Here is a 264,767-nt window from a genome sequence, read left to right as displayed (position 1 = left end):
ACACTGAATCCGCTTGTGCCTTATCATGGACTTCCCTGCCTCCAGAACTGTGAGAAAATAAATTTCTGTTGTTGATAAACTACGTACTTTATGGTATTTTGTCCTAACAGCCCAAACAGATTAAGACGTTATTTTATGATGAATTTGCAACAGTGAAGTTACCCGGGCAAAAGATAAGGACAGAGATGACTGATGACACTATCGCTCCCCTAAAAGACTGTACCAGTTTACACCATCAATAACAAACTGTTGGATATTGCTTAAACAATGTTTTAGTTGATTAATGAGATATATAATGCCATCTCATTTTTAAAAATTTTCCTTTAAGTTCTGGGATACATGTGCAGAACATCGCAGGTTTGTTACGTAGGTATACATGTGCCATGGTGGTTTGCTGCACCCATCAACCCATCATCTAGGTTTTAAGCCCCACATACATTAGGTGCTCTCCCTCACCTTGCCCCCAACCCCCGACAGGCCCCGGTGTGTGATGTTCCCCTCTTTGTGTCCATGTGTTTTCATTGTTAACGCTCACTTATTAGAACATGCGGTGTTTGGTTTTCTGTTCCTGTGTTAGCTTGCTGAGAATGATCAGTGCTATCTCTTATTTAATGACCATTTCTTTTTTTGAGACAATATCTCACTGTTTCCCAGGCTGGAGTGCAGTGGCACCATCTCAGCTCACTGCACCCTTGACCTCCCGGACTCAAGCCATCCTCCCACTTCAGCCTCTCGAGTAGCTGAGTGTTACAGGCATATGCCACTATACCCAGCTAATTTTTTGATTTTTAAATTTTTTGATTTTTATTTTTTGAGACGGAGTTTCGTTCTTGTTGCCCAGGCTAGAGTGCAATGGCGCGATCTTGGCTCACTGCAACCTCCGCCTCCCAGGTTCAAGCGATTCTCCTGCCTCAGCCTCCCAAATAGCTGGGACTATAGGCATGTGCCACCATACCTGGCTAATTTTGTGTTTTTAGTAGAGACGGGGTTTTACCATGTTGGCCAGGCTGGTCTCAAACTCCTGACCTCAGGTAATCCACCCTCCTCGGCCTCCCAAAGTGCTGGGATTACAAGCATGAGTCACTGTGCCCGGCCCTAATTTTTTTATTTTTTGTAGGAGGCCGGTCTCACTGTGTTGCCCAGGCTGTTCTCCAACTCCTGACCTCAGGTAATCCACCCGCCTCGGCCTCCCAAAGTGCTGGGATTACAGGCGTGAGTCACTGTGCCCGGCCCTAATTTTTTGATTTGTGGTTGTGGGGGGGTCTCACTGTGTTGCCCAGGCTGGTCTCCAACTCCTGGGCTCAAGCGATCCTCCCACTTTGGCCTTCCAAAGTTCCAGGATTATAGATATGAGCCACAGTGCCCAGCTTTTTTTTTTTTTTTTTCCCACAAGCTCTTGTCTGTCACCCAGGCTGGAGTGCAGTGGTGTGATCACGGTTCACTGCAGCCTTGAACTGCTGGCCTTGATCCTCCTGCCTCAGCTTCCCAAAGTGCTGTGATTACAGGGATGAGCCACTGCACTCCACTGCCACTTCTTTTATCACCATCAGGAACAGCTTTCCAGGTTTGTTTACTCACTGGAATGCCTGTTATTAGGGTGTTAGACCTAGACTGGGCTCATCATCCTCTTTGTCTTTTCATATTTTGCCTTGTGTTCTGGGAGATTTATTTTCCAGCCCTTCTATTGAATTTTCCATTTTGGTGATTTTTTTTTTTTTTTTTTTTTTTTTTGAGACAAAGTCTCACTCTGTCGCTCAGGCTGAAGAGCAGTGGCGTGATCTCAGCTCACTGCAACCTCTGCCTCCCAGGTTCAAGTGATTCTCATGCTTCAGCCTCCCGAGTAGCTGGGATTATAAGCACGCACCACCATGCCCAGCTAATTTTTGTTATTTTTTGTAGAGATGGGGTTTCACCATGTTGGCCAGGCTGGTCTTGAACTCCTGACCTCAGGTGATCTGCCCACCTCGGCCTCCCAAAGTGTTGGGATTACAGGCATGAGCCACCGCGCTCAGCCTCATTTTGGTGATAATCTTAATTTTCTTTTTTCTTTTCTTTTGAGAGAGAGTTTTGCTCTTGTTGCCCAGGCTGGAGTGCAATGGCACGATCTCCGCTCACCGCAACCTCTGCCTCTGGGTTCGAGCGATTCTCCTGCCTCAGCCTCCTGAGTAGCTGGGATTACAGGCATCTGCCACCATGCCTGGCTAATTTTGTATTTTTAGTAGGGATAGGGTTTCTCCATGTTGGCTGGGCTCGTCTCGAACTCCCGACCTCAGGTGATCTGCCCACCTCAGCCTCCCAAAGTGCTGGGATTACGGGTGTGAGCCACCGCGCCCAGCCTGATAATCTCAATTTTCAAGAATTCTTGTTTGTTGTCTGGTGGTTCTTTTTTAAAAATTGAGGTACAGTTTACACTATGTGGCACAAATCTTAAGTGTACAGCTTGATCAGTTTTGAAATACATACACAAGCATAATCACCACCCAGATCAAAACGCAGGACATTCCCATCTACCCAAAATGTTCCCGTGTCAAGTGGCCAAGCAGTCCCTAAGCACACCATAGTGGCTGTCAGACTGTGGTCCAGCCTTGCCTATGTGGAGACGTACATGGTTGTAAGGGCACCATGGTGAACCTTTTCTCCTCCATCTTCACACACCTTTCCATCAGGACCCTCCAGACATAAGCACTAATTTGACTTCTCTGTAACTTCGTTTTGCCTGTTCTTGAACTTCATAAAATAGAATCATAAGTATGTACTCTTTCATGTCTGGCTTCTTTACTATGACTTTTTTTTTTTTTTTTTTTTTTGAGACAGTCTTGCTGTTACCCAAGCTGGAGTGCAGTGGTGTGATCTCAGCTTACTGCAACCTCCGCCTCCTGAGTTCAAGTGATTCTCATGCCTTGGCCCCCTGAGTAGCTGGGACTACAGGCATGTGCCACTACACCCATCTAATTTTTGTATTTTTAGTAGAGACGGGGTTTCACTGTGTTGGCCAGGCTGGTCTCGAACTCTTGGCATCAAGTGATTTGCCCACCTTGGCCTCCCAAAGTGCTGGGGTTACAGGCATAAGCCACTGTGCCCAGCCACGCCTTTGACATTCATCAATGTCGGTGCATATATTAGTGGTGTTTTTTTTGTTTTTATTGCTGTATATACGTTTGGGTCATTTTCCGCTTGTTCTGGACCTAACTTCTCTCTCCACTTCTTCTGTAACTTGAATTATTCATATAGTCCCATGTTTCTTAGCTTCCATTCTCTTTTTTCCTCTTTGTACTTCAGTTTAGGTACCTCCTTTTAACCTATTAAGTTCACAATTCTGTTTTCTGATATGACTTAATTTCTAAATTCGATTGTGATTTTATCCTTTACTTCTATCAATGTTTATGAAATCCATCCAATGAGTTTGTAATTTCAGGGATGTTTTTCAGTTCAATAGGCTCCTTTCATTCTCTTTTAATAGATTCCAACTCTGTTGACATTCTCTACATTTGTTTCTTTTTTGTCCATCTTCTTCTCTATTTGACATATTAACCAAGTTATTTAAAAATCTTTGCCAGTTCCAATATCTGGATCATATGTGGGTCTGCTTTTATTGTTTATTTTTTCTTTTATGTATTAGCCCCATATTTCTCCATTTTTTGCATGATTTATGATTTTTAATTATATGTCACATATTGGGTATAAAAGAAGGATAGGGGCTTCAAATCTTGTTATTCCCTACAGGAGCTAGTCACTTCGATGCAATTAAGTACTGAACTGGGTTGGGGCAGTGTTGCAATTGCAGTAAAACTCAATCCCCTCCTGGTTGTCCTTGTTCCTTAGGAATGGCCCTCTTGGATTTTGGATTGAAAGCCTGGTCAGTCTCTGTCTCTCTCAGATCTTAAAGTTCTGCTCTTCAGAGATTTAAAGGGAGCTCTTTAGCTTCCCAACCTACACAGGTGCAAAACCTGGCAAATACCTTATGTTGGGGAAACCAGCTATTTGTTCACTCCAGGCCTCCTCTCTAAACACTGCAAGACTGTGGGACTTGCCTTCTCAGTCTCCTGCACTGCCTCAGAACTCAGCAAATGTCCCATGGGGAAAACGCTCTGCATTTTGTGCTCCTCTAGTCCTAATCCATAGCAAGTCCTTGCAACCACCAAAAACTATTCCTTTCTCTCTTCCCCAGTAGAGTCTCTCTGCTTGGGCCAAGTCTGATCCTCACATCCCAAATGGGCAAATGTTTCAGGGAAGAAAATAGCTGCCTATCACTAGTTCAACTCGGAAGGGCTCTTTCCTCCTTGAAATTTTAGTCCATTCAGTCTTTAGTTCTGTGACCACTCTTCATTCTTTTTAAAAATAAGACATTTTCAGCCAGGCGTGGTAGCTCATGCCTGTAATCCCAACACTTTGGGAGGCCGAGGTGGGCGGGTCACTTGAGGTCAGGAGTTTGAAACCAGCCTGATCAACATGTTGAAACGCCGTCTCTACTAAAAATACAAAAATTAGCCACGCGTAGTGGTGCGCGCCTGTAATCCCAGCTACTCAGGAGGCTGAGGCAGGAGAATCGCTTGAACCCGAGAGGCAGAGGTTGCAGTGAACTGAGATCACGCCACTGCACTCCAGCCTGTGCAGCAGAGCGAGACTCCATCTCAAAAAAAAAAGAAAGAGAGAAAAAAAAAAGACATTTTCATCTCAGCTGTTTTTTCCCTAGCGGTTGCAATGGGAGTGGTGGCGTGCAGAGACCTACCATATCCCACCTAGCAGAAGTTTTTCAGTTCTGCTTTCTACCATTTCCATTGGAGGTATTATTTCACTTCCTAGTATTTTCATTTAATTACACAACTTCCTCTTGTTTAAACAAGTTATAGGGCTCTCTCTCATCTCTTTCAAAATAGATTTTTTTTTTTTTTGAGACAGAGTTTTGTTCTTTGCTCTTGTTGCCCAGGCTGGAGTGCAATGGCGCGGTCTCGGCTCACTGCAACCTCCATCTCCTCGGTTCAAGTAATTCTCCTGCCTCAGCCTCCAGAGTAGCTGGGATTACAGGTGCACACCATCACGCCGGGCTAACTTTTTGTATTTTTAGCAGAGACGGAGTTTTACTATGTTGGCCAGACTGGTCTCGAGCTCCTGACCTCAGGTGATCCACCTGCCTCAGCCTTCCAAAGTGCTGGGATTATAGGTGTGAGCCACTGCGCCCGGCCAATGTCAACTATTTCCTGAACTTTCTTGAGGGATGGCCATTTTACTTCAAGGTTCTCATTGCCCTGTTCTTCTGTATTACAAATGTTTCCCACTTTGTTTTTTAGTTATGTTCATACTTCCTTATCTTCTCAAACTTCGCTTTTGGTGATGTTAATATTTCAGATGACTTTTTAGGTTTCACTGGCACTTAGGGGAGGAGGTGAAGGCTCCCCAGTCTGCCATCTTATTCCTCAATAAATTCATCTTGAGAAACAACTCCCTCAAAAGCATTTTCTTCCTCGTCAGCCACATCAGTCTTCTTTGAGTGGAACTCTCTTCTCGTCTTCTCCTGAATTTTATGTGAGTGTTATACGCATCCATAGTGTCAGCTACTCGCTAATATTCATAAGCCAGTGATTCACACATCTATTGCCAGCCTTCACCTCCATCTGGGCTTCCAGACCTATTCATCTACATTTTTAATTAATTATTTATTATTTTTATTTACTTATTTTTGAGACAGGGCCTCGTTTTGTTGCCCAGGCTGGAATGCAGTGGTGTGATCACAGCTCACTGCAGCCTCGACCTCTGAGGCTCAATTGATCCTCCTACCTCAGCCTTCTCAGCAGCTGGGACTATAGGTGTGTGCCACCATGCCTGGCTAATTTTCTTGTTTTTTTTTTTTGTTTTTTTTTTTTTTTTTGGTAGAGATGGAGTTTTGCCATGTTGCCCAGGCTAGTCTCAAACTAGGCTCAAGCAATCCACATGCCTTGGCCTCCCAAGTACCTGGGACTACAGGTGTCTACCACCACACCTGGCTTCACCCACACTTTTATCTCCAATAAAATGCAACATCTCTAAACTCAACATCCTCCTCGAAGCTCTGATCCTCTTCCTATAATCCCATTTCAGGAGATGACACCGCCATCTGGCCATAGCCTGTATATCATCCTAGTCTCTCCCCTCCTTCCCCATGTCTCACATCCAGCTGCTACTAAATCATGTCAGCTCTGCCCCACGCATACTGCCTGTCCTCCTCCTTCCCCACGGCCACCATACCGGCACTCGTGCCTTCTGAGACCTGCCTTCCAGAGGAGCGCACATGCCAGGAGTGTTCAGTGGGCACAAGTGGTTTTATTGTTTTTGCCCGGAAGAGGAAGCCCTGGCAGCAGCAGGGACACAGAGAAGACACGGCGCTGCATCCTGCTGGCAGTGTGGATGCTGGTGGCAGGAGTCCAGGACTGTGAAGAGCTGTCAGCATATGAGCTGGAGCCACTGAGGAGCTGCACCTAGGCCTGCAGAGGCCACCAGCTTGAGAAGGGGGTCCCAGCCTCACCGATGCCGCTTTCGGATGCTCTGCAGCTCCTGGTAGATGGTGCTGAAGCTGGGCCGCTGCCCAGGCTCATAGACCCAGCACTGCTCCATGAGCCTGAACACGGCATCAGGACACAGCTCTGGGCAGGGCAGACGGCCCCCTGTGAGGAGAGGCACAGCACATCAGGCATGAGGAGGGAGTTTGAGGGTCCTCGGCAGACTCTGGGGGATACCATGAGCCATAGGAGCTGCTTAAGATGCACTGTTCTGAAGGATGCACTGTTCTCCACCAAGGGCCCAAAGGACAAAGAGGCCTGGCTTCTGATCCCAATCCTACCACGTGCTAGTTGTGTCCCCTCTGCCAGCCTGTTTTTCCATCTGAGAAAGGGACATGTTAATCCCTACCACACATGTAGTGATGAGCAAATGAAATAACGTGTGACCTAGCACAGAACAGGTGCTCACTCAGTAGTAGCTACAGGGATATTCAATTTTTTTTTTCTTTTTTTTTTTTTGAGATGGAATCTTGCTCTGTCACCCATGCTGGAATGCAGTGGTGCGATCTCAGCTCACTGCAACCTCCACCTTCCAGGTTCAAGCGATTCTTGTGCCTCAGCCTCCCAAGTAGCTGGGATTACAGGCTTGCACCACCACGCCTGGCTAATTTTTTGTATTTTTAGTAGAGACAGGGTTTTGCCATGTTGGCCAGACTAGTCTCAAACTCCTAGACTCAAGTGATCCACCTTCCTCAGCCTCCCAAAATGTTGAAATTACAGGCGTGAGTCACTGCACCCAGGTTTTTTTCTTTTTTGAGTCAAGGTCTCTCTCTGTCACCCAGGTTGGAGTGCAGTGGCATGATCTCAGCTCACTGCAACCTCCGCCTCCCAGGCTCCAGTGATCCTCCCGCCTCAACCTCCCGAGTAGCAGGGACTACAGGCGCATGTCACCACACCCAGCTAATTTTTGTATTTTTTGTTTTGTTTTTTGTTTTTTTTGAGATGGAGTTTCACTCTTGTCGCCCAGGCTGGAGTGCAGTGGCACAATCTCGGCTCACTGCAGCCTCCGCCTCCTGGGTTCAAGCAATTCTCCCACCTCAGCCTCCCAAGTAGCTGGGATTACAGGCACGTGCCACCATGCCTGGCTAATTTTTGTATTTTTAGTAGAGACGGGGTTTCACCATGTTGGTCTGGCTGGTCTCAAACTCCTGACCACAGGTGATCCACCTGCCTCGGCCTCCCAAAGTGCTGGGATTACAGGTGTGAGCCACTGGCCAGGTTATTCTTATTCTGCCTGGTGAGAAGGTTGGCATTAAGGGAGTTAGAAGAGTCCGGCTGGAGCATCTGGAAGAGGGTGCAGCCTGAGGCTGCTGTCATTACAGGGTGCTTACCCTTCTCCACGAACTCCCGTGTCTGCTGATTGCTGAGGTTGGGATAGGGGGAGGCCCCCAGGCTGAAGGTCTCCCAGAGCAAGATGCCAAAGCTCCACACGTCGCTTTCGGAGGAGTAGCGGCCTGCAGAAGAGACCAGGAGGTGAGGCAGCGTGAGTGGACCCTCCCTGGGGCCAGGGCGAGGCAGGCGGCAGGACCCAGGCCTGGCTTCTGGCCATGGAGTCCAGGGTGGACAGGGACTAGGTACCGTAGTTAAGGGCCTCAGGTGCGGTCCACTTCACGGGGACTTGTCTGAGGCCCCCTGAGGCTGCATAGACCCCATCAGCTTCCTCTCGGGACATCCCAAAGTCACTGATCTTCAGGACATTCTTCTCTGTCACCAGGCAGTTCCGAGCAGCCAGGTCCCTGGGTGAGACAGGGCAGGGGCTCATTTGGCCAACAGTCGCCTGCCCAGCCCTGGCTGAACACTCTAGAAAAGCCACGGACAAAAGCTGCTCCCAGCCCTGGGCACCCCTGTCTACCAGAGAGGCCATAGTCCCCCTCTGGAGCTGATGCCTGATGGTCCAGCGGGGGGCCCTAGGGGTATAGGTACCTCTTGACTCTGGTCGGGGGTGTTGGCAGGGCCCGTGGCCACCACCCACTCACCGGTGGATGCAGCACTTGCTCTCCAGGTACTCCATGCCAGCAGCTGCATCCCCCACCATCTGCAGCAGAGTCTTCACCCGCAGGCGGGCCCCCTCCGTGCGGAGGAAGGTCAGGAAGTCGCCCCCTGCAGGTGGGGAGGACCCCTGCTGAGCCTCCTGAGGTAAGGGTGCCACCTGGCCAGGCTGCGCGCCCTACCTGGAGCTCAGCGCCCCGTGCTCACCCTGCACAAGCTCCATGACGATGTAGATGGGCTGCTTCTGGGTGCAGACGCCAATGAGACGCACGATGTTGGGGTGGCTGTACTGCTTCAGGATCCTGGAGGGCACTGCTGCTCAGGCTCCACGTGGCCGGGCCCGCCTCCCCAGGGCCCCCCAGGGATGATGCAAGAAAAGCTTGGCCCCCGAGGCCAGCAGACCCGGATGTGTGACCTGGGGCACCCTCTGCCCTTCGGCACTATAAGGGGGTACTACCCGCAATGGGGGGGCCTCGAGGATTCAACGCCACCACGGAGGTCAAGCACTTTACACTGTGCCATGCAGTGTAACCTCTGTGCATGCGGGACCCGTGGTGATAATTAGTTTATCACCCACCTCGCTTCCTGTAGAAACTTGGCCTTGAGGTCAGGTGGGAGCGTCTCCCGACAAGACTTCACCGCCACCAGGGTGTTGTCGGCTCGCAGGCGTCCGCTGAACACTTCGCCAAAGTTCCCCTGAAACGGTCTTGGGCTCCTACCACGGCCTTCCCAGTCCCGTAGTTCTCTTCTCTGCTTCCTACCCATTCTTTTCTCAGCCCCCGTGCTTGGACCCCTCACCCAGGCTCTCTGGGAGTTTGCCCCTCGCTGGGGAACCTAGAGAGCACACGGGTCAGGCAGGGAAAGTTGCCTCTGATGTGCCACCCTCCCTGAGAGAAGTGACATGGAAATCCAAAAGTCACTCTCCCTTGGGTTTGAAAAGCATTCTGATTTTTAGGAAAGTGACTTCTTCCCTAAACAGGTATCTTATGGCTTACAGTAACAGGGTGTCTCCCTGCGTGCACACAAGAGCTCGACGGGGGCGGCCTGGGTGGGGGTGATGAGGTCAGGGTGCCGGCAGAGCTGTCTGCTGGGAGTTTTCAGGGTAGGTACTGTCCCGTTTCCTGGAGGACGGTGTGTGGTGGGGGCTGGGCAGGGAGTCGGGGTACAAGTGGGGAATCAGATGGGGCAGGGAGGTCTCTGGGTGGTAGGGCAGGAGGCCTAGGCGCGACTCGGGAGAAGCCGCCAGCAACAAGGAGGCCAGCAGAGGCGCACTCACCCGTCCAATCTGCTCACCCAACACCAGGTCCTCATGGTTCAGCACCCACTTGTCCTGGGGAAGAGAGGAGTCAGGGGATCAGAAGTCTGAAGAAAAGGGGTGCTGGGCCCTTAGAAGGGCTGTGTCCTCCATTTCTTGGCACCTCCATATGTGACCAGGGGTGGGACCACGTAGGGAGCACACTGAGATGACTATGGGGTTCAGGCAGGTGCCCTGACCAGGTAAGCACTAACCTGGTGTGTACAGCCCATGGCGTCGGAGTGGCCCTGACATTCCAAACCTAGAGCGAGGCTGGCCCTGAGGGTCACTCACTCTGCATCTTGTATGTAGACAGAGGGCCTGGAAAGCCCTTTCTGCTCAGACGCTGGGTGGGCCTGACCCACACTCCCCAAGCCCTGCCACAGGTGGCACGGGCCAGGCTGGGTGCAGGCTCACCTTGGGCACAGCCCTGTGCAGGACGACACCACTCTTCTTGGTGAGGGGCTGCTGGGTGCTCAGTAGGTGGTCGATGAGCAAAGGAATGCTGGGAAAGCCTTCCCCTTCCAGGCGGTACAGGTTCTGCAGGGCAGGGGACCCGGGGTCAGCAGCCTCCATTCTGAGGGGGCCTGAGCCCTGGGAGGGGCAAAGGGAGAGCAGCAGGGGAGAAAGGGCCTGCCCAGGACCAGGGGCAGAGAGACCTCCAGAAAAGGTGCCATCTGATGGCACATGACATCCTGCTGCCCCACCAGGGGAGGACTCAACACTTAAGCCTCTATTTTGTTGCAGGGACTGGGTGGTCTCTGTGGCCGCTTCCAGCCAGCCCTGCTAGGGAGGCATCCAAGACCTGGCAGCTACCCCCTACCCTGAAAGGCCATTCCCCTTGGGGAAGGGAAGGGAGGGGAAGAGTGAGGCCTGGAAGGCTCGGGTCCCAGCCCCACTCACGTCCAAGGACTGGATGATGAAGTGCCGGGGCAGACCATCCCACAGCACCGACAGCACGTACTCCTGCTTGCCCTGGCTCTCCCGCACCAGGAAGTCCCCAGAGTGCACCAGCAGCTCAGCCACCTCCGCCCTCGGGATGGCCCCGTGGTACCACAGCTGTTCATGCAGGGGCTTCTGCACCTCCGGAACGAGCTGCAGTGGTGGAGGGAGCTGGGCAAGGGAGGATCGAGGAGGAGTCACTCAGCCACCTTGTTGAAGAGGCCGTGGGGGCATCCAGGGGTCTCTCTCTCCCCTCTATATGCCCTCAGCCCTTACAACCATGGAGTGGCATGCAGAGCCGTCCACAGGCCCCTGGAGTGGGCACCGGACTGGCCCAGGCTCACGCTGGGCAGAGCTGGGAAGAGAAGCCCAGGCAGGAAGACCCCAAACCAAGCTGGTGCCTCCTCCTCCAGGCCACAGGCCCCCAACCACTCCTGAAGCAGGGAGAGCCATGGAATAGTCAAGGTCGCTGGTCCCTTTAGCACACTGGGGCGATGGAAAGGGAGGGGTCACGGGGTGGCAGGGTCTGGGGACATCTGCAGCCTGGAATCCCAGGGAAGAGCAGAACTTCCCAATACAAGCAGCCTGGGCAGAGCCGCCTCTCTAGGACATCCCAGTGATTAAACTCGAAACACAACATTAGGGGGGCCCAGGCTGGGCGCCACTCACCGAGAACTTGGGGCGGAAGATTCCTGAGATGTGGCTCTTAAGGATCTCCAGCGTGGGCGTCCTTCCCCCCTCTCGCTCCTGCTCCTGAGGCCAGGGACAGACGTCAGCGGGTGGCCAGGCTTAGGGAGGGGGAGGGCGAAAATGAGGAGCGCAGCCCCAGGTGGGCAGGCCGGTGGCGGGCAGCGGCCGCGGATGGGGCAGCTCACCGAGGACGACGTGGAGTGGCGGTCATCCTGCAGGAGCAGCACAGGCGGGGGCTCACCGGGGCCCAGCTGCTCCAGCTTGGTCTGCAGCAACTCCTGCTGGGCCTGCAGCTTGGCCTGGCCGCAGAGCGCTACCTGCAGCCCCTGCAGTGCTTCTTGCAGCACCTGCCTCTTGCCCAGCAGCTGCACCCTGCAGGCAGGGGCGGGTGGGAGGGTGGGTGAGAAAGAGAGCTCGGTCTGCGGTCTGCGGCGGGTAGCCAGCAGCAGGTAGGGTAGGTAGGAGGGAGGGAGGCCCAGGAGGCTGCTGCAGGCAGGGGCCCACTCACCGCCCCCGGGGGTGGGTGTTCTCCTCTTCTTTCCGGAGCTCCTGTTGCAGCTGCGTAACCATCTCCTGCCGCCTGAACACCATCTCGGTGGCCACAGCCAGCTCATCTGTCACTGAGGTCAGCCTGCACCCAAGAGAAGGGCAGCACTAGAACTGAGCCCTCCTGCCCCCTCAACCCACGTCCAGTGCATCCCTGTAGAGCCAAGCAAGCCCGGCCACCTGGTGACAGCTCTGTGTGGACAGTCTCCACGACCTAGCCCTGCCTACATAAACACCCGTGGTCTGCTGGGACCCCCGCCGCGGCCCAGGTGCAAAGCCACCACCCACGTGTGCTGCACGCTCTCCACAGTCAGCTCGTTCAGCTGGAGCTCCCCAGGCTCCAGCGGTTCACCCTCCTCAAGCAGTGACTCATCGAATGTGACGCAGGGTGGGACGTCAGGTGCGGACCTGTGGGGGACAGCGCCCCGTCAGTGGACAGGCCAGCAGCCCTGGGCCCAGCAGGAGCAAGGACGGGGCTTACCCATACTGTCGCAGGAAGCCTTGGTACTCAGCCTCAGGCTGGATGCGGGCAGCAGCTGCAGCCATCTCCCGGTGAATGGCCACCACCTCATCCTGCACCAGGCTGCTAATCTCCAGGTATTCCTGCAGGATCTCCTTCCTGCCCCCGAGATGGGATCCCCAGTCAGGGGAGCCTCAGGCTGGGCAAGGCTGGGCAGTTCAGGCCTAGGACCCTGGGTTTGGAGTCAGGGCTGGGGTTGACCCCTGCCTCACTTCGAGCCACGCCACTCTAGGCAAATTATTTAATCTCTCCCTAATCTTCTATTTCCTGATATGTATAAGAGGGACACTGGCAGTTGTAATAAAGATCCAGTGGGCCAGGCACAGTGGCTCACGCCTGTAATACCAACACTGGGAGGTCGAGGTAGGTGGATTGCCTGAGGTCAATTCGAGACCAGCCTGGCTAACGTGGTAAAACCCCGTCTCTACTGAAAAAGCAAATACAAAAATTAGCCAGGCATGGTGACACATGCCTGTAGTCCCAGCTACTTGGCTACTTGGGAGGCTGAGGCAGGAGAATTGCTTGAACCCGGAAGGTGGGGGTTGCAGTGAGCCAAGATCGCACCACCACACTCCAGCCTGGGCGACAGAGTGAGACACCGTCTCAAAAAAAAAGGTCCAGTTGAGATCCTGTGTGCAGAGTGTCTGCTGCACAAGGAGTGCTCAGTAAACATGAGCTATGCTCATCCCTGCCCTGGGCAGCCAGCTCTGCACATCCACTACCATATAAGCTATCAACATGCTGCCCACTCCCGTCCATATCTCCCAGCCCAGGCAACTCCCCTGGGCCCTAACCTCATGTACTCACTCACCTACTCAAAATGTCCCACTGGCTAGCTCTAAGACACCCCAACCTCTCTAGTTGAAAATTGAGGCCAGGCGCGGTGGCTCATGCCTGTAATCCCAGCACTTTGGGAGGCCGAGGCGGGTAGATCACGAGGTCAAAAGATCGAGACCAGCCTGTCCAACATGGCGAAACCCCATCTCTACTAAAAATACAAAAACTAGCTGGACATGGTGGCACGCGCCTGTAGTCCCAGCTACTCGGGAGGCTGAGGCAGGAGAATCACTTGAGCCTGGGAGGTGGAGGCTGCAGTGAGCCAAGATCACGCCACTGCACTCCAGCCTGGCAAAAGAGTGAGACTTCGTCTCTAAATAAATAAATAAATAAATAAATAAATAAATGAACTGCCACCCTTGTCTCCTGAACCTCTTCCTCCCACTGCCTTCCCTATATAAGTTAACAGCCAATCCATCTTCCAGCTTCTCCAGGCCAAATCCCCAGAGTCACCCCTGACTCCTCTATTTCACGCTCCACTTCCAATCCATAGGGAAATCCCACCAGCTCCACCTTCAAAACAGCCCAGGACCTGACCGCTCCTCACCTCCATTGCTACCTCCCCGTCCTAGTGGCCAAAAGCTTGGATCTGGATTACTGCAAGAGCCTGCTCTCTGGCCTCCCAGCTTCTGTCCTTGCCCCCTGAAGTCTATTCACAGCATAGCAGCCAGAGTGGTCTTATTAAAACAGAGGTCAGGGCTGGGCGTGGTGGCTCACGCCTGTAATCCCAGCACTTTGGGAGGCAGAGGCAGGCAGATCGCTTTGAGCCCAGGAGTTAGAGACTAGCCTGGGCAACATGGTGAAACCCCATCTCTACTAAAAATACAAAAATTAGCTGGGTGTGGTGGCGCATGCCTGTAGTTCCAGCTACTCGGGAGGCTGAGGCAGGGAATTACTTGAACCTGGGAGGTGGAGGTTGCAGTAAGCCGAGATCATGCCACTGCACTCCAGCCTGGGCGGCAGAGCAAGACTCTGACTCAAAAAAAATTAAAACAAAATGAAACAAAAAAACAGAGGTCAGATCATGCCATTCTTGTTCACCTAGAGCCAAAGTCCTCACCATGGCCCTGCTGGACCCTCTATCACCCAGTAGCCCTTGACTCCTGACTCCTCCAGCCTCGTGTATGACTCTCCCCCTCCCTCACTCTCAAAGGCACCACTGGTTCCTGGCTATTAGTCCCTGGTACTCTCCTACATCAGGGCCTGTGTAATTGCTGTCCTCCTTTCTGGAATGGTCTATCTCCAAATAGCCCCATGATTCATTCCCGTACCCCTCTCAGGGGCCTCTTTGAATGTCACCTCTCAAGAGGCTTTCCCAGACCACTCTATGGACAACTGTCACCTCCTCCCTTGCCTCCATGCTCCCAGGTCCCGATCTACTTCTCTTGCTTTGTTTTTCTCCATGGCTCTTAGTGCTCCTCACATCCTCACTCCACTAACACGGAAGATCCCTGAGGACAGATGTTTTTGTCTACCATTGTTCTCTGCTATAATTCAGAGCCCAGAACAGTACTCAATGAATATAATAAAACCCTGGAATAATAGGACCCTGGAATAGTGTAATTCAGAGGTAAGTTGCCTGTTTCCAGTCCTTGGCCCAGGTCCCGTTCTCATGTGGTTACATGGCCAGCACTTTCCCAGCAATGGATTTTCTGGGTCCTGCCTCTGGGCCTGATGGCTGGGCTTAGGGCTGCTCAAGGGTGGGGCCAGGGGACGGGGCTGCGGGCTTACAGGATGCAAGCCATCTCCTCGTGCAGGTCCTGCAGTGACCGCAGCAGGCCGGGCAGCAGGAGCTGGTGGTGGTGCTGGTGGTGTAGCTGTGCAGCCCGCACGCCCAGCACATAGCGGTTGTGGTGAGCAAAGAGCTTCCACAGGCTGCGCACATACTTGTCCTTGGCCTTGTCACGGTCCTTGTCTGCCAGATGAGGGGCAAGGGGTGTATAGATGACAGCATGGAGGTCCAGGCAGCCCCCACTCTCTGGGTACCCAAGGACAGGTCAGCACTGGCTTCAGATTCCCTCCCTGCCAGCAAGGGAAGCCACGAACCTTTGCTGGCCTCCTGGTACTTGCGCTTGGCTTGGGCACTGTCCCGTGCCAGAGCTCGGTACTGGCTCTTCAGCTTCTCAATGTCCTGGCTGTGGGTCTAGGGAGAGAGGAGAGGCCAGTGTGGGGCAGCAGGTCCCCAGTTGTGGAAGATTCTTGCCTGGGGTGAAGCCCTGGAAAGGTCCTGTCGTCAGGCAAGGAGCACCTAGAGACTTCTGGGAAAGCCGGCTGCTGACGTGAAAGTCAAAGATCAGAGGGCCTGTTAAAGACAGGCCCCTTGGGGAGGCAAAGAGGTAGACTACAGGCTACAACAGTCCCTCCTTGGACTGAGAGTGGTAGCCTGGTGGCAGGCAGGGCCAGTTGCAGGTGTGCACGGCCTGTGCTGTCCTCCACGTGTAAAAGGGCCCTGTGCTTGGTTTCATGCTCCGTTATTGCCACCTTGAAATTCTTAACAATCTTCTAACAAAGACCCCCACAATTTCACTTTGCACTGGGTCCCGCAAATTACGTTCTTGGCAGTAGGAATAGATGACAGCCCGAGATCAGTGTTCTCGTCCCAGTTCTCCTGTTTATGTGCTGGGATATGTTGGGCAAGTGCTCAACCTGTTTCCCCATCTGTAACTGAGCTAAATTCCTCGACTAGATCAGTCTTTTTCTTAAAGAGCCAGATAGTAAATAAATATTTTAGGCTTGTAGGCCATACAGTCTCTGTCACAATTACTCAACTCTGTCATTGTAGTCACAGACAATATGAAAACAAAGGGACATAGCTGTGTTCCAGCAAAACTTTATAAAAATGGGCCCACCCTTGAATTAGATGATCTTTTGGGGAGAGGAATGGGGCCAGGGTGGCCACCAGGGGCCGCTGTGGGTCTACGGCAAGGCCGGACTCTGCACTTGAGGAAGGGGTGTGGTGCAGGGAGGGTGACCAGCACACTGAATGGGGGGCACTAGGCTCCCAGATAAATAGTCAGCTCCAAATCACACAGCCTCTAGACTGAGGAGCTGGGTGGGATTCAAACCTAGGCAGGCTGACTTCACGGCCCGAGTCCTTGACCTTCGGGGGGCCATGCTGCTGCCCAGTCTCTGGGGCCCTGAGAGGAGGCTGCCTAGGTCGAAGGCAAACAGACTGACCCTCATTCCTCTCCCTGACTCTCAGAACCCAGAGCCAGATGGCACGGTGTGGAGGCGAGTACCGATTCTGAGCTTCTCCCAGGCACACGACCGGTCACTCATCCTTACATTCCCAGCACTTTGCCCAGGCACAGAAAAAGCACAGAGAGGCCTTGCTGCAAGCCAGCTCAACATAGGGGAGGAAGAGAGGAAGCTGCATCAAGGTTAGGGCAAGCCAGGCCTGCGGTTAGGGACTTCCACTTCCCCAGTGAATCCAGGGCCTCTTGTGCAAAACAACCCCTTCGAGGCTCAAAATTTAGACAGAAACGACCAAAGCCCCAGTGCTGCCCGCTCACCTTGGTGAGCTCCTGCTGCAGCTGCTGCCACTGCTCGCTGTAGGTCTTGCGAAGCTGCTGCCGTTCCCGGATGAGCAGGCTCAACTTGCTCAGGGGCCCTGAGTTCAGATCCTCTGCATGCTGCCGCAGCAACCGGCTCAGGCCCTCAGTTTGGCTGGTGATCTCGGCCCAGGACTATACAGCACAGATAGGGGAGGCAGGGAAGGGGGCACAATGCCTCCCAAGCCTTGGCCTGCCAGATCTCCAGCCACTGCCCCAGAGGGCCCCCAGGAGAGGAAGGAGAAGGCAGATACAGCCAGCACCCACCACAGTCCCATAGAGACCCACCTGGCTGATGGGGCTGTCAGGGCTGATGGCACGGCTCTGGCCCCCACTGTCCTGTAGGGACATGTGGTGAAGCAGTCCTGCATACTCCCTGTCACTCTTGACCCGCTGGGCCATCCACTTTCTCATGCCCTCCAGTAGACGAAGCTCGGCCTCCTGCATCTGCTGCAGGACCCCGTGGCCCTGGGGGCTGCACAGCTCAGAAGAGAAGCCCATAGTGCTGTCCTGGGGACAGAAAGGGGGCCATCCCTGGAGGCAAGGCAGCAGCTGGAGATGGAGGCATGGGACGAGGAGGCTGGGGACTGTAAGGTCAGGATGGACTGCAGACAGGGAGGAGGTGGGGTCCTGCCTCGCTCACACGCGGCCATGGGTACCCAGCAGCAGCCTGGCCTGGGGACTGGCCCTCATTGCTTCCTTAGCGTCAGGGTCTCCTCCCCCCGTTCGAGAACAGGAGCCAACCTGGAGCCTCCCTCCCCAGGCCCTTCCACCCACCACCCCTTACAGGGACACCCTTGCCCAGGTCCTCGACAGGCCAAGCCTGCCCCAGCTGAAGCCTCAGGCGGCCACAGCCTGAGCCTTGCCCCTGCGGCCATCCCCGCCCTTCCGCGGCCCCTACCCCCACCTGGGTGGGTCTCTGGCCCTCGGAACGCCTGCTCTGCCCCTGCCTGCCGCGCCCCCGCTCCCGCCGCTCCTCCAGGCCCCAGGGCTAGAGTTACCCGCGCGGGCAGCTGCTCCTGGGACGGCCTCGGACCGACTCAGGCCCGGTGCCGACCCCGGCCAGTTCCTGATTCCGCGCTTCCTCCTCCCGCGGTTTCAGTTGGCCCAGGCCCCGGGGCGGGCCTGTGGAGGGGAAGGGGCGGGCGGGAACGGCCCGACGGCCCCGACGCCTGCCAGCCCCCCTGCTCCGCGCTGGGCCGCAGCCTCTAGCCGGCCGCACGGCCACGGAAACGGAAGGGAGGAGGGGGCCGGGAAAGAATGGCCCGGCCGAGAGCCGCCTGCGCCCTGCAGCCCCCAGGGCCCGGCAGCGCCCCGGGAACACCGGGAAGGGGCGCAAGGTGGGGGTCAGGAGGGGGAGCCCAGGGCGAGGCCCCAGGCAGATGCTGGGCCCAGGGAAGCCCAGGGTGTCCGCGGGTACTGAGGGGAGGCGCGCAGTCCCAGCACCAGGCCAGGGCCACCGCAGAAGACGAAGAGGGAACCCTGGTCCCAGCCCTCCCCACCTCACGGAATTCCCTAAGGAGAGGCTCAGGCGCCAGCTTCCATTTGAATAAAATTTCCAAGTAAATATCCCGAACAGAGGCTGCTTCTCGGGGACAGATCCTGGTGGTTTTGTCCCCATCCTCCTACCCCCAGGCAGGGGCTTCCTGTCCCAAGGGAGACCTGGGGCAATCAAGGGGCAAGGGTTGGGGAGCGGAGAGGGGTGGAGTTTTCCATTTGGGACTCAGGCTCCCCACAGCAAGTCATCTTGATTCAGTCAGGCCCCCACCTTAGGCCTCAGCCCCATAGCCTGTGGCGGCCAGGTCACTTCAGCCCAGGAAGACACAATAGGCCCACTTCTTCACACTGCTGGAAACCAGGACTTTGGGAGTGAAGTGCTCAGCTCCTGAGGACCAGGGGTCACCAGCCCCACCCCAGGGGGCTCCACTAGGGGCTGGCACATCCTCCCGCCCCTTGGAGGACTTTGGCCTTCTGATGGGCCCACATCCAGGCAGGCAGGCCACTGTGTAGGCCTAACTGGCCCCCTATCCTCAGCTGCGATGCAGGAGCAATGGCACCACACTGGAGACTGGGCCTGGTTTGCATAGTCTGCACGTTTAATCACTTTAAAACCTCTAACATTATCTCGTGTCCATTAAATAGAACCAACAATTCTGGGCCTGTTTAAATTACAAGAAAAAAATCACTGTGCACCAACCCAGTATCTTACAAAACCAGCCGGGCTGGCCACCAGGGTAGGGGGATGGGAGAGGAGGGGGCACCCCTGGGCAGATGGCTGGGTACCAGGAATGGCTAGGGGAGAGAAAGAAAAGGGGGCTCCCAGATGGGAGGGGACTGATTGTCCTAATGGGAGGGGTGCAAAAGGCACGTCAGAAGAGGAGGTTTGAGGGGGGGCATGACAGGTCAGTGCTTTCTCCACCAGGGCACAGTGTTGGAGGGGGCTCAGTGCCACCACCTGCCCACCCCTGGCACTTGGAGAGCCAGTGACCTATGAGCCCCCGGCATGGCGAGCCCCACTTGAAACACAGATGTCAGCCTGCCCCTCCCACTGGGACCCCCTTTCCTTGAGCCCACCTGGCTGGCCCGCCTCTTCAGGACTTGGGGCTCAACTATTCCTCACTCCTCAGCAACATGCTGCAGCCCCCACACCTCAGGGCCAGGGCAGCCAGGGAGGAGCAGGGCGGACGGTGGGTGTGAGAAGGTGGGTAGTCCAGCTGCTACCCCCATTAAAAATACAAAAACAAATCATCAGCATCTAAAGTGAAATAATCACAAAGTGAAAATATATCCTCAAACAGCCCCTGAGATCCCCACAGGGGAAAGCAGCATCGGGTGGGAGGCCAGAGAGGCCGGCTGGGCCACCGCCCCTCCCCACCACCCACCCAGGGGCTCCAGGTCTGTGAGTGCCAACAGCCCAGGCAGCCCGGGCTCAGAAAACAGGGACTTGGGCCCTGACGGGAGAGGCGGGTGCAAGAGAGGGGAGGGTGGTCAGGACACCAGCACAGGGTTCAGCCAGAGTTTCAGCCTTGGCTGTGCCAGCCTGGTGGCCAGTGGTGGTGGAGGCACGGAGCACAGGGGTGGGTCATGGGACATGGGACACAGGCCACAGGCCACATGCCACTTGCACACCTGGAGGCACCTGCCTTGCCTTGGTCCCTTCCTATGATGGCTGCTGCCGCCAAGACTCACCAGAGCTGGGGGACAGGGTGGAGGGTGCAGAAGCCCTTGGAGAGGTGGCCTCCTCCCTCAGATACCTCCTAGGCCAGCCCCCGACTGCCTGGATGGGACCATTATTGCTTTAGAGGGACAGGGAAGGGCAAGAGCTGCGGCCTGGGTCAGGAATCCCAACAAGCAAGGGCTGCCCCTCTTCACTCCGCAGGAACTCTGGCTGGGGCCGGGGCCGGGGCCGGGGCCGGGGCCGGGGCCGGGGCAAGCTGCCCTAAAGGTTTCACTCCTTTCTCCACATGGAGGGGGTGCTGAGGGTGGGGTACGGCCCTCCCCACGCCCCAGCTGGTCCTGGGCCCACCTCAGGTGGCCAGGTGGGCCCGAGGGTAGGATGGGAAGCAGTCTCCACCCCTCTTGCCTCCCAGCTGGGGTCCAAACCCAGTCCCAAGATAAAAAAATACTTTGGTGAATTAAAAAGTGCCCAAGGAGGGGATTGGCTTGAGGGGGTGGGCAGTGGGCTCATCAGAGGGCGCTCTGGTCTTTGATAAACGCGGTCCTCTCGCCCCGGCCCTCGTCCTCTTCTGAGTCGGACGGGCACTCCTCCTGCCAGGCTTCAGGGGGCAGCCCCTTGTAGGAGATGAGGCCACGGTCCATGGTGTACACCTTCACCCCCCGGAAGCTAAAGCCAGAGCGCAGCTGCAGGACTAGGAAGACAGTGACGAAGACCAGCACGATGAAGGCGCAGCTGAGGCCGGCCACCACCTCAGGCAGGTGTGAGGGCAGCAGCCCTGCCCGCAGCCGCGGCCCCGCCTCCACCTCCGGGGGCAGCCGGGGTGGCTGCTGCTGTGGCGGGGACTCTCGGCTGCTCTGGCTTTGCCGGGAGCAAGTCTGCTCCACAGGGTCCAAGGAGGCGTGGCTGGGGCAGCTGAGGCAGTCTGTCGGGGCCGGCCCCTGGCATGTGGCACATGAGGCGTGGCAAGGGGCGCAGACGCTGGCCCGGATGGTCTCCACGTCATTCTCGGTGCTATAGTGCGTATCGAGGACTTGGGGGGCGAAGCCTGGAGGGCAGTGCTGGACACAGCTCTTCTGGTGCAGGGAGAAGCCTTCCTCGCACACTGCCGGCGTGGGAGAAAGGGCAAGTGTGTGTCAGCTAAACAGACTGTAGCCCCAGGACCATAGCAGCCCCAAGCCAAGTCACCACATCCCCAGGATCTTCCAGCCCCAGGACTGTGGTCATCTCAAGAGCCCCAGGGGCCCTAGGTCTCTTGAGACGTTTTTCTCTTAGAGCTGGGCTTCAGGACAGGCACCCGCCTTACCCCCAGACTCAGGCCCCCAAAGCCCAACAGCACCCACTACTGACCCACACAGGCCTGACTGGACGTGAGGGTCTTGCAGCCACTGCTTTCTGGAGGTACGGGCAGCCCCTCAGGGGCGGTGCCATAGAGTACGAGGGTGAACTTGGTCAGCGTCCCTGTTCCAGAGCGGGGAGGAGGCAAGAGCTGGACAGTGCTGACACCACACCCAGTGCCCTAGATCCTGCCAGCCCTCCACCTCATACCCCTACCCCTCAAGTGCCCCCAGTACCATAGTTGTTGGCTTCGCTGGTGTTTTCAATCTCTAGGACCCACTCGCCAGAGGGATCCTCATCCCAGGAATGAGTTGTCATGAAGGCCCAGTCATTAAACCCATCTGCGGAGTAGTCATGTGGCCTGGGGAGGGGAGTGCACACAGCCCTGAGGCCTCTGGGGGACCCCAAGCCAGGGACATCTAACCCACAGCACACGGGCCACACACCCTTCCCCCACGCAGACCAACCCCATGGGACCAGAAGTGCCTGCTGGCTTGGCTGTTTCTCAGTGAGCCAGAGGTGCTCAACCGGGGGATTCTAGAAAGGTACACAGGCACCGCACAAGGTGGGGCACACTACTGACATTAAATGGGTGCAAGCCAGGGATTCCTGCAACATGGGACAGTCCCACAGGACAAAACTGTCCCTCCCAAAATGCCAAGAGTGCCCCACTGAGTAGCACTCAGTGCCTCCTGGGGCGTGTGAGCAAGCAAAGGCAAGCACGCGGGCTGTGAGAGGAGGAGGCGCTGGGCAGGGCGGGCAGGGACAGAGCAAGCACCTGGCTGCCAGCAGGGTGGAGCGGGTGCCCAGGGGGCTGACCAGGTGGATGGCCAGGTCGCCACGGCGATTATAGGACAGGGTGAGCCGCGCCTGAGCGTGCTCCAGCCGAGTGATGTGGTTGGGCTCGCCCAGGCACGCAGTCACGGTCTTCCGCACCTCGAGCCGTTTCCCGATGTCTCTGTGCAGGAAAGCACCATGATGGTCAGCCTGGCCCAAAGGGACCAGCGGGCACCCCCTGCGACTCTCAGGTTCCACTGGCCCCCTCCCAGCCTGGGTCCAGCCCTCACTTGGGCTCGGTGAGGATGTCGATGATGCACTTCCGCTGGGGGGCCACTGTGGTCCAATTCTGGGCCAGGGCCACCATGGCGCCTGCGTCCAAAAGCCCGTAGCCATATGAGTGGCTCACTGTGGGGACAGGGAAGGTGGAGTTAGGTGGAAGGCACTCTGTGCCTCACAGCTGACCCCACATCCAGCCTGCCAGGCCAGCCTGCCCTCACCTTTCCGGCCCACACCATTGGTGGCCCAGTCGTTGGCGTTGAGGTGGGCTGGCTTCGAGGTCTGTACCACCAGGTGTTGCATGTCCCGCCATGTGAGGTTCTTACTGCAAAGAAGGAAGGAAGAGGCTGGGGATCAGTCTTTTTTGGGAGCAGCTCTCCAGCTGCCCTAAGGGCTGCCCTACAGAGAGTGCTGGTAGGGACAGGGTTGCCCCTGGCTTCCACCCCCTTACTTGGCCTCCAGGGTGAGAGCAATGATGCCGGCTGCTAAGGGGGCAGAGGCTGAGGTGCCCGTGTGAGACTCCGTGCACTTCTGCCGCAAGTCAGTCGTCACCTGCCGGGAAGAGAATCATATTGGGGCCTGTGATGGGTGGAGGGGGCTAGAGGAGCCACCTGCCTACCCTCTCTCTGCATACAGGCCCTGGGCACCACAGATGGTATGGGGAGCCAGGGCCAAGAACCCTGGGTCCCAGCTGCTGCCTTGCTAACTTGCTGTGGACAGGCTAATGATGAGCCCCTCCTGGGCCTCATTTTCCAAAGGAATAAGGGGGGTTCAACTAGAGGTTGGAGATGAATAAGAACAATGTATGTTTTTACGGAGAGTCTAGGCTTTTCAAAGGCTTCAGAGATGGCTCCATGGCCTCCAAGAACCTAGAGAGCCCCAGAGTTCATGTTCCATGATGCCTGAGCCACTATCACCCAGCCACATAGGGGTGGAGGCAGCCAGCCTCCAAAAGAGGGTGCTGGACAGAGCCAGCCAGCAGCCCCATCTCCCCAGCCCCCACCCCCAGGTAAGACTCACGATCTGCTTCTCATTCTGGTTGCCACTGCTGTAGGTCGTGGCCAGTGTGGACGAGCAGGCCTCGCTGTACCACGGCACGTTGCCAAACTGCGTGGCGCTGCTGATGGACAGCGTGTAGATACTGTTGGTGTAGCCGTCGCAGTTGCAGCTGTCATGTTCCCGGCCCCCGTTCCCCGAGGCCCAGACAAAGATGGAGCCCAGCCCCCCTCGGCCCTGTGGACAGAGTGGGCTGGGGTCATTCAAGATTGGGACTTGAGAGAGGGCTGGCAGGAGGACACTGCTGGAGAACTGGGAAGGCTGGAGCCTCATTCTCTGGGAACCTCCTGTCCCCTGTGAGATCCCTGGTGGATCAAGTATGTATCCAAATATGTCTATCTAGGCACACAAAAAATCAGACCAAGAGGCCAAGGCAGGAGGATCGCTTGAGGCCAGGAGTTTGAGACCAGCCTGGGTAACATAGCAAGACCTCATTTCTAAAAAAAAAATTGTTTTTTAATTAGCCAAATGCAAGTGGTATATGCACTTCACTCTTCTTCTGTCCCTTAATGTTTCAATAAACATGCTTTGTGTAAAGTTAAACATGAGAATAAATAAAACAAACCAAAAAACACAAGATAGCTACGGAAGACAGCACCCAGCCTGCCCCCAGGGGCTGGACAGATCCCCACCTCACCTGGCTAACCCCACGGAAGAAGGCCTCCTCGGCGAGGCGGGCTGGACCATCCACTGTCTTGCCGTCATCCTCGGGGCCCCAGCTGGCACTGTAGATGTGGATGTGGTTGGGGTTCAGGCCCAGCGAGCGTGCCTCCACTGCATCTGTCACCTCGCCATCCAGCATGCGCACCCCTGGCCATGAAGGGGGGGCACGAAGAGGGATGCTGCATGGGTCCAGCTGTCAGGGCCCCCACCCCAAGGAGTACACCCAGCCCTGCACCCCAGGGGATGAGCAGGGGAGGGTGGAGGCTAATGCTGGGAAACCCTGAACCCCCAACTACCTGTTTGCCTCTGCCTTTCAAAGACAAGGCCCAGAGAAGGAAAAAGAGAATACCTCCTGCCCCCAACCACACATTCTGGACTAGAAAGAGTCTCTGGTTCCCAAAAGAGCCTGGTGATCAAGGATCTGCCACGTGAGGACTCACAATGGGTCATGGGTCGTGAGGATTTCAGGAGACTCCTGCTAGGAAACCCTCACTCCACAGGGGTCCAGCTCTTTCAGTCTTTGACCCTTTGAGAACCCTCCATGGAACAGCCACGTGATCAAAGGATCCACAGTGGGAAAGTGGCAGGTATTGGCCAGATAGGAAGCAGGCAGGGAAAAATCCCACTGAAGGGCCCTCCTGAAGACAGGGTGGCCCAGGCCCACACTCACCTCCAATGCGGGCGTTGTAGGCCACACCTACACCACAGACACCGTTGTTGGCCACCGCAGCCACTTCCCCCGCACACCGTGTGCCATGCCTGCCAGGGCCAAGCACGTAGCATGAGTAGGACAAATGGGGTGGACAGGGCCCGGCAGATGTGGCCTGAGGAGCACGAGGGATCCGCACATCCGACACCCATCAACCCCTGAGTGCCCAGCCCTTGTCTCCCACACTCCACTGGGCCTGTGGCCATCTCCACTCTGACCAAGCCCTCCCTCAGAGCCCCAGGTGGGCCAGGACTGTGGAAAAAGCCTCAGCCTTTTAGGCAGGGCACATCTCACCCAGGCTCAGCCCTGTTCCTTAGTGGAAGAAAGGAGAAGGGAGGCAGAGGCCGGGGCCTGCCACTTCTTACCTGTTGTCATTCATCTGTGTGTACCGAGGCTGTGGGTCAGGGTCCTGGTCATTGACATCAAAACTGGCCCCAGGATCCTAAGAAGGATTTGGCCACCATCAGGAGAAGGCTGACCTCACTGATAGAACAAGACAGCCCCTAGACACACCTCACCAGGGATCATGGCCTCCCTCCCCTGCTTCCTCACATAATTGCCTGCCAAGTCCGGGTGGTTCTTCTCGATGCCATCGTCCAGAATGGAGACCACAATGCCGTGCCCTGTGTAGCCCTGCGCCCAGGCCTCCTTCACATTCAGGTCCCGCTGAGTGACACCAGACTGTGGAGACACCCACCCCATCTCTTATGAGACATGATTGGTTTTGTGAGGCTAGGAGCGTCTTGAAGAATCCCCTTGCCCCCCTAAAACCTCCTCCTGTACCATCCCTGCGCCCCTGAAAGGCCGCCACTGGCTGGCTGGACTCCATGGGAACGTAGAGGACTCTGGGAGGGCCACCCCCAGGCTTGCATGGGCCAGGGAGACACTGCCCAGCAGGAGGAAAGGAAAAGAATCAGAGGAGGCCTCGAAGTCAGCCTCCTCCATCCAAGAGCTCATAGTGGGTGGATGGTGCATCTGGGGAGGAGGTCCCAGCAGCCAAGAAGGCCGCGTACCAGGTACCACTGCTGAGGAAACTTGGGGTCTGTGGGCTCCTGGTACACGTCCCGTTTAGTCCGTCGCTTTGCCACCTGCTGTTCCAGCCACTGCACCTACGGGGGAGTGAGGGAGAGATAGTGTGGGTGGAGCAGGAGGCAAGAGGGGCTCCTGAGAGCAGGAGGGGGAGGGTGGCAGCAGGAGGGGGAGGGTGGCAGTAGGAGGGGGCTGGGGCCACACTCACTTGAGGCTCCCTCTGCAGCCGGCTGTGCCGCGGGCGGTGAGGCGACAGGGACCGCTTTGTCACTCCTCGATGCCAGAAGTGGTAATAGTCCCCGAAGATCTGCAATAGAGCAGGGAGACTGAGCTGGGCTTTCCATCTGTCAGTCCCCGGGGAGGCGGGGGACGGGGGTGGACAACGGCTTCATGGGAGGCTCGCCACGGTCGGGGGTGTGGGGCATCTGCTCCCTGTCCGGGACCCAGCAACATGCAGGGATCATGAGGACTCACTCTCACTGGGATATGCTGCTTGCCTGAACCACCTGTGCTTTGCTCATGGCCACCCAGAACATGCCGGCTACCCAGATGCCCCTGAGCAAACAAGGCCAACAGTTCCTGCTCCCAGAATCCCTGTCTTCTCTGGTCCCACCCCCTCGCAGTGTCCTGTGGGGGAACACCTACCTGGCCCAGGTTGAGGAACCCATGCTTCCGTGCCACGCTGTCGGCCACCGCTGGGCCTCCAGGGATGCGCACAGCCCACGTGTTGGTGAAGACCTTCTGGCCCTGAGCATCAGCTGCTAGCAGGACCAAGGTTCCTGTTGCTGCTACCACCCATAGCAACCAGGGCCTCAGCTCCATGGGGGGGACAGGTGGCTGGGACCCTGGAGCGCCCGTCTCCGTGGCCTGGTCACAGGGCCTCGGCTCCCAGGTGCCTGCTCACTGCCTGTGGCTCGGGGCTGATTGGTGGGGGCATGGGGCCGAGACGGGCAGGGCTCGGGAGGGTGAGGAGTGCCGACTCTGAGAGGAACAAGAGGGGAAAAGGGGGGAGAGGGTCAGTTCCTCCCCTGCCATGCACTAAAGCTGCCCTGCCCACCCCAAGTTTCAATTGGGGCCTGAAATGAGATCTGGGGGAGAAGGGTAAAAAAATTAGTCCTCCCCTCAAGAAATCTAGCTCCCGAGGCCAGCCAGATAGGTGGACAGATGGATGCCCTCACAATCCCCCCCCCCAGTCCTTTCTCCGTGCAAGAATATAAGAAGTGTAACAGAAGGGCCGGGCATATAAGAAGTGTAACAGAAGGGCCGGGCATGGTGGCTCACTTCTGTCATCCAGCACTTTGGGAGGCGGAGGTGGGTGGATCACCTGAGGTCAGGAGTTCGAGGCCAGCCTGGCCAATGTGGTGCAACCTCGTCTCTACTAAAAATACAAACGTTAGCCAGTTGTGGTGGCGGGTGCTTGTAGTGCCAGTGACTTGGGAGGCTGAGGCACGAGAATTGCTTGAGCCCAGGAGGTGGAGGTTGCAGTGAGCCAAGATCGCGCCACTGCACTCCAGTCTGTGCGACAGAACGAGACTCCCTCTCAAAAAAAAAAAAAAAAAAAGGTGTAACAGAAGAAGCAGGATGAAGACTATCAAGCCCTGAGTCACTCAAAATCAGAAACAACAAATGAATAAATATTCACCATGATCAAGGTAAAAAAGATGCATTATAAAGCAGTATGTACACATAATCCCATTTTATTTTTTAAAAACTATTTATACATGTATATTTATACAAACTAAAACAAAATCTGGAAGGACACACGCTAAAAAATGTTAACAGTGGTTCTCTCAAGATGGTGAGAATTACAAGTAATTGTTATTTTCTTCTTTGTGTCACTGTATTTTCCAAATCGCCTAGGTATATTTTACATAGGAATAAGATGTTGGCTTTTCAAGGTTTTTAAATGAATGGCATCTATACAACTCACTAGGGTTTCCTAGTTCAGCAAAGCAGATTCAGCCATAGGGAGTTATTTGCAAAGCCCCACAGCTCCTAGGAAGAAAATGGGTGACCCTAAATGGGATGGTGCTTTTAGGGGCCATGTCCTGAAGGGGTGCGGGGGTGGAGAACACAGAGGCTTCATCTCCCTCTATGGCTGAGATGGCCGCTATCAGCAAAGTCAGGGGCCCAGGCTCTTTTTACAGTTTCCTGGGGAACGCTGGGGCCGCCAAGCCCTGCCCTGCCTGGGCCTGGAGGCCCCCAGCTGCCCCCTTGCTTGCTCCACGCCCACCAGCCTTGCGTAATCCGAGCCCAGGCAGCCAGGAGCGCCAAGGTGAGGCTGAATCAATAGTCCGAGTGTTGTTTTTCCTCCTTCAGCAAACAGACAGCGGGACCTCTCTGCCCGGGGCCACATAACTGTCCCCACATAGGGCCCCTGACTAGCCAGAAGCCAAGGCCCTGGAGGAAGGGGAGAAGCTAGGGGAGGTCCCAGCAGTGCTGCTGGGGGTATCCCATATCAGTGCCAAGCTCCCTGAGCAGCAGCAGAGCCCTGGATGCCCTTACCACTTCCATAGCCAAGGCCACTCTTTGCCGGATACCAAAAGGAAGGCACCCCAGCTCACGTAGGCCCTGGGGAGCTAGAGAGGCAGGCTCACCACAGAGAACTCCTCGCTTCTCCAGAAGCTGCCCTTAGACACAACCGGCCTCCCTGACTGCTGCAGTCCCACCCTGCAGGCTGGGGGTACTCCACACACAATTCCTGGAGTATTTTCAGTTTGGACCAAAATAACCTGACAGCTGATGGCAGGAGACATCTACAATACAACTCCTGCACATCCCTGTGGGCAGACTCCACAGGGCTCCAGGGCAGGCCTGGGAACCACAGCCCCATGGTGCTTTGGGTGGTTGGTTCCAGAAAGCTGGCCTGATCAATGGCTGGGCAGCTAGGCGCCTCAGCCCTAGGGGATGGAGGGACCGCCCCCTGCCCCAAGTCCCTCATTTAACAGAGGATGTGGGACCCTGGGGGCAGAGCCATATAGGAAAGGGGCCTCATCTCTCTCCTCTCTCTTGCTGCCACAACAGCTGCCTCTTGGGTCCAGATGTCATGCAACCACCCCCCTACCCCCACCACCACCAACCACAGTGCTGTGAGTCCTGCTGGAGCCCCCCCAGATCGAGGCTGGGTTCATCTGGGTCTAGCCCAGATTCCAGCACACTGTACATGGAGCCGCAGCTGCTTGGCGTTAAAAGTGATTAACCAACTATTTAATTACCTTGCAGCACTCGGAAAGAAAGCAGGCTTCAGGCGCAACTGAACAGTCCCCCCAAAGAAAGAGGGCCAGCCTCCCTCTATCCAACAACCCCAGCCGTGGTGAGGGGTGGGGATGGCTTCCAGAAAATGAGACCCCCACAGACGGCTCTGCCACAGCATGTGGGACAAGGGAGGATCCCCGAAAAGAGTAAGAACTGAAAACAATGAATGAATGGGTTTCTCCCCACCCCCATCCCAGACTCTGACTCACCCTCTAGTCCCAGTTTGTCTCAAACCTGGAGGCTTGCTGTATTTCTCATGATCTTGTTTCACATGGGACTCTGTTCCAGGCTGTGGCCAAAGAGAGCTGTGGGTGCTCTTCCTGGCTGTGTTTTTGGGCAAAGCCCTTTTCTCCAGCACCAGAACCTCCTGACACAGAGAGCCACTCTGGGCCACTCAAACTGCGCCTTACCCCAGGACCGACTGCTGTTTCCCAGACACTGGGGGTCTGGCTCTGACACAGCCACAGAGCAGGCCACGGGAGGGCCACTCGGACACCCAATCAGTCTCTCCCTCTAGCAGAGACACCACGCGGGGTCCTGTTACCAGCCCTGGGAGGCTCCCGTGAAATTATCGCTCCCAGTCCCTGCCCACTATTTGCTGGATGATCTTAACAAGTCACTTCCTCTCCCTGGGCCTCAGTTTCCTTGGTGGTAAAAACCGCTGGACCAGCGGCTTTCAAACTTTTTAAAAAGCCACAGAATCCTTTTTAAAAATCAAATGCTCCGTAGAAGCCCAATATAGGAAATAGTAAAACGAGGGCTACCCCGCTTGAGAACAGGCCAGGCTTGGCTACTCTCCTATGCTGTGTCCGCACCTGCTCAGCACCCGCCCTCACCAGGCGATATCACCTGGGTTCCCCTAGCACTTCCCAAGTCAGAATAGGAATCCCAACACTCTCCGGTGGATGAGGGTCTGCACCCCAGGGGCCAGGGGATAGAGGATGATGGGAAAGCGGGTTCTGACCAGACAAGTGACTGCCGTCAGACCTGTCTGGCAAGCAGGCCGCCCCTCGGTCCAGCCACGCTGCGGGGGCACAGGGGCCTCGGCCAGGCCGCGGCAGAAGGCAGCCCCGGGACCTACCTGCGGCGCCCGCGGATCCCGCACCTGAGTCCTCGCCGCACAGGTGTGCGGGCGGGGGCGAGGCCCGGGCAAAGGAGCCCCCGCCTAGCCCCCGGCCGCTCCTCCCCTCCCCGGGCGGAACGCAGGCCCTCCTCGGCCGCGGAGCGGGCGAGCCGGCGGCAGCCCCCGAGGTGGCGGGGAGGCTGGAGCACCCGGCGCCTGCGGAATTTTCTCCCCATCCCGCCCCCAGCAGGGGCCCCGCAGGCGCTTCCTGAGGTCAGAGGGCTTGCCCTGGCCCCACGCGGAAAAGTACCGGCCAGGGCCGGGGGGCCGAGACGGGCCCCGCGCGCTCAGGTGGGCTGCGGAGCGCCCTGTCTGCTCCCGGCAGCTCCACCCTCGGAGCCAGTTCCGGAAAGCCGGCGGGCAGCCGGGCCCCGGGGGACCCGGCTCGGGGCTGCACCGGCGCCAGTGCCCCGACCCTCCCCGGCCCGGGCACCCGGGCCGCGGAGCCCGCTCCTGGGGCAGAGCGGCCGGGCCCGGCCGGCTCCCCTCGGGCCCGGCTCCCAGGCGCGCTTGCCTTCCCCGGGCCCCGGGCCCCGCGCCCTCGCTGCTTACCCTGGGGAGCCCGGGCGGGGAAACTTTTCCAGGCGACCGCCGCGGCGGCTCAGGCGCCCCTCGGCCGAGCGGAGAGCCCGGCGGCGGGGGCCTGGGCTCGGCGCGGTCCCCGCGCCCGGCGGCAGCGTCACGGCGCGGAGGCGGGGAGGCGCGGCGGCGCGGCCTCGGCCCGGCCGGCGACCAGGGCAGGGCTCGGCCTGGGCTCCAGCTCCGGCGCGGGCGGGGGCAGCGGCCGGGCCGCGGCGGCGCGGCTTGTTTACTCGGGCCGCTGTCAGCGGCGGCGGCGGCGGCGGCGGTCCGGGCTCCTCCTCCTCCGCCGCCGCGCCCCTCCCCCTCGCGGCGCCACCTCCGCGCTTCCCCGGCCGCCGCCGCCGCCACCACCGCCGGCTCCGGCTCGCCCGCCCGCCGCCCATGCCGCCCGGGCCCGAGTCCGGGCCCGCGTTCCCAGCGCCGTGCCGTCCGGCCCCGCGCGGCGGCCCTGCGGGGCCTTCTGGGGCGCCCGCTGCCTCCGGCTCCTGGTAGGGGCAGGTAGGAAGTGGGGCAGGCGATCCCAAAGTCCTCGCGGCCGCCCGGCGCGTCCCTCAGGCCCCACTGCCGTGCCCCCGCCCCCGGGCTCGGCTCTTCGCCCCGCGAGCTCCCCGGGAAGACGGTCGCGGAGACCCGAACTCGGAACCAAAGGGAAAGGCTTGGGGGAAGCACTCCGAGCCCTGCCTCGGCCGGACTCTTGGGGGACTGGCCCTCTCCGTCCCCTGCTTCCCCACTCCTGGGCGACGAGTTTGAGTCTGACCGGGTTAAGTGCCCAGGGACGGCGGACCTGGGGTCCTCCACTCCAAGGTCAAGGGAGGACTGCACGGCGGCAGGGCCAGCCTCCTCTTGGCCTACTGTTAGAGGAGTCACGACTTCGTCTGCATTTGTATAGACAGGTGGATATATGAGCAGAAGTAGCCCACCTCCTTTTAATATTTTTAGCTTTTTTTTTTTTTAAACACCAACCGCTTGCCAGGCACCAGGCCAGTCACTTTACATTATCTCCTTATGTATATGATTTAATCCACATAATCCTTTCAGGCTGAGATTATTAATCCCATTTTACAGATAAGGAAACTGAGGCGCACGACGTTTAAATAATCTGCGCAAAGTCCCACCACCAGCAGACCTCAGATCCTGCAAGAGACTGGGGTGTTTGGCAGAGCCTGAATCCAAGCTACTTGCAATATACCAGCCGGAGCCTCTCCCTCCCTGGGCCCTAGAAAACGTTTGTGCTACTTGGCTGAGGCCGACGCTGCTTGAGCTGAGAAAGAAAAGAAGGAAAATGTGGCCAAGAGCTTCCCAGGCTGGGTTATTCCAAGGTCGCAAAGCAGCCTGTGCCCATCTCTTCTCTCTCCCTGTGAGATAACCTGGCTGCACAGGATCAGCCTGTGGCCTCCTTAACACAGGTTCCCGGGTAATGGAAAAAAAAAAAAATCCACTGAGTGTTTTCTATGAGCCAGGCACCATTGAGAGCTCTTTTCCTGTGTCAACCCATTTTATCCTCACCACATGCCCCATGAGGTGGGTACAGTACATTTTCCTTTAAGTACCTTTGATGTATCACTGTCTGCATTTTATAGAGGAGGAAACTGAGGCCCAGAGAGGTTAAATCATGATAATTCTTAAGGCAACTGGTGAAAAATCAATCAGCAAACCGGTTCAAATCCCTGGGGCACTATTTTTTACTGGGACACCTTAGACAAGTTAATTTCTCAGGGACTTCCTCAATTTACCCCTCTATAAAATGGAGATAATATTTAATAAATGGGATCAGGTACGATTCGGGCACCTTTACAAACACTGCGAGAACTGGAAACTGGAGGAACAATGCTGGGTCCTCAAAGTTGAGCGGGAAGATAAGTCCAGTTGGCCTTGTCCCAAAGTGGGGACTTCCCCTCCGCCAAGGAACTAAGACTTGTAGGGGCCACACTGGGTAGCGCCAGCCACAGTTGGGAGAACAATACTCCAGCAGTCAGACTGAGGCAGGAAGTGAGTCACGCTTCTTCCTTAGGCTGTGAGCAAGAGAACTCCATTGAGGGGAAACAGGGACAGGGCTGGCCCCACCTACCTTCCCACTTGTCCTCAGGCCTAGAAGAAAGGTCAGCCCAGAAAAATAGCAATACTTGCTGCTTCAGGTGCCCCACCCATCCTGGAGGCTGGCCCCAGGAGAGCCTGCAGTGGGTCTTTGGAGGGGGAGGGGCTAGCCTAGGCTCAGATGACTGCCACCCAGGCAGAGGCGGTGGGAAGTGGAGCTTCCCAGTTTCTCCCAGCCAGCTTGCCTCTTCAATCCTGCCTTTGGCATAAGGCAAAATTCTTTAAAGTGGGTTCTCAGAGGTGCATCCCTGAGAGGGAGGAATGAGGACAGGATTGGGCAGGTGAGCACCTCTCTCTGCTTCACCCAGAGTGTCTCATATTTTAGGGTTTCACATGAGATTGTATTTTACAACAATTCTGCTGCTAAAAAGAATTTGAAAGCCACTCTCCATGAGACCTCTCTGGAAAAAATCCCATTTGACCACAGCTGGTGACTTCTGCCTTTATCTCATTGCAACAAGTCCTATGGGCAGGTATTGTTCTCTTTATCACTCTCAACTGGCCCTGGAGCCCAGGTCTCCTGACTTGGGGCCCTAGGGGCCCAAGGTCCTCTGGATCCCACCTTACCAGTTTTACACAACAGTTAGCAGGACTTGGGCATGTGACAGAAGTCTGGAGATGAGTGGGAGGAGCAGGGCCTGATGGGTAAGTGGGGGCTGTAAAGGGGCTCCATTTTCCCAGCAGGGCTCTGGGAGGAAGAGTCCAGCCAGGCCTCTCTTTATCCTTGATTTGGGGCTAATCCAGGGAGGCTCCTGAGAATCACATAGTCCTAAATCCACCCAGTCATCCTGACTCCAAGCACTCCTGTTGTCTCCTTGGGGTGCTCTGGGAGTCTTCTCTGAAATCTCTGGCCCACCTCAGGCACAGCAAATAAAGCCTTCGGCGGCAGCACCCACACCTAGTTGTAAGCAGAATGTCTACACAACGTTCAGACGTGCATAGAAGGGTGCACAACAAAATTCCATTGGTGTTCTCTCTGAATGAAAGGATCACATTTGCGATCTTTGTTTTCTTCTTTTTGCCTACCTGCATTTTTCAGGAATGTCTGCAAGAACTCCTAAAATAATTAGACCTTTAAGTCAATGCAAAATCGAATAAAGCATGTCCATACTTCACCATCCAGCTCCAGAGCACCTGGGATTCATCCTGGCCGCTGCTGCTTCCCCGCCGCTCGCTGCAGCTGCAACAGCGAGTCTCCTATCCCTTCACAGGGCGAGGCCCTTCCAGTTCTGGCTAAACCACTTTGGGAAAACCTTCTTTATATGACAGGCAAACAGGGTGTCTGTGGGTGGGGGGAGGAGCTAAAAGTGATGTGGTGGTGACATATCTGGTCGCGCTAGAACTGGATCCTAACATGGCCAGCCCTTCTCATTTTCCTCATTTATTGGGGTGGGTCTGCACTTACCTTCTGCCTGGCTTTGCTGCATCCCAGCCACTGGCTGACTTGATTTCCTTCCGCCAGCTCCAGCTCCTTGTGTTCTGCCTTGCCTTCCATGGCCAGCCAGTGCTGCCACAATTATGTACCTAATAAATGCTTTGGGTGCAGTCTCGCCTGGCAGACATTCATTGAGCAGCTGCTGAACACTGGGCTCTGGTGCCCCATAGATGGGTCCCTTAGAGCTTGTCTATAGGAAGCCAGAGACCACCCCTCTAGTAGGGTTGCGTGAAGGTACCTGGGACACACGAGGATCTTCCACAGTCTGCGACCTCCCTGGCCTTCCAGCTTCAACAAGCCTGCTGCCCTTCTTTCTCTCTCTTGATTCAGAAATGTGAATCACCCAATCCTCATAGTTTCTTTTTGTTTGTTTGTTTTATGGGTTTATTTGTTTGTTTTTCTAGACAGAGTCTCGCTCCGTTGCCCAGGCTGGAATGCAATGGCCTGATCACAGCTCACTGCAACCTCTGCCTCCTGGGTTCAAGCGATTCTCATGCTTCAGCCTCCCAAGTAGCTGGGATTACAGGTGTATGCCACTTGTATTTTTTTTTTTTGGTATTTTTAGTAGAGATGGGATTTTGCCATGTTGGCCAGGCTGGTCTCGAACTCCTGACCTTAAGTGATACACCCACCTCGGCCTCCCTAAGTGCTGGGATTATTAGGCATGAGCCACCGCGCCCGGCCCCCTTGTTGAGTTTTCAATCGGTTTGTCATCCTGAACAGGGTTTCTCAACCTCGGCAACATTAACATCTTGGGTAGGATAATTCTCTGTAGGGGACACTGCACTCTGCATTGCAGGATGTTCAGTCACATCCCTAGTCACTAAACATTAGCTGCTAGTAGCACTCCTGCTCCCATGATGACAACCAAAAAGATCTCCAGGTATTGCCAAATGTCCCTTGGGAGACAAGAATCTCCCAGCAGAGAACCAGTGTCGCAGAGTGAGGAGTGGGAACGTCACGGGATGGTGGTTAGTGTGCCAGGGTTCGAGGCAGCAAGAGTTGTCTGCTGGGAACTAAGCTCTGAGACAGCTGGCAGTGAGGGAGAAAACTCCCAAACTTGAAACCGCCCAATATGCCAGCACAACAATGGGCCATTTAGTGATCAGGGCAAACAATCCTGTGTCCTTATGACATCTGAGGAGATCACTTTCCGTCGTGTTGGTGATAATGCTGAATCAAGGAAACGATCAATCATGTTGATCATACTCCGTTTTCTAAGGTGGGAGGTGTGTGAGCCCTTGTAGCATTAAAGACGTATTTGGAAAACACATCAGTGGTTGCTTGGGGAAGGGGGCAGGGAGGGGTGGGAGAAAACTTTTGGGAATGATGGACATGTTCATTATCTTGATTGTGGTGATGGTTTCGTGGGTGTGTCCATATATGTCAAAACATATCAAGTTGTACACTTTAAATCCATGCCATTTATAGTGTGTCAGTTATACCTCAGCAAAGCTGTTTTGAAGATGTGTTGTTTAAAGTTTTAGTGCTTGAAGGGCATTATTTTGAAAATTCACTACTGTGGAGTAGTCCATTTCTTTGCTGAATAAATAAGGGGTCACTGTAGTACTTAAAAAGAAAACAGGAAGAAAAAACAAGAAGAAGAGGAAGAGGAAGAAGAGGAAGAGGAAGAGGAAGAAGAGGAAGAGGAAGAAGAAGAAGAAAAGGGGGAGGAGGAGGGGAAGGGGAAGAGGAAGAGGAAGAAGAAGAAGAGGAAGAGGAAGAAGAAGAAGAAAAGGGGGAGGAGGAGGGGAAGGGGAAGAGGAAGAGGAAGAAGAAGAAGAGGAAGAGGAAGAAGAAGAAGAGGAAGAGGAAGAAGAAGAAGAGGAAGAGGAAGAAGAAGAAGAAGAAGAGCGATCATGGGCTGTAAGGTCATCCTAGGCAGGGAAGGAAAGGAATGGCGTGAAGAGTTGGCTCAGTCGCCCCGAGCGTGGCCCAGAGAGCCTGTCCTCCAGCCTACGGCAGGCCCCAGAGAGTCTTTCCATTGACTGATGGCATCAAATCAACATGTCTGGAATGGTATTATCAGGGGCTTGGGAAAAATAGAATAACAAATGTGCTGGCTGCCAGGAAAGGAACAGATGATTCTGGAAATTATAGGCTCCTCCACAAACTTTAATCCCTAAAACAAACATTGCTGGGGAAAAAGTCAGTTAATACCTGGAGGAGTGTGAGTGCTGTCCTTCAATGGGGCACGGCACACCTGGGAGCAGAGAGCATTTACAGAAGCCAGACACCATGTGCCAACCTGTGTGTTACAGGCTCATGCTCAAGGGGCTGCACTTGGCAGCAGGGAGCACTGCGAGCGGCAGTGAAGGGCCCTCTCTGACCGTGCAGATGCTTTTTGGCTGATGGAGACCTCTACGGAGGTTCTCAGGAGCCCCTCAGCGAGGCAAGTGAGCAAGGAAAGGGGCTGTGATAGCGATGAGTTATATGTGAAAAGAAAAACTGCTTTTGTGGAGGTTGATTGTGCACTGGGCATTTCATTCATTCATTCCTCAGATACTCATTGAGTGCCTACTGGGTGCAGGACCTCTTCCAGTGCTTCAGTTATAGCGAAGGAAGCAGGCAGTTCACAGGTGAATAAGCCAGTTTATGAGAGAAGTTCAGATCATCCTAAGAGCTCTGGAAGAAAATGGTAAAGAAGGTAATGTGGGAGTGTCTGGGGAAGGGGGAGGGCTGCTATCCCTGGGGTGGTCAGGAAAGACCTCTGGGAGGAGGTGATGTTTGAGCTCAGGCTGAAAAAAGAGGCAAAAGTGTAAAGATTTGGAGGAAAGATGTCCCGGGCAGAGGGAAAGGCAAGGACATGGGCCTGGGGGCATGAGCTTATGCACTTGGGGAGCAGACACTTCTTGAAGCATGGCCGAGAGATGAGAGGTAGGTAACGGGCTGGATCACAGAGCACTTGCCAAGCTGGGTCCAGATGTTAAATTTAATTATCACAGCAATGGGCTCTGGGTTCTCAAAATTCTTTTGGAAATTTGACTGATTTACCCTTTAATAAAAATTATTTATTTATTTATTTAGAGACGGAGTCTTGCTCTGTCATCCAGGCTGGAGTGCAGTGGCGCAATCTCGGCTCACTGCAACCTCCACCTCCCTGGCTCAAGCAATTCCCCTGCCTCAGCCTCCCGAGTAGCTGGGATTACAGGTGCACACCACTACACCTGGCTAATTTTTTTGTATTTTTAGTAGACACAGGGTTTCACCATGTTGGCCAGACTGGTCTCGAACTCCTGACCTCAGTCGGTCCACCTGCCTGAGCCTCCCAAAGTGCTGGGATTACAGGCATGAGCCACCGCACCTGGCCATTTTATTTTTATATTTTTAAATTTAATTTAAAAGATGGGCTCTCACTCTGTTGCCCAGACTGGCCTCAAACAATCCTCCTGCCTCCGCCTCCAGAGGTGCTGGGATTACAGGCGTGAGCCACCGTGCCTGGCAAATTTACTCTTTTTAAAAGCTCCTCTGACTACCATGGGGAGTAGAGATATGGGGGTTCGTGTGGGAACCCACCACAGTCTGACGCAGGAGGCACCATAGGTGACCCTCCTGATGTGAAATGTAGGGGACTGGCTTGGGGGAGTCCAGTGACTTTTTTTTTTTTTTTTTGAGACAATCTCACTCTGTCACCCAGGCTGGAGTGCATTGACACAGTCTCAGCTCACTGCAGCCTCTGCCTCAGCCTCCTGGAGTAGCTGGGATTATAGGCATGCGCCACCACACCTGGCTAATTTTTTGTATTTTTAGTAGAGACAGGATTTCATTTGCTATGTTGGCCAGGCTGGTCTCAAACTCCTGACCTCAAGTGAACCACCTGCCTTGGCCTCCCAGAGTGCTGGGATTATAGGTGTGAGTCACCGCCTTGAGTGACTCTATAAGCGCCCAGCCCTTGAATGACTTACAAACCAGTGAGCAGGTGGTAGGCTCCTGTGCAGGCCTGGGAAGGCTGGACAGGAGGTGAACCACACATCTGACCTGCAAAGTGGGGGCCTCTGCAGGACAAGAGCTGGCAGAGCAGCCAGGCCAGGGATCCCCCAACCCAACTGCTTAGGTGGGTTCAGGTGCTTCTCTCTAAACCATAGCCCTTGGGCATCTTTAGCCAGAGACTTGGCAACAAAAAGCTGCTTTGAGTTAACAGCTGAAACTCACAGCGAGTTTACGGGCTCATGCTCTCAGGCTCTGTGCTCAATGCCTTGTAATGATTGCTTCATATATTGCTCACAACAACCCTTGAGGCAGGTGCTGTTATGATCCCCGTTTCAGAGATTGGGAAACTGAGGCCTGGACTCACAGTAACTAAGGAAAATAAAGACCCAGGATTTGAACCTGGGACATAAGAATAGAAAGCCTACACACTTCAACCACTCTGCTTTCTGCCTCTGCAAGAGTGCTGAACTGTGGCTAAATCAGACACAGATTCACTCAGCCATCGTGATGTGGGTGGCTCAGCTGTGATTCACATTTGACTTTTTCTTGGACAAGAATTGTTCACCTATGTTCTCACAGTAGTACATGCTGATTTTTCTGGTTTCTTTTGTTTTTGTCTGAAACAGTATTGTTCTGTTGCCCAGGCTGGAGTGCAGCAGCTCTTCACAGGTGCCATCAGATCATACTACAGCCTTGAACTCCTGGGCTCAAGGAATCCTCCCACCTCAGCTTCCCGAGTAGCTGGGACCACAAGCACGTGCCACCATGCCTCCTGAAATTTTTTATTATTTCGTAAAGACAAGGTCTCACCATGTTGTCTAGGCTGGTCTAGAACTCCTGGTGTCAAGTGACCCCTCCCTCCTCAGCCTCCCAAAGTGCTGGGATTACAGGCCTGAGCCTCTGCGCCTGCCCTGATTTTTGAAAATAATATTCATGCTACTGAAGTGCTGAACTGCCCTTCCCCTCCACAAACTTGTTGGGAGGCTGCAGTGTTGGTGATCAGCCCAGCCCTCGATTCAGATTCAGCTCTGAAATGCTCTTGAATGTCCCTAGGCAAATTACTCAACCTCCCAGGGCCTGAGTTTCCTCCTCTGTAAAATGGGGAAAGAGCAGTACCCCATCATCAGTGACAGCTGTGCCAACCAGCAACAAGGGCTGCTGGGGATGTGTTCTACCCTCCCTCCTCCTGAAGCAGGAATGCTCTCCCAGTTGGCTGGCCTGCAAGGCTTTTCTGACCCTTCTCTGTTGGCTTAGTTTCATGGCTGAGCCTCTGCTCTGATGGCAGCTTGGTACTAGCAGGTGATTTTTCTCTTGGGAGAGAGCTGCCAGTCCCCTTGCATGGCTGTGTACTTTCAGTGCACCCTTTGATGTGGCCTGGTTCCTGGGTGGCCCACGAAGTGCCCTTGTACCCATTTTGTAAGATTCCTGCTCCTTTGACCTCTTGCCCTGAGGTCAGAGGTCAGCAAACAGTCCTCTGAGGCCAGTACTTCCCAACTTGTTCACATGATACCACACAGACTGCATGAGCAACCCCCTGGGGCACATGGACCAGGCTGACTGAGGCTGGCAGGGCCTTGCTGGCATTGGTCGCCCTGGGCCCTGGTGCCTGCTTGGGGGAAGAGAGGATCTAGAGCCCATTTCAGGCACACTCGTGGGCAGTGCTCTCTAAGGGGCCTTGGTGGCCTGGCCACATGGGGGACAGGTGGGAACACTGCTTCCCTGTGACAGCCACCTCATTGGGCTTGCTAAGTTCTCTCCTCAAGAGATCCTGGCAGGGCCGATCTCCCTGATCTTGTCAGCTTTAGAGAGAAGGAATAATTTCTAAGTAGTGCTCTAGGAAGATTATTTTCCTGAGAACCAACAGGGCTCTATCTGGCTGTGGCAGTCAGTCTCCAATTCGAGCCACGTACATTCTTTATGGAAAAGAGATGCCTGCAGCGCCCCACCCCTACTCCCGCCCCAATATGCTGATATCAGTTATTTTTGTGACGTCAGGTATACATTTCTCCTTGTAGCCCCTATGCAAACATCAATCCAAGATGAATAGGCAATATATGACTTGAAGGTCAAAACTACATGGAAAAATACACCTAAGACAATCTTGCTTCTACCTCCATTCCTTCTGTGTAGTCCCTCTCCACACCCAAGTACCAATTTTTATTGGATCTGATTGATCCCTCTGTTATTTCTTTTTGCCAAAAGAAAAAAATATATAGACACATACATATACACACATATACATTTATCTGTATTCTTATACTCCTTATTTTATTTTATTTTTGAGATGGAGTCTCACTCTGTCACCCGGGCTGGAGTGCAGTGGCACGATCTCGGCTCACTGCAACCTTCATCTCCCGGGTTCAAGCGATTCTCCTGCCTCAGGCTCCTAAGTAGCTGGGATTAGAAGCATGCGCCACCAAGCTCAGCTAATTTTTGTATTTTTAGTAGAGACAGGGTTTCACCATGTTGGCCAGACTGGTCTCGAACTCCTGACCTCAGATCATCCACCCGCCTCAGTCTCCCAAAGTGCTGGGATTACAGGCATGAGCCACCGCGCCCAGCCTATACTCCCTCATTCTTTTTTTTTTTTTTTTGAGACAGAGTCTCCCTGTGTCACCCAGGCTGGAGTGCAGTGGCATGATCTCAGCTCACTGCAACCTCCACCTCCCGGGTTCAAGCGATTCTCCTGCCTCAGCCTCCCAAGTTGCCGGAACTACAGGTGCGTGCCACCACACCAGGCTAATTTTTTGTATTTTCAGTAGAGACAGCGTTTCACGGTGTTAGCCAGGATGGTCTCGATCTCCTGACTTCGTGATCCCGCCCACCTTGGCCTCCCAAAGTGCTGGGATTACAGGCATGAGCCACCACGGCCGGCCTATACTCCCCTTTTTAATCAAAAGGCAGCATATTACAATTTTTTTTTTCACTTAGCAGTACGTCTACATCGGAGAAATGTACCTAGTAAATATAAACAAAACTGCAAACCCAGTAAAATTTAAAGTAACAATATCTGTTTAATGAGAAGGATGATGTTGTTTGCCTGAAACCACATTGCTGCTTTTAGCGATGTGGGACTGACCACTCAGAGCAGATCTGCTTTTGAGCTTGACATGTATACGGATGCTGCCATGCTCTGGGGAATGACTCAATTCTCCCCAACCTTTCTCTATTTGAATTACTGCAATACTTTTGTTTGCACAGTGGGCTGTTACATCATTTGGCCTTCACTTGGCTTCAACGCATCATTTACGCGTTAAATCCGCCTCTGTTCTTTTCTTGTTAGCCAGCAGCAATTAAACAGGACTGCTTGATGCCAACACAATCATAAACACAAATGCAAACTTGGGCAGTGAAATCCTGTGTCAACAATAAATTGTAAGGTGGTCAAGCTGACGATGATGCTAATGAAAATAATCGTAATGGCCAACTTGCTGTGTGCTGGCACCATGCTAAATGTTTGAAGTGCAAGGTTTTATTTAATTCTCCCAGCAACTCTATAGTAAAGTAAGCACTACCCATTTCACAGATAAGAACATTTAGTCTTAGCGGGATTAAATAACTTGCTCAAGGTCACATGTATAGGAAGTGGTAGAGGCAGCATTTGAACCCATGTCTGTCTGACCCCAGGGATCAGTAAGGGTTTGTGATGGGAGCATGGACCTCACTAAGCTTGTTGCCATCAGTTCCTGGCCATAATTGCCTACATTGGCCAGGCCTGCTGGGCTCGGCAAGGAAGGTATGTGGAGCCTGGGGCAGAGAGTGGAAAGGGAGTGTGGTGGTCACAGTCCCTGTTGAGACCTGGACTCCTAAGGGCCCCTCTCCCTGCAGTCCTGGGAGAAATTGCACCAAACCTGGCCTTATGACTCTGATTCCTCTCACCCAATATCAAGTGAATAAATACACACACGCCAAAAATACCACTTGGAAGATAATGATCTATGTCCAGGACTGTAACAATGCCACTCTGGCAGGTCTTGGCGAAGGACTAAGAGTTCCGTATGTTCCTGCAGTGTCCCTGGCTGGCCACCCTAGGCTGGAGCTGGGCAGTGTTCAAGATGAAAGCACAGGGCCAGGCATGGTGGCTTCTGCCTATAATCCCTGTGCTTTGGGAGGCCGAAGCAGGAGGATCACTTGAGGTCAGGATTTCAAAACCAGCCTGGGCAACAAAGCATGATGATGTCTCCTCTATAAAAAAATTTTTTAAAAAGATGAAAGCACATGCCGGGCGCGGTGGCTCACACCTGTAATCCCAGCTCTACGGGAGGCCGAGGCAGGCAGATCACCTGAGGTCAGGAGTTGGAGCCCAGCCTGGCCAACATGGCGAAACCCCGTCTCTACTAAAAATACAAAAATTAGCCTGGCGTGATGGCATGTACCTGTGATCCCAGCTACTCAGGAGGCTGAGGCAGGTGAATCACTTGAACCCAGGAGGCGGAGGTTGCAGTGAGCTGAGATTGCGCCACTGCACTCCAGTCTGGGCAAGAGAGTGAGACTCCATCTCAAAAAAAAAAAAAGAAAAGAAAAAAAAAAAGAAAAGATGAAAGTGCAGACTTGTGGCCAGTATCTTCCTCTGGCCTTTCACCCTCCTCCCATCCTGCCCTGTCTTACTTCATCTCCCACTTCCTCTCCTGTCACTGCCGTTTGTTCTTTCCCTGTCCTGGGCTGTCGTTAATCCCTGTTGGAGCTGGAATCTGCAGCTCCAACTTTGTTTAATGAGAAGGGTGAGATAGGGCGGCCAGGCAGGCCTGGAGTCAGAGGCTCAGCCCAAGCTTAGTTACCAAGTCGTGGAACAGGTCTGAGCTTCCCATACTGCTGGGGCAACAGATGTGTTAAATGTACCAGCCACAAAACGATGACCCGGGGTGTCCTGTGGGGACCTGGCTGCCACCCTCCTTAACAACAGCTCCAGGGTGGGAGTTTGGCCCTCAAAGATCAGGGCAGCTGAGGCCAACCAGGCTCCTGGGGACTGACTCACACTAAGGCATTTACACAACAAATGCCCAAACCCTCTCCAATGCCCAGGTACTTCCAGGCCTGCCAAAGCCCCTGTCTTGGTAAGGGTCCCCAGAGAAGGTACACACAGACCCAAGCCAGCGGCCAGCAATGGCACCGTTGCATCTCTGCATCCACTTCCTCAGATCCAGGCCTGAGAACACAAGCACCCTTCCTCCTTCCCACCAGGCCCAGATAGCCCAGCACTTTCCGATAAGCCTCTTGCCCCACATAATAATTTGGTTTCAGTTTTCCTAGATCGATACAATTGATTGTGAAAACATAGTTCCCCTGTCCGTTTGTCTCCAGGTGCCAGGAACTGTTAGAGCTCCAGCTGTGTGCTCCCATCATGCGGCTCCCCATGATTGGATTTGGGTATTCGCAATCATTTTATCTGGGTTTCAGCTTCTACTAGAATTCAACCCTTCCCTATTACAAAAAAAAAAAATCTAGTTTCTTACATTATGAAAGACATTTCTATGTTTCTTCTTTTGGAGTCTCACTCTGTTGCCCAGGCTGGAGTTCAGTGGCACGATCTCAGCTGACTGCAACCTCCATCTCCCAGGTTCAAGCGATCCTCCTGCCTCAGCCTCCCAAGTAGCTGGGATTACAGGCACGTGCCACCAAGCCTGGATAATTTTTTTGTTTTTTTTTGAGATGGAGTCTCACTCTGTCACCCAGGCTGGAGTGCAGTGGCGCGATCTCAGCCCACTGCAGCTCTGCCTCATGGGTTCAAGCGATTCTCCTGCCTCAGCCTCCCGAGTAGCTAGGACTACAGGCAAGTGCCACCAAGCCCAGCTAATTTTTGTATTTTTAGTAGAGACGGGATTTCACCATGTTGGCCAGGCTGGTCTCGAACTCCTGACCTAGTGATCTGCCTGCCTCAGCCTCCCAAAATGCTGGGATTACAGGCATGAGCCGCCACACCCAGGCAAAATCCAGTTTCTTGTGTTATGAAGACATTTCTAGTTAAGCTCCATCGGCCTTCCTTATACATTCCCACGGTCCACCACCTGGCACATCCAGCTCAGCCACACTGGCCTTCCTGCTGTTTCCCCCTTCCTCCCACCACACTCCTGCCACAGGGCCTTTGCACTGGCCATCCCTCTGCCTGGACCTCTCTTCCGTGACACCTGCTTGTCCTAGCTCCCTCATCTCTTTTGGGACTTTTCTCAACTGTCACCTTTGCTGACTGCAGGATACTCCCCGTCCCCCATCCTCACGTCATTTCTCTCCATAGCACTTTTCACCACAGGACATCCTCACTACTCTCACTTGTTTATTGCCTTTCTTCCCCCATGGGAACATCAGGCCTGTGTGGTGGGCAGGGATTTCTGTGTTTGTCTCACTGCTGTATCTCCGATGGCTGGACAGTGCCTGGAACCTAGTCGGTGCTCCATCAACAGTTGTGGAATGAATGATTTCACTTTGGAAAACTTGAATTTACATAATAACACAAAGAAGAAACACACAATATCTATAACCTCCATCCTTTCCAACTGAGGTCTCCGTCTCTGGAGGCATTCAAGTGGAAGCTGGCGAGCCATTTGGTGAGGGGCTGTGGAAAGGATACGTGCACTGGGCAGAGGTGGGATTATGGGACCTCCAATTTTCCTGCTTTCAGGAAAATTCTGGGATCCTGAGGAATACTTTTCGTCTTCTCTTGCCATCATTGTCTGGGAGTTTTGGAACCACTGACTGACTCTTTGAGCACCAGGCTTTTCCCTTGGTCCTCAGCACTGGGTGGGGAGCCCTACATCCCAGAAGGCTTGGGAAACAGGGTGGAGCGGAATCGCCTATCACAGCCAAACAAGACTCTCCAGGAGGAAATACAGCAGAGACCTGCTCAGGGCTTAGCAAACAGTGACAAAGGTGAGGTGAAGCCAGTCAGGACGCACACCAGCCCGGGATGATCTGAGGAATGTCAGGCAGTCCCTATATCCTCAGATGTGTCCCCGTCCACCTGGCACATGTCTGGAACTTCGCCATTACAGAGACTTCAGTGTCTGCTTTTTTTTTTTTTATTTTAATTAATTAATTAATTAATTATTTTTAAAATAGAGATGGGGTCTTGATAAGTTGCTCAGGCTGGTCTTGAATTCCTGAGCTCAAGCAATTCACCCACCTCAGCCTCCCAAAGTGCTGGGATTACAGGCGTGAGCCACCGCACCCAGCCCAGTGTCTGCTTCTAAGATGCACTGTTTGGAAAGTCAGGTGATTCAACATTGCAGCCACATAAACCAGGTCTGAATTTGCATGTCACCCCTGACTGGGTCAAGAGTGGGTGTGAGTTTTGGTAATGGGGGCATTTAGAAGCAGGGGCACTGCCAGGAAAGGAGGCAGCCTGAGACCGCTGTGCTATGTGACAGGAGTCCTCAGGATCAAAGGCCTCAAGACAACAGTTGTGACCTCATGGATAAACCCCAGAGCAGACACTGGGGCCAGGTATCTGGGACAGGAAGTGGCTATGAGAAGCAGGAACCAATGTAAAACCCCTCAACAGCCACAGCATTTCCAAGGGCTCAGTCTTCATAGAAATGGGTTACTAGGACATATCACCTACAGGTAGCATTTGGGGAACTCCTTCAGGGTCCATGTGGACAGGACATTTGGGGGGTTCACATTTATAGCAAACACACAGCACAGAAGCCACCACTGCTGCCTCCTAGCCCATGGCAGACACTGACATTGCCAATCTATCACCATACAGCTGCGGAACCCTTCTCCCCACAGTGATCCAAATATTCACTGCCAATCTATCAGAATTAGCACGAGCCCGGGTGCCATGGCTCATGCCTGTAATCCCAGCACTTTGGGAGGCTGAGGCGGGCAGATCACTTGAGGTCAGGAGTTGGAGACCAGCCTGGCCAACATGGTGAAACCCCATCTCTACTGAAAATACAAAAAGTAGCTTGGCGTGGTGGCACATGCCTGTGATCCCAGCTACTCAGGAGGCTGAGGCAGGAGAATCCCTTGAACACGACAGGAGTCAGAGGTTGCAGTGCGCTGAGATCGCACCACTGCACTCCCCTCCCACCTGGGCGACAGAGCGAGACTCCGTCTCAAAAAAAAAAAAAAAAATTAGCACAAGAGGTGAAATGGTGTGGTGGCATGCACCTGTAGTCCCAGCTACTCAGGAGGCTGAGGCAGGAGGATGGATGGCTTGAGCACAGGGATTCTGGGCTATAATGCCCTATGCTGGTCCACACTAACTTCAGCATCAATATGGTAACCTCCCAGGAATGGGGACCACCAGGTTTTCTAAGGAAGGGTAAACTGGCTCGGGTGGGAAACAGAGTAGGTCAAAACTCTTATATTGATCAGCAGTGGGATGGTGCTATGAATAGCCACTGTACTCCAGCCTGTGCGACATAGCCAGATTCTCCTTTTTTTTTTTTCTTTTGAGACAGAGTCTCTCTTTGTCACCCAGGCTGGAGTACAGTGGCATGATCTCGGCTCACTGCAACCTCCGTCTCCCGGCTTCTAGCGATTCTCCTGTCTCAACCTCTCAAGTAGCTGGGACTGCAGGTGCCTGCCACCACACCTGGCTAATTTTTGTATTTTTAGTAGAGACACAGTTTCACCATGTTGGTCAGGCTGGTCTCAAACTCCTGACCTCAGGTGACCCACCTGCTTCGGCCTCCCCAATTGCTGGGATTATAGGCATGAGCCACCGCGCCCGGCCACCAGACCTTATCTCTTAAAAAGAAAAAGAAAAAGAAAAGAAAGAAATGTGTCTTTACTGCCCCTCCCCTTCAGGAATCACAGGGTTAGGATTCCACAGAAAAGAAGAGCAACTGGGACTCAGGGAGGGAGTGGGACCATGCCCAGGTCACACAGGGCATCAGTGGGGAAGGCAGGTCTGGAGCTCTGAACTTGCCACAGGCCCAGATGCTGTCGCCTGTGACTGGACCGTTGGGCCAGGAGACAGAGCACATGTGTCCATTCCCTTGCCCACACGCCCAGTGGAAGAAGCCATTCCAGCCCCACATGTCAGCAAGCACAGAGTGTGAAGTCCCAGGGCGCTTGGGGTGACCTTCTACAGTTTGGACTTTCTGGACTCCAGGAGTCAGCTGGGTGCATTGGGAAGATGTTGGGGAGGCCTAGAGCCCAGGAGCTGGCAGCTGACCCAACATGTCCATGTGAGCCTTTGCCCCTAGCCTGTGTCCAGGGCAAACTCCCCAGTGCCCTCTGAGAGACACAGCCGGGCCTGGCCCAGCAGGATAAACCTTGCCTTGCGCTGGTCCCCATTCTGGACAAGCCATGTCCACTCTCTTGGCTTCAGATGCTTGATCCATCCATGAGGAAGTTGGCCTGTGGCTTAACTTTGCAGGGCCTCCATTTCTTCATCCATTAAATGGGGATACTGATACCTTCCCTGCTGAGGTGTCGCAAGAATGGGATGAACTAATTCATAAAATGCTTGGCATGGCATCCTGCACACAGCAGGTGCTCAGGGAGGACAGCTGGGATTCTGACTTGGCCTAGGGACTTTCCCAGCTCTAAGAGCCTAGCCTGTGACCCACACCTTCCCATGGGAACCATCCACCCCACACCAGCTCTGTCGTCACTGGAATTGAAATATCTTGGCTGAGCTTGGAAGGTGAGAAACTTGATTTCTGCTGATTTTGGAGAAGGACAAGGAAGATGAGAGTGCTCTCTTTATCTGAGAAGCAGCTCAGAAATTTTCAAACAGTTGCCCACGGTGCCTATGTTCTCTCTGTGGTCTCCGTGTGTGTGTGTGTTTGTGTGTGTGTGTGTGTGTCTGTGTGTGTGTGTGTGTCTGTGTGTGTCGTGTGTGTGTCTGTGTGTGTGTGTGTGTGTGTCTGTGTGTGTGTGTGTGTGTGTGTGTGTGATAGAGGCTCCTCTTGTTCATGGAGGGGATTCCCAGTGTGGTTGGGGACCCGGAGTGGGTAGATCAGTGAGTCTCCTGCTTGGAAATGTGTACCTGTGCCCCTTCTGGCTTCCCAAGTGTCATTCCATGAGTCCTCAGCCTCGCTGTGTGCCCCCCACTCCCCATCACACAGGTGATGTGGGGAAACAGACAGAGGGAACACTGGATGGGAGGAGGAAGAGTTGAGTTTGCTTGGTCTACAGTGGTTTTTGTTTTTGTTTGTTCTTTTGAGATGCAGTCTTGCTCTGTCGCCCAGGCTGGAGTGCAGTGGCACAATCTCAGCTCGCTGCAAGCTCCACCTCCCGGGTTCAAGCGATTCTCATGCCTCAGCCTCCCAAGTAGCTGGAAATACAGGCGTGTGCCACCACACCCGGCTAATTTTTGTATTTTTAGTAGAGACAGTGTTTCGCCATGTTGGCCAGGCTGGTCTTGAGCTCCTGACCTCAGGTGATCCACCCACCTTGGCCTGCCGAAGTACTGGGATTACAGGCATGAGCCACTGTGCCCAGCCCTAGGCTGGAGTGTGATGGCATGATCATGGCTCAGTGCAGCCTCGACCTCTCTGGGCTCAGGTGATCCTCCCATCTCAGCCTCCCAAGTAGCAGGGACTATAGGCGCATGGACCCATGCCTGGCTAATTTTTTTATTTTTGGTAGAGACATAGTTTTGCCATGTTGCCCAGGCTGGTCTTGAATTCCTGGGCTCAAGTGATCTGCCCACCTCAGCCTCCCAAAGTGCTGGGATTACTGGTTTGAGCCTCTCCACACTTGGCTGGTCTACAGTGTTTTAAAACAAAAAACAGCCCATCATTTAGAATTAAAAGAAAAAAAGCAGCTGGCTATAAAATAATATATATAAATAAAGTTTATACACATACACTGAAAAAAAGACTGGAGGGAAATACACCAGCCAACTAGAGTGATTGTTCCTGGGTAACAGGCTTGAGGCTGGATTCTTATTTTCCTTTTTTTTTTTTTTTTTGTTTTTTTGAGACAGAGTCTCTCTCTGTTGCCAGGCTAGAGTGCAGTGGTGCAATCTTGCGGCTCACAGCAACCTCTGCCTCCCGGGTTCAAGCGATTCTCTTGCCTCAGCCTCCCAAGTAGTTGGAACTACAGGCGCACGCCACCATGCCCATCTAATTTTTGTATTTTTAGTAGAGATGGGGTTTCACCATGTTGGACAGGATGGTCTCGATCTCTTGACCTCGTGATCCACCTGCCTCCGCCTCCCAAAATGCTGGGAATAGAAGTGTGAGCCACCGCGCCCGCCCGTCTTTCAAACTTTTTGGTAGTGAATATGACTTGCTTTAACCATCAGATGCAACAATAGCAAACATTATCTTTATCCAGGGGAAATGAAACCTGTGGTTTGGGCTCCAGCGTTGAGCGGTGCCGACTTTTCTCACTTGTCCCACCATGGGTGGTGACCCACAGGCTGGGGTGGGGCCAGGTCCATCTTTCCTGTTCCCCAGTCTTGAAGGTGGCAGAGGCCCTTCAAGCCACCTCGCTGGCCCACTGAGGAGCTGTGGCCAAGGAATACGCCCATCAGGGCCGACTCCTTGCTGGGAACTTGGTGAGGCAGATGGACGTGGTGATGAGCAACAGTGAGGTTTCCCCCACATCCTTTTGCCTGCCCTGCTGCGTCTGCTGCTGAGTCAGAATCCATCTGGGGAGCCACCGTGGGATGTACTATGATGCGCTGGGCAGCCTCCGAGGGCCAGGCAGGCTTTGAAGAGAGGCAAGAAGCTCAGAGGAAAATCAGAGGCACTCTGTTTCCACCTGCATCCACTGCTCAGTCCCAGGGGTCATTCTTTGCCAGTCTCAGACCTTGCCACAGTGCTCTGGCCAAAGCGCCCCTTAGGCACGCCTTGGGGACCCCAAAATGTGCTCATGCCAGGCGCTGGCCTGGGCACATCTCCATGCTCCCTGGCACAGCCCTACAAGGTGGACGTGGCAGGAGTGAGGGCTGGTGCCTGACCTGCATCTATCTCAGCCCTTCCCTATTCACTCCTCCACTTACGGAAGCTGGAGTTTTTCAGTGGGGCACAGACATTTTGGCATTTGGGTGGGACATTTTTTTTTTTTCTAGGGCAGGACAATTCTTCATATAAGACTGTTCCATGCATTGCAGCTAAATCATTGTGACAACCCAGAATGACTCCACATATTTCCAAACATCCCTTAGAGGTGTGAGTTCACCCCAGGCAGAGACCCACTGAGCAAATGTTGGATCCGTGCAACCAGCAGGCTGGTTGCAAGGTTTCCCTTTGGCAGTAACATTGAGGGGAAGTCTTCAGGTGAACACGTTTTTCTAAGAAAAAAGACAAAGATGATGAATCCTCTCTCTGACCTCCTGAACCAAAACCAGCAACCACACATGGCTGAGCTTTTCAAGATGAAATGAACAAAGCTGCTGTTTTGCAGGAGGTTGGAGCTCTGCAGTTACCTGCAGCCAAATGCATTCCTAATTGCTACAGATGAGGAAACAGGCACAGAGAAGTCAAGCCACTTGCCCAGGGTTGCTTCACTGGAAAGGAGGGAAGCCAGGATTCACACCCAGACATTCTATGATTCTGCCCTGACTCATTCCAGCTTCTTTCTTTCTTTCTTTTTCTTTCTTTCTCTTCCTTTCTTTCTTTTTTTTTTTTTTTTTTTTGACAGGGTCTCACTCTGTCACTCAGCTCTGTAATCCCAGCACTTTGGGAGTCTCAGATGGGCAGATCACCTGAGGTCAGGAGTTCGACACCAGACTAGCCAACATGATGAAACCCCATCTCTACTACAAATACAAAAATTAGCCAGGCGTGGTGGTGGGTGCTTGTAATCCCAGCTACTTGGGAGGCTGAGGCAGAAGAATTGCTTGAACTCCCAGAGGCAGAGGTTGCAATGAGCTGAGATCGCAGTACTGCACTCCAGCCTGAGCAACAGAGCAAGACTCTGTCTTAAAAAAATAAATAAAAATAAAAATGGCCACAGAAATATTTCCAGTCCCATGTGTTCCTCCAGAACCTTACCACTCTCCCATAGGGGATAGAGTCTTTTTCCCCTCTCCCTGCAACTGGGCAGGCTTTTGTGGCTGCCTTGATGAGTAAAATATGGCAGAAGTTATGCTGTTTGGCCTCCAAGGCCAAGCCATCGAAGGTGGTGACGTCTCTCTCTGTCTCTCGGGATGCTTGACCTCTGAAGTCATCTGCCATGTCGTGAGGAAGCCTAGGCCACATAACGGCCATGTGCAAAAGTTCCAGCCAATGCCCAGCTGAGACCTCAGCTGCTCAATCACCAGCATCGGTAGCCAGTGAAGTGAGCAAGCAACCTTCACTATTCCAGCTTCAGCCTTCCAGCTGAGGCCCCACTGGCTTCTGTCCAAATTCTTGGCTCGCAGAATCTGTGAGCCTCATAAACAGCTCTTTTACTCCTTTGAATAGGAGGCTACTAAGAGTTTGGACTTTGAGTCAGGAGCTGTGGGATGCTTTCAAGCAGTATGACTGCGGCGCTGGCCTCTCTGAGTTCCTGAGCAGAGTGGAGACCCAAAATACAGGGAGGCCAATGAGGAGGCTACTACACCAGTCTGGGCCCCAGTAAGGAGGGACCTTAGGGCAGAGAGGAGAGGAAGGTTGGGGGTGAGAGGCACAATAGAAAGCCCAGAGACCAGGCAAGGTGGCTCACACCTGTAATCCCAGCACTTTGGGAGGCCGAGGTGGGTGTATCACCTGAGGTCAGGAGTTCCAGACCAGCCTGGACAACATGGTGAAACCCCATCTCTACTAAAAATACAAAAATTAGGGCCGGGTGCTGTGGCTCACGCCTGTAATCCCGGCACTTTGGGAGGCCGAGGCGGGCAGATCACGAGGTCAGGAGATTGAGACTATCCTGGCTAACACGGTGAAACCCCGTCCCTACTAAAAATATAAAAAAATTAGCTAGGCGCAGTGGCGGGCACCTGTAGTCCCAGCTACTTGGGAGGCTGAGGCAGGAGAATCACTTGAACCTGGGAGGTGGAGGTTGCAGTGAGCCCATATTGTGCCACTACACTCCAGCCTAGGCAACAAGAGCAAAACTCCGTCTCAAAAAAAGAAAAAGAAAAAAGAAAAAAAAAAAAGAAATAAAAGAGAGCACAGAATGGCCCAAATATCCAGTTATCATCTCATGTTGGTTGCCAACTTGTCAAATCATTTTCCTTGTTGGAGCTTAACTTTTTTACATTTAAATGAGTAACAGTTTTTTCTTTTTCTTTCTTTCTGCATCAGTTCTCCCTAGTGCTCAAGGCCCAGCCTGTGTCTCACTTCCCAAGGGTCAGCCCTTTTGGAAGAAGGAGCTCTCTCTCCTCTCAAAGACTGGTCTTGCTCCCAGCTCTCTCTCTCTTTTTTTTTTTTTTTTTTTTTGAGACAGAGTCTGGCTGTGTCACCCAGGCTGGAGTGCAGTGGCGCAATCTCGGCTCACTGCCACCTCTGCCTCCCAGGTTCACGCGATTCTCCTGCCTCAGCCTCCCAAGTAGCTGGGACTACAGGCGCCCGCCACCACGCCCGGCTAATTTTTTGTATTTTTAGTAGAGACAGGGTTTCACCATATTAGCCAGGATGGTCTCGATCTCCTGACCTTGTGATCAGCCCGCCTCGGCCTCCCAAAGTGCTGGGATTACAGGCGTGAGCCACCGTGCTCGGCCTTGCTCCCAGCTCTCTAACAGAGCCTCTGCACACTTTTCCTGCTTGGTATATCATTTTTTTTTTTTTTTGAGGTGGAGTCTCACTCTGTCACCCAGGCTGGAGTGCAATGGCAGGATCCCAGCTCACTGCAACCTCCGCCTCCCAGGTTCAAATGATTCTCCTGCCTCAGCCTCCTGAGTAGCTGGGATTACAGGCGCACGCTGCCATGCCTGGCTAATTTTTGTACTTTTAGTAGAGATAGGTTTTCGCCATGTTGGCCAGGCTGGTCTCGAACTCCTGACCTCAGGTGATCTGCCCACCTCGGCCTCCCAAATTGCTGGGATTACAGGGATGAGCCATCACCTGGCCCCCTCTATGTTGTTTTAAGCCGCTAAGTTTATGGTGGATGCAGGTGGAAACAGAGTGTCTCTGATTTTCCTCTGAGCTTCTTGCCTCTCTTCAAAGCCTGCCTGGCCCTCGGAGGCTGCCCAGCACATCATAGTATGTCCCACGGTGGCTCCCCAGATGGATCCTGACTCAGCAGCAGACGCAGCAGGGCAGGTGGAAAGGATGTGGGGAAAACCTCACTGTTGTTCGTCACCACGTCCATCCGCCTGACCCAGTTCCCAGCAAGGAGTCAGCCCTGATGGGCGTGTGCCTCGGCCACAGCTCCTCAGTGGGCCAGCAAGGTGCCTCGAAGGGCCTCTGCCACCTTTAAGATTGGGGAACAGGAGAGGTGGACCTGGCCCCACCCCCGCCCTGCTCGGTGTATCTTATGATAATTCACTTTTATGTTATTTCTTTCATTTGTCCGGCCATTTTCCATTGTATGAATGTATCATACCTTGTGTATCTCCTTGATGACGTTTCCAATTTCTTCCTCCTGGGATGTTCGTAGAGCTTCTGTAGAGTCTCTGCCTGGAAGAGGAATGCTCACAGATGTTCTCACCTTCACCCTGATCTTGACCTGACCTTCAAGCTGCCATTTTGTGTCACTTACAAGTGGCTTTACCAATCTTCTCCAGAGCTGGTGGGTTTTTACTTGTTTGTCTGTTTGTTTGAGATGAAGTCTTGCTCTTTTGCCCAGCGTGGAGTGCAATGATGTGATTTCGGCTCACTGCAACCCCCGCCTCTCCGGTTTAAGCGATTCTCCTGCCTCAGCCTCCCGAGTAGCTGGGACTACAGGTGCGTGCCACCACGCCCGGCTAAATTTTTGTAGTTTTAGGAGAGGTGGGGTTTCACGGTGTTAGCCAGGATGGTCTCGATCTCCTGACCTCGTGATCCACCCGTATTGGCCTCCCAAAGCGCTGGGATTATAGGCATGAGCCACTGCGCCCAGCCCAGAGCTGGTGTTTTTAAGGAGTCTCATTTGGGTCTACATTTAATAATATCAGCTTTTATGTTTTCTTCCATTTTAAATTTTCTGACACGTGAGACATAATATCTCCTTGTTGTTTTAATTTACCTTTCTCAGCCAGGCGCAGCAGCTCATGCCTGTAATCCCAGCACTTTGGGAGGCTGAGGTGGGTGGATCACTTGAAGTCAGGAGTTCGAGACTAGCTTGGCCAATGGCGAAACCTCGTCTCTACTAAAAATACAAAAATTAGCCAGGCGTGGTGGTGCACAGCTGTAATCCCAGCCACTTGGGAGGCTGAGGCAGGATAATTGCTTGAACCCAGGAGGTGGAGGTTGCAGTGAGCTGAGATTGCACCAGTACACTCCAGCCTGGGCAACAGGGTGAGACTATCTCAAAAAAAAATTTACATTTCTCTGATACTATTGAGACAGAGCCTTTTTTCTGTTTTTGAGACAGGGTCTCATTCTGTTGCCCAGGCTGGAATGCAGTGGCATGATCATAGGTCACTGTAGCCTCCATCTGCTGGATTCAATCCATCCCCCTGCTGGGGGACGTCCCAGAGTAGCTGGGACTACAGGCATGCACCATCATGCCCGGCTAATTATTTTGTTTTCTGTAGAGATGAGGTCTCACTTTGCTGCCCAGTCTGTTCTCCAGCTCCTGGACTCAAGTGATCCTCCCACCTTGGCCTCCCAAATTGCTGGGATTATTGACATGAACCACCATGCCCAGCCCAGAGCCTCTTTTTCATATGATTATTGGCCATCTAGGCTTTTTTTTCCTATAAGGTTCATAACCCGTGCCGAATTTTCTGTTGGGTTGGTTGTCTCTCTTCTTGATTTGCAGAAGACCTTTACATATTCTGGATACCAATTTGCTGATTATATTGCAGATATTTCCTCCATATTGTGCATATCTGTTATTTATTTATTTATTTTTGAGACAGGGTCTTGCTCTGTCACTCAGGCTGGAGTGCAGTGGCCCAGTCTCAGCTCACTACAACCTCTGCCTCCCAAGTTCCAGTGATTCTCCCACCTCAGCCTTCCAAGTAACTGGGACTACAGGCATACGCCACCACACCTGGCTAATTTTTGTATTTTTTGTAGAGACAGAGTTTTGCCATGTTGCCCAGGCTGGTCTCAAACTCCTGAGCTCAAGTAATCTGCCTGCCTCAGTCTCCCAAAATGCTGGGATTACAGATACAAGTCATGGTGCTCAGCTGTGTGTATCCTTTAATCTTGTGGCATTTTTTTGTTGAACTTAAGATTTAAATGTCAATATCATCAGACTCATCAATTTTTTTCCATTGTAGCTGATACCTTTTGTGCCTAAGATATTCTTTCCTGTCAAAAGGCATGAGGAGCTGGGCACGGTGGCTCACACCTGTAATCTCAGCACTTTGGGAGGCTGAGGCAGGTGGATCACTTAATGTCAGGAGTTCAAGACCAGCCTGGCCAACATGGTGAAACCCTGTCTCTACTAAAAATACAAAAATTATCTGGGCGTGGTAGAACACACCTGTAATCCCAGCTACTTGGGAGACTGAGACAGGAGAATCACTTGAATCCGGGAGGTAGAGGTTGCAGTGAGCTGAGATCACGCCATTGCATTGCACTCCAGCCTGGGCAACAGAGTGAGACTCCATCTGAAAAAAAAGAAAAGAAAAGAAAAAAAAGGCTGGGCGTGGTGCCTCACGCCTGTAATCCCAACACTTTGGGAGGCCGAGGTGGGAGGATCACCTGTCATCGGGAGTTTTAGACCAGCCTGACCAACATGGAGAAACCCTGTCTCTACTAAAGAAAAAAAAAAAACAATTAGCCGGGTGTGATGGCGGATGCCTGTAATCCCAGCTACTGGGGAGGCTGAGGCAGGAGAATCACTTGAACCCAAGAAGGGGAGGCTGTGGTGAGCCGAGATCGTGCCATTGCACTCCAACCTGGGCAACAAGAGCGAAACTCCGTCTCAAGAAAAAAAAAAAAAGAGGCTGAGTGTGGTAGCTCACACCTGCAATCTCAGCACTTTGGGAGACTGAGGCGGGTGGATCATGAGGTCAGGAGATCGAGACCATCCTGGCCAACTGGTGAAACCCCGTCTCTACTAAAAATACAAAAAGAATTAGCCAGGAATGGTGGTGTGTGTCTGTAGTCCCAGCTACTCAGGAGGCTGAGGCAGGAGAATTGCTTGAATCCAGGAGGTGGAGGTTTCAGTGAGCCGAGATCATGCCACTGCACTCCAGCCTGGGTGACAGAGCAAGACTCCGTCTCAAAAAAAAAAAAAAGAAAGAAAGAAAGAGGCACGTGGGGGCTTTGGAAGGCACTGGCTATGTCCCACTTGTTGTTGTTGTGTTTTTTATTTTTATTTTTTTTACACGGATTCTCGCCCTGTCGCCAGGCTGGAGTACAGTGGCACGATCTCGGGTTACTGCAACCTCCGCCTCCGGGGTTCAAGCGATTCTTCTGCCACAGCCTCCCAAGTAGCTGGGACTACAGGCGTGTGCCACCATGCCTGGCTAATTTTTGTATTTTTAGTTGAGACGGGGTTTCACCATATTGGCCAGGCTGGTCTCAAACTCCTGACCTTGTGATCTGCCCTCCTCGGCCTCCCAAAGTGTTGGGATTACAGACGTGAGCCACCGCGCCTGGCCTTACATCCCGCTTGTTGATCTGGATGCTGGGTACACAGCTGGGGTCACTGTGAAATTTCATCAAGCGGCACCCTTATGATTTGTACACTATGCATGTTGTAATCAAACAAAAAGTTTACTTAAAAAAGAAATTGTTCCTTACCCTGAGGTCATAAAAATATTCTTCTATATTTTCTTCTAAATGTGTTAAAATTTTGTTATTCACATGTAAGTCCTGAATCCACCTGGAGTTGTGTGTGTGGTGTTAGGTGGGGATCTAATTTTACTTTCCCATATGGATCACCACTTGTCCCAACGCCATTTATAAAAGAGTCTATCTTTTCCCCACTGGTTGGTGATGCCTCTCTGTCATACGGCAAATTCTCATTTATGCAAGGTTCTGTCTCCGGGGCTCCTGTTCTGTCCTTTTTTTTCCCTTTATTTTTTGTTTTTAAATGGGCTCCCACTCTGTCACCCAGGCCGGAGTGCAGTGGCATGATCTCCGCTCATCGCGGCCTCAACCTCCCAGGCTCAAGTGATCCTGCCACCTCAGTCTCCCAAGTAGCTGGGACTACAAGCATGTGTCACACACCCAGCTAATTTTGTTTTTGTAAAGACAGGGTCTGGTCTCGAACTCCTGGGCTCAAGGGACCCTCCCACCTTGGCCTCCCAAAGTTCTGGGTTTACAGGCATGAGCCACTGCACTCGGCCCCCCCTTTTTTTTTTTTTATAGCCAGATGCCAAAGCCATTCTGTCTTAATTTCTTTAAAAATTTTTAATATCTGATAGGACCCTTTTGAGGACTTTAAGATGAGAAATGCTCAGAATGATGCTGGGATGAGGTCACTCTGATGAGAGGAGAGTGGGTTTTAGAGACCAAGGCCAAAGGGTCAGGAGGAGCTGGTGGTAGCTATGGTGACCAGGCAGAAGGTTAGCAGCCCAGCGTGGGAGGTGGCTGGGAAGTGCGCTGAGCGCACTGATGTTGATGTGCCGAGGTAAAGCAGATGGGACTCACTGAAAGATTGGATGTGGGGGTGAAGCAAAAATTGGGATCCAAGATGACTCTGTGGTTTTTGGCCAAAGTAGCTAGAGGATAGTGGAGCCACTGGCTGAGATGGGAAAGCCTGGGGTGACGCTGACAGGTGGGCACTTAGAAAGTGCTCAGTTTGGCTGGGCACGGTGGCTCACGCCTGTAATCCCAGCAGTTTGGGAGGCCAAGGCAGATGGATCATGAGGTTAGGAGATCGAGACCATCTTGGCTAACATGGTGAAACCCTGTCTCTACTAAAATACAAAAAATTAGCTGGGCGTGATGGCGCGTGCCTGTAATCCCAGCTACTTGGGAGGCTGAGGGAGAAGAATGGCATGAACCTGGGAGGCGGAGGTTGCAGTGAGCTGAGATTGGGCCACTGCACTCCAGATTGGTGACAGAGCAAGACTCCGTCTCAAAAAAAAAAAAAAAAAAAAAGTGCTCAATTTGCCAGGCACGGTGGCCCACGCCTGTAATCCTAACACTTTGGGAGGCCGAGGCGAATGGATCACCTGAGGTCAGGAGTTCAAGAACAGCCTGGCCAACATGCTAAAACCCCATCTCTACTAAAAATACAAAATTATCCGGGCGTGGTGGTGGGTGCCTGTAATCCCAGCTACTTGGGAGGCTGAGGCAGGAGAATCACTTGAACCCGGGAGGCAGAAGTTGCAGTGAGCCGAGGTCATGCCACTGCACTCCAGCCTGGATGACAGAGTGAGACTCCATCTCAAAAAAAAAAAAAAGAAAAGAAAAGAAAAAGAAAGAAAGTGCTCAATTCACCAGGCATGGGCCACGCCTGTAATCCCAATACTTTGAGAGGCCGAGGCAGGAGGATCGGTTGAGCCTGGGAGGATGAGGCTGTAGTGGGCTGAGATCATGCCACTGCACTTCAGCCTGAGCGACAGAGCAAAACCCTGTCTTTAAAAGAAAAAAAAAGAAAATACTCAATCCACGCTTGTCTGAATGAATGAGCAAATGGGTGGGTGGTCCTGAGTGAGAGGCAAGGCTACCCCACTGCCTGCAGCCCACCTGTCTGAGTCCTCAGGGAGGATTAAGTAAAACCCCCCTTGCTCACAGGGTTCTGTGTCTCAGTGAGTCTGTACCACGTCCCCCCAGCGGGACTGTCATTGCTGGCAGCACTCCCCCCCTCCCCACCAGGCACATCACTAGGCCCCCCATGCTCTTGGTCCCAGGTCACAGGTTCATGGAAGGCTCCCAGGCCCAGGGGAGCTAGGGAGGGCGCAGCCAGGCCCTTGAGGCTGCAGGTCTGGCCCTGTCACTCATCTGCCTCCTCAGTTAAGGAGCCTCCAGGTCATTTTGGGGGCCTGTGCTATTTGCCAGCACAAAGCAGCACCAGTGTGGAGAAGCCACAGCCTCAGAGGCCCTGCTTGTGGGTGGGGGCTGAGACCTGGGTGTTCGGGACCAGATCACCGCTCTGTTTACAGCCCGCCTCTGGCTCATCGTCACCAGCTGTTATGAAAGCACCTTCAGTCCATAAAACGTAGAAGCTGCATCCGTGTGTTCTGGGCTGAGTCATTTCTCTGAGCAAGCCTTCAGCTGCAGCAGCATTTTTTTCGACCAGGCCTGGAGTGGGGCTCTGTGTGGGGCTGTGTTTACCCTGTGGGCAGCCCCAGGGGGCCTGGCAGGCCCTGGGCACAGGCTTCATTTACTCACTCATTGAATCAAGACCATTTTTAGGCTGGGCACGGTGGCTCATGCCTTTAATCCCAGCACTTCGGGAGGCCAAGGCGGGAGGATGGCTTGAGCCCAGGAGATTGAGACCAGCTTGGGCAACATAGTGAGACTCCATCCCTACAAAAAAAAAAAAAAAAAAAAAATTGGCCAGGCATGGTGGCACGCGACTGTGGTGCCAGCTACTCAGGAGGCTGTAGGGGAAGATCACTTGAGCCCAGGAGGTCAAGGCTGCAGTGGGCAGTTTTTGTGCCACTGCACTCCAGCCTGGGGGACAGGACAAGACACTGTCTCAAAAAAAAAAGAACCAGTTTTAGCCAGGTGTGGTGGTATGCGCCTGTGGTCCCAGCTACTCAGGAGTCTGAGGCTGGAGAATTGCTTGAGCCCAGAAGTTCAAGGTTACAGTGAACTATGATGACATCCAGCCTGGGTGATGGAGTGAGACCCTGTCTCTAAAAAAGAGTTTTAAAAAATTATTTTTTCTTTTTTTTCTTTTCTTTTTTTTTTTTTTTTTTTGAGACGGAGTTTCACTCTTGTCGCCCAGGCTAGAGTGCAGTGGCATGATCTCGGCTCACCGCAACCTCCGCCTCCTGGGTTCAAGCGATTCTCCTGCCTCAGCCTCCCGAGGAGCTGCACCACCATGCTCGGCTAATTTTGTATTTTTAGTAGAGACGGGGTTTCTCCGTGTTGATCAGGCTGGTCTCGAACTCCCAACCTCAGGTGATCCGCCTGTCTTGGCCTCCCAAAGAGCTGGGATTACAGGCGTGAGCCACTGCGCCCAGCAAAAAAAAATTATTTTTTCAAAGGATCATTTTAAAGCCCTTTTGTGTGTTGAGAGTCAAGCACTATCACCAGGATGGACAAAGAGAATAATAAGGGAGGGAACCCTGAGTTCTTACACCCCCAAATAACCTGGGGGTGTGCAGAGAGGCCAGGTGCAGGTTCAGGGAGACTGGGAAGAGAAAGGGAAGGGAGGAGCTGAACCGCAGGGTGGAAAGATTGGGCTCAGCCTGGGTCTGCTCTGCACATCCACCTGGGGGTCCTTGGCCTGGAGCTCTGTCTGCCCTGCCATAACCTCTGGGCTGAATGGGAAGGAGGGAGGAGGGAGGCATGGTAGAAACCAGTCTTTTTTTTTTTTTTTTCTTTTTCTTTGAGACAGTCTTGCTCTGTTGCCGCTGCTGGAGTGCAATGGTGCGATCTTGGCTCATTGCAAAGTCTACCTCCCAGGTTCAAGCTATTCTCCTGCCTCAGCCTCCCGAGTAGCTGGGATTACAGGCACGTGCCACCACACCCAACTAATCTTTCTGTATTTTTAGTAGAGACAGGGTTTCGCCATGTTGCCCAGGCTGGTCTGGAACTCCTGGGCTCAAGTGATCCTCCTGCTTCAGCCTCCCAAAGTGCTGGGATTACAGGCATGAGCCACTGTGCCTGGCCAAAACCAGTCTTTATTAAGCACCTACTTCATGCCAAGCCCTGGGCTAGCTTGTTCTCTTAAGGCCTCACACCTGGTCCAAGAATTCTGACCACTTGCCAGCTGCAAGGATTTGGGTTAGTGACTTCACCTCCTACGTGTTATATCCTCTTCGTCCCCTGCCTCATCTTCCTCACCTGGCTTTATGGTTGTGCCAGTCAAGCGAGATGACACAAGCAAAGGCATTTACTCCATAAATGGAGCTGGTGCTTTTATAAAGAATCATGCTATGGTTGGCATTTATGAAGTGCACACTATACCAGGCACGATGCTGAGTGTTTTCCTCACAGTAACTCAGTGAATCCATCGTCTCTGGTCCATTAAAAAAATTGTTTTATAGTCAGATAAGGAAAACATGGAAACATCGCATTCTCCCTCCTGGGGTACTTTAATATATTAAAGGCTGTTAGCCTGGGCACAGTGGCTCACGCCTGTAATCCTGGCACTTTGGGAGGATGAGGCAGGAGGATCACTTGAACCCAGGAGTTCGAGACTAGCCTGGGCAACATAGAGAGACCCTGTCTCAACAAAAAATACAACAATTAGCCAGGCGTGGTGGCGTGTGTCTGTGGTCCCAGCTACTCGGGAGGCTGAGGTGGGAGGATTGCTTGTGCCCAGGAGTTTGAGACCAGCCTGGGCAACATAGTGAGATCTTGTCTCTTAAAAGAATTTTTTTTAAATTAGCTGGGTGTGGTGGTGCACACCTGTAGTCGCAGCTACTCAGGAGCCTGAAGCAGGAGGATGGCTTGAGCCCAGGAGTTCGAGGCTGCAGTGAGCTGTGATTGTGCCACTGCACTCCAGCCTGGGCAACAGAGCAAGACCCTTTACTATATATTACAAGGACTCAGGAGTCCTATGATTAAAAGGAAATAAAAGCAAAACCCACCCGTTTGTGTTTAGCCATCATTTCCCATGTTTGTTTGCTCCCTGAGCTTCATTTCTGAGGAGTCTTTATTAAGATTGAGATTGAAGCCTGTCCGTGTTCACAGGTACACATGCAGACCTTCAACAGCTGCCTCGTCAGTCTTTTACGGGCTTATGGGGGCCCTGTGGACCACTTTGGCTTAGGACCCTGTATTGTTCATTTTTTCTCTCATTCATTCATTCATTCATTCAACCACGTGTCCCTTGATTCTCAAAGGCACAGTGAGAGGTGGGTAAGACACAGCTTCTGTTTTAAGGATCTCATAGATTAGGCCAGGCACAGTGGCTCACACCTGTAATCCCAGCACTTTGGGAGGCCGAGGCAGGCAAATTGCTTGAGCCCAGGAGTTCGAGACCAACCTGGGTAACAAAGCAAGACCTTGTCTTGACAACTTAAAAATTAGCTGGGCATGGTGGCATACACTTGTAGTCCCAGCTACTGGGGAGGCTAAAGATCCCTTGAGCCCAGGAGTTTGAGGCTGTAGTGAGCTATGACTGTGCCACTGCACTCCAGCCTGGGTGACACAGTGAGACTCTGTCTCAAAAAAAAAAAAAAAAAATCTCATAGATCTGATGGGGGAGATGGAACAGTGTGATCAGAAATTCAAGGCACTGAGGGAGCCCAGGGGCTGGCACTTAACCCAGTCTGGGCATCAGGGATGGCTTCCTGGAGGAGGTGTGGGTTAAGTTGGCCAGGTGAAGGACATCAGTGGTCAGAGTTGTACATATTTGTACATCTCTGAAAATAGTTGTACATCTTTGAAAAACTGTGCATTATCTAGACTCTCCAGGACCTCCCTTTGATTATCTGACTCCATTCTATGAAGACTACTTACAACTCTTTAACTTGTAGGTTAGTGATAGCAATGCAAAATTTTGCTTGTCTACAGACCTGCAGATTCCAAACTCCACTAGGAGACCCAGTTGACTCTCCCCTCCCTAGCTTTGCCCCCATTTGCATGTTTTTGTTGTTGTTGTTGTTATCTTTTGAGATGGAGTTTTGCTCTTGTTGCCTAGGCTGGAATGCAATAGTGCAATCTTGGCTCACTGCAACCTCCACCTCCCAGGTTCAAGCGATTCTCCTGCCTCAGCCTACTGAGTAGCTGGGATTACAGGCATGTGCCACCACGCCCAGCTAATTTTTTTTTTTTTTTGGTGGAGACGGGGTTTTACCATGTTGGCCAGGCTGGTCTCGAACTCCTGACCTCAAGTGATCCACCCACCTCGGCCTCCCAAAGTGCTGGAATTACAGGCATGAGCTGCTGTGCCCAGCCCCCATTTGCATGTTCTTTTCCATATTCCTGATTATTAAATGTGTCTATTCTTTAGATTTCATTTGAACCAGTTGTAACATCTGCCTGGTTTCCTTAAATTGGTTTAGGAGTAGAATAAAATATTTAACACATATTCTTTTTTTAATGTATGTATGGAAGGCATGATTTTTCCTCTTTTTGAAGTGTCTTTTAGAAGGACGACAGTGTGAGGCTCACCGGGCAGAAGGCATGCGTGCAGAGGCCTGGAGGCTTGCTCTTCTCAGCTGTTGAGCAGCCAGTAGCCTGACACAAATCCTTATCAGAGCAGACCACCGCGAGCTGCTCAATAGACACATTTTTCAGCCCCCGTTCATGAAGGGTGGAGGTAGCTGGAGAAACATGAAAACGTGCTAGTGGCCAGTGGCTAGGCATTAATGCGTCCGCACAACCAGGGATTTCAGGACTCTGTGTCTCCTTCCAGTTATGTTTGCATTTGAGTTCAATGCACTTCTGCGGTAGAATCCATTGCATCTGGGTCAGTGCAATTGAAGTGGTCGTTGTAGGGAGCCAGCACTGGGCAGGGGCCACTGCTGTGTTTAATGAATTCACCTCGTTCACAAACACAAGCAAAACTCACCAAGAACAGAAGTGAGTTGGGACATTCACAGCCTTGGTCTGAAACCAGGGAGATTCCGCAAAAGCTTATTAGGATTGCTATTCCTAGGCACAAGAGCCCTTCAATCAATTAGCTTAAAAAGTTCCTGAAGTGCACACACAAAAAAAGCAAAAGAAACTGGACTTTCCATCTAAGAATGCTGGGTAATATACGCAGCATTGGAAGGAAACTGGCTTTGAGCTCTTCCAGGCTGGCCTGGAGTGTGAGGCCCAGCATGGCCTGCGTTAACCTCAGGCTCTGGCGGGAAGGATCTCACTTCTCTTCCCCCTCTTTCTTGTCCATTTTGTTGGCTGGACTAACAGCAAAACCCCCGTTCCGTCATCCTCAAGAACAAGTCCGAGCCAGGTACGGTGGCTCACACCTGTAATTCCAGCACTTTGGGAGGCCAAGGTGGGTGGATCACCTGAGGTCAGGAGTTCGAAACTTGCCTGGCCAACATGTGAGGCCGTCTCTACTAAAAATACAAAAATTAGTCAGGCATGGTGGTGCACGCCTATAATCGCAACTACTCAGGAGGCTGAGGCAGGAGAATCATTTGAACCCAGGAGGTGGAGGTTGCAGTGAGCTGAGATTGCACCACTGCAATCTGGGCTGGGTAACGAGTGAGACTCCGTCTCAAACAAAAGAACAGGTCCTGCGTGGGTGCCTCAGCCAGGCACCACTTTGTTCCCTGAGGCCCAGCTCCCCGTGGATGTGGTGCTGTCAGGGGAGTTCATTGGTGTAGGAGCACGGGGCATCTGTGATGTGCCAGGCACTGTGCCAGGCACTGGGGAAACAACAGTGACCTGGGCACACCCTGCTCTCATGGAGCTCATGGCTAAGGAGACAATACAATGTGGAGGGGGCTGGGCTGAGAGGAGGCGCCCAATGGGGCATGGGCACAGAGACGCCCCAGGGGACGTTCCTGCAGTGGGGGGGGGGGGGCCCAAGTGGTATAGGGAAGGAAAATGCCATCACGTCACAGTACCTGTTGGGACCGGTTCTGCGCTCCCATCAGATCCTCTGGAAAACTCCTAGGAATGCAGGAGGTGGAGCTGAGGGGCAGAGGCCAGAGCTGGACTCCTTTCCCTGCACCAGATGGTCAGCGGGCCCTTTCCTGAACCCCAGGCCTCCTGCAGGGCCTACATAGGGGCTCCTACTGCGGCTTCTTCCCTGGCAGAGCCCAGCAGGAGCTCTTCGGCTCCCCTAGCTCTGCTTCCTCTTTTGATTTGCATAACAATCTGCCCAGACGAGCTTTGTACCTCTGCATCAGGGCTGGAGCCCAGCGCTGTGCTCTGCCAAAGGAGAAAAAAAAAAAAAGCTCTTACAATAAGAAAGCCCGATGGATGGTGGTTCCTGGGCAGGCTTCCCAGGGAATCAGCTCTGGACGACCTGCTGGCTTTGGTGTGGGTTTGGGTCAGACCCAGGTAAGGGGCCCCCTCTGAATCTTCCCCCTCCTGGCATAAGGCCCAGAATCCTGTTCGTGGGGCCTGCTGGAGCCTGGTGCCCAGAAAATTTATCCTACACACACCCACATGCCAAGGGATGTAGGATAGTGTAGTCATCACAACACTGCTTGTCTTAGCAAAAGACTAGAAATAACCTGCACGTCCAACAGCAGGGGATTGGTGATTCTGGACATCCATACAATAGAGTGCTGGGACCCCGTAAAAAGAATGAGGTTTGGGGCTGGGTGCAGTGGCTCATGTCTGTAATCCCAGCACTTGGGGAGGCTGAGGCAGGCGGATCACCTGAGGTCAAGAGTTTGAGACCGGCCTGGCCAATATGGCGAAGCTCCATCTCTACTAAAAATACAAAAATTAGCTGGGTGTGGTGGTGCACCCCTGTAATCCCAGCTACTTGGGAGGCTGAGGCAGGAGAATCACTTGAACCCAGGAGGCAGAGGTTGCAGTGATCCAAGATCATGCCACTGCACTCCAGCCTGGGTAACAAAGTGAGGCTCTGTCTCAAAAAAAGAACGGGGTTCCATGGGGTGTACTCACAAAGTTGGGGGTGGGGGCATCAGTTCTTGCAGCCCCATGTGGGCACTTTGCCTATTCCATACCCCTAGAGGCTGCAACAAGTGCATCAGCTGGGGATGCCCCACACGCCCCAGAGACTCAGCACCCCTGCTTTCCATGGCTCTAGTCCTTGCCTGGCACTGGGGCTGAGGAGTCTGCTGAAGCCAATGGGCCTGCCAGTCCCCGCTGCGTGGCCACGAGTGGCCCCTTCTGCACTGCCTGCCTCCGTTCCCTCATCTGTAAAATGGGGACAATCCACCGACCTTGCATGTGTGGTGAGCACCTGGTGTACAGAGTGGCTGTGCAATAAAGGTGATTCTGACCGAAGTTTTGCCCCGTGAGAACTGTAGGGTGGGGGAGCGTGCAGACCAGGGAGAGCAGGAACAGAGTCCCAGAGATGCCCTGATAGGTCTTCAGGGAGGAGCAGGGGCTCCAGTGCTTGGGCCCTACCTGTCACCTGCTATGTGTGTGTTGGGGGCCTGAGCCGCCTTCACAGCAGACAGCGCTCTGGAGGCGAAGAGTTCACCTCACAATTTCCTGAGCTGGGGAGGAGGGTGCGTCAGGCAACACCGCGGTGACAGCCCCCGCCCTCGCCCCCGCCTGCCCCGAGATTTACCCAGCCCTGCTGGCAGCGGCGGGTGACCTCAGCTCACCCACCAGTCTCAGGAAGGGGTGAGGTTGTGCTGGGGGATTGCCCTGAAGCTGCTTTTGCTGCGGTGCCTAGAGGGTATGATTTGGGGGTGCTTTCGTAGGAGCTGCTGGAGTTGGTGTGGGGTGACACTTCCCAAGGCTCTACAGGGGCAGGGGGGCCTGAGCTGAAAGAGAAGGGGGCTGAACCGGCGCGGTGGCTCACGCCTGCAATCCCAGCACTTTGGGAGGCCAAGGCGGGCAGATCACCTGAGGTCAGGAGTTCAAGACCAGCCTGACCAACATGGTGAAACCCCATCTCTACTAAAAATACAAAAATTAGCCAGGCGTGATGGCACATGCCTGTAGTCCTGGCTATTTGGGAGGCTGAGGCAGGAGAATCACTTGAACCTGGGAGGTGGAGGTTGTAGTGAGCCGAGATTGTGCCATTGCACTCCAGCCTGGGTGACAGAGTGAGACTCCGTCTCAAAGGAAAAAAAAAGAGAGAAGGGGGCTGAGAAGGGAGGTCCCACTGGGCCTGGAGGCCTGGAGCCAGCCCTGTCCAGCATCTCCCACAGTGTCTGACGCTGCCTCCATGACCCCCACAGACCCTCAACTGGCTCCACAGGGAGCCTCCGTCCTCCCAGAAAAGTTAGGTTTTTTAAATTTCCATTTAAGCTTTTTATCACATTCTTCCTTTACTGACTTGATTTCCCCCTTTCATTCCCCCTTCCTGTAAGCGCGTCTCATTGTCATTCTTTCCAATAAACCTGAAACTAAAAATAGCTAACATTTCACACGTTAACTTCTTGATTCCTATCAAGCAGCTCATGATGCCCCTATCTTTCCGATGAGGAAACAGAGTCATCCAGGGCTAAGGACTTGGCCAAGGTCACCCAGTAGGCAGGGCCCGTGTGCCTTCCTGCCTCCCGGGTGCAAGGCCCCAAGGCTTCGCCGGCTCTGAGCCTCTGAGTCACTGGAACAAGGCAGAGCCAGGTGGTCTGGACTGTCAGGGAAGCCTTCCAGAAAAGGAGGCCTCGAAGCCTAGGGGCGAGGGAAGGAGGGGAGGGAGGAGATTCTGGTGGAGGTAAAAGCACCTGCAAAAGCCAGGCAGTGGTCGGCTGGGTGCGGTGGCTCACGCCTGTAACTCAGCACTCTGTGAGGCCAAGGCGGCAGATCACTTGAGGTCAGGAGTTCAAGACCAGCATGGCCAACATGGTGAAGCCCCGTCTGTACTAAAATACAAAAATTAGCCAGGCGTGGTGGCACACACCTATAGTCCCAGTTACTCGGGAGGCTGAGGCAGGAGAATCACTTGAACTTGGGAGGCAGAGGTTGCAGTGAGCAGAGATCGTGCCACTGCACTCCAGCCTAGGTGACAGGGTGAGACTCTGTCTCAAAAAAAAAAAAAAAAAAAAATAGCCAGGCAGTGGGCAGGCCTGTGTGGCCAGAGTGAGGGCACAGTGGACGGGGCAGGAGTCAGGGCCCTGCTTAAGAGATAGGTGGGTGATGAGGGGGAGGAAGTGGATGGGGCTTACAGGGCTCACCAATGCCAACGAGGCAGGGGCTTAGGATCAGGACTGGGACAAGCATCTCTGGCAAGAGGGCCTCATGAGATAGCCTGGATGGTTCTTCCTTCCAAGAGAGCCTAAAAACCCAGGGGAACCAGCTTCCCTTTTCAGCTCTTCCCAGGGTCAGCTGCTCCGCAGGGAATCTTATCTTTAGCTGGGACCTCCAGAGACTCTGGGTCCCCACGCTGTCTTCCTGAAAACCCTGTTTACACAAGAGTGTCAATGACTCATCCAGCTTCAAATGTAGTGCTTCCCAACTCCAGCTGTTCAGAAGAATCATCCTCCGTGGATGTGTTTATGTGTGTGTGTGAAGGTAAATTGTTTTCTTTTCTTTTTGTGTTTTTTGAGATGGAATCTCGTTCCATCACCCAGGCTGGAGTGCCATGGCATGATGTCGGCTCACTGCAACCTCCTCCACCTCCTGGGTTCAAGTGATTCTCCTGCCTCAGCCTCCCAAATAGTTGGGATTACAGGTGCCCACCACCACGCCTGGTTAACTTTTGCATTTTTAGTAGAGACAGGGTTTCCTCACATTGGTCAGGCTGGTCTCAAACTCCTGACTTCAGGTGATCCACCCGCCTCGGCCTCCCAAAGTGCTGGGATTACAGGCAGGAGCCACCGCGCCCGGGCTTTGTTTTTATAAAAATGATATATGGCCCAGCACAGTGGCGCATGCTGTCTCTATTAAAAATGCAAAAATCAGCCAGGCATGGTGGCGCGTGCCTATCATCTCAGCGACTTGGGAGGCTGAGGCAGGAGAATTGCTTGAGCCCAGGAGGCAGAGGTTACAGTGAGCCAAGATGACACCACTGCACTCTAGCCTGGGCGACAGAGTAAGACTCCATCTCAGGAAAAGAAAAAAAAAAAAGACGTATGCTGGCTGGGCGCAGTGGCTCACGCCTGTAATCCTAGCACTTTGGGAGGCCGAGGCAGGTGGATCACTTGAGGTCAGGAGTTTGGAACCAGCCTGGCCAACATGGTGAAACCCCGTCTCTACTAAAAATACACACACAAAAAAATTGTCCAGGTGTGGTGGCGTGCACCTGTAATCCCAGCTACTTAGGCACCTGAGGCAGGAGAATTGCTTGAACCCGGGAGGTGGAGGTTGCAGTGAGCTGAGATCATGCTACCACACTCCAGCCTGGGCGACAGAGAGAGACTCTGTCTCAAAAAAAAAAAAAAAAAAAAAAAAAAGATATATGCTAACTCTCAAACAAAACAAGCAATGCAGAAAAGTACAAAGAAGGAAGTAACAAACTCCTCCCATTAGAATTACATCTTCGGGCCGGGTGCATTGGCTCACACCTGTAATCCCAGCACTTTGGGAGGCTGAGGAGGGTGGATCACAAGGTCAGGAGTTCAAGATCAGCCTGGCCAAGATGGTGAAACCCCATCTCTACTAAAAATACAAAAATTAGCCGGGCGTGGTGGGGGGTGCCTGTAATCCCAGCTACTCGGGAGGCTGAGGCAGAGAATTGCTTGAACCCAGGAGGTGGAGGCTGCAGTGAGCCACGATCGCGCCACTGCACTCCTGGGCAACAGAGTGAGACTCTGTCTCAAAAAAAAAAAGAAAAAGAAAAAGAATGATATCTTCATGAAGGCAGGGGTTTCATCTGCTCTGTTCTCTGCTGCACCTAAAACTTCTGGTGCTCAGTACATGCTTACTATAGCCCATTATTCGTGTTAACCTTGGGGAATGCCATCTACACAGAGAAGTTTGGAGAGATGAAGAGGGATAGGAAGGTTGGGGCTCAGAAAGTGATACCCCACACTGGGACTCTGACATGCTGAGAGGCCTGCAAAGCTGCCTAACCTTGTCTTTTACCCTCCCTACCCCCGAGTGGAGGGAGGGACTCTTCCTAGAATTCCTTATCTGACTAAGAAAGCTTCTTTCCAAAAGAATTGCAAAACAGGTACAGCAGCATGCACCTATAATCCCAGCTATTTAGGAAGTTGAGACCGGAGGATCACTTGAGCCCAGGAGTTTGAGACCAGACCAGGCAACATAGGGAGACTCCCATCTCAAAAAACAACAACAATAAAAGAACTGTGGTTGTCTTGGCCAGGCGCGGTGGCTCATGCCTGTAATCCCAGCACTTTGGGAGGCCGAGGCGAGCGGTTCACCTGAGGTAAAGAGTGTTTGAGACAAGCCTGACCAACATGGTGAAACCCCATCTCTACTGAAAATACAAAAAATTAGCCGAGAATGGTGGCACACGCCTGTAGTTCCAGCTATTCGGGAGGCTGAGGCAAGAGAATTGCTTGAACCTGGGAGGCGCAGGTTGCAGTGAGCCGAGATCGCACCATTGCACTCCAGCCTGGGCAACAAGAGCGAAACTCTGTCTCAAAACAAACAAACAAACAAACAAACAAACAAATCCAACTTTTGTTCCTTTGCAGTTCCGCCCTCACCTTCCCATAACTTGTCCCACTCAGCTCCCAGAGAGTCATTTGCTAACCACTGTCTGAGCACTGAGCCTATTCATTTCTCCATTTTCCTCTCCTCAACCTTCTGGCCCCTCTTTGAGTTCATATTTTGTATGTCTCATGTGCATGTAATAAGCCTGTTACTCTTTTCTCTTGTTAACTTGATTTTTTTAATAGAGGAGCCGGTCATGACCCTTTACATGGGGAGAAAAGGGATCACCCCCCTTCTGCCCCTGCGGTTCAGAGAAAGGTCAGTCCAAACAATTTTAGATTAGATTGCACCGCACCAGTTCTATTTTAAACTAAATATATTCTATTTTACTTGAGTTTAACAGAAAAAAAAAAAGACAGATCAGGTGCTATGGCTCACACCTGTAATCTCAGCACTTTGGGAGAACAAGGTAGGAGGATCCCAGGAGCTTGAGACCAGCCTGGGCAACATAGTGAGACCCCTGTCTCTACAAAAAAATTTTTAAAAACTAGCTGGGTGTCAGCTGGGCGCGGTGGCTCACACCTGTAATCCCAGCACTTTGCGCGGTGGCTCACGCCTGTAATCCCAGCACTTTGGGAGGCCAAGCCGGGCAGATCACAAGGTCAGGAGTTCCAGACCAGCCTGGCCAATATGGTGAAACCCCGTCTCTACTAAAAATACAAAAAATTAGCTGGGCATGGTGGTGCGCACCTGTAGTCCCAGCTACTCAGCAGGCTGAAGCAGAAGAATCGCTTGAACCCGGGAGGCGGAGGTTGCGGTGAGACGAGATTGTGCCACTGGACTCCAGCCTGGGCGACAGAGCCAGACTCCGTCTCAAAACAAACAAACAAACAAACAAACAAACAAACTAGCTGGGTGTGGGAACATGTGCCGCCTGTAATCCTAGCTACTCAGGAGGCTGAGGCAGAAGGATCACTTAAGCCCGGAAGTTCAGAGCTGCAGTGAGCCATGATTGTGCCACTGCACTCCAGCCTGGGCAGCAGAGTGAGACCCTGTATCTGAAAAAAAAAAAAAAAAAAGGAAAAAAAAACCCCAGAAAACTTGCTGAATCTTAGACAAATATTTACTTTCCACAAGAGCTATTACTTCATAATGAATTTCTCATGGTTAAGAAAAAAGATTATGAAATTCATTAAGACATTGGAGTCTTGGGGGAAAAACTCAGATGTTTCACTTTGAGCAGGATCAGTCATTTCTTGCGATAAAAAAGGCGACCACTCCCCTCAAACATCCTCCCTCTTCCTCTTGCCCACCCCAGCTCTGATTTTGATGCTGATATTTTTACTTTGTCAAAGTTTATTTATTTTTATTTTATTTTATTTATTTATTTTTGAGACAGAGTCTAGCTCTGTCACCCAGGCTGGAGTGCAGTGGCGTGATCTCAGCTCACTGCAACCTCTGCCTCCCAGGTTCAGTCTGGTCTCGAACTCCTGACGTCAGGTGATCCGCCTGCCTTGGCCTCCCAAAGTGCTGGGATTACAGGTGTAAGTCACCACGCCCAGCTTTTGTCAAGGTTTGTAACACTTTTACTTTAAAACCATAATTCTCCCAGTATTTAGTCTTTTTTTTTTTTTTTTTTTTTTTTTGAGAAGGAGTTTCGCTCTTTCTGCCTGCAAGTTCTGCCTCCCAGGTTCAAGCGATTCTCTTGCTTCAGCCTCCTGAGTAGCTGAGATTACAGGCGCACGCCACCACGCCCAGCTAATTTTGTATTTTTAGTAGAGATGGGGTTTCACCATGTTGGCCAGGCTGGTCTTGAACTCCTGACCTCCAGTAATCCACCCACCTCAGCCTCCCAAAGTACTGGAATTATAGGTGTGAGCCACCATGCCTGGCCGCTTTTTTTTTTTTTTGAGATGGGGTCTTGCTCTGTCGCTCAGGCTGGAGTGCAATGGTGTGATCTCAGCTTACTGCAACCTCTGCCTCCCGGGTTCAAGTGATTCTCCCTACTCAACCACCCCAGTAGCTGGGATTACAGGCACTGGCCATCATGACTGGCTAATTTTTGTATTTTTGTACACAGAGTTTCACCATGTTGTCCAGGCTGGTCTCGAACTCCTGAGCTCAAGTGATCCACCCGTCCTGGCCTCTCAAAATGTTGGGATTACAGGCATGAGCCACCACGCCTGGCTATCAGCATTTAGCCTTATAATGAAATTGAAATAGATTCCATTCCATTCTTTTTTTTTTTTTGAAGCAGAGTTTCACTCTTGTTGCCCAGCCTGGAGTGCAGTGGTGTGATCTTGATTCACTGCAACCTCTGCCTCCCGGGTTCAAGTGATTCTCCTGCCTCAGCCTCCCAAGTAGCTGGAATTACAGGCACGCACCACCACGCCTGGATAATTTTTGTATTTTTATTTTTTATTTATTTATTTATTTTTGAGATGGAGTTTTGCTCTTCTTGCCCAGGTTGGAGTGCAATGGCGCGATCTCCGCTCACAGCAACCCCTGCCTCCGGGGTTCAAGCGATTCTCCTGCCTCAGCCTCCCCAGTAGCTAGGATTAAAGGCATGCGCCACCACGCCCAGCTAATTTTGCATTTTTAGTAGAGAGGGGGTTTCTCCATGTTGGTCAGGCTGGTCTTGAACTCCTGACCTCAGGTGATCTGCCCGCCTCAACCTCCCAAAGTGCTGGGATTACAGGCTTAAGCCACCACACCCGGCCTTCCATTCCATTCTTTAACGACATTTTGTCCAGGTGTCTGAAGAGTTTTTTTCTTTATCCTTAGAGTTCAGTAACTTGGCAGGGCGCAGTGGCTCATGCCTGTAATCCCAGCACTTTGGGAGGCCAAGGCGGGCTGATCACCTGAGGTTGGGAGTTGGAGACCTGCCTGACCAACATGGAGAAACCCTGTCTCTACTAAAAATACAAAAATAGCCGGGCATGGTGGCATATGCTTGTAATCCCAGCTACTCGGGAGGCTGAGGCAGGAGAATCGCTTGAACCCGGGAGGCAGAGGTTGTGGCGAGCCGAGATCTTGCCATTGCACTCCAGCCTGGGCAACAAGAGCGAAACTCTGTCTCAAAAAAAAAAAAAAAAAAGTTCACTAACTCAGCCAGTATGTTCCTACGTTGGTCATTCTGAATTTGCTTCCGTGGAGTAGTCATGCCCTCGCAGTCTGTAGAGTTGGTTCTTCGTTTCAGGAAGACTTTCTCTAAACAGCTTTTTGTTTCAGTTGTTGGATAATCTACTTCAGGGAGTCCAGTCACCCTGATGATGTTGGAAGGTCTGGGACCCATAATGGTCATTTTCTCTCTAATTGTTTTAATTTATTTGTTCTTTTTCTCTAAATTCACTGCAATTATTTCAAGTTTCTCTCCCACACTATTCCCTTGCTTTTCGGATGCATGTACTATGTTGTAACTCTGCATTTAGATGTGTCATGGTCCTGTTTTGGTTAATGCATTTCCTCCCCTCTGCAGTTTCTTTGCATTTCCTGATATATATATATATATATTTTTTGTCATCTCTCCTTTTTTTCTTTTCTTTGAGACGGAGTCTCCCTCTGTCACCCAGGCTGGAGTGCAGTGGTGCAATCTTGGCTCACTGCAACCTCTGTCTCCCGGGTTCACACCATTCTCCTGCCTCAGCCTCCTGAGTAGCTGGGATTACAGGCGCCCACCACCACACCTGCTTAATTTTTGTATTTTTAGTAGAAACAGGGTTTCACCATGTTGGCCAGGCTGGTCTCGAACTCCTGGCCTCAGGTGATCTGCCCGCCTTGGCCTCCCAAAGTGTTGGGATTACAGGCATGAGCCACCGTGCCTGGCCTGTCATCTCTTCTTTGTGCTCTTTTCATTCAACATTTTTTTTTTTTTTTTTTTAAGAAATGGGGCTTCACAAGGTTGCCCAGGCTGGTCTCAAACCCCTGGGCTCAAGTGATCCTCCCACCTGGCCCCCCTAGCAGGTGGGGCTGACAGGCGTGCACCACTGCCCCCGGTTCGTGCTTTTTATACCTGGTTCATATTCTCATTCACTTTTGTCTAGCGCGAAGTTATCAGTTCCAAGAAAGCCGCTCAGGTCCTTGGCTCTGCTGGCTTTCAGCTGTGCCCCCTGTGATTTCCTTCCCTTTCCTAGCACTTGCGTGTAGGGAGGCGTTGCAAGTTGTTTTCACCTTGCTCGGTTAGCTAACTCCTGACGTTTTACTTGTTCAGCTACGGGAACCTTCCTGTCTTCCCCGCAGAAGGGCAGTTTTGAGGCTGCATCGTTTTCAGTTGGGTAGCCTGAGTGCACAGACGTGGGTGGGAAAGTCCCCCCAGCTGAGGCCATGCTGCTGGGGGCCACAGGTCTTCTCTGTCCTGTCATCCCCTAAACATCCTGTGCCCAGCCCCTTCTGCCCTACTCCTCACCCCAGCAGCTGAACGCGATAGCCCTGGAGGCCCCTTCTCACTCTGTCACCCAGACTGGAGTGCCGTGGCAAAATCTCGGCTCACTGCAACCTCTGCCTCCTGGGTGCAAGCAATTCTCCTGCCTCAGCCTCCTGAGTAGCTGGGACCACAAGTGTACCATCACAGCCAGCTCATTTTTGTATTTTTAGTAGAGATGGGGTTTCACCATGTTTGCCAGGATGGTCTCGGATTCCTGACCTCAGGTGATCCACCCACCTCGGCCTGTTGGCTCACTCTTTTCCCAAAAATTTGTCATTGTTGTGCATGTGGTCAGCTATTGGGGTGGGGGAGTTCTCCCCTCATTCTGTCTTCTAAAGTCTGAACTCCCCTCCTCAGGAGTCTCTGCAAAATGCAAATCTCCAGGGACTGTCCACCCCAAGAGCAGAGGTCTGTGGGTCTGGGTGGGACCTCTCCCTCCCGCCCAAGTGATGCGCCTGAGCAGGCTTGGGGTTGAAAAGTGCTGACTCATCCACCAGGAGTATTTGCATTTTACTCAAATTAAAGAAATGCAGCCCTGCTTATATAAGTCCATATGGCACTGAAATTGAACAGTCCTGGAATGTCCAAGTGGGTGGGCCAATCTGATTATCAGCTTCCAATAAGGGTCATTCTATCGGTGAGGCCTCTGAGGCACAGAGAGGTGAAGTGACTTGCCCAAGGTCACCCAGCACATCAGCAACAAGCAGGTTTGAAGAACTGGAAATGCTGACTCCAGACCTGGGGGCTGGGATCAGGATGGCCCACTTCAGGGAGCAGGAAGGTCTTAAATTTTTTTTTTTTTTTTTTTTTTTTGAGACGGAGTCTTGCTCTGTCGCCCAGGCTGGAGTGCAGTGGCGCAATCTCAGCTCACTGCAACCTCCACCTTCTGGGTTCAAGTGATTCTCCTGCCTCAGCTTCCCAAGTAGCTGGGACTACAGGCATGTGCCACAACACCCGGCTAATTTTTGTATTTTTAGTAGAGAAAGGGTTTCACCATGTTAGCAAGAATGTTCTCGATCCCCTGACCTCGTGATCTGCCCACCTCGGCCTCCCAAAGTGCTGGGATTACAGGCATAAGCCACTGCACCCGGCTAAATTTTAATATTTTTTTGAGACAGACTTTCACTCTGTCCCCCAGGCTGGAGTGCAGTGGCATGATCTCGGTTTGCTGCAACCTCCACCTCCTGGGTTCAAGCAATTCGCGTGCCTCAGCCTCTCGAGTAGCTGGGACTACAGACATGTACCACCATGCTCCGCTAATTTTGTATTTTTAGTAGAGATAAGGTTTCACCCTGTTGGCCAGGCTGGTCTCGAACTCCTGACCTCTAGTGATCCGCCTGCCTCGGCCTCCCAAAGTGCTGGGATTATAGGCGCAAGCCACCGCACCTGGCCAGGAAAGTATTTGTCTTTAGTATGAGGAACCCATTCCCATTTCCGGGCCTCACAGAAGAAATGGTTGTGGCGTTCCCATGGGAACATTAATCTTGAACCTCATGGAGGGAAGGTGGCGAGGCCAACGGCTCACTGCCAATCGCAGCCCTCCCAGGAGCAGTGACCCCTCCACCTCCCCTCGTCCCTGCCCCGCTCCCATCCACGCACTGTCCGGGCAGCAGTGTCCCAGCAGAGCTGAGCCCAGTGGTGAGCGTGGGCCGAGCAGTGGGTGGAGAGGTCCGGGTAAGGAAGCAGCATCAGAAAAGGTGGGGAGACTGGGATTAGGATGGGTCAGGCTTTCCTGGGAGGATCCCACATCCATCCGGGGAAGAAGCTACAGGCTACTTGGGCCATAACTAGTAGCAAAGCTTGGCTCTCTGACCGGGACCCTGGAAGGCAGTTGGGCCAGGATGTCCTGCTGGGGTGCCCTGGGCGTCATCAGCCCCTGTCCCTGTTCTCATCTTGCCCCACTTTGCAGTGACCTGGCGGGGCCAGCCTGGTGAACATCAGGCAGATCCTACTTTGTTTCACGGCCTTGGTGATTCGGCTGCTTTGGCTGTGAAAAGGGAAAAACTACCGGACCCCCCTCAATCCCCTACGGTTGTGAGGATGAATTCATATGAAGAGCTGAGCTGAGATACAAAAACCGCAGGGCCGGGCACGGTGGCTCACACACCTGTAATCCCAGCACTTTGGGAGGCCTAGTTGGGTGGATCATTTGAGGCCAGGAGTTTGAGACCAGCCTGCACAACACGGTGAAACCCCACCTCTACTAAAAATACAAAAATTAGGCGTGGTGGCGTGCACCTGTAATCCCAGCTACTTGGGAAGCTGAGGCAGGAGAACCACTTTAACTCCGGAGGCGGAGGTTGCAGTGAGCCGATATCATGCCACTGCACTCCAGCCTAGGACCACAGAGTGAGACTCCATCTCCAGAAAAAAATAATGACTTGAACCCGGAAGGCAGAGCCTGGGGCACTCTAAGCACAGGAGCTCAGGAACCGCGAGGGAGCTCAAAATAGATCCATGACACAAGATGGCAAAGATTGTATTGGAATTTTTCAGTGAGGATATGGGAAAAAAGACTCTCGCTGTTCATTACAAAACTGCAATTTAATTTCTCTGGGACGTTTCTGCTCTTTCCTTGCTAAATTTCCCTTCTCCTTTCCCACCTCCCACCCGGCCCCAACATCCCCTCTATTATCCAGCTGCTGGCATAGCCCTGACCAAAAGTGGGGTGTGGGGGGTTGCCCACAGCAGCCCCCAAGTGTCCGCGGGGAGCGTGAATTATGACAAGGGTGACAGCTTGCCAGGCTCCCAATGCGCACGAAGCACGTTTGCACATTGCAGACTCTGCATCCCTGTGGCAAGGACTGTCACGACCCCCTTGGACCCAGGAGCAAGCGCTGGTGTGGGGTGTCAATGTGGCTACCCAGCGCCTGCTGCTTCTGAAGTTGACCTCTGATGCGTCGCCCACATCCATGGCTTCTAGGCTCTTCACAGCAACCGTGGAGGAAAGTGGGGTAGGTCACCGCTACCCATCTTCCCTAGAATCCCACTTCCCAGGTGAGAGAGAGAAGCTCAGAGAGACCAAGTGCTCGGAGCACCTGTGGTGCCACACCTGGCCGTTTGGTCTGAACTACCCCATGGACTGCATGCAGATCCCATTGTGTTTGGAATTGGGTTCTTGGTCTCACCGACCTCAAGAATGAAGCCGCGGACCCTCGCGGTGAGTGCTGCGGTGAGTGCTACAGTTCTTAAAGACGGCGTGGCCAGAGTTTGTTCCTTCTGACGTTCGGATGTGTTTGGAGTTTCTTCCTTCTGGTAGGTTCGTGGTCTCGCTGGCTCAAGAGTGAAGCTACAGACTTTCGCGGTATTACACCTGTTAAGGCAGCGCGCATCTGGAGTTATTCCTTCCTTCCGGTGGGTTCTTGCTCTCACTGGCTTTAGGAGTGAAGCTACAGACTTTCACGGTAAGTGCTACAGCTCATAAAAGCAGTGTTGATGCAAAGACTGAGCAACAGCAAGCTTTATCACAATCAGCAAAACAACAGACCTCCTACAGCCCTGAAAAAGACCCCAGCAAGTTGCCACTGCTGCTTTGGGCAGCCTGCTTTTATTCTTACTGGCCCCACCCACATCCTGCTGATTGGTCCATTTTACAGAGAGCCGATTGGCCTGTTTTACAGAGAGCTGATTGGTCCTTTTTGACAGGGTGCTGATTGGTGCATTTACAATCCCTGAGCTAGACACAAAAGTTCTCCCCCTCCCTACTAGATTAGCTAGATACAGAGTGTCGATTGGTGTATTTGCAAACCCTGAGCTAGATACAGAGTGCTGGTTGGTGCATTTACAAACCTTGAGCTAGATACAGAGTGCTGATTGGTGCATTCACAATCCCTTGGCTAGACATAAAGATTCTCCAAGTCCCCACCAGATTAACTAGATACAGAGTGCCGATTCGTGCATTCACAAACCCTGAGCTAGACACAGGGTGCTGATTGGTGTGTTTACAAATCTTGAGCTAGATACAGAGTGCTGATTGGTGCATTTACAATCCCTTAGCTAGACATAAAGATTCTCCAAGTCCCCACCAGACTCAGAAGCCCAGCTGGTTTCACCCAGGGAATCCTGCACCGGGGCCGCAGGTGGAGCTGCCTGCCAGTCCTGCGCTGTGCACCCACACTCCTCAGCCCTTGGGCAGTCGATGGGACTGGGCGCCGTGGAGCAGGGAGTGGCACTCGTCGGGGAGGCTTGGGCCGTGCAGGAGCCCACAGCCTTGGGGAGGAGGCTCAGGCATGGCGGGCCGCAGGTCCCAAGCCCTGCCCCGAGGGGAGGCAGCTAAGGCTCGGGGAGAAATCAAGCACAGCAGCTGCTGGCCCAGGTGCTAAGTCCCTCACTGCCCAGGGCTTGTGGGCCGGCCCGGGCCGCCGAGCCCACGCCCACCCGGAACTCGCGCTGGCCCGCAAGTGCCGCGCGCAGACCCGGTTGTCGCCCGCGCTTCTCCCTCCACACGTCCCGGGAAGCTGAGGGAGCCGGCTCCGGCCTTGGCCAGCCCAGAAAGGGGCTCCCACAGTGCAGTGGCGGGCTGAAGGGCTCCTCAAGCGTGGCCAGAGTGGGCGCCAAGGCCAAGGAGGCACCGAGAGCGAGCGAGGGCTGCGAGGGCTGCTAGCACACTGTCAACCTCTCACCATGTCCTGTCCCCTGCCGACTGGCTGCCTCCTGAACCCCTTGCTGTTTGTGATGACGCAGAACCACTGTGTGTCCTAAGATCATAGGCAGCCTGTCATCACGGCTAATTGTAATGATGCTTCCTCGCCAGGGTTTCATACTTCAGAGTGTGCACTGCCCTCTGATTTTGTTGCTTTCTCCTGGCTTTGGAGAGGGCTTGGCTCTCAGCAAAGGAGATGTGGAGTGAGCCACTCTCATCTTTGCCCCACTGCTTTGGTGCCTGAGGGTGCCCAGAGTGTCCCTGCGAGTGTCTGTGCTGTTGAGGGCACCTGCTGAGGCCTGCATCATCTTCCTTGAGGCAGAATCTTACAACTTTCGGGGGTTGCTGGCTCCTTTGACAACCTGAGAAAAATGGTGGTCTCTTTCCCAGAAATCTGCAGAGACACACAAGAATAATACATGCACTTGAGGGGTTTAGATACCCTCTGACATCTATTTCAGGATTTTCCGGGGTTCCTAGAGCCTGGATTGAGACCTATGTTATGGGGTGTTGTCTACCTGTTTTGCCAATTTCCAGACCTCCAAAACCTGGATGCTTACATTATGGTTGGATAGCTGGGTGTAGCCATGCCTGAAGGAGGCTTCTTTTTTTGAGACTGATTCCATAAAAGGATTAGGTTGAGAATGACTGAGACCCACTGAGTGAAAACGATGTCCTGTTTATTCACCAATCAACTTCTGCACAAATATATGTGGCAAATAATGAGTACATACAGTGTCTACATATTATGGTACAATAACCTTCACTGAGAGCCAAACACTCCGTTATGGGCTGAGCAGGCATTATCCTGTTAGTCTTCATAATCCCCCAGTCGACCCTGTGGGGGATCTGTCAGAGTGGTGGGAAAAACTATAGGGAAAGGATGCAAACCTTCTGAAAAGTCAGAAGGTTTTACAGAGCCCTGGGGGAGAATAACTGAAGGCAGCTGTTCTATAACCCTGAGGCAGAGGGCAAGGAGTAGGTACAAGGGAGTGTGGGGGAATTTATCTTAAAAGGCTTGTTTATTTATGTTGACCAGGAAGTGACTTTTGATCATGCGCGTGTGAGGTTCCCTGAAAGGGGAACAATACTTTTTTTTTTTTGAGATGGAGTCTCACTCTGTCACCTAGGCTTAAGTGCAGTATCACTATCTCAGCTCACTGCAACCTCTGCCCCACCAGGATTCAAGCAATTCTCCTGCCTCAGCCTCCTGAGTAGCTGGGATTATAGGCGCGTGCCACCACTCCCAGCTAATTTTTGTATTTTGGGTAGAGACGGAGTTTCACCGTCTTGGCCAGGCGGGTCTTCAACTCCTGACCTCATGATCCACCTGCCTCAACCTCCCAAAGTGCTGGGATTAGAGGCGTGAGCCACTGTGCCCGGCCACAATAATTGTTAATTACCTGCAGGTCGTGTCGGCTCCAGGTTTTCCGCATTGTGCCTGCAGTGAATAAAAGCAAGCAGCTCCAGCTTCTTGGGGCTGCTCTCTGGCCACTAGAGCCAGGCAGTCACCTACCTGCTCTTACACTGCATACCTGTGTCTGAGTACTCATTTCATCCATTGGCCAGGGTCTATGGGACAGATCTGGCACGACCCCACAGTATAGTGCTGTTATGAGCTCCCTGAGGCACAGAGAAGTTAAATAACTTGCTCAAGGGCTGAAGGTCACACAGCAGGTGGTAAAAGTGGCCTTTGACCCCAAGCAATCTGACTCTAGGGCCATTCAATAGTCTAAGAAATTGTAGCCCTGGCATGGTGGCTCATGCTTGTAATCCCAGCACTTTGGGACGCTGAGGTGGGCAGATCACCTGAGGTGAGGAGTTCAAGACCAGCCTGGCCAACATGGTGAAACTCTGTTGCTACTAAAAATACAAAAATTAGCTGGGCGTGGTGGCTGGCACCTGTAGTCCCAGCTACTTGGGAGGCTGAGGTACACGAATCACTTGAACCCAGGAGGTAGAGGTTGCAGTGAGCCAAGATCGCGCCATTGCACTCCAGCCTGGGTAACAGAGCGAGAGCCTGTCTCCAAAAAAAAAAAAAAAAAAAAAAGAATAGAAAGGAAATTGGTAGATTGGTAGGTGAGGCTGTCCCCAATCCTGTTCTGGGACTTGAGTCTGTTTCCCGCTCAGGCCATTGGATCCTGCTGGGGACCAGGCAAGAAGAGCGGGCTCTAGACAAACCCTGCAATTGCATTTTTCTAGAAAGCCTTTATCACACGTTGCAGCCTAAGGTCCCAGTCTAGGGGTTCTCAACAGACTGTATCTTGAAGTGGCATTTGCCTGGCCCAGCAGGGAGACAGGACTCTGTTCTCAGGCAGATTTGGGTGGTAACATGACCTCATTTGACTCCCAGGCTGGCAGGGCTTGGGAAATATCAGTTTATGCTTGTTTCCAGAGTTTTAAAGGAGGTTTCCTTTGCTCTCATACACTGCAAAATGCCTGCTGGGAGTGGTGCTTTTGCTTCTTGCTTCCTGGTTGCCGAGTCTCCCTTTAAGTTCTGAGTCTCTCTCTAAGAGGCCCTTTGGTGTTGGAAGGGGCTTAGAACCCTGGCTTTGTCATGAGTCCCTTTCCTGAAAACGGCTCCCGTGCAAGGCTGTTCCACTTCCACATTCTCAGACACCCTCCCTCCCACGGATCCCCAGCCCACCCCAACAGGCTTGTCCAACTTGAGGATGGAGGTGACAGCTGTCACGAAGTCTAATGCCCTCACTTTTTTTTTTGAGACAGGGTCTCACTCTGTTGCCCAGGCTGGCGTGCAGTGGTATGGTCATGGCTTACGGCTCACAGCAGCCTCAACTTCCCTAGGCTCAAGAGATCCTCCTGCCTCAGCCTCCTGAGTAGCTAGGACTATAGGTGTACATCACCAACTGGGCTAATTTTTAAATTTTTTTGTGGAGACGGGGGTCTTGCTATGTTGCCCAGCCTGGTGTCAGACTCCTAGGCTCAGGTGATCCTCCAACCTTGGCTTCCCAAAGTGCTGAGATTACAGGTGTGAGCCACTGCACCCTACTCCCTCACTTTTGCAGATGGGAAACCAAAAATGAAGGAGAAGAGAATGCTTTGCCCAAGACCTCAATGCTAAAATTCCCAGCAGCTGTGGTTTGTATTCACCTGGGGCTGGCAGCATCGAGACCACCAGGAGGCCCGGTGGAAATGCACACCCTTGGGGCGCACCCCAGACGTGCTGCATCGGAAGCCATGCCACAACCAGCCCTCCAGGTGACTGAGGCTAACACAATTTTGAGAACTACTGCCCTGGCCCTTGCTTTCTCGGCTGGGACTGAAGTTCTGCACAGGTAGGACCCAGTGACAAACTTTCACCTCCCAACTGCTCCATGTACCTTGATCCCCACAAAAGCCTTCTTCACACACAAGTAAACTCCAGAAGCAAAGGATAGGAAAGAGAGCTAGAAGCAGACACTGGTGGTTATGAACATCTTCACATGATAGACAATGCAGCTCCAAAGTGAGGAAACTGGCTTGCTATTTCAGCACAAACAAGGTGCCAACCGGCCAAAAACATTAGTATACAAGCAAAAGAAAACCTAGGCCAGGCACGGTGGCTCACGCCTGTAATCCCAGCACTTTGGGAGGCCCAGGCGGGTGGATCACCTGAGGTCAGGAGTTCAAGACCAGCCTGGCCAACATGGTGAAAACCCTTCTCTACTAAAAATACAAAAAATTAGCTGGGTGTGGTGGCGGGTGCCTGTAATCCCAGCTACTCAGGAGGCTGAGGCAGGAGAATTGCTTGAACCCAGGAGGCAGAGGTTGCAGTGAGCCGGGATCGCGCCATTGCATTCCAGCCTGGGCAACAGAGCAAGACTCTGTCTCAAACAACAACAACAACAGCAACAAAAATAAAAAACAGAAAGGAAAAGAAAACCTATGCTGGGCATGGTGACTCCCGTCTGTAATCCCAGCACTTTGGGAGGCTGAGGCGGGCAGATTACCTGAGGTCAGGAGTGTGAGACCAGCCTGGCCCCCATGGTGAAACCCTGCCTCTACTAAAAACACAAAAATTAGCCAGATGTGGTGGTGCACGCCTGTAATCCCAGCTACTCGGCAGGAGAATCGCTTGAACCCAGGAGACAGAGGTTGCAGTGAGTCAAGAACACGCCACCATGCCACTGCATTCTGGCCTGAGTGACAGAGTGAGACTCTGTCTCAAAAGAAAAAAAAAGAAGAAGAAAATCTAAGTGAAAACTGCAGCCAGCTGGAAAGCAGTTTCTAATTGTCCAGATGAAGCCAGCAGAAGTAACAAGAGAGCCTTCGGTGACCTGGGGCACCGTCCCCACTGGCCTGGTGCTGGCCATGGGGCTGCAGGATTTTAAGGCCCTGCTGGCCTGAGGCCCCGTCTCCTCCTTCTGTCTTATCCTCCCATGAGAAGGCAGTGAAACAGATGTCTTCACAGCGCCCCTTCACCCACTCACCCACCCATCCGCTCATCTGTCCATCCAACAAGCTGTTTTAGGCACCTGCTGTGTGCCAAGTCCCTGGGGCTGGAACCCAGATCTGGGGCAAAGGTGCAGACCCTAAGCTGAGGCCTGTGGAGGGAGTGGCAGGCTCTGTGGGGCGGGGGTCCTGGCAGGTGTGCTGGGGTCATCCCCATTGTGCCGCTCGCTGGGCTGGAGCTCATACAGGCAGGTGGCCCAGCCCAGAGTGCACATGTCCTCACAGTGAGGCGGTGGCCAGGCTGGCACAGGGCGCTTTCTGCCCAAGAAGGGGGTCCTGCAGGTGGGCGCTGTGTCCTTTCTGCTCTTCCTAGGTGAGGAGGGACCACAAAGGAGCACAGGGTGGCTTCAGCGGGGGTGGCTGCACACTGGGATGGTCAGCCTGGAGGTCACTTGGCCGTTTCAGCCTCCTGGGCACCCTCCCCAACTCCCGCTGGCCCAGGTGCCCTGGGGTCTTCACCCCCACCCCACATACTCCAACACTGCTCTCCCCTCCCCCCGGGGCGTTTCCCTCCCTGCGTGTGCCCTGGTTGAAGGCTGAACCATGCCTGGAGCTCTGCTCTGGTCAAGAAATGTTTGTGGAATATCTGACCAAAAGGATGCCACAGCAGCCCTGGAGGCCAGGACCAAGTGGCATGTTTATGGTGCAGATGAGACACTGGGACTCTGAGAGGCCACAGAACTTGCCAAGGGCACTCCATGGCTGAGGAAGGGGCCAGGTCCCGCCCACTCCAGACTGGCTCCCATTGGGTGCAAGGGACCTGGTGGCGACAGTGGCCGCACGGGTCTCTGTCCTCATATGCACATCCAGCCATGCAGGCGGGTGTCTGTGGTGGGGCTGGCGTGGGCTGACCGCCAATCTCCCTGGTGCTGACTGCTGAGTTCATCTTTGGGGTTAGCAGTGTTAACTGCCTCCCCGTCACAGCATCTCAATGCTCCCACAGCGGTGGGAGCCACAGCGCAGGGGGCCACCCCTTTCTGAGCCCGAGCAGGGCTCTGGGCAGAAGTCCCGGTGTCCCTCAGTGTCTCTGATGTCCTTCCTTCCAGGCGGGGGTTTCAGGTCTGGTAGTGGTGGCTCTTCAGACCCTTACTCCACGTCAGCAGTTCCCGGGGCACCATTGCCACCTCCCACCCCAAGGGTTCCTGCTCCAGGTTCTATCCTACTGAGGAGAGTCTTCCCTACAGGAAGCAGGGACCTGAGCTCTCTGCTCCACTCCTGGCCCAGGCATAGTGCCAGGGCCTGACCTTCATGGGGCCTTGTGGCTCCTGGCAGGGACTGAGTAGATGGGGCCAGGACAGGCAGACGCCTGTGGCCTGTGTGTGTTACAGGCCCTGTGTGTGGGACCCATGGGGACAGACAGGCTTTCTGGGGTGAACTCCCACATCCTGAATAGACCTGAGCCTAGAGACCATCAGAGTGCCATCTCGGCACCTTCCCAGGGGTCACCGAACCCTCTGTGGGGCCGTGGAACCACACAGTTGAGCTGCGATGATGCCAAAACCTCAACCTTCACCTTGGCTAGCTACAGGGACCAGCCTCTGGCCTGTTCGGGGACACCTCGGCATGGCTGGGGCTTTCTGGACTCTACTTCTGGCTTCTGTGTACCTTCTTGTCCTGTCCTTCCCAGTGGTGACCCTGTGGGGCAGGGTACACAGCCCACCCCAACCAGGGAGGGTTTTCTCACTTCCTCCTTCGTCTCCTGCCAACAGGGAGCGTGGGCCAGCCGAGGAGCCTTTCCCGGGTAGGAGGAACAGCAGAGTGAGTGCGTTTTGGAAAGCAGGAGCCTTCTGCAGGCCGAGGGCCTTGTCCCCGAAGTCCTGGGTGTGCCCTGCACAGCTGCAGAGTCAAGCCCCTGCCTCCTAGTGGTTGCTGCACTCATGAACTGGAGCACCTAGCAGGGTCTGGGCCAGGCTTGAGTCCCCTGGGTGCACCCCACCAGCTGGCTTCTCTGAGCCCTGGCTTTGAGGCCACACGGGGCTGTGGCAGCTGCACGGAGGGAGAAGTGGCTGCTGGAGCCCCTGGGGATTCTGCCCCAGCTGCCACAGAAGACCCATCGGCCATTGTCTCTGCCAGCGGTGGGTCCCAGGCTGGAGGAGGTTGACAGCTGCTGCCTGCTGCTCCCCACCCAGGCAGCAGCTCCGAGCCAGAGAAAGAGCTGGGCTGGGACTCTGGGAGCCTCCAAAGGACAAGGTGGGCCTCGGGGCCTCAGAGCAGTTCCAGACGGCTGCAGGAGTGGGAGAAGCAGCAGTTTCTCAAGAAGAGTGAGAAGGCCTGGACCACAGCCTCCGCCTCCTCTTCTGGAGAAAAGCCACAGCTCAGCGATGCTGGCTGATAATTCTGCAGCCTCTGTCCCTGGAGCCTGCAGCAGAGGCCGGGAGTTTCCAACAGGTGACAGCAGGTGGCCACTGAGGCTCTGGGTGGAAAGTGGGGTTGGGAGAAGAGGTTGGATAGTTCAGGGAAAGAGCTCAGATTCTTGATGCCACTGAACTTGTTGTCTGAACTGGAGCACTTTTGAGAATGAAAATGAGCTGTGTTAATTATCACACCAGGACAACGGATGTAAACTGGGACTCTTCAGGGCAAATCGAGATGTGTGTTACCCTACTTACTACCACTTCCTAGCTGCGTGGATTTGGGCAAGTTACATAACCTCTCTGAATTCCGGTTTCTGCATAAAAAAGGCCAACATCATGTGCCTGCCTCCCAGGGCGGCGGGAGGGATGGAAGAAGTGAATTACCTGAGTTCCCGAAACAGCCCTTGGCACGGAGCCGGTGGGGTGAGGGGCTCTCCGTGCTTGTTCTTTTCCTCTGAGAGTGGTGGGTTCTCTGTCCCTGGAGGTGAGCAAGGGCCTGCCTGCCAGCGTTCTGTAGTGTGAGGGCCTCAGCAGGGCATATGTGCAGCTACAGAGCCAGATTCCAGTCCTGCCTGTGCCCTCCAGAAGGGTGACAAGTGAGTGTGGGAGAGTCAGGCCTTCCTGTACCTAGGGGAGGATGGGCCCGTGATGGGTCCCAGGCTGGTACTCCTTGGTGGACTTGTGCCCTCTCCTATCCCAGGTGGTGGCGATTTGTGCCCATGGAGGGCCACCAGCAGGGCCCAGCCCAGAGCAGCTTTGCCGTCACCATGGACCCGTCTTTGGCTTCAAAGCCTTGGCATCGGTTCAGGGAAAGTTTGCCTGCTCCTGCCCTCCTGGGGTTGCGCTGGGCGAATGCAGAGCTTCCCTGGGGGTCTGAGAGGACTGGAAGATGAGCTGGAGGAAGGAGGCCACTTGCATTTTCTGTGCCTGCTCCTGGGTCCTGAGAAACTGAGCAGAGCCTGTTTCAACCTAGAATGTTTTCAAGAGTTGGGTGTGGGGCCTGGCTCTGCCACTTGTGGTCATTTGAGCTTAGGCAAATCAGAGGTCTCTAGGCCTCAGGTTCCTTGCTGGGAGGCAGGGGCGAGTCACCCTGTCATCTTCCCAGGACACGGGGAAGGGCTGTAGGTAGTGTGGGCCCCACACGGCCTCTGCTCTCCACCTTCAGGCCCCACGCACGTTATTTTCATCTGTTCCCCCACAGCCCTGGGAGCCCCTGGAGGCACAGCCTGCGACCCTGAGGGATAAGCTCCATCTCCAGAAGGAACGAGTGGATGAGGTCAGAGCCCAGCAGTGACCTGTCTGTGCCGGAGTCCACCCCCACCACCAAGGCCAGAGCTGCTGCCGCAGGTGGAACGGACATGCCTCCTGCCAGATGCCCGGCTGGATCAGCAACTCTCCAAGGTGGCCTCATGCTGGGGACATTACCCCAGGGGTCTCAACTTCTGGCTACTTTGTCTCCTTTCCACTTCTCATCACCAGAGAAGGTTCTTCTGGCCAGAAGGATGGCCTCTGAAAATGTCAGATCCGGAACGCATCCGTGCTAACGGCACTCAGCCCTCAGCAAACTCGCCTGGCCAGTCCCCCCCCATTAAACGCGGAGCCAAAAGCCCACAGGCGGCAGTTGGGGCTCACAGGCAGCCGAGGAGGCAGGAAGTCAGTGTGCTACCACAAGGGTGGATCTTCAGGGTGGGTGCAGGGTTCCTCTCAGGACTGAGTCCTCAGGCGGAGGCCACACGGCTTCCAATCAATCCCCTCTTCACAGCTTTGGCTTTGGCACGGGCAGGGTCTTCCCAGCTACACCCTCCTGAGTAAGGTCACAGGTAACACCACACAAAGGGCAGGCCAAGGTGTGTGTTTTGTGTCTTATGACACTTTCTCGCTGCATGGCACCCAAAGGTGACCTACAGCTGAGAAACCCATGTCTCCAAAAATGGGGCCACTGGAGTTCAGGCAAGAGAGGCCAAAATCCTACCTAAGATGCTGGGGCCAACTGGCCCATTATGGAGCATCCTGAAAAATGAGGCCACCACAATACCAAAGGACTACAGCAACTGCCACACATGCCCACCCAAACAATCTGCCAATCTTTCTCACTGACCCCAAATACTGGGATATTATCCAGTGTTGATAATTTGTAGGCAAAAGAATGGTCTCACATGGTTTTATCATAGTTTTATTCATGGAGATTGACCATTTTCACATATTTGCAGAGCATGTATATATATATATATTTTTTGAGACAGAGTCTCGCTCTGTCACCCAGGCTGGAGTGCAGTGGCATGATCTTGGCTCACTGCAACCTCCGCCTCCTGGGTTCAAGCGATTCTCTTGCCTCAGCCTCCTGAGTAGCTGGGACTACAGGCGTGCCTGTACACCACACCTGGCTAATTTTTGTATTTTTAGTAGAGACAGGGTTTCACCATGTTGGTCAGGCTGGTCTCAAACTCCTGACCTCGTGATCCACCTGCCTTGGCCTCCCAAAGTGCTGGGATCACAGGCGTGAGCCACAGCGCCTGGCCATGAGCATGTGTATTTTTTCTTCTGTGACTAGCCCGTTCACATCCTTGGTCCACCTGTCCCCTGGGATGTTTCTGACTGGTTCACAGGTATTTGGTATGATGGATACTAATCCTTTGTAATGTATTTTCTCCTCTTTTCCCCGTCATTTGTCTTTTAATTTTGTTTGTGTTGTCTTACACGAAAAGCTTTAGTTTCACAAGGGCCCACGCGTGGCTCTTCCTTTGGCTTCTGGGTTTCGTGTTATGCTCAGAATCTCTTGCACTGAGATGATTCAGCTGCTGCCTCAGACGTTCTGAGAAATAACGGCCACAATGCTTGCAGCGGCAGCAAAACATGCTTATTCCAAAGAAAATGTTTATTTTAAAAAGAAGAACTATCACCCCCCAGCATTTATTTAAATATTAATAGAGACGAGTAAAAATTTCAAATGGTATAACAAGAATAACAGCTTTATAGTCACAGATGGTCAGATGCTGACAAACAAGAAAGAGGGTCTATGTACATTGAGATTCGGTTGTTATGAGAATGCATACGAAGGCTTAAGAAACGGTCTATTTATAGGCTTTGGTGGAGCCATAATCCCTAATTTGCTATTGGCTCCTGATGTCGCTTGAGAAGTATGTGAGGCTGAACTGGATCCAATGATGCTGGAGGATTTCATTTTGGAAGATATCTTTCTACATGTGGCAGACCCCCTGAAATGTGACAAAGAAAAAATGAAAATGTTATATGAAACCAAAAATGAATGACCTTCTTCCTCTCAACCTGCACAGAGCTACAATACCGCTTCCCTGGGCCTAATGTGTCCTCGTGCATTTTCTGCCTGCGAACCCCCTAGGTAAGGTAAGTTTCCTTTACTACTTATGGCATAAAGGACCGCTGCCCTTCATATAAATTTGTTCTGGATTTGTCTTTCTGAAATGTAAAGGACTGTTTCTTAATTTTCTGACTGGTGACCAACCCACCGCCCCTCTCTCCACCCATACCTTCGGCAGCCTACAACCAGAGCCTACAAGAGGAGCTGAGGTCCACATGTCCTCATCTATTCTGACCAAATAAAAGAAGTGAAACACCTTGCTGTAAGGCCCCAGCTCCCTGCTGACAGGCACCCCGGAATGACTGGACTTGTACAGTCCAGAGCAAGGCAGCTGTGGGGTAAGCACGTGTGGGGTGGGGTAAGCACGTGTGGGGTGGAGCTGGGTGGCCAGGAGTGGCAAAGCTGGGCGTCTTCCTGGCTAGCCCCAGGAAGCCCCAGGAAGGCTGCGGATGTGGCCCTCTGTCAGGGCCGTGTCCAGCAGCTCCCTGGCTCACCTGCCTACACCCAGAGATCTGCCAGCTCTCCCTCCCACTCACTGCCTTCTAAAGCCAAGGAAGAAGCCACCAGAGCCGATTACCAAGTCCTTCCAGCATCTCACTTTCCTTGCAGACCTTAAGATAACAGCTCCCTTCCCACCCCTAAATGAAATAAAAACAAACAAAACTATGGGGCCGGCATGTTTACAGTGGTGACTGTGGGCAGCATTACCCGCAGAAGCCTTTCCTGCTGCTCTGTAACCGGCTGATGTCAGGCCCCACATTAATTCCACGGCACCAGGGCATACAAGTAGCCTCCCGTCTGAATTGAAGGTATAGGGCCACGGGGCATGTGGGTAATGACATTCTGGTGGAGCTCCATGACTTAAACTCTGGCTCCAAGGCAATTTTACTGCAGAACTGGCAGAGATCTGCTAAACTGGCAGAGATGCAGCCTGAAGTTTCCCTATGCTGATTTCCTGCTGAGAAATTAAGCCCAGAGAGAAAACCTGCTGTTTATGTTGATTTACAGAATGAATCTGCCAACAGCAGCCTCCATTTCACCTGGGCCATCCATTTACTCCCACTCAGAGAGCCCAGAACACAACTGGTTCATTGTGTGTTGTTCTGAAGATATAAAACTCTGAGGGTAGGGTGGGGAGGTAAGGTTGCTGGCAGAGAGCCACATTTATTCTTTCACTGCACAGGGACTCTCAATCCGGGGAGCGGACTGGGTCGGTGGAAAAGAGAGTGGAGCAAAAAGAGGCTGCTCCAAGGGTAACACAAAGTCACACAGTGCACTGGCTTTAGCTGGTAGGGCTTAAAAAAGAATCCCATCTTGGCTGGGCACAGTGGCTCATGCCTGTCATCCCAGCACTTTGGGAGCCGAGGTGTGTAGATCACCTGGGGTCAGGAGTTTGAGACCAACCTGGCCAACATGGTGAAACTCCATCTAAAAATAGAAAAATTAGCCCAGCGTGGTGGCGTGCACCCATAATCCCAGCTACTTGGGAGGCTGAGGCAGGAGAATAGCTTGAACCTGGGAGGCGGAGGTTGCAGTGAGCCGAGATGGTGCCGCTGCACTCCAGCCTGGGTGACAAGAGCAGAACTCCGTAACAACAACAACAACAACAACAACAACAACAACAACAACAACAAATCCCATCTTAAACACCCAGGCTCACTGAAAACAAGCATGGAAATGGGTATGAGTGTGAGCTTTACTGCTTCTTATCAGATTAGGTTCCAGGTGATGCTGCAAAGTGCTTCACTCTTACAAACGAAAGTTGTGAAAATTAAATAAGGGAGCCAATAGCAATATGGCTTTGTTCTAATACATAAAAATGAGATGGGAGACCATGCGTGTTTTTTTAGGAGTCTCCACAGGCAACATGCAGAAGTGAATGTGCTCCGGGCAGGTGTGGGCAGGCCAGTGTCCGCTTCTACCTTTGAAATTGAGACCAGGCAGGGTTGGCCTCCGATAAGCCCTCCCCAGGCCAGGCCTCAGCTTCCTCTTCAAAAACCCGGGGTGTTGAGCCAGATGCCTTTTAAGGTCTCCGGCTCTGTGTGCGTTACTGAGGAAATGAGTATTTCCCAAAGCGGAGGAATAAATGATGGAAATAAGAAAATGTCCTCACTGAAGAACATTTACTGATCACTTGCGCACTCAAAACCACAAAATTAAACTAAGGTTTTCTAATGCCTTTCATTTCGGTACTCTGGCAGGAGGATTAGCACATACAAGATTTTGTTTATGAACTTAACAAGAAAATGACAATTTGGTAATGTCTGCCTTCCTTTCTCTTTCCCCACTCAGTTTTTGTTTTTTATTACTCAGAAGGACAAGAGGTAGAAAAACTGCAAAAGAAAACACAACAGCTTGCAAAAGTTGACTGTGGACTTCTTTTTGGTTTCTTTTTTCTGCAAGCAATTCTGTTACAATATACAGTTACTTTGGGGTCACATTCTCAAGACTGATGGAATGGTCTCCCTCCTGCCAGGCCTAACCTACTAGCCAGAAGGCAGAGGGTGCCCTGGCAGAAAACCAAAAAGGGGCTGTCAGAAACAATGCAATTATGAAGAAAGAAGGACACTGCCAAGATCATCACACAGATCAGACCATGCTATCTTTGTTGTTCCCCTGGTGTGCAGAAAGCGCCCAGAACAGACATGTCCCAGACGAGCGGCCCAGGAAAACGTGGGAAGGGGAAGACAGAAGCCATTTACGCAACCCCTAAAGAGGCCTGGCTTGACTGAACTTTTGGTTTCTCTGTTGTGGCTTCTTCTCGCTACCCCTGCAAAGGCTGGGAGGTCGATTCTCCCAGATGTTAATGAAAGGCAGGGAGTGTGCACGCGCCTCAAGGTGGAGATACATGGGATTTTGCAGCAATAAAAGCAGCGGAGCAAGTACTGACAGAATCGTAAAAGCCAGGAGGACACAAAACCCTTTGTTATTTATTCAGCTAGTGTATGATTTATAGCATTTTAGGTGGAAAAGTCTCTTAAGAAGAGCAATCATCCCAAACAAGCAAACAAATATCTAAGGGAAGATCAACATGGAAGACATCTTTGCAAACAAGAAACACTAGTCAGGCTGAGTGCGGTGGCTCACATCTGTAATCCAGCACTTTGGGGAGACCAAAGTGGGCTGATCACTTGAGCTCAGGAGTTTGAGACCAGCCTGGGCAACATGGGGAAACCCCATCTGTACAAAAAATACAAAAATTAGCCAGGAGTGATGGTATACACCTGGAGTCCCAGCTACTCAGGAGGCTGAGGTGGGAGGATCACTTGAGTACAGGAGGCAGAGGTTGCAGTGAGCCAAGATTGCGCCACTGCACTCTAGCCTGGGCAACAGAGCCAGACTTTGTCCCCAAATTAAAAAAAAAAAAAAAAAGAAAACTTTAGTCATAACTATTAGTCAGTAGAAGTTTTAAACATCTGAAGCAAATATTTTTTGTTGTTTCTTGAAGCAAATATTTTTGTTTTGGATCAAACCTTAATTGTCACTCCATTAACAACTGTCACTCCATTAGCAATATTTAATAATGGCTTATTTTAATAAATCCTTCAAAGCAAGGCAGAGCTGTTGCACTTTTGTCCTTTCTTCCCTTGTTCCCTATATTCAAAAGATATCACAAAACATACCCCTTTGCCTTGGAACCACTGGAAGCAGTTTTTCTCCTCTTAGACCTTTGGGAGGCTGGCATCTTTTTCCTCTTCCTTTCATTTCTGGTTTTACTTGCAAAGTAGTGGGAAGATACGGGTATTTCCTCGTCGAGCTCCTCAGTGGCACTTCTTCCGGGGCCTCTGCTGCTGGACAGGCTTATCCCTGGGGAACTGTCTTCAGCTACAAATGGAAAATGCAGATGTTTACAGGTGATGTTGCACTGGTCCACGTGTTTTTAGTGTATATGAAGAGACACACTGCAGGGGCCCATTTTGGCAGATACCTAGCTGCTTCCCTGCCATATGGATTCAACAATTCAGCAAGAACCAAACCTTTTTTCACTTCACAAAGCCCCAAAGTGTTCAATGGCAATTCATTTTTAACAAAAGAGAATCAGAATTCATTTAAAAAATTTGTGATAGTCTTGAAGTTAACTAGAGACATGAGCTTTAGCTCATACTGTCGCATATGGCCTGTGTTCCTGTTGTTGATTGGGCAGTTAGTGCTGGTGGGCAATTCAAAAAGTATCAAGTGCTATAAAGATGGCAGGCAATTTTACTTATTTTAAATGTGCTGAAAAAATTAGCTCAATATAAGGGAAACAAACGGTCCTGTATCTCATCTTTGAACAATAGTTTCTTAGTAAATAAGCATAAGAAAATTCTAGACCCTATTTTACTCTTTTCAGACAAAAAAACTTGTCTTTGCACAATATGGCTGAACATGTCACATATTATGCGGGAGGTGAGACCGCATGAAAGCACTCATTTGCAAAGAAGATGGTAATTTCCATAAGTATTTGCATCCCAAGGCACCCAAAAAGCATGAAACCTCTCTATAGATAGGTCACACAGGGACCCAGTCTCCATTTCCTGGCTGGTCTGGCTTGTCCTACAGGCCACCCTACAGGAGCAGCATGGAGAGCACAGGACTCTACCATGGCTGCTCCAAGCCTGGCTCACTGTCAAAATGTATTCGGAACAAGGCTTTTAATGGACTAATTACCATATAGAAGAATTTATGAGAACCTGACCAGGTGTGGTGGCTCATGCCTGTAACCCCAGCACTTCAGGAGGCTGAGGCGGGTGGATCACTTGAGGTCATAAGTTCGAGACCAGCCTGGCCAACATAGTGAAACCCCATCTCTACAAAAAAATACAAAAATGAGTCAGGTGTGGTGGTGCATGCCTGTAGTCTCAGCTACTGGGGAGGCTGAGGTAGGATAATTGCTTGAACCTGGGAGGCACAGTGAGCCAAGATTGTGCCACTGAACTCCAGCCTGGAGTGAGACTGTCAAAAAAAAAAAAAAAAAAAAGCGACTGGGTAAAGAGAGAACTTGAACTATCTCATCCTGCTCATCATTTCCATCATCCTTGGGAAGACCCCCACACTGCCTGTCTGGAAGCAGGAAGAACACTGAACCGGGTTTGTCTGTTGTGTCCTATTACATGGTGATGTTATCAGAGGGCAGAAGACTTCTGTGCTCTCAATATTGCCTACAACAAAATGCTTCGTTGTTCTCATTTCCCCCAGGTCAATCATTTCTAAAGCTGCAATGATGATGAAGCTCATGATTAGAGGTGCCACAGGACAGGCCTAACGTGACTCCGGGAACGTCTGATAATGATGCACTCAGGCAGGTTCTGTCAATGACTAACAATAATAACATTCTAGTTGCATGCTCATTTCTCCAAAACATTTAAACACTAGTCTTAAATTTTATCTTTAGACATATTTGTCAGATAACATGTTCCTTCCTTGGTGGAGGGACCTGATTCACAAAGAGGCTGTTTGGTGGCCTGCCAAAGATCACACAGCATGACATGGTGGCAGATCTGGAACTGGCACCCAGGGCTCTGATTCCTTGAGCACTTGCATTACAGAAACCAGCAACCCCTGGCCCAAAAGTCCCCTTTTGTATCCTATGAGTAAGTTCAGAACTGGCACCCACAGGGGGCATAAGCACTAGTGTCCTCTCAGAGGTGACTGGCACACCACTGGGGGCTGACTTGGATGTCATTGTGACGAGGTGTAGGAAGCATTCACACAACCCGGAAACTGCATCATTCTAATTCAGTGAGACGCATCGCTTCACATTAAACAGGCTTTTAGAGAACACACATGGCTGTATACTAACCTGGCGATGTCCATTCAGAGTATTTCTGTAATACTGAAATCACTTCCGCACCATATTTTTCCAGTTTGTCTTCAGTAACACCATCAATTTGAAGCAAAACCTCAGGATCAGAAGATAAAGATTCTGTGCAAAGGCATAAAATTAGGAATTTAAATTATCACCCATAGAAAACCCACTGAATTCAGGCTCATTCACGCATTCAGCACATGTCTGCTGAGTGCCAACTAACTGCAGGGTACTGGGAACACAGGCCAATTTTGTAAAAGGCAAAGTTAGCACCTCAGAGGCAGCAGACAGGCGCAGAGGGCAGGAACCCACCATCTAATTCCAGCGGCATAGGCCAGGGCAGAGCAAGGGCAAGAGCCAGGGCAGGAGGAAGCTGAGGGCGGGACCTGTGCCATGTGTGCGGAGTGGAGCAGATCTGCTTTGCCCACTGTTCCTATGGCCAGTACTCATCTAGCTGAGACTGGTGTGCCCTCTCTTTACTGAGAACGCTGCATTTCTATTTCCAGCTCCAGCCTCTTCTCTGCACTCCAGACTTGTACACCCCACCCTAGATGGCATAACCAAATTGTTACTTCCTCCAGCACAAACTTTTCTTCCACCACTCTTTCCCCTTGTGGGTTGAGGCAACAAGCAGCCAGCTGAGTCCTCTGCATAGAGGTCGCATATCAGTCTTGCAGCTAGACAAGCCTGTCATTTAAAGGTCACCCTGGCTGCTGTATAAGAACTCGACTGTAAAGGAAAGAGTAGAATCCGGGAGCCTGATGGAAGCCATTGCAGGAGCGAGTGAGGATGGAGTGAACTGGAATGCAGTAGTGGAGACACAGTGAAGCAAGGTTTGGGTGAGTTTTGGAGGCTGGCTCTGTAGCACTGACTGATGCACTGGCTCTGGGTAGTGAAGGAGTAATCATTCCCATGTATTTGAGCTGAGCAATGAGTGGATTTCAAATCCTTTCCCATCTGTGATTTTCACATCATTCCCATGTTTAGAGGAAAAGCTAGAGACTGTGGACAGAACAGAAGGTTTATGAAGGGGGTTTAATGGAAGATAAAGTAGGAGAGGCAGGAAGAAATGTAGACCCTTGATTAAATGTATACTTTATCTGGGAAGCTGTTGTAGTTTTACTAGTTTTTGAAAGATTAAAATGTACATCACATTCACAGCTGGAGGTAAGGAGGACAGTTAAGAAACTACACTAATCGCCTAGGAATAACATATCATAAAATACCAAATTTCATCAATTCCAAGACACACACCTTTTCACACTTTAGCATTCCTGAGGTCAGGATGTGTCTTAGAACTGCTGACGGCTAAATGGCAGCTGCCTTGCGGTTGTTACTGCTCATGCTTGTGAGAACTTAGTCATAGCTATTAGTACTGTCAGCATGTCAACAAAGTCACTGCACTGTTTGTACCTCATGTATTGAGTCTAACTGCCATGACATGTCTTCAAAAAGACTATACTGTGATTAGCATTAAAAAAGTGATTGTGAATGCAGAAAAGTTCTGAAAAAGAGTAGTAGGGAATACATTTGGCATTAAGAAAAGCACTATCTGGCTGGGCGCGGTAGCTCATGCCTGTAATCCCAATACTTTGGGAGGCTGAGACAGAGTGGATTGCTTCAGCCTAAGAGTATGAGACCAGTCTGGGTAACAGTGAGGCCCTGTCTCTGCAAAAAAATAAAAAAGCTAGCCAAGCATGGTGGTACATGCCTGTAGTTCCAGCTACTCAGAAAGCTGGGGTAGGAGGATCACTTGAGCCCAGGAGGTCTAGGCTACAGTGAGCTGTGTTCAACCACTGCACCCAGCCTGGGCGACAGAATAAGATCTTATCTCCAAAAAAACAAAACAAAGCAAAACAAAAAAACCGCAGGCATTATTTGTCTCTGAGGACACATGCCCACAATTCCATAGTTTCTCGCAAGTACAACCAAGTGCTTTACATGACCTAAGAAAGGAGATGCCCAAAGTAGATGAGGCAGCATTACATTTTTGTTACTGAGAGATGTACAACCTTCTGTTGACACCTTCTGGTATCATCAGGAAACCACCACCTTCAAAACAGAACTGATAACAGAGGTTTCGATTAAATCCTGGGGAAAATAGTGGAACACTCTGGAAATGCCTTATGGCTAATGAGAATGTTAGTGATGACACAGGGAAAAACAAAGACATGGACAACTCAGTTAAAAAGTGACTCAGAGGTCAGGCTTTGAGTGTGAACTTTTATAAGTACCTATGGTAATTTGATTATATGTATTTTTCATACAGGCACAGAGCTGTGGATAATAAAAATCAATGTCTAAATCAGTAAAAAACAATTCTTTCAATAAAAGCACTGTGTCATAGTTTAATTAGCAGAATTTTTTCTTCCTTAATAGTCCATAAAATAACAGTATCTTAATATAGTTGGCATCTTAGAGTCAGTGAAATATTGTAATGACCGATTATGGTAGGAGAGGGAATGAAGATGAGAGAAGGTGATGATTAGGAGATTTTATGAAGAAGAACATGGAAGGTAATATAGCCCAGTTGGTCAACTATATGAAGACGTTGTTTTCCAGGAACTCTACTACTGAAATTCTGGGTTGGGCTATCTGCCCATGGAAATAACTCAGACCAGAAAGTATCTATTAACTAAAGACATAGCAGTGTGCTAGATCCAGATTCAAAGAGGCATAAAACATAATCTCTTCATAAGGAAACTAGCTCTTCATTGCAGATTTTTTTTTTTTTTTGAGAGGGAGTCTCGCTCTGTCGCCCAGGCTGGAGGGCAGTGGCGCGATCTTGGCTCACTGCAACCTCCACCTCCTGGGTTCAACCAATTCTCCTGCCTCAGGTTCCCAAGTAGCTGGGATTACAAGCGCCTGCCACCACGCCTGGCTAATTTTTGTATTCTTAGTAGAGACGGGGTTTTACCATGTTGGCCAGGCTAGTCTCGAACTCCTGACCTCAGGCAATCCGCCCACCTCAGCCTCCCAAAGTGCAGGGATTACAGGCGTGAGCCACGGCGCCCAGCCCATTACAATATTACAATTGGTCATTACAATATTTCACTGACTCTAAGATGCCAACTCTATTAAGGTACTGTTATTTTATGGACTATTAAGGAAGAAAAAATTCTGCTAATTAAACTATGACACAGTGCTTTTATTGAAAGAATTTTTTTTACTGATTTGGACATTGATTTTTATTATCCACAGCTCTGTGCCTATATGAAAAATACATATAATCAAAGTAAATGGTGGGCGCATGCCTGTAATCCCAGCTACTCGGGAGGTTGAGGCAGGAGAATCGTTTGAACCCAGGAGGCGGAGGTTGCAGATATTTGTACATAACACAGCTAAACACTATAAAGCAGGCAAATAATCAGCACAAATAATGAAGTAATGTCTGGTTTTAGAAATTACAATAATCCGGCCGGATGCGGTGGCACATGCCTGCAATCCCAGCACTTTGGGAGGCTGAGGTGGGGGGATCACCTGAGGTCGGGAGTTCGAGACTAGCCTGGCGAACATGGTGAAACCCTGCCTCCCGGGTTCAAGTGATTCTCCTGCCTCAGTCTCCCAAGTAGTTGGGATTACAGGCACCCACCACCATGCCTGGCTGATTTTTTGTATTTTTAGTAGAGACGGGTTTTGCCATCTTGGGCAGGCTGGTCTTGAACTCCTGACCTCATGATCCACCTGCCTCGGCCTCCCAAAGTGCTGGGATTACAGGCGTGAGCCACCGTGTGCGGCCAGATCATTGTAATTTCTAAAACCAGACATCACTTCATTATTTGTGCCGATTATTTGCCTGCCTTATGGTGTTTAGCTGTGTTATACACAAATATCTGCAACTTCTGCCTCCTGGGTTCAAGCTATTTTCCTGCCTCAACCTCCCGAGTAGCTGGGATTACAGGCATGCACCCACCATTTACTTTGATTATATGTATTTTTCATATAGGCACAGAGCTATAATTAAAATTATACCATATATAACATATATAGGGTACCATTATACCATATACAACAAAGTACTATATATATGTTAAAGAACATATTTTATCTTAAGAATGAGTTTAATATTCAATGGTCTTTAGATGTCCTTAAAAAAAAAAAAAAAGAATAAGTTTCGGCTGCACATGGCGGCACATGCCTGTAATCCCAGCACTTTGGGAGGCCGAGGTGGGTGGATCACCTGAGGTCGGGAGTTTGAGACCCTGTCTCTACTAAAAATACAAAATTAGCCGGGCGTGGTGGCGCATGCCTGTAATCCCAGCTACTTGGGAGGCTGAGGCAGGAGAATCGCTTGAACCTGGGAGGCGGAGGTTGTGATGAGCTGAGATCGCACCACTGCACTCCACCCTGGGCAATAACAGTGAAACTCCATCTCAAAAACAAACAAAAAAAGAATAAGTTTCAATTGTTTCTCTGAGATTTTAATCCAGAGATTAAATAAAAATAATTAAAACAACTGAGGCCAGGCTCAGTGGCTCACGCCTATCTGTAATCCCAGCACTCTGGCAGGCTAAGGCGGGAGGATCGCTTGAAGCCAAGAGTTCGAGACCAGACTGGGCAACATGGTGAAACTCTGTCTCTACGAAAATACAAAAATTAGCTGGGCATGCTGGTATGTACCTGTAGTCCCAGCTACTTGGGAAATTGAGGTGGGAGGATCACTTGAGCCCAGGAGGTTGAGGCTGCAGTGAGTCATGATCACGCTACAGCACTCCAGCCCGGGCGACACAGCGAGACCCCGTCTCAAAACAAACCCCAAAAAGAAATAAACCACTGAGATATATTTATCACTTAAGGAGTTCCCTACCAAGGTTAACTTTCGGCCTATTAATCTGTACCACGTAACAAAGGATACATGCGTACCCACCTGCAAGCTTCTTGAGAGTGACGGTATTAAAAATATTGAAGTAATGGACACCAAAAACTTTCCCCAGAGATTTGCAGACTTCTGTAAGTTCTCCAAGACATTTTTTAACCATCTCTTCCCTCTGAGACACTTTTGCTACTAACGCTTTTTGTTTTTTCACACTGCTGGAATTTTCTGTTTCCATAAAGTCTACCTTTATGAGAGAGAAACAAATCATAGGAGTGGGTATATGTGCACTTGTACCCATACAGGGGCTTTATTTAATGCTTAATTGCATTTTTTGGGGGTAATTCTATTCTGTCATGCAGATAGTGAGCCCACTGGGAACAGGGGCTGTGCATTTTCCATCTTTGTATCTCCAGTGTCAAGCATAGAATAGCCTCTTGATAAATGTTTCTTTAATGAATATATAAAGATTTAGTGACCTGATAACCCATTAAATTACTTTTGACAGGTGTCACATTACTTGGGTTGAATTTTAAGATCTCTTTCCAATTTAAGAAGAACAGAATATGTTCATATAGAACAGTATATATAAATTCAGTATCTATAAGCTTGGACAAAGACACTATACTTCACTGTAATATATTTTGGTTCACTCATTGTGAGATAATAAAATAAACATGAAAAATACTATACCTTTAAAGCGCCATTTAGTACAGTTTGGGCTTTATCTCCGAGCATCACATAAGCGATCGCCTGGTCATTGGCATTGATATATAAGTCTTCATCCAAAATCTTGTCAAGTATCAGCTTTTTAAAAAGTCTTTCGGCATTGTGTCGTGAATAAGCAGATCCTTTTCCAAATATACCTGACTGGAGTTTTGCACTCTTACTCCCTGATAAGAAGATAGAGGAAGTAAGATGAGTAAATGTAGGTATATCATCACCCTCAAATAGAAGAGGCTAAAAAGTCATTTATGGACAGGTTTGGACAGATGGAATAGATCACAAATCCCTGGCACAGACACTCATTTCTGTAAAATGAGAGTATTTGAGTAGAACGCTAAAATTTCTATGGTTGTATGTACATTTCCTTATCTTTTTACAATACACATGGACAAAAAACAGCAGCAAAATTATATTGGAGCAAATAAATCAAAGAAAGAGTTTACATAAACCATAATAGCTTCCTATCACTGTGCTATGTATTAGGATAACTGTGCATTACTTATCTAGTTAAAATTTTTTTTTTTTTTTTTTTAGAGACAGGGTCTCACTCTATTGTGGAGGTTGGAGTGCAGTGGTGCAATCATGGTTCACTGCAGCCTCAAACTCCTGGGCTCAAGTGATACTCCTGCCTCAGCCTCCTGACTAGCTGAGATAACAGGTGCAGGCCATCACACCCACCTAATTTAAAAATTTTAAATATTTAAGTGCATCTAGTATTTATTAATTTTTAAATTTTTGTGGGTACATAGTAGGTGTATATATTTGTGTAGTACATGAGATATTTTGATACAGGCACACAGTGTGAAATAAGCACATCATGGAGAATGGGCCAACCATTCCCTCAGGTATTTATCCATTGAGTTGCAAACAATCCAATGACACTCTTTACATTATTTTATAATATTTAATTTTTTTGTAGAGACGAGGGTCTCACTATATTGCTCAGGCTGGTCTCTAACTCCTGGCCTCAAGCAATCCTCCCCTCCTGGCTTCTCACACTATTGGGATTACAGGCATGAGCCACTGAGCCTGGCTACAAACAATTTTTGACAATCAGTTTTATAAATACGATCCCTGGCCCTGGTTATCAAAACTGCTACAGTTTATAATCCAAGTATTTAAGTCTATTCTTTTTGTCACCCTCACTAATGAAGCCTATTCAAATTCTAAAAGAAAAGCACAACACCCTATAAGATGCTCAAGGGGAGAGATGAAGACAGGAATATGTACACACACTTCCCTCTTTCTCTTACTAGCCGAGAGCCACAGTTGGCTGGATCCTTTGTTTCATTCACAAGCTGCTGTGACTGCTAATGTCTTCATTATAAACACAATTTTATTGTAACAATCTACTTAAGAGACCTTGTGACATTTATAAAAATCAGAATTAATGGTTATTATGTAAAGCTTTAGCTCTGTTTTAAAGAGTTCCAAATAATTATATTATTGTCAATTTCAAGTGACTTCTGGCCATATATCCTGAATTATTCAAAAATTTCTTTAAGTAATTTGTATCCCTGAAAGGCCACATTACAGAAACAGAACTACCGTTCTGCTAATGATAGGCTGAATGGCATGGACCAAACTTACTGCTGAGGACAACTAAGAAAGCTGGCTGAAATACAATTTTTTTTTTTGAGTCAGGGTCTTGCTCTGTTGCCCAGGCTGGGGGTGCAGTGGCGGGATCACAGCTCACTGCCACCTCAATCTCATGGGCGCAGGTGATCCTCCCATATCAGCCTCTGGAGTAGCTGGCACTACAGGTGCGTGCTACCATGCCTGACTAATTTTTGTATTTTTGGTAGAGACAGGGTTTCACCAGGTTGCTCAGGCTGATCTTGAACTCCTGGGCTCAAGCAATCCGCCTGTCTTGGCCTCCCAAAGTGCTGGAATTACAGACATGGGCCACTGTACCCAGACAGAAGGTTTATAATTAAAAGTAACATTCCCCTGACTCATCCTTCCCTTCCCCAAGGGAATCACTTTTTAAACAGTTTTTGTTTTCAGCTCTTCAGGTGGTTACCTACACACAGAAGGACCTGAAATCTTGCCTTCTGTCCAAAAGCCTGACATTTATCTATTGCCCTTGCCCCTTTACTATGAAAGATGAGGCTTTACCTCATTCATACCACCCCCACTTTGTTTTATTCTTCTCTGAATTTTGCTAGTTATATGATACTATTGGGTCATGTACTAATTATGTTTCTAACTTTAGATAGAACTTCTGACCACTACCCCTTCCTACAATGTGAGATGTTATTAGTACCCAAGCCTTCCCTGTATGCCTTCTTTTACTTTTAGTGATTGTACTTTTACTTTTATATCACCAATATTGACATTTACATCCTGTTCTGTCCCATAACCATGTTTAGGTCTATATGTTGATTTCCATCATTGTTTACATGATGACAATTTTCCTTCCCTAATTGGAACAATGTCATGACTCTTATGGAACCAAAAGGAGCATGTTTACCACATCCATGTCAAATGGATTATTTTTTTGTACATTTTACCAATTCCTCAAAGTCATGTTACAACTTTTTTTTTTTTTTTTTTTTGAGATGGAGTCTTGCTCTGTCGCCCAGGCTGGAGTGCAGTGGTGCGATCTCAGCTCACTGCAACCTCCGCCTCCCAGATTCAAGTGATTCTCCTGCCTCGGCCTCCTGTGTAGCTGGGATTACAGGCGCACACCATCAGTTCCGGCTAATTCTTGTATTTTTTTTGTAGAGATGAGGTTTTGCCATGTTGGCCAGGCTGGTCTCGAACTCCTGACCTCAAGTGAACCACCCACTTTGGCCTCCCAAAGTACTGGGTTTACAGGCATGAGCCACTGCGCCTGGCCACAACTTCCTTTGTTTTATATTTGATCTTGCTCTCTTGTATAATCTTTTCCCTGGAGTTTCTAAGGGCCTCTCTCCTTTTTTTGGTTGAGAAGTAACATTTGCATTCTTCACTGTTACCAATAAAATCATTCCTTTCTTACTGTCTTTGTCTGTTGTGTGGGCCCTGTTCCTCCTTTTTTTTTTTTTGAGATGGAGTTTTACTCTTGTTGCCCAGGCTGGAATGCAATGGCACGATCTTGGCTCACTGCAACCTCTGCCTCCCGTGTTCAAGCAATTCTCCTGCCTCAGCCTCCCGACTAGTTGGGATTACTGGCATGTGCCACCACGCCCAGCTTATTTTGTATTTTTAGTAGAGACGGAGTTTCTCCATGTTGGTCAGGCTGGTCTCAAACTCCTGACTTTGTGATCCACCCACCTCAGCCTCCCAGAGTGCTGGGATTACAGGCGTAAGCCACCATGCCCAGCCTCCTCCTGACTTTTGTTAGTCTGCATGGATTGCTTACTGGCCCTGCTGCCTGACTGTGACTATGGGTTTTCTTCACTGGACCCATGGGTGGGTTCCACCGCTTATCAAATCACGACGTGCGCTCACTTTCTTTGCCTGCTAGTCTCCAGGATTGCTGATATTAAGCTGATGTCAGTCTGGTTTGGGTTCCTGTTTTCTTTCCAGAGCTTTCAGGATTGTCTCTGAAGGGGTCCAGAATATGCCACTGTGGCATAAAAATTATTTTGAGCAGAAGGCATCTGAAATCTCTTATCTGCCAAAAAGCAGGGCCTCCCAAAAGAACTCGGTTGTCATAAATTCCCTCCCTGGGAAAAACCAGGGAAGGCTGACCCTTTTAAACAGAGATAAGACTTCACACCACACTTAAACAGACATTGTCATAAAAACTTTGTATCTCCCATCTGGTCTCCTAACAGTCCATCTGTCTTTCCTAACAGTCATTTGTTTTTCCATAAGTGCCCCCCTCCTTCTCCCCTTCCTCTATTAAGATGGTATATAAGCCCCACATTCTAACTGCCCCTTTGAACCACATTTTTCTGTGAACTCCTAGCCACACATGACTAAATCTGTCTTTTCCCTTGCTAATCTGTTTTTTGTTGGTTTAATTTGCAGGCCCCATCACTGAACCTAAGAGGGTTGAGGAAAAGTTTTTCCTCTTTGACATGTCTTTAACTCTTAGTATTCTCAAATCTCGTGGCCATATGTCTTAAAATTTTTTTTTTTTTTTTAACCGGCATCTTATTTGGCATTCAGTGAGCATTTTAATCCAAAACTTTTATCTCTTCCACTCTAGGAAGTTTTCCTATATCATTGGTTTGATAATCCCCTTTATTTTCTATTTCCAAAATTTCTGTCAGATTTTACATCTACTGAGGATTAATTCTTTCTATGCTTTCTCTATTTTCCATATATCATTTTGATCAGTTCCTAAATTTTCTTGACTTTATTTTCCAACCTCTCCACTAAATTTACTTTGTCAATCATTTAAAATTGACAGCTCTTTCTCATTTTTATTTCTTTTCCATTATTCAATTATTATTTAAGTCTTTATTTTAAAAACTCTTTACGACGATACTAAGGAGTCTTCTCTCCCCTCTCTCCCAAACTACTATTTTCAATTATCTCTATCACCCAGGGTCAAATATTCTGTTTATTTGGTCTTCCTCTTTACTGTCCATTTCTTTCTTTTTTTGAGATGGAGTCTCACTCTGTTGCTAGGCTGGAGTGCAGTGGCGCGACCTCGGCTCACTGCAACCTCCACCTCCCAAGTTCAAGCGATTCTCTTGCCTCAGCCTCCTGAGTAGCTGGGACTACAGGTGCCCGCCACCACGCCCAGCTAATTTTTGTATTTTTAATAGATACAGGGTTTCATCATGTTAGCCAGGTTGGTCTCGATCTCTTGACCTTGTGATCCACCCGCCTTGGCCTCCCAAAGTGCTGGGATTACAGGCGTGAACTACCAAGCTCGGCCTTTACCATTCATTTCTATGTAACTTTCAGGGACTAGGTGAAACTTTTTAGGTGGGTTTCTTCTGTTATTTTCTATCTAGATTTACTTCCTCCCAAATTCCTTCCCTGAATGGGGATATTTAATTGTCAGGTTTGCTTTAGGGTAAGTAGGTAGGACCAGACTTTAGGTAGGCCGGGCAGTTCCCAAATGCCACTTAGGGGCTCTGACCCCTAATTCAGTGGCCCTTCTACTCTTTAGGCAATCACTTCATTTATTTTTGTTCTTGAGTCAATTCCAGGCCTTCTATGCAGTTCTTTTGTGGGCATGTTTTCTATTTTTCTTTTTTTTGAGACGGAGTCTTGCTCTGTTGCCCAGGCTGGAGTGCAGTGGCGTGATCTCGGCTCACTGCAACTTCCTCCTCCTGGGCTCAAGAAACCTTCCCGCCTCAGCCTCCTGAGTAGCTGAGACTACAGGCATGTGCCACCATGCCTGGCTAATTTTTGTAATTTTTTTTATAGAGACGGTATTTTGCCATGTTGCCCAGGCTTGTCTCGAACTCCTGGGCTTAGGCAATCCACCTACATAGGTCTCCCAAAGTGCTGGGATTACAGGTGTGAGCCACCATGTCTAGCCCCGCTTCCTAATTTTGGCTCCCCTGGTTTCACTCCTATCCTCTCGTACCTCTAGACTTCCCGACTGATGCTTAGTGTTGGGGTTTTGCCTGGCTGATGGGACCTTTTCTGCTATAAATCTTCCCTACATTCATTTTGGGTTGTGGCTTTATTGCATTTTGTTCTATTTGTTAACATGCTTCCATCCATTTCCTAATTTTTTTTTTTTTCAAGACGGAGTTTCCTTCTTGTTGCCCAGGCTGGAGTACAATGGCGTGATCTCGGCTCACCGCAACCTCTGCCTCCCGGGTTCAAGAGATTCTCCTGCTTCAGCCTCCCGAGTAGCTGGGATTACAGGCGCCCACCACCACACCCGGCTAATTTTTGTGTTTGTTTGTTTGTTTATTTATTATTTTTGAGACAGAGTTTCACTCTTGTTGCCCAGGCTGGAGTGCAATGGTGCGATCTCAGCTCACTGCAACCTTTACTTCACGGGTTCAAGCGATTCTCCTGCCTCAGCCTGCCACCACGCCTGGCTAATTTTTTGTATTTTTAGTAGAGACAGGGTTTCACCATGTTGGCCAGGCTGATCTCAAACTCCTGACCTCAGGTGATCCACCCGCCTTGGCCTCCCAAAGTGCTGGGATTACAGGTGCGAGCCACTATGCTCAGCCCCTAAGAGATTTTTAAAGGCTCTAATCTGATAATAGTCTCTCTCCTATTCTCTATGCTGTTATGGGTCTAATTCTCATTTTATTTCCTTACTAACATTTTAATAGTTACATTCCACTCACTCAGATGAACTTGCATAAGCTTTATTATTTTCTTCTTTGTATGTGAAACCATCTCAACTTAGTGACATATACATTATATAAAATAGTATAATAATTGACTGCCTTTTGTTACTTAAAAGTTTTATTCAGAAACTCAAGTTTTATAAGAAAATAGACAAAAGTGATTTTTTCTATGTACTTGTAATAAATTCTTTAGATGCTCAATTTCAATTGATGTAACTCAAACATTCAAAACAGATGACTTACCCAAGAAAATGTCGACCAGCATATTCATAGTAAATCTTCCAGAAGGACCTACATGTTTTATATTTCTCGTTCCTTGTGATGAACTATGTTCTTGAACAAATCTTACAATACTTTTCACATCATCAGTCACATCTCTTGTTTTATAATCCTATGAATAAAAAGAGAATACTTTCTGCTATAATTAGGGTAACAATGCCTAGATTACTAGGGTTTAATATTAACTATGGTAGATTCATCATAACCCATTTCCAGACCAATACCAAGACTAAAACCTACGGAAATTTCAAATGTTCATGCTTATCTAAGTTCTAGAACAATTACCACTCTATGTTGTTACTGTTTCACAGAGATACATGTTGTCTTTCAACTACCTGATAGCACTCTGTGGGTAGAAACACATATATAACACACAGACAAACACACACACACACAATTTAAATCCTCCATGCCTCCTAGAATAGTGCTCTGTTACATACTGGGTGGGAACCTGTGGGGTGCCATGTAAATCCACAGATTCTAACCCCTCCGGGGTCTTTGGTGCCAGAGTCAACGCTCTTTCATCATCTCCTGTCAGTTTCCTTTCTCATTTCCTTCAGCTATCCCCAAACTCTGCCCACTTTTTAGAGTCCCCATTACTAGATGACTTTTTGCCTTCCTCTCTCCTAGTTCTCTCTACCAGCAATACTGACCACTCACAGGTGTAAAAAGCTGCATCATGCTTGGTGCTTCTGTGTATACAGTTCTCCCTACCTTCTAATCCTTGTCATTTGCACACACCAATAACCTGGAGATGAACAGGTTTCTGGTCTTAACACTAACAACTGCAAGTGATTCTGAGGCCCTATCTAGAATCATCAAGAAAAAGTGCCCTGTCACTCCATTCCTACCTTAATTTTTTTTTTTCTTTGAGACAGAGTTTCGCTCTTGTCACCCAGGCTAGAGTGCAATGGTGCAATCTCGGCTCCCTGTAACCTCCACCTCCCAGGTTCAAGCGATTCTCCTGCCTCAGCCTCCTGAGTAGCTGGGGTTATAGGCACCTGCCACCATGCCCAGCTAATTTTTCTGTATTTTTAGTAGAGATGGGGTTTCACCACGTTGGTCAGGCTAGTCTCTAACTCTTGACCTCAGGTGATCCGCTGGCCTCAGCCTCCCAAAGTGCTGGGATTACAGGTGTGAGCCACTGCACCTGGCCATCTACCTTAATTCTTGGTGATTAGGTATATAGAGCTGATCCTTTTACTTTGGCCTTTTGGTTCTTGATCTCCTCTGCTCCAATGATCCTGTCCTCCACATACATCAGCCACTCACACTTCCTACCTTAAGCTTACTAATAATGGCAACTCCTTCATTCTCAGACTACCACATCCTATCTTTCCAACTCATACCATGTGGTATTCTGACTCCAACAATCCCCTGGGAATGCCCATCTGCTGATCCTCAACCTCAGATGTCCTCCTAACTCAGCTAAAATTCCACAGTCAATCATTATAATCACTACCTCTCATAGACCCTCAGCTCTCTTGCCCTTAGATCACTTCAACATATTACCTGGCAAAACATAATGGATCCAATTCTCCATCTACGCTGTCCTTGTACCTATGTGGCTGAACTTGGCATTTTCACTGTCACTACGTGGCCACAAAGCTCAAATGGACTGTTAATGCTGTAGGCAATCATTATCTTTATACTTCCCTAGCCTATCATTCCTCCATTCTCTCACAACAGAAGTCAGCCAACTATGGCCCAGGAGCTGGATGCCTGTTTTTGTGCATAAAGTTTTATTGGAACACAGCCATGGAAGATGACTGGAAAATTGGTATATTTATTGTTTATGTCTGCATTTAGACTACAATGGCAAAGTTGTGAGTCGTTGTGACAGAGACTATGGCTGCAAAGTGTACAATATTTACGCTGTGGCCCTTTAAAAGCAAGTTTACTGACCCCTGTCCTAGACAACTATTTCATACTTTCTCCTTTCTCTTCCATCCCTTCTCTTATCCTGACTGTCAGCTGATGGCCATGCTTTAAATATCACCCATGTGCCACCAGTCTCTTTTCAGAATTTTTGAATCTTAATACGTAATTCAAGATTAGATTCCCACTTTAGGTAACCCAAACCAAACTCCTGATCTTCTCTGCCAACCAGCCTTCTGCATCTTAGCCAAGGATAACTCCATCCTTCCAGTTACTCTGCCTCCAGTTACTCTGGGACTGTAGCCCTCAAGTGATGGCTCTGGCTCTCTATTACCTCTTCCCCTCACTGGCTCTTAATCCTGCTCAGCCACATGGGCTCCCTTGCTATCTCTCGAACACACCAGGCACACCCCCACCTTAGGGCCTTTGCTCTAGCCAATGCTTTTTCCAGGAAAGCTCACATCCAGGGAGCTGCCAGCTAACTCCCTTCTTCAAGATTTTCCTCAGCTCTCATCTTCTCAGTTAAGACTTCCAAGGACCACCCCATCTAATACTGCATCCTGCACTCTACCCATTCCTCCTGTCTTTTTACTCTGCTGTGCCATTCACCACAGCTCTTATCCTTTCACGTATATTTATTGTGTATATTGTTTGTAACTGGCCTCCCTCTGCTAGAGTGTAAGCTCCACAAGGGCAGGGATTTTAATTTTGTTTAGTGATGTATCCCAAATTCCTACAACAGTGCCTGTTACACAGCCCAACAAATATCTGTTGAATGAGGGAACTGATTAGCAATGTTTACGGGATGGGGTGGGGTAGGAGGAGACAGCATGAATTTGCCAGTTCCACAATGAGAGAGATTACCCTCTGCTCTGCCTTGTGCTCCGTCTTTTTAAACTATACTTACTGAGAGTATTAAACTTTCTTTCTTTTTTTTTGATGGAGTTTCGCTCTTGTTGCCCAGGCTGGAGTGCAATGGCATGATCTCGGCTCACTGCAGCCTCCATCTACCAGGTTCAAGCGACTCTCCTGCCTCAGCTTCCCAAGTAGCCGGGATTACAAGCATGGGCCACCATGCCCGGCCAATTTTGCATTTTTTTAGTAGAGACAGGGTTTCACCATGTTGGTCAGGCTGGTCTTGAACTCCTGACCTTAGGTGATCCTCCCGCCTTGGCCTCCCAAAGTGCTGGGATTACAGGCATGAGCCACCGTTAAACTTCTATGAACACATGCATGTCGGTCTCCGCTCCAGTCTATGAATTGGTCCATACCATGGTCACTTCTGGCTCTCCAGCATCTTGCACATATAAGTTTAATACTCCCAGATAGGTAAATAATACACCAAACGTGAAAATGCTCAGTAAGCAGTAGGTTACAGTAGACATTAAAATGTAGAATTACCATGATAGGTAAAATAAGTACCTAATGATTTTAACAATCATTAGTACCTAATGAATTTAACAATCTCTCAAGGGTATTTTAGGACAGATAATAGTGAATTTATCCACAAGCAGTTACTGTTATTCTTTATAGTTAAAAAAAAAGAGTAATGTAACTGATTTGAATTCAAACACACAGTACTCTAGTTATTATTCTTTTGAGAACGAGATCTTTTAGTATATTAATTAAATATTTAAAATATTAAATATTAATACATCAATTTAAATATATTTAATTTAATCAATTTAAATTTTAATATAATGTAATATATTAATAACATTAATATATTAAATTTAAAATATTCTACCTGCCCATGTTGGATCTTTTTGGATGTTTGCATATTAATATTTCTAAAATATTCTGTAATCATCAGTGCACATATATAAACTCAATATTTTGGATATGCTGATGTCCAGTATATTTTTTAACAGGGTTCTAATTATAAAGAAAAGATACTGCATGAAATTACTTTTTAAATGTTTCCATTCCAAATTACTACTGGAAGGAAGCTGTTTTTCCCCTGTTAATCTGTTGGAGACCACCTTTTGCAATCTAATTTGTATCTACATTTTTAAAGTAAGAGAAAAAAAAATTTAATTATAAAGAATTTTAAAACTTTTTTTTTTACCTTTGTTTTACAGCAATTATCACAAGAAACATCTGGGTGTTTCTTACAAAAATCAGGATTAAATCCATTTTCACCAAAGTAGGCCAAAAGCTGTATTCTCCTGCATTCTGTTATATTTTCACAGTAATGTACCATGCTATACAAATTATTGAAGTGAGTTTCTCTTGTATGATGGTTTCCATCTTTTTCCACTAAAAGAGATGAAGAATATAGTAAGACATACTTATAAGGGAAAAATAGAGCATATCATAGAAATATTTAGAATAGATTCACATAACTTTAATATTAAATAAGAAAATTACTGTTAACAGCATTATGTCAACATGGCATTCTATAGTATAATTAACTAAGTATTAATGTTCATCCTCAAGATTTTAGTATCATAGGAATAAACGTTGGGTTTTTTTTTTTCAAATCTTCATTATCCCTAATGATGATGGTTTGACTTACATTTGCTGTATTTATCAGTCGAGCATGTACTGAACTGAACATCCCGAGGAAGCAGAGCCTGAGATTACGGCAGTGGCCATGCACTTCTCTGAGTATCTGAGGTCAAAGTAGTTGCACCAATGGTTCCAAAATTGTGCACCAACAAGCCCAGAATATTTTAAATTAAGGGAAACACAGCAATGCCTAACATCTGTTGAACATCACCCAAATTATTAGCTTGAGGTAGTTAATGGTATTAACATTAGATTGTGCTACGTTCCTATTAGCAATAGCTCATCTTTGCAAAGCTGGGTTTTTGGCAGTTGCTATGATAAAAAGAAGTATCTCAAGAAAATCAATGTGAAACAGGAAATGAGGGTGGCAGTGTCTGATTTGATTCCAATGTGTGAGAACAGCAGTGGCATACTTTCCATCAGTAAGCAACTGTCGTTACTTAAGAATTTTAACAACAGGTACAGTGGCTCACGCCTGTAATCCTAGCACTCTGGGAGGCCAAGGTGAGCGGATCACCTGAGGTCAGGAGCTCGAGACCAGCCTGGCCAACATGGCAAAACCCTGTCTCTGCTAAGAATACAAAAATCAGCTGGGTGTGGTGGTGCGAGCCTGTAATCCCTGCTACTCGGGAGGCTGAGGCTGGAGAATCGCTTGAACCCAGGAGGTGGAGGTTGCAGTGAGCTGAGATCGTGCCATCGCACTCCAGCCTGGGTGACAAAAGCGCAACTCTGTCTCAAAAAAAAAAAAAAAAAAAGAAAAGAAAATAATTTTTAAAAAATATTATTTTTTTCTTCCAGTTTATGAGTATTTTTCCCCCAAATAGTTGCTGTTATCAGGACTTAAATATCTATTAAATTGTTTGGGCCTAAATTTTTTTTTTTTTTTTTTTTTTGGCCTTGGCCTCCCAAAGTGCTGGGATTATAGGTGTGAGCCACCATACCTGGCCATGTTTGGGCCTAGCTTTAATATAGATTAAAAAAAAACACACAAATGGGCAAACCAAGTGTAAATATTTCATTTTCTTCACTGAGAATCACTTTGGTATAGTGCAAGGAACATGGACTTTGGAATCAGACGAACTTGGGTTCTGTCAGGGCTCTACCATTTACTAGTTCTGCATTTCATTTTCCTCCTCTGTAAAATGAGGAAAGCAAAGGTCTTATCTCTGAGGGTTATTGTGAAGATGAAATTAGTTGATGATACATGTAAGGCATTTAGAACGGCACACAGGAAGTGCTAAATAAACACTTATCTATAATAATTACCATTGTTATACTACTACTACAACTACTCCTATTGCTCCTGCTATATCAGTGATCCTGGGGAAAAGTTAGAAAACCTTTCTGAAGCTCACTTTTTATGAGTACCTCTATATCACAAGTTAGTTGTTTTGAACAAATAAGGTAATGAGGTGATATATGCAGTGTTGGGCACAGTGCTTGGTAAGTGCCATTTCCCATGCTCAGTACTTCTGCCAGAGTTAATTTAAAAGTGGTCTCAGCTGGGCACGGTGGCTTACGTCTGTAATCCCAGCACTTTGTGAGGCTGAGGCGGACAGATCACTGGAGGTCAGGAGTTCAAGACCAGCCTGGCCAACATGGTGAAATCCTGTCTCTACTAAAAATACAAAAATTAGCTGGGCATGGTGGCGGGAGCCTGTAATCCCAGCTACTCGGGAGGCTGAGGCAGGAGAATTGCTTGAATCTGGGAGGCAGAGGTTGCAGTGGGCCGAGATCACGCCATTGCATTTCAGCCTTTGCACTTCAGCCTAGGCAACAAGAGTGAGACTCCATCTCAAAAAAAAAGAAAAAAAAAAGTGGTCTCAAAAGAAATACATATATTTAGGAAATATATTTAACTCTCACAACCCAGGAGAAAAATGAGCAAAGAATGTAATAAAATTCTAAAATATGTATTCACTTTCACCCAGCAAGTTTAATAATGCTTACAGAGCATTTTCACGTTTGGTGTATTATTTACCTATCCTATAAGGCTGGGCGTGGTGGCTCACGCCTGTAATCCCAACACTTTGGGAGGCTGAGGTGGGCGGATCACCTGAGGTCAAGAGTTTGAGACCAGCCTGGACAACATGCCGAAATCCCTGTCTCTACTAAAAATACAAAAATTAGTTGGGCATGGTAGCGCATGCCTGTAGTCCCAGCTACTCTGGAGGCTGAAGTGAGAGAATCGCTTGAACCTGGGAGGCGGAGGTTGCAGTGAGCCAAGACTGTGCCACTGCACTCCAGCCTGGGTGACGGAGTGAGACTCGGTCTTAAAAAAAAAAAAAAAAAAAAAAAAAAAAATCTTACATAAGTAATTGCAAAAATGCCCAAAGATATTTTTATAGGGATGTTCAATACTGCATTGTTGATAACAGTGAAAAACAATAAACAAGATCTAGTAAGAGGGGATTAGTTTAATAACCATGGAATAATCATACTATGGAATTCTATAGTATGGAATTCTATAGGTAGTCAGGCTATATGTATTCATTGGAATGATAATTACATCCTATTGTTGACTGAAAAAAATCAGGTCATTATATATATAAAGTATGTATAATATAATCCCATGTACATTTTAAAATATGTGCATTTGGAAAAGGTACACACCAAATACAAGATATTGCCTGGCTCTAATGGGAGAGGACGGATGAGACAAGAGAGGCTATGGGGTGGTGGGGAGGGGTTCAGCTTGATTGATTGTGTTTTATTTCTTAAACCAGATGGTGGTATATGACAGCTCATTATTTTCTCCTTTTTATCTTCCTGCATGTTTGAAATGTGTGTTACATGCAAGAATGCATGCAGAAATTGGGTCTGAAAGGATACAAAGGAAACCAATAACTAGAGTTATTTTTGGGGCAAAACTACAAGGCATGGTTTGTAAATTTTCTGCCTTGTACACATCTGTATCATTTGAGTTTTACATAATAAGCACTTACCACTTTTATAATAAAAATGAACTAAAATAAAATTGCCAATCTGTATAAACACCTCTATTTTTCTATGATTATTTAAGGAAAACTGGACCAGAAGTACCACAATAGCAGCAGTAGATTACTATCATGAGACCGAAGATGATAGAATGTCTCTACAATGGAGCCCAGCTTACTCATTATAAGTCTTTTCAGTCTGGTCACATCATGATAGGTATAGAAAAGCAGGCAGTGAGACATTTCCCCATCTCTTCCAGCTCTGCCAGATTCTTGGTAGTAACCCTCCATAGATTTAGGGAGAGATGCATGAATCACAAATCGCACGTCCGGTTTGTCAATCCCCATTCCAAATGCAATTGTAGCACAGATAACCTGATATAAAAGCAAAAGCTTATTAGATTCATAAGGCACAGACTTCAAGGAACATTTTCCTAATACATGCTTCTAAAAGCTCTATCATTTGTTTTACTTTAAAATGCACACTACATAACAACCTAATATCTTAACTTGGTCCCACTATTTAGTATAACTAATATGAGTTTTTATACTGATAACTTGCAATTCCATTAAAACCCAAGAAGGTAAAGAGAAGCTCAGCGTGGCAGGCACTTTCTTGTATGACTTGGCATTCTCATGTAAGAAAGCCAGAATCAACTGCAGTCAGCCCACGATGTGCTGCCACTGTTCTCTGTTTTTGCTACTGAGGTGTGGGGGGTGTTGCTCACACAGTCATGATATCCAGGTCAGTGATCATAAGCAATGTGTTGCTCAGGAGCTCCAGGGTGTTCCCAGGGCTCCTCAGAGGTCACTGCTGCTAGTTCCTCCAATGGCTCAGGAACAATGCGTTCTTACCTGCTCCACTGCTTATCATCAGTTTTTCCAATGGCACCAACTGATCACACACCAGCTCCTTCTATTCATCAGCTGATTAAAGTCAAAGCTTGTACAATCTTAATGGAAACTCATGTGGGTAAAAGTCTGAGAGCTACTTATACCAAAAAAAGGAAAAACACCAGGGACTGTAGATCTTAGCCCTTACAAATTACTTAGTGGAAGCAAGGTGACAGTTCACTCTCAGGAGCTTGATAAATCAGTTTTCAAGGATATCCATTTCAGTTGCGAATTTAGGACCTAGTTAACCCAGACCAAAATGTTATATCTCCAGGCAAAATTACACTTCACAAATAAAACTGCAAGTTTTTTTTAGCACTTAAAAAAATGAATTGCTACTGCAAGAACAGTATTTCAAAGGCATCTGAAATATCTGGCAGGCAGACTGAGGCTAATGACATGATTTCAGTAACTGTGAGTACCAGCAGAAGGAACTGCAAGCTCTGGAGTATGTGGACAGTAAAGGGGTACATTTATCAACATCAGGAATGGCGGTGAGTGGCCTGCACTCTCGGTTAGTCACCCATCTACATTTACGGCACTCTGATCAAAGGCAAATCTCCTTGGAAACAGAAAGACTATTGTAGCTTCTAGTGATGGAGAGCAGGTGGAAAGGCTGCACAGCAAGATGTGTCAGCCGACAGGTCCAGAAGCATGACCCACAGAGTTCCATGAAGTCCAGGTGCATCTCCGAGTATCAGGGCAGGCACAGGGCCATGAGGCATCGCCTGCAGCCTCCAGATGAGGATGTGAGGCTGCCAACTCTTTCTGAAAGCTCTTATTTCTTGAAATTGGGAAAAGTGGCTTTGTTTAATTATGATTTCCTTCTTTATTTCTGTGCTTTTAAAACTTCAAGCCACAATCATTCTTTGTGAAGAATAATGGCCAAGTTTTATTCCATCTCATGAATCTAACGAAATCAAGTCTGTCGAGCTGGTGTAGGCTAATATTACATTCTGACTGTAAGGATCGATTAGTCTGAGAGCAGAAATAATTAGATTTTTATAAACCCCTCACTATTTTTTAACCATATTTTTTATCAAAGTTATATATGTATCTCTCCACTATAGATTATTTATACTATACATAACCATTTAAAGCACTTGAAAAAAACAATTCTTTTTTTTTTTTTTTTTTTTGAGACGGTCTGTTGCCCAGGCTGGAATGCAGTGGCGCGATTTTGGCTCACTGCAACTTCCACCCCAGGGTTCAAGCTATTCTCCTGCCTCCGACTCCTGAGTAGCTGGGACTACAGGTGTGCACCAGCATGCCAGGCTAATTTTTGTATTTTTTGTAGAGACGGGGTTTCACCATGTTGCCTGGGCTGGTCTCGAACTCCTAGGCTCAAGTGATCTTCCCACCTTGGCCTCCCAAAGTGCTGGGATTACAGGTGTGAACCACTATGCCTGGCCCTTTCCTGCAAACTTTTTCCTTATCATGTATTGTTTTTACATGTTTTCCGGTCAGTTCTGTTCCACTGATCTGCCTATAATGTACTGCAAACTAGTGTTCCTGTGTTATTAGGTTTTTTGTCAAACTCTCTTAGTTATTTTCACTTGAATATTCTTCCAGGCAAACTTTAGAAAAAGTTTATCAAAGGGGAAAAAAAAAAACAACAAAAAAACAAAACACTGGCATTTGGGTTAAATATATAAACTAATTTGGGAAGACTGAAATCAGTATTTCAGTGAAGACAAATGAGTGATATATTTCTGAACTTTTTGCATATCTGAAAATGACCTTTTGTTGGTTTCAACATAAATGACAATGAGCTGGGTATGAAATTCTTCAGTCCCAGTCTTCCTTCTTCCAATTCTGAAGACAGTCTTCTATTATTTTTGTTACATATTTGTTATGTATTTATTTATAACACACTTATCTGTTTCAATTATCCTGCTTTCTTGCTTGGGTACACTTGCTGTTCTTAGGCTGAATCCTTACCTCCTGTTGTCAACAAAGATAATTTCCACCCCACCCCATTTTAATCTCTTTTTTCCCTTGCATTCTCAAGCTACTCACTACATCACTGATTCTATTGTCTCCACTGAGACTGAGTCATTCCATTTGTGTCTTAATATATAATTCTGCTCTTAGTTTTGTTTTTCTTATTTGGATAAGCTGAATTTTTCTTTCTTTTTTTTTTTTTTGACATAGAGTCTTGTTCTGTTCCCCAGGCTGGAGTACAGTGGCACGATCTCGGCTCACTGCAACCTTCAGCTCCCAGGTTCAAGTGATTCCCCTGCCTCAGCCTCCCGAGTAGCTGGGACTACAGATGCCCGTCACCACGTCCGGCTAATTTTTGTATTTTTAGTAGAGACAGGGTTTCACCATATTGGCCAGGCCTGGTCTCAAACTCCTTGATCTCAGGTGATCTGTCCACATCGGCCTCTCAAAGTGGTGGGATTACAGGGGTGAGCCACTCCACCTGGCCATAAACTGGATTTTTATTTCTCCCTTCATCTCACCCTGTGATCTTCTTATGGAAGTTGTTGCTAGTTCACGTATATCAAGTCTTCTTATATCTTTCTCGGGATACTAAACTGATATCCTCTAAAATTTTCTGTTTTCCCAGAGAAAACAATTTTGAGAGATATTTTTCCTCTGAATCTTCAAAGTAAATACTTTTTCCTGAGCTGAAACTTTTCATTGGCTCCAAGTAATTATTAGTTGTTTTGTTGAAATTATTCCTTATATTTAGAGGGATCTATCCAAGGCTGGCATTTACCACAATAAGAGATGCTTAAAGTAGGCCGGGTGCAGTGGCTCACGCCTGTAATCCCAGCACTTTGGGAGGCCGAGGAGGGCGGATCACAAGGTCAGGAGATCGAGACTCTCCTGGCTAACATGGTGAAACGCTGTCTCTACTAAACATACAAAAAAAATAAGCCGGGCGTGGTGGCGGGTGCCTATAGTCCCAGCTACTCGGGAGGCTGAGGCAGGAGAATGGTGTGAACCCGAGAGGCGGAGCTTGCAGTGAGCTGAGACCATGCCACTGCACTCCAGCCTGGGCGACAGAGTGAGACTCCGTCTCAAAAAAAAAAAAAAAAAAAGAGATGCCTAAAGTATTCTCAGCTTTCCTCCCCACCCACCTGGGTGACGGCAAATTTCTCATCTCGGAAACAGATGCCCAATATTGTTAGTTGCTAGGGAAATGCAAATCAAAACCACAAAGAGGGCCAGGTGTGGTGGCTCACATCTGCCATCCCAGCACTTTGGGAGGCTGAGGTGGGCGGATCATGAGGTCAGGAGTTCACGACCAGCCTGGCCAATATGGTGAAACCCCGTCTCTACTAAAAATACAAAAATTAGCTGGGTGTGGTGGCGCGTGCCTGTAGTCCTGGCTACTTGGGAGGCTGAGGCAGGAGAATTGCTTGAACCGGGAGGCGGAAGTTCCAGTGAGCCAAGATTGCACCACTGCACTCCAGCCTGGGTGACATGAATTCCTTGCTTGAATTATTCACATGTGTGGTCTTCCATGTAAAAAAAAACCACAAAGAGATACCATTTCCCACACACAAGGATGAATACATTAAAAAAGCTGGACAATAAAAAATATTGGCGAAGACGTGGAGACACTGGCACCTCATACATTGCTGGTGAGAATGCAGAACTGCAGAGCCACTTTGAAAAGCAGTTTCACAGTTCCTCTAAAAGTTAAACAAAGAGTTGCCATTTGACCCAGCAAGTCCACTCCCAGGTCTCTACCCAAGAGAACTGAAAACATATGTCCATGGAAAAACTTGTACATGAATGCTCACAAAGCCATTATTCATAGTAGCCAAGAAGTAGAAACACATCGGGGACGGTGGCTCACACCTATAATCGCAGGAATTTGGTAGGTTGAGGCAGGATTATCACTTGAGCCCAGGAGTTCAAGACCAGGCTGGGCAACACAGGGAGACCTCGTCTATACAAAAAATAAAAAAATTAGCTGGGCATAGTGGTGCACCTGTGGTCCTAGCTACTTGGGAAGTCAGAGGACTGTTTGAGGTACAGTCTGCAGTGAGGAGAGATCATGCCACTGCACTCTAGCCTGAACGAAAGAGTAAGATCCTGTCTCAAAAAAAAAAAAAAAAAAAGAAACGAAACAAGCCAAATGTCTAACCAGCTGACGAGTAGATAAAAAAACTGTGTTATATCCATATAACAGAATATTATCTGACCATAAAAAGGTATGAAGTACTTATATATGCGAAAATATGGATAAATCTTGAAAAAATTATGCTAAATAAAAGCAAATAGGCCAGGCGAGGTGGCTCATGCCTGTAATCCCAGCACTTTGGGAGGCTGAGGCAGGTGGATCACTTGAGGCCAGGAGTTCGAGACCAGTTCGAGTCTCCATTAAAAATATTAAATACAAAAATTAGCCAGGCATGGTGGCGCACATCTGTAATCCCATCTACTCAGGAGGCTGAGGCAGGAGAATCACTTGAACCTGGGAGGCGGAGGTTGCAGTAAGCCGAGATCCCTCTACTGCACTGCAGTCTGGGCGACAGAGTGAGACTCTGTCTCCGGAAAAAAAAAAAAGAAAAGTCACAAAGACCACATACTGTATGATTCTATTTACATGCAATGTACAGAGTAATAAACTCTAGAAACAGGTTAGCAGTAGTTAGTAGATTTGTGGTTTCCAGGCATTAGGAGGTGGGGGAAGTGACTGGGCATGAGGTTTCTTTTTATGGTGATCAAAAATTCTGGAATTACATAGTGATGATTATTGTACAACTTTGCAAATATACTAAAAAGTACTAACTTGTTTGCTTTGAAAGGATAAATTTTATGATATGTGAATTATATCTCAAGCAGATTTTTTTTTCTGAAAGAAAAAGCAACTTTAGAAGTCTCAAAGAAAATCTGTTTTTTAAATTTCAGTCTTATTTTGATGTTTACTACCTTCAAGGTAAAAACAGTTTGCATTCTACACGTGAATGTTTGATTATATGCTATAAAATATTATTTTTATTATTTGCTTATCTTTAAAAATGTTACCTGACAGTCATCCTGATTAATCCACTTCTGCTGCACTTCATCTCTGGCAGAATCACTGAGGCCAGCATGGTAAGCAAGAGCAGCGAGCCCATCTCTCTGTAATGTGTCGGCCATGGTGTCACATTCTCGCCTGGAGAGGCAGTAAATTATCCCTGAATCATCTGCCAAGAAACCAAGAGTACTGAGAAACAAGAATTTTTAACATAAACAGCAACACAATTTACACTATGTTTTCAGAAATACATGAACCATAAATAGATCTCCCGTAGTGTTCTTATACTGCTGGAAGACCACACACGTGAATAATTCGAGCAAGGAATTCATGTGCGCTGGAAATGAGATGTGGCTTTTAATCCTGTCGCTGCTAATGACTCGTGAGGTGGACCTGGACGAACTCTGGGCTCTACTTCACACTAGATACATGTGGGTATAAAAAAGCCATCCTTGGCCGGGTGCGGTGGCTCATGCCTGTAATCCCAGCACTTTGGGAGGCCAAGGAGGGCAGATCATTTGAGGTTGGGAGTTTGAGACCAGCCTGGACAACATGGTGAAACGCTATCTCTACTAAAAATACAAAAAAAAATTAGCCAGGTGTGGTGGTGGGCACCTGTAATCCCAGCTAGTCAGGAGGCTGAGGCAGGAGAATCACTTGAACCCAGGAGGTAGAGGTTGCAGTGAGCTGAGATCGCACCGCCACACTCCTGCCTGGAGACAGAGAGAGACTCAGTCTCAAAAAAAAAAAAAAAAAAAACCAAAAACCATTCTTGCACAAACTTTGTCAAAAGCATATGGCAGTATGTATCAAGAGTCTTAGAAATACCTTTGACTCAGTTTCCTTCTGGGAAATTACTCTAGGAAATAAAAAGTGATACAAGGACATAAAAGTTTTACTTCAAACTTTAAAAATTACAAAGATTTTAATGAGCAACATTAGGGAAACAAAGGCAACTGTGAAATAAAATATACTATAACTATCAAAAGTGTTTTCTAAGTTTTTAAAAGACATGGGAAAATGCTCATGATATAGAAAGTAGATTAAGGGTAGAAATGTATATAGTATGCTAGTAGAAAAAAATGCATAGAAAAATACTGGAAATTAATAACAACATGATAACAGTGATTTTGCTCATTGAGTGATGTTTGTCTTTTGTTTCTTCTTTTTGTTGCTTTCTAAATTTTCTTTTTTGTTTTTTGAGACAGTCTTGCTCTGTCGCCCAGGCCAGAGTGCAGTGGCACAATCTCAACTCACTGCAACCTCTGCCTCCCGGGTTCAAGCAGTTCTTCTGCCTCAGCCTCCAGAGTAGCTGGAATTACAGGTGCGTGCTACCACGTCTGGCTAATTTTTGTAGAGATGGGGTTTCACTATTTTGGCCAGGCTGGTCTTGAAATCCTGACCTCAAGTGATTCACCCACCTCGGCCTCCCAAAATGCTGATTACAGGCGTGAGCCACAGTGCCTGGCCATCTAAATTTTCTTTAATGAGCATATATTATATTTATTATTATGTGTGTTGTTTTTAGAAATGGAAATTAAAAGATGTTAAAGGAAAAGTCATCTCTCTGTGACTGAGCCAAAGGTCTAGATATACACATGAAGCTATTGACATCAGCTGCCTGGGGGAGGTGGGCCTGAGCAGGGAAATCACTGACTTTTTCTTGGTAGATCTCTACTGACTTATTTGTCCACACAAATATGTATACTAATTTCTAAAAAATATAATAGAAATACAAAAAATATTCTCCATGGAAAAGTGGAAAGGGGGTTACATGGAAAACTACTATGAATTTCAGAATCTCATTTTAGTTAATATAACTCAAAGGCAGATAGGCTTGGGACAAGGCACTAAAACAAAAAGCTGTATAATTCAAACACTGATAGAAGCCTGAGGAAAGACATTGAAACCAAAAGTTATAATATATGTGTGTAGGAGGGAGTATTTAATATATTTTTGTAGAATTTATTGTTATTAAACCAAATGAGATTTTATAATTTCCAGAATTGAGAGAGTTGCAATAGTCTGCTCTATAAAGAGCAAGTTAGTGCTGTCATAATGCAAAAAGGAATGTTTAATATGCAATTTTATATATCTTATTGTGGTACTAAAAAGACATTTGTTACTTCTAGACAGCTAATCACATGGCTGTACTCACATGGGTGGTGCTTTCTGATCCATTCTAGGCAATCAAATGCCACCTTTTTAGGCTTTTTCGGTAATACATAGTATTTCAGATTATGTCTGTTAAAGCTCATGCTAAACCTAAAAAAGTCCCAAACATAAAATTTAGTTATTATGAGAAAATATAGCTTTAGGTATTGTTATAGACTACATGTGTCCCTCTAAAATCCTAACCCCCAATGTGATGGTATTAGGAGTTGGAGCCTCCGGGAGATAATTAGGTCATGAGGGGTGGAGTTATGAATGAGATAAGTGCTCAAAAATAAGTAGAGACCTTGCCGGCTCTCCCCACCCGCATATGTCAGTATACAAAGAGAATACTGCCACTTGCAAACCAGGAAGAGGGACTTCATCTGACATGAGATCTGACAGCATCTTGATCTTGGACTTCCTGGCTTTCAGAACCAAGAGAAATAAACTTCTGTTGTTTAAGCCACCCAGTCTACAGTATTCTGTCACAGCAGCCCAAGCTAATATCAAGTAGTTTTTTTGTTTTGTTTTTTTTTTTGAGACAGAGTCTCAGTCTGTCACCCAGGCTGGAGAGCAGTGGCACAATCTTGGCTCACTACAACCTCTGCCTCCTGGGTTCAAGCCATTCTCCTGCCTCAGCCTCCTGGGTTCAAGCCATTCTCCTGCCTCAGCCTCCCAAGTAGCTGGGATTATGGATGCCCACCATCGCGCTCAGCTAATGTTTGTATTTTTAGTAGAGACAGAGTTTCACCATGTTGGCCAGGCTGGTCTTGAACTCCTGACCTCAAGCAATCCACTTGCCTCGGCCTCCCAAAGTGCTGGGATTACAGGCATAAGCCACCGGGCCCAGCCTACCAAGTAGTCTTAAGTTGAATATTGTCACTAGCAGCTTACACAATAGAACACTGAAATGGAAGTAAGGCTAAGGATTAAAGAAAAGAATGGTGATGAAGAGGGAATGTTTATGGGACTAGATGACAAAAAATTAGGATTGTGGCAGAGAAAACATATAGAAAGACAAAGTAAGTCAGGAGCCCAGTCTCTTGACTCCAGGATGAGGCTGACTAAAAGCAGAGATGGTTAGAACATTATTTAAAATATTAAGGAAATCATACAGGAAATATACATATTTTTAGGCCATCAATGTTCCCAAATTTCGACCAGGTACTCAAGCTCATCCAACCCGCAGCCCATGGGCCACATGCAGCCCAGGATGGTTTTGAATGTGGTCCAACACAAATTCATAAGCTCTCTTAAAACAGTGAGATTTTTTGTGATTCTTTTATAAAGCTCATCAGCTATTGTTACGGTTAGTGTATTATTATTTTTTTGAGAGGGAGTCTCGCGCTTGTCACCCAGGCTGGAGTGCAAGGGTGCGATCTTGGCTCACTGCAACCTCTATCTCCCGGGTTCAAGCAATTCCCCTGCCTCAGCCTCCTGAACAGCTGGGATTACAGGTGCCCGCCACCACGCCCAGCTCATTTTTGTTATTTTTAGTAGAGATTGGGTTTCACCATGTTGGCCAGGCTGGTCTCGAACTCCTGACCTCAGGTGATCTGCCCACCTTGGCCTCTCAAAGTGCTGGGATTACAGGTGTGAGCCACTGCACCCGGCCAGTTAGTGTATTTTATGTGTGGTCCAAGACAATCCTTCTTCTTCTAATATGGCCCAGGGAAGCCAAAAGATTGGACACCCCGGGATACATAAAGAGCTAACTGCAGGACAGCGGAAGGAGTTAAAGCCCTACTGATCACGGTCACTTTATTTTTGTTCTTGGCCCCAAATAAAATGTGGCTGACTCTGAGACAGATGTGCCCCTCCTCTTCCTCTGGTCTACTATTCTTGCCCCATTTCCTCCCTCCCACTTCCTCAGTGAGCTTGTTCTCTCCATTATCTCCTCTCTTGTCTTTTCAGTCTGTTCTGTGAATTTTTCTTCTGTCTCTGAATACATTCTAGGACCACCCTTTCCAAAAAAAGCCTCTGTTGACCCTCTCTTCTAATCAACCTCTCTCTTTTCCTCCAATGGCAAGTTTCTCAGAAGATACTTATGTTCCCAACCAACTAACTACACATTCAGTTTCAATTATCATTATTTTCTATTCTCAATTTTGCCTCTACCATTCTGCCAAATTTTTTTTTTCAAGGCTTTTAAAACTAAAGAAAGGTGACAGAATTGTTATAGGGTCCTGCCCTCCAGGTACCCCCATTGCTCCACATTTCAATTATGTCCAACCCACAGGAGGAGAGAGAACACTGTGGAACATGGTAAGGATAGAGCACAAAGACATCTCCACGCCTGGGTAGACAGAAGAAAAGACCATAAACTGCAGAAACCGGTGTCGTGGGGGCTGCCTGTATACAGGATCAGAGGAAGAAAAGATGAGGAATAAAACCACTGGCTTTCTGTTTTTGTATCTAAATCCAACTAGATGGGCCCAAGCAATAGGCAGAAGTGATTTTGCTGCATTTGGTATATGCAAAGATTGGTCTTCTTTCAGACTTCGCTCTCTCTGGCCTCTCTGTCTACTTTTTCTTTTTTTTTTTTTTTTTTTTGAGACAATCTCGCTCTGTCCCCCAGACTGGAGTGCAGTGGCGCGATCTCGGCTCACTGCAACCTTTGCCTCCCAGGTTCAAGTGATTCTCCTGCCTCAGCCTCCCGAGTAGCTGGGACTACAGGCACCCACCACCACGGCCATCTAATTTTTTGTATTTTTAGTAGAGATGGGGTTTCGCCACATTGGCCAGGCTGGTCTTGAACTCTTGACCTCAGGTGATCCTCCCGCCTCAGCCTCCCAAAGTGCTGGGATTACAGCCATAAGCCACCGCGCCTGGCCTGTATTCTACACTGTTGCTACCCTTACTGAAAATTCTCTGTCTTACAACTTTATATTCCCATGGGATTTTCTCCCTTGCATCACTGGTTTCTCCACTTCCGCCTCTTCTTCCTTCGCTCACTCCTTAAATGAGAATCACCCCACAGATATCTGGCTCTCTTCTCTTACATTATCTCCTTCAGCACTCTCACTGCTTTAAACAGCACCCAAATTTCAGTCCCATGTGTCCCAGCTTTTGCCCTCACCTTAGACCTCTTTTCAGAGTTCTAAACCACATTTCGATATCTTTTTAGACCAGTGGTCTAAAATTGGGATGCATACATTCCTAGGGGTTCACAAAGACTTTCTGTGTATACATGAGCAAAGATCATCTTAAACAAATTCAGACCCTCAATTTTCACATCCCTTGGTTTCCCATGGGGGACTGGTTCTAGGGCCTCCTCGGATACCTAAATCCAAGGATGCTCAAGTCCCTGATATAAAATGGTGTAGTATATGTATATAACCTATGCATATCCTCCTGTACACTTTAAACCATCTCTAGATTACTTATAATACTCAATACAATGTATTAAATAAATGCCATGTAAATAGTTGCTACACTGTACTGTCAGTAACTATCTTCTGTCGTGGCGGGAGGATACAGCAGAGTATGCCTACACATCACTTCATTCATGTGGACACAGCATAGTGCTTGGTGCTCAGCAAATTCAAATCTTGCTTTTTGAAACTTTCAGAAACTATTTTTCTTTCAAGTGTTTTTGATACACAGTTGGGTGAATCTGCAGATGCAGAAACTGCAGATACGAAGGGCTGGCTGTCCTTTTTCGTAAGACTGATCTGAGAATGCTCCCACAGACAAGACATCCTGGCCAGGGGCAGTGGCTCACATCAATAATCTCAACATTTTGGAAGGCCAAGGCAAGAGGATCACTTGAGCCCAGGAATTCAAGACCAGTTGGGCAACAAAGTGAGACCCCTGTCTCTATTTAAAAAAAAGACATCCTGGACCGGCACAGTGGCTCACGCCTGTAATCCCAGCACTTTGGGAGGCCAAGGCGGGCGGATCATGAGATCTAGAGTTCGAAACCAGCCTAACCAACATGGTGAAACCCTGTCTCTACTAAAAATACAAAAACTAGCCAGGCATGGTAGCACGTGCCTGTAATTCCAGCTACTCAGGAGGCTGAGGCAGGAGAATCGCTTGAACCTGAGAGGCGGAGGTTGCAGTGAGCTGACATCACACCACTGCACTCCAGCCTGGGCGAAGAGTGAGACTCTGTCTAAAAAGAAAAAAAAAAAAAAAAAAAAAGACATCCTGCTTGTTTCGCCTTTCCCATTTTTCCCTTTTACAATCGTCTCACTTCCTAAAAACAAACAAACCAATCCTACTTTTCATCCATTCTGAATTTTACCACCGTGCACTGTTCCAGGATGTAAAAACCTCCAGGACACCAAACAAAGCAAATTGAAAAATAGTATGAGTGCAGGTGAAATTTTCTTTAATTAAAGCACTAGAAATCCTTGGTAGGAGGGCCTCATATCTTTAGGTGTTTCACTTATTTCTGTTAAGGGTGAAGAGTAACTAGGAACAAAGTATTTTGGCCCTTATTAGGATGTTCTGATTTCAGATATACTGAGAATAAGGTGGTGGGAATGAAGATGACCTTCACTTTATGATGTCGTTTCTTTCATTTCTATAATCACAGAATGCATTACCCTGAAAGTCTTTGAGACTACCGTTAAACAGTACTTTGATACCACCTCTCTTATGACAGCATTTCTTTGCAAAAAACTCCTAGAGTCCTTTTAGTGCTTGAAACGGCAGAATGTGTAGCAGATTGTGGCAAAAAAGGTAGTAGATTTAAGAATTGTCTAGGAATACAAATGATGAAGAAAATCTGAAAATGCATTTGAGTTGATTTGGGCTTAAGTCGGAAACAGTGCATGAGTCTCCCCACCGATAGGAATGCTATCGTGACTGGGCACAATGGCCTTATTGCTTTTTCCCACATTAAAAAAATATACTTTATTTTCAGAAAAGTGTTTTATTAATTTAAAAAAAATCTTTGGGTCAAAAAGAGAGACAAAAACAAGTGTTGGTGAGGATAGGAAAAAATTAGAACCCTCATACATTGTTAGTGAAAATGTAAAATGGCACAGCCACTTTGGAAAACAGTGTGACAGTTCTTTAAAAGGTTAAACATAGGCCGGGCATGGTGGCTCATGCCTGTAATTCCAGCACTTTGGGAGGCTGAGGCGGGTGGATCACGAGGTCAGGAGTTCAAGACCAGCCTGGCCAATATGGGGAAACCCCCATCTCTACTAAAAATACAAAAATTAGCTGGGCGTGATGGCGCACGCCTGTAGTCTCAGCTACTCAGGAGGCTGAGGTAGAAGAATCACTTGAACCTGGGAGGTGGAGGTTGCAGTGAGCCAAGGTCGCACCACTGCACTCCAGCCTGGGCTACAGAGTAAGACTCCATCTCAAAAAAAAAAAAAAAAAAAAAGAAAAAGAAAAGGTTAAACATAGAGTTACTATATGACCCAATAATTTCACTCCTGGGTATATACCTAAGAGAAATGAAAACATATGTCCACACAAAAGTTTATACATGTATGATTATACCAGCATTATTCATAATAGTAAAAAATAAAAATGGAAACAACTCAATATCGACTGATGAATAAAATGTCGTATATGTATACAATGGAATATTATTCACCAATAAACCATTAAAACATTATGCTAAGTAGACAGTCACAAAAGATCAAATATTGGATGATTCTATTTACACGAGATACCCAGAGCAGGCAAATCTATACATAGAAAGTAGATTAGTGGTTGCCTAGGGCTGGTAGGGTGGGGATGTAAGGGGAAAAGGAGATTGAACTGTAATGGGCATGGGTGTTTTTGGAGGGTGATGAAATGTTCTAAAACTCTGGCAATGGTTGTACAATTCTGAATATACTAAAAACTTTGAATTGTACTTTTTAAATATGGGAATTGTATGGTATGTGGATTATACCGCAACAAAGCTGTTACTAAAAACATCCGGCACATAATCTGAATTTCTTAAAATTTCTAGACACAATTGAAAAAGCTCAGAACTGTTTACCAGTTAATTTAGTCAAGCAAATTACTTTTACTAAAAATAATAAAAATGACATGAGATTAGAACATAAAGTTGTAGATCACGAATCCAATTAAAACCAAGACAACTATCTCTACTGCAAAAGGACTGTGGGTACTAACTGAAAGCAATATTTACACAATTTGTTATAATGAAAAAGTTAATAGACCCTTGGAGTTTATTACATGTAACAAATCTTACTCTGCCTGTTGGAAAATAAGATGTTTGGAATTACCAAATATCTAGTTACAGACAGTTCCCATCAATTGATAAATGGACAAATAAAATGCAAAATATTCATACACTGGAATATTATTCAGCTATAAAAATGAATGAAGTACTTACTGACCAACGCTACAACATGGATGACCCTTGAAAACTATGCTCAGTGAAAGAAGCCGGGCACAAACGAGAGGGACAAGATGGGGAGCAGCTGCTAATGGGTACCAGGTTTCTCGCTGGGGTGATAAAAATGCTGTAAACTTAAGATATTGGGGATGGTTGTACAATTCTGTGAAAATACAGAAAAAAAGCAACCCACTAAATTTTGTACCCTTTAAATGGATGAATTTTATAGTGTGTGAATTACATTTTAATAAAGTTTTCTTAAAAGTTAGATTCTATTGTTTCTTGTCTAAGGTTCTGCTGGATATTACCATTAAAATGGTAAATATTATCCTGTTTGGGGTGTCAAACTCATGTCTTTTCAAAGTGTTGTGTGAGGAAACAAAGTCAATTAGAGCTCAGCTTGTTGCTTTTGGAATTGACAATAGTTGTCATGGGATGTATACTAAATAGTTAATGTGAATTGAAAAATGAGGCCAGGCGCAGTGGCTCACGCCTGTAATCCCAGCACTTTGGGAGGCCCAGGCGGGCAGATCACCTGAGGTCAGGAGTTCAAGACCAGCCTGCGCAATATGGCGAAACCCTGTCTCTACCAGAAATACAAAAAATTAGCTGGGCGTGGTGGCGGGCACCTGTAATCCCAGCTACTTGGGAGGCTGAGGCAGGAGAATCACTTGAACCCAGGAGGTGGAGGTTGCAGTGAGCTACAGTACTCCAGCCTGGGCAACAAGAGTGAAACTCCATCCCCCCCACCCCCCCAAAAAAGAAAAGGAAAATGAAGTTAGCCAGGAATGGTGGTATGTGCCTGTAGTCCCAGCTACTCAGGAGGCTAGGGCAGGAACATCACTTAAGCCCAGGAGTTCAAGACCAGCCTGGGCAACATAGTGAGAGTAAGACCCCATCTCCAAAACAAAAACAAAAACAAAACAAAACAAAACAAAACAAAACAAAACAAAACCCACAAAGAAAAGAAGTCTAATTTAGCAATAAAGACTGGCTTTACCAATTAGGTTATATGGTAGTCATTTCCCATTTTTGGAAAGAGCTAATCTATAGCCACAGTTTTGACAAAACTGTATTTAAAAGTATATCACACAATATGGTTGGGAATGGTGGCTCACGCCTGTAATCCCAGCACTTTGGGAGGCTGGGGCAGGCAGATCTCTTGAGCTCAGGAGTTCGAGACCAGTCTGGGCAACATGGTGAAACTCCGTCTCTACGAAAAAAACAACACAAACAAAAAACATAAAAATTAGCCAGGCATGGTGGTGCACTCCTGTAGTCCTGGCTACTCGGGGGGTTGAGGCAGGAGGATAAATTGAGCCTGGGAGGCAGAGGTTGCAGTGAGCTGAGATCGCACCACTGTACTTACTCCATCCTGGGTGAAAGATTGGGACCCTGTCTCAAAACACAACAACAAAAAAGTTATTAGAAAAGCGTATCACACAATAGAAGTATTTTGTCAAAAATATCATATTGGAAAGGTATACTGAAACTAACAGTATTTTGATTTCCCCAACTCTTCCATACATATTGGATACAGGGAACAGGATTCTTGTTGAAAGAATAATAAGACTACTTAATAGTCATTAGATAAGTATTGGTAAAGCTTTTTTTTAGGGTATTTTTCCTAGAAAAAGTAAAGTGAATAATCTTGCTTATTTTCCCAGACAGTTTCCAATTCTTTGCTTACCACAAATTTGAAAGACCTAATTGAGCTGTCAATTGACAGATAATTAAAAATAATTTTTGATGACAGATCATTATGTAATCTTGGCATATACGTCAGAAGAAATTCAAATAATTGTTACAGCTACAAAAAATGCCTTCCATTCCCATCTACATGTTTATGTGAGCAATATTTCTTAGTGCTTACATCCATAAAAATAAGAAATATAAACGGACCCAATTCGTCCAGATATGTCAACTAAGTGAACAACAAAAGTCCTAGCTGGGTGTGGACCTGTAGTCCACACTATTTAGAAGATTAAGGTGGGAGGATCACTTGAGGCCAGGAATTCCAGACTAACCGGAGACCTTATCTCTTAAACAAACAAACAAACAAAAGGCTTATCTCATTAAGAGATACATTCTCAATCAAACAAACAAAAGGCCTATCTCATTAAGAGATACATTCTCAATCAAAATGTATGCTTATGGCCAGGCGTGGTGGCTCAAGTAATCCCAGCACTTTGGGAGGCTGGGGCGGGTGGATCACCTGAGGTTAAGAGTTTGAGACCAGCCTGGCCAACATGGTGAAACCCCATCTCTACTAAAAACAGAAAAATTAGCCAGGCATGGTGGCAAGTGCCTGTAGTCCCAGCTACTCGGGAGGCTGAGGCGGGAGAATCACTTGAACTCGAGAGGTGGAGGTTGCAGAGATCGTGTCATTGCATTCCAGCCTGGGCAACAAGAGCGAAACTCGGTCTAAAACATATATATATACATATATATATATAATAAAAACACATATATAACACATATATATTTTATATATATAAAATAAAAACACACATATATAATACATATATATTATATATGCAGGAGGTACATAGTTTTCCAGGATTTTTTCAGGAGGTCATGTAATCAAAGAAGGTATGAAGATGGCTATCTTGGTCATCCACTCATCCCTTAAACATCCCAGGCATCGTGCATCTAAAATCAAATTTATTACTCATCTTCCTTCCTCCATTTCCATTTATGGTCAATGGTACTAGGCACCTGCCCCAGGAACTAGTATAAACTTCAACTGTGTCCACTTTTCTCATTCCATTTAGTTGCCATTCCTGCCCTCTCTCTTGACTCTGTTTCTTCCTTCCCCTTCTGCTGTACCACCAGCATCATCTCTCCTCAATGACTGCAATAGGTTCCTGAAGGGCTGCTCTACCTCTAACTTTCTGTTCTCCCACTCATCCTCTCCTCTATTCTCTTGCCAGGGTTATCACTCATCCACACAGTTCAGATCAAGCCACTTCCCAGGTTAAAGTGCCAAAAGAATAAAGTCCAAACATTTTACCATCGTTATATGCAAGACCCTCCATGATCTGGCCTCAAGCCACCTTGTCAGGGTCATCCCTTCTCTATGTTTCTCCACTTATCCAATGGATTATTCACCATTCCTTGGGCCTGACCTATACTTTTTTTTTTTTTTTTTTTTTTTGGCTGGAGTGTAGTAGCGTGACCTCGGCTCACTGCAACCTCCGCCTCCCGGTTTCAAGCAATTCTCCTGTCTCAGCCTCCTGAGTAGCTGCGACTATAGGCGCATGCCACCACACCTGGCTAATTTTTGTATTTTTAGTAGAGATGGGGTTTCACCATGTTGGCCAGGCTGGTCTCCAACTCCTGACCTCAGGTGACCCACCCGCTTCAGCCACCCAAAGTGCTGGGATTACAGGCGTGAGCCACCGAGCCTGGCCTGACCTGTACTTTTATAACAGAAACTTCAGTGCTGAATTTTCACTCTTTGCCTGCTAAAATGCCATTCACCTACCACTTCATATAGCTGTAATAAAAAAAGACAGTAACAAGCGTTGATGAGCATGTGGAAAATCTGCAACCCCCATAAACTGCTGAAGGTAATATAAAATGATGGAGGTGGTCGGGTGCAGTGGCTCATACCTATAATCCCAGCACTTTGGGAGGTCAAGATGGGTGGATCACCTGAGGTAAGGAGTTGGAGAACAGCCTGGCCAACATGGTGAAACCCCATCTCTACTAAAAATACAAAATTACAAAAATACAAAAATACAAAAATAGTCCCAGCTACTCAGGAGGCTGAGGCAGGAGAATTGCTTGAACCCAGGAAATGGAGGTTGCAGTGAGCCGAGATTGCGCCCACTGCACTCCAGCCTTGGTGACAGAGTGAGACTCCATCTCAAAAAAAAAAAAAAAAAAAAAAAAAAGATGGAGGAACTTTGAAAACTAGTTTAGCAGTCCTTGAAAAGGTTAATCATACAGTTACCACAGACCCAGCAACCCAAGAGAAATAAAACTGATGACCACAGAACAACTTCTACACAAATGTTCACAGCAGCATTATTCAAAAAAACCAAAAAATTGAAACAGCTTGAACATCATCAAATGATGAATGGGTAAATAAAACAGAAAGTAGGATCCATAAAATGGAATATTAATTGAAAATAGAAAGGAATGAAATACTGAAACAGGCTACAACATGGAGAAACATTAAAAACATGCTCAGTGAAAGAAGTCAGTCACAAAAGGCCACATGTTATGTGATTCCATTTATATGAAATGTCCAGAATGCGCAAATCGACGGAGACAGAAAGTAGATGAGGGGTTGCCTAGGAATGAGGGAAGTGAGAAAGTAGGAATTGACTGCTAATGGGTATACTCTCCCTTTCAACAGAGACAAAAATGTTCTAAAATTAGATAATGGTGATGGCTGCACAACCTTATAAACTGAAAAAAAAAAAAAAAAGGCCATTGAAGTGTCAACTTTAGGTGAATTTTATGGTATGTAAATTTTATCTCAATACAGCTGTTTAAGCCTTTTGTTGTTGTTGTTTGTTTGTTGTTCAGATGGAGTCTTGCTCTATCACCCAGGCTGGAGTGCAGTGATATGATCTTGGATCACTGCAACCTCTGCCTCCCAGGTACAACCAATTTTCCTGCCTCAGCCTTTCAAGTAGCTGGTATTATAGGCGTCCACCACCACACCTGGTTAATTTTTATATTTTTAGTAGAGATGGGGTTTCAACATGTTGGCCAGGCTGGTCTTCAACTCCGGACCTCAGGTGATCCGTCTCCCTTGGCCTCCCAAAGTGCTGGGATTACAGCTGTGAGCCACTGCGCTCGGCTGTTTACGCTTTTATCTTTTTTTTTTTTTTTTGAGACAGAGTCTCGCTCTTGTTGCCCAGGCTGGGATGCAGTGGTGCAATCTCGGCTCACTGCAACCTCCGCCTCCCGGGTTCAAGTGATTCTCCTGCCTCAGCCTCCCCAGTAGCTGGGATTACAGGTATGCACCACCAGGCCCAGCTAGTTTTGTATTTTTAGTAGAGATGGGGTTTCTCCTTGTTGGTCAGTTTGGTCTTGAACTCCTGACCTCAGGTGATCCGCCCACCTTGGCCTCCCAAAGTGCTGAGATTACAAGCGTGAGCCACCATGCCCAGCCTACGCTTTTAAATAAACTACTCCTCCTACAATGCCCAGTGCCTTTACGAAACTTGATCTGACCCCTCCTTGTAACAGCTGTTACTGGGGGTTCTAGCTTATCTTGTCTTCTTCAGTTCCCGCAGCTGTAATTTACAACTCAAATCACCGCTTTCTTCTTTCTGCAATCTGACCTAGTATTTAAAGGATTCTGAAACCAGCTATCTGGGGTTTTAAGTTCTCACTCCAACCCGTGCTAGGCAAATGAAGTTATGTAATCTCTTTGTGCCTCAATTTCCTCACCTGTAGAATGAGGAAAATAGGAGTACCTACCTTGCTTTTGTGTGGACAAGGAGGTTAATACACATAAAATGACAACAGTGCCTGGCACATTGAGTAGGCTGGATATGTAAGTGTTAGCTATTATTATTATTCTATTATAGTTAACTCTATATGCCTGTCTCTTTGCTCTCTTCCAGTTCACATTTTAAGGCTCTAAGGAAATGGAATAAAGCCTTTTTTATGTGCCTTGTATTTCCCAAAGAGGAAGAATATTATTACAGACTGGCAGGAGGAGAGCAGCACAGGGGCTGTGGCTTCAACCTTAGGAATACCTGACTTCGCCAGGGCCACGACATAGCAGCAATTGAGCAAATTTAATCCAAACCAGGGCCTACTGGCAGAAAAGATCAGGAAACAGAGTCCCAGAAAATGTTCCTTAAAATTTCCTACTTCCAAATGCAGAGAAGTGCCATACATATGAAGGAGTCAACAGACATGCCTAAATTTTTACATTTACCCAAATTCCTCCACGTTTTTCATTTATTGATTATTACTGAGTACCAATTATGTACCAAGTGCTGGAGAATGGAAATCCACAACCTTGCTTTCCCAGGCAGATGTCTTCCCCACAGTACTAAGAAAACAGATTCAAGGTGCCTGCCTCTAAATAAATAAATATGTACACTGTTTACTCAAACATAAATCACAAATCCTATACTTACAAAAAGTCATTCAAAAGGAAAAGAAATTTTTTTATCATTTAACTATAGGCATTTGCCATTGATGTAACTGATCTAAAAGAACAGTAGATTGCATCTGGCATAAGCGGACAGAAAAATCCCAGCACTTAGGAAGGCTGAGACAGGAGGACTGTTTAAGCCAGGAGTTCGAGACCAGCCTGGGTAACATGGCAACATGGGAAGACCTGTCTCAAAAAAAAAAAAAAAAAAAAAAAAATTATAGAGTAGTACTTAGAGAAGCAAAGTTCTTGAAAATAGGTTATTTATTAGAATCTAAAGTATAATATGACATCTTTTTTTTGTTGTTTGTTGTTTGTTTTTGAGACAGAGCCTTACTCTGTCGCCCAGGCTGGAGTACAGTGGCGTGATCTTGGCTCACTGCAACCTCTGCCTCCTGGGTTCAAGCAATTCTCCTGCCTCAGACTCCTGAGTAGCAGCGATTACAGGCGCATGCCAGTAGGCCCGGCTAATTTTTGTATTTTTAGTAGAGATGGGGTATCGCCACATTGGCCAGGCTGGTCTCGAACTCCTGACCTTAGGTGATCCGCCTGCCTCGGCCTCCCGAAGTGCTGGGATTACAGGCATGAGCCAATGCACCCGGCCTAATATGACATCTTAAATATAGCATTATAATGCATATCAACTATAGAAGCAAAATATTTTTCCCCAAATTTAATACAAATACTCCTCTGCAAGTGAGATTAAATTACAATATTCCATTCCAAACTTTGTGATCACACATACAAAATTCTGAGGACTCTAAAATCCTTGCACTTGATTATGGTCATTAGTGCTATATAACAGTGCTACTAGCAATAAAATAATTCTAGGCTGGAACCAAACAACTTAAAGGCTGGAAGAAACCCAAAATGCTTGAATTCCTTGATTTAGATCAGATAATTTAGAAGCTGCCAGTTTAACCTGCAAAAGCTTTTGTAGCTATCTTAATCTCATGACCCATTCATATCCTTCATAAGGAACCTTCAGTTCTTCTCATAACCCTCTAAGATATACTGTTGCTGTTCTTACTGCTTATAATATTTATAGCACCAGCTTGTCTTTATTTTCAAATGAACAAAAGCTGTGCTTTAAAAATTCACCTCAATATCCGATTCAGTCATTACTCCTTCAGGCATACCACATTAATGTTTACATCTCAAACTAAAGCGCACACTAATAAATTAGAAGAAAAAAATACTTTAACCTCGGCACAAAACAGTTGTTAAATAAACATTTGCTGAGTGAATAAACCTACCAAAGAATCCATATCTCTACAAACTCAGGTAGAAATATAAAATAATCCAGTACAGCCTAGATAAATATGTGGGGATTGGCCGGGCACGGTGGCTCACGCCTGTAATCCCAGCACTTTGGGAGGCGAAGGTGGGTGGATCACAAGGTCAGGAGATTGAGACCCTCCTGGCTAAGATGGTGAAACCCCGTCTCTACTAAAAATACAAAAAAAACTAGCCGGGCGTGGTGGCAGGCGCCTATAGTCCCAGCTACTCGGGAGGCTAAGGCGGGAGAACGGCGTGAACCCCGGGAGGCAGAACTTGGAGTGAGCCGAGATCAGGCCACCGCACTCCAGCCTGGGCGACAGAGCAAGACTCCGTCTCAAAAAAAAAAAAAAAAAAAAAAAAAAAAAAAAAAAAAAGTGGGGATTTCTTTTATAGTAGGTTTTGTTACTGAAGAATTATGGATTTGGTGGTAACAAGAAGCATTTTGTTGTTGAGAAGAAAACAAAGTAAAAAAGCTATTGGACATAGTATCTGGACTATTTTCAACATCCTGGATTCAATTGGGACCTTAGGGGGAAATGACAAAGCAGGGTCATCTTTCATTTCAAGAAGTATACTCTAGGATATATGGAATCCAAAATTAGATAAGTAAAAACTAATTTATTACTGGGACTATGCCAGGGATGATAGATACGGCATGCAATTTATCCCTACTTCCAAAGTAGGTACTGAAATGGAGTTTTAATTTCAGTAAGTGAAGAAAAGCCCAAGGACTCTGGTTCCCAAACTCTGCTGCACATTGTAATCACTTGGGGATTTTTAAAAAAATACTGGCTCTCAGCCCCAAATGTTCTGATTTAGCTGCCATCGGGTTACAACTTGGGCATGGGGGTGGGGTGGGGTGGTGGCGTTAAAGTGCCACAGGTGATTTTAACATGTAGCAGCTCTGGCAGTCACTGCCCCAGGGCTCTCAAATATGTGACATGAGACAACTTACACCTGAGGTCTGAGAATCTTCAGCTGCGTGAGGATGTCCTTCTGAACCCTGGGATTAGCTGTGGCCGTAAGGGCCATCACCGGAACAGAAGGAAACTTCTGGCGGAGCATATTCATCCTTTTGTAATCTTGACGAAAATCATGTCCCCACTAGTTGGAAAAAAAAAATACTGCTTTTCAGACTACTTGGAGCTTCCTTCTATAAAAAGCCAACACTGCTCAATGTATTAAGAACTACCTTATTCTTCAGTAAAATAGCAGACTAGTTCACTCAATGTGGGTTTTTATTCAGTAAATGCATATATTGTTGGTAGTATGTATTTATCGGTATTTCTGGATATAAAAAACAGTATTTACCTGACTGACACAATGTGCTTCATCAATAACAAAACGTGCCAAGAGCTTCCTCTCATAGAGATTCTCCAGAGTAGAAACGAGTCTGTTACTTGCACAGATCTAGGCCAGAAATATATTAGACATTTAAGAACACTGAAACACATCACCTTATGATTCTGTGGTCTTCAAATTCCATCACAACTTAAGCTGTATTAAAACCTCCATGTAAGGCCGGGTGCGGTGGCTCACGCCTGTAATCCCAGCACTTTGGGAAGCCGAGGTGGGTGGATTATCTGAGGTCGGGAGTTTGTGACCAGCCTAACCAACACGGTGAAACCCCGCCTCTACTAAAAATACAAAATTAGCCGGGCGTGGTGGTGCATGCCTGTAATCCCAGCTACTCAGGAAGGCTGAGGCAGGAGAATCGCTTGAACTCGGGAGGTGGAGGTTGCGGTAAGCCGAGATCGCGCCACTGCACTCCAGCCTGGTAACAACAGCGAAACTCGGTCTCGAAAAAACAAAAACAAAAACACCTCCATAGAAAATTGGTTCTTATTTCAATCTATGAAGAGAATAGCAGAAGTAATAGAAAATAGCAGATCAAATTTTAGAATGTTCACCAACATTAAGCAAACAGCTTATTTAGCAGGTTAGTAGTTCTAAAACTTTAGTCTGCTTCAAGACATCTGAGGGCCACCACACATTTACACTGGCAACAGGGTTACATATCTGGGTTATATGGATGCGTGTTGGCTAGGGGAAAAAATACATATTTTATAGCTCTCTTCATAACAGGGCCTAAAAGCAATGACATCTCAGTAGCAACGAGCACATGTAGCACTCACATCTTGACAGGGACATGTCAAAAGGACAGAGAAGCCAGCTTGATAGAGATGTCTCACTGGTCACATCTAGGACAATTAGAACATCAAAATATTTGATAATTGAATGTAACTCATTGAATAAATTAAGAAGTCATGAGTTCATGCTGTTATCAATAAATATGTGGGCTGGGCACAGTGGCTCACACTTGTAATCCCAGCACTTTGGGAGGCCGAGGCGGGTGGATCACTTAAGGTCAGGAGTTCCAGACCAGCCTGGCCAACATGGCAAAACCCCATCTCTACTAAAAATACGAAAATTAGCCAGGTATCGTGGCACACACCTGTAGTCCTACCTACTTGGGAGGCTGAGGCAGGAGAATCACTTGAACCCAGGTTGCAGTGAGCCGAGCACTCCCACCTGGGTGACAGAGTGAGACTCCACCTCAAAAAAAAAAAAAAAAAAAGAAAAAAAAAGTGTAACCAACAGGAAAACTCTTCCTTATGGCAAAACACCAACTACATTTAAAAAATAATTTTATATCTATCATAGTAATAATTGATTTGGGGAAGAATCATCAATGGATGCTAAAACTTGTGGGTAAAATTCTGATCACTAGCAGGGTATTTACATAGTCTCAAAGCATCCCACAACAGGGTATCTACTAATTACAAAGGCCAAAAAAAAAGAGTAACTTTACAGCGGAGAAGTCTATCAGACACTACCATAACCAAGCGATCAGTTAACTAACATTGTCAGTAATGGGACGAATCGACATCAAGTGCCTCCTGACAGTGGGCATGAGAACATATCACTGTTTCTGTGATATTCAAGGAGTAACAGGAATCTAAGCAGGAGTAAGCAAGATAAACTCAAATTGAGGGACAGTTCTCAAAACGACTGGCCTTCAAAAATGTCAAAATCACGAAAGATATTAAGAGAGAGAAACTGTTTACAAGATTACAGAGAAGGACAACTGAATGCATGCAGGATCTGGGATTTTCTTTTGCTATAAAGGACATTATTGGGACAACTAGTGAAACCGGAATAAGGTTTACAGATTAAGTAATAGTACTGCATCAATGTACATCTCCTAATTTTGATCATTGTACTGAGTTTATATAAGAGAATACTTTGTTTTTAGGAAATGTACAGTGAAGTACTTAGGGCTTAAAAGGATACCATGTCTGCAATTTTCAATCAAATGTGTCAGGAAAATATATGCAGAGAGAGAATAACAAAGCAATTATAGTAAAATGTTACCATTTGGGGTTTCTGGATTAAAGTTATACAAAAATTCTTTGCACTACATATACAAAATTTTGTTAAAATTTTAAAAATATATGTATTCTAGTGGTCTTTAATATATTTTAAAATAATGACGTAAATACAAACCTTTTCTGGAGTGACATATAGAAGTTTTATGATTGGGTCTTTTTTTGATAACTGGAGGTAAATATTTGTAGCTTCTGAGTCAGTCTTATCACCTGTCAGATATGTAGCTGGAATCTAAGTATAAAAGTAGTAAACAATTTCAATTTTATACATTAACCTGACAAAATTACATTTGTCCTTAGGTTTTATAAATATTTTATTAGTCACATATTCAAACCTATCAAAGGAAATACATATCTGAATATAACAAGTATGTAAGTACATACATTTTAAAAAACCCTTATTAAGCATAACTCAGGCAGGGCGTGGTGGCTCACACCTGTAATTTCAGCACTTTGGGAGGCTGAGGCAGGTGGATCACTTGGGGTCAGGAGTTCGAGACTAGCATGGCCAACACGGAGAAACCCCATCTCTACTGAAAATACAAAAATTAGCCTGGCGTGGTGGCAGGTGCCTGTAATCCCAGCTACTCAGGAGGCTAAGGCAGGAAAATTGCTGGAGCTTGGGAGGCAGAGGTTGCAGTGAGCCAAGGTTGCACCACTGCACTCCAGCCTGGGCAACAGAATAAGACTGTCTTAAAACAAAACAAAACAAAAAAAAGCAGAACACAAAATGGTCTTCTCATTGTTTATTTCCTTTTCTTGCTTTATTTTTCATCTTTGTAAATAAGATAAATATGAATTTGGTATACAAGATATTCCAGTCCTACTGTATGGCATCATTTTTTTTAGATAAATGTATTTCAGGGTTTTAAAGATTAATGACAATGAAAGGGCCATAATATCACAAATGGTTGAACAATGGCTACCATCACTGCACTAAGACTTTCTTTGGAAGAAAACCAAACTAGTGGTCTTATCAAGGGGTGGTGACTCATAACTCTTAAAACAGTTATTTTTAATCACAATGTGATTGAGTCGGGGTCTCGCTTTCACCAAGGCTAGATTGTAGTGGCATGATCATGACTCACTGCAGCCTCAAACTCCTGGGCTCAAGCGACCCTCCTCCCTCAGCTTCCTAAGCAGCTGGGACCACAGGTTTTCACCACCATCTCCAGCTTATTTTATTTTTCTGTAGAGAAAGTCTTGCTGTGTTGCCCAGGCTGATCTTGAATTCTTGGCCTCAAGCAATCCTCCCACCTTAGCCTTCCAACTCACTGGGATTACAGGCATGAGCCACCACCCCCACCTACATTGTGAAGAGTTAGGTAGAATGCATTCATTTACTTCCTTAAACTCAGCCATGAGGAAAAAAGACATATGCGTGCAGGCATGCATGTGTGTATGCATTTAAGATATAAGGGAAAGAGAACTATGCTGACCTGGCAGTACTGAAAAAAGAAATGATTTTCTATTAGTTAAAAAACTTTACATCAGCAAAAAATAGCATTGGTTAAAAGTTCTTACTAAGACACATTCTTGTAGAATAAAATCAGATTGAACTACAGGTTATCTGTATCAAATTTTCAGACTTCTGTTCAACTGCAAATTTAACTGCTGTGCTTTATTTTTTACAAATCATGAACTATTTAATAAAAAGGTTATCCAGAGGACTGAAATTTAATTGTTTCTAAGGCATGTTTTTATTAGTATTTTTATAACTTACATCCAAGGAAGTCAGCTTTTGGACTTGATCCACGATTAGTGATCTCAAGGGAGAAATGACAATAGTGACCCCAGGAGAAACACAGGCGGGGAGTTGGTAACACAAACTCTTACCACCTCCTGAAAGAGAACAATGAAAAAATATCTGTCACGTTCTGTCTTGAGAGCATGAATGTAAAAGTTACAAAGAAATCATATCGTTAATAGGACACCAAGGCATATTGTCCCTGGTGCCAACAATTTGCCATACTCAAGTGACTCAAACTATTATATTTAGGCAATTTAAATAATGTGTAAAAATGATCTTTAAAAAAAAAAGTGTTTTTTTTTTTTTTTTTTTTTAGATGGAGTCTCATTCTGTTGCTCAGGCTGGAGTGCAGTGGTGCCATCTTAGCTCACTACAACCCCCACCTCCCAGGTTCAAGCAACTGTCATGCCTTACCCTCCCCAGTAGCTAGGACTATAGGCATGCACCACCACATCCTGCTAATTTTTGTATTTTTAGTAGAGACGTTGGCCAGGCTGGTCTTGAACTCCTGACCTCAGGTAATCCACCCGCCTCAGCCTCCCAAAGTGCTGGGATTATAGGCACGAGCCACTGCGCCCGGCCTAGGACATCTTATATAGACATATATAATAGCAAAGGCAAGAATTAGGGCAGGAAACTTAAAATGTAATGAAATACAGTAAAGTTTTTATTTCTAGTAGTAGAAGAGACTCTAAAAATGACACTAGGATTAAAATAATTACTTTCTATATAATGTTTATTTACTTTTATTATTTATAAATCCCATCACTTTGGGAGCCTGAGGCAGGTGGACTGCTTGAGCCCAGGGAATTTGAGATCAGCTTGGGCAACACGGTGAGATCCCGTCTCTACAAAAAATTTAAAAATTAGCCAGGTGTGGTGGCACATGCCTGTAGTCCCAGCTTCTTGGGAGGCTAAGGTGGGGGGGATTGTTTGAACCCAGTTGAAGCTGCAGTGAGCTGCGATAGCACCACTGTATTCCAGCATGGGTGACAGATCAAGAGACCCTATCTCAAAAATCATAAGAAATAAAAATAAAATAAACCTTTTTTGGAATATTTACACATGCACTATATCTATATTATAATTATATATAATATGTATATTGTATTGTATATAATATGTCTATTATATATAATTATATATTATATATCTCTCTCTCTCACAAGTGGTTGAAATTGGGGTGGAAGGACCTTAAAAATGCCCTCTTGAAACCCTAAAGGACAATGGAAAGCCCTGGAAAAAAAAAATCAATGGATTAGATCATTGCCAAGGTTTTTTCCAGGGTTAGAGTTCTGAAACACCAAAATAGGGTTGAAAGGAAGGCACAGAGTGATTAATAAATCAATAAAAATTGAAATGCTGATTATTAAGCCAAGGCTATCTAAATCTAAAAACCAGGATGAAAAAGTTCAGATGCCCAGTCAACATTATACAATAATGACAGCACTAGCTAACTTGCTAAAGGTCACAAGTCAAGTGATAGACAGAGGGAGGACTACACGTAGGTACTGAAACTGCAAATTCTCCATGCGCTCTGCCCTGTTTATTTAATATTCTCATGTGAATGACTATAAATCATTGAACAGCTGTCATAAGCTTTAACAGCACAATGAATGTCCTAGACTCTTTAAAGCGGGGCCAACACAATATTGTGCTAAATGATTTTCATTTAATCCTCATGCCACTCTGTGAACCAGGTACTTTACTGCGATCACCATTGCACACATGAGAAAATGGGTCCAGGGAGTAAAGTGCCTTGCATATGGCCACACTGCTGTGAGCAGCAGAGCTGTTCTTTAAGTCCAGGCCTTTGGTCCATAGCTGATGGACCACTACTCATATATGCATACATGATTTAACCACTAGGCAACACCAGATTGTTGCAAATAAACTGCCAGAAATGGTCATGGTCTCTGACAGTGATTTTTCCATTTAATTTCCAAAATTGCTTAGACTAGAAAAACGAAAAATTCCCAAAGAAAAATTCTAGATCAGTTCAACACAATGAGCTTCGAGTTGAAAATCTTACAGGGCTATAAACTTCATGATGTCAACAACCAGAACAAAGGATAAAAGTAATATACTTTCTTACTATGGTACGGGAGGTTTAAGAGGTCCCTAAATGATAGAAATACTGTGTAGGTGGTCTTTTTATTTCTATTAAAGAGCTTTCATTTAACATCTGCCAATGGATTCCTGCCAATTCACTTCTAAAAATACATACCAGTCGGCATCAGGATAAAACAGTCTTCACCAAGCAGTGCAGCATTGATCGCCTCTAGCTGATTAGTTCTAAAATTATGCAGGCCAAATTTTTTATGAAAAATCTTCATCATTTCCTTTGTATGAGGAAAACTAAGACTTTGGAAACGCTCATGTTTCAGATTTCTGGATGCTAAATTTTGTGCTGACTTGTCTAGGAAAATAATCAACATTAAGAAAAATCAGTGCATGAATACAGTGAAAGTACAGCTTTAACATTTCCCTTGCCCTGCAGAATCACTGGCACACGTCTCCCTGCAGCACAGCTCTTAAACTCCTTCCTGGCATTCCTTCCCTACAAGTCTCAAAGCCACCAAAAACTTGCCAAAGGCCCAAATCAAGTATTTCCTTGACTTTTTCTACAGCACCTACCACTACTTTTATTCCTTCCTCTTCTCCCTCCTCCAACCGTGACCACCAAGACAATCATGGTTTTCTACTCACTTTAAATTCCCTTTCCTGGCTCTACTTCCTCCATCTGCTCCATAAATAGGGGAGGGAGTCTTTCAGATATTTGGGACTGGGCTCTGTAGACATTCTTTTTTGGAGCTTTCCTAGTCCTATGATCTTAAACATGACCTGTGTGCAGCAAATGCGTACACCTCTCTTAAGACCCAACTGACACCATCTTAAGTTCCAGTCCTGCACACAGCTCCCGTTGTCTGCAAGACATTGGTACCTGAATGACTTACCAGCACTTTAACCTCTAGACTTAAACTAGCCCTTCTCAGCTTTTCTCCAAATCTGACTCTGCCTCCTGACTCCCCTGTTTGTGTTACTGGTGTCACAGTTTTCCCAGTCATCAGTGTCTGAAACCTTGGAGTCATCTGAGCTTCCTCAGGCTCTTCTTTCATAACATCTCTCACACGTGCCACTGCTCTGCAGCCTGGCTGTCGCAACTCCGGTTCAGCACAGAGAACAAGAGGTACTCACGGAGCTCTGGCAGTTACGCTAACCCCAACACTCAACTGTCTCAAGATAATTGCAAACATCAAGTATGACACATTCTAACATGATACAAAAATAAATCCATTAATCGTTGTTTTAAAGGTCAGCAGCGTAACTGTAAGAACAACCTCCGTGGTATTAAGTCATCGATGGCAAAAATAGGGAGGGCTGTAATTTATAAACTTATTTCAGCTAAAAAATACTTTTGATAACTTTATAGGGTTGATGTAAGGTTTTAAAATTATTTTTGGCTTTTCTCTGGAGCCTTAACAGTGGCTAATTTCATTCCTCTCAAAACTTCTCTCTCACTAAGCTGTAAGCTCCAGGAGGGCAGGAACTACTTAGTATTTGTTATTCATCTTTAAATGATCAGCGCCCAGCATAGCACATGGCATGCAGTGAGTCCTTAGGCCCAAAGAAGTAGTTTGACTGATTTAAGACACTCCTGACTTCATATCCTTTTTAGACTACTCTATATTTTAACATTTTAACACATAAAACATGCCTCTCTAGTTTGTATTAATCGATTCTCATCAGTACAGAATTCTAAATTACATTTTTAGCATGAGAATTCATTTTTGCTTTTGCCCATCCCAAAATCATTAAAAACTTGGCCCTCATGAGTTTATTGTTTTAGGAACCAAAAAATGTTAATTCAAAGGCACATCACATTTGTAATGACTTTAGAGCCTTACTACAATAGGTTATAATTACACATTTTATAAAACTACAGCTGCTATAGAGACAAAAGAGCAACTTGCTTTTGAAATTGTGATTTGTAATTCATATCATCAGTAGAAATTTGCATAGCAACAATGTGGTTTTCAGGCAATGATGATCTGCTATGGTTTTTCTTATATAATTCCTATTTTGGGACAGTTTTGTTTTCATATAAGCATTCAATTTATTTTAAACTTACCAGTGTAATTCTGAATTGACTCTGAGAAGTTTATATTTTGAGCAGTAGATGCCACTGGAAGACAGTTTGTCTTGGCTGAAGAAAGTCTTTCTGATACTGATTTAATTGGCCGACCTTCCTTGATGGGTTGATAGGCAGCTGTGGAAGATTTGCTGGCTGCTAAATTATGCATTATGTTTTCCCAGTCATCATCATCATCAAAGTCATCTATGTCAAAATTATCAATATCATAGGAAGGTTGGGTTTCTCTTTCTAAGTCATTTATTGAAGCAGTATGTTTATTCTGATCTTTCACAGCAGTGCTTGTGAGAACATTTCCTGGGAAATAAGAGCTTTCATTTTTTTTTCCTAGTCTCGGTGTTTCAGCCCAGTTGCTACTTACAAAGGACTTCTGTAAATGGGTATTGAATAAAGGCCTTTCAAAAAGATTCTTCCTGGTGGCAGAGAATCCTGTCTTTCCTAGGGTGGTAGTCAGTAAACAGTCCCCAGGGGAAACAGCATTTGAGGGAAGGTGTGAAAAATTCAACTCCTTCATAGAATTCCCTGTAGGGCAGGAATCACCCTCCATAGGGCCATCAAGTGAATCAGGCCTGCATCTCCACATTGAGCCAAGAAGACTGGCATCACTTTTATTAAAATCTACTTCCGTTAGAAGTTTCCTTCTGAAGAGAGAAAAGAGAACAACGTATTAAATATAAGTAGTTTACTCTGGTAGGCCACAAAAGCAAATCTGTAGTTTTCATACCAAATAGAAATTGTAGCAAAATATATTCGTTTTTTTCCCAATCTTAAAAACATGAATACGAATGTTAAAGGAGTGGTTTGAAAAGTAAACAAATTTAAAACATAGTGGCATGATGATCATCCTTATGCCATTTCCAGGCCAGAAAGCCTGAACATTTTGCCCTGTCCATTTTTCACTTAGAGTGGTAGGAATATAATCAGACATATTCCAGAAGGGGGAAAATCAAGATACCTTATGTTCCGCTGCTGAAGCAGTTCGTTCCCACAATCCAAAAGTTTCAGTTTATCATCAGGAATAGTATCAATTAATTTACAGATGTGCTCCATCACGTGAATAAGCTGCTGCTGTAAACTTATCTGTCCAGCTATAAAATAATTATGTTGTTAATATTTTTCTTTGAAAAAAAAAAAAAAGTTTTGGCTAGGCGTGGTGGCTCATGACTGTAATCCTAGCCCTTTGGGGAGGCCAAGGCAGGAGGACTGCTTAAGTCCAGGAGTTCAAGACCAGCCTGGGCAACACAGTGAGACCCTGTCACTAAAAAAAAAAAAAAAAAAAAAAAAGTCTTAAGATCTTGATTTCTTTCTTTTCTTTTTTTAAAGTGGGGCTGGGCGCGGTGGCTCACGCCTGTAATCCCAACACTTTGGGAGGCCGAGGAGGGTGGATCACCTGAGGTCGGGAGTTCGAGACCAGCCTGGCCAATGTGGTGAAACCCCATCTTTACTAATAATATAAAAATTAGCCGGGCATGGTGGTGCGTGTCTGTAATCCCAGCTACTCGGGAGGCTGAGGCAGGAGAATCGCTTGAACCTGGTAGGTGGAGGATGCAGTGAGCCGAGATTGTGCCATTGCACTCCAGCCTGGGGGACAAGAGTGAGACTTTGTCTCAAAAAAAAAAAAAAGAAAGAAAGGGGGTCTGGCTCTGTTGCCCAGGCTAAACTGCAGTGGTGCAATCACTGCTCACTGAACCCTCAAACTCTTGGGCTGAAGAGCTCCTCCTGCCTCAGCCTCCCAAGTAGGTGAGACTACAGGCCTATGCCACTGTGCCCAGCAACACAACACATCTTTTTCTTTTTAATTAATTATTTTTTGTAGAGACAGGGTCTTGCCATGTTGCCCAGGCTGGTCTCACACTCCTGGGCTCAAGTGATCCTCCCACCTTGGCCTCCTAAAGTGCTGGGATTACAGGTGTGAGCCACTGTGCCCAGCCAAGTCTTAAGATTTTGAAAGTCACATATGTAAAATGTGAAGCAGTGTAAAAACAAGATCATAAACAACCATATATTGTCCTATTATCTTCCTGTGAATTAACTTGAAATTGGGTTGTCTCTATGCTTTATCATAAGAGCTCATAACTTTTCATTTAATTTCATAATATTTAATAAATAATATTTCTTGGGGTAAGCAAGGTCATTGGCTGGAACAAAGGTTTATCAGTTAACTATGATTTTATTTTCAACTAACGTCATGTGCAAAGCTCACTGCGCCAACACAAAGTGTATTGTTAAGCGTTGGACAGGCAAGAGCCCTACCTGTTGTTTTGATCTGCCTGGACTCCAGGCTTCCCTTTAATGGTAATAGTATAGCACCAAGATTTCCTATTAGACCTACCCTTCCCACTCCCTCAGTAGGCATCTGACACAAGGCAGCTCAGTGAAAATTAACTCTGGAAATACTTAGGACTGACTGGGAAAAAGTACCTCCCTTTTTCCAAGCTTAATATGATTCTGGTGGCCATTTCTGTCACCTTATAAAGAAAGACAGATTTCAAATAAGATTGATACAAAGGAAAAGTAGAAAGCAGGTAGAAAGAAATGGAGGTTTGACCCGGAGAGATGAGACAGAAGAGAGGAGAGAGAAGGCAAGTGAGAGAGAGAGCAACTCCTGATATGATGTTTGAACAACTGAATCCTGCCAGCCCACTCCCATTTTAAAAATTAAGCCATAACTAATAAATAGAATTTCAAAGCAGTTGAGGTTTTATTTCATTTTATTTTTTGAGACAGATTCTCACTCTGTCTTCCAGGCTGGAGTGCAGTGGTGCAATGTCGGCTTACTGCAACCTCCGTTTCCCCGGTTCAAGCGATTCTCCTGCCTCAGCCTCCTGAGTGCCTGGGACTACAAGCACACGCTACCACGCCCGACTTTTTTGTATTTTTATTAGAGATGGGGTTTTGCCACGTTGGGCAGGCTGGTCTCGAACTCCTAAACCTCAAATGATCCACTCGCCTCGGTCTCCCAAAGTGCTGGGATTACAGGCGTGAGCCACCGTGCCGGCCCTTTTCTTCATCTAAAACCTCAACTGCGCCTGGGCATGGTGGCTCACACCTGTAATCCTAGCACTTTGGAAGGCTGAGGCTGGAGGATCACCTGAGGTCAGGAGTTCGACACCAGCCTGGTCAATGTGGCGAAACCCTGTCTCTAATAAAAATATAAAAAAGCTGGGCATGGTGGTGCATGCCTGTAGTCCCAGCTACTCAGGAGGCTGAGGCAGGAGAATCACTTGAACCTGGGAGGCAGAGGTTGCAGTGAGCAGAGATTGCGCCAGTGCACTTTAGCCTGAGTGACAGAGCGAGAAAAAAAAAAGATGAAGAAAAGAAAAAAAATGGCAGTAGGAAGCAAGGACAATAGACGCCTTTGCCACCTCTCAGGCCTGAAGTCTGTGAGAGTAAAAAACAGTTTAGGTGGGCTGCAGGGGAAACAGTACATATCCTCAGAAAACAATTAGAGAAAGAAGGGGAAGAAAATGATCAGAGAAGAGGATGAGGCTACAGGGACACTGCTGACACAGCAGCCAGTTAAATGGTTTACAAGCCAGGAAGGACAGGAAGTGAGGACAGAACACGGAGTGAAGATGGCAGGGTGAGGAAGGGCATCTGCACAAGAATGGCCTGGGAAATCTGGACTTCTGGTGACTGAGAGAATGTGAGGTATGAGATGTAAAATGGAATTGCTGAATTCCCATCTTCTGTTTTCTCTGCAAGGAAAACAAGCATCAGATTGGAAAGAGAATACCCAATGGTCTGATGGAACTGAAAGCCAAGACAGGCTCAGAGGGAGATAAAAGGGGGTACCTAGCTATCAGAAACCAGTCCAAGACTCCTTGTCTAGACAGATTATACCTCAGAGTACAAAGGAAACCTGCAAACAGGATCTCAGAGCTCCTGTCACTGACACGTGTGTGAGGCATCTAGTGAATAAGAGAACTGATGGAAAGTGAGGACAGACAAACATTGTTCTAATTTTCAAAAAATTTGAAAGTGATTGCCAAAAACTACAGGCTGGTGATTTGATATAAATTCAAAGCAAAATTCTAGAGACTGTTATCAAACAGCTGCTTTGTGAGCTCTAAGGGGGAGGAAACAATAATAGAGTTAGCAAAAGTTCATAAAAACAAACCATCCATCTTAACGTATTTCCTTCTTTAAAAGGACTATTAGACTGGCAGATAACAATAGCTACCATTTATGAAAGGCCTGCAGTGTACTAGGCACTTTACCTTGAATCCTGACAACTACCCAGCAAGGTAGATATCATTCTCCTCATTTTATAGAAGAAAAAACTGAAGTCCAGAGAAGTTTAACGATTTGCCATAGTCAGATAGCCAAGAGTAGGAGGAGACAGGTTTCTATCACAGGTCTGTAGCACTCTAGAGTCAATGTTCCACCCATTCCTTCTTGCTGCCTCACACCTCGAACTTTTTGGAGTCACATAGTCAAGTCTTTTGTGTCTCCATGGATAAAGAACAGAAACATGGTCTGAAGACAGATATGTAACTAGCTGAACAAGAAGTGGTGATGAATGGACTGTTGTAAGCCAAGAGGGAAGCCTCTATTGACGTGCTGTAGAACTCTGTCCTTGCCCCTGTTCTAGCTAACCATTTTATTAGTGAAACTTAGCCCCTGTTCTAGCTAACCATTTTATTAGTGAAAATGATACAGAGACAGTATAATGCAGTGGTTATCAGTGAAAATTCAAAAGCCTCAAGACTGCTGTGTTCAGATCCTAGCTCTGCAGCTAATTCTATGACGGTGTGTAACTATTTAACGCTCCTGTATCTTAGTTTCATTATCTGTTAAATGGGGATAACAGAAACTACCTTAAAGTGGGCCAGGCGCGGTGGCTCACACCTGTAATCCCAGCACTTTGGGAAGCCGAGGTGGGTGGATCACAAGGTCAGGAGATCAAAACCATCCTGGCTAAAATGGTGAAACCCTGTCTCTATTAGAAATACAAAAAATTAGCCAGATGTGGTGGTACACACCTGTAATCCCAGCTAATCAGGAGGCTGAGGCAGGAGAATCGCTTGATCCTGGAAGGCGGAGGTTGCAGTGAGCCGAGGTCGCGCCACTGCACTCCAGCCTGGGTGACAGAGTGAGACTCCGTCTCAAAAAAAAAGGAACTACCTTAAAGTTTGAGGTAGTTTATTGTGATGACTGAATTAGTTAATATTGTAAGGCACTTTATAAGAGTGCCCAGCACATCAGTTATTTCATGAATATCTCTAAAATAAATTGAGTCCAAAATAAACAACAAAAAAACTGGAGGAAACAAAAACAACACACAGAGAACACTACACACATGACCTGCACATGCATGCAGACATCGCTAAAAAAGCCCAGCAGCCCTCAGACTCGAATGCGCGACAGAGATATTCAGAGAACAAAGAAGAGCTCTTGGAAATTGCCTTGATAGAAATTTTAAAATTCCATAGAAGAGTTAAAGATAAAATCAAGGAAATATCCTAAAAAGTAGAAAATCAAGAGATGAAAAATAGAAAAGATAATTAATGGAAGTCTAACATGCAAATCATAGAAGTTCCAGGAAGAGTGAAAAAGAGAAAAAGAAAGTAAAAAGAAATAATGCCAGAAAAATGTCTATAAGAGGATGTATATTTTCAGACTGAAGGTGCCTCTGAGCAGCAGACACCAAGGGTGGGAAGGGGGAGTGTCGTTTATCAAAGTCTTGCACTGCTATCTGATCATTTACACTAGATATTTAATAAAAAATAAAAAATGAATTAGAAACAAAACAAACAAGCAAACAAGTATTTAGCTTTAAATGAACATCAAGACCCAGACCCAGACTCAGAGTATATACAAGGGAGAATAGGAGGATAAAAGGTCAAGAAAGGAATTTCTAGCAAGGAGGGTTAAAAGACCTAATAATAAATATTTAGTCAAGGGGGGGAAAAAAACTCTATTATGATGAGATTACGCTCTGTGGTCCGTGTTTCTGAAACACATGATTTTGTGGAAGTTCTCATTTGTAAATAAAAATTTAAAAACCTCCTAGAATTAAAGTTGCAGATCTTGGCTCAGTATGAGAGATGATTTCTAACAAGTAGCATTTTCAAAATAGGGAATGAACGCCCTTGTGAGAGCATGAGTTCATGAGTTGTTCAGGCAAATGCTGGCTAACCAGTGAACAAGGTTATGACATTAGAAGAAAAGAGACAACAAATCTGCCATTTTATAACATACAGCCACAGGTTCAAAACACAATCTTTGGGTTACGTTGTTTTCAAAAGTAAGTAGTTGAAATACATGGTATGTCTAAAATATTGTTTGTACCGTCATAGTCTGTGCTGGTTTCTGGATTCGGCTCCTGCATACTCATTTTCTCAGGTTTTGACAAAAGATCTTTTGATGTGCTAAGAACATCCTCTTTTCTGTCAGAGGTGTCAAGGTCCTTTAACATACTGCAAATAAAAAAAATGTTAAGCCAATCATACTACAGGCTAGACTCAATAAATGTATAATTTTGAAACCCTTAATATTTTTCTACAACTGATCAGACAATATATAACAGAAAAGAGAAGTAGCTTTTTAAATTTCCTCAATTATAAAACTTCTTTAGCTGGTCCTCAAAGTTGTCCCTCCTCTGGCCCCAAGAGCCCTTTTCAACTTTATCTCCAATTACGTCCTTTCAGTAACACAAGGGTTCAATCATACTGTACCACTTACATTCTTCATATAAGCCCTGCATTGCCTATTTTGGGGATTTTGCCACTGATCCTCTCAGTTTGGAAAACCTGCCATTCCAATCTCTTTGTACCCAAATCACACCTGTTCTTCTAGCCCCAGCCCAAGCATTACTTCTCCAGCAAGTGATTATTAATGTCTCTTTTTTCTGAGATTTCAAAGCACTTTTTTTGGACTTCTCTTATTATGCAAATATATGTATATGTGTTTTTGTGTGTCTGCATATATAATTACCTCACCACACAGATTATACAAAAACATATTAACATATAAACCTGGTCAGTCTGATTAGATAGAAAAAATACTTTACAAATAACAAGATAAATTAGTACTGAATGAGTGTTAAAGAGAGGATACTGTGGAAATCCAAAGAAAGGTAACATTTTTTGGAACTTGAGAAGGCTTTGCCAAGGAGATAAGATTTAAGCAAACTGAATGACAAGTATGGGGAAAGTGTCTGTCAGACTATGAAAGAAAGATTTTAAAAAGGACAATTCTATTTGCTTGACATCTGGGAATCAACCTTATTTTCCTAAAGAAGAATTTTGGAATGCAACTTTCTAACTAAATCAAAACAGTGTGACTTTTTAATATTGTTTTTTAAACAATAACATAATTAAAGAAAATGATATGCTTTCTAGATTGTTGGTTTGACTCATTAAGACCATTGGTTTATCGCAAGGGCATAAGCGGAGATAAAGCTGAAAAAGGTAAATTGTGGCCAGAAGATGGAGAATCTTGAGGGCCAGCTACAGAGGTTTTGGAAAAGAGGAGTTTGAAAAACAGGTCTCTCTTCTCTGTTATACACTGTCTGACCACTTGACTTCTGAAATTCAGAGGTTACAACCAGTATTTTTTAAAACTGAAATAAAATGTAGCATAGAATTTAAGCTGTGCATTGCACAAAAAATACTGTGAAAATTCTATTTCAGTTTTATAATATATACACATATGTATACTAAGTTACAATGGGAAATATACAAAGAGAGTCTACCTTGGAAATACTCTGTAAAATAAGCTTTTTTAATTGCTAAGACTCTAGGAAATTTATTTATGGTATGACAATTTGATAAATTAGGTAGTCATTAAAAGGAATTAAATATGTAGCAAGTGGAAAATGATTTAGAAATAATGCTAAGAGAAATAAAGGAGAATATAAAATTATAATTACATGTTGATTACAACAATGCAGAAATCAAACACACATGTAGAAAAGGCTCAAAACTGAAGATGGATAAAGAAAACAGTCAGAATTGTGGGACTACTAGTATTCCTTCTTTCTCTCTCTTTTTAATTTTTTAGAGATGAGGGTCTCGTTATGTTGCCCAGGCTGGAGTGCAATGGTTACTCACAGGCGTAATCACAGCATGCTACAGCCTTGAACTGCTGGGCTTAAGGGATCCTCCTGCCTCAGCCTCCTGAGTAGCTGGGACTACAGGCTACTACCATGCCACCGCACCCAGCAGTGTTCCTTCCTTCTTATTTAGAATCCTTGTTAAAATGATTATATTATTTGTGTAATACACATTTTTAATAAGTAAAGAAAAAAGCCAGGCATTCAACAAGGAATCAGTATGACACCAGGGAAAGCACTACAGTGGATCTGAGTCCATCTGTCATTCATTGTATCATCCTGGGCAATTCCTTGCTCCTCCCTGGGCCTCAGCTGTTTCACCTGGTAAATGAGAATGCTGGTTTAGAATTGAGACTCTATATAAACTTTTCCTCAGTTTAGTATATATTATACTCTACCACTCAACTGGTCTGAGAGTGAGACTGGGATGAGGACAAAGTAACACTGACACTTAGCAATTTAAGCTGTTGATGAGTCGTGTGGAGTATCTATTTTTCTCGTAATACTACCAATTAACAATAATCATGTCACCAATTTGCTAAAATCGAGTGAATAACAAATACAATGGCCAATTCTATCCTGTAGGATTTTTTTAAAAAGTACTAATGTCCTAATTCACTTCCCATATAATGGCTTAGCTTTGTGTCATTTCAGGTCAGGTTTGGAAATATAATATTTTTAGAAATATATTCCTTATGTCAAAATCAACTATATAAGGCCAGGCAAGGTGGCTTATGCCTGTAATCCTAGCACTTTGGGAGGCCAAGGCGGGTGGATTGCCTGAGTTCAGGGGTTCAAGACCAGCCTGGGCAACATGGCAAAACCTTGTCTCTACTGAAAATACAAAAAATTAGCCAGGCATGGTGGCATGCACCTGTAGTTCCAGCTACTTGGGAGGCTGAGGCACAAGAATCACTTGAACCCGGGAGGTGGAGGCTGCAGTGAGCTGAGATCACACCACTTCACTCCAGCCTGGGTGACAGAGCGAGATTGTCTCAAAAAAAAAAAAAAAAAAAAAAAAAAATCAACTACATAAAATTGTTTGATGTTTCATGTAATTAATCATAATGGAACTTCATCTTTAGAATGCAACCAATTAAACATATAAACAGTGTTTTTTTTTGAGGCTTTCACTTGAATGTAAAAATAATTGTACAAAGCACAAAATACTTTTATATAGAAATGATATTATAAACTAAATTAAACAATTTAAAGTATCCCAGAAACAAATAATAATGCTAATTATTTAGCTAGTTTACCTAAGGCATTTTGAAGAGGAAGAAGAAGCAGAAATAATTTCTTCTGGAGAAGGTGGAACAAAATCCGTATCATAATCATCATCATCAAATTCAATACATGGAACTTTCTCAGTTGAATGTAATTCAGCTTCTTCCAAATTCTTCTTCTTTTTGCTATTATCTACAGTAAAACAGTTGATAAACATAGATTTGTTAGCCACTAATGAGACAGAAAGAACAGGGTATGAGTGATTAAGAATGAGTGCTTCTGGCAAGTCACAAACAATCACACCACTTTGTATGGATCCTCTCCCTTTACACGCTAATGCTGGCTTATTTATTCATAAATGATTATTATTGAGTCAACTGGATTAAGTCCAGTGAATGCTCGACTGAGGCCAAAGATTTGCTTAGGGATTTTCATGTCTGTCTCTGGTTAATTACAAAACACATATTTGCTATCGACGTTTCTAGTTTTTAACTTTTCACTCATATTTAAATAAGGGTAAAGTGCAACAGATAAGTCTGATAATAACACAAACATGGCTGCTTGTACAAATCAGCTTTACCACAAAGTTTCCCAGTTATTTAAGTCTCTCTTTTGGACTATGTGGGAAAACACAACCCAAATTGTTGCTGTCTATCTTTTAACAAATTTTCCCTTCAGAAACAGAAGCATCATTGATGAGACTATAGTTTTGCTTATCATCAATCACTTTTCAATGCTCTCTCACCCTAGAGTAACCTTCATGGGATTCAGGTGTTTAAAAATTTTACTCTCATATGTGCAACTGCTTCATAAGGTGGGTTACTTCCACACGTGGATAATCTCAGTTACTCAATTTTGGACATCTAATAATTACAAGATCTAGCCAGGAAAAACTTTGAATGTAATTTATAATACTTTAATAGTGCAATTAGAGCACATTACACATCAATATTAGGTGGCAACAAGCCATAAAGGAATTACAGTAGAAAGGCTTAGTTTCATTTTCCAATTTACCACTAACCACCATTTTAACCTCTATGGATCTTACAACAGCACCCTCCTTATCCTCAGGAAATATGTGACAAGACCCTGGTGGATGCCTGAAATCTCAGATAGTATCAAACCCTATAAGTACTATGTGTTTTCCTACACATACATACCTATGATAGAGTTTATTAACTAAGCACAGCAAAAGATGAACAACTAATGAAATAGCACAATTATAACAATATTCTGCAATAAAGGTTATGTGACTGTGGTCTCTCGCTCAAAATATCTTACTGCACTCACCCTTCCTCTTGTAAAGATATAAGATGATAAAAAATGCCTATAGGATGAGATGAAGAGAGGTGAATGATGTAGACATTGTGATGTAAATGGAAAATCCCAGAAATAAATGAATTCATAAGTTTTCAGTTTCAAGCTGTTTTGAGTATAGTGTGATAGAATCTTGCCCCGACCTGATCTGTCCACCTGGGTTGCTGTTAATCACTTAGCAGTGGTCTTAGTGATCAGACTGACTGTCGCGGTATCGCACGGCTTGTGTTTTCTTAATAATGGTCCCAAAGCGCAAGAGAAGTGATGCAATATATTTTCAGACCTCAGCCAGCTGCGGGTGACTGAAACCTCAGAGAATGCAAAGCTGTGGACAAGGGGAAACTCCTGTATTTTCTTCATGTATAAAATCACAGAGCTATCCTGGAAATTATATTAGCAGACTAAAACCTTCCATTTCATCAGTACGTCCTGCCTCAAAAATGTGGCCAACAGATTATTCAAAAAGCACCACTAAAGACCCTAACAACCTTAACGACAAAAGCTCTATATATTCATGACTATTCCCAATGGCTAGCTTTGAATAAAAAAGTACACTGAACATACTAAAATGAAGATAAAATAATTGTTACCTCTTTCATCTTCCAAATGAGTTTTCAAAGAGTCACTTTCCTGAGCATCTTCATTTATATGCACTTCAGCAATGGGGCCATCATCGATGCAAATCACATCGCTGCTTAACCATTCTGAGTCATCCTTCTGTTCCTCAGTCAAATCTATTTGCTCGCTTTCAGAGGAGGGTGGAGGCAAATCAGCCTTTACTGTGTTTGTTGTATAAAGCTGTGCTTTAAAAAAGTTTCTCTTACCCTTTTTTGATTTCTGAGCAGTGCTTACTCTTACAAAGTGACTTTGGGGTGGTGTAACAAATGATTTTGAAGTCTCAGAAGTATCAAAGTCATCCATATCATCCCAATCATTGATGGTACTTAAAGAATCTGGTGAAGAACTAAATTCTAATCTCTTGAGAGCAGTATCCCAGGATTTCTTTACAGTTGGTGTGTTTTGGGTAGTGCATAAAACTTCCTTTGGAGTCTGCAAGAAATCTGGCAATAATGGTTTTGATTCAACTCTCTGTGTTTGCTGTCCTGCTGGAGCATTTTTAAAGAAGTCCTTGATCCTTTGCTGATTTGTGGTGTTGGGTAGAGGTTCACTGAATGAAAAGTCTTCGGTAACATTAACATCTTTATTTCTTAATACAGGTGTTTTTGCTACTGACACATTAGTTACAGATACATTGTTATCTAAAGATGTTTTCTTTTTAAAAGTGAAACCTCTGAAAAATAATGGAAAAACTAGATTAGATGGATCCATTTTAACAAACCCCCCAACTCTACAAAACTAATTTTTTAAACTAATTCACACAGGTTACATTAATTGTATCCCAACTGAGCAAAGAATCCATCTCTCTCTTGATTTTAAATTTATCAGGTAACTTAAATTGTATTTGTTCTCTGGTCCTTCCCATTCAGAGGCTAATTATTTGGCTTTGAGAGGTCATTCCCACTACTTTATTTCTCAGGCTAGCAGTCCTTAGTTAATAGCATCTCCAGAGCGGGTGACAGCATAAATGAAAAAGGGAAGAGGCCGGGCGCAGCGGCTCATGCCTGTAATCCCAGCACTTTGGGAGGCTGAGGCAGGTGGATTGCTTGAGGTCAGGAGTTCGAGACCAGCCTGGCCAACATGGTGAAACCCCATCTCTAATAAAAATACAAAAAATTAGCCGGGCGTAGTGGTGCATGCCTGAAGCCCTACCTACTCAGAAGGCTGAGGCAGGAGAATTGCTTGAACCCAGGAGGTGGAGGTTACAGTGAGCCGAGACTGTGCCACTGCACTCCAGCCTGGGTGACAGAGCGAGACTGTCTCAAAAAAAAAAAAAAAGAAAAGAAAAAAAAAGAAAAAAGAAAAAGGGAGAGATTCAAATGTGGCTACTTTTTGCTACTCTGATAAGAATTTAAAGGGGAAAAAGAGTTAAAAACTACTAACTCTGTTAAAATCTGCAGGACAAGTAAAAGACGCGGGAATCATGGCTGTCTGCTGGATTTGATGATCTGAAAGTCAGTGGTGACTTCAAAGCCAGGCACCCAGAACAGAGTCTACAACCTGGTAAAAGCATCACTTATAATATAAATTATTATTAGATATCATTAGAAGGAGTCTGGAGTATAGCTTAGAGGAGAGGCAGAACTGGAGAGCTGTAGTTTCCTTATAAACTGTTCTTCGAAAGTATATAAAATTATATTAAAATACTTGGCCGGGCACGGTGGCTCACGCCTGTAATCCAAGCACTTTGGGAGGCCGAGGCGGGCAGATCACTTGAGGTCAGGAGTTTGAGACTAGTCTGCCCAACATGGAGAAACCCTGTGTCTACTAAAAATACAAAATTAGCAAGGCATGGTGGTGCATGCCTGTAATCCCAGCTACTCGGGAGGCTGAGGCAGGAGAATCACTTGAATCCGGAAGGCAGAGGTTGCGGTTAGCCAAGATTGTGCCATTGCACTCCAGCCTGGGCAACAAGAGTGAAACTCCGTCTCAAAAAAGAAAAAAAAAAGGCTGGGCACGGTGGCTCATGCATGTAATCCCAGCACTTTGGGAGGCCGAGGAGGGTGGATTACGAGGTCAGGAGATCGAGACCATCCTAGCTAACAAGGTGAAACCGACTCTACTAAAAAATACAAAAAAAAATTAGCCAGGCGTGGTGGCAGGTGCCTGTAGTCCCAGCTACTCGGGAGGCTGAGGCAGGAGAATGGCGTGAACCCCAGAGGCGGAGCTTGCAGTGAGCCGAGATTGCGCCACTGCACTCCAGCCTGTGCGACAGAGTAAGACTCCGTCTCAAAAGAAAAAAACAAAACAAAACAAAACAAACAAACAAACAAAAAAACCCAGAACTTAAAAAACACTTATTTGCCCAAATTTACAAGCTGAATTATTCATTTACTCAACAAATCTTTATTGAGCAAATATTATGTGCCAGGAACCATGCAAAGATGAGACACAATCTCACCTGGTGCTGCTAAAACATACTCTACCATTAATTGGCAAAGTGGGAAAATCAATGAATCTCTCAGCTTCGTTTCCTCACCTGTACAATGAGAGAGTTTAAAGAGAAGATATCTCATGTGTACAATGTGGCAAGTTAGTGCCTACGTGACAGCAAACCAATCAAAACACTTACGAAAATTTTGGTTTTGAAAGACTTAATTTATTATTAAGTGTTCTGGCTGAGTGACGTTCTAGTTGCTCCTGTAGATTATTTTGAGGAACAGCAGCCATAATCCTAAAAAGTGAGGGAAAAAGAAATCAGTGGAGTTAGGTACTTTGCATTAATCACAATGTTTTTTGAGGGGAGGAAGGACTTGATTCAAACAGGCATTGTTCAAACTGTGCCCAGAGTAATAGGACTTTTTTTTTTTTTTTTTTTTTTTGGTCAATAGACTGTTTTGACATTTACAACTAGTGACACTTGAAATATATAATCTTCAACTAACTGAAGGCTCACTTGAATAACAAAATAACCAGGTTCCCCCTCTCTTCCTCCACAATGCTAAAATAAGTACAAAAGGCATTAGGGAGGGGATTATTAGGAAAGGGCTTTTAGAAAAATGGGACCTGGCCTAGAAGGATAAATGGAAGCTGGAAGGGAGCGAGGTGTGAGGAAACGATCAAAGCACACGGAAAGCCCAAAGAACAAATGAATAACTGAATTCTGCACAAGGGCAGAACCACCAATGACAGCAAAGGTTTACCAGCAAGATACTACACTTCATAATCATCTAGTTTCAACCTGAAAGAATACGTTTACCAAGCATGTTTATATCTCTGTGTAACAAGCTGTGGTAACGCTGAGCTATAGCCCAGGATAACAAACAGCTTAAACCACCTTAAAATTACTGGGGCTAAAGGAGGATCCTAGCTGTAATGCATGCATAGTTAAAAAAAATCCTCACTTTAGCTGATAGTTATAACCCCATAAACCCTTTTGCCTACCTTTACCAGACATCTACTTTTATTTTATAGCATATATCTTAGGAGGCAGGGTTAACACTAGACGATATTTCTCGAAATATGAAGTTTCACATAAGCCATGTTCCACTCATTAACCTGTATCTATCAACCATCTTGACTTTAGATAACAGTGAAAAGCAGAATTTAGAAGAAACTAAGTTACACTCAATTGAGAAATCTTCATGTTTATAAGCATGATCATAATACAGCTTTTGTAACTCACTTTCTCCAGAAGGAATTATTTCTGCTGCTTTTCCCTCTTTAACATGCTTTAGGTAATATAGCTAGTTATTTAATAAACATTGAATAATTTACATTGGCATGTGAATTATATCTTGTTACCCCCAAAAAAGTAGATGGAAGGAATGAATCCCTACATACCTATCACCCAGATTCAACAATTATCAACTCATCCAATATTGTTTCAGCTATACATACACCCTGAGGTTCTTACTCCACCATTTTGGAAGCCCACCTCCCAAAATAGTGACATTTAGATTCTGTTATTACTTCTTTCACTCATTAGCAGGAATACTTTTTGTTTGTTTGTTTTCTTTCTGAGACAGGGTCTTGATCTGTTGCCCAGGCTGGAGTACACTGGCTCGATCACAGCTCACTGCAGCCTCGACCTCTTGGGCTCAAAGTGATCCTCCCACCTCAGCTTCCTGAGTTATCTGGGACTACAGGTGTACACTACCACAACCCAGCTAATTTTTAAATGTTCGGTAAAGACAGGGTCTCACCATGTTGACTAGGCTGGTCTCGAACTCCTGAGCTCAAGTGATTCTCCCACCTCAGCCTGCCAAAGTGCTGGGATTGCAGGTGTGAGCCATGCATAGCCAGCTGTAAGACTTTATCATAAGTTTCAAAATCATGATGCAGTACACTAAAAGCCCATACTTCACTACTATACAGTATATTCACGTGGCTGGCAGCAGTGGCTCATGCCTATAGTCCCAGCATTTTTGGCAGGCTGAGGTGGGCGGATCGCTTGAGCCCAGGAGTTTGAGACCGGGCTGGGCAACATGGCAAAACCTTGTCTCTAAAGAACTATAAAAAAGTTAGCCCGGTATGGTGGTACGGGCCTGTGGTCCCTGCTACTCAGGAGGCTGAGGTGGGAGGATTCCTTGAGCCTAGGAGGCAGAGATGGCAGTGAGCTGAGATCGTGCCACTGCACTCCAGCCTGGGCAACAGAGCAAGACCCTGTTTCAAAAAACAACAACAAAAAAGAAGTCTACACTTGTATCCCTTACATATATTAATAATAATAAATAAAAAATGATATTCATTCTTTCACCACCTTCAAATAGTGATGAATTTTTTTTCAGTATCATTATGAACTCATGGATTAAACATATTAGGTGTGTTTCAATCCAATACAGTGATCATCCTTACTGATTCTCAAATTAATTGATGTTTGGCCAGTGGGAGCCTTTTCAGGCGGGCTCTTCAGTCCTTACGACTTAACCTTATGAGTCATTGAGAGCTTCCTTCTTCTCAAAAGATGTTCCAGGCTTACTTTGTGCATTTTTCTGCACCAGATTTGGAATCGGCCATTTCCTCAAGCATCCCTAATTCTTGTTTTCTTTTTCTTTTTTGAGACAGGGTCTCACTTTGTCGCCCAGGCTGGAGTGCAGTAGTGACTCACTGCAGCCTCCACCTCCTCAGCTCAAGGGTTCCTCTCACCTCACCCTCCCACACAGCTGGACCACAGGTGCACACCACCATGCCCCACTAATTTTTTTGTGTTTTTGGTAGAGATGGGGTTTCACCATGTTGCCCAGGCTAGCCTCAAACTCCTGTGCTCAAGGGATCCTCCTGCCTCCACCTCCCAAAGTGCTGGGATTGCAGGTGTGAGCCACCACGCCCAGCCTCCCTGATTCTTTTTTTTTTTTTTTTTCCTGATTCTTTTTAATGGAGAATATTTTAAGACCTTAATCTCTGCATTTCCTAGGGCACCTCACCATTTGGAATCCAGTTTAAAAGTATTGATCTTGGCTGGGCACGGTGGCTTACGCCTGTAATCCCAGCACTTTGGGAGGCCGAGGTAGGCGGATCATGAGGTCAGGAGATCAAGACCAACCTGGCCAATATGGTGAAACCCTGTCTCTACTAAAAATACAAAATTAGCTGGGCATGGTGGCATGTGCCTGTAATCCCAGTTACTTGGGAAGTTGAGGCAGGATAATTGCTTGAACCCAGGAGGCAGAGGTTGCAGTGAACCGAGATTGTGCCACTGCACTCCAGCCTGGCGACAGAGCTAGACTCTGTCTCAAAAAATAAATAAATTAATAAATAAAAGCATTGATCTTTTGTTGAGGCGTCCTCTCTCCAAGGTGCTGTACAATGTGGGAGTCTTTCCCACATGAATAAATATGAAGTGATAAAGAGTGAAGTCAGACTATTGCCCCCTCAGAATTTCAACATCAGCAAAGTAGACTACTGACAACGAGGCAGGGGAACACAGATCTTCAGTCTTATGACACTAAGCAGAACAAAGTGGTCCATGGCATCATCACTTACCCTTTTCCCACATTCCTTCCATAACTTACATATTTTTGGATCAAAACTAGCCATGGTATTTTAATAAGAGATTTCCTACATTACTCCACAGCATGGTTTTATATGTTTATTTAGCCATCCCAGGAGTACAATTGTTTGATTAACTATTTTATAACTGTAGTGATTACGCTATGGATTCACAGCTAGCATGCAGTCAACCTGAACTCCAGGGACCTCTTCCTGCTTTTAAAATGCATTGCTCTTTGGTTATTCCTCACGAGGTAGCACCCTCCAGCCAGAATCATATTCTGAAGTATGGTAATGAGTACATAATTTTCTTACTCAAAATCCTCAGTGGGAATGCTTTTAAGAAGTTGGTGAGTACTGGCCGGGCATGGGTGGCTCAAGCCTGTAATCCCAGCACTTTGGGAGGCCGAGGCAGGCGGATCATGAGGTCAGGAGATCGAGACCATCCTGGCTAACACGGTGAAACCCTGTCTCTACTAAACATACAAAAAAATTAGCCGGGCGTGGTGGCGGGCGCCTGTAGTCCCAGCTACTCGGGAGGCTGAGGCAGAATGGCATGAACCCGGGAGGCGGAGCTTGCAGTGAGCTGAGATCGTGCCACTGCACTGCAGCCTGGGCGACAGAGCGAGACTCCGTCTCAAAAAAAAAAAAAAAAAAAAAGAAGTTGGTGAGTACTAAGAACCATAAGGGTGTCTCTTCTGTACATATTCCATTAAAATATCAATACAATTGTTTGACACAAAAAGAAAATTGTTCACCAACATGCCTGTAGTCTCAGCTACTCAGGAGACTGAGGCAGGAGGATTGCATGAGCCCAGGAGTTCAGGGCTGTAGTGTACTATGATCACATCTGTAAACAGCTACTGCACTATAGCCTGTGCAACACTGTGAGACCCCACCTCTTAAAAAAAAATTGTTCATCCACAATAACAAAGACTAGTGATAAAGGAGAAAAATTGTTCATCCACAATAACAAAGACCAGTGATAAAGGGTGCAATGAGCACCCAGAAACTAAAAAAATAAACCTATGAATTAGAATGACCACAAGAATCACAAGTTCAATCTGGAAAATGATTAAAATTTTCTCCTACACATATGAAAGAAGTTATCATGCCATTACAAAAGAATATAAATAAGCAGGCCAGGAACAGTGGCTCACACCTATAATCCCAGCACTTTGGGAGGCTGAGGTGGGGGGATGGCTTGAGCCCAGGAGTTTGAGACTAGCCTGGGCAATATAGGGAGATCCTGTCTTTAACCAGGCGTGGTGGCACACACCTACAGTCCCAGCTACTCAGGGAGGCTGAGGTGGGAGGATCCCTTGAGCCCAGGAGTTCAAGGCTGCAGTGAGCAATTCTGTGCCACTGCTCCAGCCGGGGTGACAGTGAGACCCTGTGTTTTTCCTTAAAAAAAAAAAAAAAAAGTCACAGGAAATGTAAGCTTCAAGCATTACCTTTAAAACTGGCTATTAAGAATTTTTCAAATAGGCTGGGCACGGTTGCTCACACTTGTAATACTAGCACTTTGGGAAGCCAAAGCGGGAGGATCGCTTGAGCCCAGGAGTTGGAGAGCAGCCTGGACAACAAAGTAAGACCTGTCTCTACAAAAAACCACAAAAATTAGCTGAGTGAGGTGGCATGTGCCTGTAGTCCCAGTTACTCAGGAGGCTGAGGTAGGAAGAATCATTTGAGCCCGGGAGGTCGAGGTTTCAGTGAGCCATGATCACCCCACTGCACTCCAGCCTGGGCCACAGAGACTCTGTCTCAAAAACAAAAAAAAGAATAAAAGTAAACACAATAAACCTTTAAAAAAAAAAAAGAGAAAGAGAGAGAGAGAGACATGGGATGGAGAAAAACATAGTGGAAAAAAAGAGTGCCTTTTCTTTGAAATAAGTGACACTAAAGTTACTGGTTGGGGATCTATCAAAATTAAGACTAGGTCAAACCTTACTTTTTATTCATTTTGTTGTCAAAGATGGCTATTTCAGTCTATCAAGGGATAGACTGCCAAAAAGACTACTCCAAGACATTCAGTGCCAAGTAACATTTAGATGTTTCTGTTTCCAGTCTTCTGCTAAAAGTGGAGATTTTAGGGGGTGGTTCCTGAAAAACAGAGCCTCGCTCTGTAAGCCTCACTCAGTGACTGTTCAAAGGGGAGGAGTTACTTTCCCTAGGGCAAAGGTGGTGAGCCTAACTAAGAATGATCAAAAAATCTAATTTTTGTATTTTTTTAAGTTGAGGTATTTATGAACCTCAGCTTTACCTTAACTGGGGCACTGGGGCAAGCAACTTTCTGTTCTCTGATAAAATTAAACATCAAACACAATTTCTAGACAAAGAGAGATTTTTGACAGAATTTTATGTCATATGTTCTCTTCGTTCATGGTTTCTTAAACTTCTTGATTCATATATATAGAATCATACAGTATGTATTATCAATGCATTTTTGAAAAGGCATCTAATAAAACTCAAACCATGTCTAACAAACACATTAAAACACAAAATTACAAGTATTTAAAATCTAGAACCAACAAATACCATATATTTTACACTAGGGGTGAATCCATTAAAAACAACAGCAAAAACAATATTGTTCTCTCATTTTCACTCCTATATTGGATGCTCTTGCCAATGCAAAAATATTCGAAAAAGAAAATACTAGAAGAGATGAGATTATCATTACATGTAGACAACTTGATTATATACCAACACAATCCAAAGAAAATCAGTCATAACAATAGATAATTAGAACTTCAGAAAATTGGTTAAAGATAAATATAGCTATAAATGTAGGATAAATGTAGGGTAAAATCTCAGACCTTTCATAGTTTTTGACTTAATAGATGCGCACACAGAGAGACAGAGAAAACAGATGGAAAATATGAGAAGTTAAGAGACATGGAAGACAGAGAAAGGAAGTCTAACATGAATATAGCCAGAGTTCCAGAAGAAAATAGGGAAGAATTATTATTTGAAAAGATAACAGCTGGGACTTTTCCAGGATTAATTAAAGACACTAACCTTCAGATTTGAGAAAGCCAACAAATTCCAAGCAGGGATAAAAAGAAATCCACACCAAAATATATCAGTGTACCATATGGACAAAAAATTGATTTCTCTTTAGCAAAAATGAAAATCAAAAGACAGTGGAATGATATCTTCAATGTGCTGATAGAAAATAACCCAGAATTCTTTTCCCAGAAAAAATATCCTTCACAAATCAAGGGCAGTGAATTGTACACTAGGTTTTTAAAGGTGAATTTCATGGTATACGAATTATATCTCAATAAAGCTGTTATTTTTTAAAAGTAGCTATAATAAAAGCAACAGATAAGCGTTGGCAACGATGTGGGGAAATCAGAACCCTCATACACTGCTTGTAGGATTCTAAAATGGCACAGCCACTTTGGAAAACAGTCAAGCAGTACCTCAAAAAACGAAACATAGAGTCACCACATGTTCTAGTCCATTTTCATACTGCTATGAAGAAATACCTGAGAGTGGGTAATTTATAAAGAAAAAGAGGTTTAATGGACTCAGTTCCACAAGGCTGGGGAGGCCTCACAATCATGGCAGAAGGCAAAGGAGGGGCAAAGGCACATCTTATATGGTGGCAGGCAAGAAAGTGTGTGCAGGGGAACTGTCCTTTATAAAACCATCAGCTCTCGTGAGACTTATTCACTCTCACAAGAACAGCACGGGAAAAAAACCATGATTCAATTACCTCCCACGAGGTCCCTCCCATGACACATGGGGATTATGGGAGCCACAATTCAAGATGAGATTTGAGTGGGGACACAGGCAAACCATATCACCATGTAACCCAGCAATTTCACTCCTAGCTATATATGCAAAAGAGTGAAAAATGGGTATTCAAAATAAATACTTGTATACAAATGTTCACAGGAGCATTATTCACAATAGCCAAATTCAGAAACCACTCAAATGTCCATCAAGTGATGAATGGATAAATGTGTATATCCATTCAACAAAATGTTATTTGGCCATACAAAAAAATATAGTACTGATAAATGCTACAATAATGAGCCTTGAAACCATTATGTTAAGTGAAAGAATCCAGCCACAAAAGATGAAATAGTGTATGATTCCATTTATATGAAATGTATAAGAATAGGCATATCCATGGATACAATGTAGATTAGTGATTGCCTAGGGTTGGGAAAGATGAGAGGATTTGGGGATGATGGCAAGGGGTATGCAAATTTCTCTGTGGGCTGATGAAAATGTTCCAACATTGATTGTGGTGATGGTTGCATAACTGTGAATATACTCAAAGCCATTGGATTATACAGTTTAATGGGTAAGTTTTATATGTGTAATGTATTTCAACAGACCTGTCATTCAGGCCAGACACAGTAGCTCATGCCTGTAATCCCAGCCCTTTGGAAGGCTGAGGCGGGGGGATTGCTTGAGCCCAGGAGTTGGAGATCAGCCTGGGCAATATGGTGAAACCCCATCTCTACAAAAAATACAAAAGATTAGCCAGGAATGATGGTGCATGCCTGTTGTCCCAGCTACTTGGGAAGCTGAGGTGGGAGGACTGCTCAATCAGGAAGTCAAGGCTGCAGTGAGCTGTGATTGCACCACTGCACTCTAGCCTGAGCAACAGAGCAAGACCCTGTCTCAAAAAAATAAACAAATAATAATTTAAAAACAATACAGCTGTTATTTAAAAAGCCACAAGAAATAAAGACACTTCCAGATTATCAAAAAAACAATAGTTTGTCATCAGCAGACTCATACAGTATGGGAATCATACTGTATTCACACTGTAAGTGGAATCATACAGTATTTGCCTTTTCGGGACTGGCTTATTTCACCCAGCACAGTGTTCTCAAGCTTTATCTATGCTGTGAGACATGTGTCAGAATTTCCTGTGTGCAGAGCTCGCTGCAGCCTCAAACTCCTGAGCTCTAATGATCCTCCCACCTCTGCCTCCGGAGTAGCTGGGATTACAGGTGTGAGTCACCATGCCAGGCTCCTTCCTTTATTATTATTAATATTTTTTGAGATGGAGTCTTGCTCTGTTGCCCAGGCTGGAGTGCAGTGGCGCAATCTCGGCTCACTGCAACCTCCGCCTCCCAGGTTCAAATGATTCACCTGCCCGAGCCTCCTGAGTAGCTGGGATTACAGGTGCCTGCCGTCAAGCCTGGCTAATTTTTCTGTTTTGTATTTTCAGTAGAGAGGGGGTTTCACCATGTTGGCCAGGCTGGTCTTGAACCCGTGACCTCGTGATCTGCCTGTCTCAGCCTCCCAAAGTGCTGGGATTACAAGTGTGAGCCACCGCGCCTGGCCGCTCCTTCATTTTTAAGGCTGAATAATATCTAACTGTAGATACATACCACATTTGCTTATCCATTCAAGGACGTTAGGGTTGCTTCCACCTTTTGGCTATTGTGAATAATGCTGTTAAGAACATGGGTGCACAAATATCTTTTTGAGAATTGCTGAATCACATGGTAATTTATTTTTAATTTTTAAGGAACCACCACACTGTTTTCCACAGTGGTTGCACCATTTCACATTGCTATAAATAATGCACAGGGCTTCCCATTTTTCCACATCCTAATTTCTCCACATCCTCAGCAACACTTGTTATTTTCTGGTTGTTTTGTTTTGTTTTATAACAGGCATTCTAACAGGTGTGAGGTCTTATCTCCTGGTTTTGATTTGCCTTTCTCTAATGATTAGTGATAATAGGCATCTTTTCATTTGCTTATTGGCCATTTGTATATCTTCTTTGGTGAAGTGTCTATTCAAGTCCTTTCTCCATTTTCTAAATGGGTTACTTGTTGAGCTGTATAAGTTTTTTTTTTTTTTTTTTTTTTTGAGACGGGGTTTCACTCTGTCACCCAGGCTGGAGTGCAACAGCTCATGGCTGCCTCAACCTCCCGGGCTCAAGTGATCCTCCCACCTCAGCCTCCTGAGTAGCTGGGACCACAGCAGAATACCACCACACCTGGCAAATTTTTAAATTTTTTGTAGAGCCAGGGTTTCGCCATGTTGTCTAGGCTGGTCTCCAACTCCTAGGCCCAAGAAATTCTCCCATCCCGGCAGCCTCCCAAAGTGCTGAGGAGTTCTTTATATATTCTGGGTATTAACCCTTTATCAAATATATCATTAATTGGAAGAGTTTGAGGAAAATTGGGGTTAATTCTTTAAATATTGGTTAGAAATGACCAGTGAGGCCATCTGGCCCTGAGCTTTTCTTTGTTGGGTGATTCGTGATTACTAACTCAATCTCCTTACTAGTTATAGGTCTGTTCAGATTTTCTGTTTCTTCATGATTCTGTATTGGTGGTTATGTGTTTTGAGGAATTTATCCATTTCATTTATGTTATCAAATTTGTTGGCATACATTTGCTCACAATATTCTCTTATAAATCTTTTTACTTCTGTAAATCAGTTATAATGTCCCCTTGTTCACTTCTGATTTTAGTAATTTGTCTTATTTTTTCTTAGTCCATTTGGCTAAAGTTTTATCAATTTTTTTATCATTTCAAAGAATCAATTCTGTTTTGTCAATTTCTCTACTGCTTTTCTAGTCTCTGTTTTGTTTATCTCTGCCCTAATATTTATTATTTCCTTGTTTCTGCTAGCTTTGGGTTTGGTTTGTTCTTTTTACTGTTCCTTTAAGTGTAAAGTTAAGTTATTGATTTCAGATCTTTCTTTTTTAATGTAAGCATTTGTAGCTATAAATTTCCTTTCTAGTACTGCTTTCACTGTATTCCATGAGTTTTGGCATGTTGTGTTTTCGTTTTCCTTTGTCTCAAGATATACTCTAATGTCTCTTGTTTTCTTCTTTAATCCATTGGTTCCTCTGTCCTTTAAAGTGTTCCCATCAGGCACTTTCTTATTACCTGGCACAACATTCATGGTCTTCGTGTACTTTCCCTGCTTCAGCCATAGAATCACCATCTCCCCAAACAGCCTTCATTTATTTTAATGAGGAAAAATCTTTAAAATCTAAGACCTGGCCATTAGATATGATCTGCTACTTGCATATCATTGCTCCTAGGCCCTTTTAGTAGACAGATCTAGGAAATATAAACACTTCTATCTATTTCTGTATCTACATCTATACATCCATTGATCTATCCATCTATCTTAAAATTCAGAAAAAAACCCATCATATATTTATTCATTTATTCAATCTGAAACTATAGGAAGTAATTTCAAATTGCTACACTCCTGTCATTAAAAAAAAACCTACTAGGAAGAGTTCAAAATTCAGTTGCATTTCTTTCTTTAGATTAAGGGTACATAATTAAAGTGCTATATTCAAAAGTTACTTGATTGGTCACTCCCACCTCACCTTCAGGGTGATTACATTCATCATTTGAAATAGATTAGTTTGTGTTTGTACTGTTCTTGTGGACTTGATTTTTGAATATATAAGACATTTACATAGTTCTAAAAGTTAAAACTACATAAAAGACTGTTTTTCCCCACAGAGAAGTGTTCTTCCCTCTCCATCCTTTGCCATCTACCTCCTGTGGGTTATCAATTTCAATAATTTCTGATTTATCTTTCCTGTTTTTCTTTTTGCAAAATAAGCAGACATTAGAGTCTCATATTTTCCCTTTTTTTACATAAAAAATATCACACTGTATGTACACTTTCCATTCATATGTTAGAAATCACTCTATACCCGTTTGTAAAGATTTTCCTCATTCTTCTTTACAGCCGTACAGTACTCCGTTGTGTAGATATTTATCAACAAATTTCCTGTACGGACATTTAAAGTATTCTCCGATATTTTACAATTACAAATAATGCTGCAACAAATAACTTCGTGCATTCATATTTCCCTACTGCTGAAAATGTAAGGCCGGGCATGGTGGCTCACACCTGTCACCCCAGCAATTTGGGAGGTGGAGACAGGACTGCTTGAGTCCAGGAGTTCAAGACCAGCCTGGGCAATATGGTGAGACTCCGTCTCTATAAAAAAAATTTTTTAAATTAGTAAGGCGTGGTGGCATGCACTTGTGGTCCCAGCTACTCCAGAGGCCAAGGTGGGATCAATTGAGCCTGGGAGTTTGAGGCTGCAGTGAGCCAAGATCACACTACTGCACTTCAGCCTGGGCAACAGAGCAAGATCCTGTCTCAAAAAAAAAAAAGGAAAGAAAGAAAAGAAAATGTATCTTTAGGGAATATTCCTACAAGTGGAACGGCTGGGTCAAAGGGCAAATGCAGGTATAGTCTGCTGGATTGCCAACTTCTCCCTCAAAGGGGGTTTTACAATTTTGCATTCCTCACAGCCTCACCAATGGGGCTTCTTGTGAAGCTTTCTAATTAGTGCAGAGCTGATAGGTGAGAAATGGTATTTCAGTGCAGCTTTAAATTTACACTTCCTATTTAGGCGAAATTGAATATTTTCTTCATATATTTAAGGATGGTTTTTGAATCTTTTTTAAAAATTGTATCTGCTCATGTATTCTGCCTTTTAAACCAAATTTTAGTATTTTTTTCTCCCAATTTAGACTAGGGATAGTAGGTCTTTAAAACGTATTTTGCATATTTTTTTCCTGGTTTCTCATCTATCTTTTAAATTTGCTTATGGTGTTTTTCATTTTTGTAATCAAGAATTTGCTTTTCAATGTAGCCAATTTTTCCCCCTCTTTTATTGCCCTTCTCCACATCCAGGTTACAGAAAACTCATCTATGTATTCTTCTAGTAGGTAATTAAAAAAAAATTAGATTTCTGGTTCATTTGGAGTTTATTCCTGTGTCTGATATAAAGTATAGATATAATTTTGTTTTTTCAAGCGGCTAACAAGTTGTCCCAGCACTATTTATTAAAGAGTCCATCTCTGCCCTAATAATTTCAGAACCACCTTTATCATACACTAAATTTCTTTATGTGTTTAGGAGACTAATTCTTGACTTTCCATTCTATACCATTGGTCTATACCACAATATTTTCATGATAGAAGCTTTGCAATATGTTACAATATCTGGAAGTCTACTTTCTCTTTGTAGCTCTTCTGTTTTCCTATTCTTATATGTTTATTTTTCTATATGAACTTTAGAATCAACTTGTCTAGTGCCAGAAAAAAACCCTGTTGATATTTATATTGAGATTGCATTAAATTTATATATTAACTTAGGTATAACTGGCACTTTTATGATGTTGTTGTCCTATCCTTGAACAAACGATTTCATTTGTTTAAGGCTATTTTTGTTATTCAGAAGTGTTTTAAAGATTTCTTTACCTAGGTTTTACATGTTTTTCAATTCCTAAATATTTTCTCTTTATCTTGTTGCTGTAAATGGGATTTTACCCTTCATTATATATTCAAACTTCTTGTGTATATGAAGACTACTGATTTTTGCATATTCTTATAAAATTCCTTTTCTGTTTTAGTTAGTTTCATTATTGATTTTCTGCAGTATTCCAGATACACTACCATATCACCTGCAAGTAGGGACAATATTACTTTTTATTTTCCAAATCTTGTGCCTCTAATTGATTTATCTAACTGCATTGGCTAAGCCCCCAGTACAATGTTAAATACAAGTGGAGTCGGTGAGTATCTGTCTTTTTCTCAATCTTAGTAAAAATGCCTCTAGTATTTTCCTATTAGATAAAATACGGGATTTAGGAATAAAGTGTGTGTGTGTGTGTGTGTGTGTGTGTGTGTGTGTGTGTGTGTGTGTGTGTGTGTGACGGAAAGAGAGAGAGAGAGAGAGAGAGAGAGAATACCATCATTAAGAAGTATTGATCGGCCGGGCATGGTGGCTCACATCTGTAATCCCAGCACTTTGGGAGGCCGAGGTGGGCAGATCACCTGAGGTCAGGAGTTTGAGACCAGCCTGGCCAAGATGGTGAAACCCCATCTCTACTAAAAATACAAAAATTAGCCAGGTGTGGTGGTGGGCGCCTGTAATCCCAGCGACTTGGGAGGCTGAGGCAGGAGAATGGCTTGAACCTGGGAGGTGGAGGTTGCAGTGAGCTGAGGTCATGCTACTGCACTTCAGCCTGGGTGACAGGGTGAGACTCTGTCTCAAAAAAAAAAAAAAGAAGTATTGATTATAATATAATTTCTTAAGAGTTTTTACGATATATTGGTGTTGAATCTTGTCAAAGGCTTTTTCAGCATATATAAAAGTAATTATATGACAGTTCTCATATAATTAATAGGTTAATTAATATGGTGAATTACATTGATGATTCTAATGTTAAACCATCTTTGCATTCCTGTACACATCTTGGTGATGAGCTAATATTTTTGTAATAGAGTGCTGGATTCTGTTCTGTTTGGTAGTATTTTATTTAGAACTTTTACATAATTTTTATACATAATATTCATCTGTAATTTTCTTTGTACTACCTTTAATTTGTATGTTAAATATTTGTTTTATACTTGCTTCATAAAAACCGATATAAAATAATTATGCTGTGTAAAAGAAGTGAGATACAAAAGAATACATACTGTATTATTACATTTCTTAAAAGTCCTAGAACATGCTAATTATTCTACAGTGACAGAAACCAGATAAGTGGTTGACTGGCAAGAAGAGAGCAAGAAGGCAGAATTAAGGGGGATGAGGAAACTTTTGAGAGTGATGGATATGTTCATTAACTGAATTATGGTGATGATGTATGTATGTCAAAACTGAACAAATTGTATACTTTAAATATGTGCAGTCTATATTAATAAAGCTACTTTAAAAAAGAGGGTCTAAGAACTAAACAGTGTTTTAAGATGTTTTACCTTATTTCACTTTAGCCCTTCAACAACTGGAGACAGACAACTAAATCAGCATTTACAATACCAAGCCATTTAGAAAATAAAGAATTTGGAAGTTTTCCTTCTTTTCTATGTTCTAAAACAATTTATTTAGCATTATGATTATTTCGACTTCATAAATGTAGTAGAATTTTCCTGTTAATCCATTTGGACCTCATGTTTTTTATTTTTCAGTGAGATAGTTATTTCATAACTTTAAAAACTTATTCAATGGAAATTGAGCTGTTTAACTTCCAAATCTACTTGAGTCAATTTTGGTAAACTCTATTTTCACACATAATTATCCATTTCATTTTAGTTTTCAAATTTGTTTACGTAAAGGTACGCAAATTAATCCTGTTATAAAAACTATCCCGTGTCAATGGTTACTTACCACTTACCATTTCTTACTCTGTATATTTGTAATTTCTATTAGGTTAATTTATTTGCTTCATTAAACAATTCAAATCTTTTTTTTTTATTTTTTTGAAACAGAGTCTCACTCTGTTGCCCAGGCTGGAGTGCAGTGGCACGATCTTGGCTCACTGCAAACTCTGCCTTCCAGGTTCAAGCAATTCTCCTGCCGCAGCCTCCTGAGTAGCTGGGATTACAGGCGCATGCCACCATGCCTGGCTAAGTTTTTGTATTTAGTAGAGATGGGGTTTCACCGTGTTGGACAGGATAGTCTTGATCTCCTGACCTCGTGATCTGCCTGCTTCGGCCTCCCAAAGTACTGGGATTACTGGCGTGAGCCACCGTGCCCAGCCAGGATAAAAATCTTAATTTTTGAATCAGATGTTTTTCTGTTCTCGTACTAATTTCTCTTTTTATCTTTATTATTTATTCTCTTGTGCTTTCCTTTGATTTACTTGTTTTTCTTTTCCTAACTTTCTAAGATTCGAATTCACTGCATTATTTCCCTTTCTTCATTTATAATATGTACTGAAGATTATAAATTTTCCCCTGACTTGTGCCTTACCTTTTTTTTTTTTTTTTAGAATCTGATATGCTGTTTTTTCATTTAGTTAATTTTCAGAAATCCTTTATTTCAGTTTCTATTTTCCTTACATCCAATAGTTGTTTTCAGTTTTCCAGATGGAAGGGCCTTTCTGCTTTTTTATAAATTTCATTTTTAATTTCTAGTTTTGTTGCATGGTGATCATAATTATAATATTTCTACTTTATGAAATTACTAATGTTTTCCTTGTTACCTAATATATGAACTATTTTTATGAATGTAAATTGTTTACTTGGGAAGATGATATACTGCACTAATTCTTCAACTTTTCTGTAGGTTTTTTTTTCTGTAGATTTTTAAAACTTCAAAATAAAGAAAATGAGATCTAGAAAATCCCTTTGTATTGAAAATCAAGAACCATACTTGTGAATAAGCCATCAGTCAAGTAAGATATCATAGTGAGTATTCAAATATACTTTAAACTGAATAATGGAAGTCTACACATAAAAATATGTAATATGCAACTAAAGAAGTAGTTACAAGAAAATGGATGACCCTAATTATTAGAAAAGAAAGAAACTGAAAAAATAAGCCTGATGAAAATAGAAAGGAGGAAGTTTTAAAGACAAGAGGGTCAGACGCAGTGGCTCATGCCTGTAATCCCAGCACTTTGGGAGGCCAAGGCAGGTGGATCGCTTGAGGCCAGGAGTTCAAGACCAGCCTTGGCAACATGGTGAAACCCCATCTCTACCAAAAATACAAAAATTAGCCAGTTTCATAAACCGGTCTCAAAATAAATAAATAAATAGATTAAAAAAAATTTTTTAAGAGTAAAAAATAATAGATATATAATAGAGAGGATCAATAAACCAAGTTTGTTCTGTGAAAAGACATAAAAAGAAGAGATTGAAAGACGAGATTTAACTACATATGCTATAGACATTAAAAGATAACATTAGGTTGTTATGAACAACTTTGCATCAATGAATTTTAAAATTTAGATGAGATGGACACATTCCTTAAAAATTAACTTATCAAAACTCACTCAAAAATAAACAGAAAACCTAATAGCCTTATAACCATTAAAGAAGTCCTATTGATGGTCAAAAATCTACCCACAAAGATAGCATCAAGACCAGAGTGGCGCAGGTGAGTTCTTCTAAGCACTTATGGTAGTAAAATATTCCAGTTTTACATAAGTGATTCGAAAATATAGAAAGAACCAACTCCCCAACTCATTCTGTGAGGCTAGCATAACTCTGATACTAAGTCCTGCAAGGGCAGCTCATCAGTGAAAAATTCCAGGCTAATTCTTTTTCATAAATGTAGATGCAAAAGTCCCAAACAATATGTTAGCAAAGTAAACCTAGGCATGTATAAAATATACCAAGAGCCACGGGCATGGTGACTCACACCTATAATCCCAGAGCTTTTGGAGGCCAAGGCAGGAGGATTGCTTGAGCCCAGGATTTCAAGACCAGACTGGGCAGTATGATTAAATCTCATCTCCACAAAAATTTATAAAAATTAACTGGGCATGGTGACACTTGCCTATAGTCTCAGCTACTTGGGAAGCTGAGATGGGAGGATGACTTGGGAGATCAAGGTTGCAGTGAGCTGAAGTCACGCTACTGCACTCCAGCCTGGGTAATAGAGTGAGACCCTGTCTAAAAGGATAAATAAATAAACAAAATAAAAAATACCGAGACCAAGTTGTGTTGTCTAAAAAATGACTCAGAAGTGGTTCAACATTTAAAAATCAATTAATATAACTGACCACAACATTAAAGCTGAACAATCATATCATTGTCTCAAGACTTCTAGAATAAGCATATGATAAAATCAAACATCCATTCACGGTGAAATCCATTCATAATGAAAACTCTTATCACGCCGGGCATGGTGGCTCATGCCTGTAATCCCAGCACTTTGGGAGGCTGAGACGGGCAGATCACAAGGTCAGGAGTTCGAGACCAGTCTGGCCAATATGGTGAAACCCCGTCTCTACCTAAAATACAAAAATTAGCTGGGCGCGGTGGCGCAGCCTCTAGTCTCAGCTACTTGGAAGGCTGAGACAGGAGAATCACTTGAACCGGGAGGCGGAAGTTGCAGTGGGCCAAGATCGCGCCACTGTACCCCAGCCTGGGTGACAGAGCAAGACTCCATCTCAAAAAAAACAAAAAAAACCACAACTCTTATCAAACAGGAATAGAAAGGAACTTCTATAACCTGACAGAGAGAATATAGTAAGGTGAAATTTAGGAAGTTTTCTTTTTAGATCAGGAACAATTCCAGAATGCCCACTATCAACACTTTTATCCGATATACACTGGAAGTCCAAGCCAGAGCAGTAGAGCATGAACAATAAATAAAAGGCGTGTTAACTGGAAAGATGTAAAATCATTAATATTCACAAAGGCTATAATTTTGTGTGTGGAACATCTAAAAGAATCTTCAGATTAAATTATTAACATTCTTGGCTGGATGCAGTGGCTCAAGCCTGTAATCCCAGCACTTTGGGAGGCCAAGGTGGGTGGATCACGAGGTTAGGAGTTCAAGATCAGCCTGGCCAACATAGTGAAACCCCGTATCTACTAAAAATAAGAAATAAGAAAAAAATTAGGTGGTCATGGTGGTGCGTGCCTGTAGTCCCAGCTACTTGGGAGGCTGAGGCAGGAGAATTGCTTGAACCCGGGAGGTGGAGGTTGCAGTGAGCCGAGATCACGCCACTGCACTCCAGCCTGGGCGATAGAGCGAGACTTCGTCTCAAAAAAAAAAAAAAAAAAAAAATCTTAAGTGAATACAGGAGGCAAAATAATGTGACCACCACCACTATCCCCATCTTCCCATCCATCCGAAGATGTCTATATCCTGATCCTTGGATGTTGTGAAGATGCTTGCCTGCATGACAAAGGTGAATTACTGTCATACGGAATTAAGACTGCTAATAAGCTGACCTTAAAATAGGAAGATTATTCTGGACTAACCAGATGGACCCAATGTAATCACAAGTGTCTTTTTAAGTGGAAGAGGAAATAAGATGACAGACCAGAAAGATGGCAACTTCAGGAGGACTCAAAGTTGCTGGTTTTGATAATGGAGGAGGAAAGCCAAGAGTCAAGGAATACGAATAGTCTCTAAAAGCTGAAAAGGGGAAGGAAATGGATTCTGCCCTTGGGCCTCCAGAAAGGAACTCGGCCTGCCAACACCTTGTCTTTAGCCCAGTGAAACCCATTCAGACTTCTGAACTACACAACTATAAGATAATAAATCTATGGTGTTTTTTTTTATTTATTTATTTTGAAACTGAGTTTCTCTCTTGTTGCCCAGGCTGGAATACAGTGGCGCGATCTCAGCAAACTGCAACCTCCGTCTCCTGGGCTCAAGCAATTCTCCTGCCTCAGCCTCCTGAGTAGCTGGGATTACAAGCTTGTACCACCATGCCTGGCTAATTTTTGTATTTTTAGTAGAGATGGAGTTTCACCATGTTGGCCAGGCTAGTCTCAAACTCCTGACCTCAGGTGACCTGCCCGCCTCGGCCTCTCAAAGCGCTGGGATTACAGGTGTGAGCCACGATGTGTTGTTGTTATTTTTAAACAGAGACAGGGACTCACTGTGTTGCCCAGGCTGGTCTCAAATTTCTGGGCTCCCGTGATACTCCCACCTCGGCCTCCCAAATTGCTGAGATTACAGGCATGAGCCAATGTTCCCGGCCTCTATGTTGTTTTAAGCCACTAAGTTTATGGTAATTTATTACAGCAGCTATAGAAAACTAAGACAGTGTGTTTAGAAGACTGCTGGAGACAAGGTCAATATACAAAAATAAATAGTTTTTCTATATCACCAATAAACAAAAAATAAAATGTCAGAAAACTTATTTAAGATGACATCAAAAATTTAAATACCCGGCCGGGTGCAGTGGCTCATGCCTGTAATCTCAGCACTTTGGGAGGCCAAGGCGGGTGGATCATTTGAGGTCAGGAGTTCGAGACCAGCCTGGCCAACATGGTGAAACCCCGTCTCTACTAAATATACAAAAATTAGCTGAGCGTGGTGGCAGTAGTGGCACGTGCCTATAATCCCAACTACCCGGGAGGCTGAGGCACGAAAATCGCTTGAGCCTGGAAGGCGGGGGTTGCGGTGAGCTGAGATCACGCCACTGCACTTCAGTCTGGGTGACAGAGTGAGACCCTGTCACAAAAAAAAAAAAAAAAAAAAAAAAAATTTAAAGAAAATATTAAATACCTAAAAATACATCTAACAAATTATGTCCTTGATATCTATTCAGAAAATTGGGCCAGGCACAGTGGCTCATGCCTATAATCTCAGCACTTTGGGAGGCCAAGGTGGGCAGATCACTAGAGCCCAGGAGTTTGAGAGCAGCCTGGGCAACACAGCAAAACCCTGTCTCTACAAAAATACAAATATTTGTTGGTCATGGTGGCACGTGCCTATGGTCCCAGCTACTTAGGAGGCTGAGGTGGAAGGATCACCTGAGCCCAGGAGGTTGAGGCTGCAGTAAGCTGTGATTGCACCACTTGCTCTAGCCTGGGTGAGAGAGCAAGACCCTGTCTCAGAAAAAGAAAAGAAAATTGTAAGTCGTTAAGAGAAGTCGAGGGAGGAAACGATCATATGAACCATATTCACATTGGAAGACAATATTGAGATGCTAATTCTCCCCAAAGTCATCTATAACTTGATGCATTTCTAATCAAAATTCCAGCTTTTTTTTTTTTCTGGAACTTAATAGCTAAGTTCAATACTTTGCTAGAAGAACTTATAGGACTCAGCGTACAATTGTACTCACAGCTAACATTTATTGTATCATCAGCACTTTAAGGATACACGGCCAGATCAGCAAGGGAAAAAAAACACATCAGGTAGTGTCTGTAGGAATTCATGTGCAGGCTCCCAGTGCTCTCTAACTCCTGAGAAAGTACACGCTCTCTCAGTGAAAATGCAGCTATGTGTGTGCAATGTTTCTGCCCAAAAGAAGCTGGTTAGAGACTCCGAATCTAGGGGTTTTATTGAGGGCTGGTCACTTAGGCACCTTCCTCCCAACAAAACTTCAGACTCCCCGAAGGAAAACAGGTATTAGTGGCTACAGTGGGCAAAACAACCTGATCAGTGTAGGAAAGGTTTCAAAAGCCAAGTTCCCAGACACAGCCAGGGACCAATTTTGCAAGCAGGCTTTTCTGAAGGTAACAGTTGTAGGCCTACTATATTAGCTCATTGATGTACAAGTTATATTTATGAAATATAACATACAATAATTCACAATAAAAGATGTTAAAAAAAATAGTGCAAATCAAAACCACAATTAGGGCCAGGCACAGTGGCTCATGCCTTGAATTCTAGCACTTTAGGAGGCTGAGGCGGGAGGATTGCTTGAGGCCAGGAGTTCAGGACCAGCTTGGGCAACATGGCAAGACTCCGCCTCTATAAAAAATTTTAAAAATTAAAAACAAAACAAAACAAAACACAATGAAGTATCATCCTACCCCAGTTAAGATAGCTATTATCAAAAAGACAGAAAATAACAAATGCTGGTGAGGATGCAGAGAAAACAGAACTCTTACACTTCCACTGCTAGTGAGAATATAAACTAGTACAGCCACTATGGAGAACAGTATGGAAGTTCCTCAAATAACTACAAACAGACCTACCATATGATTCAGCAAACCTACTACTGAGCACTTATCCAAAAGAAAAGATGTCAGTATATCAAAGAGACATTTGCACCCCCATGCTTACTGCAGCACTATTCACAATAGCCAAGATGTGGAATCAACCAAGGTGTTCAACAAGCGATGAATGAATTAAAAAAACATAAAAAATATGGTACATATACACCACAGAATACTATTCAGCCATAAAAAAGAATAAAATCCTGTTATTCACAGCAACATGGAACCTGAGGACATTATGTTAAGTGGAATAAAGAACAGAAAGTTAAACACCACATGTTCTCACTCATATGTGGAACCTAAAAATTGTTGTTCTCATAGAAGTAAAACCTAGAACAGAGGACACTAGAAGCTGGGAAGGGTAGGGGGAAAGGTGTAGGGGGAGATTTGTTAAAGAATACAAAATTGGCTGGGTGTAGTGGCTCATGCCTGTAATCCCAGCACTTTGGGAGGCTGACGCGTGTGGATCACCTGAGGTCAGGAGTTTGAGCTCAGTCTGACCAACATGGAGAAACCCCGTCTCTACTAAAAATGCAAAATTAGCCAGGCGTGGTGGCACATGCCTGTAATCCCAGCTACTTGGGAGGCTGAGGTAGGAGAATTGCTTGAACCCAGAAGGCAGAGGTTGCAGTGAGCCGAGATCGTGTCATTACACTCCAGCCTGGGCAACAAGAGTGAAACTCCGTCTCAAAAAAAAAAAAAAAAAAAAAGAAAAGAATACAAAATTACAGCTAGATGGGAAGAATAAGTTCTGGTGTTCTGTAGCACTACAGGATGACTACAGTTAATAATAATGTACTATACAGTTTCAAATAGCTAGAAGGAGGATACTGAATGCTCCCAACACAAAGAAATCACAAATGTTTTAAGATGATAGATATGCTAATTACCCTGATCTGATCATTATACAGTATATGTATCAAAATATCACTATGTACCCCATAAATTGTTGGGGTACAATTATGTCAATTTAAAGAAATGTTTTTTTGTTTTTGTTTGTTTTTTTTTTTTTGAGATGGGGTCTCGCTCTGTCGCCCAGGCTGGAGTGCAGTGGCACGATCTTGGCTCAGTGCAAGCTCCACCTCCCGGGTTCAAGCGATTCTCCTGCCTCAACCTCCCGAGTAGCTGGGACTACAGGCGCCCACCACAACCCCCAGCTAATTTTTTGTATTTTTAGTAGAGATGGGGTTTCACCGTATTAGCCAGGATGGTCTCGATCTCCTGACCTCGTGATCCGCCCGCCTCGGCCTCCCAAAGTGCTGGGATTACAGGCGTGAGCTACCACGCCTGGCCAAGAAATGTAAAAATGAAAACAACTGTTGACTAAAATTATGTTAAATCCACTTAAAAAGCCAAAGTAGAAGATATTTGCTATACATATGTAAATATAAAATGTCTATATAAAATGTATATAAAATATAAAATGTCTATATAAAATGTATTTTATATAGACATATGTCTATATAAAAATGTAGATAACTATATATAAATATGTTTATATGTACATAAAACAGAGACAACTCAATAGAGAAGACAGAAAAGTTAAAAAGGGACTGCAGTCTGGCCGCGGTGGCTCACGCCTGTAATCCCAGCACTTTGGGAGGCCGACGCGGGTGAATCACGAGGTCAGGAGATTGAGACCATCCTGGCTAACACGGTGAAACCCCGTCTCTACTAAAAAATCCAAAAAAAAAATTAGCTGGGCATGGTGGCGGGAGCCTGTAGTCCCAGCTACTTGGGAGGCTGAGGCAGGAGAATGGCGTGAAGCCGGGAGGCGGAGCTTGCAGTGAGTCGAGATGGCGCCACTGCACTCCAGCCCGGGCAAAAGAGCGAGACTCTGTCTCAAAAAAAAAAAAAAAAAAAAAAGGGACGGTAAAAAAGAGGAAATAGCCCATAAACACATCAAAGTACTCATCTTCACTAATAATTAGAGAAATTAATGCTACCAGAAAATACTACTATACATGAATATACTAGATTGGAAAATAAAAACATATATAATATGAAGTATTAGCCAGCATGCAATGAGCAATGGAAAATCTAATACATTGGTGGGAGTGCAAGCACTTTTGAAAACAATTTAATATTACACAGTAAGGCAATTTGCCTTTGACCTATCAGTTCGTAATTAATTCAATAAAACCTTCCTCTGGGGGCCGGGCGTGGTGGCTTATGCTTGTAATCCCAACACCTTGGGAGGCCGAGATGGGCAGATCACCTGAGGTCAGGAATTGGAGACCATCCCGGCCAACATGGCAAAACACTATCTCTACTAAAAATACAAAAATTAGCCAGGCATGATGGTGCACGCCTATAATCCCAGCTATTCAGGAGGCTGAGACATGAGAATCTCTTGACCCAGCAGGTAGAGGTTACAGTGAGCCAAGATCACACCACTGCACTCCAGCCTGGGCGACAGAGTGAGACTCCTTCTCAAAAAACAAAACAAAACTTCCTCTGGGGAGGACAAAGGGGCTGGGAAGTGACTTAATCACCAATGGCCAATTATTTAGTCAATCATGTCTAGGTAAGGAGGTCTACATAAAAACCCAGAAGGATAGGGCTCAGGGAGCTTCTAGGTTGGTGAGAACATGTAGAGACGGTGGGAGGCTGGTGTGCCTGGAGAGGGCATGGAAGTGCCACACCCCTTCCCACATACCTCGTCCTGTGTATTTCTTCCAGTTGGCTGCTTCTGAGTTGTTTATAATAAGCTGATAATCTAGTAAGGAAACTGTTCTGTGAGCTGAATGTGGAGGACTTACCACTTGTGATTGTAGTCTGAAGTGGGGGGTCTGGAATGGGGGTGGACAAGGAGGACTTAACATATGGGGTCTGCACTAACTCCTGGCAGTTAGTGTCAGAACTGAGCGAGCTAAATGTAGGACACCCAGTGTCTGCTAAAGAACTGAACTATTGTGGGGAAAAAAACACCACACATTTGGTGACAGAAGTGAAGAATTATTATATGGGTACAGAGTAGAGAGGAAATGGAGTTTTCTTTACACTGGTATACACATAGAATGAAATATTCAGCCTTTAAAAAGAAAAAAATCGACTAGATGCAGTGGTTCATGCTTGTAATCCCAGCACTTTGGGAAGCAAAGACAGGACTATCGCTTGAGCCCAGGAGTTTGAGACCAGCCTAGGCAACATAGAGAGACCCGGTATCTACAAAAAATAAAAAAGTTAGCCAGGCATGGTGATACCCTCCTGTAGTCTCACCTTCTCGGGAGGCTGAGGCAGAAGGATCACTTGAGCCCAGGAGTTCAAGGCTGCAGTGAGCTATGATCATTCTACTGCAATCCAGCCTGGATAGCTGAGCAAGACCCTGTCTGAAAAATAATACAATACAATACAATTAAATGAAATAATAAAATTTTTTTAAAAAAAATCCTGCAACATGAGATGACACAGATGAACCCTGAAGCCATTATGCAAAGTGAAATAAGCCAGTCACAGGACAGACACTACATGATTCCACTGCAATGAGGTATCTAAAATAGGCAAACTCATAGAAGCAAAAGGGGCACAGTGGTTACCAGGGCAGGGCTTTCAGGAAATGGGGAGTTGTTAATCAAAAAGTATAAAGTTTCAGTATTGCAAAATGAATGCATTCTAGAGATCTGCCGTACAACATTGTGGCTATGTGGTACTATACATGTAAAACTCTGTTAAGAGGTTAAGAAAAACAACTTAAAAAATTTTTTTTTTAGAGACAAGGTCTTGCTCTGTCACTCAGGCTGGAGTACAGTGGCACAATCATAGTTCACTGCAGCCTCAAACTCCTAAGCTCAAGTGATCCTCCTGCCTCAGCCTCTGGAGAATCTGGAACTACAGGTACATGCCATCATACTCAACTAATTTTTTAAATTTTTTATAGAGGCAAGTCTCCCATTGTTGCCAGACTGGTCTTGAATTCCTGGCCTCAAGAGATCTTGCTTCCTCAGCCTCCCAAAGTGCTGGGATTACAGAAGTGAGCTACCGTGCCCAGCCAAAATTACCATTAAAAAAAAAAAAGAAAAGAAAAACTATATCTACAACGTGGAAGAATCTCACAAACATAATAATGCAAACTAGAAAGACTCAGTAGAATGCATACAGTATCATCCCATTTACAGAGCTCAAAACCAGGCAAAAGTGAACTATATTATTTATAGATGCATAGATCAGGGCAAACTATGAAGACAAGAAAAGCATTATCACAAAAATTGGGACAATAGGGCCGGGCGCGGTGGCTCATGCCTGTAATCCCAGCACTTTGGGAGGCCGAGGCGGGCAGATTACCTCAGGTCAGGAGTTTGAGACCAGCCTGGCCAACATGGTGTAACCCCGTCTCTACTAAAAATAGAAAAAATTAGACAGCCATGGTGGCAGGCGCCTGTATTCCAAGCTACTTGGGAGGCTGAGGCAGGAGAATCGCTTGAACCCAGGAAGCAGAGGTTGCAGTGAGCCGAGATCACGCCACTGCATTCCAGAATGGGCAACAAGAGCAAAACTCCATCTCAAAATAAATAAATAAATAATTGGGACAATAGTTATCCCTAACATAGGGAGGAGGTATGAGAAAGATACACTTCTAGAGTCCTGGGATCCTGGTAATATTCTATTTCTTTCTTGATCTAGATGATAGTTATGTGTAACTATAATTTTATAATAAGTCTTCAATTTACTATGGATACAATATAATTTTTATGCATAACTAAACTTTGTAATTTCTTTGTAACTATTCTTTAAATTATGTAACTTTTTATTATTTTATTTTTTTGAGACAGAGTCTCATTCTGTTGCCCAGGCTGGAGTGCAATGGCCTGATCGTGATCTAGGCTCACTGCAACCTCAGCTGCCCAGGTTCAAGCAATTCTCCTGCCTCAGCCTCCCAAGTAGCTGGGATTACAGACATGGGCCACCACGGCCGGCTAATTTTTGTATTTCAGTAGAGATGGGGTTTCGCTGGGCACGGTGGCTCACGCCTGTAATCCCAGCACTTTGGGAGGCCGAGGTGGGTGGATCATGAGGTCAGGAGATCGAGACCATCCTGGCTAACACGGTGAAACCCCGTCTCTACTAAAAATACAAAAAATTAGCCGGGCCTGGTGGCAGGCGCCTGTAGTCCCAGCTACTCGGGAGGCTGAGGCAGGAGAATGGCGTGAAGCTGGGAGGCGGAGCTTTCAGTGAGCCAAGATTGTGCCACTGCACTCCAGACTGGGAGAGACAGCGAGACTCTGTCTCAAAAAAAAAAAAAAAAAGAAAAAAGAGATGGGGTTTCACCCTGTTGGCCAGGCTGGTCTCGAACTCCTGCCCTTAAGTGATCCACCTGCCTCAGCCTCCTAAAGTGCTGGGATTACAGGCGTGAGCCACTTTAACTCTTGGTTTCCAGCGAAATTATGTATATTTTTACGAATGTATCTTGGTTCTCATAAAAAAAAAAATTTTTTTTTTTTGAGATGGAGTCTCTCTGTGTTGCCAGGCTGGAGTGGAGTGGTGTGATCTTGGCTCACTGCAATCTCTCCCTCCTGGGTTCAAGTGATTCTCCTGCCTCAGCCTCCCAAGTAGCTGGGATTACAGGCATGTGCCACCATGCTCAGCTGATTTTTGTATTTTTAGTAGACACAGGGTTTCGTCATGTTGGCCACACTGGTCTCGAACTCCTGACCTCATGATCCGCCCACCTAGGCCTCCCAAAGTGCTGGGATTACAGGCGTGAGCCACTGTGCCCGGCCAATAAAAATATTTTTAAAAGAAAAATTAGGCTGGGCGCAGTGGCTCACACCTGTAATCCCAGCAATTTTGGAGGCCAAAGTGGGTAGGTCACCTAAGGTCAGGAGTTTGAGACCAGCCTGACATGGTGAAACCCCAACTGTACCAAAAATACAAAAATTAGCCGGGCATGGTGGCGGGTGCCTGTAATCCCAGCTACCCAGGAGGCTGAGGCAGGAGAATCGATTGAACTCGGGAGATGGAGGTTATAGTGAGCTGAGATCACGCCACTGCACTTCAGCCTGAGCAACAGAACGAGACTCCATCTCAAAAAAGAAAAAAGAAAAGAAAAATTAGCAACAAATAACAGATAAACGATTACTATTAAAAACATATAAAGAACATCCAGTTCCACTGAACAAATGTTCAGGGAATATAAACACAACACCTCACCAGAATATACAGACACTAAGTAAATTTATGAAAAAATTGTGAAATTTTTCTAATAATAACATGGAGCATTATTTCATAACTATTAAATCAAAGAGAGAGGAATATTGCAAAAATTTATAAGATAAATGACAAGCATGAAGACTGATTCACTAAAATAAACAATTTATTTAGATTTTTATTTTATTTTTTGGTAGAGACGGGGTTTTGCCACATTGCCTAGGCTGGTCTTGAACTCCCGGGCTCAAGCAATCCCCCACCTTGGCTTCCCAAAGTGCTGGGATTATAGGCATGAACTACTGCGCCCAGCCAGGAAATAATTTAATATTGAAAAAAGCAGGCCAGGTGCGGTGGCTCACACCTGTAATCTCAGCACTCCGTGGGCAAACTGCTTGAGCCTACGAGTTCGAGATCAGCCTGGACAACATGGTGAAACCCTATCTCTACAAAAAATCAAAAGCCCATCTCTACAACAAATACAAAAATTAGCCAGGCATGGTGGTACACCCCTGTACTCCCAGCTGAGGTGGGAGGATCACTTGAGCCTTGGGGGCTGGAGCTGCAGTGAGGTTAGAGCTGCAGTGAGCCCTGTCTCAAAAAAAAAAAAAAAAAAAAAAGAAAGAAAAGAAAAAAAAATTCCTCAAGTGTCAGGTTTAAAAAGAAAGAAAAAAGAAAAACACTAAGTTATGAATACATTAAGGCTACAGCTACCTAAGAAATCTGTATAGCTAAATCTGTGTAACTAATTTTATAGCTGAAATTTGGAAAGGACTCATAGAAAATGAAAATAGTTCAAGTGTTTGAAAGATAGGATTATGACTGGAATATTTTTCTTGACATTGAGAATATGTTTCAATAAAATACAGGAATTTTTAAACAAAGTAAACTCAATAGTTCCCTGTCATTCCAGAGAACAAAGTCCATATGTCATAACTCCAAGAACTTCCACTCTCTGTCTTCAACTTGTATTTTTCATTCAGCTAATATCTACAGTGACTACTCTGTGCCAGGCATCATGGTAGGCACTGAAATACAGAGATGGGAAAGACATTATTACTGCCTTCAAGGAGCTTATAGACTAGCAGAAAATAGACATGTCAACAAATAATTACAATCTGACAATCAAGTCTTTTCTTAAAAGACTATGGCTTCCCAGATTAAGGAAAAACAGGCAAATGATAGAGAAGCTTTTCAAAGAACACTGAATTGGATCTTGAAGGACAAGTGGAACTTTACAGACCGGACTGAGGTTGTGAAGAAGAGTAGTCTATGAACTACTGGCACAAAGGCGGAGGTAGAATAGTAATGTGTTACAGAAACAGAATGCTCAAAAGCCTCTGGTATCATACTAAGGAGTTTAGATTTTATCCTACAGGTAATGGAGACCCTTAGGGGCTTTTAGCACTGAAGTCCTAGGATTATTCTATGATTATCTTGGACCTCTTTATTCTACCCATTTTTCTCTTAGAGAGAAAACCATATATATGTAAATTAAAATATATATGTATATCTTTTAATTTTTAATATTTCTTACATAAAGATACAGAAAATAGAATTACACCCATGTACCCACCAACCAAATTTAAAAAGTTAAATTCGGCCCTATTCTCTCTCTTTTAAAGGCATACAACATTTCAGGTAGATTGACTGACAGACTCTCACTCTGTAACCCAGGCTGGAGTGCAGTGGTGCAATCTTGACTAACTGCAGCCTCCTGGGTTCAAGCGATTCTTGTGCCTCAGCCTCCCCACTAGCTAGAATTGCAGGCGCACACCACCACGCCCAGATAATTTTTGTATTTACTATAGAGAGGGAGTTTCTCCATGTTGGTGAGGCAAGTCTCGAACTCCTGGCCTCAGGTGATTCGCCCGCCTCATCCTCCCAAAGTGCTGAGATTATGGGTGTGAGCCACTGTGCCTGGCCTCATTTCAGATATATTTAAAATCTCACTCATGGATGGGCACAGTGGCTCGCCTGTAATCCCAGCACCTTGGGAGGCAGAGGCAGGTGGATCATGAGGTCAGGAGATCGAGACCATCCTGGCTAACACAGTGAAACCCCGTCTCTACTACAAATACAAAAAATTAGCTGGGCGTAGTGGTGGGTGCCTGTAGTCCCAGCTATTTGGGAGGCTGAGGCAGGAGAATGACATGAACCCGGGAGGCGGAGCTTGCAGTGAGCCAAGATCGCGCCACTGCACTCCAGCCTGGGCAACAGAGCAAGACACCATCCCCAAAAAAAAAAAAAAAAAAACCTCACTCATTCCAGGAATGACTATGAAAAAGGAAAAAACAGATAAAAATTCACTCATTCCAGGAATGACTATGAAAAAGGAAAAAACAGATGAAAATTTCAAAATCAAAACAAATAAACTATCACTCATTCCCCTTACCTTTTTCCCTTCCCTTCCTGCTCATAGGTAATACCAAATGTCCTAAAGTGGGTGTGTAGAATTTCCCAGCACGATGTTGTTTTACTGCACATCTAACACTTTTCCTAATTTTTTAACTCTTGGTTTCCTCAGTAAAACGAAGGAAATAACTGCTTCTCCAGGTTACTGATAGGACTGTAAACTATACTTATAAGGTACCTATCATGGTGAGTGGCACTGAAAGTGACACAGGACCCAGAAATTTCATTTCCTCCCAGTAGATTATAAGCTACTGTCTGACAGTATAAGCAGCCCAGCTAACAAAATGTTGATTCAATTAATTCTATTTACTATTCCCCAAACAGAATACTTTTGCCTACCCCCTTCTTCACCTTCTGATCTCTCATGCAGTCTTTCAAATTCCTGTCCCTTAATCTTGACAGTGGCATACAAGTGTTATTTATCTGCACGGGTGGAACAAAGAGCTGTCAGTCACCTGCTCCATCTCACGCCATGAGGTACCTAAAGTTCTGTATGACCTAAGGACAGGTGAGGGGTATAAGAGAAAGCCTAATGTTGTGGGACATGCTTTACAATCAGGCGCTCTTAGTTCAAATCCTGTATCTCTAGCACTTAATCACCAAATGCTCTTTCTGTACAGAGACAACCTCTTTGTGCTTCAGATTCTCCATGTCTAAAATGGGGACAATTTCATCCGCTTCCCTAGGTAATGATAACAGAACCCTTACTGTGTACTATGTAACAGGTAGTCTTCGAAGCATTTATTATTGCATATATTAAGTCGTTTAATCCTAACAAAAACGCCAGGAAGTAGAAGAGACCATTTCCCCCATATGACAGACGAAAACCAAGACACTTAGTGTTTCAGTAACGTGCAGTAGACACAGAGCTAAATGTGAAGGAGCCAGAATTCGAACCCAAGCAATCTGATGCAGTATTCTTAACCACTTCGCTTTGCTGGGATATCGTAAAGCTACAGTTGTAAGATCACGGGTGCCAGGAACATGGCACACAGTAGACACTCAAAAACAAGAGTAGCCCAGCTCGTGACCACGGAAGGCCACAGAAAAAGTACAAAGTGTTTTCGTTGTTCCTCAGGAGGGACACGGAGGTAGTAGTCCCAGAGGTCTGGGCTGGGATTACTCTGTGCAGGGCATCATGTTAGGCACTGGAGCACATGGGCAAGAACATGCCAGGTCCTAGCCCATGCTCGGCCTCCGACGCCCCGGGAGACCTTGGCAGAGTTCGCCCCCGCCCCGGGCCTCTGTTTCCCCATTTGGGAACGTATTTATGTATCTGCTGTCCTCCCAGGATGTTGGCCAGACTAGAGGACTCAGCGGGCCGAGGCTAACCAGTACAGGAAACGGAAGAACCCGAGCGGCCTCCAGCTCCGGGCCGGGCCGCCAGAGCAGGGCTAGATCAATGCGGACCGACCCGTAGTTACGCGCGCGGCACTCACCTCGCACGCAGACTCCTAGCGGACGGAACCAGGATCCAAACTTCCCGCGCTGCGGCCACGGCCCCGCGCCGAGCGCTGGCTGACTTCGCGCCGGAAGCCTGCCTATTCCGATTGGCTGCTTCCTGGGGAAGCTGACCAATACTGTCGCACTCCGACATCTGTTCCCGCCCCTCAGGCTGCTGGGGCGGGGTCGCCGTACAGCGCCGGGAGGGACACGTATCTCCGAAGCCCAATCAGAGTCCGGACGGGAGGGTCAGGTGACTACGGTTACATCTAGGGCTTCCGGCGCTAGTTGGGTCTTTGTTTTTGGTGTTTTAGAGTCGGTGAAGGCTTTAAAGGAAGTAGGCAGCTGGAACTCGGCTATGGCGGGGTTGAAAAGCCCGGACGTTTGAGAGCTGAGACTTGCCAGTTCCCATAGGCCAAGCCAGGCGTCTGCACCCCGTTCTCTTGGCTCCGACGGTGTGTCTCTGCGATGTTTTGGCGGTCTCTCCTCTCCATCCCCTTAATAATACTGGTCTCTGTTTCACCCGTACGCCTCTACACGAGCAGGTGCAAATTGTCATTGAACCGGGAAAGTGGGCGCACACTCAGATGCCTCCATGGACACGTGAGAAGCCATGCTTCTGTTTCAGCCTATTGCTGACACGCGGGAATGTGGGCCCTGTGATGCTAGATCTCACTTTGTTTCCTTTCTTCCTCTCTTCTCTCCTCTCTACTTCCTTCCCTCTCTCCTTCCCTCCCGCCCTCCCTCCTCTTTGTGTGTGTTATAAAATCTAACATAAAATTCACCATTTTTAAGTGTACAGTTCAGTGGCATTAAGTACTTTCACACTGTTGTGAAACCATCACCACTATCCATCTCCAGAACTTTTTCATTATCCCAAATAGAAAATCTGCCTATTACACCGTAACTCCCCATTACCCGTTTCTCACAACCCCTGATAGCCGATATTGCACTTTCTATCTGTAAATGCTAGGTACCGCATATAAATTGAATCATACAATAATTGCTCTTTTCTGATTGGCTTATTTCACTTAGCATAATGTCTTCAAGGAGCATCTATGTTGTAGCATGTATCAGAATTTCTTCCTTCTTGAGGCTAAATAATATTCCATTATACATGTATACTACATTTTGTTTATCCATTCATCCATATAAATGGATGCTTGGTTATTCCCACCTTTTGGCTATTGTGAATAATGCTGCTATGAACTTTGGTATACAAATAATCATTCTCCACATAATACGCAGAAAGAGTTTTCTAAAATGTAAAAATCTGTTCAAGTTACCTCCCTCCTGAAAATCTTCTATGGTAAATTGAAACCAAAATATGATGCTAGTAAACACTCCATAGAATAGCTGAAATGAAAAGACTGACAATTTCCTTAGTTGCAAAGATGCAGAAATGGGACTCTCATACAGTGTTGATGGGAGTGTAAAATGGTACAACCACTTTGGAAACATCAGTCTCTACCGAAATTAAATTTACCCCTACCCTATACCCCAGAAATCCCAATTCTAGATATTTACCCCAAAAAATGAATGCCTTTGTTCACCAAAAGACTCATAGCAGCTTTATTCATAATAGCCAAAGGGAAAAAACCCAGATGTCCACCAATAGATGAATAGATAAATTGCGGCTTATTCATATAACTGTATACTACTGTTAAAGAATAATTTTAATATCAAATATAATAGATATAAAATAAATGTTAGAGATTTTATTTAACTCATTAATGAATGAGATATCCAGAAAGATTACAACTGCTTCAATGGAAAATTCAAAGTACCACACACATAGTCAAATGAGGAATAATGAAATAACTACAAATATATACAAAAACTGGCAGAACTGATCAAATCCACAGCTTAGTAATCAATTGCATTCTACTGAAAACAATTTGCATTTCTTTTTTTTTTTTTTTGAGACGGAGTCTCACTCAGCCACCCAGGCTGGAGTGCAGTGGCGTGAGCTCGGCTCACCGCAACCACCATCTCCCAGCTTCAATAGAGTCTCCTGTCTCAGCCTCCCGAGTAGCTGGGATTACAGGCACCCACCATCATGCCCAGCTAGCTTTTTGTATTTTGGTAGAGACAGGGTTTCACCATGTTGGCCAGGCTGGTCTCGAACTCCTGACCTCAGGTGATCCGCTCGTCTTGGCCTCCCAAAGTGCTAGGATTACAGGCGTGAGCCACCGTGCCCAGCCACAATTTGCATTTCTATAGACAAGAAGCGTCTATAGTTTGTATAGTTGTTCTGTAGCTCAAAGACAGTGAAAGGTTTAGTCTTCATAGAATCGGACATTCTAGAAAAGTAAGCTGGACAGCTGAGCACCTTGTTTTTCAATGACACCCAGTAATCATTTTTTTTTTTGTTTGTCTTTAGATGGAGTCTTGCTCTGTCACCCAGACTGGAGTACAGTGGTGTGATCTCAGCTCACTGCAACCTCCACTTCCCAGGTTCAAGCAATTCTCCTGCCCCAGCTTCCCAAGCAGTTGGGACTACAGGTACGTGCCACCACGCCTGGCTAATTTCTTGTATTTTTAGTAGAGATGGGGTTTCACCATGTTGTCCAGGCTGGTCATGAACTTCTGACCTCAGGTGATCTGCCTGCCTTGGCCTCCCAAAGTACTGGGATTACAGGCTTGAGCCACCATGCCTGGCCCCAGTAATCTGTTTTAGACTATTTCAAAGCTTTTCTCAGTTTTTTTTTTGTATTACAAAGTAATAGGAGAATGAACTACTGGTACATACAGTATAGATGAAGCTCAGACACTATGCTGAGCACAAAAAGAGGTAGATAAAAGAGCATATAGGGCCGGGTGCGGTGGCTCACGCCTGTAATCCCAGCACTTTGGGAGGCCGAGGCGGGTGGATCACGAGGTCAGGAGATTGAGACCATCCTGGCTAACACGGTGAAACCCTGTCTCTACTAAAAAATACAAAAAAATCAGTCAGGCATGGTGGCGGGCACCTGTAGTCCCAGCTACTCGGGAGGCTGAGGCAGGAGAATGGTGTGAACCTGGGAGGCGGAGCTTGCAGTGAGCCGAGATCGTGCCACTGCACTCTAGCCTGGGCGACAGAGCAAGACTCCGTCTCAAAAAAAAAAAAAAAGAAAAAGAGTATATAGTGCATACCAGGTTACCTCTGGAGGTAGAAGTAGATGAGGAAGCTCCCCAAGGAAATCTTATGGAGTGCTGGAAATTACATATCTATCTTATTTAGACATTTAATATATATAAAGTAATATATAAATCATTTATATATAAAATCATTGTATACATATAATCATTGAGATATGTATTTTTTCAATTTTTTAAAATTTATTTTTATTTTTTGAGACAGGGTCTGGCTCTGTTGCCCAGACTGGAATGCAGTGGTGCCATCTTGGCTCAGTGCAACCTCCACCTCCCAGGCTCAAGTAATTCACCCACCTCAGCCTCCTGAGTAGCTGGGACCACAGGCACCTGCCACCACGCCTGGCTAATTTTTGTATTTTTAGTAGAAATGGGGTTTTGCCATGTTGCCCAGGCTGGTCTCAAACTCCTCGCCTTAGGCGATCTGCCAGCCTCAGCCTCCAAAAGTGCTGAGATTACGGCCATGAGCCACCTTGCCTGGAAGGTATATATTTAAGATTAAGATGAGTGCACAGGCCTTTCACCACCCTACGCTAACATCTACCTTCCAGGTGGGAGGTAAAGGTTGCAGTGAGCTAAGATCACACTACTGCACTCCACCCTGGGCAGCAGTGAGAATCTGTCTCAAAAAAAAAAAAAAAAAAACACACAGAATCCTTCCAGCAGCTCCCATTTGCCTTCAAGGTGAAGACCAAACTCCGATTGAGTCCCTGCTTCCTCTCATATGTCATCTGTCCCTCATCCCCATTTTCCTGTCATTTCCTCAAGGTGTTTTATAGTCTTTCCAGTTTTCTGGCCTTTGCCTCCAAATCATACCTCTCATTCATCTCTCAGGTCTCAGGACAACTTCTCTGCAAGTTGTTGGAGAAGTTGGGAAGTTGGAAAGCCTTACCTAATCCTCCAAATCTGCCTGTGTATCCCTCCTAGGTTTTCCCATAACATCAGTCAGCATTTGTATTGGTTGTATTGATACTATTAGTGTGCCTGTCTTCCTCTACAGAATATGCTCTCCATGAGGGAGCTCTTCAGGACCTACCACAATGGCTGGCACTAGAGAAGGGCACAAAATTGAAGAACAGTGAAGACAAAAGCAATAAGATAATTAAGGCCATGTGAGACAGCAACAATATCAGCTGAATGTCACCCTTTATCGAGTTGTGAGTATCCAACCTCTCACTTTGGGGGATACTGTTTGAGCCTAAGTAACATTAGTGGCTTTATTCATTTGGTAGATTGTTTGTATCTTTGCATTGTCTCTATCCTGCTTTTTCCTTGGCCATTTTGCTATTAAAAATCTGCTTGATTTACTCTGCATTTTCCCATAGAGAAGGGTAGCCTGAGGAGTTATTTAACAATGATGTGTTTCGGCCAGGCGCGGTGGCTCATGCCTGTAATCCCAGCACTTGGGGAGGCAGAGGCAGGCAGATCACGAGGTCAGGAGATCGAGACCATCGTGGCTAACACGGTGAAACGCCGTCTCTACTAAAAATACAAAAATTAGTCAGGTGTCATGGCACACACCTGTAGTCCCAGCTACTCGGGAGGCTGAGGCAGGAGAATGGCATGAACCTGGGAGGTGGAGCTTGCAGTGAGCCGAGATCACGCCACTGCACTCCAGCCTGGGGGACAGAGCAAGACTCTGTCTCAAAAAAAAAAAAAAAAAAAATTATGTGTTTTGTTTTTGCAACAAGTAAAAATTGACATATTTCACCCACACGTTCATTAACAGATGAATGAATAAACAAAATGTGGTATATCTAATAAGCTGGGCACGGTGGCTCACACCTGTAATTCCAGCATTTTGGGAGGCTGAGGTGGGTGGATCACTTGAAGTCAGGAGTTCAAGACCAGCCTGGCCAACATAGTGAAACCCTGTCTCTACTAAAAATACAAAAAAGTTAGCCGGGCATGGTGGCATGTGCCTGTAGTCCCAGCTACTCGGGAGGCTGAGGCAGGAGAATTGCTTGAACCTGGCAGGTGGAGGTTGTAGTGAGCCAAGATCACGCCACTGCACTCCAGCCTGGGCAACAGAGCGAGGCTCCATCTCAAAAAAAAAAAAAAAAAAAGTAGTATATCCATACAGTGGAATATCATTCGGCCATGAAAAGGAGTGAAGCTCTGACACATGTTACAACATTCTGAGTCAAATATGCCAGACACAAAAAAACAAATACTATCTGACTCCATTTACGTGAAAGATTTTGAATAGGCAAATTCATAGAGACAGAAAGTAGATTAGAGGTTTCAGGAACTGAGAGTAGGAAGGAGGGAAGAATGAGGAATTATTGCTTACTGGGTTCATAGTTTACATTTGGGGGGATGAAAAAGTTTAGAAATAGTGGCAATGGCTGTACAGCATTTTGAATGTAATTAATGCCATTGAGTTCTACACATAAAAAGGTTAAAATAACAGTTTATTTCATACATATTTTACCACACACAAAAAAAGCAGTTGCTGTGGAAAAAAAAACACACACACAACATATTTTACACACACACAAAAGCTCCAATCAAAACAGAAAAAGAGGAAGGAAGAAAGGGAGTGTGGGAAGGAGAGAAGGAAGGAGAGAGGGAAGAAGAGAGGAAGGTACGAAAGAAAAGAAAGATCTAGCATCATCACAGGGCCCACATTCCCTCAAGCGAACAATAGTCTGAAACAACTGTGGCTTCTCATGTGTCCCTGGAGGCATCTGAGTTTGTTTCATGTTTCCCCCATCAATGACAATTTGCATCTGCTGGTGTAGAGAGGTACCTGTGGAACAGAGGCCAGCATTAATAAGGGGGTGGAGAGGAGAGACTGCCAAAGCCTTGCAGAGACAGAAAAAAAAAGTGTGATTTTCCAGGACTGAAAACTCAGTCGCAGCAGCCCCTCTCTCAGTTGTACCTGTAGGATTTTAATTTATAGAGGCGACTGACTGATGACAGAGAGACTAGTGGCTTTGAAGGAATAATTTATCCACATTTCCTGAGAGGAAGGGCACACCACGCCATGCAGGGCCACATGGAGAAGAAGCACCAGGTTTGGTCAGGAGGCAGAAGGGAGTGAAGGGAAAGCTTAAACCAGAACCTTTATTAGCGTTTCAGCAGGAAAGGCAAGGCAGTGCAGGGAAAGTTTGGGACTGGCTGGTTTGAATAATTCTGGTGGGTTTTGGAGATTAGCGGTATCTCTAGGGGTTCTCTAGTACCTAGCCTTGGGTTAATTTAGGGCAGGGGAAATATTGGCTTTGTGTTAGATAAAGGGGGTAGTTAGAGGTATGGACTTGGGACTAGTTGGAGGGTTTGTAATATAATTTTTTGGGCACCCACAAAAACAAGATCATAGGAAAGATGTAAACAACTTTGGTTGTTCGTTTGGTCCTGTATGGCCTGAGCCACAGATGCGTTTGGCATAATAGCAGCTTCCTGGCATGAAAGAGCCAAAAAAAAGAAAACATCAAAAACACTGCCTTTTGCAGTAGACATCTGTAATCTTTGCCTGGGGAAAATCATCCACTTACAGCACCCTGACATGGCTTTGGAGAGCCACTTTTCTCAATTCAGCCAGGAAACTCATGCCAATGTGGGACTGACTTCTCAAGCCTGGAATGCCAGGGGTGGCCCTGCCACTTCAGCCTGGCCAATCAGTATATCTTACCGGCTTGGCCTGATGACTCCAGCTGGGCCAATGAGAGCCCTCCCCAGGACTTTGGCTAGAATCTACCGGGAATGTGGTAATAGGTGTGCCCTTTCTGTTGGCGTTCCCAAACTGTTAAGATGTCATCCTGGATGTGGGACTAGGAGGGGAGCCTGCCTGAGAATGAAGCCACCGGAGAGGAGAGTGCAGGCAAGAGAAGGAGAGAAGCTGGGTTTTGGTGGAATTAATTGTCTGAGGCCCTGGATCCTGCTGTACTGGCAGCCACGTCCTGGACTTTGCAGTCATATAAGCCAGTTAATTCCCGTTTATACTTAAAAAAAAAAAAAAAAAGGCAAACTGCAAAACAGTAGCCATAGGATGCTATGTTTATGTCGAGAACGGGGGAAAATGATTCGGATATGTGTCAGCATATTCATTTAAACTTTTCTAATAAGAAGCTAATAATCATGAATACCTGTTGGGAGTGGGAACTGGGTAGATGGAGGAATGAGTCATAGAAATACTTCACTGTGGCCGGGCATGATGGCTCACGCCTGTAATCCCAATATTTTGGGAGGCCGAGGCTGGCGGATCACTTGAGGCCAGGAGTTTGAGACCAGTCTGGCCAACATGACAAAACCCGTCTCTACTAAAAATACAGAATTTAGCTGGGCATGGTGGCATGCGCCTCTAGTCCCAGCTAGTCAGGAGGCTGAGGTGGGAGAGTTGCTTGAACCCAGGAGGCAGAGGTTGCAGTGAGCCAAGATGGTGTCATTGCACTCCAGCCTGGGCGACAGCGAGACTCTGTCTCAAAAAAAAAAAAGAGATACTTCACTGTATACCCTTTCATATTTTTTGACATTTGAAGATGTGAGAATGTTACCTATCAATAATATTAAATACAGACATTTAATTTTTCTTTTTTGTAGAGACGGAGTCTTGCTGTTGTCCAGGTTGGTTGTGAACTCCTGGCCTCAAGCAATCCTCCTGACTCAGCCTCCCCAAGTGCTGGGATTACAAGTGTGAGCCACCGTGCCCAGCCCAGACTTTTAAAAATACAAAAAACTCGAGATTTATTTTATAAAGCCCTTAGGAAGAACAAATCCTATTATAGCAAATACATTGAATTTTCAATGTACTGTGCTAGTAAGATATTTACACTCCTAACCACTCAGGAGCAAAGTAAACAAAGAACACTGTTAAGAGACCAGGTAGGTGGAGAAAGATCTTAATTAAACTTAAAGTTATATATACATAGTCTGCCTTTTGTTATGTTTTCTAAGAATATGTTAGAAACAGTCTGAGATATTCAGTGGTAAGAATGACACTCTTCCGAGAATATACGTTGTTATTCACAAGGAGCTTCTGCTTCCAAGTAGGATGTAGTAGGTATCAGTAGGTTGTCACTCCTGCTACAACAACCAGAAAAACAAAAACGCACACATACAAAAAAAGGATAAATTATACAAATCACACACACATATATGTATATATTTATAGACAGTTTCACTCTGTCACCTAGGCTGGAGTGCAGTGGTGCCATCTCAGCTCACTGCAGCCTCTGCCTCCTGAGTTCAAGTGACTCTCCCACCTCAGCCTCCCGACTAGCTGGGACTACAGGTGTGTGCCACCATGCCCAGCTAAATTTTGTATTTTTACAAATTGTGTTTTACAACATGGGGTTCCACCATGTTGGCCAGGCTGGTCTCGAACTGCCTTGGCCTCCCAAAGTTCTGGGATTACAGGTGTGAGCCACTGCGCCTGGCCCAAATCCTATTTTTAAAGACATAAGAACATCAGAGAACAGTGGGATCAGAGAAAGAAGAGCCCATTGCTAGGTGAGCTGGGATTGCTGGTCATTTTTCTCCCTGGGTGCATTTGTCAAAGCGGAAGATTGAGTGTGGTTTACACTGAACTTTTGATGGCCTCTCAGGCTATTGTTACAGATTAGAGTCTAAAGGAGCCTAGATAAGAGGCTTTTTTTTCCCATGTGATATTTGCTGAGTGCTGGGGTAGACTGGGGGCCAAGAGCTGCTAAGCTCCAGACCTAGGCTGGAAAGGCAGAGTAAGATCTGCAGTCTCTTATTGTTTGGAATATGGAGTCCCTCTGAAGGGAGGGGCCTGCAAAAAATACATGACAGGTCTCACTCTCAAGATAATTAAAAACAGAGGTGGACCACATCTAAGTAAAGCCATAACTTTTCCGAAATCAGCTCAATTTCTGATTGGATAGAATTATCATTCTTTTGAGCTACATGGGCTGACAGAAAATAGAGTCAACCATTCAGAGAAAAATATTATTAACTTTGACATTTAAGGTTATTTTATACACAATATTTGGCATACAATAAAAAAGTATTAGTTGGCAGGGGGCAGTGGCTCACACCTGTAATCCCAGCACTTTGGGAGGCTGAGGCAAGTGGATCACTTGAGGTCAGGAGTTCGAGACCAGCCTGGGAAGCATAGTGGAACCCCATCTCTAATAAAAATACAAGAATTAGTCAGGTGTGGCACACGCCTGTATTCCCAGCTACTCAGGAGGCTGAGGCAGAAGAATCACTTGAACTCAGGAGGTGGAGTTTGCAGTGAGCAGAGATCGCGCCACTGCACTCCAGCCTGGGTGACAGAGCGAGACTCTGTCTCAAAAAAAAAGAAAGAAAATGTCTGTAAGTACAGAAAGATAAAATAGAAAGAACAATGTTAACTACGAAGTTCTTGTTTAATGTCTCCCTAGAATACGATATTTAGCCGAGAAGATTATTCACATAATCTTAGCACGTTTGTTGTAGAAAATAAAAGGGAATTTTGTTTATTTAAATTATAAATAAACTCATTTTGTAATCATATTATATAAATTCCTGTTAGAATCTTGGATCTAGTTTTTTCTTCACAGATTGCAAGTAACATAAAATAAAGCTTCCACCAGATTTGAATCTAAATACCACACACTTTACAATTCTGAATTTTGGTTTCTACATTTGTAAAACAGAAATAGTAATACATGTCTCATAAGTTTAGTATGAAGATTAAGTGACGTAAGGCCCTTGGTATAATGCCTGGTACACAGTAAATATACATTATTATTGCTACTGTTACTTTTGGAGACAGGGTCTCATTCTGTCGCCCAGGCTGGAGTGCAGTGGTACAATCATGGCTCACAGTAGTCTTGAACTCCTAGGCTCAAGTGATCCTCCTGCCTCAGCCTCTTGTTTAGCTGGGAATACAAGTACATGCCACCATGTCCAGCTAATTTAAAAAAATTGTTTTTCCGGAGACAGGTTCTCACTATGTTGTCAGGGCTGGTCTTGAACTCCTGGCCTCAAGCGATCCTCCCGTCTTGGCCTCCCAAAGTGCTGGGTTTATAGATGTGAGCCATTGCACCCAGCTATGAAAAATTATTAATTTTTCCTCAGGCATGCATATCTACCATGTTACAGGAATCATCACAGGGAGTGTGAGGGAATAGACTCCCATTAAATGAGATGAGATTAAATGAGACAGTGGATGTAACTCTCTCAGTAAAGTCCTTGTAAATGGTGACCCTTATTATTATAATAACATAATCTCACTCTGCCAAATCAGGTGTGCAAGAAACTATTTTAACGTAACAACTTCACGTGTGTTTTGAGTTCCCAGTCTGCTAGATAACAGCAAATTAATCTTAGATATGTGAGGTTTATTTGTTTGTTTGTAGAGGTCTCACTGTGTTGCCCAGGCAGGTCTCAAATTCCTGGCCTGAAGCTGTCCTCCCGCCTCAGCCTCCCAAAGGGTTGGGATGACAGGCGTAAGCCACCATGCCCGGCCCAAAATTTGGAGTTTTCTTTCCTTCCTACTGGATGGTGCGTGGGTTCTAGGGTCTTACCTTGTTCCAAGGTGTGAGTTGGAGGGCAGTTGTTCCTTATAATCATCTTTCCTCATAGGTCACACAGAAGTGGCCTGTTCTTGTGCCTATGCCTTTTTCAAATCTGGGGCATCCTCCCTCCACTTCAACTTACAGCCTGGGGGCCATGGGAATCTTTCTGTTGCTTCAGTGTCAAACAAGGGCATGGACATCTTAGAGCGCCTGTGGCGCTGCCAACCAAAACACCCTATACGCGGTGCCATCTCTGGGGTCCTGCTGTTCCCTGGCATGCAGCCCAGGAATCAGGGCCTCAGGCCTTTCTTTCTTGGAGCCACCTTGTCACTGCTTTCTCATATCAGTGCCTCACTTCTGTCTCCCCCTGCTTAAGGGACTTTTAATCTGGTCTCCCTACAGAACTTTACCTATTATTACCTATTATTAAGAATAGGTTTAGTTTCTTTCAGAAACTATTGTTTTGGAGTGTTTTCCACTTTTGTTACCATTTCATCTCTCATCTGAGCCAATAGACACATAGATTGCTTAAATGGCTGAAGACAGGGGGAAGGGAGGATACTAGAAGGAAATAAAAACAAGGCCAGCGCAGTGGCTTATGGCTGTAATCTTGGCACTTTGGGAGCCCGAGGCAGGCAGATCACTTGAGCCCAGGAGTTCAAGACCAGCTGGGGAAATGTAGGGAGACCCTGTCTCTACAAAAAATAAAAAATTAGCCAGGCATGGTGGTGTGCACCTGTTAGTCCCAGCTACTCCGGAGGCTGAGGTGGGAGGATTGCTTGAGCCCAGGAGGTCAAGGCTGTGGTGAGCCGAGATCATGCCACTGCACTGTAGCCTGGGCCACAGAGCAAGACCCTGTCTCAAAAAGGGAAAAGAAAGAAAGAAAGAAAAGAAAAACATATCAGGTAAGGGTTCCAACTATAATATAATTTTTTTTCTTTTTTTTTTTTTCTTTTTGAGACAGTGTCTCACTCTGTTGCCCAGGCTGGAGTTCAGTGGCACCATCTCGACTTACTGCAGCCTTGACCTCCTGGGTTCAAGTGATCCTTCTACTTCAGCCTCCCAAGTAGCTGGGACCACAGGCGTGTGCCACCATGCCCAGCTAATTTTTGTATTTTTTGTAGAGACGGGCTTTCACCATGTTGCGCAGGCTGGTCCTGAGCTCCTGGTCTCAAGCAATCCTCCTGCCTCAGCCTCCCAAAGTGCTGGGATTACAGACGTAAGCCATCAGGCCCAGCCTATAATGGAATTCTTATTATCAGATTAGCCTTTCTGCCTTAAGCAACCATGAAACTGCCCAAAAGCTATGAGCAACCATTTTCAAACAATAGACAACAGGCAGTGCATGACAGTAATCCCCGCGATCACTGATGAGATGTTTCCCACAATTTCTCCATCTCTCTACTGGGGACAGCTTTCCAGTTGCAGCGTAGCAAGCTGGAATTCTGGCAGAGTAGGGATGCCCTGCTGTGTCGAGAAGAGATCAGAGTGAAGGGCTGCTGAAACCGCTGCAGTCCATAAGTTGTGGCCCTGGAGAGAATGGAGCTGCTTATGTGGGAGGCAGAGTTCCACACCATGGCTTTCTCATGAGTTCTGGGCTGAAAACTGGGACATACATGTGTAGGGAAGACTACCTGAGGGTTACCAGAGAGAGGCTGCTACCCAGTTGAGAGCAAAACAGATAATAGAGGTCAGGCAGATAACAGAATCCAGAGCCGCTGCAATGTATTGTCCAGTGTCCTTTACACAATCTACAATTCCTAAACGTACAAGGAAACAGAAAAATATGACCCATAGCAAAAACAACAATCAATAGAAGCTGACCGCAAGGTGGTCTAGATGCTGGACTTAGCAAAGACTTTAAGGAAATGATTATATGTTCAAAATTCTAAAGGAAAATATGTTTAAAGGATTAAAGGAAGATATGTTTAAATAATTAGGCCAGGCACGGTGGCTCAAGCCTCTAATCCCAGCACTTTGGGAGGCCGAGGTGGGTGGATCACCTGAGGTCAGGAGTTCAAGACCAGCCTGACCAACATGGTGAAACCCCATCTCTACTAAAAATACAAAAAATTAGCCAGGCGTGTTGGTGCGTGCCTGTAATCCCAGCTACTCGGGAGGCTGAGGCAGGAGAATCTCTTGAAACCAGGAGGCGGAGGTTGCAGTGAGCCGAGATCGCGCCATTGTACTCCAACTTGGGCAACAAGAGTGAAATTCCGTCTAAAAAAAAAAAAAGGAAAATATGTTTAAATAATTAAAGGAAAATATGGTCTTTTTTTCTTTTTTTAAGAGACGGGATCTCACTACATTGCCTAGGCTGAACTTGAACTCCTGGGCTCAAGAGATCCTCCTGCTTCAGCCTCCCAAGTAGCTGAGATTACAGGCATGCACCCCCACACCCAGCAGGAAAGGTCTTTTCTTTTGAGGCACGTTCTAACTCTGACACCCAGGCTGGAGTACAAGTGGCATGATCTTGGTTCACTGCAGCCTCAATCTCCAGGGCTCAAGTGATCCTCCCACCTCAGCCTCCCAAGTAGCTGGGACTACAGGTGTGCACCACCATGCCCAGCTAATTTTTGGATTTTTTTTTTTTTTTTTTGCAGAGACAGGTTTCACCCTGTTACCCAGGCTGGTCTCAAACTCCTGGGCTCCAGCAGTCCACCCACCTCGGCCTCCCAAAGTGTTGGAATTACAGGCATGAGCCACCACACCCAGCCAGGAAAGATCTTAATGAGTGAATAAACAGAAAACCAAGCAGAGAAGCTGGTGGCTCCTGCCTGTAATCCTAGCACTTGGGAGGCCAAGGCGGGCAGATTACTTGAGGTCAGGAGTTTGAGACCAGCCTGGCCAACGTGGTGAAACCCCGTCTCTACTAAAAATACAAAAATTAGCCAGGCATGGTGGTGCATACCTGTAATCCCAGCTACTGAGATTGAGGCAGGAGAATCTCTTCAACCTGGGAGGTGGAGGTTACAGTGAGCCGATATTCCGCCACTGCATTCCAGCACAGGCGACATGACAAGACTCTTTCTCAAAAAAAAAAAAAAGAAAAAAAGAAAACCACCAAGCAGATAAATGTCATTTATAGCAAAGTACCATCTAGAAATTCTAGAACTGAAAAGTATAATAACTGAAACAAAAAGTATTTAAGATGGACTTGACTTCCTATAGAGAAGGCAGAAGACAAAGATAGGCAACTTAAAGACAGATCAAGAAAAATGATCCAGTCTGAAAAACAGAGAGAAAAAGAACTGAAGAAAATTACACCAAGCCTCAGAGATCCATGGAACAATATCAAATATCTGGATATATTTGCTTGTCTTATCATTATAAGAGAGGGACTAAAGACTGATGGGAAGTTGGGTAGGGCTTACGAATTGTGCTTGTCACTATCGTGTGCACTGGGGAGGCCCTATGTTGGGATACCTCCAGGATCACTTTATTTAGGTGTTTCAGGCCGCTTGGATTCCCCAGAGAAGCCTCTTTAAATGTTCCAATCTCCTGGTAATGCTCTGGCTGCCACCTGAGGGAGCCCAGTGGGAGAATAGAGCTGGACTCAGCATCTAACATTCAATAGCAGTAGTCACTTATGCCCTTATTTTTGGTACAGTACTCACATCCTCAACTATGCTTGGTTTCCTCAGTCCACAGACCTTTATTTTACCATCTGTAGGTACTAATGCCTCTTCTTGGAAACAAGGGAGGGGCAGTTGCCAATAAATATGGAGTGGGTGAGGGGATCTCAGGATCTAGCTGCATCTCAAACTGCTTTCACCCAGTTCTCATTATTTTGGACCTCCTTTCACTCCCAATTCCAGAGATGCCTGGTTCTGTCAGTTTCTGTGCCTTTTTAGGATACTGTGATGGTTAGTATGTATCAAATTGACTGGGCCAAGTGCCCAGCTATTTGGACAAACATTATTCTGGGTGTTTCTGTGAGGGTGTTTTTGGATGAAATTAGCATTTAGGTGGGATCTGGTGGTTCATGCCTGTAATCCCAGCATTTTGGGAGGCCAAGGTGGGAGGATTACTTGAGGCCCAGGTTTTGAGACCAACCTGGGCAACATTGCAAGACCCTGTCTCTAGAAAAACAAAATAAAAAAGAAATTCGCATTTAAATCAGTAGACTTGAGTGAAGTCAACTGCTCTCTGTCTTGGGCTGCTCAGCCTACTAGAATAAAATACCATACACATGCTGGTTAAACAACAGAAACATTTCTCCCAGTTCTGGGGGCTGGAACGTCCAAGGTCAAGCTGCTAGGCAGTTTACCTTCTGGTGAGGAGCCTCTTGCTGGCTTGCAGATGGCTGCCTTCTCCCTGTGTCTTCCTCACACGGTGCAGAGAGAGAGCTCTCGTGTCTCTTCTTACAAAGCCACTAATCCCAGCGTGAGGCCTCCCATATGCCCTCGTTGCTTCCAAAGGCCCCATCTCCAAATACCATCACCCTGAGGGTTAGGGCTTTAATGTGATTTGGGGGGGACACAAGTGTTCAGTTCATAACATTCCCCATAGTGTGGGTGGTCTCATCCAATTAGTTGGAGGCCTGAATAAAGACTGAGCTTTTGCCCCAGCAAGAGGTATTTTACAGCCGACTTACTTGGTCTGCTGTAAAATACCTCTTCATCCACACTATACAGATTTTGGATTTACCAAATAATCATGCGAGCCAATTCCTTTTCTCTCTCACTGTCTTTGTCTCTTTCTTTCTGTCTCTCCTACACACACACACACACACACACACACACACACACACACACACACACACACACACACACTATACAGATTTTGGATTTACCAAATAATCATGCGAGCCAATTCCTTTTCTCTCTCACTGTCTTTGTCTCTTTTTTTCTGTCTCTCCTACACACACACACACACACACACACACACACACACACTCTCACTGTCTTTGTCTCTTTTTTTCTGTCTCTCCTACACACACACACACACACACACACACACACACACACACACACACACACACACACACACACACACCCCTTATTGTCTCCTATTGTTTCTCTGGAGAACCCTGCCCAGTACTGGCCCAAGAATGCTTCCTTCTTAGATCAGCTAAGACAGTCACCACTCTTCTGCTTTCTAGGTTCCAAAAACTTGCTGCTGTTGTCTCTCTCTCTGTCTTTTTGTTCGTTTGTTTGTTTTTCTTTTTTGAGACAGGATTTTGTTCTGCCGGCCAGGCTGGCGTGCAGTGGCACCATCTTGGCTCATGGCAACCTCCGTCTCCCAGGCTCAAGTGATCCTCCCATCTTAGCCTCCCGAGTAGCTGGGACCACAGGCATGTGCCACCAAGCTTGGCTAATCTTTTTTTCTTTTTTTTTTTTTTTGTTTTTGTTTGTTTGTTTGTTTTTGAGACAGTCTCCCTTTGTGGCCCAGCCTGGAGTGCAGTGGTGCAATCTCAGATCATTGCAACCTCTGCCTCCCAGGTTCAAGCAATTTTCCTGTCTCAGCCTCCCAAGTAGCTGGGATTACAAGTGTGTGCCACCACGCCTGGCTACTTTTTTTTTGGTATTTTTAGTAGAGACAAGGTTTCACCATGTTAGCCAGGCTGGTCTTGAACTCCTGGGCTCAAGTGATCCACCCGGTTTGGCCTTCTGAAGTGCAGGGATTATAGGCGTGAGCCACCACGCCTGACCTGCTGTCATCTCTTCTGTTCTCATTCTTGTAGACTTATTGTAGTTTTTACTATATATACAGTCACTTTACTATAGTAGGTTTTTGGGGGAATGGATCTAGATGAGCATGTTTAATCTGCAATTTCAGCCCAGAGCTCCTGGACTTCCTCATTCTTAAGAGTGATTTAAATAACAGAACGTTTCCTGGAAATTGTGTTCTTATCCAATATGTTAGCAGCCTTCTGTTGGTCTCCCCCTCATTAAAGGGCCTCAAAAGAGATTTCTTTTTTTTTTTTTTTGGCAGGGCCTTCCTCTGTTACCCATGCTGGAGTACAGTGATGCTATCATGGCTCACTACAGCCTCGACCTCCAGGGCTCAAGCCATCCTCCCACCTCAGCCTTCTGAGTAGCTGGGACTACAGACATGCATCACCATGCCCAGCTAATTTTTAATTATTTTTTAATAGAGACCTAGTCTCATTTTGTTGCCCAGGCTGGTCCTGAACTCCTGGGCTCAAGCAATCTTCCCCACCTCCCAAAATGCTGGTATCACAGGCTTGAGCCACCATACCCTACCCTCAAAAGAGGTTAATTAATTAATTAATGTATTTATTTTTGCGACAGAGTCTCACTTTGTCGCCCAGGCTGGAGTGCAGTGGTGTGATCTTGGCTCACTACAACCTCTGCCTCCTGGGTTCAAGCAATTCTGCTGCCTCAGCCTCCCGAGTAGCTGGGATTACAAGTGCACGCCACCACGCTCAGCTAATTTTTGTATTTTCCACCACACTCAGCTAATTTTTGTATTTTTAGTAGAGACTGGGTTTCTCCATGTTGGCCAGGCTAGTCTTGAACTCCTGAGCTCAAGTCATCCACCCACTTCGGCCTCCCAAAGTGCTGGGCTACACGCGTGAGCCACTGTGGCTGGCCAAAAGAGATTTCTTAATCTACCTTCCTTCTTGTGTACGAAAGGGCCACAAAGCTATTAAAATAAATCATAATTATGTCTGTTCCAAGTCTGTTACTTGAACATGACAAATCAGTAAGAGACACTCATTTTCTTCTAGAGAAGTAGGTATCTTCAAGGGCACTGGGCTCACCACAAGTTCACAAATGCATAGCTTCTTGGACATGTCTGGCCTTAGCTGACAGTAAATATTAAAATATACTTCAGATACAAAACATCTAGTACATCTAACTCAAGCTAGCAATGTCAAATGATTACCTTGGTCTTAACATCTAAAAGCTTTTTCTTCCCTTAAATGAGTCCTAGCATTAGGTATCCCTGATTACAGTAAGCAGTTCACTCTTCCATTAAAAAAAACCAACCTTCATTATACAAACACAGACTAATGGAGACAATGCCCTAGTGCCTGTGATCATTCTTACACTGGAAAACACCTGCTGTGCCTCCAGCCTGAGTGCTGTGGCCAGGACAGCTGTCTTGGTAGAGGCTTCTTGTGTTTTCATCCTGGTGTCCCTCTTTATGGGGCTGCTTCACCTCAGCACTCCTTCTAAAAACTAAAATGCAATTCCTATCAACTGTCGAACATGTAAATATTATATTTTACTCATCTCTGCTGGTCATATTACCCTTATGCTTTGCCCCCCAGTAAACCCAGCATCTTTTTTTGGAGATAGGGTCCTGCTCTGTCACCCAGGCTGGAGTGCAGTGACGCAGTCACAGCTCACTGCAGCGTTGACCTCCCAGGCTCAAGCTTTCCTCCCATTTCAGCCTCCTCAGTAGTTGGAACTAGAGGTGCACTTCACCATCCTAGTAATTTTTATTTATTTATTTTTTGAGACAGAGTCTCCCTCTGTTGCCCAGGCTGGGGTGCAGTGGCATGATGTCAGCTCACTGCAACCTGTGCTTCCCAGGTTCAAGCAATTCTCCTTCCTCAGCCTCCTGAATAGCTGGGATTACAGGTGCCTGCCACCATGCCCAGCTAATTTTGTATTTTTAGTAGAAACGGGGTTTCACCATGTTGGCCAGGCTGGTCTTGAGCTCCTGACCTCAAGTGATCCACCCACCTCCAAAAGTGCTGGGATTACAGGTGTTAGCCATCATGCCTGCTTGTATTTTTTTTTTTTTTTTTGAGACGGAGTCTCACTCTGTTGCTCAGGCTGGAGTGCAATGGCGCGATCTCGGCTCACTGCAAGCTCCGCCTCCTGGGTTCACGCCATTCTCCTGCCTCAGCCTCCCGAGTAGCTGGGACTACAGGCGTGTGCCACCACGCCCGGCTAATTTTTTGTATTTTTAGTAGAGATGGGGTTTCACCATGTTAGCCAGGATGGTCTCGATCTCCTGACCTCGTGATCCACCCGCCTCGGCCTCCCAAAGTGCTGGGATTACAGGCGTGAGCCACTGCGCCTAGCTGCCTGCTTGTATTTTTTTGTAGAGATGGAGTCTGTGTTGCCCAGGCTGGTCTCTGAACTCCTGGCCTCAAGCAATCCTACCACCTCAGCCTCCCAAAGTGTTGGGACTACAGACATGAGCCTCTGTGCCTAGCCTCCAACATCTTTATTCTACCTCCAGTCTACTAAAAACCTCACAATTGTCTTGCAGTCTTTTTCATACACCTTTGCCTTCACAGAGCCTTTCTTCCCTCTTTTCTGTTAGCAGAATCTTGGTTTTTGTAGGCACATCTATGCTCCCCTCTGCCAACCAACACCATCTCCAGCTCAGGGGCAAATCTTGATTGGCCGGGCACCTTTTCCCTGGATGAGGATTGGCCCAGCATGGACATGTGATACAGTTCTGGCCCATGAGACAGAGAGATCTCATGGGGAGGCTTCCAAGAAGTTTCCTCATTGTTTAAAAGGGACCCCCAGGAAGACTCATTCTCTTTTGTTAATCCTTGCTGAGGCTGAATGTGGCATCTGGAGCTGCAGCAGCCTTCTTGTGATCAGGATGGAATGAAGAGAAAGAAAGACTGAGGGCCCTCCACAACATCAGCAAATCCACCAACCATGGGGCTGAGCTGCCCTACTTCAGGAAATCTTGTTTAATGAAATAATAAAATGCCCTAACTTTTTTTTTTTTCTTTTGAGACGGAGTCTCACCCTGTCGCCCAGGCTGGAGTGCAGTGATGCGATCTCGGCTCACTGCAAGCTCCACTTCCCGGGTTCATGCCATTCTCCTGCCTCAGCCTCCCAAGTAGCTGGGACTACAGGCACCCGCCACCACACCTGGCTAATTTTCTGTTTAGTAGAGACGGGGTTTCACTGTGTTAACCAGGATGGTCTCGATCTCTTGACCTTGTAATCCACCCGCCTCGGCCTCCCAAAGTGCTGGGATTACAGGTGTGAGCCACCGCACCTGGACTAACTTTTTTTTTTTTCAGAGACAGTGTCTCACTCTGTTGCCCAGGCTAGAGTACAGTGGCCGCATCATGGCTTGCTGCAGCCTCAACTCCTGGGCTCAAGGGGGAGCCCGACTAATTTTGTGTGTTTTGTTGTGTTTTGTTTTGTTTTGAGACAGGGTCTCACTCTGTCGCCCAGGCTGGAGTGCAGTGGTTCAGTCTGAGCTCCGTGCAGCCTCAACCTCCCCAGGCTCATGTGATCCTCGCACGTCAGCTTCCAGAGTAGCTGGAACCACAGGTATGTGTTGCCTGCCTAATTTTTGATTTTTTTTTTTCTTTTTAAGTTTTGTATTTTTTGTAGAGATGGGGTTTCACCATGTTGCCCAGGCAGGTCTCAAAATGCTAGACTCAAGTGATCCTCCTTCCTTGGCCTCTTTAAAGTGTTGGGATTAGACTTGAGAGCCACCATGCCAGGCTTTTTTTTTTTTTTTTTTTTTTGAGATGGTGGTGTGCTCTGTCACCCAGCCTGGAGTGCAGTGGTGCCGTCATAGCTTACTGCAGCCTCAAACTCCGGGTCTCAAACCATCCTCCCACCTCAGCCTCCCAAAGCTCTGGGATGACAGTCATGAGCCACCATGCCCAGCCAAAATGCCCTAACTTTTTAAAGCCAAATTGAAGTTGGATGTACTAGATCTTTTTCTGATTGGCCCTTCAGACCCATTTCTCTCTGTCAATCAGGAGGCTGGGTTTGGCCTGTGACATGTATCAGCAGATCAAAGGGTGGGAGTACAGAGCCAGGTCCTGGTTCACTGGTGGCTGCATCCTTTGCCCAAGGTCATAACCCCTGTCAGGTGGCTTTTGTGCTGTAGCTATACATCAGATTTCAAGAACCTCTCCTTCTTCTTGCCCTCTCAACTAAAAAGTGTGGTGGTGGTTTCCTTCTGTTGCTAGTTTCATTCTTTGTGGTTCCCTGAACCCTACCTGTACTTTACTAAGTAATTGCTTCATTGACATCTCTTAAATATCCTCTTTTGGCTGGGCGCAGTGGCTCACACCTGTAATCCCAGCACTTTGGGAGGCCGAGGCAGGCGGATCACGAGGTCAGGAGATCAAGACCATCCTGGCTAACACGGTGAAATCCTGTCTCTACTAAAAATATAAAAAATTAGCCGGGCGTGGTGGCACACGCCTGTAGTCCCAGCTACTTGGGAGGCTGAGGCAGGAGAATTGCATGAACCCGGGAGGCAGAGGTTGCAGTGAGCCGAGATCATGCCACTGCCCTCCAGCCTGGGCGGCAGAGCGAGACTCTGTCTCATTAAAAAAAAAAAAAAAAAAAAAAAAATTCTTCTTTGAGTTTGCCAACTCTTTTCCACCAGGACCCTGACTGATACTTGGGTTTGCAACTGTTGCAATTACTGCCCACCTGAATGAACCCTTACTGTCCTTAAAGACATTTTACTATCATCTTTCATGTAGATGAGTCTGTTCATTGGTTTTAGAGCATGAAGTGGTATAATGTGCCCATTTTGATTTTTGTCTGACGTTCTGATAGGTGATTAATTGATTGTTTTTATCAAAACGTCTACTCTCCTAATCTGTCAGTTTTTTTAATTCCACCTATAACTTTTGTTTTTTGTTTTTATTTTTTTGAGATGGAGTCTAGCTCTATCACCCAGGCTGGAGTGCAGTGGTGGGATCTTGGCTCACTGCAACCTCTGCCTCCCGGGTTCAAGCAATTCTCCTGCCTCAGCCTCCTGAGTAGCTGGAATTACAGGCGTGCTCCATGACACCTGGCTAATTTTTGTATTTTTAGTAGTGACAGGGTTTCGCAGTGTTGGCCAGGCTGGTCTCGAACTCCTGACCTCAAGTGATCTGCCTGCCTTGGTCTCCCGAACTGCTGGGATTACAGGTGTGAACCACTGCTCCTGGCCCATCTGTAACTTTTGGGTTGTTCACATTTATGGGAAAACAATGAGGGGAAATAAATTTCCAAATGTTTTTAGATTAATGACTTTTACATGCCTTGCAAGTATCTTCTAGAGAAGTGTTATGAGATGTTCTAGCTGGGCATGGTGGCTTATGCCTGTAATCCCAGTACTTTTGGAGGTGGGCAGATCACCTGAGGTCAGGAGTTAGAGACCAGTCTGGGCAACATGGTGAAACCCTGTCTCTACTAAAAATACAAAAATTAGCCAGGCATGGTGGCGCATGCCTATAATCCCAGCTACTCAGAGAGCTGAAGCAGAATTGCTTGAACCTGGGAGGTGGAGGTTGCAGTTAGTCGGTGATGACTGTTGAGATATAACACCAGAGGCATGATCCACGACAGAATTAATAAGCTGGACTTTATTAAAATTAAAATTTTCTGCTTTACAAAAGACATTCTTAAGAGAACAAAAAGACAAGACATAGACTAGAAGAAAATGTTTGCAAACGATATATCTGATAATGGACGATTATCCAAAATATACAAAGAATTCTCAAAACTTGACAGTAAGAAAACAAGCAACCTGATTAAAAAATGAGCCAAAGGCCTGGCGTGGTGGCTCACGCCTGTAATCCTAACACTTTGGGAGGCTGAGGCAGTAAGATTGCCTGAACCCAGAAATTCAGTACCAGCCTAGGCAATATAGTGAGACCTCGTCTCTACAAAAAATATAAAAATTAGCTGGGTGTCATGGTGCATGCCTGTGGTCCCAGCTACTTGCTAGGCTGAAATGGGAGGATGGCTTGAGCCCAGGAGGCAGAGGTTGCAGTGAGCCATGGTTGTGCCACTGCACTCCAGTCTGGGCAATAGAGCCAGACTCTGTCTCAAAAAACAAAAGCAAACCCAAAAATATGCCAAAGACCTTAACAGACACCTTACCAAAGCAGATAAACAGATGGCAAATAAGCATATGAAAAGAGGCTCCACATTTCCCTTTCATCAGGGAAAGGCAAAATAAAACAACAATAAGATGTCATTGCATACCTATTATTAGAATGGCCAAAGTCCAGAACACTTACATCATCAAATGCTGGCAAGCATGTGGAGCAACAGGAACTCTCATTGCTGATGGGCATGCAGAATGGCACAGCCACTTTGGAAGACAGTATGGTAGTTTCTTACAAAACTAAACCTACTCTTGCCATATGATCCAATGTTGGCACTCTGGTATTTACCCAAAGGAATTAAAAACTTATGTCCATACAAAACCCTGCACAGGTATTTATAGCAGCTTTATTCATAACTGCCAAAACTTGGAAGTAACTAAAATGTCCTTCAGTAGGTGAATGGATAAATTGTGATACATTCAAACAATGGAATATTATCCAGCACTAAAAAGAAATGAGCTACTAAGCCATAAAGAGACATGGGGAAAACTTAATTCCATAATACGAAGTGAAAGAAGCCAGTCTGAAAAGGCTACACACTGTATTATTCCAACTATATGGCATTCTGGAAAAGACAAAACTGTGGAGATGGTAAAAAGATCAGTGGTTGCCAGGGGCTGAGGGCAGGAAGGGATAAATAGGCAGAGAATAGAGGAGTTTTAGGGCAGTGAAAATACTCTGTATGATACTATAATGGTGGACACATGTCCTATATATTTGTCCATTTGTCCGTAGATTGTACAACACCAAGAATGAACCTTAATATAAACTATACACTTTGAGTGATGATGTGTCAATGTAGGTTCATCAGTTGTAATAAATGTAGCACTCTTGTGGGGGATGTTGATAATGGGGGAGATTGTGCATGTGTTGGTGGGGCATATGAGATATCTCAGTGCCTTCCTCTTAATTTTGCTATGAACCTAAAACTGCTCTCAAAAAAATAAAGTCTGGCCGGGCACAGTGGCTCATGCCTGTAATCTCAGCACTTTGGGAAGCCAAGGCAAGTGGATGACCTGAGGTCAGGAGTTCAAGATCAGCCTGGCCGACATGATGAAACCCTGTCTCTACTAAAATTACAAAAATTAGCTGGGTGTGGTGGCGTGCGCCTGTAATCCCAGGTACTCGGGAGGCTGAGGCAGGAGAATCGCTTGAACCCAGGAGGCAGAGCTTGCAGTGAGCCGAGATTGTACCACTGCATTCCAGCCTGGGTGACAGAGTGAGACTCTATCTCAAAAATAAAATAAAATAAAATAAAGTCTTTAAAAAAATAATCTTTGGCTACTTCAGCCATTTTCTCCCTTCTCAGGCCATGACTTTGGTTTCATCCTCAACCTCCAACTAGGTTCCTCTGAGAACTTTTTTTTTTTTTTTTTTTTTAAATTTCTCTGCTCCAAGACCCCAAATTCAGGGAGGAAATTATGTAGAGGCTGATGGTCATACACCCAGATCACCTGTGGTTTTCCCCAAATGGCCACTTGATGGCACCCAAGAATCTTCTTCTTCTTCACATGATTCCTGGAATAGCTCACATGAAATAAAGGGGGTATAATGAATGAAGGACTTTTGATAAAATTCATTAGATGCTACGGATGTATTCCAGTGTGTTCCACTGTAGACCACAGTACTATCATGTCTGCCTTTTTTTTTTTTTTTTTTTTTTTGTAGAGATGGGGGTCTCACTATGTTGCCCTGGCTGGTCTTGAACTCTTGGGCTCAAGCAATCCTTTTGCCTCAGCCTCCCAAAGTGTTGGGATTATAGGTATGAGCCACTGCACCTGGCCTGTGTCTGCCATTTTTTGGCAGATAATGGAAGGGCATGATTCACAACAGTATTATTCTGTTAATCTCATCCAGATGAAAAAATACTGATCACATAAATAGAAATATATGTTTAGAGATGTGTAGAAATATCACCATATACAAAATATACTATACTATCATCATCAAAGAGTTGTTAAAAGTTTTCCTACTCAAATTTGAAATATCTGCCAGGCATGGTGGCTCACACCTGTAATTCCAGCACTTTGGGAGGCTGAGGCAGGCAGATAACTGGAGCTCAGCAGTTCGAGACCAGCCTTGGCAACATAGCGAGACTGCATCTCTACTAAAAAATTAAAAAATTAGCCGGGCATGGTGGCGTGCGCCTGTATTATAACAGCTACTCAGGAGACTGAGGTGGGAGGATGGCTTGAGCCTGGGAGGTTGAGGTTGCAATGAGTCAGGGTCACGCCACTCACTCCAGCCTGGGCAATAGAGCAAGAGACTATCTCTAAAAAAAAAAAAAAAAAAAAAAAAAGAGGCCGGGCGTGGTGGCTCACGCCTGTAATCCCAGCACTTTGGGAGGCCAAAGCATGTGGATCACCTGAGGTCAGGAGTTCTAGACTAGCCTGGCCAACATGGTAAAACCCTGTCTCTACTAAAACTACAAAAATTAGCCGGGCGTGGTGGCAGGCACCTGTAATCCCAGCTACTTGGGGGGCCGAGGCAGGAGAATCACTTGAACCCAGGAGGTGGAGGTTGCAGTGAGCCGAGATCGCACCATTGCACTCCAGCCTGGGGGACAAGACCGAGACTTCGTCTCAAAAAAAAAAAAAAAAAAAGAGAAATATCCTTGTCTTTTAATACAATGAGACGCACACTTTATAAGTCAAATGGGAAAGGAAGTCTGTGAAGACTTTCAGATGCAACAAGACTTTGACCACTGACTTTCACTATAGAATCAGCGGGTGGCGGGGTATAAAATGACAAAATAGAATTTCAGAAACTAAATTGGTCAAGATGTGTGCAGAAACCTGATTCAAATGGCCTAGATAGTTCCCAGAGTTCTTGCAAGTATAAGATGCACAGCTATCAAAGAGACATTCTTATCTTGAAATATTAATGGGTTGGCACATGATACGTCTCTCTATACTCCCAGGGGAACCCACTTAAAAGCAATAATATATTAAATGATATCCTCCTAAATTAGTACAAAGCATTCTATAAAAAGCGTGTCAAGGCCTTCTTTTCACATGTCCTACCGTGGCAGATGCTGTTGGTGCTTCACCTATATCCCCCTGGATCCCTTTTACCATTTGTGTCCTGTTATCCTCCACTTTCTGTGACCTTTGTTTGCAGTGGCTTGTACCTGAGGGCATCACACCTGGTCTGCGGGGGTTGCTTTGCACACCAGCATATAAAGGGAGTGAGAATGGCCTGAGAGTTTATGTGTCCTTCCTCCCTGTGTTCATAACCACTGACTGGTACAGGAAAGCCTGCACTTTCACTGATGTGAAAGCCCAGCTCCCTCATTGCAGTGGAACAAACTATAAAGTGTAATTTCCCCTTCAGAACTCACCTCTGCATCAGGCTGAGGCTGGAACATGGCCAGCATCAAAGCCTTGCTTGGCGTCTTCCTCTTCCTTTACTTCTTTTCTGCATTCCTTTAATTGTTTCTCCTGGGAGCACTTCCTTAATGAATCATTTGCACATTGCTCCTGTCTCAAAATTTGTTTTCGGGAACTCAACCTAAGAAACCAACCATCCCTGATAAACCATGCTGCCATGTGCAGCCTAAAATTGGGATACACGTCCTAAAATTGGGATACACACCAGAAAAAAAACTTCGTTGAAACATTGCTAATAGGGGCCTTTGGCCTTGAATCCATGACTGCAAAAATACTTCTCTAATGTAGGCAGGGAGGGGAATGAAGAGACAGCAATGCTGCTTAGAGCTTTGCCCTTGACACAAAAACAGGAGCTGCCAGGGAAACAACCACTGCAATCATCTGTGCTTCATGAGGAGCAGCCACCAGGGGCTGTTGGTTGTGATTCTGTCCTTCTTGCTATGGAATGGTCCTGGATCTCTGTTTGTTTTTTGTTTGTTTGTTTTTAAGAGTCTTGTGCTGTCGCCCAGGCTGGAGTGCAGTGGCGGGATCTCAGCTCACTGCAACCCCTGCCTTCTGGGTTCAAGCAATTCTCCTGCCTCAGCCTCCTGAGTAGCTAGAATTACAGGCGCCCGCCACCATGCCTGGCTAATTTTTGTATTTTTAGTAGAGACGGGGTTCGCCATGTTGGCCAGGCTGGTCTCAAACTCCTGACCTCAAGCGATCTGCCCACCCCAGCCTCCCAGAGTGCTGAGATTACAGGCTTGAGTGCCCGGCTTTGGATCTCTGTTTTAACTTCCTCTTCAGTTGAAGGGGATTGGCACTCCCAAAACAAAGATACTTCACCAATCCAAACAAGTTTGTAAAAACCCACTGCCTCCTGAAGTCTTTGGCACTCACTTGGCTATAACTATAATTTTCTCATTCATCATCTCACCAGACCAAGAAAACAATGCTATTCTTTGACACAGCAACATACTAAGAACTTGTGTATCTTTTCTTGTCAGTTATGCTCACATGGGACTCACAGTTACTGGAAGACATAACATGAAATATAGACAATTTCAGATGAGCAAAAGCTGAGAGAATTCATTTTCGTCAGATTTGCACTACAATAAGCGCTAAAGATTGTTCATCAGGCATGTCCACATAAAACCCTGCACAGATGTTTATAGCAGTTTTATTCATAACTGCCAAAACTTGGAAGCAACCAAGATGTCCTTCAGTAGGTGAATGGATAAATAAATTATGGTACATTCTACAGAAAGGAATGAAGAATATCTTATATGGGCTAATATAAAAGCCTATATTTTTTGAATTTAAAAAAAAATTTCTTTAAAAAACAACTGACTACTTCAAACAAAAACAATAATAATTTATTGTAAGATTTAAAACATGTAAGGCCAGGCACAGTGGCTCATGCCTGTAATCCCAGCACTTTGGGAGACTGAGGCAGAAGAATCACTTGAGCCTAGGAATTTGAGACCAGTCTGGGCAACATGGTTAGACTCCCTCTCTACAAAAAATACAAACAAATTAGACTGGCATGGTGGTGTGTACCTGTAGTCTCAGCTACCTAGGAGGCTGAGGTGAGAGAATCACCTGAGCCTGGGAAGTTGAGGCTGCAGTGAGCCGTGATTGTACCATTGCACACCAGCCTGGGCAATAAAGTGAGACTCTATCTCAAAAATAAGTAAAAATAAAACATGTAAAAGTAAAATATATGACAATAATAGCAGAAGGACAGGTAGGGTAAATGAAATTATTCTCTCTTTAGGTTATACATTTTATGGATAAATTAATTCTAAGCAAAATGTAATAAATTAAGAATGCAGGCCGGGTGCGGTGGCTTATGCCTGTAATCCCAGCACTTTGGGATGCTGAGGCGGGCAGATCATGAGGTCAAGAGATCGAGACCATCCTGGCCAACATGGTGAAACCCCATCTCTACTAAAAATACAAAAAATTAGCTGGACGTGGTGGTGCGCACCTGTAGTCCCAGCTACTTGGGAGCCTGAGGCAGGAGAATCACTTGAACCCAGGACGCGGAGGTTGCAGTGAGCGGAGATTGCACCACTGCACTCTAGCCTGGTGACAGAGCGAGACTCTGTCTCAAAAAAATAAATAAATAAACAAATAAATAACAATGCATACTGTAATCACCTAGAGCTAAACTGAAAATATTATATAAAGAGGTAGAGCTAGAAACCAATAGAAGAAATAAAATGGACTAATAAAAATATTTGATTAATTGAAGGCAGGCAAAGAGAACAGAATGAAAAACAGGTGGCACAAATAGAAAACAAATAGCAATATAGTAGATTTAAACACAATCATTGCAATCATTATATTAAATATAAATGGACTAAATACTTCAATGAAAAGGCAAAAGATTATTAAACTGAATAAAAAACGACCCGAATGTGTGCTGGATTTTATTTGTTTTGTTTTGGCTTCAGGGATTTTTTTTTTTTTTTTTTTTTTTTTTGAGACAGGGTCACATTCTGTGGCCCAGGCTGGAATGCAGTGGCATGATCACAGCTCACTGCAACCTCTGCTTCCTGGACTCAAGTGATCCTCCTGCCTCAGCCTCCCAAGTAGGTGGGATGACAAGCATGCACCACCACGTCTGGCTAATTTTTTTTTTTTTTTGTAGAGGTGGGGTTTTACCATGTCACCCAGACTGGTCTCAAACTCCTGGACTCAAGCGATCTGCCTATCTTGGCCTCCCAAAGTGCTGGGATTACAGGCTTGAGCCACCACACCTGGCTATGCTGTCTTAAGGGACACACTTTGAATATATAGAGACCAAAAAAGTGAAAATAAAAGGATAGGGAAATATATATTTAATACGGATAAGAAGATGAAATATAAACAAGAATAAGAACAAACAAGAAAGTGGATGTAGTTATATTCATATCAAACAAAGTAGGCATCAAGATAAGGAGTACTAGTAGATACAAGAAGAAAAACTTTATAAAAGAATCAATTCATCAAGAATACTTAACAATCCTAAATGTGCACACTTAGTAACTATTAGTTTGCTAGGGCTGCCATAGAAAGCCACCACAGACTGATGGTGTCAATAACTAAAATTTATTTTCTCACAGTTCTGGAGGTTAAACATCCAAGACAATGGTGTTGACAGGGTTGATTCCTTCTGAGGGACATCTTCTCCCTTTGTCTACATATTATCTTCCCTCTTTCTGTGTCTGTGTCAAAATTTCCTCTTCTTATAAGAACACCAGTCATATTGGATTAGGGCCTACCCTAATGACCTCATTTTAACTTAATTATCTCTGTAAAGACCCTAGCTCCAATTACAGTCATGTTCTGAGGTACTCAGAGTTAAGACTTACACATACAAATTTTGGGGGAGGACACAATTCAGTCCATAACAGTAGTGGGGCTTCAAAATACATGAAGGAAAAGCTAACAGAACTAAAGCAATAACTAGACAAATCCACAGTTACGATTAGAGATTTTAATATCTCTCTGTCACTGATATACCAAGAAAACAAAAATCACTAAGTATGTGTAAGACTTTAATGACACAATTAACCAACCTTGCCTAACTGACATTTATAAAACACTGTGCCAAATAACTACAGAATACACTTTTTTTTTCAAGGACACATAAAAAATTCCCCATGATAGACCATATGCTGGACTATAAGTAGGTCAATAAATACTAAGAGGCTGATATCTTATAGATTATGTTCTCTGACCACAATGGAATTATGTTAGATAGAATAACAAAAACAAATCTAGAAAAATCCCCCAGTAATTGGAAATTAAACAACATACTACTAAGTAACTCATGGGTCAAAGAATAAATCACAAAGGAAATTTAAAGATATGTTAGGCCAGGCATGGTGGCTCATGCCTGTAATCCCAGCACTTTGGGAGGCCAAGGCAGGCAGATCGCTTGAGATCAAGAGTCCAAGACAAGCCTGGGCAACATGGTGAAACTGTCTCTCCAAAAAATACAGAAATTAGCTGGGCATGGTGGTGCATGCCTGTAGTCCCAGCTACTCGGGAGGCTGAGGTGGGAGGTGACCCTGGGAGGTGGAGGCTACAGTTAACTGTGATTGTGCCACTGCACTCCAGCCTGGGTGACAGAATGAGACCCTGTTTCAAAAAGCCCACAAAATTTCATTCTTTGAAAATATTAATAAAATTGATAAACTCCAGCACTTAGAAAGAAAGACAGAAAGAGAGAAAAAAAAGCGGGGCCAGAGTAAAGGTTATAGGGTTTCTTATACTGTGCTTATGGGATTTCTCTATGTGTGAACTTAACAGTCAGCCCTCCATATCCATGGGTTCTGCATCTGTGGACTCAACCAACCTTGAATCAAAAGAAATTTTTTTATTGTGTCTCTAGTGAACATGTGCAGACTTTTTTTCTTGTCATTGTTCCCTAAACAATACAACAACTATTTACATAGCATTTACACTTTATTAGGTATTATAAGTAATCTAGAGATGATTTAACGTTCTGTATATGGGAAAATGTGCATAGGTTATATGCAAATACTACTCCATTTTATATCAGAGACTTGAGCATCCATGGATTTTGGTATCTGAGGGAGGTCCTGGAACCGATCCACTATGGATATCCAGGGATGACTGTATATCAAAATAAAAATTTAAACAAGGTGGGTGAAATGTGCAAAATGATACTATTGTAGGCCTCATATTTTGGTCAAGGGAGATTGTCTTTTTCTGCTGAAATGAAGACAGCAGTGGGAGAAGTGTGGAAAGGAATAAAAGTTATGGTTGAAGGAATGGGAGGCTGAGTCAGTCCTTAGAAGGAACATGACAATGGCCTTTACAAATTAGGCTCCCGTGCAATTGCCCTTCTGACCTGATGCCTACAAAAGCTGTGTGGTATGTTTGTCATGTGGAGTTTTCTGAGATACATGAGGTTTCCAAACTAGTTTTCATTCTCTCGGTGTTTCTTGTAATCAACACTTAAGCTCCTCTTACAGATCTAACCTAAACAGCATGTAAAGCCAGGTTTTTTTTCTTCTTCAATGTTATGGGGAAAGAGGATTACGTTTTATAGGGGGAGAAGACAGGTGTTCAAATTTAGACCTCATGGATGAAAACAAGCCTCATGTTGCATATGAATCAGAAACAAGGCAGAGTCATTTCTTTATTCTGAAAGCCAACGGCTGCTCAGAGACAAGCAGATTGAACCACTTCCTCCCTGCGCAGAAATTCTCAGGGTATACACACGCACACATTTACACACACATATGGTTAGAAGAACAAAGAAAAGAAGCAAAAAGAAAACTAATTCACTGATGATGTCATTTGCAACACAGGGCATAGTTATATGTCTCATATCACCTAATTTCCTCCAAAAAGCGTGTTTCATGAGTCCAAGCAATTCTCTCATAGCAGCAAGTTTAAGACTTACATTGTAGACAAGCACTAATCAAGTAGCCAAGACAGGCTAAAAGAAAAGAAAAAAAGAGACATTGTTTCCTTTTAGATTTTTATTATGAAAAATTTTGATATGCACAGAAGAGAAGTGTAATGAACTCTTCATATACCCATCACTCAGACTCAACAATCCGATTACAATGAGTTGGCAAAAACTATAAAAGAGGAAGCATGCAATTTGGAATCTAGAGCAGGCCACAGTTAAATTTAGCTTTACTGGGACCTTGTTTCAACATGATTAATCAACTAATCAAAGCTCGTTTGACTTCGGTTTCCTTATTGGCATAAAGAAAGGCTAGTCACAGCCCACCATCTGCGTCAAGTGTATAGGTTCAGGTGGAAGGCTCAGGCTCTGTTCAAGATTCTGTGTCTTCGTTGATTTATTTTTAATCAAGTTTTTGGGGACAAAAAGGCTTTATGTTATTTTTAATTTAATTTTTTTTAAGAGACAGAATCTTACTCTGTTTCCCAGCCTGGAGTACAGGGTGTGACCATAGCTCCACACGGCCTCAAAACTCCTGGGCTCAAGCGATCCTCCTGCCTCAGGCTCCCAAGCGGCTAGAACTACAGGTACATGCCACCACACCTGGCTGCTTTATGTTACTTTCTACATTTTCTCAGCAAAAGTGAGACTGAACATTTTCTAACTCTGCAATCTGCTGTGTTTAAGATAGTGAGCAGGGTATCTGTGTGAAGATGATCACCAGGCAAGGAGATCTCTGAATCTGGGTCTCAGGGGAGAGTTCTGGGACTGGAGATCTGTTAGAAGTGACAGTCCATAAATATGGGAGACAATGTCAAGAAAAAGAGTTGGGAAGGGGAGTAAGGCCTGGGTAGAGCTCTGTAGAACATTCACATTCAGGTCAGAGGAGGGACATGCAAGAGCTCGGGCATGACAGAGTCCTGGGAGAAAGAGAAATAAAAGGGTCGACCACATCAAGGGAGTGGAGGGTGCTAAAGTCCTTCAGAGTGAGGCAGGAGAAAGGCTTGGCACAAAGGCTGAGGGGCAGAGAGAAAAACCTAATTTCAGCCGGGCACAGTGGCTCACGCTGTAATCCCAACACTTTGGGAGGCTGAGGTGGGCGGATCACCTGAGTTCAGGAGTTCGAGACCAGCCTGGCCAACATGGTGAGACCTTGTTTCTACTAAAAGTACAAAAAAATTAGTCGGGCATAGTGGTGCACACTTGTAGTCCCAGATACTCAGGAGGCTGAGGCAGGAGGATTGCTTGAACCCTGGACGTGGAGGTTGCAGTGAGTGTAAATTGTGCCACTGCGCTCCAGCCGGGGTGACAGAGCAAGACTCCATCTCAAAAAGAAGAGAAAAATAATTTCTATCCAGCTCTCCCCACCCCTCCCTACTTGCTTCCTGCTGGTCCTTTTCAATTCTGGAATCCCTGGCCTCTTTGTCCCCAAGAGACACCTTTCCCCCAGTCTCCTATCATCTCTTTCTCCCCATTCCTCCTGGACTAGCTAATTCCTACTCAGTGGCCAGATCCCAGCCTGAAAATCTCTTCTTGACCTTTCGGGCCACATCTGATCCCACAGTAATACACTCTGTACTTCTCCATCAAGCATCTCGGTCGTCTTTGTGTATTTTCATGACTCTGACCAGTGCCCAGGCAGTTAGCTCCATGAGGGTAGAGACCAAGTTTATAACAGGTGCCTACCTCAGGGTCTGGCCCAAGTGTGCTCAGTAAAGAGTTACTGAATGGATGAATGAATGAATCAATGAAGGTAAGTAGGTGTTGGCATAGCCTCAGGACTCAAGGCCAGATATTCTTTCTGGAACTGCACAGAAGTTCTAGTTTATCGTCTGCAGTTGACATTGACAACCCTGGGTAACACCAACCACTGTGTCCCCTACTGCTGCTCCTACGGCCAAGGTCCTGCCTGGGCCAGGCCAGCTTACTGCTCTCCAGGCTCAGCCTGGCGGTCTGAGCATCGCTGACCATCTTAGGGAGAGATGCTTCTGGGGACTGATGAGGGGGGAAGCCAGACTGGAATGTGTGGGAGGTGAGGAAAGGGAGATTGTGGATGCAGACAGCTTTTTCACAAGTTTGGCTTTGAAAGGGAGGAGAGAATTAGGAGGTAGCTGCAAGGAGATTTGGGGTTTTCAAAGCCCAGTTTTTTGTTTGTTTGTTTTTTTAATTTCAGGAGAGATTTAAATATGTCTAAATGTCAGTGGGCAGGTTCTAGTTAGGAGGGAGAGGTTGGGTAAATAGGAATGGGAAAGAATCCTGAGGGGAGGAGAAGAGGGGCCTCGAATGAGCACCTGGATGGTAGTTAGCAGGCTCCTTCTGCCTCAGGCTTGGCTGAGGCCCCAGACAGGCAGGGCAGCCCCTCCTGATCCCAGTGTGGGATGCTAGACCACCTATGCAGGGCTGGGAGGGAAATGTCTGAGAGCTGGTAGTTCTGAGTCACTGTATTGACCACCCACATCCAACTTATAAAGCGGTTGGACAGGCCAAGAGAGAGGAGCCAGAGACTAGGAAGCAGATTTATTTTTTATTTTTTTAATTTTTTATTATTTTTATTATTATTATTTTATTTTTGAGACAGTTTTTCTCTTGTCGCCCAGGCTGGAGTGCCGTGGCATGATCTCAGCTCACTGCAACCTCTGCCTCCTGAAATTCAAGCGATTCTCCTGCTTCAGCCTTCCGAGTAGCTGGGATTACAGGCATGTGCCACCATGCCTGGCTAATTTTGTATTTTTAGTAGAGATAGGGTTTCACCATGTTGGTCAGGCTGGTCTCAAACTCCTGACCTCAGGTGATCCATCCACCTCAGCCTCCCAAAGTGCTGGGATTACAGGTGTGAGCCACTTGCCCGGCGGAAGCAGATTTCTTTAGCAGAGGCTTGTACTGTGGAGCCCACCCCCAGCCACACCCATGCAGGAGGGGTGGGTGCGTCCTGCTTTCCTCAGATCAACTGAGGGGGACACTGGAACCAGGGAGACACAGGGGTGTCCGAATCACACCTAGAAATCTACAGGGGGGTGTGTATGTGTGTTGTCTGCCTGTCAGTCCACTGGGCTTTGGGTTTTTTTATTATTATTATTTTTAATTAAAAAAAATTGAAATGGGGCATCTTGCTGTGTTGCCCAGGCTGGTCTAGAACTCCTGGGCTCAAGCGATCCTTCCACCTTGGCCTCCCAAAGTGCTGGGATAACAGGCGTGAGCCACCCGCCTGGTGTATGTACTCTTCCCTCAGCATTATGTTTTTGGGATTCACCTATGTTTCATGTATCAGTAATTCATAATATTACACTATTAACTTTTCTTTTTTTTTTTTCTTTCTTTTTTTTTTTTTTTTGAGATGGAGTCTTGCCCTATTGCCTAGGCTACAGTGCAGTGGCATAATCACAGCTCACTGCAGCCTCCACCTCCTGGGTTCAAGCAATTCTCCTGCCTCAGACTCCTGAGTAGCTGGGATTACAGGTGCCTGCCACCATGCTTAGCTTATTTTATATTACACTATTAACTTAAAGTTCATGATAAATATTGTTAAATTCCCCTCCAGAAAAATGTGATCAAGTTTTTTAATTTTTAATTTTTTTATTTTTTAAGAGATGAGGTCTTGCCATGTTGCCCAGGCTGTTCTTGAACTCCCAGGCTCAAGCAATCCTCCTATCTCAGCCTCCTGAGTAGCTGGGACCATATGTGCATTTCATCACACCCGGCTAATTTTTGTATTTTTTGTGGAGATGGGGTTTCACCATGTTGCCTAGGCTGGTCTCAAACTTCTGAGCTCAAACAATCCTCCTGGCTTGGCCTCCAAAAGTGCTGGGATTACAGGCGTGCGCCACCATGCCGAGCCATGCTGGGCTTTGAAAAAGGGCTGCATCAAGAGACAGATGAAGGTCAGTCAAATGTGTGCATTCCATATGTGGGTCACAAGCGTGAGACAGAGCAGCTGGCCGTTGGTCTAGATCAGTGGTTCTTACTGAGGGTGATTTTCCACCTGAGGGGATGTTTGGCAATGTCTGGAGACATTTTGGATTGTCACAACTAAGGGGTATTACTAGCGGGGGTCCTCTAGTGGGCAGAGGCCAGAGGTGAGGGGGGGATGGGAGGGCCTTGGAGGTTTGAGAGAGTGAAGAATTGAAGTAGTCATCCCATAAGTAGGGGAGCTAGGTGACACACAGTAGGTTGCCAAGTGTGGTGATAGCCACAGGCAAGATGTAAGAAAATGAAGGTTCCAGAGGTGGAGCCAGGACAGATTCCTGGAGGCCATTCGGGGGAGGGGGCTTCGATGGGATCCCCTAGTAGAGCCTGTGTACACTGGGGTCCATGACGCCGGCCCCTCAGCAGAGCTTCGCTGAAACCTGGAGTGGCACTGAGGATCTCTGGGAACAGTTTCTTCTTCTTTTTTTTTTTTTTTTTTGAGATGGAGTCTTGTTCTGTTGCCCAGGCTGGAGTGCAGTGGTGCGATCTCAGCTCACTGCAACCTCTGTCTCCCGGGTTCAAGCAATTCTCCTGGCTCAGCCTCTGGAGTAGCTGGGATTACAGGCACGTGCCATCACACTGAGCCAATTTTTGTATTTTTAGTAGAGACAAGGTTTCACCATGTTGGCCAGGCTGGTCTTGAACTCCTGACCTCAGGTGATCCTCCCATCTCAGCCTCCCAAGTGCTGGGATTACAGGTATGAGCTGCCATGCCCAGCCAGTTCGATTTTCTCTATTGCTGTAGGTCTTAGTGGTCACTCATCCAACCTCCTCATTCCTCACTGGCCCACATCAGATGAGTCAGTTCCTTCATCAGTGATGGCACAGTGATTGCAGGGAACGCTCAGCCTCCTTGGCTCTGATTCTGCCTTAACGGAAGGGAGCCCTTCTGACTTGACCTCATGGGTGCCATCGAGTGTGGTTCCAGCTCCGCATGTTCCTGACTACTGCACAAGTCTGGGAGGTGAGGGATGTGGGAGACACAGCTCTCAGAGCCTCTTACAGAAACAACGAGCCTGGTGCTGCGGTGGCAAGAAACAGACACTGACCCCGACCCCAAGGGAAATTCACAAGAAGGCTATGGAGTCCCTCACAACATGGAAGGGGAAATTGAAGAGCCTGGTCTGGAAAAGACAGAAAACAGGGAGGCCGTGGGGACCTAGAAGCTGGAACCAACTGAGAGTCTCATCTGGCCACACTGTAAAGATGTGTCAGCCCCAACCTCTTCTTGGCTTTTGCTTCCTCCATTCAAGGGTCAGAGTCTGAGTGCCTAGGTGGGCCCAGAGCCTTCCTTCTCCAGCCTCCCTGCTGCCCCAGAGAGGACAAACACCATTTCTGACTCCCCTGCATACTCAAGAGTGCCATTCTCAGGATCACAGTAGAGGCAGGACTGAGAAAACAAGTGCTCATGAGGCTGATGGGCTGCCTTGGCTTTCTCAGCAGCAGAAGAATTCTGGGATGCTCACCTCCCAGAAGACCCTCCACAGTTCCCAAGAGCCTCTTCATCCATGATGAGGGTGACAAAACTTCTCTGAGTCTCAGACAGCTTTGAGACTGGGATGGAAACAGAGGATTGCATAAGTTTCAGGGGGCTGCTGGACCCCCAGTCCTGAATCCTGACTCTGGGACACCTTCTCTAGCCCGTGTCTGCCTGGCTCAGCTGCAGGCCTCATACACTGCCTCCCTAGGACCTGCAGTTGAACCATTCCATGCTCATGGACACGTGGATTACACCAGCAGGGCCCTAGGCCTCTTCCTAACCTCAGAATTTTTTTTTTTTTCCTAAAAGGGCAAGGCACTATTTTAGTCACTGTTTTGCAGGGAGAAAAAAAAGTCCTGTTTATCCTTATGATTCATGTTGGTGGTTTTTGGATAATGTTGTATTGATTCATGACGACTCACTCAGCATCTGGTATGAATTAAATGAGACTTTCTCTTTTTGACAGTAAAATGAAAGATCTTAAACAACGCCAACATTAAAAAGAGGCCTGGGGGGAATACAAGAGTTGGAGCAATCTTGGGGACTTGAGTCAGTTCAGTGGGATGCCCTACCATCTTGGCAAAGCCAGCACAGTGCCATGCAGCTCCAGGGCAGTGCTGCTTGTGACCTTATGTCTGCTCCTCATGAGTACCACGATGACTCCTTGCAGGTCCCATTGCTTCCCACCATATGCTGTTTTATCTTGTAGTCATGACCCCAACTGGACAAATGGGGAAACAGAGGCAGGAAGCTGGCATGGATGTGACATCAGGAGTCAGATTTTCTCTGGTTTGTTCCAGGAAGTTTTTCATAGAATCCCAGAGGACATCCAGTGGTTCTTAACGGGGAATGATTTTGGCACCCCCAGGGGTATTGGGCAATGTCTGGAGGCATTTTGGTTGCCACAACTAGGGAGGTGCTACTGGCATCTACCTGCAGTGTCAGAACAGCCTCCAAAGAACAAAATGATCCAGCCCACATGTCAGTAGTGCCGAAGTTGAGAAACCCTGCTCTAACCCAAAGGGACTCCAAATCCCAAGTGATGTGGTGGTTGGCAGGGCATTAGCAGACTTAATGCAAAGGCCTCTCAATATGGCAAAACAGATTGTCTGAAAAATTATGTAATTTTTGTGTTTAAAAAGAGTAGAACCTGGGCAACATAGCAAGACCTTGTCTACAAACATATTCAGGCTGAGAAAATGAAAAATAAAAAAAGACCCTGTCTTGGCCGGGTGCAGTGGCTCACGCCTGTAATCCCAGCACTTTGGGAGGCCGAAGCAGGCGGATCACAAGGTCAGGAGTTCAAGACCAGCCTGGCCAATATGGTGAAACCCTGTCTCTACTAAAAATACAAAAATTAGCTGGGCATGGTGGCACGTGCCTGTAGTCCCAGCTACTCAGGAGGCTGAGGCAGGAGAATCACTTGAACCTGGGAGGCGGAGGTTGCAATGAGCCGAGATCGTGCCACTGCACTCCAGTCTGGGCAACAGAGTGAGACTCTGTCTCAAAAAAAAGATACTGTCTTTACAAAAACAAACAAACAACAACAAATATATATATATATATAGAGAGAGAGAGAGAGTGTCAGGTATGGTGGTATGTGCCTGTGGTCCCAGCTGCTCAGGTGACTGAAGCTAGTGGATCCCTTGAGCCCAGGAGTTCAAGGCCGTAGTAAGCTGTGACTGCCATGCACTCCAGCCAAGGAGACAGTGACATTGAGATCCTGTCTCAAAAAAAAAAAACAAACAAAAAAGGATACAGCTTGCCTAGTTCATGGTCTCTGTATGTCATTCTCTACTAAAAGAAACCAGGGCTCCTGCCAAATGGCTAGTCCAAGGTTGGGGCAGCTGAACAAGGAAGGTATCAGCACTACGGAGTCTGATTAAAAGGACACAGGGGTTCATGTGAAAAGGCTGTCTCTGACCAAATACAGGATGATTTGAGCAACAAAAAGAACAATGCAAATATGTTAAAATTCGTATTTGTAAGTTGAAAGAGGAGCTTGTGATCAAAAGATGAAAATGTTCCTTGGCCGGGCATGGTGGCTTACGCCTGTAATCCTAGCACTTTGGGAGGCCGAGTCGGGTGGATCACCTGAGGTCCGGAGTTTGAGACCAGCCTGGCCAACATGGTGAAACCCCATCTCTACTAAAAATACAAAAAATTAGCCAGGTGTGGTGGTGGATGCCTGTAATTCCAGCTACTCAGGAGGCTGAGGCAGGAGAATCGCTTGAACCTGGGAGATGGAGGTTGCAGTGAGCACTGCACTCCAGCCTGGGCAACAAGACCAAAACTCCGTCTCAAAAAAAAAAAAAAAGAAAGAAAAGATACCTCTAAATCATGTGGCTTCTAGAGGTTTCCTTTATGAAAAAAAAAAAATGGTGCTTCCATTGCCTCTTAAACCCAGACGTTCTCATCTCCTTTGGTGTCAACAGTGGCGGAAAGGGACGTTTGTATCACCTGTGTTAATGCTGCTCTGGAAAGGGAGCCAGAATGAGAGGGCACAGTGATGACGCAGTCACCATCAAATAAACCATGACTAAGCACGTACTCTGGGATGGCTGCATCTCTCCTGTGAGAAAGAGAGAGCAACATGTCATCCGATGACTGCAGCCTAGATGGATATGTCTATGATAGAGTGCTTCAATTGGAATCTGCCTCTTATAACTGAAAATTACTTTAAACAATAAGAAGAAGTTATTGACTCACAGTCAAGAAAGCTTGACAGTGCTGCAGTGCGGTCCTTGGACTAGAGTGGTCCACAAACTATTTGTTATTGGTCCACGATAAGATATCTGTGTGGCTGCAAGATCCACGTGCATGACCCTTCTTTCCTACCTTGTTGATGATGCTGCAGGATAATGAGAACACCTGGGTTTAAGAGGCATAGAAGAACCACTTTTTATAAAGGATACCTCCAGTGGATGAAGCCATATGATTCATCTTTATTGTGTGTTACAAAAGTATCAGTCAATAAAATAACAATAAAAGTGAAAATGAAACAGAAAACTGCTGTTATTACAGACAGTTCAAAACACAGTGGCCTAGAGTGGTGATTCCCAGTCCTGGCTGCTCAACAGAATTACCTGGTGAGCTTTGACGACACCTGGTAATGAGGTTCATTCCCAGGGATTTTCATTTAATTGGCCTGGGGTGGGGCCAAAGCATGGCTAGTTTTAGAAGCTTGCCAGGTATTTCTAATGTGTAGTGAGCGTTGAAAACTAGTGGTTTGGATTCAGGTTGGCCTCAGCTGAGGCTTTATCTGGTGGTCAGGAACGTCACCAAGGCCTGGTGGTCTCATAGCACTAAATGGTTATATTAGAAAAGGAGAAAGAACTAAAATCAATGACCTCAGCTTCTACCTCAATAAACTAGAAAATGTTCAAGTTCTTCTGCTCTGACCTAAAAGGTGTAAAAAAATAAATGTAGGACCGGGCGCGGTGGCTCACGCCTGTAATCCCAGCACTTTGGGAGGCTGAGGCAGGCAGATCACCTGGTCAGGAGTTTGAGACCAGCCTGGCAAACATGGAGAAACCCCGTCTCTACTAAAAATACAAAATTAGCCAGGCGTGGTGGCGCATGCCTGTAATTCCAGCTACTCTAGAGGCTGAGGCAGGAGAATCGCTTGAACCTGGGAGGCAGAGGTTATGATGAGCTGAGATCACGCCACTGCACTCTAGCCTGGGCAACAAGAGCAAAAACTCAAGTCTAAAAAAAAAAAAAAAAAATTTTTTTTTTAAAGAAACTAGAAAAAGAGAGCAAATTCAATCCAAAGTAAGCAAATAAAAAGAAATAATAAAGATCAAAGGGGGGAAATTAATGAAATGGAAAACACAAGAACAATAGAAAAAGTCAATGAAACTGAAAGCTGGTTCTTTGAAAATATCAATAAAATTGATAAACTTCTAGCCTAACTGATTATGAAAAAAAGACAAAATACAAATTGCTGATATCAGAAATGAGAGAGGAGACATCACTACAGATTCTATAGATATTGAAAGGATAACAAGGGAACATTATAAACAACTTTATGCCAACAGATTCAGTAACTTAGATGAAACGGATAAATTCCTTGAAAAACTTAAAAGCTTACTCATGAAGAAATAGGTCATTTGAATAGCCTAATATTAATTAAAGAAATTGAATTTATAGTTAAAAACCTTGTCACAGGCTGGTCACGGTGGCTCACACCTGTAATCCCAGCACTTTGGGAGGCCAAGGTGGACGGATCACTTGAGGTCAGGAGTTCAAGACCAGCCTGGCCAACATGGTGAAACCCTGTCTCTACTAAAAATACAAAAAATAATTAGCTAAGCATGGTGGCATGTGCCTGTAGTCCCAGTTACTTGGGAGGCTGAGGCAGGAGAATTGCTTGAATCCAGGAGGCAGAGGTTACAGTGAGCTGAGATTATGCCACTATACTCCAGCCTGGGCAACAGAGTGAGACTGTCTCAAAAAAGAAAACAACAACAACTTTGTCACAAAGAAAACTCCAGGCCCACAATCTAAGCCAGTAAACTGTGCCCAGCACAGGGTGAGAGGAGAGTGCTAGCAGCACAGCTTGGAAGGCAGGCAGCTCCTCTGGCCATGAAGTCCAGTTGGCCATGAAGTCCAGTTCACTTCCAGGCTAACTTGGACATATTGCAGAGATGTTTGATAAATTTGAGACTACAGTTAAATGTCAACCAACAGCCTCTCATCCATCTGTCCCTAAGGAAGTACTTCAAGATGTCCAACAATCCAGTAGGGCTTTCATTTTATTTTCTTCATTCAAATTGTGAACCTGGTGGGTAGATGCATCTGAGCATTGACTTGTTAAGAAAAACTAACCAACCTGGCCGGGCGCAGTGGCTCACGCCTGTAATCCCAGCACTTTGGGAGGCTGAGGCGGGCGGATCACGAGGTCAGGAGATCGAGACCATCCTGGCTAACACGGTGAAACTCCGTCTCTACTAAAAACATTAAAAAAAAAAAAAATTAGCCAGGCGTGGTGGCAGGCACCTGTAGTCCCAGCTACTCAGGAGGTTGAGGCAGGAGAATGGCATGAACTCAGGAGGCGGAGCTTGCAGTGAGCCGAGATCGCGCCACTGCACTCCAGCCTGGGAGACAGAGCGAGACTCTGTCTCAAAAAAAAAAAAATAGTAAAACTAACCCACACAGTGAAATAGACTTCTGCAGCTCACCAGCCAGCTGATACCAAACCTCTGATAACAACACACTGGTGTGGCCACAACTTTACTTCTGTTTTAAATGGCAATCCCTCCTCACCTGAATATTGGTGAAACCTTGGCTAGGAACAGCTTGGAGGGGTCAGTCCTAGTCCAGGCCCCTTTGTCATTATCCTGTGGTTTGTTCACAGACAGGTTTCTGTGTCCTAAGATAGCCACCCACTGGACTTGTCACCGTGTCTACGCTAACATGTTAATGACCTAAGCTTTTGGTCTCGGTCTCTGCAATTGCTTGTATTTCTATCTCTGAAGTACAGTTCTCATCTCTCTTTTGTTGCTCTCATGATTTCTCTATTTGTTACTGCAATGTTGCAGTGCAGCCTGGTCACCCACCTGCAATGCGCCGCACCACAGAACACCCTCCTCTCTGGGCCGGTATGGTGGGAGGCGTGGGAAGGAAAGATCCCAGACTCAAGGGAGCAGGGAGCAGGTACTTAAGGGCAGGGGGAAGGGATGCGGTCAGAGATGAATGTTCTTAGTAATGTTTTCTTTAAACTAGATGATAGGGACATGGGTGTTTTGCATTATTCTTTATGCCTTTTTGTATATTATATTTAATCACTTTTTTTTTTGAGACGGAGTTTTGCTCTTGTTTGCTCAGGCTGGAGTGCAATGGTGCAATCTTGGCTCACTGCAACCTCTGCCTCCTGGGTTCAAGAGATTCTCCTGCCTCAGCCTCCCGAGTAGCTGGGACTACAGGCATGCGCCAGTACGCCCGGCTAATTTTGTATTTTTGGTAGAGACGGGGTTTCACCATGTTGGTCAGGCTGGTCTCAAACTCCCGACTTCAGGTGATCCGCCCTCCTCGGCCTCCCAAAGTGCTGGGATTACGGGCATGAGCCACCGCGCCCAGCCCAATTTTTAATAAAAAGAAAAGTCAGTATACACGAATATTAAAAACATAGTGCTGGGCAAAATTCACACCATGCTGTGGTGCAGAGCCCCCCTCTCCTTCCAGGGAAGCCATGAGATGAATAGTGACACCTTAGACTGGGCCCTTCACTGCTGCTGGACTCTTTTTGCAAATGGGGTCAGAGTTCTGGAAAATGCAGCCTTGGTGCAGAGATAACACTTTGGCATTTTGTGTGTATCCTCAGATTGCAGATACCATAGACTCTGTCAAGAAGTGTGTTGGGGGCCAGGTGCGGTGACTCATGCCTGTAATCTCAGCACTTTGGGAGGCTGAGGTGGGAGAATTGCTTGATCCCAGAGGTCAAAGCTGTATAAGCCATGATCATGCTGGTACTCCAGCCTTGGAGACAGAGTGAGACCCTCTCTCAGAAGAAAAAAAAAAGAAGTATGTTGAGGCTTCTCATTGCTCTGAAAAGGGAGTTCATGATAAACATGTTTGGGCTGGGATAAAAACAAACAAGCACATAAACAAAATAAAAAACCCAACCCTTGTCCTTTGGTCCTTGGGTGACCAGTGATATTCCATTCCCATGGAAGAAGAGAAGATGAATACTGGGGGAACACCCACAGTCCCTCTGACACTTCCTACCAGCCTGCTCTACCTCCCTGGCCAGCTCTTTCTCCCTTCCTCATACCAGCTTTTCTAAACCTTCTGTCAGCTCAGCATCCCTTCCATCCCTCTGCCATCACTAACCCCTCTCTTCCTGTTGCACAGAACAAAGAGAATCCATCAGATGAGAGTTCCTTCAACTTCCTGGTCTGTCCCTCCCAGCCCTCACCAGACACCCTGCTTGAATGCTCACCCCTTTCTCTTGAAGGCCAGTCCCTGCTCCTGGGCTCTCAATCCCACCCCTCCTGTTGGCCTAGAACTGCAAAACCAGGTCTCTCCCACTGTCTCCAGACTCTCTGCCCACAGTGTGTCAGCATTTAAAAATGCTCAAGTCTTTTCCATGAAAGGTGTTCCCTGGGGCCAGGTGTGGTGGCTCACACCTGTAATCCCAGCATTTTGGGAGGCCGAGGTGGGTGGATCTCTTGAGGTCAGGAGTTCGAGACCAAACTGGCCAGTATGGTGAAACTCCGTCTCTACTAAAAATACAAAAATTAGGTGTCGTGGCACACGCCTGTAGTCCCAGTTACTAGGGAGGCTGAGGCAGGAGAATCGCTTGAACCCAGGAGGTGGAGGTTGCAGTGAGCTGAGATCATACCACTGCACTCCAGCTTTGGCGGCAGAGCGAGACTCTGTTTGAAGAAGGAGGGAGGGAGGGAAGGAAGGAAGGAAGGAAGGAAGGAAGGGGAAGGGAAGGGAAGGAAGGAAGGAAAGAAGGAAAGAAAGAAAGAAAGTGCTCCCTGGACTCCATCTCCCCCTCCTGCCACCTGTCTCTCCGCTCTCCTTCGGCATAAGCCAGGAGGCGCTCCCTTCTCTATGTCCACCACTTTTTCAGTTTCTTTAAAATAAGAAATGAGGTGGAAATGTCAAGACACCAAGAAACCTATACACCAGTCCTAAGGGTTCCTTCTGCTTTCCTTTTTCTCTCTACAACATCATACAGCCCTGGTTATTTCCACACTGGCTTTAGTCCTCTCTTTTGGTGTACTTTACAAAAATATATCCAGGGAGAACTGGATTCTCCATCCTCTTGGGGAACTGACACAGAGATCCACAACCAGTCTATTTCAAAGGGAGGGGGTTGGGCTTGATGAGGCGGCTCACGCCTGTAATCCTAGCGCTTTGGGAGGCCGAGGCGGGAAGATCGATTGAGCCCAGGAGTTCAAGACCAGCCTGGGGAACATGGTGAAATCCCATCTCTACAAAAAAATACAAAAATTAGCCAGGTGTGATGGCGCGCACGTGTAGTCCCAGCTACTCAGGAGGCTGAGGTGGGAGGATCACCTGAGCCTGGGAGTTCGAGGCTGCAGTGAGTTAAGCCATGATCGTGCCACTGCACTCCAGCCTGTCTGAGACCCTGTCTCAACAAACAAGCAAACAAACAAATGAAACAAAAGGAAGGAACCTGAACCTGTTTACATCTTCTTTTGGGAGCAGCGATAATTAGCAATGACATGTTCCAATCATAATTCCATTTCTTCATTTAAGGCAGAACCCTCTCTGTTCAGTAATTGGCACAATTTGGGGACAAGAGTTATCCCAGGAACTTTCAGAAAAAGAACCCATATTAATTCTGTAACAAAGACGTAAAATGTGTCTTTGTGAGAAAGGGGCATACAGATTTTGGTGGGACTTTGAATCATACACAATCATAATTTGTTTTATCCTTTTTTCCAGAAAAATACGCAAAACAAAATAGCTGTGTGATGGTATTACACGGTCTTTGGGCTTTTGGAGGAGAATATAACCAAAGGGCTCCCAGGACAGCGTCATGTTCAAGTGTCTAGAAAGTTTCATATGCACTCTGTGCTTTACTTTCTCATCACCTATTTTAGTCCATTCAGGTTGCTTTAGACTCCCATAGGCTTATAAACAACAGAAATGCACTTTTTCACATTCTGGAGGCTGGAATGAGATCGTGGTGCCAGCATGGTTGAGTTCTGGCAAGGGATGTCTTCTGGGTTGCAGATGGCCGAATTTTCTTTGTATCCTTATGTGGTGGGGAGCAGAGAGAGACAGAGTGAACTCTCTGGGATCCTTTCATGGGGTAGTAATCTCACTGCTGGGGGCTCTTAGCTCATGACCTAATCACCTTCTAAAGGCTCACCTCCTAATACCATCACCTTGGGGTTAGGATTTCAACAGATGAATTTGGGGAGGGGACACACATATTCAATCCACGGCACCTGTTCACTCTTCCCCCATCTGCAGTGTGACATCTGCCATCTTCCTTGTCACTAGACCCAATGGACTCCCCATCATACTTGGCTTCCCAGCACCACCTGGCGTTTGGGGCCTCTTCTTCCTTGAAATCTCCCTTTACCCCACGTCTGTGACGCACACTCCCCAGGCAGCTCACACCCAGGCCTTAGCTGGGGTAGGCCCTCTTCCCTTCTCCCTCCACCCCAGTGTGGGACTTCATTCACTCCGTCATCTTGGACAGTTCAATTAGGGGCTCCCAAGCCACTGGAAATCCAGGTGAGCCATGGATCTCGGAATTCCAAGGCCTCCCTGGGGTTTTGCTGTGATTCCCAGGGACTCTGGCCTCGTCTCCTCTTGGGATCTGACTTGCTGTGCGCTGCCTCTCTGTCTATTCCAGATTCTGAAGGAAAACTCAACTTTGTCTTTGGTTCCCCCACAACATTTAATCACACCCCACTGTGGGGTCATTAGACTTTGCCAGAGGTCTTGGGGGCTGTCTAGGCAGGGGTCTTACCAGGACTGGTGCAGCCTCTGCCATCTTGCTTCTTGCCTCCACCTCAGCTCCTCTCCCACTTTACCTTTCATTTTGCTGCTGCAGCTCCAAAGTCCTCCCTATTGTCTGAAGCATCCCCTCCTCTGAATCTTGAGATCGGCTGACACCCCAGCCCCCCAGAAGTGGGCATTTCACCTTCCAAAGCAAACTCTCAGCACATTTTTTTCCCACACAAAGCCAATTTTTTAAAGGAAATTTTACAGCCATAAAAAAATATATTTTTTAATATAATTTTTAAAATATATATTTCTCCACCTTGTTCCCGGCCTTTTTCTCCCCAGCTTCAGCCCCACAGCTCCCACAGGCATCTGAAACTCGACGTGCCCAGATGAGAACTCATCTTTCTCCCTTCTAAGCTGGGCTGTTCTTTTTTTTTTTTTTTTTTTACACAGAGTTTTGCTCTTGTTGCCCAGAGCTGGAGTGCAATGGGGCTATCTCAGCTCACCGCAACCTCCGCCTCCCAGGTTCAAGCGATTCTCCTGTCTCAGCCTCCTGAGTAGCTGGAATTACAGGCATATGCCACCACGCCAGGCTAATTTTGTATTTTTAGTAGAGACGGGGTTTCTCCATGTTGGTCAGGCTGGTCTCGAACTCCCAACCTCAGGTGATCCACCCGCTTCAGCCTCCCAAAGTGCACAGATTACAGGCATGAGCCACCGCTCCCGGCCTGGGCTGTTCTTTACTCTCATGGTTGGCATCCCCATCCAACCAGGTCCCTGGGTGGCCTCTGACTTCCGACAAGTGACATTCTTGCCAGAGGACTACCCCGAACTCGCTGGCAGCTCACTCACGAGGCTCAGCTGGGGTAGGCCCAGCTGTACCTCCAGTCACCCCTGTGTCCATATTCATCAGGCACCACACAGGCATGTTCCTCAATGCAAATCTGATCTGACACTGCTCTGCACTGAACTCCTTGGCATCTCCCCCTGCTCCCCACCCCTCCAGCCCCTCCCATTGAGCGCCTCTCAGTTTCCCTCATACCTCCAATTCCCCAAATGCCCTTCCACCCAAGCTCCCCTGTCTCCTTGCTACCCTAGGCGTGTTCTTCAAGTCTCACTTTATCTGTTAACTTCTGGAAATCTGTGCCCGATCTCACACTTGGAGTTAGCCATTCTTCCTGTCATGGGCAGGGTGAATAGTACCTTCTACAGTCATCATGATATAAACACTTATGAGGGCCGGCCGCGGTGGCTCACGCCTGTAATCCCAGCACTTTGGGAGGCTGAGGTGGGTGGATCACGAGGTCAGGATTTCGAGACCATCCTGGCCAAGATGGTGAAACCCTGTCTCTACTAAAAATACAAAAAATTAGCTGGGTGCGGTGGCGGATGCCTGTAATCCCAGCTGCTCGGGAGGGTGAGGCAGGAGAATCACTTGTACCTGGGAGGTGGAGGTTGCAGTGAGCTGAGATCACGCCTTTGCACTCCAGCCTGGGCGACAGAGCAAGACTCTGTCTCAACAAATAAACAAACAAACACTTTTGATTTCTTTTAACATTGTGATGTAACTCTCTGGGGAAGATCAGCAGGGGGAAATGGTGTGTTTGTGTATAGGTGTTGGGGGTATGGTCAGAGAGCTTAGTCTCCATTTTTCAGAGTAGGAAGTTTGAAGTCAGTAGATGGTGGTTCAAATTGAAAAAATCAATAGACATATAAGCTTTATTATTTAGAATTACAGATGTAAATATTTTTAAAAACCCAAGAGTTTGACAACTACAGGGCTGGATTAGGGGGCTGTTGCTATATAACTGATGTTTAATGTATAACTAATCAAACAACAACTACATTAGGAAAATAAGTAAAACAGATCAAATCAGAGCTGCTCTGTGTGGGGTAGGAGGGCAGCTCCAGCCCATCCCTGGGACTCTCAGAGCACAATTTGAAACTAGACGCAGGCCAGGTCTGGTGGCTCATGCCTGTAATCCCCAGCACTTTGGGAGGCCAAGCCCAGAGGATCTCATGAGGCCAGGAGTTCAAGACCAGCCTGGGCAACACAGTGACACCCCATCTCTACAAAAAAGTTAAAAAGTTAGCCAGGCACAGTGGCATGTGCCTATATTCCCATCTACTCAAGAGGCTGAGGCAGGAGGATCGCTTGAGCCCAGGAGTTCAAGGCTGCAGTGAGCCATGATTGTGCCCTGCACTCCAGCCTGCATGACAGAGCAGGACCCCGTCTCTTAGAAAGCAAACCCACAAACAACAACAACAACAGCAACAACAAAAAACAGAAGCCAGGCAAACCATGGTTTCATGAAACTCCCTGGAAATGAGAGAACTGTCTAACACCTTGGATGAGAAATAGCCATTTGAACAATTAATTTGTGATTCAGGATGGGAGAATTTTGCCACATTCAGTTTCTACAAAGAAGCAAATGCTGCCATTTCTCTTTTGAGGTTTATTCAACATTTAGAAAGCCTGGGCAATATGGCGAAACCACGTCTCTACAAAAAAGTTTTAAAAAAAATTAGCCGGGTGTGGTGATGTGCACCTGTAGTCCCAGCTACTTGGGAGGCTGAGGTGGGAGGATCACTTGAGCCCAGGAGGCATAGGTTGCAATGAGCCAAGATCTTTGCCACTGCACTCCAGCCTGGGAGACAGAGCCAGAACATGTCTCAAAAAAAAAAAAAAAAAAAAAAAAAAGAATCTAGAAGAATAAATCTACCAATCATCACTGGCCCCACATCTAAGCAGCTGTGTCTTTCAGAGATGGTCTCTCTTGGCTGGTGATGTACCTTCCTGGTCCTTCACTGAGATTCAAAGGGGGTGTCTTGAGAAAGAGCGACAGAAAAAGCTCTGTTCCCAGAGCTGTCTCTGAAAACATGTAGAATTTTTTTGGCAAAATCTTGGCCATATTAAATCAAGGAAACTGCATATTTTAATTAGGTTCTTCCTGGGCCAAGTTTTTACATAGATTTTCAGCAATGTTAATGCATGATATATAAGCATAGAACCGTGATGTCAGGAAGAGGCTGTATGAAGATACTAATGCAACATACTGCATTTAGAAAGCCTTTCACCCTGAATCGTATAGAACAGAAACATCTTTTTACGATCTCATTTCACAGTCACATGTGAAATTTATCTTTAAGCCTTAGGAATGTACATATATTTCTATATATTTGTAAAATCTGCAGAAGGGAGCACAAGACATTAGGAGAGTTACATTCAGGCTTTTCTGCAGGATTTCCAGGAGCACCTCTTTTTGTGGGATTTCCTTAACATAGAAGCCTTTTATTTTCTTTTTCCCCTTTAAGAAAAATTTAATTTTTTGTTTTGTTTTGTTTTGAGATGAAGTTTTGCTCTTGTTGCTCAGGCTGGAGTGCAATGGTGCGATCTCAGTTCACTTCAACCATCCGCCTCCTGGGTTTAAGTGATTCTCCTGCCTCAGCCACCCAAGTAGCTGGGATTACAGACACACGCCGCCATGCTTGGCTAATTTTTGTATTTTTAGTAGAGACGGGGTTTCACTATGTTGGTCAGGTAGGTCTCAAACTCCTGAATTCAGGTGATCCATCCACCTCGGCCTTCCAAAGTGCTGGGATTAAAGGTGTGAGCCACTGCTCTCGGTCCTTGATTTTTTTTTTTTTTTTTAAGACAAGGTCTTGCCTGTTGCCCAGGCTGGAGTGCCAGTGGTGTGATCATAGCCCACTGTAGCCTTGACCTTCTGGACTCAAGCCTCCCCAGTAGCTGGGACTACAGTGTGTGCCACCATGCCTGGCTAATTTTTTAATTCAATGGGGGTCTCACTTTGTTGCCCAGGCTGATCTTGAACTCCTGGGCTCAAGCGACCCACCCCCTTCAGCCTCCCAAAGTGCTAGGATTATAGGCATGAGTCACTGCACCCAGCTAAAATTTTTTTTTAAGACTTAATTTTTTTTAGACCAGGTTTATGTTCACAGCAAAAAGGAAGGTACAGAGAGTTCCGGTGTACTCCCTGCCAGCCTCCCCGATGATTAACATCCCCTCAGAGCAGTCCATTTTTTACAATCCACGAACCTACACATCATCATTGCCCAGAGTCCACAGTGTACATTAGGGTTCACTCTGCTGTTGAACATCCTGTGGGTTTGGACAAATGTACAATGACATGCATCCATACAGAGTATGGATGTATCATACAGAGTAGTTTCACTGCCCTAAATAGAAGCCTTTTATTGAGGTGTGTCCCCAGGTTTTGCCCTTTAACTGAGAACTCTCACACTCACTGCCACTCCCAAGAGTGGACTGTGTCCCCATTCCAACCCCACATGCTCACACAACCACAGGGCAGAGGGGGCAGCTGCCCCTGTGGGGAAGTGCCCCAGAGACTGAGCCCATTGCTCAGTCTGCCCTGGGGATCTGGATGGGGACATCCAGAGACAGGGTCAGTTAGTGTAATCACCAAACTTGTCTGGATCATGGAAAGACCCACGTGTTTCAGCAGAGGTGAGGGAGCAGCTCTGCACAGCGGGGAGAGGGGAAAAGTAGGTGAGCTGGGGAAAGAGAGAGAAGAGATTTCTGTCCTGAGGCAGGGACAGTTGGAGACAGAGTCAAACAGAGGATTCAAGTGATGGCAAGATGGAAAGACAGAAACAGGGACACAGTGAGTCGAAAAAAGATGCCACCGAGCAACAGAGGCGCAGACAGAAAGGAAGGCAAGCTGGGCCTGCTTTGGCTCCCCCTGGACGTCCCTGCCCCCAGGCCTGGCTGCTCCTCAGCGCAGATTCCAGGAGCTGCCTGGCCACCCTCAGATAAACCCCCCTAAACACCCCCCCTTTCTTCTCCTTCCTTTTCTCCTTTTTTTTTTTTTCTAGACAGGGTCTCACTGTGTTGCCCAGGCTGGAGTGCAGTGGTACGATCTCGGCTCACTGCAACCTCCGCCTCCCAGGTTCAAGCAATTCTTCTGCCTCAGGTGCCACCATGCCCGGCAAATTTTTTTGTGTTTTTAGTAAAGATGGGGTTTCACCATGTTGGCTGGGCTGGTCTTGAACTCCTGACCTCAAGTGATCCGTCCACCTCGGCCTCCCAAAGTGCTGGGATGACAGGCATGAGCCATAGTGCCCAGACGCCCTTTTCTTCTTCACCTGGTGGAAGGGGCTCTTCTTTGCATCCACGAAATGCCAGGTGAGTCAGTCAGCAAACTGCTTGGGAATGATGGGAGCTAGGGCTGCTGTTTTGGGTCGTTTTGCTCACTTATTTTTATCATTTTGGGGGGTTTCGGGGGTGGGAAGTAAGTGCTCTGCCCCCCACGCCCCACAAGGGATGGGAATTAGGCCTGTCAGTCAGTATAATACAGTTTTCTTCTAAGTATGTCTCTTTGTTCAGACACCAGTATTTTTTTTATTTTTTTCTTTTTCTATCTCCAGTTATTAAGTCACTGCTGCTGTAGGAGTGCCACTTAGGTGACTGGGTTTTTATTTTTGTCCCCAAGGTACAAAAAGTACTACCAGCTGCGCACAGTGGCTCACGCCTGTAATCTCATCACTTTGGGAGGCCAAGGCGGGAGGATCGCTTGAGCTCAGGAGCTCAAGATCAGCCTGAGCAGCGTAGCGAGACCCCATCTTTACAAAAAGTTTAAAAATTAGCTGGGCGTGGTGGCGTGCGCCTGTAGTCCCACCTACTCGGAAGGATGGCTTGAGCCCGGAAGTTCGAGGCTGTGGTGAGCCAAGATCGCTCCACTGCACTCCAGCCTGGGCGACAAAGCGAGACCCTGTCTCAAAATAAGAATAAAAATAAAAGTACTGCCTACTTTCTGAACGCGCTCAGGCGGTGCCGCCTCAGGCGCTGTGGTGGGGCCGCGCACAGGCTGCCTGGGTGATCTCAGGAGGGCGAAGCCCCACGACGCAGGTTTGGGGCGGTCCTGTCCAACCCCCTGCGCATCCCGGGTGTCCAGAAACGCAGGCTGAACGCTGGAGCCCGGGGCGTCCTCGGTGCCGGAAGCGGCCGCGCGGCCGGAGCGCCGGGGAGGGAGAGCGGGGCGGAGGAGCCGGGCTTTGGGCTCTCAGCCGTTTGCAGGGGTCCCCGGGCCCCCGTCCTTACACGCGGAGGGCGTGAAGCGGCGGGGACGGGGCTGGGGAGCCCCTCGCGGCGGTGAGGACGCGGCGCCGCTCCCTTCCGGTGCTGCCCACCTGGAAGCCGGAGACCGCTGAGGGTTTGGGACGGCTGCACGCTCCGGGGTTGGGGGATGCGGGAGCCCGGTCAGGCCCAGCCGCCTTTCCCGGTGGTGAAGAGCGCTGTGCCGGGCTCCGGGGGTCTTGCGCTTTCCGCTCGCCCGCGCGCCAACTCCGCTGCCTGGCCTGCCCCGGCCACAACAAGGCCCTGACCCAGCTGTGTAGGGGGATGCTGCCGGGCCCTGTCCCACCCCAGCCCAACGCTGTGATCCTAGGGTTCTCAGGCACCGGCCAGGCCGAGGGGCCTGCCATGTCCAGCTCGGGGCTGGGCTGCCACCTCCCCAGCGGCCCCGCCGCCCCGCCGAGTTAGATCCGGGCCAGCGCTGTGCTCGCGTTGCTTCACTCATTTGCTCACCCGTGCATTGACTGACCGACTCCCCCACCAGGACCTAAGGACGCGCGGCACCGGGCCAGGGGGCCCATCACCGTCAGCGGATTGATGAATTGCACTCCTTTTTCAGGGCTCCGTTAGTTTTTGTTTTGTTTTGTTTTTTGTTTTGTTTTGTTTTTAAGACAATCTTGCTCTGTGGTCCAGTCTGGAGTGCAGTGGCGTGATCTTGGTTCGCTGAAGCCTCGACCTCCCAGGCTCCAGCGATCTCCCCGCCTCGGCCTCCAGAGTAGCTGGGACCACAGGCACGTGCCACCACATCTGGCTATTTTTCTGTTTTTTTGTTTTTTGTTTTTTGTTTTTGTTTTGTAGAGACGGGGGTTTGCCATGTTGCCCAGAGTGGTCTTTAACTCCTGAGCTCAAGGAATCCTCCTGTCTGTGCCTCCCAAAGTGCTGGGATTACAGGCGTGAGCCACCACACCTGACCTTTTTTTTTTTCTCTCAAAATCACATCACACGCAGCACAGGGGTTCTTTAGTCTCTGCATTTCACCGAAGGTCGGAGATTTTCCTTGATTGTCTTTTCCCGTGGCCAACATCAGGGCTGGCTTTAAGAGTCCTGGGGGCACTTTTCTCTTAAGGATCTGGTAGCTTTCACTCCATTGTCTCAGGCATTGACTGTTGCATGAGAAGTTCACGGTTGTCCTGATTATTAAGATCTTTGGAAATCATCTAAGTTTGAATTTTTTCTGCATAAAATTTGGGAGAAGTCTTTATTTATTTATTTTTGAGACAGAGTTTTGCTCTTGTTGCCCAGGCTGGAGTGCCCATCTTGGCTCCCTCCAACCTCTCACTCCCAGGTTCAAGCGATTCTAGTGCCTCAGCCTGCCGAGTAGCTGAGATTACAGGCATGCGCCACCACACCCAGCTAATTTTTGTATTTTTAGTAGAGACGGGGTTTCACCATGTTGGCCAGGCTGGTCTTGAACTCCCGACCTCAGGTGATCCACCCGCCTTGGCCTCCCAAAGTGCTGGGATTACAGGTGTGAGCCACCACTCCCAGCCAGAAGTCTTTATTTTTGTACCAAGTTTAAGAGTTACACCAAGAGATAGCTTAGGGTCAGTAGTCTTGTTTTAATTGGTACAAGATGACCCATCTCAGTTTTTTAAAGTCTTGCATTCATTTATTCGACAAATATTTATTGAGTGCTTACTATATGCTAGGTAGGCACTGTTTTAAGTTCTGGGGAGAGAGCAGTGAAGAAAATAGACAAGCTCTTTGTCCTTAAGGATTTTACAATGGGGTGTGTGTGTATGTGTGTGTGTGTGTGTGTGGTGTGAGTGAGAGAGAGAACAAGTTTTTGATTATTGATTTCCTTCCACCTGATTTATTTTATTCAGAAACGTAAAGTGTTTTTCCCTCATACTATATCTTCACACTTTATCCTAAATGCCTGGCATTTTCCCTTGTTTTCTTTTCATCTCTCCATTAATTTCCCTCACTTGCCACATAGGTTTCTCTTGTTTATCTTCTGCTTAATAATCCAATTTTCTGTAAGCCTATTTATTTCAGCTTCCAGGGACAATCTAATATGATGAAGCACCCAGTTCCCCCTGCACTGTCCTTGTCTAATCTCCCTCAGAATAGGTAATAGCTGTTTTCTAAAATCTCCTTACACTTCATATGAGAGATCTATTTCAGGAAATAGGATTATCAATACAATTTTGCTGATTTCTTCTTTTACATCTGTGCTCGGGGCTTTCTCACTGGGATCAGATTAATTTTCTTCCTCTTATATTCAGACCTCCATGCAATTCATGTGTAAATTCAACAAGAGCAAGTGGATGTTTAAACCCTTGTAGCATGTATGTGTAAATAAAGAGAAGAAAGGAAGGAGGAAGAAAGGAGGGGAGGGGAGAGGACAATTTAAATAGTGCCAGCGAGTCTACCTATCATTCTGCTCAGAGTATGTGCCCAGAATAAGCAGAGATAGATGCGATGGGAGCCTGTTATTCTCTCAGTGAGCCTCACAAATGCCTCTTACACTGTGAGCATCTCATTATGAGGACTGTGACTTTCATGTCTAAAGATGTGTATTTTTTGGCCAGGCGCGGTGGCTCACACCTGTAATCCCAGCAATTTGGGAGGCTGAGGTGGGCGGATCATCTGAGGTCAGGAGTTCAGGACCAGCCTGGTCAACACGGAGAATCCCCGTCTTTACTAAAAATACAAAAAAAAAAAAAAAAAAAGCCAGGCATGGTGGTGCATGCCTGTAATCCCAACTACTCGGGAGGATGAGGCAGGAAAATCGCTTGAATCCAGGAGGCAGAGATTGCAGTGATCGCGAGATCACTCCAGCCTGGGCAACAGGGCGAGACTCTGTCTCAAAAAAAAAAAATAAAAATAAAAAAATAAGTAAATAAATAAATGTATGGGTAATTTAAGGGATTTTCATGAGTAACTCTGTATGGTATAAAGTCTTACGTAGAGATTTTAGAATCACTCCTCCGATAAGATGTGACCCTATCATACTAGACTTGTCAGCCACAGTGTCTGAGCGGCCATGGGACTTCTAATTGACTAAGGTAGGCAGACACATCTCCCTGAAGCTTCCAATTTATAGGCCACCTGGCAATCTATGGCATGGCTTGGTACAGACAGATGAGATGAGCCAATCATATTCCCCTTCTCTGGAATCTGAAATTGGGAATAACCAAAGGAAGAGGCACTTAGCCATGGAAACTGAGGCTTCATGAAATGCACTGTCATTTTTGCAATACCCTATTGGCTACACAGGTCAGCTCTATTCAATATCGGAAGGAACTTCATGGCACAATTCATTAATTTAACATTTGTTGAGTACCTATGATGTGCCAGGCACTGTTCTAGGTCCTGAGGATATGGTGATGAACAAGATCCCCACTCTCATAGCTTACCCAGCAGATGTCCTAGGCAGGCAATGAATAAACATATGAGCAAGATGAAAAGAGAATGCCAGAAAGCCCTGAAGTTTTGGAGCAAAGCCATGAACTCTTTTCACAACTATTTCCGTTTTGAAAAACATCTCTCCACTTGCTGTTGGGTTCTGTTGTTTGTGAGTGCAAGGATGGAAGAAGGCGGATGACGATGTTAAGCAGCCAAAGGGGTGGACTGTTCAGGCCGTGGAGTTAGTGTAGTAGGAGGTTAACAGTAATAACTAAGGCTGGGCGTGGTGGCTCACGCCTGTAATCCCAGCACTTTGGGAGGCTGAGACAGGCAGATCACCTGAGGTCAGGAGTTTGAGACCAGCCTGGCCAACATGGTGAAATCCTGTCTCTACTAAAAATGCAAAAATTAGCCAGGCACAGTGGTGAGCACCTGTGATCCCAGTACTTGGGAGGCTGAGGCAGGAGAATTGCTTGAACCCAGGAGGCAGAGGTTACAGTGAGCCAAGATTGCACCAATGCACTCCAGCCTGGGTGACAGAGTGAGACTCCATCTCAAAAATAATAATAATAACTGATAATAATATAGAACAATTATAACAATATACTGTGATAAAACTGATGTGAATGTGGTTTCTCTCTCTCTCTCTCTCTCTCTCAAAATGCCTTATTGTACTGCACTCACCTATTTTTAGATGGTGGTTGACCGCAGGTAACTGAAACCGCAGAAAGCAAAACTGCGATGTGGAGGGACTGCTTGCATGCTCCTTTCAGACCTGTTTGTGAGACAGTTTTAACTGGAGGGCATCTAAATAATCAGAGAGTGGGAAGAGAAAGGGGTGCTCACTTTTTATAGTTTTGTATTGTTTGTGAATGTTTTCTATTTCATATGTTTTGTAATTAAAGCCAAAAAGGATAATGACAAAAAGGAAAAAAAATGCCATGTGTCTGACTTTCGGGAAGTTATTAGAGGGAGTGGAAATTCCACCACCTCCTATTGCTAAATCTCATTAAAATGCCCTTGAGATCAACCCAAACCAACTCTCAGGCACAGCCAGAACAACAGAGGCAGAGCAGAGCTCAGGATCCTGAATCCACACCCCCCGGCCCCTCCAGGTGGGAAGAGAAGAAGGGGGCTCGCTTCCTGTGGTTTCCACCGTGCCTGGCTGGAGAGGCTGATGCGGGGCGAGGTGTGACCATCAGTGCACGTAGGAGGCAGAGAAGGCAGTTTCCCCCACTGGCCGGTGCCCTGGGCCCAGCCCAGGACGGGGAACTAGGACAAGAGCCCAGCCCTCCAGCATCAGGTCTGGCATGGCTCTGGGAGGAAGGAGGAAGAAAACTCACCCATGTCACCCCAAGTCATGGGGCATTTCCAGTGAGGACATACAGACTTAGGAACCCGGGAGAAAGCCTGGAGGCTAGAAAAGCTGAGACCACAGTCAGCTGGGCTGCAGATCTTTGTTCCGCCTTCCTCCAGACAGCACAAGTGACTCAGCCCTCCCCAGGGTGCTGCTTCTCGCTCTGACTCCACGATTTGGCCTCCTCTCACTCACAACTCTATCTCCTCTCTATGTCACTCCTCCTACTCAGGGCCGATAGTCAAAATATCAAACCACTAATAAAGCATGGGCACCTGCCAGTCAGACTACACACCAGCTGGGAACAATGGCTAGAGGTAGCAAATTGCCCCAAAACTTAGTGGCATGAAACAACAAACATTTGTTACATAACACACTAATGGGTCAGGAGTTTGGGTGGTTCTGGCTCAGGGCCTCTCATGAAGTTATCAGGATGTCAGAGTTGGAACCATTTGAAAGCTTGGCTGGGGCTGGAGGATCCTCTTTCAAGATGTCTCATTCACAAGGCTGTTGGCAGAAAGCCTCAGTGCCTCACCAGTGTGTGGGCCTCTCCATAGGGCTGCTGGAGTAGCTTCACAACCTGGTGGCTGGCTTCTCCAGAGGGAGACATTCGAGAGACCAAGGCGGAGTCACAATGTCTTTTATGACCTATCCTTGAAAGTTATATACCGTCACATTGCAGCATCCTATTGGGTCAGCCCTAGTCAATGTGAGAGGGGCTACACAAGGGTGTAAATACCAGGACACAAGGATTACTGGAGGATGTTTTGGAGGCTGGGTACCCCAGGTACTATATTATGTCCCGTTTAAAACTCTCTAATGGCTTCCCACTAACCTCAGATTAAAATCCAAATGTCTTACCATGATCTGCAAGGCCTGGCATGAACTGACTCCTACCTACTTTCCAATCTCATTATGTTCCTCTTTATTCACCTGCGCTAAACTCCAAACACATCAACGCTCCCTACATCCATCAACATCCGAAGCTCATCCTTTACATTTCTGCTCCCCCGTCTAGAAGTCTCCTCGCCCAGATCTTTCTATGGCTAGTTCCTTCTCATTGTTTGGGTCTCAGCTCAACGTCACCTCCTCAGAGAGGCTTCACTGACCCCCTTATCAAGTGTAGCCCTCACCCCACCTGTCACTCTGTCTTACATCACCTTGTGCTGACCTCCTCCTAGCACTGATCTCTATCTGAAAGTAATTTATTTGATTATTGCCTTTCTCCCTTCGTGTACTGGTAGGAGTCCTTAATTACAAGCAATAGACTGCTCTTTAGCTGGTTTTAAGCTACAGAGGAACCTATTAAAGGATAGGAGGTGCCTCATAAAATCTTAGGGAAATCAGAGAACCAGGCTCGAAGGCCATTTACCTGGACTGGTTCTTTCAGCTGCTGCCTCTGGGATCTGCTGTCATCCTGACAGAAAGGACTGCAGGCACCTGCTTCTCAGTGTCACTTAGCCTCATGCAGGAGCAGCCAGCGGGTGTTGTCTTAAGTTGTATGCTGTGCCCAGTCTTCAAGAGAGACGGGGAAAGTTTCTGGCTTCCATCATAAGCAGGTGTGAGTTCATAAGGTAGGAAATTCGCAAAATAGGAAGAGTGTTCCATGGGCTGGGGAAGCCAAAGAGAGCTGATGCTATTTGGCCTCGACAGTCCACGCCTTTAGCTACTTAATGTCATCAGCCAGCCTTCCTCCATCCTTACGCTTACTAACAGCAGAACCCAACAGCAAGCTGAGAGATGCCTCTCAATAAGAAAATAATTGGGAAAAGAGTTCATGGCTTTTGGGCCGGGCGCGGTGGCTCACGCCTGTAATTCCAACACTTTGGCAGGCTAAGGCTGGCGGATCACGAGGTCAGGAGTTCGAGACCAGCCTGACCAACATGGTGAAACCCCATCTCTACTAAAAATAGAAAAATTAGCTGGGTGTGGTGGCATGTGCCTATAATCCCAGCCACTCGGGATGCTGAGGCAGGAGAATCACTTGAATCCGGGAGGCAGAGGTTGTGGTGAGCCGAGATCGCACCATTGCACTCCAGCCTGGGTGACAGAGCAAGACTCTGTCTCAAAAAAAAAAAAAAGTTCATGGCCTTGCTCCAAAACTTTAGTGCTTTCTGCTGTTCTCTTGTCATCTTGCTCACGTATTTATTTATTGCCTGCTTAGGGCACCCACTGGGTAACCTATGAGAGCAGGGATCTTGTTCATCACCATATCCTCAGGACCTAGAACAGTGCCTGGCACATCATAGGTGCTCAATAAATGTTAATGAATTGTGTACATGAAGTCCCCTCTGTACACTGATGGCCAAACCTCACCCTACATCAGCCTCTCCAGCCAGGTGGGATGGGGATGGTGGGAAGCGGGCTCTCCTCTTCTTCTCTTCCCACCAGCAGGGGCCGGGGGGTGTGGATTCAGGATCCTGAGCTCTGCTCTGCCTCTGTTGTTCTGGCTGTGCCTGAGAGTTGGTTTGGGTTGATCTCAAGGGCATTTTAATGAGATTTAGCAATAGGAGGTGGTGGAATTTCCACTGCCTCTAATAAATTCCCGAAAGTCAGACACATGGCATTTTTTCCTTTTTGTCATCTCTTTTGGCCTTAATTACAAAACATATGAAATAGAAAACATTCACAAACAATACAAAACTATAAAAAGTGAGTACCCCTTTCTCTTCCCACTCTCTGATTATTTAGATGTCCTCCAGTTAAAACTGTCTCACAAACAGGTCTGAAAGGAGCATGCAAGCAGTCCCTCCACATCGCAGTTTTGCTTTCTGCGGTTTCAGTTACCTGCGGTCAACCACCATCTAAAAATAGGTGAGTGCAGTACAAGAAGGCATTTTGAGAGAGAGAGAGAGAGAGAGAGAGAAACCACATTCACATAAGTTTTACCACAGTATATTGTTATAATTGTTCTATTTTATTATTAGTTATTAATCTCTTACTGTGCCTAATTTATAAATTAAACTTTCTCATAGATATGCACGTATAGGAACAAACATAGTCTACATAGCGCTCAGTACTATTAGCTGTTTCAGGCATCCCCTGGAGGTCTTGCAACGTATCCCCTGAGAATAAGGGGGGGGCCTATTGCACTTGCTCATGTCCATGTAGGGTTGAGCTGGCATTTCCAAAGGATAGATTCCTAGAAGTTTATCTGCACATTTGCAGTGTTGATAGGTTCTTCCAAATGGCCCTTCAAAAGATTCTACAGCATATAGTGCCCACAGTTTGCGGGAGCACTACTTTCCCTTTGCCAACTCTAGATATTATCTGTTTTAAAATTTGCATTTATCTCATCCCCAGGGAGCATCAAGGTCATTTCTCAACTCCAGGCTATCTGAATTTCTTCTCTTGCAAGTTGCCTGTTCTTATCCATTGACCATTTATATATTGGAATATAAAGTTTTATCCTTTGATACAAAGGGGCTGTTTGCATTTTAGTGCTATTTTGCATGTTGCACATATTGTCTATTATTTGTCTTTTATCTTTGTCATAGTCTCTAGCCCTACAGAAGTTTTACATTTTTATGAGGTCAAATCTGTTCATTTTTTCCTTTAGGGCTTCTGCATTTTTGTGTCTTGCTTAGGTTTTTCCCTTCTCCAAGAATATAGAAATATTTTATCATATTTTCTTCTAGGATCTTAGTAATTCTGTTTGAGGCTGGGTGCAGTGGCTTACACCTGTAATCCCAGCACTTTGGGAGGCTGAGGCGAGTGGATCACTTGAGACCAAGAGTTTGAGACCAGCCTGGGCAACATGGTGAAACTCTCTCGCTACAGACACTACAAAAATTAGCCAGGCGTGGTGGTGGGCGCCTGTGGTTCCAGCTACGCAGGAGGCTGAGGTGGGAGAATCACTTGAACCCAGGAGGCAGAGGTTGCAGTGAGCAGAGATAGAGCCACTGGACTCCAACCTGGGCGACAAAGCGAGACCTTGTCTCAAAATAACAGTAATTCCCAGCTACTCGGAAGGCTGAGGCAGGAGAATGGCGTGAACCCCGGAAGGTGGAGCTTGCAGTGAGCTGAGATCGCGCCACTGCACTCCAGTCTAGGTGACAGAGAGAGACTCCATCTCAAAAAAATAAATAAATAAAAATAAAAAAATAGTAATACTGTTTGACAGCTAATGCCAAATTGTCCTCTAGAAAGGTTGTTCCAATTTACATCCCATCAGCTGGAAGAACCCTATTTCCCCAACACCCTCACCAGCCCTGAAAATTAGCAATCTTTAAAAAGTTTTGCCAGTGGTGAATATGTATTGTTCAGCGTTGTTGATGTTTTAATTAGCATTAATTATGAGTGAGATCCAAAATCTTTTCATGATATTAGTTACTTGTATTTCTCTGTGAACCGCAGGATCCTCTCCTTGCCCCTGTTTTCTCTGTTGGGCTGTTGGGCTTTATCTTATTGATAAAGGGCTGTTTATGAAGGAAATGAGCCCCATGTCCTTATCTGTAGGGTAAATAATTTCCCCAGTAGGTCTCTCTGCCGCCTCCTGGCAGTAGGGGCGGAGCAAGTCCTTGCCACGCCCACTAGTCGCCTGCAGCTGCCTCCTCCCCTGGACTCAGCACATCTCTAAGTCCTTAAACTGGCCCTGGACTCGGCACATCCCTAAGTCCTTAAGCTGGCCCTTCCCTTCCTTCCCTTCATAGGTGTTCTCTTCTTCTTCTTTTTTTTTTTTTTTTTTGAGATGGAGTCTCACTCTTGTTGCCCAGGCTGGAGTGCAATGGCACGATCTCAGCTCACCACAACCTCCACCTCCTGGGTTCAAGCAATTCTGCTTCAGCCTCCCGAGTAGCTCGGATTACAGGCATGCACCACCATGCCTGGCTAATTTTTTGTATTTTTAGTAGAGACGGGGTTTCTCCATGTTGGTCAGGCTGGTCTCAAACTCCCGACCTCAGGTGATCTGCCCTCCTTGTCCTCCCAAAGTGCTGGGATTACAGGTGTGAGCCACTGCACCCGGCCTTCAGGTGTTCTCTTCTGAACACATCTTATGGCTAGAGTTTTCACATTCAATTCAGTCCTCACAACTTCTGATAATGAGGACATCCCTTTGTAGTTTCTATTCCTATTGCAGATTTTAAAATACGTTTAAAATGTTTCGGTCATGTTTAGAAACTTGGGTTGGGACAGGGAAGCTAGAACAAGTGCTCAGGCTGCCATATCTCCAGTGTTAAAATCTTTTTTTTTTTTTGAGACAGGTCTGGCTCCGTCGCCCAGGCTGGAGCGCAGTGGCACTATCTTGACTCACTGCAGCCTCGATCTCCCAGGCTCAAGCGATCCCCCTGCCTCAGCCTCCAGAGGCTGGGACCACAGGCATGTGCCACCACGCCTGGCTAATGTTTTAATTTTTTGTAGACATAGGGCCTTGCTATATTGTCCAGGTTTCCAGCTCTTGGACTCAAGCAATCTGTCCACCTCAGCCTCCTAAAGTGCTGGGATTATGCTTGGCCTCCCAGTGTTAAATTCTTAGTCATACACTAATTTCTCTTCTTGTTTCTTTTGGTTTTAAATTTGATCTTCTCCAAACTTTCAGGTCTAGAATCATGTCATCTACAAATAATGATCATTGTACCAGGCATTGATTGGACTTTTTAACAAGCTCACATTTATGAGCCATACTCTCATTCATGCAAACAAGACAAGGCAGATATTTTTGAATTAAAAAAAGAAACCACTTCCTGCCCAGAGTCTGCTGGTCAGCAGCACATGGTGGACTGGATGCCCCATAGCAGCTACTGCAAGGAAGCGAGCGAACGCCAAGGGGTGCTCGTTACAGGTAACAGCCCCTGTCCGGGTAGCATTCGCATCTCCTCGGGTGTGATTCTTGGCCACTGACTTATTTATAGTAATGTGAATAATCAATGGCTGTAATAACATCATTCATGGATTGGTCAAAGGCATCTCTCAGGCTTCCCTGAGCCTGGACCCACTTGGTCTTCCTCGGCGCCGGAAGCTCTGTGATGCCCTCTCAATCCCGTTCTGGGGCTGTCTCTCGGCTTTGGTCCCTTCCTTTCCCCCTTTCCCTCACCTTTTTGGGTCCTTTCAAAGTCTTTTTCTTTTTTGGGGGGGAAACAGAGTCTTGCTCTGCTGCCCAGGCTGGAGTGCGGTGGTGTGATCTCGGCTCACTACAACCTCCACCTACCAGGTTCTAGTGATTCTCCTGCCTCAGCCTCCTGAGTAGCTGGGATTACAGGCACCTACCACCACACCGGCTAATTTTTGTATTTTTAGTGGAGATGGAGTTTCACCGTGTTGGCCAGGCTGGTCTCAAACTCCTGACCTCAAGAGATCTGCCTGCCTCGGCCTCCCAAAGTGTTGAGATTACAGGCGTGAGCCACTGTGCCTGTCCATGGATCCTTTCAAAGTCTTTACATCTCTCTCACATCCTGGCTTCATCCTCGCCTGCCTGTCTCCATGCCTTTCCAGTGTGCCCCACAGAACACCAGCCCCACGAGATGTTCCAGACAAAAGATTCAGGGGACAGTTTGAGAAGTGCTGACTACCACGCCGACCTCTTGGAAATGGGCTGGCGTTTCAAAGATTTGAAGAAGTCCTTCAGTGCAGACATGTCTTCACTGTTTCTCCAGTAGCCAGTGCCCCAGGCCGGTCTGAACACTGATGTGTGCACCCCTTCTCAGCGTTCTGCAGGATCAGCGCTTTCCATGCCTTGCTGGGGGGCATGCTGGCTTTCAGGAGCCTGGGTGGGAAGTGATGAGAGAGTATTGTCTGCAGTGGCTAGAGATGCATGAAGGGGTCAATAGGAAGCTCCTCAGAGCTGGGCCAAGGACATTTATCTGCAGGAAGAACCAGGAACAGGAAGTGACACATTTCACCAGCCCCCACTGCTACCACCCACTCCAAAAGAGAAGGCAGAGCCAGCACCAGGAGCCTGGATGGGAGGCCAAGAGCCTGGATTCCAGGCCGGGATCCCAGATGGGAGTCCAGGAGCCCAGATTCAAGGCCAGGAGCCCTGATGGGAGGCCAGGGGCCCAGATGTGAGACCAGGAGCCCAGATGCGAGGCCAGGGGCCCAGATTCAAGGCCAGGAGCCCTGATGGGAGGCCAGGAGCCCAGATGCGAGGCCAGGGGCCCAGATTCAAGGCCAGGAGCCTGGATGAAAGGCCAGGAGCTCAGATGCGAGGCCAGGAACCCAGACGGGAGCCCGGGAGCCCAGATGCGAGGCCAGGAGCCCAGATGCGAGGCCAGGGGCCCAGATTCAAGGCCAGGAGCCCTGATGGGAGGCCAGGAGCCCAGATGCGAGGCCAGGAACCCAGACGGGAGCCCAGGAGCCCAGATGCGAGGCCAGGAGCCCAGATGCGAGGCCAGGGGCCCAGATTCAAGGCCAGGGGCCCAGATTCAAGGCCAGGAGCCTGGATGGAAGGCCAGGAGCCCAGATGCGAGGCCAGGAACCCAGACGGGAGCCCAGGAGCCCAGATGCGAGGCCAGGAGCCCAGATGTGAGGCCAGGAGCTCAGATTTGAGGCCAGGAGCCTGAATAGAAGGCCAGGAGCCTGAATAGAAGGCCAGGAGCCCGGGTGGGAGGCCAGGAGCCTTGATGAGAGGCCAGGAGCCTGGATGTGAGCCCAGGAGCTTTTACCTGGGAGCACCAGGGAGAACAGTGGCCACTTACCTGACCAAGCTAACACATGACAACAGGGAGAAGAACCTCGCAAGTACAGGAAGGGGTTGGCATCAGGGAGAAAAACGAGCTCTTTGTCAAAATATAAACAAAGAGCCCTGGAGTAATGGAAATCTTGGAAGGCTGCTTTGTGAAGTGCCCAGGTACCCAGGGTCAACAAGGGCCACCTCATTAACACAATGTGGAACTGCCCCAGGAGAGTGAGCCCTGGATGCCAGAATTCTGGGACAGTGAGGGGCAGCTGTCAGTTGGGTTTCCCAAACTCTGCCCACCAACATCTTGCTATGATAACGTAGGCTCTACCTAGCCTTAAAATTTGTCAGCCAAACAAGACCCTTTTGAAGACCACTTGAGCCCAGGAGGCAGAGATTGCAGTGAGCTAAGATCGCTCCACTGCACTCCAGCCTGGGTGCAGTGACCAGGGTGCAGAGCGAGACCCTGTCTCAAAAAAACAAAACAAAAACAAACAAATGAACAAAGAAAAAACACCTCAAACCAGGACCCTTTTGAGGATGAAAGGAGGCACCATTAATAATCGTGCCGGGACAACAGACAATCAACAGGGACACAGGGCCTTGTGCATAGGAACGAGGCCTAGAGGCAGTGCTGCTTAAGAGCCAAGTGCATGGGCCCTGGAGTTCCAGAGTCCTGGGTTCAAATGTGATCTCCACCCTTCCTAGCTGTGACGATGGGGCAAGGCAGTGGCCTCTCTGTGCCTCAGTCTCCTCATCTATAAAATGGGAATGGTGGTGCCCATCTCATGGGATGTGCTTGCCCCTTGGAAGCAGTTCCTAAATGTTAGCTATCACTTTCCTTACTGTTCTTTCTATAAAATGGGTTCTTTATTGCTAGAAATCATAAATAAAACAAGGTTTGTTGAGAAGGACAAAGCCCATACTCTGAAAGGGGCATCGAACAGTTTTCTGAACACAGGGGGTTCCTGCCCAGGCCTCCGCCCCTCCTCTCTGATGGGTCTGGCCAGGGCACCAGCACCCATCCTCAATCTTCTCAGGACACCAGCTTTGCAGCCCGGGAGCCCCCAGGACTAACCTGATATGATTCCTATGCTCACCTGCTCAAAGCCTGGCTTGTTTAAAGTACAGGATCCTCCTCAGCTGGCTTCTATATAAGCTCTGCTTCCCTCTAACAAGCTCTGCAACCTCCCAGGGACCGTCTTACCGGCTGCAAACGAAGCCACGCAAACTGTGGCTGCCGGGGCCCCTCTCCTCCCAAAAGCCAGGCCAGTGTAACCCGGTCCCCATGTCATGCTGGCTGGGTCAGTGTTCTCTCCTAGGAATCTGAAGCTTGAATGGGGGAGAAACAGGAGTCCAGGAGTCGCTGCAAATGAGCCATATGGACAGTCGTGGGCACCAAAGCTCAGGGCTTTTGAACTTTCTTGTCCAAACTTGCAGGTAAGTCCTGGAAACAGAGACCTTTGCCTCTCCACCCGGACTGGGCTGTCCTGGAAACAGAGACCTTTGTCTCTCCACCCGGACTGGGCTATCCTGGAAACAGAGACCTTTGCCTCTCCACCCGGACTGGGCTGTCCTGGAAAGGTACAGATGGAAAGGATGAAAAGAATGGCACTGGCCGGGTGTGGTGGCTCACACCTGTAATCACTTTGAGAGGCCAAGGCGGGCAGATTACTTGAGGCCAGGAAGTCAAGCCTGGCCAACAGGGCGAAACCCTGACTCTACTAAAAATACAAAAATTAGCTGGGTGTGGGGGTACGTGCTGGTAATTCCAGTTACTTGGGAAGCAGAGGTTGCAGTGAGCCAAGATCATGCCACTGCATTCCAGCCTGGGCAGCAGAGCAAGACCCTGTTTCCAAAAAAAAAAGAATGACATTGGCTGCATTTAATTGGCACCCATTTAATTGGGTGCTGGGGAGTCAGAATCGAATCAGATGTAGTCCTTATGTCACTTTTCTTATAGACCAGTGGGAAGGCAAACGCTGTACCACAAAATCAGCTCTACAGTTAAAAAAGTAAAGCTGGCTGGGCGTGGTGGCTCACGCCTGTAATCCCAGCACTTTGGGAGGCCAAGGCGGGCGGATCACGAGGTCAGGAGATTGAGACCACCCTGGCTAACACGGTGAAACCCCGTCTCTACTAAAAATACAAAAAAAAAAAAAATTAGCCGGGCGGGGTGGCGGGCACCTGTAGTCCCAGCTACTCGGGAGGCTGAGGCAGGAGAATGGCGTGAACCTGGGAGGCGGAACTTGCAGTGAGCTGAGATTGTGCTACTGCACTCCAGCCTGGGTGACAGAGCAAGACTCCATCTTAAAAAAAAAAAAAAAAAAAAAAAAAAGTAAAGCTGTGGAAATAAAGTGCAACTCAAGCAGAAAGGGAAATGAACAGAGGTGATGTATCAGTCAACTGTTGTCATATATATGCTGTGTAACAAATGGACATCATTCAGTGGCTTACTACTCTAAGCATTTATTTTTGGCTCATGTGTCTGTAGATTTCTGGGGCAGCCCTGCCGATTTCAGCCAGACCTGGCTAGATGGCTCCTGGGCATGAGGTTGGTTAAGGTCTGTCCTGTCTCTCATTCTTCTGGGACCAATGGGCTACCCAGGGAGTAGCTGTGCTAGTGGCAATGGCAGAAGCACAAGAGGGTGAGCCGTGTCACCAAGCCTATGTCAAGGTGCAAGGGCCTGAACCCAATGGGCCAGACTCCAAGGCCTCCTGACCCCATGTCAAGGCTTTGCTGTTTGGTCGCATCTCCAACACATCACTGGCCAAAGCAAATCACATAGCTGAGCCCAAGGGCAAAGGGGCTTGGGGGCAGCTGGCAAGGCCTGCCATTAGGTCTGCGGGTGTCTGTTTTCTGGGCTTGGGGGTCAAGTAGATGGGGGACACCTAGACGGATGGGAAATCTTTTAAAAAATGGGTGGGGTAGAGCCTAGAGATCCCGCAGTAGGAGGGGAGGGAAGTAAATATTTGCAAATGAGAATCCAAATCTCACAGAAGGCTTCACAGAGGAGGTGTCACTTGACCTAAGCCTGGAAGGAGAAGTTAGATTTTTCTAAGTGAAGATGGGTGTTGCACGGTGAGCAGGTGTATGCAAACCTAATCCCAAAGGCCGAGGGAGCTGAGAGGCCGAACACAGAGGCTGACAAATCCAGTTGCTTAGGAACATTTAATAGGGACTTAGAAAAGCCATGTCTCGGGCAGCCAGGAGATGGTGGATCCCCACATTGTTGCCCCCCCGAGACTCAGGGCGTATATACCATAGGGTTATGATAACATATTTATAGTGTTTACAGCACCATAGGTTTATGATACAGATTTACAGTGTTTATAATAACATATTTACAGTAAGTGTGTGCTCTTAACAGTAGATACAAGTAGAAATCTTAGAGGCATTCGTGGAAGTAGGGTTAACCAGAAGTCAACATGACGTATTAGCATCCAGGAGGGAGTTGCTTTGGCCTCCGAGGTGGGATAGGGCACAGCTGTCAAAGGGTTGATGGGGAGGAGAGGCATTGAGGTCCCGCAGCCTGGCACGTCCTTTCCTTGAACACAGTACTTGGGACCCCACACCAGTCATTTTATTTCCAAATTCTAAAACTTCAACTCGGTGTCACCAGATACAAGTTCAAGACACAGTGGTTTTTAGCAAGTCATCGTAATGGAGGGTACAGTGCTTTGTCCCTTTCCTGTAAACTCCATCGGGCCTGAGTCAGTCAGTTGTATAGCCCACTCACTCCCATTTCAGAGTTCCGTCTCCAGCCTTGCAGTCCAGCAGTGACATCCCTGTGAATGTGACCAACTCAGACCTTGAAAAGACTCCTTGATGACAAAGTCACGGTAGCCACGAGGTGAAGGAAAATAACCCAAGAATGGAAAAACCCATTCTAGAAGGACAGGCGGTGGAACAGAGAATCTATACACACAGAACAGGCCAAACAATGGTGGGAACGATGGTTACGGGACAGGATGTAAGTAGTATAAACCTTGACAATGTAAAAATACGAACTCACAAAATTTGGGAGGGGGAAAGAGCTAGGAAGTGGTGGTGAGCTCATTTCCTTATCCTAAATCGTAGGTTGTCAAGAGATGCCATCTATAGTTGAAACATGCTGAAAGAATGAATCCAGCTGCTTAATATTTTTCTTTCCTTTAGAGAAATAATTTAGAACCAGAAGAAGCAGCATCATTATTTGCAGCTTGGTAATTTCTTTAGTTACATTTAAGTTGCCTTTTGTTCTGTTAAATTTAAGTATGGCACTTTTTCTAAAAAGGGTATGTATTGTATGAGCCCATTTTGGTTAAAAAAACTCCTATGAATATGTGTGTAGAGAGATGTCTCCATCCATGTTTCCTGGGTGTCAGCCATGATTATTTCTGGGGTGCTGGATTTCCGGACCACTTGAAATTTTTGTTTTTGGTATTCTTCGGTGTTGCTTGAATTTCTTATAATGAGCATGCACTATTTTTATCAAAGCGAAGCTTTTTTAAAAAATTAAAATACATTTCTGGAAAAGAGAGAAAAAAAAAAACACGTGTTCCTTTGCCAGGCTTCTATCTCACTGGGATCCATGGGGACCCTTCCCAGGGGCTGCTCAGAGCCCACCTCTGCAGGGTGAGGGGTGCGATTCATTTCCGCACCCCTCACCCTGGTGATCGGCGTGGTCGGGGGCCAGGGGTGCACAGGGGAGGGAAATTTGTGAGCAGACCCTGAAGGATACACTTTGGAGCCCTGGTTCTCAGCCGGTGAGGTCAGGAGGCCTTGATATCAGGCCCATTGGGTCCGGGCTTTGTGCTTCCACTGTTTAGTTGGGTGACAGAGCCTCTATGGGCCTGTTTTCTCATCTGTAAACTCAAGAAGTCATCCTTGGCTAGGGGCAGTGGTTCACGCCTGTAATCCCAGCACTTTGGGAGGCCAAGGCAGGTGGATCACCCGAGGTCAAGAGTTCGAGACCAGCCTGGCCAACATGGTGAAACCCCATCTCTACGAAAAATACAAAAACCAGCCAGGTGTGCTGGCACATGCCTGTAATCCCAGCTACTCCAGAGGCTGAGGCAGGAGAATCGCTTGAACCCGGGAGGCGGAGGTTGCAGTGAGCCAAGATCACACCACTGCACTCCAGCCGGGGCGACAGAACGAGACTCTGTCTTTGGGGAAAAAAAAAAAAAAAAAAGTCATCCATGCCCTGCCTCATTTTCAGGTTGATGTAAGGGATGTGCGTGGTGCTGTCACAGGGTTCAGCCTGGGAGGCCACATGGGTCCCTGGCTTCATGCAGGAATTCAAAAGCAAGCTGACAAAGTGATAGCAAGTTTATTAAAAAAGTAAATGAATAAAAAAGGGGCTACCCCAGCAGAATGGGCTACTTGACTTAGTAGACTTATGGTTATTTCTTGATCATACGGTAAATGAGGAGTGGATTATTTATGAGTTTTCCAGGAATGGGGTGGGAATTTCCTGGAACTGAGGGTTCTTCTTCCTTTTAGACCATATAGGGTAATTTCCGGACGTTGCCATGGCACTTGTGAACTGTCACGCGCTGGTGGGAGTGTCTTTTAGCAACTAATGTATTATAATTAGTGAATAATGAGCAGTGAGGACAACCAGAGGTCACTTTCGTCATCATCTTGGTTTTGGCGGGTTCTGGCAGTTTCTTTATTGCATCCTGTTTTATCAGTGTGATCTTTGTGATCTGTATCTTGTGCCGACCTCCTGTGACTTTGAATGCCTAAGCTCCTGGGAATGCAGCCCAGCAGGTCTCAGCCTCATTTTACCCACAGCCCCTGTTCAACATGGAGTCACTCTGGTTTGAACGCTTCTGACGGTGCAGTGTCTGGTAGTCCGGGTGGCCACTAGGGATACTTATTACTCCATATCATACAATTCAATTCTAGCCAACACCACTGCCAGCCCAGTTCAAAGGCTAAAGTTGAAGGGGTCCGGGGCGCTCTCTGTTGTGTTCTGGGTCCTAAGAGCCACTCTTATAGTTGCAGCTCCACCTAGTGTCCACATCAGGACATAGCAGCATATAGCTGGTTTGTTGTAAACCCCGATTTCCATACCTGCCTACCGTACAGCTTTATTAGGCAAAATGGACCAAAAAGATCTTCTTTTATTTTTATTTTTAATTTTTTTTGAGACAGAGTTTTGCTCTGTCACCCAGGTTGGAGTGCAGTGGTGCGATCTCTGCTCACTGCAACCTTTGCCTCCTGGGTTCAAGCAATTCTCCTGCCTCAGCCTCCCTAGTAGCTGGAATGACAGACGCCCACCCGGATAATTTTTGTATTTTTGGTAGAGATGGGGTTTCACCATGTTGTCCAGGCTGGTCTCGAACTCCTGACCTCAGGTGATCCCCCAGCTTCAGCCTCCCAAAGTGCTGAGATTACAGTCTTGAGCCACTGTGCCTGGCCCAAAATGAGATCTAAAATCAATCCTTCCAGATCTAAAATTTAGTATTTCAAAACAAGTATACAAATTCAGTACTTTTCAAGTTCAAGTATCCTGTGTTTGAAAGGATGGCAGAGGAGGAGGAACTGGAGGAGGAGGAGGAGGAGGGGTGTGGAGGATGAGGAGGGGTGTGGAGGATGAGGAGGGGTGTGAAGGAGGAGGGGGAGGGGTGTGAAGGGGGAGAGATGTGGAGCAGGAGGGTTGAGGAGGAGGGATGTGGAGAGGAGAAGGGGTGAGGAGGAGGGGTGAGGCAGAGGAGGGGTGTGGAGGAGGAGGAGGGGTGAGGAAGAGGCATGAGGCGGAGAAGGGGTGTGGAGGAGGAGGAGAAGGGGTGAGGGGGAGGCGTGAGGTGGAGGAGGGGTGCGGAGGGGGTGGAGGGGGAGGGATGTGGAGCAGGAGGGGTGTGGAGGAGGAACCAAGGGGAGGAGGAAGGGTTTGGAGGAGGACAAGGGGTGAGGAGGAGGAGGGGTGTGGTGGAGGAGTGGTGAGGAGGAGGAGTGAGGAGGAGGACAGGTGAGGAGGAGAAGGAGTGAGGAAGGAAGGGTGTGGAGGAGGAGGAGGGTTGAGAAGGAGGGGTATGGAGGAGGAGAAGGGGTGTGGAGGAGGAAGAGGGTTGCGGAGGAGGAGGCGGGGTGTGGAGGAGGAAGAGGGTTGCGGAGGAGGAGGCGGGGTGTGGAGGAGGAATCGTGTGGCGAGAAGGGGTGTGGAGGAGGAGGGGTCTGGCGGAGGGGTGTGGAGGAGGGGTGAGGGGGGAGAGGTGAGGAGGGGGGAGTGGAGGGGGTGTGGTGTGGTGGTTGAGGAGGGGTGAGGAGGAGGAGTGGGTGTGGAGGAGGAGGGGGGAGTGGAGGGGGTGTGGTGTGGTGGTTGAGGAGGGGTGAGGAGGAGCAGTGGGTGTGGAGGAGGAGAGGTGTGGAGGGGGGCGGGGTGTGGAGTGGTAAGGGTGTGGAGGAGGAGGTGGGGTGTGGAGGAGGAGGAGGGGTGAGGAGGGGTGAGGAGGGGTGTGGAGGAGGAGGGGTGAGGAGGGGTGTGGAGTAAGAGGAGGATTGTGGAGGAGGAGGGGTGAGGAGGGGTGGAGGAGGAGGATTGTGGAGGAGGAGGGGTGAGGAGGGGTGTGGAGGAGGAGGATTGTGGAGGAGGAGGGGTGAGGAGGGGTGTGGAATAAGAGGAGGATTGTGGAGGAGGAGGGGTGAGGAGGGGTGTGGAGGAGGAGGATTGTGGAGGAGGAGGGGTGTGGAGTAAGAGGAGGATTGTGGAGGAGGAGGGGTGAGGAGGGGTGTGGAGGAGGAGGATTGTGGAGGAGGAGGGGTGTGGAGTAAGAGGAGGATTGTGGAGGAGGAGGGGTGAGGAGGGGTGTGGAGGAGGAGGATTGTGGAGGAGGAGGGGTGTGGAGTAAGAGGAGGATTGTGGAGGAGGAGGGGTGAGGAGGGGTGTGGAGGAGGAGGGGTGAGGAGGGGTGTGGAGGAGGAGGGGTGAGGAGGGGTGTGGAGTAAGAGGAGGATTGTGGAGGAGGAGGGGTGGGGAGGGGTGGAGGAGGAGGATTGTGGAGGAGGAGGGGTGAGGAGGGGTGTGGAGGAGGAGGATTGTGGAGGAGGAGGGGTGAGGAGGGGTGTGGAGGAGGAGGATTGTGGAGGAGGAGGGGTGAGGAGGGGTGTGGAGTAAGAGGAGGATTGTGGAGGAGGAGGGGTGAGGAGGGGTGTGGAGTAAGGAGGATTGTGGAGGAGGAGGGGTGAGGAGGGGTGTGGAGTAAGAGGAGGATTGTGGAGGAGGAGGGGTGAGGAGGGTGTGGAGGAGGAGGGGTGAGGAGGGGTGGAGGAGGAGGATTGTGGAGGAGGAGGGGTGAGGAGGGGTGTGGAGTAAGAGGAGGATTGTGGAGGAGGAGGGGTGAGGAGGGGTGGAGGAGGAGGATTGTGGAGGAGGAGGGGTGTGGAGTAAGAGGAGGATTGTGGAGTAGGAGGGGTGAGGAGGGGTGTGGAGGAGGAGGGGTGGAGGAGGAGGATTGTGGAGGAGGAGGGGTGAGGAGGGGTGTGGAGTAAGAGGAGGATTGTGGAGGAGGAGGGGTGAGGAGGGGTGGAGGAGGAGGATTGTGGAGGAGGAGGGGTGAGGAGGGGTGTGGAGGAGGAGGGGTGAGGAGGGGTGTGGAGGAGGAGGGGTGAGGAGGGGTGTGGAGTAAGAGCAGGATTGTGGAGGAGGAGGGGTGTGGAGGAGAAGAAGGATTGTAGAGGGGGAGTGGGTGTGGAGGAGGAGGGGTGTGCGGGAGGAGGAGAGGTGAGGAAGAGGAGGTGTTTGGAGGACAGCTGGTCTCCAGCTCCATGGTGGTGATGGGGGCTGAGCTCCAAGAGAAGGAAGCTGCTATCAACAGTTTGGAAGAATTTGCGGATTTTTCGAGCCCCTACTGTGTGCCAGGCGCTGGGGAAGTGGCACACAAGTAAACAGGCCCCTGTGCTTGCAGAGTTTGGAGCCCTGTGGGGAAGCTGGATGTCAATTGCAGGTGGACCCGCATCTCCAGAAAACAAGGGGTGGGGTAGGCATGAGCACTGGCTGATAGGCAGGTGGGGAGAGGGCAGAGCATGAGGGTCGTCTGCTTGGAGGGCTGGAGAAGCTGGTTTGGGACGGTTGATGGAAGGAAGATGGTGGAGGGGAGGATGATAGGAGACAGGCATGGCCTGGGTGATAGAATATGGAGAAAAGCCTTACTGGAGCCAGAGAGGATTTTGGAGGGAGGGAGTGGCCGAAGGGTCAGGCTGTGGCTGACATCAGAGGGCCTCGGACAGAGGCAGGAGAGTAGGGAATCCTGGAGGGCTCTCTGGGGCTGCGGGCAGAAGGAAGCTGAGCAGGAGTGCTCCTCCAGGAGAGGCAGGACACAGGTCTGTGGCAGGAGGGGTAGCCGGCGGGGAAAGGAGAGTTTTCTGTTTGTTCTGAGGAAGGAGACTGGGCATCTTCACAGGCTGATGGGGAGGCGCCATCAGAGAGGGCTAAGTAGAAGGCCCTAGAACATCAGCAAGGCCTTGGGGCAGGTCAGGTTGACGTGGAAACAGGACCTCGTAAGGCATACGGACGCTGGGGAAGGCGCGAGGGACCGTGGGGAGCAGGTGGGACACGGAGGGAGCTGGCCCAGGTGGCCTGGATGGGAGGCAAGAAGGCCTCAGGTGGTCTGATGAGCCTTGAGGAGAGGAGGGCGTGGGTGCCCCAGGCGGCAGGAGAGGGCTGGGTCAGCACAGCCTAGACGTGCTGGTTCTTCCCGCAGGGCTCCCAGCAACGGAACGCTCAGCCCGAGTGACGTGGAGAGAAGCTAGGAGAGGACGGGCAGGCTGAGCAGAGGGGACAGGAAGAATTCTCAGTGCGGTCAAAGAACAGGGTGTGTGTAGACCAGAGCGGAAATGGGGGCT

At 46.7% G+C, this 264,767-nt stretch overlaps 3 protein-coding genes, 1 long non-coding RNA gene and 1 other non-coding gene across 26 annotated transcripts; 2 read left to right on the top strand and 3 right to left on the bottom strand.

Annotated features, from left to right (window-relative positions):
• Nucleotides 1-6,277: 6,277 nt before the first annotated feature.
• Nucleotides 6,278-18,145, bottom strand: FES (FES proto-oncogene, tyrosine kinase). Of its 5 annotated transcripts, none has more exons than XM_054451365.2 (19): nucleotides 17,904-18,145; nucleotides 17,191-17,412; nucleotides 16,864-17,037; nucleotides 15,398-15,494; nucleotides 15,083-15,266; nucleotides 12,476-12,613; nucleotides 12,283-12,402; nucleotides 11,957-12,079; nucleotides 11,634-11,820; nucleotides 11,428-11,511; nucleotides 10,720-10,929; nucleotides 10,234-10,356; nucleotides 9,799-9,852; nucleotides 9,100-9,218; nucleotides 8,730-8,824; nucleotides 8,510-8,633; nucleotides 8,112-8,269; nucleotides 7,865-7,987; nucleotides 6,278-6,638 (listed from the first exon to the last, which is right to left on the bottom strand). In XM_054451365.2, the coding sequence occupies exons 2-19, from the start codon at nucleotides 17,401-17,403 to the stop codon at nucleotides 6,496-6,498; spliced, it is 2,469 nt and encodes an 822-aa protein (XP_054307340.1). In that variant the 5' UTR covers nucleotides 17,404-17,412; nucleotides 17,904-18,145; the 3' UTR covers nucleotides 6,278-6,495. The 5 variants fall into 5 exon arrangements, with proteins under 5 accessions (XP_054307340.1, XP_054307338.1, XP_054307337.1 ...); XM_054451363.2 differs by having other exon boundaries at nucleotides 9,100-9,356; nucleotides 17,904-18,103; XM_054451362.2 differs by having other exon boundaries at nucleotides 9,100-9,356; nucleotides 17,810-18,060.
• Nucleotides 18,146-18,975: 830 nt separating this feature from the next.
• On the bottom strand, nucleotides 18,976-34,221 carry FURIN (furin, paired basic amino acid cleaving enzyme). 8 transcript variants are annotated; one of them, XM_054451358.2, is made up of 16 exons: nucleotides 34,094-34,221; nucleotides 26,574-26,909; nucleotides 26,137-26,235; nucleotides 25,913-26,008; nucleotides 25,452-25,580; nucleotides 25,265-25,341; nucleotides 24,861-24,949; nucleotides 24,165-24,337; nucleotides 23,492-23,704; nucleotides 22,923-23,023; nucleotides 22,693-22,796; nucleotides 22,483-22,600; nucleotides 22,194-22,373; nucleotides 21,652-21,776; nucleotides 21,428-21,538; nucleotides 18,976-21,182 (listed from the first exon to the last, which is right to left on the bottom strand). In XM_054451358.2, exons 2-16 carry the CDS (start codon nucleotides 26,748-26,750, stop codon nucleotides 20,590-20,592), a joined length of 2,385 nt encoding a protein of 794 aa, XP_054307333.1. In that variant the 5' UTR covers nucleotides 26,751-26,909; nucleotides 34,094-34,221; the 3' UTR covers nucleotides 18,976-20,589. The 8 variants fall into 8 exon arrangements, with proteins under 8 accessions (XP_054307333.1, XP_063509017.1, XP_054307331.1 ...); XM_063652947.1 differs by lacking the exon at nucleotides 34,094-34,221 and adding an exon at nucleotides 31,646-31,760; XM_054451356.2 differs by lacking the exon at nucleotides 34,094-34,221 and adding an exon at nucleotides 30,859-31,153.
• Nucleotides 34,222-89,284: 55,063 nt separating this feature from the next.
• BLM (BLM RecQ like helicase) lies at nucleotides 89,285-190,700 on the bottom strand. 3 transcript variants are annotated; one of them, XM_054451354.2, is made up of 23 exons: nucleotides 190,401-190,492; nucleotides 183,625-183,734; nucleotides 159,645-159,746; nucleotides 157,045-157,745; nucleotides 155,170-155,329; nucleotides 152,146-152,273; nucleotides 146,807-146,939; nucleotides 145,831-146,492; nucleotides 143,926-144,117; nucleotides 141,672-141,790; nucleotides 140,067-140,180; nucleotides 137,871-137,969; nucleotides 137,515-137,663; nucleotides 122,837-122,943; nucleotides 120,687-120,847; nucleotides 114,983-115,178; nucleotides 111,425-111,615; nucleotides 107,443-107,590; nucleotides 100,961-101,160; nucleotides 100,322-100,514; nucleotides 95,449-95,571; nucleotides 93,290-93,491; nucleotides 89,285-89,544 (listed from the first exon to the last, which is right to left on the bottom strand). In XM_054451354.2, exons 3-23 carry the CDS (start codon nucleotides 159,740-159,742, stop codon nucleotides 89,367-89,369), a joined length of 4,254 nt encoding a protein of 1,417 aa, XP_054307329.1. In that variant the 5' UTR covers nucleotides 159,743-159,746; nucleotides 183,625-183,734; nucleotides 190,401-190,492; the 3' UTR covers nucleotides 89,285-89,366. The 3 variants fall into 3 exon arrangements, with proteins under 3 accessions (XP_054307329.1, XP_054307328.1, XP_054307330.1); XM_054451353.2 differs by lacking the exon at nucleotides 183,625-183,734 and having other exon boundaries at nucleotides 190,401-190,700; XM_054451355.2 differs by lacking the exons at nucleotides 159,645-159,746; nucleotides 183,625-183,734; nucleotides 190,401-190,492 and adding an exon at nucleotides 159,474-159,546.
• On the top strand, nucleotides 151,772-151,841 carry LOC129014779 (small nucleolar RNA SNORD18). Its single transcript, XR_008494314.1, has one exon. It is a non-coding gene; the product is annotated as a small nucleolar RNA SNORD18 (small nucleolar RNA).
• LOC129014210 (uncharacterized) lies at nucleotides 190,695-259,599 on the top strand. Of its 9 annotated transcripts, XR_010124009.1 has the most exons (7): nucleotides 190,736-190,859; nucleotides 192,788-192,909; nucleotides 194,540-194,696; nucleotides 210,117-210,235; nucleotides 250,041-250,131; nucleotides 252,857-253,099; nucleotides 258,684-259,599. It is a non-coding gene; the product is annotated as an uncharacterized LOC129014210 (long non-coding RNA). The 9 variants fall into 9 exon arrangements; XR_010124010.1 differs by lacking the exons at nucleotides 250,041-250,131; nucleotides 252,857-253,099; nucleotides 258,684-259,599 and adding exons at nucleotides 222,103-222,200; nucleotides 226,582-227,527 and having other exon boundaries at nucleotides 190,695-190,859; XR_010124007.1 differs by lacking the exons at nucleotides 250,041-250,131; nucleotides 252,857-253,099; nucleotides 258,684-259,599 and adding exons at nucleotides 222,103-222,200; nucleotides 226,322-227,527 and having other exon boundaries at nucleotides 190,695-190,859.
• The last annotated feature ends 5,168 nt before the right edge of the window (nucleotides 259,600-264,767 follow it).

Source organism: Pongo pygmaeus, chromosome 16, assembly GCF_028885625.2.
Source record: "Pongo pygmaeus isolate AG05252 chromosome 16, NHGRI_mPonPyg2-v2.0_pri, whole genome shotgun sequence".
NCBI classification, from domain to species: Eukaryota; Metazoa; Chordata; class Mammalia; order Primates; family Hominidae; genus Pongo; species Pongo pygmaeus.
The sequence above is the reverse complement of the archived record's forward strand: the minus strand, read 5'-3'. Positions and strand labels throughout refer to the sequence as shown.

Bases quoted from the DNA above. Each gene is read 5' to 3' on its own strand.
- FES (XM_054451363.2), bottom strand. From the start codon at position 17,403: ATGGGCTTCTCTTCTGAGCTGTGCAGCCCCCAGGGCCACGGGGTCCTG. The intron at 12,614-15,082 runs GTAAGCCCGCAG...TCTCGGGGGCAG, and splicing joins GAGGAGATGGCTTGCATCCT to GAAGGAGATCCTGCAGGAAT. The intron at 8,825-9,099 runs GTGGGTGATAAA...AGTGCCCTCCAG, and splicing joins AAGTTTCTACAGGAAGCGAG to GATCCTGAAGCAGTACAGCC.
- FURIN (XM_054451358.2), bottom strand. From the start codon at position 26,750: ATGGAGCTGAGGCCCTGGTTGCTATGGGTGGTAGCAGCAACAGGAACC. The intron at 22,797-22,922 runs GTAAGGGGGTGG...CCTTCTTTGCAG, and splicing joins GCTCTCACCCTGGAGGCCAA to TAAGAACCTCACATGGCGGG. The intron at 22,601-22,692 runs GTGAGGGCAGGC...CTGTCCCCACAG, and splicing joins CAATGGTGTGGGCCGGAAAG to TGAGCCACTCATATGGCTAC.
- BLM (XM_054451353.2), bottom strand. From the start codon at position 190,558: ATGTCGGAGTGCGACAGTATTGGTCAGCTTCCCCAGGAAGCAGCCAAT. The intron at 111,616-114,982 runs GTAAGCTGGGCT...CATCTCTTTTAG, and splicing joins ACTGAAAAGACTTATAATGA to TGGAAAAAGATGGAAACCAT. The intron at 107,591-111,424 runs GTAAAAAAAAAA...TTTTATTCATAG, and splicing joins ATAATTGCTGTAAAACAAAG to GATTATAAAACAAGAGATGT.